The sequence below is a fragment of the Trachypithecus francoisi genome, unplaced genomic scaffold, assembly GCF_009764315.1.
Source record: "Trachypithecus francoisi isolate TF-2019V2 unplaced genomic scaffold, Tfra_2.0 Lachesis_group2, whole genome shotgun sequence".
NCBI classification, from domain to species: domain Eukaryota; kingdom Metazoa; phylum Chordata; class Mammalia; order Primates; family Cercopithecidae; genus Trachypithecus; species Trachypithecus francoisi.
In genome coordinates this window covers 83,826,345-84,082,363 of record NW_022681465.1, presented here as the reverse complement: position 1 = coordinate 84,082,363, position 256,019 = coordinate 83,826,345, and the positions used below count along the sequence as shown (strand labels likewise).

Sequence of the window (256,019 nt, the reverse complement as noted above, 5' to 3'; positions counted from 1 at the left end):
TGTTGGGAAAGATGGCTCAGGTACGTTTCCCCAGTGTTTCCTTCTGATCTGTTGTATTGTCATGCCCTGTTCTCCTTTGCTTATCTCGTTTTCATATAGACAATTACCCAAACCAGAAACCTCTGCTTTCTTCCCCAGGTGCACCACCAGCCCCGCTGCTAACATCCCATACCAATTCTATCTTTACACCCTCCTAGGGTTTTCTGTGCCATTTCCTGTTTTCTGTTCCACTGCTGATCTCTTTGGTTCAAACTCTTTTGATCTTCCACCATGATGACAGACTCCCAGATAACCTCTTTGTGCTTCCTCCTCTCCTGTTGCAGTTCATCTTTTATACCTGTTGTCACAGTTATCCAAAAATGCAAGATTGATCTGCTGAAAATCATTAGATGTCTTCAGGACATTCAAAGTACCCTTGTGTTTAAGGTCACAATTTGGCCCCAACCCACCTCTGCGACTCCATAGCTGTCTTTCCCTCTTGCACACTATGTTTAGACCAAATTCCCCAATTCACTTGCCTGCCTTTCCCATTCTTCATGTCAATACCTTATTTTTCTACTTAGAATAGCTTTCTTTTTTTTCTTCCATTGTTTCAAATTGTACTTCAAGGCTTCAGTCAAATTTTATGTTATTAGCCCAGCCTTTCCTATCTTCTTCACTGAGAACTCATCGTTCTTCTTTCTTGGCTCTGGTTGCCTCTAGTTTTCTGTTTTGTTTTGTTTCTTCCCCCAAATAAACTTTCTTTTGTATGCATTACAGAGTAACTTAAATTGAGTTACGTGTGTATACTCTACCTTCTCATTTAAATGCAGCATCTCTGAAATCTTATACATTTGTGTTATAAGAGTCTAGTCCTATACCTGGTAAATAAATTTCTAATAAATATTAATAGTTATTATAATACATTGAAATGAATTTCCTAACAATTCCACATTCTTCTCCCTAGACCTGAAAAGGATTATAAATATGAACTTTTAGGTAAGTCCTAGTAAATTTTAAGTGAAGTAACCAGTGACTTCTCAAATGTTACTCAATGACTCCATGGCATGAGTGAGTAAAGCTTAGAATCCATTGAGCTTGACTCACACACAAGTCTCTAAGCACTGGCTGGGGTACATAATGGCCAAAATAAAAGAGACACTCGTAACTTAAATACAAACAAAACAAATAAAATAATTCTAGGTTTCCTAGCTTACTGGACCCGTCAATGCACCGATGAATCGTATTCTTATTTCAATTCTAGCAGTACTACGGTTGATTAGTCTTACTTGTTTTCATGCGTGTGGCAGACATGCAAAGCTATTTGCCAGCTCTGTTAATAGGGCTTTCTCAGAGTCTTCCACGATTCTCTTCTAGAAGACACTGAGTCACATAATCCTGCCTCCTTGTCACTAAGCCAAATACCTGACCAAGCTTGATCAATCAAATTCTTTCTCCTAGGGATTTATATTCATGGTACAGAGATTCTAGAATCTTTGCTGATCACATGAAATGGAAATTTGTGTTCACTTTGTACAGTCATTTTCCCTTTCTTTCTTTCCTTCCTTCCTTCCTTCCTTCCTTCCTTCCTTCTTTTTGTTTTTGAGATGGGGCCTTGTTGTGCTGCCTAGGCTAAAGTGCAGTGGTGTGATCATACTTCTTTTCAGCCTCAAAACTCCTGAGCTCAAGTGATCTTGCTACCTCAGACCCCCGAGTAGCTGGGACTACAGGCATGCACCACCACACCTGGCTAATTTTTTTAATTTTTCTTTTTATAGAGATGGGGTCTCACTGTGTTGCCAAGGCTGGTCTGGAACTCTTGGCCTCAAGCGATCCTCCTGCCCCATCCTCCCAAAGTGTTGGAATTATACCCAGCCCACTCATTTTCTTCAATTAGTGTAGAAAAAGCCAATCTGCACTGTTTATCAAATACAGAGACAGATATGAGAGACCGAGAAACTGAGGTGTGCATGCATGAGACAGACAGAGAAAGAGACAGACACAGAGAGAGATTGTTCTAGTTCTTTAATTTTGTTTGAAGTTGTGTGAGATCTGACTGTTCTTCTTAGGTTTACTTCCATGAAATATCTGTGCATCATTCTATTACTTTTAATGGCAAAAACTACAATTATTTTTGGACCAACCTAATAATAGTTTCTCTTTTTCTCTGAAGCTAATTTGAGCAGGTTTCTAGTCCTTGTACTAGACTACCTTTAAGACATATCTGTCTCTCTTCTGGAAAATCTTAAGGACTTCCAAGTTAACATGTCTCATTAACTTCTTTCACTCACAGTTCCTAAAATAGGGCCTGACATAGAGTTGATGTTCAATGAATGTTTGTTCCCCAAATGAATAAACATACTTCTTCAACTAGTGACTAATGTCTTGATTTGTTAAGATGAACCCAAAAAAAGAAGAAGAATTTTATCTCCATGGAAAAGCTCAACGAGGGGGAAACATTGTTCATCCATACTTTGGACTTTTTTTTAAAGAAATGTGTCATATGAAGGATTAAGGCTGCTTATGGCTATCTGCTACTCTGCTCTGTCTGGAAAACTTGCATGTTCCGGTTAGAGAGCAGTTATTTTTCAGGAGGGAAAAATAAATAACATTTAAACTACCCCACGTCAAAGAATAGTTAATTGCAAGGATATGAAGAAATTTCTGAGAACCCAAAGACAGGAATTATAGCCCTTGGGTACTTAAAGTGGAGACTGGGATGATAAGAACCTAATTAACTCTCTGCAGCTTTTAGGGCATGCATGACTTGTTGGCTTTGCTTCTCTGTGTGTACCTGGTCTATTCTCTTCTCTGTAGGCTGACTTCCTCCTTAATGACTCAACATTTCCATCGCCCCAGAACTTCAACTTGCCAGTGCCTTTAGTTTTCCATGGCTTGTCTCCGGTTAGGATTCTATAAGACCTAATTTTAACTCAGTAAAGAAAGGGTCTTCTTCAGTTTAATACACTATGTGACCACACCAGATGATTTTTCTTTTTTTATTTTATTTTATTTTATTTTATTTTATTTTTTTTTTCTGAGGCGGAGTCTCGCTCTGTCGCCCGGACTGGAGTGCAGTGGCCAGATCTCAGCTCACTGCAAGCTCCGCCTCCCGGGTTTACGCCATTCTCCTGCCTCAGCCTCCCGAGTAGCTGGGACTACAGGCGCCGGCCACCTCGCCCGGCTAGTTTTTGTATTTTTAGTAGAGACGGGGTTTCACCGTGTTAGCCAGGATGGTCTTGATCTCCTGACCTCGTGATCCGCCCGTCTCGGCCTCCCAAAGTGCTGGGATTACAGGCTTGAGCCACCGCACCCGGCCTTTTCTTTTTTTAAAATTTCCTGCCAAGAACACAAACTTTTGTTCTTTAGGTAGTTATTATTCTTTTCTGAAGCCAAGACCTCTCCTTTTCAGCCATTTTGCAATTTAACTTTTAGTGCATCTTGAATGACATTAACTCCTGTTTTGTTTGAAGTAATTTTGTTGGTACCATTTAGATTGGAGCCTGTCCTTTTAGATGGAAACACATTTCAAATGTGTAACATCAAAAAGTCAAACGGAGCCAATTTTACCATTAGCATCTATTTGACTGGCAGACTGGTGAACTTTGCTTGCCCATCAAAAGAATGGAATCAGTGAAGCTGGGAGAACCTAGAAAGATTTTGAACTTCAGTTTTGCCAGGAATCTCAGTTTTAATGACAATCTAAATATTTTCTGCTTTCACATTTCCTACCATGCCATATGAGAAAGCAACAGCTAGTATTCCTGGCTCACAAATGGTGGCCTATTTCATGGTCTCCTGATATTTGTCTCTAGGTTCTTTCATAATTCTTCTCCAGACTTTCTATCTCTTTTTCTCACAGATTCTTGTTATTTCTAACATTATCCTTCACTTGGATTAAGTTGAGAATCTTGCAATCTCTTTGGTTTTTAAACGTTCACTCACTTACCACATATTTATTTAGCATCTACAATGTGCAAAGTATTGAGCCACGCACCGTGTTAAGAACCAGTCATGACTATCCTCAGTGGCTGTGCTCGATGGGCTTGAAATCTCATTACCAGATATTGTCTTCAGAGTCTTGTTCTAGCTGAAATCATATGCTTGGATATGAGCAGAAAATATGGAAGTTCCGTCTGGTTTATGCTATTCAGTGGAATGACAGAACGTTTAGGCACCTTTTAAAAAAATATTATTATTATTATTATTATTTTGAGACAGAGTCTTACTCTGTTGCCCAGGCTGGAATGCAGTGGCATGATCTCGGCTCACTGCAACCTCCGCCTCCTGGGTTCAAGTGATTCTCCTGCCTCAGCCTCCTCCCAAGTAGCTGTGACTATAGGTACACACCACCACACCTGGCTAATTTTTGTATGTTTATTAGACATGGGGTTTTTCCATGTTGGCCAGTCTGTTCTTGAACTCCTGACTTCAGATGATCTGCCTGCCTCGGCTTCCCAAAGTGCTGGGAATAGGCATGAGCCCCCATGCCCAGCCTAGGCACATTTTCTTTAGATGCATCAGGAATCTTTATAAAAGTACAGTTATATGGAAGGTGGCTTGTACCATCAAAAAACTCTGTATGTGTAGATAAATGAAGACATTCTAAGGCTTAAATTTGAGAGGAACTAATATTTTAAAAGCCCCTAAAACCATAAACTTTCACACGGTATATCATGGAGATGCAGTTTATTTTCTTCTTGTCATTGTGACTTATATACATAGAGGCCCATTTCCTTTATAGAGTTGTGGCTGATAAACCTAGAGGTAGTGACTTATACTCGTTTGTAAACTGAAAATGTTCAGCCTCACCAGCCTCTTGGTACAAATGAGGTCCTATCCATGCAAATGCCCAGATGTCCTCCTCTCAGCGTTTCCGCTTGTATATATAGGGCCCAGCTATGGTCTGAATGTGTTCCCCCAAATTCATGTGTTGGAAACTTAATCCCCAGTGTAACAGTGTTGGGAATTGGAGTCTTTGGGGAAGTGTTGAGATGAGGGCTCTACTCTCATGAATGGATTAAGGGCATGATAGAGGAAGCTTGAATCCATTTTGCCCTTGCATCTTTTGTCACATAAGGCTCCAGCAAGAAGGCCCTCACCAGTTGTTGTTGACTAGATCTTGAACTTCCCAGCCTCCCGAATGGTGGGAGAGTACATTTCTGTTCTTTATAAATTCCCAGTGTGTGGTATTTTGTTGTAGCAACACAAATGGACTAAGTTCCTCAATCCCTGAGTTATTTCTCGCTGTGCTTAGAGATCAGTCCTGGCCGCTGTTGTCCTGTTATTTGGCGGCCCATGTACTTCTCCATCACAAAATCGGAGTAGATCCCTGTCCATTTCAACAACTTGTGATGACACTGGATGTTATTGTGCCAGGTCTGCTCGTGAGTCTGTCTGAAAATGAGGAGACTGCTGCTTTCCCTCAGACTAACATTTTCTTAGAGGGATTCCAGAGAAGTCTTTTGTATGCCCCAACATGTTACACATCCTTATTTACCTGTAGTCAATTCCCCACGCCCCACTGGCAGGGTACCTATGTGCATCCAGAATAGCTGGGTCACCAGCATTAAAATGAGAGGAACTACTGTAGACTCAGAAACACCACCTCCTCCTGACCTTTGGCTCTGTGTCTGAATCTGGCTCAGAATTTTCCCTCCACATTTCCCTGCAATTTGGCTTCTGTTCTTTTCCATTCTCTGCCTTCTCCAACTACCTAATTCCACATGACATACATCACTACATCTCAGCTCCAGCCCTACCACAAAGCCCTGCTGCATGTGTATATTTTTCTTTTAAGAATAAGATTTTAATAGTGATTTTATATATTTTTATTTAACAGCTGCATTGAGGTATAATTAACAATTAACTGCATACCTTTAAATTGCACAATTTGAGATACAAAATCCCTGATCATGCTCTTCAAAACTACAGGAAGAATCATCACACATATGCAGTAGGTCTTTTATACAGCATATAGGAACTGAGTACATTTCTTCCTGAACAATGCAAGGCATGTAAATATGTTCATACCAGGCATGAGTCTTCCTAAAGGACCGTATTGTCTGATAGGAAATACAAAGTGAAAAAAAATCCAACTATGACATAAACAAAATCCCTTTCAACCCACCACACATACAAATATTACAGACAAGAAAACAAACTAATAGACATAATCGCAAAATACATCCATAGGATGGAATACTACTCAGTAATAAAAAGGAATGAACAATTGATACATGCAACAACATGAATGAATCACCATCACAAACGAATGCTAAATGAAAGAAGGCAGATACAAAAGGTGATGTACTTTATGAATCCATCCATATGACAATCTCAAAAAGCCAAAACTAAAGTGATAGAAATCAGATCAGTTGCAGAGGCTGGGAATGGAGAGAGGAAGTTGACAGAAGGGGCACAAGGAAACTTTTAGAAGTGACAGTAAGATTTTATATCTTGATTGTGGTGGTGGTTACATGACAGCATCAATTTTTCAAAACTCATTGAACTGTTGACTTGAAAAGGATAAACTTTGTTGTGTATAAATCATACCCCAATAATTATGGCTAGAGTTTGAAAGTGCAAACTAAAAAGAAAATATAAGTCTTTAGAAAAGGAGACAAGTAGGGCAAAAAGTCTGGTCTACAGTAATGCCGCCTGGGAAGGAGCTGTGGTGGAAGGGGACTTTAGGATGCAATTTAAAGAAACAAAATGCCAATATTAATGCCACAATGTCTAGAAAAGGAAAGAAGACAGACTAATTCTTCATAGGTAATCACTTACTTAAAAGGCATTTTCCATCTATCTAAGCACATTTGGCTGCCTTGACTAGAAAGTGATAAAAGAGAACGGATGTTTCTTTTTATAATCAGTGAAAATAATATTTAAACATAAAAGCCAAATGCCTCACTGGAGAATTAAGTAGCCACTAGGGTGTCTGAAGCAGTCTGTCCTCCTTAATTATTCCTATTAATCCAAAGCAGCTTCCCTGACAATACCATCAAATGAAATTCAATCATGTGCTGGAAAATCTGGTGTTCATTTTCGTGTTTGCCTTCAGCCAACTTTCAAACCCTGTACAGTAAGAAATGGTTCTTTCTTCATGCTATGTAGGTCCTGTTTTCTTCCATTCAACATGTATTTATTGAGTTCCTGTTGTGGCCAACTACTGCATGGAACGCACAGTGAGGGAGAACCAGAAGTGCAATGCATCCTCTCCTCAGGAAGCTGATGGTCATCTGTGGAGTGAGAGATACTCATGCAATAAAAGCCTCTGACTCTGGATTGGTGAGATAATTCACTGGGAGTCAACTTGCTCTCTGGATTGAGGAGCCTCATGAATGATGAACTTACCTTAATTAAGAAGATAGACAAAGCAATGACCTAGAATTTGAAAGAAGGGACTACTTTGATTACTGAAAAGTGCCTGGTCTGGCTTCTGTTGGTGAGCTAAAACAAAGAACAGAAAGAATTGGAAGAGGTTATTTCTAAGGGTCAGGAAGCAGGAGACTGCAGTTCACAGAGTGTCCATATATTCAAGGATATTTGTGACTGTTCATATGAGCCCAGTTTTACCTTCACATGGGCCTATAATATATATTATATGGGTAAATGCAGATAAATAAAACAATATTTATGCCACAGGGACTGGGGCAGACTCTAATTGTCATTGAAATTCAGAAGAGGGAGAAGTCAAAGACTACCCTGCTGTAGGACTTCCCTGCTGTGGGACTTCCCTGAGAAAGATAAGATATGAGCTCTGGAGTTGACATTTAACTCAAATCAAGCACTTTCCAAAGAATTGTCAGAAGAGAATTTTGTGCTAATAAAGCATCCTTTGATATCTCTTTGAGGAAATAGTGACATTCAGGTTCATTATCACACTTTGAGCTGATGATTTTCTGCAAATGGGTAGGTACTTAAAATTTCCTTTTGAAAATTATTTTATTTTTGGTCAGCTTTGTGTCCACAAAACAAAATTTACTAAGTTTTAGTGCAAATATAGAGAGTTTTAACTTGTATACAGTCATATAAGTATCATCACAATAACAACATGAAATTTTTCCATTACTTCAAAAAACTTCTCACGTGGTTGTTTGCAGTCAATCCTGTCCTTGTGTCAGCCGTGGGCACCTGCCTTTCTGCTTTCTATCACTATGGTTTTTCATGTTCTAGAATGTCATACAAATCATTCAATATGTGGTGTCTAATGTGATCTTCAGCATAATGCTTTTGAGATTAAACTATGTTGTTGAATATCAGTAGTTCTTTCCTTTTTTATTGTGGAGTAGTATTCCATCACATGGCAATACCACAACTTACTTAATTACACTCTATTTTAAGCCATCCTAAATTGAATTTTCTGTTATATGAGGCCAAATAAATGTTTATTTATCCTTTTATGATAATGGAAGATGATTTGTCTTAATGTTTTGTAATATTTGGGTATTATAGCTTTAATAGTATTTAAAACTTTGGAAAAATGTTAAAGGCACTTTTAGTGATGGAGTTCTTCAAAGCCTCAATTCCCCATCCTCTAAATGCCATTTAAAAATGTTTCAGAGTCTGACTGGCAAGATGACCAAAAAGGAACAGCTGCAGTTTGCAGCTCCCAGCGAGATCAATGCCGAAGGTGGGTGATTTCTGCATTTCCAACTGAGGTACCCAGTTCATCTCATTGGGATTGGTTAGACAGTGGGTGCAGCCCATGGAGGGTGAACCAAAGCAGGGTGTGGCATCACCTCACCCGGGAAACACAAGGGGTTGGGGAACTGTCTCCCTAGCCATGAGGGACTGTGCCATGAGGAACACTGCATTCCAGCCCAGATACTACGTTTTTCCCATAGTCTTCGCAGCCTGCAGACCAGGAGATTCCCTTGGGTGCCTACACCACCAGGGCCCGGAGTTTCAAGCACAAAACTGGGCAGCCATTTGGACAGACACCAACCTAGCTGCAGGAGTTTTTTTTTTCTTCATATCCCAGTGTTGCCTGCAACATCAGTGAGACATAATTGTTCACTCCCCTGGAAAGGGGGCTGAAGCCAGGGAGTCAAGTTGTCTAGCTCAGCAGATCCCATCCCCCTGGAGCCCAGTAAGCTAAGATCCACTGGGTTGAAATTCTCGCCACCAGCACAGCAGTGTACAGTTGACCTGGGACACTTGAGCTTGGCGGGGGGAGAAGCGTCCATCATTATTGAGGCTTGAGTAGGCAGTTTTCCCCTCACAATGTAAACAAAGTCACCAGGAAGTTCAAACTAGGCAGAGCCCAAAATGCCTCCGGAAAGTCACTATAGCCAGACTGCCTCTCTAGATTCCTCCTCTCTGGGCAGGGCATCTCTAAAAGAAAGGCAGCAGTCCCAGTCAGAGGTTTATAGAAAAAACTCCCATCTCCCTGGGACAAAGCACGTGGGGGAAGGGTCAGCTATAGGCACAGCTTGAGCAGACTTAAACGTTCTTGCCTGCCAGCTCTGAAGAGAGCAGTGGATTTCCCAGCACAGTGCTCAAGCTCTGTTAAGGACAGACTGCCTCCTCAAGTGGATCCCTGAACGCTGTGCCTTCTGACTTGGAGACAACTCCCAGCAGGAGTCGACACATACCCCATACAGGAAAGCTCTGGCTGGCATCTGTCAGGTGCCCCTCTGAGACGAAGCTTCCAGAGGAAGGAAGAGGCAACAATCTTTGCTGTTCTGCAGCCTCCGCTGGTGATACCCAGGCAAACAGGGTCTGGAGTGGACCTCAGCAAACTCCAACAGACCTGCAGCCGAGGGTCCTGACTGTTAGAAGGAAAACTAACAAACAGAAAGGACACCCACACCAAAACCCCATCTGTACGTCACCGTCATCAAAGACCGAAGGTAGATAAAACCACACAGATGGGGAGAAACCAAAACAGAAAAGCAGAAAAGCTGAAAACTCTAAAAATCAGAGTGCCTCTTCTCCTCCAAAGGAACACAGCTCCTCACCAGCAATGGAACAAAGCTGGACGGAGAATGATTTTGACGAGCTGAGAGAAGAAGGCTTCAGATGATTGGTAATAACAAACTTCTCCAAGCTAAAGGAGGATGCTCAAACCCATTGCAAAGAAGCTAAAACCCTGAAAAAAGATTAGATGACTGGTTCACTAGAATAAACAGTGTAGAGAAGTCCTTAAATGACCTGATAGAGCTGAAAACCATGGCACGAGAACTATATGACTCATGCACAAACTTCGGTAGTTTATTCGATAAAGTGGAAGAAAGGGTATCAGTGCTTGAAGATCAAATGAATGAAATGAAGTGAAAAGAGAAGTTTAGAGAAAAAAAGAGTAAAAAGAAATGAACAAAGCCTCCAAGAAATATGGGACTATGTGAAAAGACCAAATCTATGTCTGATTGGTGTAGCTGAAAGTGACAGGGAGAGTGGAACCAAGTTGGAAAACATTCTTCAGGATATTATCCAGGAGAACTTCCCCAACCTAGAAAAGTAGGCCAACATTCAAATTGAGGAAATACAGAGAATGCCACAAAGATACTCCTCAAGAAGAGCAACTCCAAGACACATAATTGTGAGATTCACCAAAGTTGAAATGAAGGAAAAAATACTAAGGGCAGCCAGAGAGAAAGGTTGGGTTACCCACAAAGGGAAGCCCGTCAGACTAACAGTGGATCTCTTGGCAGAAACTCTACAAGCCAGAAGAGAGTGGGGGCCAATATTCAACATTCCTAAGGAAAAGAATTTCAACCCAGAATTTCATATCCAGCCAAACTAAGCTTCATAAGTGAAGGAGAAATAAAATACTTTATAGACAAGCAAATGCTGAGACATTTTGTCACCACCAGACCTGCCTTCCAAGAGCTCCTGAAGGAAGCACTAAACATAGAAAGGAACAACCGGTACCAGCAACTGCAAAAACATGCCAAATTGTAAAGATCATCAATGCTATGAAGAAACTGCATTAACTAATGAGCAAAATAACCAGCTAACATCATAATGATAGGATCAAATTCACACATAACAATATTAACCTTAAATGTAAATGAGCTAAATGCTCCAATTAAAAGACACAGGCTGGCAAATTGGATAAAGAGTCAAGACCCATTAGTGTGCTATATTCGGGAGACCCATCTCGTGTGCAGACACACACATAGGTTCAAAATAAAGGGATGGAGGAAAATCTACCAAGCAAATGGAAAATTAAAAAAAAAAGCAAGGGTTATAATCCTAGTCTCTGATAAAACAGACTTTAAACCAATAAAGATCAAAAAAGACAAAGCCATTACATAATAGTAAAGGGGTCAATTCAACAAGAAGAACTAACTATCCTAAATATATATGCACCCAATACTGGAGCACCCAGATTCTTAAAGCCAGTCCTTAAAAACCTACAGAGACTTAGACTCCCACACAATAATAATGGGAGACTTTAACACTCCACTGTCAGTATTAGATCAATGAGACAGAAGGTGAACAAAGATATCCAGGACTTGAACTCAGCTCTGCACCAAGTGGACATAATAGACATCTGCAGAACTCTCCACCCCAAATTAACAGAATGTACATTCTTCTCAGCACCACATCACACTTATTCCAAAATTGACCACATAGTTGGAAGTAAAGCACTCCTCAGCAAATGTAAAAGAACAGAAATTATAACAAACTGTCTCTCTGACCACAGTGCAATCAAACTAGAAATCAGGATTAAAAAACTAACTAAAAACCACTCAACTACATGGAAAGTGAACACCCTGCTGTTCCTGAATGACTACTGGGTACATAACAAAATGAAGGCAGAAATAAAGATGTTCTTTGAAACCAAGGAGAACAAAGATACAACATACCAGTATCTCTGGGACACATTTAAAGTAGTGTGTGGAGGGAAATTTATAGCACTAAATGCCCACAAGAGAAAACAAGAAAGATATAAAATTGACACCCTAACATCACAATTAAAAGAACTAGAGAAGCAAGAGCAAACACATTCAAAAGCTAGCAGAAGGCAAGAAATAACTAAGATCAGAGCAGAACTGAAGGAGATAGAGACACAAAAAACCCTTCAAAAATTAGGGAATCCAGGAGATGGTTTTTTGAAAAGAACAACAAAATTCATAGACTGCTAGTAAGACTAATACAAAAGAAAGGAGAGAAGAATCAAATAGATGCAATAAAAAATGATAGAGGGGATATCACCACCGATCCCACGGAAATACAAACTACCATCAGAGAATACTATAAACACTTCTATGCAAATAAACTAGAAAATCTAGAAGAAGTGGATAAATTCCTGGACACAAAACCTTCCCAAGACTAAACCAAGAAGAAGTTGAATCTCTGAGTAGACCAATAACAGGCTCTGAAGTTGAGACAATAATTAATAGCCTACCAACGAAAAAGGGCCCAGGACCAGAGAGATTCACAGCTGACTTCTACCAGAGGTGCAAAGAGGAGCTGGTACCATTCCTTCTGAAACTATTCCAATCAATAGAAAAAGAAGAAATCCTCCCTAACTCATTTTATGAGGCCAGCATCATCCTGATACCAAAGCCTGGCAGAGACACAACAACAACAAAAAAGAATCTTAGGCCTGTATCCCTGATGAACATCAATGCAAAAATCCTCAATAAAATACTGGCAAACTGTATCCAGCAGCACATCAAAAAGCTTATCCACCATGATCAAGTTGGCTTCCTCCCTGGGATGCAAGACTGGTTCAACATAAGCAAATCAATAAATGTAATCCATCATATAAACAGAAGCAAAGACAAAAACCACATGATTATTTCAATAGATGCAGAAAAGGCCTTTGACAAAATTCAACAGCCCTTCATGCTAAAAACTCTCAATAACCTAGGTATTGATGGGACGTCTCTCAAAATAAAAAGAGCTATTTATGACAAACCCACAGCCAATATCATACTGAATGGGCGAAAACTGGAAGCATTCCCTTTGAAAACTGGCACAAGACAGGGATGCCCTCTCTCACCACTCCTATTCAACATAGTGTTGGAAGTTCTGGCCAAGGCAATCAGGCAGGAGAAAGAAATAAAGGGTAATCATTTAGGAAAAGAGGAAGTCAAATTGTCCCTGTTTGCAGATGACATGATTGTATTTTTAGAAAACCCCATCGTCTCAGTCTCAAATCTCCCTAAGCTGATAAGCAACTTCAGCAAAGCCTCAGGATACAAAATCAGTGTGGAAAAATCACAAGCATCCCTACACAACAATAACAGACAAACAGAGAGCCAAATTTTGAGTGAATTCCCATTCACAATTGCTACAAAGAGAATAAAATACCTAGGAATCCAACTTACAAGGGATGTGAAGGACCTCTTCAAGGAGAACTACAAACCACTGCTCAACAAAATAAAAGAGGACACAAAAAATGGAGGAACATACCATGCTCATGGAAAGGAAGAATCAATATTGTGAAAATGGCCATACTGCCCAAGGTAATTTACAGATTCAATGTCATCCCCATCAAGCTACCAATGACTTTCTCCACAGAATTGGAAAAAAACTACTTTAAAGTTCATATGGAACCAAAAAAGAGCCCACATTGCCAAGACAATCCTAAACAAAAAGAACAAAGCTGGAGGCATCACGCTACCTGACTTCAAACTATACTACAAGACTACAGTAACCAAAACAGCATGGTACTTGTACCAAAACAGAGATATAGACTAATGGGATAGAACAGAGCCCTCAGAAATATTACCACACATCTACAACCATCTGATCTTTGAGAAGCCTGACAAAAACAAGAAATGGGGAAAGGGTTCCCTATTTAATAAATGGTGCTGGGAAAACTGGCTAGCCATAGGTAGAAAGCTGAAATTGGATCCCTTCCTTACACCTTACACAAAAATTAATTCAAGATGAATTAAAGACTTAAATGTTAGACCTTAAACCATAAAAACCCTAGAAGAAAACCTAGGCAATACCATTCAGGACATAGGCATGGGCAAGGACTTCATAACTAAAACACCAAAAGCAATGGTAACAAAAGCCAAAATTGACAAATGGTATCTAATTAAACTAAAGAGCTTCTGCACAGCCAAAAAAAAAAAAAAAAAAACTACCGTCAGATTGAACAGGCAATCTACAGAATGGGAGAAAATTTTTACAATCTACCCATCTGACAAAGGGCTAATATCCATAATCTGCAAAGAACTTAAACAAATTTACAAGAAAAAATCAAACAATCCCATCAAAAATTGGGCAAAGGATATGAACAGACATTTCCCAAAAGAAGACATTTATGTAGCCAACAGACACATGAAAAAATGCTCATCATCACTCGCCATCAGAGAAATGCAAATTGAAACCACAATGAGATACCATCTCATGCCAATTAGAATGATGGTCATTAAAAAGTCAGGAAACAACAGGTGCTGGAGAGGATGTGGAGAAATAGGAACACATTTACACTGTTGGTGGGAATGTAAAGTAGTTCAACCATTGTAGAGGACAGTGTGGCGATTCCTCAAGGATCTAGATCATGTGACCCAACCATCTCATTACTGGATATATACCCAAAGGATTATAAATCATGCTACTATAAAGACACATGCACACATATGTTTATTGTGGCACTATTCACAATAGAAAAGAATTGGAACCAACCAAAATATCCATCAGTGATAGACTGGATTAAGAAAATGTGGCACATATACACCATGGAATACTATGCAGCCATAAAAAAGGATGAGTTCCTGTCCTTTGTAGGGACATGGAGGCAGCTGGAAACCATCATTCTCAGCAAACTATCACAAGGACAGAAAACCAGACACTGCATGTTCTCACTCATAGATGGGAACTGAACAATGACAACACTTGCACACAGGATAGGGAACATCACACACTGGGGCCTGTCATGGGGTGGGGAGAGTGGGGAGAGAGAGCATTAGGAGATACACCTGATGTAAATGATGAGTTAATGGGTGCAGCACACCAACATGGTGCATGTATATATATGTAACAAACCTGCACTTCGTGCACATGTACCTTAGAACTTAAAGTATAATAATAATTAAAAAAAATCTTGAAAAAAGGTTAGAGGATTTGCTAACTAGAATAATCAGTTTAGAGAAGAACATAAATGACCAGACAGAGCTGAAAAACACAGCACGAGAACTTGTGAACCAGTATCAATGGCCGAATTGATCAAGTGGAAGAAAGGATATCAGAGATTGAAGATTAGTTTAAAGAAATAGTGAAGACAAGATTAGAGAAAAAAGAATGAAAAGGAAAGAACAAAGCTTCCAAGAAATATGGGATTATGTGAAAAGATCAAACCTACGTTTGATTGGTGTACTTGAAAGTGACAAGGAGAATGGAATCAAGTTGGAAAACATTCTTCAGGATGTTATCTAGGAGAACTTCCCTAACCTAGAAAGACAGGCCAACATTCAAATTCAGGAAATGCAGAGAACACCACAAAGATACGCCTTGAGAAGAGCAACTCCAAGACATATAATCATCAAATTCACCAAGGTTGAAATGAAGGAAAAAATGTTAAGGGCAGCCAGAGAGAAAGGTTGGGTTACCCACAAAGGGAAGCCCATCAGACTAACAGCAGATCTCTCTGCAGGAACCCTACAAGCCAGAAGAGAATGGGGGCCAATGTTCAACATTCTTAAAGAAAAGAATTTTCAACCCAGAATTTCATATCCAGCCAAACTAAGCTTCATAAGTGAAGGAGAAATAAAATCCTTTACAGAAAAGCAAATGCTGAGAGATTTTGTCACCACCAGGCCTGCCTTCCAAGAGCTCCTGAAGGAAGCACTAAATATGGAAAAGAAAAACTGGTACCAGCCTCTGCAAAAAGATATCAAATTGTATAGACCATCAACACTATGAAGAAACTGCATCAACTAACGGGCAAAATAACCAGCTAGCATCATAATGAGAGGACAAAATTCACACATAACTATATTAACCTTAAATGTAAATGGACTAAATGCTCCAATTAATAGACACAGACTAGCAAATTGGATGAAGAGGAAAGACCCATCAGTGTATGCAGGAGACACATCTCACATGCAAAGACACACATAGGCTCAAAATAAAGGGATGGAGGAAGATTTACCAAGCAAATGGAAAGCAAAAAAAGGAGGCATTGCAATCCTAGTCTCTGGTAAAACAGACTTTAAACCAACAAAGATCAAAAAAGACAAAGAAGGGCATTACATAATGGTAAAGGGATCAATGCAACAAGAAGAGCTAACTATACTAAATATATATGCACCCAATACAGGAGCATCCGGATCCATATAGCAAGTTCTTAGAGACCTACAAAGAGACTTAGACTCCAACACAATAATAGTGGGTGACATTAACACTTCACTGTCAATATTACACAGGTCAACAAGACAGAAAATTAACAAGGATGTTCAGGACTTGAACTCAGCTTTGGACCGAGTGGTCCTAATAGACATCTACAGAACTCTCCACCCCAAATCAACAGAATATACATTTTTCTCAGCACATCACACTCATTGTAAAACTGACCACATAATTGGAAGTAAAACACTGCTCAGAAAATGTAAAAGAGCAGAAATCATAACAGTCTGTCAGACCACAGTGCAATCAAATTTGATCTCAGTATTAAGAAACTCACTCAAAACCGCACAACTACATGGAAACTGAACAACCTACTCCTGAATGACTACTGGGTAAATAATGAAATTAAGGCAGAAATAAATAATTTCTTTGAAACCAATGAGAACAAAGACACAATGTACCAGAATCTCTGGGACACAGCTAAAGCAGTGTGTAGAGTGAATTGATAGCATTAAATGCCCACATCAGAAAGCTAGAAAGATGTAAAATCAACATGTCAACATCACAATTAAAAGAACTACAGAAACAAGAGCAAATAAATTCAAAAGCTAGCAGAAGACAAGAAATAACTAAGATCAGAGCAGGACTAAAGGAGATACAGACACGAAAATCCCTTAAAAATATCAATGAGTCCAAGAGCTGTTTCTTTGAAAAGATTAACAAGATAGATAGACCACTAGCCAGACTAAAAAAAAAGGAAAAGAGAGAAGAATCAAATAGACACGATAAAAAATGATAAAGGGGATATCACCACGGATCCCACAGAAAGACAAACTACCATCAGAGAATACTATAAACACTTCTACACAAAATAAACTAGAAAATCTAGAAGAAATGGATAAATTCCTAGACACATCCACCCTCCCAATACTAAATAAGGAAGAAGTTGACTCCCTGAACAGACCAATAACAAGGTCTGAAATTGAGGCCGTAATTAATAGGCTACCAATCAAAAGAAGCCCAGGACCAGATGGATTCACAGCCAAATTCTACCAGAGGTACAAAGAAGAGCTGGTATAATTTCTTCTGAAACTATTTCAAACAATAGAAAAAGAGGGACTCCTCCCTAACTCATTTTATGAGGCCAGCATCATCCTGATACCAAAGCCTGGCAGAGACACAACAAAAAAAGAGAATTTTAGGACAGTATCCCTGATGAACATCAATGCAAAAATCCTCAATAAAATACTGGCAAACTGAATCCAGCAGCACATCAAAAAGCTTATCCACCACAATCAAGTTGGCTTCATTCCTGGGATGCAAGTCTGGTTCAACATACACAAATCAATAAATGTAATCCATCACACAACAGAACCAGTGACAAAAACCATATGATTATCTCAATAGATGCAGAAAAGGCCTTCTATAAAATTCAACACTCCTTCATGCTAAAAACTCTCAATAAACTAGATATTGATGCAACATATCTCAAAAGAATAAGAGCTATTTATGACAAACCCACAATCAATATCATCCTGAGTGGGCAAAAGCTGGAAGCATTCCCATTGAAAAGAGGCACAAGACAAAGATGCCCTCTCTCACCACTCCTATTCAACATAGTATTGGAAGTTCTGGCCAGGGCAATAGGGCAAGAGAAAGAAATAAAGCGTATTCAGTTAGGAAAAGAGGAAGTCAAATAGTTTCTATTTGCAGATGACATAATTGTATATTTAGAAAACCCCACCGTCTTAGCCCCAAATATCCTTAAGCTGATAAGCAACTTCAGCAAAGCCTCAGGATACAAAATCAATGTGCAAAAATCACAAGCATTCCTATACAGCAATAATAGACAAACAGAAAGCCAAATCATGAGTGAAATCCCATTCACAATTGCTACAAAGAGAATAGAATACCTAGGAATACAACTTACGAGGGATGTGAAGGACCTTTTCAAGGAGAACTACAAATCAGTGCTCGAGGAAATAAGAGAGGACACAAACAAATTGAAAAACCTTCCATGCTCATGGACAGGAAGAATCAACATCATGAAAATGGCTTTACTGCCCAAAGTAATTGTGGATTCAATGCAACCCCCTCCAGCTACCACTGACTTTCTTCACAGAATTAGAAAAAAACTACTTCAAATTTCATGCGGAATCAAAAAAGAGCTCTTATAGCCAATACAATCCGAAGCAAAAAGAACAAAGCTGGAGACATCACGCTACCTGACTTCAAACTATACCGTGAGGCTATAGTAACCAAAACAGCATGGTACTGGTACCAAAATGGTTATATAGACAAATGGAATAGACAGAGGCCTCAGAAATAACCCACATATCTACAACCATCTGATCTTTGACAATCTTGACAAAAACAAGCAATGGAGAAAGGATTCCCTATTTAATAAATGATGTTGGGAAAACTGGCTAGCCATATGCAGAAAACTGAAATTGGATCCCTTCCTTACACCTTATACAAAAATTAATTCAAGATGGATTAAAGACTTACAAGTAAGACCTGAAACCATAAAAACCCTACAAGAAAACCTAGGCAATACCATTCAGGACGTAGGCATGGGCAAAGACTTCATGAATAAAACACCAAAAGCAATGAATAAAAGCCAAAATTGACAAATGAGATCTAATTAAAGAGCTTCTGCACAGCAAAAGAAACTATCATCAAAGTGAATAGGCAATCTACAGAATGGGAGACAATTTTTGCAATCTATCCATCTGACAAAGGGCTAATAGCCAGAATCTAGAAGGAACTTAAACAAATTTACAAGAAAAAAACAACCCCATCAAAAAGTGGGCAAAGGATATGAACAGATACTTTTCAAAAGAAGACATTTATGTGGTCAAGAAACACATGGAAAAAAGCTCATCAGTGGTCATTAGAGAAATGCAAATCAAAACCACAATGAGATACCATCTCACACCAGTTAGAATGGTGATGTTTAAAAAGTTAGAAAACAACAGATGTTGGAGAAGATTTGGAGAAATAGGAACACTTTTACACTGTTGCTGTGAGTGTAAATTACTTCAATCATTGTGGAAGACAGTGTGGCAATTCCTCAAGGATCTAGAACTAGAAGTCCCATATGACCCAGCCATCCCATTACTGGGTATATACCCAAAGGATTATAAATCATTCTACTATAAAGACACATGCACATGTATGTTTATTGTAGGACTGTTCACAATAGCAAAGGCTTGGAGCCACCCAAATGCCCATCAATGATAGGCTGGATAAAGAAAATGTGGCACATATACCCCCCATGGAATACTATGCAGCCATAAAAAAGGATGAGTTTGTGTCCTTTGCAGGGTCATGGATGAAGCTGAAAACCATCCTTCTCAGAAAGCCAACACTTGAACAGAAAACCAAACACGACATGTTGTCACTCATAAATGGGAGTTGAACATAAGAACACATGGACACAGGGAGGGGAACATCACACACCGGGGCCTTTCAGGGGGTGGGGAGCTAGGGGAGGGATAGCATTAGGAGAAATACCTAATGTAGATAATGGGTTGATGGGTGCAGCAAACCACCGTGGCATGTGTATACCTATGTATACCTATGTAACAAACCTACACGTTCTATGGGTTGATGGGTGCAGCAAACCACTGTGGCATGTGTATACCTATGTATACCTATGTAACAAACCTACACGTTCTGCACATGTATCCCAGATCTTAAGGTACAATAATAATAAAAAAAGTTTCACTATTTTTCAATTTTTGTTATAGATGTAAGCAAGCCGGCTAATGTTAAATAGTTGTGATGTAAAACATTTTACCCATTCTCATAATAATCCAAAGATCAAAGACCTTAAATTGGTAGTATCTTTTGGATCAGCACCATATATAAGCTGCTATGTTATTTGTAAAATGCATTTCTGTCACCTTATAACTTTAATAATTCTGTCAAGGATCCACTTGTATTGTCACTGTGAGAAAAGGTCATTAGATGCAAAATGCATCATAACTATGCCTTACTTGTGTTGGCACCATTATATGTTGTTTTGATTTTTATAATAGTTTAATAGTTTATTATATAGTAATCTTTTTTTTTTTTTTTTTTTTTAGATGGAGTCTCACTCTGTCACCCAGGCTAGAGTGCAGTGGTGTGATCTTGACTCACTGCAACCTTCGCCTCCTGGCTCACGTGATTCTCCTGCCTGCCTCAGCCTCCCGAGTAGCTGGAATTACAGGCATGTCCACCACACCCGGCTAATTTTTGTATTTTTAGTAGAGGTGGGGTTTCACATGTTGGCCAGGCTGGTCTTGAACTCCTGACCTCAATTGATCCATCCGCCTCCCCCTCTCAAAGTGCTGGGATTATAGGTGTGAGCCACCACACCAGGCTATATAGTAATAATTCTAATATTGCTTTATTTTATCCTGATATTACAGTCTTAATACTGCTTCTTTATTTTTTGGATGAATGAAAACACTGGTTTGAGAGTTCTGGCAGTTAGTAGAGGGTAAATACATTGAGAGACATTAACTGGAGAGATTTTAGATATTAATAAGGAAATGGAAAAATTAAAGTCTTACTTTGCACAATGGGTAGTAAGTTTATGGAACTCATTGCCCTAAGTTAGATTTAATAGGTTAAAGAACACTTAGATAAATAGAGTTTTGTTGATGCATAGCTAATATTAGAATTTGAAATAAAAGGATATACTCTCAAATAACTAGTGCTTCACAAAAGCAGAACAGAAGCTGCAGCTGGGGTAGTGAAGACCTTATGGTTGAAAGTGCCCAAGCATAGACCAAGTTTCATTGTTGGGGATGTTGTAAAGAAGTTACCAGTACTGCGTGATTTTTCAACTGCCTTCAAGGGTTCAAGTCTATGATTAGTGACCATTTTGTATGTTCATGGTTTCCTTGCCAAAGAGATGTAAGTGAGCTGGAAAAATATAACTATAAAACTTTATTCACCATCATGATATTTCCCATGGCATTGCTTCTGACTGATGAACTCACTTCGCTGCAAAGTAAGTGTAGCAGTGGGCCCAGGCTCATGGACTTCACTAGTCTTACCATGTTCCCCCCCATTCTGAAGCAGCTGGGCTGATGGAACAGTGGAATGTCCTTCTGAAGACTCAGCTATAGCACCAGCTAGGTGGCAGTACATCAGAGGTCATGGGCAAGATTCTCTACAAGGTTGAATATCCTCTGAATCACTGTCCAGTATATAGTGTTGTTTATCCAATAACTAGGATTCATGAGTCCAGCAATCGAAGGTGGAAATAGGAGTGACTCCACTCACTGTTACCCACAGGGACCCACTAACAAAATTTTTGCTTTCTGTTCTCATGACCTTGTGCTCTGATAGCCTAGGGGTCTCAGTTCCTCAGGGAAGAATCCTCCCACCAGGAGACACAAAAATGATTCCATTGAACTGGAAATTAAGACTGCCACCTGGCCCCGTTGAGTTTCTCGTGCTTCTGAATCAATAAGCAAAGAAGTGAGTTATAATACTATACTGGGTGAGGTGGCTGATCCTCGCTACAGAGGAGAAATTCAACTGCTACTCCACAATAGAGATGAGAAAGAACATGCTTGAATTCGAAGAGATCCCTTAGTGTGTCACTGAGTATTACCTTACCTTGTGATTATAATCACTGGAAAGCTACAACATCCCAATCCAGGAAGGACTACTAATGGCTCAGACTCTTCAGTAACGAAGATTTGGGTCTTTCTACCAGGTGAAGAATCATGACCAAATAACGAAATTGCTGAAGGGAAAAGGAATATAGAATGGCTAGTGGAATAAGGTAGCTGTAAGTATCAGCTACAAGTGACCAGTTACAGAAAAAAGAGGATTGTAATTGTTATGAATAGTCCTCCTTATTTTAGTTAGAATGTGAATATGTTTTAAATATATTTATATTTGTATGTAGTAAGAAAATGTCTTTGATTTTCACTCTCTCTGATTCTTCTGTCATGTAACAGCAGATGTATTGACTTTATATCATAGGTAAGTATTGTTAACTTTCAATCATATTATTTCAGTTACAAGACATCAAGAAGAGTGAATTTCAAACACTTTACCTCCTTTTCTGGGGAAGGGGTTAGTGCATTTTTGGTGGTATGCGGGATAGTTGTATCATGTTTGGTGAAATTATGACCCTGCTATTGCCTTTATTTTGAGGTTAAGTATGGCTTAAGGAGATGTGTACGGGTGATAAGTTCACAGAGGTGGATTTGTGATGATTAATTTTATGTGTCAATGTGACTGGGACATAGGGTGCCCAGATATCTGGTTAAACATTATTCTGGGTAAGTTTGTGAGGGTGTTTATGAGTGAGATTAGCGTTTGAATTGCTAGACTGAGGAAAGCCGATGTCCGGTGTTTTTAGTCCTCATCGAATCTGTTGGAGGCCTGAATGGAACAAAAGGCAGGGTAAGAGAGAATTTGCTCTCTCTGCCTGACAGTTTGAATTGGGATATCAGTCTTCTCCTATCCTTGGACTGGGTCTTATACCATTGGCACTTCTGATTTTCAGGCCTTTGGACTTGGACTAGAACTACACCACCAACTTTCTTCCACCACTTACATCATTAGTTCTTCTGGTCTTGGGCCTTCAGACTTGGACTGGAACTATACCACCAGCTTTCCTGGGTCTCTAGTTTACAGATCGTAGACCATGGCACTTCTCAGCCTCCATAGTCATGTGAACTAGTTCCTTCATATTCTCTCTGTCTCCGTGTGTGTGTGTGTGTGTGTGTGTGTGTAAGATATAGACATCTCTCCTATATGTACATATATGTGTATATATCTCCTATTAGCTCTATGTCTCTGGAGATCTCTGACTAATATAGTTGATCAATTCTTGCATCCATTCAGCAATAAACAATACACATATAACATAATAACATTCAGCAATAAACATAGTTACATTCAGCACTTTATTGAATGTTACTATGTGCCAAGTACTACCAAGATAGATGTGTGTTCTCCTCTACCTCTCTGTTTTTATTTCTCTTCCAGTGACTTCCTCTCAAGTTCCTGTCTCTGGGGAAATAGCTTTGGACTCAGATAGATCTTGGTTGTTGTTGTTGTTTTTTTTTTTTTTTTTTTTGAGACGGAGTCTTGCTCTGTGGCCCGGGCTGGAGTGCGGTGGCCAGATCTCAGCTCACTGCAAGCTCCGCCTCCCGGGTTTACGCCATTCTCCTGCCTCAGCCTCCTGAGTAGCTGGGACTACAAGCGCCCGCCACCTCGCCCGGCTAGTTTTTTGTATTTTTTAGTAGAGACGGGGTTTCACCGTGTTAGCCAGGATGGTCTCGATCTCCTGACCTCATGATCCGCCCGTCTCGGCCTCCCAAACTGCTGGGATTACAGGCTTGAGCCACCGCGCCCGGCCAGATCTTGGTTTTTATTTCTATATCACTACTTACTGGCTTTATAGCCTTGAAGTAGCTCCTTAGGTCCTTTGGGTCTCAATTACATCATCTGTATAATAGGAATAATAATAATAATAATAATACCATTTAGTGTTGCTGATGGGATTAAAAGGCGTGATGCTGGAAAATTGCTTAGCTCAATGCCTGGCATGTGGGAGGCAGACAACAAATGTTAGTCTCTTACCTTTCTTCCCCTCCCCATAGAAAATTGAGACACTTCACCAGTCACCATCAGTTTCATTCAAAACTACCTACTTTCCCTGTATTACTGCCTTACATGTCCTGCCACTTTCAGAATTCAAATGATTTCCCATCTAAACATACAATCTTCATTCATGTGTTTGCTCACATATGGGCACAGACATATTCACATAGAGATATATATCCTGCTTAATGGCAACTCAAGTGGACAATAGTGAACTCAAACTTCAAAAAAAATTCTGACAAGATGTTGGCAACACAAGACTACATTCTTTACACCATTTATTCAGTGATTCATCTTAAAAGGTGGAAAACCTGATCAGCCGTCAAACAATACACTAATTGGAATCTTTGTAGAATTACCCGCCTTTTAACAATGAGGTATGCAGAATGGGCAGGAATAAAAGAAGGGTCTGAAAAGTGTGTGAAAAGGGATAACAGATGGTACTTGAGTGAAATAGAATAGAAAATCTGAGTAAAGGAAGGAAGAAAACAGAAAAGGAGAGATTGAGCATGCAAAGCTAAAGAGCCCTGGGCGTTTTATCAAGGATAGTTAGTTCTTGGACTGGCTAGCTTCCAGCTTCACTAATTACTGTCTGATGGCTGAATCTGGTTGCTATTTTTATTTACCAAGTTGAGACATTTCCACTTTTGCCTTTGGAATGCCATTCTGAGTTGTGGTATCTAAGTGAATTCATGCCACACATTCAGTTGAAAGATACTACAAAAACAAAAAAAAATAGCTGAGTGAAGTGGAAGCTAAAGACAAAACCCACAGATATTTCAATGCTGCTTTTATTAATTCAAGCCAGCACTTGCCAGTGAAGTACAAACTAGAGACCTGGCACATGACCAAACTGCATACATCTGTAAAGTGCTTGGAAGCCCAGATGCCTATGGACTATGATGCCTGCTCTATTATTCCTGTCATTGGGGTAGGAATTAGACCATGGTAACCAGAATCTGTGTAGGTTAAGGATCCCCCTACACGTGAACTTAAGACAAATTTCAAAGTGGGGTGACTCCATGGATTCTTCCTTAATCTGAGTTTTATTTCGGGTGCCAATGGTCCTTGAAAATCTACAGGACATCAAAGTCAATCCAAACAAAAATCTAGAATTTCTACATGCTTAGCAGATTTCCAGGGGTCTCTGTCTCCCTCACAAGATTAGAAACTTCCTATGCCTGGAACTAGACACATCTTAAAGTTTATTTTGTCTGATATAATACAGCCACTTCAGCTCTCTTATGGTTACTATTTGCATTGTGTATTTTTATTCCATCACTTTTCTTTCAGTCCACTTGCACCTTTCAAGCTAAAGTATTACTCTTTTAGAGGGCATGTAGATCAACTTTATTCTTTTATCAGTCTGAAGATCTCTGCTTTTTGATTTGAGTGTTTAGCCATTTACCTTTAATGTAATTATTGATATGATCAGAGTTATATTTGCCATATTACTGTTTGTTTTCTATATGTTTCCTGTCTCATGTGTTCCTCTGTTCCTTATTTACTGTCCTGTCCTTTTTTTTTTTTTTTTTTTGCTAATGCTTGTAATGATGCCAGGTCTTTTGTTTCTGGCAAAAATTCTTTCTTTCTCTGGGATTATTAATAAAATAATACATTTGGTTTACATAATAAACAAGGCCAAATATGCTATCATTCTTGGTGATATTACCTTATCCATCTTTCCCCCTTCACTCTTTGCCCTTTGCCCCACCCCACTTATGCTTGAAGAAGTAGGTAAAAAAGTAATTATTCTCCATGCAGACTATAGAGAATTCTAGTGTGGCATATGTATATGTGTATAGTGGTTATTGGCTCAGAAGGAGAAGGAGGCGAGTAGGTAATTTTCTTCTTTATTGTCAACTTCAAAGGAAGGGAAAGTATTTGGTGACCATCACCCTTTTTTAATAGAGAAAAATTAAGAATTATATTATTATATTTTTTAAAAGTACAGAGTACTATATTCTTTATGATTCTTAGCATGTAATTTCTGGTACTGGTATAATGGCTATTTTAAAATTATTTCTTGTGGTTTTCAAATTATCTACATGTTAGAATATATCCCCCTTTTACCATAAATGTTTTCCTCATTTAAAATTAATATTCACATATTTTTAAGCAATTAAAATCATATCCCTCTTATAAAGAATAAATAGACATAATCTTCAGTCTTCTTAATTCATGATCACTTCTGTTTGATGAATATTACGTTTGACATCTGCCTATGAGGATCACATTATTTTTATAATCAAAGTAAATGAAGGTAAGAAAGTAAATGTTGTGCTATTCTCTGGATGTACAAATAATAAATCTTGATGTATACCATTTGTTTTCCAGTGAATATATCCAGATCTTCATTAGTAACTCCACCGTATTCTCTTCCTGGATCAGGGGTGAAGAGAGAGAAGAAGTACTTACTTTACAGTAAGGGAGAAAAGATAAGGCAGTGAAAATGTGCTCTGTTAAAACTTAGGTGGACGACCTGACATATAACCTCTTCATAATTCAGTCTGTGTCTTCTGTAACAATAGTTCCTCGGTCACCCCACAGCATAGTTTAGGAAGAAATTTTAAATAAGATGGCCATGCGTTATTTTTACTAAAACTTCTTCCTGTATTTTCTTCTGACCCTAATATGTTAAATAATTTTATATAATAAACTATAAATTGAATAAAGAAAATAACTATTTTTAAATTTCTTGATTTTTAAAAATCTCACCTATGTAGTATAATCTATGATTATACTGAAGACTATTTATTATTAAAATATCTCATTAGAAGAAGATATATAGTATTATGGATCCTGTGGTTCTTGTCTCAAGTTTGCAAAAAAAAACTATTCACATTGCTAAATCTTGTACAGGAAACACCACAGACTTAATTTACTTTTTGCTTTTTCCTTTTTGAGCATTAAAGTAAAAACCTGCCATAGCGTCAAAAAAAAAAAAAAAAAAAAAAAGTTGTAGCTTCAGAAGAAGTCATATTAATTTTGGAAAAAAAGAAAAAATATATATATACAAATCACAGCAATCACATTCTTCTTTGAAAAAGTCATCTTTTTTATTTAACATATAAGACAGGATGCTCATTTACCTTGACGTAAAATACACAGCTGATGCACCAGATAAGATAGAATTATACAGAAATACCAAAGCTCTGACCTTCAGTCAGTGTACAGGATATGCCATACACAGGACATTCAGAATGCTTTTTTACTCTCTCAGCTGTTTCTAATTATATCAGATTAAATGACTGTATTAATAAAATAATACATTTGGTTTGCATAATAAACAAGGCCAAATATGCTATCATTCTTGGTGATATTACCTTACCCATCTTTCCCCCTTCACTCTTTGCTCTTTGCCCTGATTTCTTTACAAAATGGGTTTAAATGAAGCATATAATAAATTACTACAGTCAACAAAGGTTATGCTTCTTTGTTCTTGAATGCAATCGAAACATTTTCTTCTAATGAGTTTATCCAATTAATGTCTTATAGAAATGCACATTCCCTTAAGTTATTCATTTTAGTGAGGCAAATAAAAAATGAGCAATGAAATATAACTTTATGTTGGATCAGGCAGAACAGTTTACTGGAGTGACGGATGTTTCAGGGCAGTAGTTCTTGTATGCAATATTTTTTTTGCTAATAAAATGAATATAATTCTTTACACTGTTCATTAACAATTTTACAGTCTTACAGTAGTAATACACAGTATACCATTCTCCTTACAGGCCAATTTTTCCTAACAAGGAATGTTGCATCCTGAGTAATGTCAGGTAGTACCAGAAATAAAACAGTAAATGTTGAGTTCTCTTGTATAAAATGGTTCTTGAGTGAAGAGGGTCTGAGATGTTGCTGCATGAAGTGATTGTTTTTACTTGAATCCAAAGTGTATTAAACTCCATGAAATTAGTCTTGGTTAATCTACACATCAGAATATACTTTTGCTCTTATTTAATCAACTATTTATGCAAAGTACATGTGTTAGTATTGTGGGCAGGGTACATGGGGTCTGAGTGGGCTTATTTTGAGGAGTAAGGATGTAGACATAAAAGAGAAATAGTCATCATCTCCCACTCCCTCATCCCCATTTTTTTTCCCGTCTCTCAAGGTGCAAAATGCTGCAGCAGCATGACAGAAAGATTGTCGCCTGGAACTGGTCCTAAGTGTGGTGGCCCCCTTCTGCACAGTTACTCTGTAGAGGAAAGGGACAATTATGTTGGCTCACTGCTTCCCATTAATCTCTCTCTACCTCTTAAAAAACAAGGATGAAGACAAGTAATGCAATAGAGAGATTTTTCAAGAGCACAGTTGGCTTTCATTGTGGTGTCATTTGGAAGATTTGCTTTTAAAAATCTGTCCCCAATCTAAGGGCGCAGATCAAACTGAAATAAATTGATTTAAACATTGGATCTCAGTCTATTGCAAAAGAGTTCCTACAATTCCATACTTCGTCTCTTCCCATAAAGATATTACCTGAAATATGCTAAAGCCAAATGTAATTGTAGTTATGAGTGTCACAGGTCCTTAGTTGACTGCCAAGATTTCCATGGTATGTCAGATAATTAAAGTATCTCTGAGTGTCTGCTCACCAACAAAGATAACATCCCACCACCCAAGACCCTGCTATGGGCACAAGGCAGAGAATAACCTTGCTGAGGAAGCCCCATATCATCTCCACTGTGCTGCTGAGAAGAAAAGTCAACTGGAAGGGAGAAGGAAGAGAGATCCTGCAAATTGGCTCTGGCTCCTACTGCCCAGTCTCATAGCATTGAAATTCTCCAACCTGTGGGAGGAGGAAAATGCTAGGGAGTCTTGTATAAAGTTCTAAATTCATTAGCTACTGGGGAAAGCTTTTGGTATACGTAAAGTAGAGAGAAAAAAAAAATACTGATCTCAAAGCAAGGAGTCCAAAGTTAGGAGTGATGAGTCACCCTTACATAGTTTTTGGTATGGTAAAATATCAACGAGAAGCATTCCTGGGTGCCTGATGGAAGGTGCAGATCCTGGGGCATAAAAACGTTGGTGGGTTCAAGGGCTGAGCATAGGCCCTTTATAATGGGAAAAGGATCCATTCCCATTCGTTAGGAACTGGACTTCCTGGGTACCAGCTGCTCTAGGGGACAACAGGGCTGGGGCTGAAGAGACACCAGATGCTACTTCACATTTTCTTCTAGGTTCATGGTTAAAGGCTGTTACTTTGAATTTCTAAATTTAAGATTTAATTTTAACCTGAAGATCAAAGATGCTGACTTGTTCATCAGATTACCATGCTACAGTTTAACCCTATTTTTCTTATTTTCCCTAAGAGTAGTTGTACAGCGCGCTTCCACTTCAAAACAGCAGCTTTTAGCCTTTTGTAATGTGTCTTGGGTTTCCTTTCCCTACAGTTAACAGAATTGACACCTGGTGATGCTTTCAGAAATTCTGTGTGAAAATGGTGTAGAATCAGCAGTCTGATTGGAAGGACTCACCTTGAAACTGTTTGCATTTAAAAGCCTGCTATTTAGAATTAAACTGCACATTTTAGTTATACATACAGCATCCACTTGAGGATTTTAAGGCCCTTCTTTTCATTTTTTAGATGATTTCCATGGGTGAGGCTGGTGATTGTTAGGTGCATTTGGAGGGCCACTGAAGAGCTAAATCCTGCTAGCTTCCCCAGGCAGTTGCTGATAGTATCCCATAACAGTTTGTAAATGTCTTACAGATGTTCCAGATTAGACGTATATTCTGCTTTGTCCCTCCTCCATTATACTGTGTGAACCCTTTAGAACACCACTGCAGAACAAAACGCTGAAATCCTGTATAAATGATTGAGTCACTGAAGCTGGAACTCAGAGCAAATGCTTTATTAACAGATTTTTCTCCAGTAGTCTTGAAAATCTCCCCTGGGGGAGAAAACTGGCAAAAGGGGGCCTGAGAGTTGTTGGAAGAAATGAAGAGTACATAGGATGCTATTTTGAAAAACTGATTTGTCAGAAGCCACTTTATTTGAACAATAATGTGACTGCACCTGGCACATGAGACAGGCTCTGGGCCTGTTTCTCAATTTTGTGAAAAGCAAGACAGTCAGTTCCCATGGAGTAGATTGTAGAGTGTTGGACAAGGACACTCCCCTGTGTGAAGGCACACTCCATGGAGCCAGCGGGGCCACCACTCACAGTGTGCAAGCTGTGGCCTTGGAGAGAACATGGGCGGGGCTTCCCCAGCCTCTACTACACCCCAGCTTTACTCCATTGATTACAACAATGGCACTTTTTTCTTTTGGTGTAAATATTTCCATTTTCCAATTGAACCTAGACTTTGATTTTATAAAAGGAAAAGAGAACATCCATATATGTAAATATCTACATGTGAGTGTATGTATATATATGTATATATGCATTTATAGATAAAATTATTATGGCTGCAGAAGCATCAAATTTTGTAAAAATATCTCTTTACTACAAGCCTCTTTTCAAGCACACTTATGACACAGAAAATATTCAGAGATTAAATTGCCCATGAATCTAGTGCTCAGAGGAAAATAGTTTGACACACTGGACCAATGAAGTTGAAATTTGATCACAGAAGTTAAAAATATTTACAAAGTATCATCTTTTGTAATGTGTCTCACTGGACTCTGGATTCCTTGTGAAAATGAGACAATTTTTTTGTGGCTGCTGTGTAGGTCTGATTTTCACTGTGGATCACCCTTTGTATTTTCCTTCTTTCAACTCCTTCCTTCGGCAAGTTCATAACACTTTATTAATATCAAAAGAAGGTTATAATTTTAGAAATCAAAATTAAAGAATGGGTGTTGAGTAGCATTGTCTACTGGACTTGATATAATCAGTACTTTTGGCATAATTTAAAATATGATCATACTGTGTGTCATTGGATATTTATATAGACACAATATGTTCTCTATCTGTCTCTATCTATCTGTCTGTCTATCTATCTATCGAATCTATCTATTGTGTAATCTGTCTCAGTGGTGTGCTGAAGTCAGCTCACACTGGTTGGTAAGAGCTGGCAGATACATTTCCAAGAATTTTGTAAGCTGATTAGGGTCACTTTGGTAGTTTGAAAATGAAGAGAGAATATTTAGACCATGGAAATTGGCAAATGATACAAATCAGAGACTTCCTTTCCTTCCTGGACAGTGTGTTGTTAAATAATTTACCAATATACCATTGTAGTTTGGTCAGAAAAGAGAGTGCATACGTGGTTCAGTTTGCAGTGGGAGCAATAATCAATTATTTAGAATACCAAAGTTAGAGAAAAAGAAAGTTTTTGGCAATTTAGCCAATAAGTTTATAAATAGTCTTAAATATCATTTTCTAATTAAATGTTTTAAAAGTAAATGATAGAGTCTAGTATATTTCTTAATCATTAAATATGTTTTATAACATTTGTACAAAGCTATTTTGAAACATCTGTTGACTTTTTTTAATCAAATGCTCTGAACTTGTTTTTTAAATAATTGTAGAACTATAAGTTAAACCTAAATATTAATAAAAATGAAACTATATGAAAAGTAGATGAATCAAACTTGTCTTGCAGGTATAGCTTTTGTGTTTATTTTCTGTAAACTCTGTTTTTTGGTGTTATCGAGCTATTTTTGTATTCAATTTATATGTGTACATGTGTCTGCACATGCACACACACACATAGACACAAACCTTAACAAATTTTAATATTAGAGAAACAGGAATTCTGGTTCATGAAATAATTTACTTAATAACCAGGAATGACTTATGTTAAAAATTGTGCCAGGCTTGTAAGTATCTCTGATCTGGCCAACAGCTCTTCCTCTCTTTTCTAAAAACTTCAAAATGCCCTCATTTATATTTTTTACCTTTCAGTTAACAATTTAGTTTAAAAGTGCACACTCATGGTTCAGTAAATGGGCTTTGTCTAGTAGTCACAAATGCTGAGTATGAATTTCAATGGATCCGTTAGCTTTACTACTAAGAACTTGCTGAGATCAGAGCAGGGCTTCTGGGCAGGCTGAACACTGGGGGTGTGCAACATGGTAACTCCGAATAAGAGAAACCCTGAGTTCTACTGTGCAAATAAAGAACAAGTGGAAGGTATGATTTCTGAACCTGGAGATAGCGAAAATGAAGGAAATTCCAAAAGCACGTATTTCCGAATAATGACAGGCTAGCAAGAGGACACCAAACCTCTAAAAAGAGGTATTCTTTCTTCCAGCTACTGATGGCTTTGGCATCCCACAGGCACATCCCTTTGACCTTCAGGATCTTAGATGCAGATGTGGAGAGTCAAGAGGTAGGCTGACTCTGAATCTTCAGCTAAATTCTTTGAAAATTAGTTTGAAAAAAATAAATTTATAACATTTCATTTCTTTGTGGATTTGCTCCTTTTTGAACAAAACAGACCCCAGGAGTTTCTGGATAAATACATGTTCTGGTCTTGTTACAGGTTCTGGTAAATCAGGTGGAGAAATGGAGTTTTTGCAGAAATGTCAGCAAACTTTACAGCAGTAGTTCACACATGCAGCTACTATACATTCATTCATTGCTATTTTCCTAAGAAATGGAGCAACCTAGGAGCTTATGCTACAGTAGATTCCCATGAACCATAATGACTACTTCAAGAACAAAGAAGCACATACAAAGGTGTGATATCTTTCTGTTGGTTTGAGTTTTCAAACCTGAAATTCTTTAAAATACATTTCTGTGATTTTATTTAAATATTGATGCACTGCACTTAAAAAGCCGTGACTTCTTGGTAAAATGTAATACTGAAATGGAATATTGTCTTTTCACAAAAATAAGAAATGTGGTTGGAAATTAAATACCTTTTAAAAAATTAAAAATAAACACAATCTCACAGCTTGGGGGTTTGAATGAACCACGTACCAAGAAGTTGACACAACTTCTTTGGGTCACATACTGGAACGCTTAGCATTCAAAAGCTGCTCAGGAAAGATAATTTCAGCATTTCAGTGGCATCTTTCTCTGCTGTCATGTTTCATTCAGAAGCCATTTTAGCATGTCCCCCATATATGGCTTTTCATGACAAATCACTGTGATGCCACACAAAACTGCTTTAAGTGTTTTTTCAGTATAAAAGAGTTTTGCATTTAGAGCTCAGTATCAAAATTAAGTATCTTCTGTAAAAGCTTAATTTAACCCATTTAGTATACTTGTTTTCAAATGAGTCTATCCTGATTTTCCATCCTAGATAAAATTTCAGCTCAATTTCAGTACTTTCTAATCACCTTGGGGCGGGGAGGAAACTTTTTAGGTATAGAATCCAACACAAAGATGCTAAATGTATTCTTTGTGACTTAATTTTCAGTCCATATTGTATATGGATTCTACCAAGGGAAAGTGTTCTCATTTGGATTGGGAGAAATGATCTTTTTCAGGTAATTCTTTTCTTAGCATTTGCAAGTGCTGACTGTCATGCTGAACATGGATATCCAACAGGAATCAAGGGGAAAAGCTTAATTTATATTGTTTTGAAAATAGATGTTTCCATGATCATAACAATCTTCTTATGTATTCCTTAAATATTTTGGATGGTGATTTAATACATAAACATATTTGTACAGGATTTTTAAAAAACACATTGTAATTTTGCTTACTCAACAAAAATGAGTAATTATGTAAAATATTTTTTATCATTTTATAAATTATGTCTTTTTGGTATTGTTTTAGGATAATGCATGACTTGTCATTTTCCAAATAATGAATCCCTGATGGATTACATAGTTATATGACTATGTCATGAATTATACATTTCTTGTCACATATTTGAGGCAAACCTGAGGATAGATTATTGAATAATTGTTATTATTTTCTTTTGTAAAATATTTCATTTCTCCATTTTCTTTTTCAGTGGTCTTTTGAAGAATCCAATCTGTTGAGAAAGCACAAAACATAACACAATTAACTATTTTAATTTAGGTAATAAATATTAATCCTTTTGGATAGAATTAAATTTAATAATGTACTGGCAATGCTGGACACACAACTAATATAATTAAGACATTTTCTCATTGACCTATTAATATTCAATGTCAAAAAATGACATTTATTAAATTGCTGTTTCTTTTTTTTTTTTTTCTTTTTTTTTCTTTTGAGAAAGAGTCTAGCTCTGTCCCCAGGCTGGAGTGCAGTGGGGTGATCTCTGCCCACTGCAACCTCCGCCTCCCGGATTCAAGTGATTCTCCTGCCTCAGCCTTCTGGGTAGCTGGGACTACAGGCATGTGCCACCATGCCCAGCTAATTTTTGTATTTTCAGTAGAGACGGGGTTTCACCATGTTGGCCAGGATGGTCTCTGTCTCTTGACCTCGTGATCTGCCCGCCTCGGCCTCCCAAAGTGCTGGGATTACAGGCGTGAGCCGCCTTGCCAGGCCGCTGTTTCACTTTTAACATTTTCATTGGTTAAATATATCATGACCCCTAGTAAAATATAGTGTACATATTGGACTAATTAAAAGTTTCTGGGAAAATATTTTGGGCGACAAACAAACTGAAATTAGCTAGCATTGTCTCAACTTTGCCATCATCTTTTTTTTTTTTCAGGAATGTGGCAGAGAAATTTCCATCAAATGATCGATGACCGTAAGTTGAGGTCATTAGAGATGGTAGCGAATCTGACAGGTATATTATGGCTAGGGCATTAGGAAGATTTCTGAGTTGTCTGTATTAACTTTAAATGCATCAGGACGTCTGCTTATATGGATTTGATATAAAAAGCCTCTTGAAATTCACTATGTCATTTGGAAATAAAAAATGAAGTCGTTGGCCATAAGAAAAATTTCACATTGTGGTGAATGGTGAGCCATATTTCAGTATGCTTTGCAATTTGGGGCATCATAAAATGTTATAAGTGCTGCAATTGTTTACCATTCTATAGAATAACAAAACTAAATATGGGGAATAGAAGGGATCTTTGCAATTATCTAAACTAAAATGCTTATTTTTAAAAAAAGAAAATTAAGAGTCATAGATAAGTGTTTTTTCAAATTTGTACATATTTTTTAAATTTGAGAGAGGGCTATAATAGATCGAGCAAAGGCAAGGAGTTAATTCTTTGAAAGTGTGGTACCTCTATATCATTTTAATCACAAAATTATGGCAAATTATGCCAAGGAACGATGTATTTATAAAATAATTATTAAGCAACTGAGGGCTAAGAGGGGATAAACCCTCAAAAATATGCACTTTTAGGTTGGAAAATTTTTATTCAGGGCTTATGTCTTCTATTATGCCATCATCTAGGTGGTGGTAGATGAACAAAAGGTGGTAACAGAACAAATACACATGAAAACAATAAGTTTGTCTTCCCCAAATGCCAGCTCTCCTACATGTCTCAGGTTTTTTTATATGAGCCAACTGTTAAAGTTCCAGATTCACAAACCATTAGGCTTCTCAACTAGTGCCTGCATGTCCTGAGTCAAAAATAAAAACACAAGGCTTCACAAAAGCAGGTGATGGATTCTAAGACTTTTTCTCCTTTTCGCTCTGCTTTGCTTCTGATCTCTCACAGGTCTTTTTGCTTTTTTACAACACTCCTTGGCTTCTACACATTAAATGTTCTATTTTAAAATAACTTCTGTTACCTAAGCATTCCACCCAACCAATTAACATGGGTTTTTAAGAGAAGTTGAGTGATGAAGAGTGGAGATTAGGAGAATATAGTTTATAGCTTCAAGGTGGACTGGGCCAATCCTAGCCCAAATCTGAAACAAACAGTTTGCTTTCCGCCCCAACACTTTCTTTGTAGCACTGGCTTTCCTTTTTTTCTTCGTGTGTTTGTTTCATGATCCCTTGTTCAAAACCCTATGGCAAAGGGTCTGATGAAATGATCTCTGTCAAAAAAGTAGGTGCTTAATGAATATAACATGAATAATGGAATAATTGCTGAATAAACAAATTCACACTAATGTATAAAAGACTAAAAAGTGGTGAGATACCAGTCCCCATCCACACCCCCCAGAACATGTATATTGGATGAAGAATAAACCTTTAGGATTAATAAATAAATCATCAGTTGAGGAACTTCAGGCATCATCATGACGTCAAGTTAGGAGAGAGGAACGTTCTGAATGTCTCATGGTTCCTCGTGGGCTGAAGTCATTCTACTTTATTGGATATGTTGGCCTGGCTGGGCATCTCCCCCAGCATGTAGTACCATATTTCAGGACAAGTTTCTCCACCTATTTAAACCTACTTCCCCTACAAGGTTCCTCCCATCAATCATGAAGTGTACTAAGCATCTACTAACACTTTGTCAAGCTTTAATTTTTGTCATGTGTACGACGAAGACAAAGATAGAAAGACTGTGTCTTTTGAAACTGAATCTCTGCTCTAAGAGAAATTTTTGGCCTGTCTCTCACACAGAGACTCAGACTTTGGAGTCCAATGAACCTCCAAAGTGGTGGGATTCAGGAGAGGAAGGAAGAAGGGACAGTCCTGAGGTGTCTGATCCAGATCTAGTTAGTATAAAAAAGATGGCTGGGATAAGAGTAGCTCTTCTGAGCCTACTACAACTGAATTCATGCTTCAGGGAGCTTCCAAATGAACTTTAAAATAAGGGGAAGTAGGATTAGCCTTCTTGATATAATGGAACTACTGAAAGTCTGAATCCAACTAGGGACCCTCATTTCAAAACCAAAGACAGTATTATGTGTTTCAGAGAGTTCATGACCCTCTTGAACAAAACCCAACTCCTGGAGCTCCAGAGTAAAGAGCTCTGTTCTATAGCCTGCAGCAGTAGGATATATTGGAAAAAGAAAGAGCTCTGTAGATCATTCCTTGAATCCAGTCATTTACTAGCAAGTAATCGTGGGAGAGTCACTTTACTTCCCTTTGCTTTAATGTCCTCAAGTGTAAAACGTAGTTAAAATACTTGGTCGAAAAGATTGTTGCAAGGACACCAGAGGGAATGGAAGCAAGAGAGAACACGGAGTGATAATAGTCAGTGGTTTTGGCACAGAATTCAGATCCTTACTCTGAATCTCACTATGTGTCTTTGGGAAATATACTTAAATTTTATGTTCCTCATTTACAAGAGGAGGTTCGTAAGACCTCATAAGGTTGATATGAGTATTAAGTGGGAATGCTTAAAGCAGAAGTGTTTAAAACAGTTCCCTGCACATAGTAAGCATTCAGTAAGAGCTAGTTTCTTCCCTTCTGCTTTGGAATCACAGTTGTGATTGCTGGGCCTCCCAATGAAGTGGTTGAACTATTTCTACTGGGTAAGACAGCCCAAAGTTTGTCAAATGACCTTCTTTTGGGCCTACAATAATAGTAATAATAATAACCTAAGAAGCTGTCAGAATGTATCAACACATCATCATCTGGATGAAATAATACGCTTATTTTTACATTTATGCTTTTTCAGACTACTGACTGAAAAACAGGTAACTGAAATTTCCTATTTGTTTGTCTGAAACAGAGGTACAAGGCCAGAAATAACCTATTCAAATATCAGCTCTGGTTTTCCTCTTCTCCTGTCAGTGGTGTCCTAAAACTATACAGGTAAGTGAAGTGCTCAGAATAGAAGACTATGCCGAAAAAAATCAACAGTAACACTCTCTATTAGAGGTGCATATAAATGAAGAAACCACTTCCTATATTTCAAGTACAACCTTGACACAAATAAGCCAGGCCTTGGGTACCACACTGTGGCAAAGCTAGGTATTACACAGAGAACACTGATCCCTTATAAAGTAGAAGGAAGAGCTGGACATGGATATAGTGGAGAATTTTGTTTGGGGAACTTTGCTGGAGAAAAGCCGTGGATTCTATTTACTGAATTAAATGCCACTGACCTACATCTGGCTTTGCTTGCCGTCTCCTCTAAGACTAAGCCCCTCAAAAGAGGAAGTGAGTCACAGGAGAGTAAGAAAGGATAGGAACGGTTGGTATTTCAGTGGGAGAGAAACTTGCTGTTTAAACTATTTGATTAAATAATTATGTTGCTCAGGTAATAGAATAACTAATATGTAGCCACAATCTATATTTTTAACATAAGTTAACTATTTAACAAAATAATAGGTAAAATATAGGGGGATATTATGCTAGAATAAATACCTATTTGATATTTAATTGAAAAAACGTTCAACTTTGTATGGGATGTTATTCTCTATTCAACTTATCCCAAAAGTTGTCATTTCAGTTCTGCTTAATGTGAAAATTATACAGCTTCTAAGAGTTTTAAAAATCATGTCTATTTCAGCCTAAGAAAAATATCTACATAAATATCCAGAGTTACTTGACACAAAATAGGTGGTTACTGACTTTTACCATAGAATTGGAAATAGGAGTCTGTGAAACCTAAAGACCTCCCCTCCATCAGCTGATCCCACACCCTCCACTCAGGCACACAATTTATTACATAAAATGTGCCATGTCTATTTAAACATTAAAGAATTATTTGATATTTAAGACACATAGAGATGTGTGACTAAAACAAGGCTTATGTTAACCATGAATCTACTGCTTATATATCCTTCAATTGGCATAGGAATTCATTTTTCTTTTTCTATAAAAGACAGTTTTCATTGTTCTCTATTTATAAAATAAATACATACTTATTATAACATTTTAATTGTTACAGATATATGAAAGTCCCTTATCGTCTTAACTCTAGAAAGATACTTTTGTGATTTTTGAATATTTATAACCCCAAATAAGTTTTTTTCCTTTGCAAAAATTGGTTCAAGTTGTATGCAGTGTTTGAAATACACATTTTTCTTTTTTCTTTCTCTTAGTCATCATTTCAACATTTGTTTCATTGCTGTGATAATACTATATTACATAGTCTGAATAGATCATAGCTTATTTCTCCAGTTTGCTGTTGATTATTGAAATAGAGAGTCAAAGGAATTTTGGTGTTTACCTTCCACAGTGCTAAAATGAGCAGCATTAACAGCAATAATCCAGCAAAAGCACTCAGCAGGATGACCCATAATGGCACTCTGCCCGGTAGCCCATCTTTGGATATTTGAATAGCAAGCTGAAAATTATTAAACAAGATTGTTAACATGATAAACACCTATTAGAACTCCTGGAACACTGAGTTCTTGCAGGCTACAACTCTCTACCAGTGCATTAATCTCATTACTATATACAGAGAAAACATTAAGTTTACATTAGAAAATGCCCTTCATCTAGTCTAAATCTCTAACCATGTCAAATTTATTATTACCAAAAGGTATTTATAATCTTATCCTTCAGAAATGTATACATAAAGAGTTAAATGTCAATGAATTGGAATGCTCAAGGGGAGGAGTGAATTTCTGTTTAACTCAGGGAGAACCAAAGTATTACGTGTGTTAAAAATTAATTAGTAGACTACTGTATTACCACAACAGCATTAATTTATGTTGGAATGTCACAGTTTGTTGTCATAAAAACCTGAGAAAGTCTCCTAATTTTATTTCTAGCGTGCTTCATTTTTTGTTTATAAATTGAAAATATAATGCATACATCTCAAGTGTATGGATAAGTGAATATTTGCATATATATTCACTCCCAATGTGCTCTTCATTATACCACAATGTCTCTTTCACTTGACTTATCACTGAGTCCACATGTATAAATCAGGTTTTAACTGAAGCAGACCTGTGAAATGGACCGCTTTTAGTGTTCCAGCTACTCAAGCTCTCTCAAGGTGGCACTCAAACCTCAATGAAACCTATCTGCTCTGTGTTCCATCCCTGGGATATTTGAAAAAAGTTAATTTAGGGTAGATATCAATGGCTAGTAATAGTTTGAGCCCTGTACTTGCCTTTAACAGTAACACCTCAATTTCTTTACCCAGAGAGAAGATTAGGGAGAAAAAGAAACCAACAGGGAGAGATTAAATCATTCCAGGTAGGTGACAGAGCTGGCAAGAATGTAGACATATATAGCATCAGACCATTATGACAGTTTCTTAAAACAAAACAATACAAAAACAAAACAAAACACAGACAGGGTTTCACTATTTTGCCCAGGCTGATCTCAAACTCCTGGGCTAAAGTGATCCTTCCATCTCAGTTCCCCGAATAGGCTGGGATGACAGACATGAGCCACTATGCCCAGCAAGGCAGACTTTAAACATATGCAAAACAATTCCCTGAACTTACAGACATGGAAACTGGAATCTAGATAAGATCAGTGACTTTTCTCAGATCACACAATTACAAAACAATCACTTTTAGTAATTTTATCAATATAGATACATTTTTCCTTTAGGATGAATGCAGAACAAATATTTCCAGGGGAATTTTTAACTAATATATAGGGGAAATAAAACTAATTATAAAATTTTAACACATATATTTAGGAATCAAAATCACTTTTCCAATATAAACCATACTCAAACTTTTTAGGTTTTAGTGAAATGTTGGCTATTCCATGTAAGGAAAAACTTTGCATTTTGCATTGCTTATGCTAAACGCTCTTTATGACATAAGTAAACATTATATGCATGTATTTTACTTTTTCTTGAAAAGTGTATACTTATCAGAAGTCATTGATATTGGAATAATTTGAAATAAGCAATTTGAAAAGAACATCTGAAAGTTAGGGAGCTTCCAAATTGAATTTCATGATTTACATGGTGCTGTTTATCCACATGGGACATTTAAAGTCTCCCATGAGAAGGAAGGAGATCATGCTGAAGTGCCTGCAGGTGTAACAAGTATTTATTTTATTTTATTTTTTAGAGATGGGGTCTTACTCTGTCACCTTGGCTTATTAATTTATAAAAAAGGACACGAGTGAAAAACTCAAACCTTTCTATTTTTACTAAGGACTCAAGTCCGCATTTGTATTAGGAAATACCATTTCATTTTTGTTTCAAATTTCTCAATGAAATTTGAAAGAAAACTTCAAAAAATGTACATGTTTTCCTGTACAGTATAAAGGCACTTTCTATAAAGAAGTTGTTTTTTGAGGCTGCTCTTCAGATGTCAGCTGCATTTTATAATGTCAGCTTTTAAGGAGGAAAAGTACAACTGCATCATTTGTTATCAAAGTGAAAGTAAAAACATCCATTCACCGTGATAGTTATAAGTGATAAAGTCAAACATGGCATGTGAATTGTAAATATCATGATTTTCCCAGTTTCTTACAAGGAAGAATAAGACTAAAATCACACTTGAAGCTAATGAAGTATAATTTGAAGCAAATAGTGTCTGTCACTTACCGAGAGCAATACCAGTCACTGCTTAAGGGACTATCAACAATTATAAAACATTATGTCGCAAAATTCAGAGTGAAATGCATAATGTTTTCAAAACTCATTGTTGCACTTACCTCTCTTTTTTGATTGCTGCTACTTAAAACCAGTGATGTATTTTCACTCCGAAGTTCTCCCCTTATAGTAAGATTTAAGCTGGAAAAATATGACTGAAAAGCAAATAGGATTTATTCTTAATATATTATGCTCATCAAAATGACAGCTAGTCATGTTTGAGTAGGACATTTACAAAAGCTAAGATTTTTCTGAGAGATTAAAAATTCCAATTTTGTTAACTTCCAAATGGAACTGGTAGTATCAAATAATAACTGTGCACTCATCCTCCCTCGTTTGCCACTGAAAATCCTTACTTAGATCCTGGTTATGCAATGAAAAAAAATTTTTTAATATTTTCTATTGATTTATCATTAGAAAAAACAAATCTCAAACTGCCTACCTTTAATGTAGCAAGACATATAACAGCTACATTCTGGTGATGAAGTTTATCTAGGCACTTATTTAGGATTAAAAATGAAATTGATGATCTGGGAGGACAAGATGGCTAACTAGACACAGCCATCTCTCCCACTAAGAGATCCCAAATTAACAAGTAGACAGTATAATTTGGGCAGATCTGATCTCTAGGGAGAAAACACCGAGAGTGTGTGGAGAGGCAACACAGATGCTAAGGCTGAAGAGGGAGAAGCTGGGAACCCTGCATAGGGTACCTGAATGCTTGGGCTACTTCCTGGCTCCAAATGGCTCCTGGAGAAGGGGTGAGGGAGGGGACTGAGGGACAGCTCACTCTCGCCACAGACATCTGGGATCTAAGCTACAGGGTACCCAACATCTCCAATGGATGTGTGAGCTGACAGGTGGATTTTCCCAGGGAGTAGGTAGAGACAGAGCTTCAGCTAGCGTGGAGCCCAGGAGCTTTTGTGAGCAGAGCACAGACATAGGTGATCATCCCCTCGGACTCCCCATCACCTTCAGGGAGGCTCTAGCCCCAGGTGACCACAAGCCAGGAGAGAGCAGGCTTTCCCCATGGGACTAGGGCATGTCTGTTCTTCAGCCTCTCCCGTCTGCCAGACCCTCCTAGAGTCCCTGCCTAACTGCCCTACAGGAGCATGTACACAGAGCAGTCTCTGCTGCCCAGCCTGGGTGCTGCGCCCCACCTGAGTACTTTCTCTGTGACCTGGGAGCACTTTGGATCCTCCACAGCAACCAGAGTTTGACTCTGAGCTGCGGGGTGTCCTGGAGACCCAGAGATGGTATGTCCAGCTCAGAAGTACCAAGCTGAGATCTATGGCTGGCACTCAAGGGGGGAGCAGCCCCCATCTCAGACCACTGAGACAGGTAACACACATGGATTTGTGGGCCAGTATGGGCCAGCACTGGGACAGGGCATGACTCCCTCCACAGGGCTGGTTCGGAAAAGGTGTCACCTATCTCCCTGCCATGGCCTCTGCCCGAGGGAGCCTGTGGCCCAGAACACCTAACAAAAGAAGCATGTGTACAGTGCCAGTGATCGGAGGAGGCCTCTCCCCACCCAATGCAGAGCACACCTGCAAAAATGAGCAAATACATGAGTGACAAGACTGAGTAAGAGCCTATCTACTGCCCATTACCCTTTAGTGCCCTCTACTGGATCACTGCTCAAACAACAACATCAAAAACTATTTTGTTAATAAACACTCCTGTGAGCATTCACCCACAAATAAAGATCCTGTGCAGAGCCTTGGTCCTCTGAAAGCATCCAAAAACAAACCCAAATGACCACACTCAACTTACACCATAGTTAAAGAACATCAGTCCTCCAATGACAGCATCAAAATCTCATATATCAATACTAACCCTGAATGTAAAAGGGTTAAACACCCCCGTAAAATACATAGAGTAGAAAGATGGATAAAAAGACAAGGCCCAACTGCATGCTGCCTTCAACTCATCTCACAAGTAACAACACTCACAGGCTCAAAGTAAGCGATGGAGAACAATCTACCATGCAAATGGCAAACAAAAATAGGTAAATTCCTGGAAACATGCAACCTCCCAAGATTGAAGCAGAAAGAACATGAAAATCTGAACAGACCAATAACAATCTCTGAAATTCAGTCAGTAATTAAAAAAACATATTAACCAAGAAAAGCCCTGGACCAGATAAAGTCACAGCTGAATTCTAACAGATGTACAAAGAAAAGCTGGTACCAAATTGAAACTATTCCAAAAAATTGGAGAGGAGAGGCTCCTCCCAAACTCATTCTATGAAGTCAGCATCCTCTTGATACCAAAATCTAGCAGATACAAAAACATAAAAAGAAAACATCAGGCTAATATCCCTGAAGAACAGAGACATATTTTTAACAAAATACTGGCAAACTGAATCCAGCAGCACATCAAAAAGTTAACACATCATGATCAAGTAGATTTTTTTCCTGGGATGTAAGGCTAGTTCAACACATGAAAATCAATAAATGTGATTCACCCCATAAACAGGATTAAATGCGCAAACCATATGATCATCTCAATAGATGCAGAAAAAACTTCTGATAAGATCCAATACCACTTCATGATAAAAACTTTCAACAGAGCTGGCAGGTGGATTTTCCCAGGGAGTAGGTAGAGACAGGCATCAAAGGAACATACTTCCAAATAATAAGAGTCATCTGTAACTAATCCTAGACAATATCCCCAGTAAGACAAGGATGCCCACTCTTACCAGTCCTATTCAACCTAGTACTCTAAGTCCTAGCCAGAGCAGTAAGGCAAGATAAAGAAATAAAAACATCAGAATAGGAATAGAAGAAGTCAAGCTATCTTTTTTTCACTTGTAATATGGTCCTATACCTAGAAAACCCTTAAGACTCTGCCAAAAAACTCCTAGAATTCACAAATGACTTTAGTAAAGTTTCAGAATATAAGTGTACAAAAATTAGTAGCATTTCTATACACCAATAATGTTCAAGCTGAGAGTCAAATAAAGAACAACTCCATTTACAGAAGCTACAAAAAAGCACTGAAATATCCAGGAATACAGCTAACCAAGGAGGTGAAAGATCTCTAAAAGGCGACCTACAAAACACTGCTGAAAGAAATCAGAGATGAGACAAATAAAAGAAAAAACTTTTCATTTAATATCATTAAATGGCCATACTGCCCAAAACAATTTATAGATTTAACATTATTGCTCTCAAAGTATCACAGAATTAGAAAAAAATATTCTGTAATTCATATGAATCTAAAAAAAGAGCTCAAGTAGCCAAAGTAATCGTAAGTAAAAAGAACAAAGCCAGACCCATCACACTGCCTGACTTCGAACCCTACTATAAGGCTACGGTAATCCAAACAGTGTGATACTGGTACAGAAGAGCCACGTGAGCCAGTGGAACAGAATAGAGAATTCAGAAATAAAGCCACATACCTACAGCCATCTGATCTTTGATAAAGCCAACAAAAGCAAGCAATGAGGAAAGGATTACCTAGTCAATAAATGGTGTTGGGATAACTGGCTAGCCATATGCAGAAGAATGAAACTGGACCCCTAACTTTCCCCATATACAAAAACTAACCAAGATAAATTAAATATTTAAATATAAGACCTTAAACTATAAAAATATTATAAGAAAACCTAGGAAATACCCTCCCTGACATTGGTCTTGGCAAATAATTTTTGGCTAAGTCTCTAAAAGCAATTGCAACAAAAACAAAAATGGGTAAGTAGGATGTAATTAAACTAAAGAGCTTCTGCACAACAAAGTACACTATCAATAGAGTAAACAGAAAACCTACAGAATGGGAGAAAATATTTGAAAACTATGCATCTGACAAAGGTCTAATATCCAGAATAAGAAACTTGAACAAATCAGCAAGCAAAGAACCACATTAAATAATGGGCAAAGGGCATGAATAGACTCCTCAAAAGATGACACACGGGTGGCCAACAAACATACGAAAAAACTCTCATTATCACTAATCATTAGAGAAATGCAAATCAAAGTCAAAATGAGGTACCATCTCATTCCAGTCAGAATGGCTATTATTAAGAAGTCAAAAAATAACAGAAAATGGTGAGGCAGTGGAGAAAAGGAAAAGCTTATACACTGTTGGTAGGGATGTAAAATAGTTCAGCCAGTGGAAAGCAGTTTGGAGATTTCTCAAACAACTTAAAACAGAACTACCATTCAACCCAGCAATCCCATTACTGGGTGTATATACCCGAAAGAAACTGTTTACCAAAAAGACACAGGCAGTCATATCTTCATTGCAGTGCTATTCACAACAGCAAAGACATGGAATCAACATAAGTGCCCATCAACAGTGGCCTGGATAAAGAAAATATGTACATATACACCATGGAACACTGCACAGCCATAAAAAAGAACAAAATCATGTCCTTTGAAGCAGGATACATGCAGATGGAGGCCATAATCCTAAGCAAATTCCACAGGAACAGAAAACCAAATACCACATGTTCTTACATAAAGTGAGAGTTAGGCCTTGGGTACTCATGGATATAAAGATGGGAAGAGTAGACACTGTGGACTACTTGAGGGAGCTGACAAAACTACCTACTGGGTATTATATCCACTACTTGAGCGATGGAATTTGTACCCTAAACCTCAATATCCTATAAATATATCCATGTAACAAACCCATGCGTGTATACTCCCTATATCTAAAATTAAAGTTGAAATTTAAAAAATGAAATTGCCAATATTAACAGTTAATGACATAAAAATAGCAACTTACTATGATCAAATTCAAAAATGGCAATGCCATATGTTCAACTAAATACTTCTTGAGAAACAAATAATACAAAATACAATAAAAAGTTTTAAAGTAGCTTATTGTCAGACAGATTTGGCTTTATAAGGGGTTAAAAATGTCTTCATATATACCTATATATTATAAAATTACATACATAATAAAAGTCTGATAAAACACAGTAAGTCTATGGTATGTGTTAGCTCTTTCCCTTGTTCCTGGGGTCAAAGGTTGCACTTTATTATACTCTGCACATTAATTGAGTTCCAAATTATTAAGATAAGTGCAAGCTTTGGTACTGGAAAGGTATTTATGTCTTAATGTACAAAGAAAAAGGATAGGAGAGATTGAAAAAAGTGTATCTCTCCAGAAGGGACCTTGGTGATATCTTAGTTCTTAATAGACAGGGAAGATGAGGCACACATAGCTGGTTAAGTAGAGCTGGGGCTTGCTCACATCCTCTTAGACTTCCAGTCTCACAGTCTTTCCAACAGCAGCATAGTGCCTTGCATATTCTAAGTGATAAATGAATATGTATTGATAATATTCAATCAGTGCATAGAACAATGTAGTTACTTACTTTTATAAAAGTTGGTTTCCACAAGATAAGTGAAACATTCACTTGGCTCATGTCAGAAGGAGTGAGATTACATGTGATGGTAGCAAATTTACATGGATTGCAGTCCTGTTTAAATGTCCAGAGATACATATCAGTGTTCTTGCCATTTTATCAAATATACTATATTTAAATACTTCAGATGGTTTTTCTAGGTTGATATCAATTTTATTCATTTGGAAAGCAAAAGGTAAAAATAGCACTTGTCTTAATTTACCAGAATTGTGCCTTGTTTGAGATGGTCAGTTGATGTAGTCATTTTCTTTCCAGAGTCTAAACTGAAAGGATCCTCAAAGATATGGGGTCTGCAGTTTGCATTCTAGAAATGAAAATATTACATTTACTAGACAATGCCAGATATCAGAGGAAAAAATGACTTGCAGCAGTAGTGTGAAGAATCTGTGAAGGACAGCTGTTGCCATATATTAAAGATCCATCTTTGTAAGTGTGCAGTATGGAAAAGGTTGTTGTGCACCAGTCATACATACATATATATCCACCCCAAGATAATATGTATTGTTACCATGCTACTCTTGAATTGTAATGGACACTAGTGAGGTTGTTATGGAAAAGAAAGAATGCTAATAGAAGTTACTATTACATGATTAATACACTCATTAATTTATTACTTTAATCAAAGATAAGCTTATGAATTCTATACTACAGAGAGAGAAAAACATTTAAAATTCTACTGATAAAATCAAAAACAACTGCCAGACACGGTGGCTCACATGTGTAACCCTAGCACTTTGGGAGGCTGAGGCGGGTGGATCACCCGAGGTCAGGAGTTCGAGACCAGCCTGGCCAACATTGTGAGACCCCCCATCTCTGCTAAAACACAAAAATTAGTTGGGTGTGGTGGTGAGCACCTGTAATCCCAGCTACTTGGGAGGTTGAGGCAGGATAATCATTTGGACATGGGAGGCGGAGGTTGCAGTGAGCTAAGATCGTGCCACTGCACTCCAGGCTGGGTGACAGAGAGAGACTCTGTCTCAAAATTAAAAAAAAAAAAAAAAAAAAAAAGAAGGAAACAAAAACAACAAAAATACTTGTTCAATATTTTGGCTCATGAAACAATTGAAAAGAGAGGGACCTTCATCTGTACTTACGTATTCATCCAATAATACTTTTTTTTTTTTTTTTTTGAGACGGAGTCTCGCTCTGTCTCCCAGGCTGGAATGCAGTGGCCGGATCTCAGCTCACTGCAAGCTCCGCCTCCCGGGTTTACGCCATTCTCCTGCCTCAGCCTCCTGAGTAGCTGGGACTACAAGCGCCCGCCACCTCGCCGGGCTAGTTTTTTGTATTTTTTAGTAGAGACGGGGTTTCACCGTGTTAGCCAGGATGGTCTCGATCTCCTGACCTCGTGATCCGCCCGTCTCGGCCTCCCAAAGTGCTGGGATTACAGGCTTGAGCCACCGCGCCCGGCCCAATAATACTTTTGATTCCCTACACACCAAGGATAAGACACTCAGTCTACATGGAAGACGTAAGCAGACAACCCGATAGATGTTAACATATTATCTTTAAATGCTATGTTTATAAGACAGCTGGTTCTAGACTTCACCTAGTAAATCTTTTGCTTCCCCAGTACACTCCATACCCTTGATAAAAGTTAATAAGATTAAAGTTTCCTAAGCAGTATGAAAAGTACAATTTTTTTTTTTTTCTCTTCTAGATTTTCACAAACCTGCCTTTTTGGATTAGAGGGAAATTCCAGAGGCTTATTTTTTCTTTGCCCTTAGGAAAACATTTCAGTGGTCACAAGCCAATTAGCACTGTTGCTATTTCTTGATTTCTGAGAATACTTTTAAAAATGCATGAAAAGACAGATTTTTAAATTCTGAAATCATGCACACATTAATTCAATACTTACGGTGATTTTTTTGTTTTAGACACTAAACCATAATGAACTATCACATAGTCTCATTCAATGCTAAAAATATAAAGGGGGTGCAATAGTTCTATTATTTGGGATGTGATAAATACAATTATACTATTTTGTTTGCAGCTGTGCATGCTTAGGCACAATTAAGAAGTCACTTTATAGAGTTGTTTGATTACCACAAACCAAGGAAAAGGGTAACAAACATTTCATAACAATGAATTATCTAAAATGTGCTCTAGTGGATTGAACAGTGGTCCCCAAAGATATGCCTAAATCCTCCTAGAACTAGTAAATGTGACTTTACTTGGAAATAGGGTCTTTGCAGATATAATTATATTAAGGATCTCTAGATGAGATCACTGGATTTAGGGTGGACCCTAAATCTAATGATGAGTGTGCAGAAACCCAAAGCGAGAAGGAGAACACACAGGAATACAGAGAAGGCCATGTGAAGACAGAGGCAGAGATAGGAGTTATGCTGCTGCGAGCCAAGGCATGCCTAGGGTTGCCAGCTGTCACCAGAAGCTAAGAAAACAGCATGAAAAAGAGTCTCGCCGGGCGCGGTGGCTCAAGCCTGTAATCCCAGCACTTTGGGAGGCCGAGACGGGCGGATCACGAGGTCAGGAGATCGAGACCATCCTGGCTAACACGGTGAAACCCCATCTCTACTTAAAAATACAAAAAACTAGCCGGGCGACGAGGCGGGCGCCTGTAGTCCCAGCTACTCGGGAGGCTGAGGCAGGAGAATGGCGTAAACCCGGGAGGTGGAGCTTGCAGTGAGCTGAGATCCGGCCACTGCACTCCAGCCTGGGTGGCAGAGCAAGACTCCGTCTCAAAAAAAAAAAAAAAAAAAAAAAAAAAAGAAAAAGAGTCTCTCTTGAGCCTTCAGAGGGAATTAACACTGTCAACACCTTGATTTTGGACTTCTGGACTCCAGAACTGTGAAAGGATAAATTTGTGTTGTGTTAAGTCACTTGATTTGTGATAATTTGTTACAGCAGTCCTAGGGAATAATACATCTATTAGTATTTGCTTTTAATTATCTCAATACATCTCCATGTTACTTCAGTAAAACTCTTTATTACAAGTATCATGCCGAACAAAAGGCTTAAACATAAAGTGGAAAAGATAACAGTAATGACGTAATTCCAAGGCACACATGACTTACATCAGAAGATGACAATCCAGTTGGGTACAGCACAGGATAACCATTCGATGTCATATTGGGGAATGAAATTGACAGCTTAAGTTCTGGCATTGGAAAAGATCCACTTTTTCTAATCTACAAGAAGAAAATGGAAATGTAATCTTTCTTCCTCTTTTAACAGAATTCTTTCTGTCTTATGTAGGACTTTGTTTTCTAGCTGATGAAGTAGCTTGTGTAATATTTTGAATCCCCAAACGAATGTAGATCCTTTATGGTGCTGTACAGACAATTGGCATAATTCAGCTAGCAAGAAAATACAGACACTTAACGATCAGTAGCTGTATATATCAGCTATAATCATATTGTTCCTCCATCCCCCATTTTCTTAATAGACCTAGGATTAATAGAAAAACAGAATTGGAAGTTTTTATCTGTTATTATGTTCTTGCCATGCTCATTCTTCTTCTTCTTTTTTTTTTTTTTTTAACATACCAATCTTTTTGAAACTGGAAAGAAGGGAGGACCATGGAACAATTTAGATTTTTGGTTGCCTTTACCCAGTTTGACATAATTCCCTAAATCCATAAATCATCTCTAATCCTGGCTAGGTGGGATGTGCCACCGCTATACAGGCAAACCAGACTCCCATCTGCTTCCCTTCCCAATTCTACCCCCAGCTAGGGCTACTGTGCCACTGGCTATTGATAATCTGGTTTTATGAGAGTCAGATTAATTGTATCCATTCGTTTTTATCCACTAACCTAGAATTTCCACTTAGCATCATGTTCTGCTACCAGTAGTGAGTATAGCTCAGAGGGAAATGTGGGCAGGATGAAGTTCAACAGGAAACTGAACTCACTATCCAGAGGTCTTTGCCTGCTTGGAAGGTGCAACTGAACTGGGACAACCAGGTGCAGTGGTCCCCTTCCCACTGCTGAAGCATAATCTGCAAGCCTGAAGACTACAGCATCCCTGTGCAGCATCTTTACCTGGGTAGGGAACCCCTTGTTCTACATAGATAGATGCAAGGAAAGCCAGTGATCTACCCAATTGAGCCTTCCAGACTGACAGCTCCTCAGATCTGAAGCAATTTCCTGGGTTGGTAAAGATTAAATACATCCTTTAGTCCTGGAATTCCGAGGGTTCCTGACCAGCTGTGCCTAGACCTTTAAACATTCTCCCTAACTCGTATCTTCCTGATTTCCAGTCAAATTCTGTTTCCTGATATTCAGTCAGAAATCCTGTGTTCTGTAATTACCATTTTTTTATTAAAATATATTCCTTGTAGAAACATTGGAAAATACTGAAAATAAACAGAAAATAAAAGTTTCCTATACTTCAACTACCTTGGTAACATTTTAGTGTATGTTACCTGTCTTTACTATTTACATATATGCATATTTATAAAATTTGTATCACAATAAAATACAAAGTTTCATACCCTGTCTGTAAAATGTATTATGCTATGGCATTTTCCTTTAAATGTATAAGTTTATTGAGAATATGACTGTTCATAACAATCACAATATCAATATTGTTGACTATGTGCCACACATTGTGCTCATCTTCTTATACGCATTATTGCCTTTAACCCTGTTAACAACTCCAGAAAGCAGATCCTCTTATTATCTTTGTGTTTTTTTTGTTTTGTTTTGTTTTGTTTTGTTTTGTTTGAGACGGAGTCTCGCTCTGTCGCCCAGGCTGGAGTGCAGTGGGTGGACCTCAGCTCACTGCAAGCTCCACCTCCCGGGTTTACGCCATTCTCCTGCCTCAGCCTCCCGAGTAGCTGGGACTACAGGCGCCCGCCACCTCGCCCGGCTAGTTTTTGTATTTTTTTAGTAGAGATGGGGTTTCACCGTGTTAGCCAGGATGGTCTGGATCTCCTGACCTCGTGATCCGCCCGTCTCGGCCTCCCAAAGTGCTGGGATTACAGGCTTGAGCCACCGCGCCCGGCCCATTATCTTTGTTTTATCTATGAGGTAAGAAGGTTGGAATGAAAATTAAGAACTTCTAAGATCACAAAGCTAGTAAATAGCAGCATTTTGGTTTCTTACACCAAAATGTGCCTTCTAAAATATTACATAAAGTAGTTGGTGGGACTGTAAACTAGTTCAACCATTGTGGAAAACAGTGTGGCAATTCCTCAAGGATCTAGAACTAGAAACACCATTTGACCCAGCCATCCCATTACTGGAGATATACCCAAAGGATTATAAGTCATGCTGCTATAAAGACACATGCACACGTACGTTTATTGCGGCACTATTCACAATAGCAAAGACTTGGAATCAACCCAAATGTCCATCAGTGACAGACTGGATTAAGAAATTGTGACACATATACACCATGGAATACTATGCAGTCATAAAAAAGGATGAGTTCATGTCCTTTGTAGGGACGTGGATGCAGTTGGAAACCATCACTCTCAGCAAACTATCGCAAGAACAGAAAACCAAACACCGCATATTCTCACTCATAGGTGGGAATTAAACAATGAGATCACTTGGACACAGGAAGGGGAGCATCACACACCGGGGTCTATTGTGGGGAGGGGGGAAAGGGGAGGGATAGCATTAGGAGATATACCTAATGTAAACGACGAGTTAATGGGTGCAGCACACCAACATGGCACATGTATACATATGTAACAAACCTGCACCTTGTGCACATGTACCCTAGGACTTAAAGTATAAAAAAAAAAAAAAAAAAGAAAAAAATTACATAAAGTCTCTCCATTGAATATATGATAATCTCTTCACTAAATATATGATAATTTATTTAAGTAATTTCATTGTGTTAAGTGTTTAGATTGTGCCCATATAGTTTTTAAACTATTATAAATAATATTGTTAAGAATATCCCTGAAATCTTTGTTTCTATCACCAAAAATTTCCTAGGGAAAATTCCTAGCAGTAAACTTACTGGGTTTCACCTTAAAAAAAGTTCTTTTAAAAAACTCCATTATTCCAATTCTAGAATTTACTTCAGCAAAATAATCAGAGATATACACAAAGTTTTGTGATCAGGAATATTCCTAGCAATGTAATTCATATCAACACTTTTATAAGAGAGAGTACCTATTTCAAATCTGGACCCTAATAAGTTACAATATATAAAGATCTACAACAAAGTCTTTTTGTTTTCTTTCTTTTTTTGCTGAATTTTCTAGTTCAGGGAAAGTGAATGGGGCTGGAGAAATCTGATAGCCTGAATTCCAAAAATCTATCCTAGAATCTAGTAGAGTGATTGGCATTTATGATAATTTCCAGGGTATATCTTGTCGTAGGAATTCTAGCAAAGAATACAAATTTTAAAAAATGAAATTAATCTTGGGAGCATGTGTTTATTTATATTTTGTGAGAGAACCCTTTTTTGGGGTTGGCAATTCCCAAAGGGATTGAGGCTATTTTCATTTATAATTTTGTTGCATTATCTCATATTTTTGAATACATATTTAAATCCATTATTTGAATTGTGTTCTCTTTTTTTCCTTGAGTAATTTTACCTTGAGTCTGTGTCAGTAACTAGCCATTACCTAAAATAAAATTCCATGATTGTTTGCTATAGTGGTTAGGAAGAGTCTGTTATGAAGGATTTAAAAGGAAAAATAAATATAATAGAAAGCATCACTTAAGGAGGTGGTAGTACCAACATAAGTGATTGATAGTACAATGCATGTGAAAGGCAACAATAAGGAGAACATGATACATATTTATTTGTTGAGTAAAAAAATTTGCCAAGACAATTGTGATAACAAATTTCTGATATACTCATAATTAATGAAAAGGTACTTTTTTTCAGTCAAACTGGAAAAATAATGCAAGTAAAGTCTACAGGTTTATCAGTAGCATCTATCTAGTTCCATAGTTTATATTTTTTTCTAGAAAGCCATTCTAATGGTATCTCATTTTGAGGAAATTAGAGACTTAGATCTCTAAATTGATTTGAAAATATAATTATCACAAATGTAAATATTCAGTGGAATTACAAAGAAAAACATAAATGGAAAATTATAATTATATATAATATGCTTATATTTATATTTATGGAATTATAAAGAAAATATGCTGGAATATAGAGACTAAACATTGAAGGAACATGTTTTTATGCATCTGTTAATACTTTAATTTATATATTTACAAATAATTCCATTAGAATACTATTTTAGAGGTAATTTCTTACCAGGTAGAAGATATTAATTTCATTTCCAATGTCCTCCGTAGAATTAATAACTTCAGGGACTGTCTCATTGGCAGCAATTGAAATGTGGTATTCGCTTGCAGAGCTTAAAAGAATTAATTAGAAGAAGAAAAATAAAACACAACAAAGTTTAACTTTTATTTGGCCTCATTATTTTCTTTCTCCATATCATGTAATTCCACAAAAATATTTGTAGGGATTTCAAATCACAGGGGAATTCATTTACCTTAAAAGTTAAAATTAAATCTTTGAGGAGAGTGAGAAGGATTATATAATTTAGTTCAATAGTCACTGGTGCTTATTTGTCCACAAAATGCTAGAATATGAGTTTTAAAAGTTAAAATTTCATTGTTAACAAGTGAAAAATTTCCATAAATTCACTTATACCATTTATACCTACTGAAAAATGAAGTTAAAATGTAATGCTGAATTATAAATAGATTTAAAATTTTTACCATTTCATAATTTAAAGTCCTATATTTACTGCTAAACTGAAAAGTTCAATCTTCTCCACACAGCTTCACCATGTTCTTTGGATGAACTTGGTACAGTAAAATAGCATGTTTTTAAGCAGCACTTCGGTCAAGGGAAGACAAAAATATTTCTAAGTGTTTGCCAAAATTTGATTTTAAGTAAATGGAAAACTCTTGGGGAAAAGTCAGTGCATCAATAGAAGTGCATACAGAAAAATAGAAAACAGCCAACAGAATTTAAAGGCTGAGGAATATTAGCACAATCTATATGTATATCCTATAATCATGCCATTTTTGTAGTCTCCAGTTAGTACAGAGTGCCATAGATAATAAATTAAGCCAGAAGGAAGATATTGAATGTTCCCAACGCAAAAAAAGATAAATGTTTGAGACGATGCATGTTCTAATTACCCTGTTTAATTGCTATATATTACTTGCATCACAACATCTCCAAGCACCTTATAAGTATGTACAATAATTATGTGTCAATTTAAAACAGTTTTCAAATTAAAAGAAAGAAAGAAAAAAAGCATGTGAAATGGTTTAAACTAACACTTCCTGAATATCTAACTTTGGGTAAATTAGCCTCTCCAAACCTCAAATTCTTCAACTGGAAAATGGAGATAGTAGTTGTATTTGAACCATAGCATTATCATGAGGATCAGATAAGACAGACCAGAAAGGCTCAATAAATGCTAGCCACCATTATTTAAAAATTAATAAAATGATAAGACTTTTAGAATAAACCAACTTGCCAATGATTCTTATACTTTATATATATATTGCACATGTTTATTTAGCAAAAGCTTGGAGTTCTGCTTAAGCAGGGAAAATTATAGAGAGAAAGTTTGTCAACATGGTTTGTGTTTGGATAGATAAGAAGTTCTTAAGAGAAAGAATGGTTTATGAATGGTGGAAGAAATAAACAGTTCTTATCAATGAGAAATGCTTTAATCTTGTGTGTCCAGACTGAGAAGACTGATCAGCTTCCACAGCATGAGAACAATAACCAAGAAATATGCTGGTGGCCGCTAAGAAAATATTGTGTTTTGTGAAGGATTTTTGGGTCTTCAACTTGCATTCAGGAGTTAATACTGGACAGCGAATGCAATCTGGCATCACTAACACCTAACATTTTGGGTTATGCATTAGGATGCATGAGAATTACCTGGAAGGCTTGTAGTTTCTGATTTGGTAGGTTTCAGGTAGGGCCAGAGAATTTGCCTAACAAGTTTCCAGGTGACGCTGATGCCCTTGGCCAGCCAGGGACCACACTTTCAGAACCACTGGGTTAATAGAAAGGTATCAACATAAAAATGTAGTTTTCTCTTACCTGTAAAACTGTAGTCCAACTTCATATTTTACCGGGATAGAAATGTTTACTACATTATCAGAAAGGGTTTCAGGAGGTTCTTCGCTGTCGCTAGAAAATACACAGCACATTCAGACAAACCATTAAAATCTTGACTATTTAGAGATATTTCTAAGTGTTTGAAAGAGAAGCTTGTCCTGGCAACTAAATAAAAGCACCTAAGAGTATAATTTTAAATTATTTTTTAAATTGGGGTGAAGAAGGAGATCAGAAATGATTGGTATGGTTGAAAGTTCCCAAGTTGATTCTGATGTGCAACTAGAGTTGACAATCACACTGACTTATGTTTTTCAAAATTTTATGACAATAATGATGAGAATCCCTGGGTTTAATTGTTAAAATACAGAGATTACCAGGCTTCCCTTAGAAATGTGGATGTAGTGGTTCCAACTTGGGGCCCAGGAATTTCTGTTTTTAACCACACATCTACCCCCAGGTGATTCTTATTTATCACAGATGCGGACTTAGCAAAGATAAGTGATTAGGGTCACACAGCTGAGAGTAAATCTAAAATCTTTTGTTTTCTTCTTTAATAGTCTTTCTATACTAAGTACTTGAGGATCATATTATTTGTTAAGCACTGATTTATTCCTTTGATTTTGGTTATCACTTTAATTATATATTATGTAAACACATGTATATATGTGTACACACACATATACATACTTCCTCGTATTAGAAAGCACATACAAATGATACAATGAGTAATGAACACTGGCTCCGGGGCTAGAGAATGGGATTGTTCTTGGACACTGATACATGTTGGTCAAATTACTTATCTGTCTTTGCCTTGGTTTCTTCATCTATAAGATGGGATATTAAATGAGTAATAAATGATGATTAAATGAGTAATAAGTAAAAAGTGCTTCAGACTGTGCCTAGGACATAGGAAATATTCAGTGTTAGCTTTCATTATTACTATCACACATACCCCTCCACCAACTGACCAAGCACCTAACATACTGTCTCACAGAATGAGCATAAGAGTACTTTTTAATGACTCTGGTTATTCCCAAATGTGTAAAGCGGCTCAGAAGCAGCAGGACAGAGAAAGCAAGCATGCTGCCTTGGATTATAGGTATTTGTGTGACTCAGCTCTTAGCGTGAATGGTCCCCTTTTCTCTCACCCATTCCACACTGCAGCCTTCCTAAATCAGTCTCCATAAGCAGCAGCTCTGTACAGATGACTTTACCTCTCAGAAACTTTACTGGCTTTTCACGGTCTGTTCAATTCAGAAATAATACCTTGGCTGACATTCAGTGCCTAGCGTAATATGATAGAATGCACACTTCCTGCTTATTTTCATTGCTACTTTATGTATTCTTTATATTTCAGCTAAAATTGATAACCTTTTTAATTAACCTGTATATTTTGCCTGAAATGCTCCACCTAGTGCTATTCACTGACCTCTCTGTGAAAGGCTGTCTACCCTTCAAGGTCTTTCTCAATTATAATTTCCTTGATAAAGCTTTCTTGGGTTCCCATTGCCAAGTAGATATTATTTCAGCTTCCAGTAATTTTCTGACACAGCTTTATATCTCTATAATGGATTGTTTTTATTCTATCCCAGGTTACAATAATTTTGTACTAGTCTCAACCCCCTACTGCAATACTGACCCTATGTAATTTTTATATTCCTTACAGTGACTAATTCAATATCAGCGACTGATTCAATATCTTGTGCATAATAGTTGTCAAATAAATGTTTGTTGAGTTGACTTAACGTACAGAATTAATTAACCATTAATTCTTTTCTCTAATTTATTCATTTAGTCTACATCTATGTAGTGATTATAATATGGCAGGCACAATGCTAGTCACTGTGAATAAAACAGTAAAAGACGCCATCTCACTGGAGACAGGTCAGTGGATAAATACAATTAGAAGAAAGACCACTATTTCACTTTCCTTATTGGGCCTTTGCTGTTGTTATTCTGTGTGTTCTATGATACCTTTCAGAAGTTCTGACTGATGTGAATAAAGTATATTAAATTACAAAAGGATATCACAAAACTTTTAAGTTCATCTAATGATTCATTTGACCTCGATGGACAGTCAGCAAAAGTTTTTAAATTATCAGTAAATTTTTTATGAATTTAAATGCAATTTGGCAGATATAAATGATATGTGATTATGGTATCTTCTATAGCTCATTGATTTAATCTAATTAGATGAATCATTTCTATTAAATGAAAATTTCTTTATTTTACTAATTATTCATAAGGGTGTTTTTGTGAAGCAAAGTGGTTAATTGCCTTCCACTTCTACTGATCTCCTACAACCTGGAAGAAACTATCAGTGAGTCTATAGAGCAAAATATTCAAAATACACAGAAGCAGCAATATACATTCATATACTTATATTTATACACATGTAAACCCACCTTGTTGCATTTAAATAAATGGTCACATTTTCCATGAGATAGGATGTGTTAAACTGAAACAATATTTTGAAAGTTACCTATAAAATAAAAATATGTCTTTAGCAACAGATAAGAAATTGTTTACTTTGACTAAAATATTCAATTTCGATAAATGACATTACCTAAACTCAAATTATGAAGTTATTTGAGAAACATTGTCTTACAAAATGAAACCTTATTGTATCTCAAGAATAGAATAATATATAATATACATGTTCTTTTCAATGTGAATGTGTACCATGTTTTACATATTGCTATGATGTGAATGTTTCCCCTCAAAATTCATGTGTTGAAACCAAAACACCAATGTGATGATATTAGGTGATGGGGACTTTGGGCAGCTGATGAGATCGTAAGGGCAGAGCCTGCATGAGTGGGATGAGTACCCTTGTAACAGGGGACTCAGAACGAGGCCTCCCTGCTTCTGCTATCTGAGGATGCATTGAAAAGACGTCTTCTATGAAGCATGAAATGGGCCCTCACCAGACACTGGATCTATCAGTGCATTTACCTTGGACTTCCCAGCTTCCAGAACTGTGAGAAATAAACTTCTGGTTTATAAGCTACTCAGTTTATAATATTTAGTTATAGCAGCCTGAATAGACTATGAAATATGTTAAATAAAATGTATAGGAGGTCACTGGTTTGGACTGAGCTCTTGCTCTAGGCCCAACAGACTAAATAAGGCTTAAGTTCCACACCATAAAGCCGAAATTGAATCACTTGTCTGAATTTTTGAGAGATGAGGAAAGTGAGAGATAATCACCAAATCCCCAGTCAAGCCAGTTTCAGACAGCATGATAAGAAAATCCCCTCTGCTTTCACTTTTACAAGGAAAATAATTTTGAAATGACCAATCAACTTTTCGTTCTGTTTCTGCTTTCTTTAGACCTTTTCTGTCTATAAAGCCAGTGTCCTCTCCTCAGCTCTTCCATCACTCATTTTATTTTACAGAATAAAGTATTGCCTGATTCTAGAACTGCAAATAAAAGTCAATTAATATTTGGAAACTAAATTCGTTCCACAGAAAAAGAAAGTAGATTAGTGGTTGCCTGGGGTTGGGAGAAAGGCTGTTGAGGAAAACCCATATGTGGTTTCTTTGTGGTGTGTGAAAATGTTCTAAACTCAAGTGTCAAAATGACTGCACAATTTATAATTTGGTGAATGTACTAAAATTCAATGAAATACGCACTTTGAATGAGTGAACTCTATGCTACATGAATTATATCTCAATAAAGCAATTGTTTTTTAAAAAGAGAGAGATGGAAGGAGAAATTCTGAATTAAGTTCTAAACCAATCTATTTGAAGCATTCTTTTTCTTGAAGGCCAGAGACACCTACCACCTAGGAGACTCCAATAACAGAATTTCCCAGCTCCATTTTATGAGATATGTTATCTAATATAAATTAGATATGTTACATAGTATAAACTTTAAATCTTGTCTTGGTGTTCGAGTTTGCCTGTGTGAGAAATGTTACAAGGTTGTTACAATATGTTTCTGTTATTTATAAATTGCCTGGTATAACATATTGTGTACCTTATACCTTGTACAAAATACCTTATACCAGGCAATTCATAAATAACAGAAATATTTTGCTCACAGTTCTGAGGGTTGGGAAGTCCAAGATCAAGGCACCAACAGATTCAGTGTCTGGAAACACCCAGTTCTCATAGATGGCACCTGCTATGTGTTCTCGCATGGTGGAAGGGGTGAGCAGTCTCCCTCAAGCCTCTCTTATGAGGGCACTAATCCCTCATGGGAGCTCCACCCTCTGGACCTAATGACCTCCTAAAGGCCTCATCTTTTACTACTATCACATTGAGGATTAAGTATTAACATATGAATTTTGTTGGGGCACAAACATTCTGACCATAGCATATTCTAATCTGTCACAATTTTGAACTGAACATTTTTCATTTGTATTATCCTAAACTACCATTGGAAGGATTTATATGTTTGTCTTTGCACATACTACTTTTCACATTCAATTTCCACATGTATTTTGTATAATCTGCTCACCATCTCTCCTTTTCTCAGGAAGGGATATCCAACTTTACATGTGATGTTATGATTGGATTCACAACTGTCTTTTTGGATAGCCTAGGAAGAGAAAGTAAACAGAATCAGAGCAGACAAGCAGCTGAAATACTGAAATGTGTTCTTTCAGAATTTTCCCAGATGTGTCTTGGTGACTGCCTTGCCAATACTTTTGTCTTGATTTAGCTGGAAGAGGCACAGAATTCTGGGACCAGCTGTTCTACACTCATGGAAATCCTAACACACCACTTGTGGGTGCCTGAAAGACAAAGAATATCTCACAATCCTGCCTAAATCTTCAGTTTTAAAATGGAAGTACTAATAGCACCTCCCTCACAGGGTGATTGCGGTGGCTGCATAAAATAATTCACACACCCAAGACTGGCACAGAGCAGCCTTCATTGAATGTTAGTCATTGGAGGAGTTTAGTGCAGTGGATAAGAGCATAGGCTCTGACCCGTGACCACCAGAATTTAAACCCTGACTGCACCACTGTTAGCTTTATCCTTGTTAAGATTCCTCACCTCTCTGGGACTGATTTTCTTTCAAGTGGTTTAGTCATATACTATATTTTGTCCAATGTAAAATGCCATTGAACATGAGATACGCCATTATTTTTACATACCCATAAGAAGGAAAAATAACACTGCCAGGTAAATAACATGTTATCAATTGTAAAATGCAATGACAAGAATGTTAAAACATGAAAAAAAGGTTTTAGCTTTGCATCTCTGCAGTACAGTCATACCTACTTACAAAATAATTAATGAAAATTAAATAAGTGGAAATCCTTAGAACAGGGCCTAAAACATGATATGACTCAATAAATGGTTGCCATCATTATTACTGTTCTTATTGTTAATATCCACAGAAGAGATGCACTGTCAGATTTTTAGCTATGCCTCTCTGCCAGGCCATTAAATCAGCTGAGGAGGATATAGGCAATAGTTTTTAATAGAGAATAATTTTGTGGTAATATTTTCCCCAAGATTACTTTGTACATTTATATTTATAATTTTAATAATAATAATTTTTTTTGAGACAGAGTCTTGTTCTCTCTCTGTCGCCCAGGCTGGAGTGCAGTGGAGCGATCTTGGCTCACTTCAACCTCCGCCTCCCAGGTTCAAGCAATTCTCCTGCCTCAGCCTTCCGAGTAGCTGGGACTACAGGCGCATGCCACCATGCCTTGCTAATTTTTTGTATTTTTAGTAGAGAGGGGGTTTCACCGTGTTAGCTTGGATGGTCTCGATCTCCTGACTTCATGATCTGCCCGCCTCAGTCTCCCAAAGTGCTGGGATTACAGGCATGAGCCACCGTGCCCAGCCTATAATTAATATTCTTAATTGAATCCAAAATATAGTAATATAGGACATTATTTTTAGGTTTGTCTTAGTCATCATGTCTCTAAGTGACATCCTAACAGATAGAGAGAAATGTCCGTGAAATCTGAGTTTACAGAAAGTAGACAATATGTATAATATTAATAAGTGCATTGTTTTTAAAATAAATTGTATGTAGTATTAATTAATATAAATATACACAAAATTTTAACTCAGTGGGATTCATTTGGAGATCAGAATTAAAAGCAAAGTTCAAATTTGGAAATGCTGATTACCTCTGATATAGCATCTTACACAGATTAATATAGTTTTTCGCCAACATAATAAAAGAAACTTCTGTTACGAATCAGGAAGACACAGTTATTTAATACAAGTATCTTGCCAAAGTAAGGACTTTGCATAGAAAGGGAGATATGGCATCTTGATTTTCCTGCAGGTAAAATTGTTTTGCTCAACACAGAGGGACCTCTCTGTACCTCTGTTAAACTGTTTTGGCTTTGATTGTTGTTGTTTTCCTTGACTCCGTTTCAGTTTCAGTGGTTTAAGGATTTTGTAAAACATACAATTTTTATACACGAGCTATCCTTTCCTCATACGGAATCTAAGAAAAGACATACATATTTGAATAAATAAAACTTTTTTAAAAAGCTTAATACTTTCACCATTGGTGAGGACTAATGTAAAAAATTCCTTCTATTCTTTCAAAATCAATCTAATAAAAGTAATTATCTCAGTAGCATGAAAAGTAGGCTCGGTAAATAACTGTTAAGAGAATAAATAAATGAAAAACTAAAAGTTTACCTCAATTCCTGAAAAAACTAGATTTGGAGAATAATGCACTATTGTCCTGGTGTTGTAGGCACTGTCCTTTGTATTTTTGACTGTGAGGCTAACATTGAACTTATCATTCTGGGACCGGACAATTAGCAGGTCCTTTTCTGTGGTGGCAACATGCAGGCTGAGGTCCGAGATACATTTTTCCTTGTTTCCACAATCTTTGGCAAAAGGAATCTGAAATGATGACAGGAAAGAATTTTTCAAAATTTAGCTACGCATTATTGAAAATTACCCATCAATTTGTGTAACAAAAATGGCATACAGCCAAAGTAAGTTAAGCAACTCATAAAGAAAATTTCCCTGCAAAAAATCTTGAGGGATTTTATACTTATCCCTATAATTTAAAGGGGAAAAGAATAAACATTTACTTACGAATGTAAATTGTGTTAATCCTTTTAAGAATGCACAATTTTCATGGGTGCTTTGTACTGGCTTTTGTCTGCCAGGGAAGGGCAGTTTTGAAATACAAAGTCAAGTACTGCAAGATCTAAATCTATTCAACTCTAATTAGGAGATTTTTTCTCTTAAAATCAATCCAATACTTAGGAATGTCATAAAGTTCAGTTGAGAGGGTGGAAAACGGTCAAGCCACAAATCTAGAAGTTTCACTTGATTTTTCTTCATTGACAGCCTCTCCACCACCACCATATGTAACTCACCAAGCCCTGTCCATTCTACTCCTCTTCTAAATATCTCTCCAATCCTTTCTTGCTTTTGCAGTCCCACCACCATCTCTCGCCCAAGCATTCTCATTTCCTCCCTGGATTAAAGTAATAGCTTCCCATTGGACTCCCACATCCACCTGTTCCCCTCCAACCACTCTTCACTCTGCTGCATCCTGTCCCATGACTGAACCAAATAAAAACCTTCAAAACACCGCGCTGCTCTTTCAAAAGTTTAAAATTTGTGTAGTGGCACCAAGTCCCGAATGACATGGCCCCTGCCTTTACCTCCAGCCTCACCTCACATCCCCTCCTTTCTTGCTCTTTAGTGTCAGTCACACTAGCGAGTGTCGTTGTTTCCTTCATGCTCAGGACTTTCACACTTAGCATCCCCTCTGCTCCCCAAACTCCCCCTAAATAGGGTGGAAAACGCCCTATCCTTCAGGGCTCCACTGAAATGGTGCAACTTCAGGAGGGCTCTCCTGACTTCCCAGCCCAGGTGGAAGTTCCTGTAGAGCTCTGAAATCCTCCTCCATAGCATACGCTCTAATTACTACTTAATACCTGTTTCCAGCATTAGACGGTAAGTTCCAATGCCTAGTGTGTATAAGACAATCAATATATCTGGTAGGAAGGAAGACAGAGTGGAAGAGAGGTGTATGGGGAAAAAGAATTCCCCATGCCTCATGTCTCCTCCACTGGAGCCACGCTAGTGACACCCTCCCTCTTCTCTCCCCTCACTCACTATCAGGGGTGGCACATGGACTCTAACTTTGGGAACAGGAACTAAGTGAACACAACTCAGTCCCTTTCTCTCGTTTCTATTCTCAGAGCAGCTGTGTACCCACAGGAAGCACACATTTGGCTCTACTCCATCTGACAAGTTTTACAAGGTGGGCTCCATGAAGAAGGACAGAGATGGATCAGCACTGCTGATGATGTGTAGGTGGTTATCCGTGGTCTAAGTCAATGCTTCAGTGTGAGGACTCTCTTTATACCTAAACCATACACTGCAATCCAGTGCTAATTAGAATAACAGGGGAGATTTCTTTCCATTGGTCCTAAATTCAAGTGAGGTGAAAATGAGTGTCATTTATTAGTTTTCTTAAACTCCAACAATAGGAAATTCGAAGGATTGGGAAAAGTCTAGAAAAGCCTAATTCTTTTTTAAAACATTTCAAATTGATTTAGGGTTATGTGCACATGGGTTTCAAGATTTTCTTAATGTTACCAGGGCAAATGTGGAGATATGGCTGAGAAAGTTCATTATTTTCTTAAACAGCAGATTTTGTTTGTTATTTTGTTACACAGTAGAAAGTTCATTATTTTATTCATTATTTTGAGAAAGTTCATTATTTTGTTATATAGTAGATAGCTGAGAAAGTGGATTTTTTTTAAGCAGTTTTTTTTTTTTTTTTCTGTTCTATTTATCTGTAGGTAAGCTTTCTGAAAAACAACTCCAGATGGCCTGGGAGCTTCAGGACCCTTTGCCAATTACTAGAGGAAGATAAAGCCATTGAGAAAATGGAGCAAACAAGAACCAGCAACCCCTTATTACCTTTAGATCATTAACATGTCATTATAGGGCTGAAGTCCCTGCCATAGAAGAAAATGGCCACAATTTCTTGAACATATGTTGTATAAGGAAGCATGTTTATGATCTGTACTTGTACATCTGGAGTTCCTCTCTGGACATGCTTACGTATACCTCCCTGCCCCACATCTAACTCCTTAAAATTCCCCAGGTTTTCACAGCTTGAGGAGAAGGAGGTCTTTAGAGCAAGAGCTCACTCTTTTCCCATTCCTGACCAGGAATAAAACCTGCTTACCTTTTTTTTCTTTCTTCCAGTTGGTTGTTCTTTCTTTGTGACCAATGCAGAGTAGTGAAAAAACACAGTTTACTAGTGACACTAAAATATTCACAAGTTGGTATTTTGTATTTTAAAGAAATCTGACTTACGTATTCATGTACTGAGTTTGGTAGAGAATCATCAAGAACAGGCCCATTTTCGGGATCGGTAAGATTAAAGTCCAACGTTATTCTCACAGAGTCCTGAAAGTCATGCTTGTCCTAGAGAGTGAAACATACAATATATCATTGGTATCATATTTACCAGGTGTTCTGATCTTGTTATGTCTCCTTCTTCTGTCCCCAAGGGTCAGGCTTACTGCAACATTTTTGTGCATCTAATCTGACATAAGATTTCATCAGGCTTTTGCTTTCCTGGAGAGGGATTGGCATTCTGACAAGGAGCATAGGGAAATGTGGAAGTTTCAGAGTATGACCTGTTGACTCACTTCCAGCTCCTCAGAGGGCCTTGTTGTGTCAACATATGAGCTATCTACATCACAGTATAGTTTTTCTTGAGACCTCAAGCCAAAGATCATTATGTAATGCTTCTGGGAACATTTCCCACCTTCAGAAGGTCAAACATTCTATAAAATGAGTTACATTTCATTAATATAATATGTACCTAGAGCTATGTTTTTTTTTTTTTTTTTGAAACAGAGTCTCTCTCTGTCACTCGGGCTGGAGTACAGTGGCACAATCTCAGCTCACTGCGACCTCCACTTTCCAGGTTCGAGTGATTCTCCTGCCTCAGCCTCCCGAGTAGCTGGGATTACAGGCATGTGCCACCACACCCAGCTAATTTTTGTGTTTTTAATATAGATGGAGTTTCACCATGTTGGCCAGGCTGGTCTCGAACTCCTGACCTCAGGTGATCCACTCACCTCGGCCTCCCAAAGTGCTGGGATTACAGGCGTGAGCCACTGCGCCCAGCCAAGACTTTTATAATGTAAAATTATTTGGAAAGGATGTGAATATGATTAATATTATTAACATGCCACCAATAACAATAATCATTTGTAGTATTCAAAATTATGAGCTTTATATACATTATTGCAAATTACTTCAACAGTCCTCTAAGATGAGTAACTATTATTGTCCTTATTTTATGGATGAAAGACTGAGCCTCTAAGAGAACAAACAACTTTGCCAAAGTCTCTCAGAATGTGGAATATTTGGGATACAAATTCTACACTGGCTGACTCCAGTACAAATTTCAAAGCGCTTATTCCAAACTCCAAAACAATTTTGGAAATGTTGAAAATATTTCAATCCTTTAAACACCAGTGCCTAGACAGAGCTTAGACACTGAATTTGTGGACAAACATAGATTGAGATGATTTTTAGCAGGTTGGAGGTAATGCCATATCTGGTTTCATACCCATTCAAATTTTATCCACATTCGAATTCCTAAGTGTTCAGTTCTGGTGAACTAAATAGGAGGGGCAACTCCAGTGTTATTTTATCAAATAATAGATTGATCTTGGTGCTGATAGAATAAGCTTCATGATAAGTATCATGAAGCGTATCAACATGAAAATCACTGAGGAAGAATAAATGTGGCACAAAAGGATGCACATTTTCTGTCACTTCCCTGCCCCTAACTACAATTTTCAAAATACAGACTATGAATATATCAGTAATACACAAATAAGTCAGAAGTGGGAAAACTGGCCTGGTTCCTTTAAAGCTCCAAGTTCACCATCAAGTCTCTAAGTCTTAATGTCAGTTACTAAAATCAGTTTCCTCATTACCTTCATGCTGCTTCTTAATTTTATCACTCTCATGTACATTTTAAGAAAATGTTTAGGAAACTCCTGCCCTCTGTTGGGAACATTCCCCATACACACAATGTCCCAACAAAACACATTTTAAATGGTTCATACTGGCTTACCAGCCATCTCTCAAGATTAATAGTTTGCTTTCCAAACCTCCCTCATCTACTAAAATTAAAACAAACAAACAAACAAACAAAAAACCTGAAGTAGCACAAAGCCTACAGATGATAGAAAATACCAGATAATTTTCCCCTTTGCTCTAAAGTCAAAAAGCGAGATATATAGTTACACGAATCCCAGAAAGCGTACAGCCCAGCAGTCTGTCCCCCAGAGCAGTCAGTCACTTATCACCCACAACTGACAGACAAGGCCCACAGAAATTCAATGTTTTCAAGTTGAAGGAATAAATGAATGAATGAAAGACATGAAGACACGAGTAAGGTTTCTTGTCAACTAGAACACTGTGTCTTTTTCTGCCGTTCCATACTATATGGATGTCATAACGCAGACAGGGAAGACTAGAGATAGTTTTACAAATATTAGGAAATGAGAAAATTAGACTTGCGATTTTATGATAAAAATGAACAAACAAGATAAAATTTCCTTTATGACATCATAAGTCCATTTTGAAATAAAACAGTAAGAATTCGATTGACTTGAAATAAGACATCTCTACTATATTCTTGATTTGGAATAAGGCAGCTACGATATATGATTTACTTGCCAACATGTAGAAGGAGTGCTTAGTGCATTCTGATTTTCGAACTGTGATGTTCCTTTGAACTTTTCTCTCTTGAGTTCCAGAGAAAAAACTTCGTGATATTTGCCTTAGTGAATCTAGGGTGACACGGTACTGCAAATCTACAAAAATTTTAAAAAATAATTGATGGAAATGTTTATTTGAAGTGATTCTCATATTGTACAGATTATTAAATTAGCATTATAGAAAAATCTCTTCGGCAATAAATCGAAAAAGATTCTATTGTTCAGCATATCCACACTATAATAACAATAGTATTGGCAGTCATAAAGATAACTTTGAGGAACTCTATAGAACTGCTCTCTGAGTTCACTGTGCTTTCAGTGTTTAACCACATTTATTGTTTATAATTCTTATACACACACATATACACACATGCACACCTGCCTATCATCTAATTTCCAGACCACCACAGTAATTATTATATTTTCACTTAAAATATTCCTTTTAATTTTAGAAATGTTGGAACCCTGTTAGAATATTGATTATGTTATATTTCAATAGAGGCAAAAATATACATTAGTTACTTGTTTACAAATATATAGATTTTAATCTATTTATATATAAAAGGACATTATCTCAGCTTATGTTCAAGGAACTATTAAGGTTCAATAAAATAAGCGTACCACAATAAAGAAAATCAGTGAAATCTTACACTTTATATGAAGGCTACAATAATCCTTATTTGATCACTTAGTTACTTTGCAAAAATTAAGTAAGAGTATAAAACGCAAAAGTCATTACTTTATATTCCTATACCTCATTGATCTTTCTAGTCAGGAGGCTATTTCAGAGCATATACATGCACATATGGAACAAATCAAGGAAAACAGATTTTAAGGATTAATGGTTTTTCTCATTTTGCTTATATTTGGTTACAGAGTAAATTTTTCTTCTGCAGTCAATGGCCTTTATAGCTTTGATTCGAGCATATTTCAACATCATTAAAAACCTGCCTTAGAAAGTGGAGAACAAAGGGAGGAAGAGGAAGTACAGGCTGACCTGATGCACCTGAGACCACACACACACAGCAAGTCTGACTCTCAGAAACTAGGGTCACCTCAATGGAGCAAAGGATCTCAGAAATGTGGGAATGGTGAAGTATTCAGGTTCTCTGCAATACCAGTCTTTCCCAGGAGGGGGCAAGAGAAGGGAGAGAAGATTCTTCGCAGAAACCCACCGGAAGGAAAACTGGGTCCATTTGGGACCCAGTTTCTAAACTCTACCTCTGAATCGGTGTTTTTTTATTAAGCCTCTGATTGTACATAGTAAGTAGGAGAGCCAGACAGAAACTATGCAGTGTTGAGGGCGCTGCATACAAACATGTAATTTCTGCTCCAGAATTGACTGGGTTCCATAACCTATTCCTTTTGCAGCAGATTTTTTTTTCAAGGTTCTACATGTTCACTGGGGCAAATATGATGTGCAGCTCACCATGGTGGGGAAAATACAATATCCTACTGGATTTCATCATGCTGGAGCAAATACATTGTCCTCTACCCAAAAGTACTTGCTATAATTATTTTGCTTACCAGCTTCATAAATCGTGTCTTCTTTAGATTTTAATTTCACATCAAAACACACTGTAGCATTTATGCACACTGTTTCCTTTCCCTCCATATGGCAGTTTTTCTTTTGAATATTCACTTTATTTGGCTCAAAATTCATGGTCACTTTAACTACGGCCACATCTCGGGACCTCCAAACAAAAACAATGGGATTACTCACATATTTTTACATTTAATGAATGTTATCAACTTGGGTGTGCAAAGTGAGTGCATGGAAGGGGGTCTACTTCGTGTATAATACAGCACTCAGGACTCCATTTATTTAATTAATCACTGTGACAGAAGAGATTATATCTGATATTCTAAGACATGCAGGTTATATTTGGAAACCATTTGGAGCTTTTGGTTCAAACGCCAAAGATCTAGTTTTGCCTGTGATGGAAAAGAGATGGAACCGAGTACCCAGGTGAAACCCCAGAATCAACTAAATTTGGGGGATTTACGAGTTTGTTCCCAATTTGAAAGAAGTCTAAAGGTCCCTGAGCAGCTCGTAGGCCCCTGCTGTCTCTCATCTGGACTGTAATATTGTCAGTCCTTGTGAGTTCAGCTCTTCCTCTATTTCTAGGAAGGAAAAGCAAAATAACATTTGAGGCAGTGTGCTAGACATGGATGTTATTTCATTTTATTCTCAAGATTAATTATAAGAAACATCATTTCTGTTTTATGTTTGATAACTGGGGCTCTGAAAGGTTAAATATTTTATGCCAGGTCAAAAGCTATTAAGAGGAAAAACCTGGGATTTTAAACTCAGTCGTTTTAACTCTAAAGCCCAGTGATGTCTACTAATCCAAAATGAGATCAGAGTAAGATCTTAGACATGGGGAATATATGGATCCTGAGGTCATTGTCTTAGATCCAAGCCAGAACAATTATTGCACATTTTTACCTAGTTTCTGCCTTGCGGCCAGAGCTAGCCCCTTGTAACTACGTATCTTGTGAATAATGAAGTCACTACTTATGCTTTTGCTTTAAAAAATGGTGGTTTTCTTTTTTCTGTTAAAACAATGTACTCATAGAAAATATAAACATCATAGAAATGCATAAAGAAAACACAAATAACTTGTAATACTACCACTTAGCAATAATCACCATTAACATTTAGTACATTCGGTGGTTTTCTCTTTACAGAAGAAAATGTGCATATACATACACACATGCATACATATATATGTACAAAAGCACATCTTCATATGTATGCATACATATTTTTAAAACATTATATTACAATGAACAGCTTTCCAATATTTACATTTTTCTGAGAATATGATTTTTCATGGAAATTATTATTTTTAATGGGAATAGACTATACCAGCATATGCACATACCATAATCTATGCATTCAGTCCCTTCTCATTGGATATTTAGCTTAATTTAAAAAAATGGTTTCTGAGTATAGTGATAAATTTAACATTATTAAAAGATGGTATTACATACAGTACTGTGATGACATCTTCAATTGTACTTCTAGATTGTATCTTTACATTTTTAGGAAATTAAATCCTTGGTAAAAAGTAGGAACATCGGAATGCTTTTAAATACTTATTGATAAAGACCTTCTAATGAGTTTCAACCAGTTTATCCTTTCATCAGCAATGAAAGAACATGCCTAGTTTCCTGCTTAGTAATAAGGATTCTCCAGGCATGAAGCTATCTTGACCATTATCTACCCCACACATCCTCTCTGCCCCAGCCAGATCTTTCTTGGGAGTCAGTCCAGGTCTCATGACAAGACCCTCACTATTTGCTTCCAAATGTTCTTCCTATTGCCTGTCATTTGTATGCACGCTCACTTCTTTTTAGGCATTGTGAATCTTACTCTTTGTGTCCCAGTTTATTGGTTTGGTCCATTCTGCTGTCAATGGAGCCTGGACTATGCTAGGGAAATGACCATCATTTTGGCCCATCAATGCCTTGATTCGGGGCAGGAGAGGCCATAAATAAGTTTGCAAAGCTTTGCAAGAAGGTCTTGAAACAAAACTGGAGCATAAAAACCCTGAAAACATATTTTTAATATGAGAATTAATAAAATAAATATTTGTGAGCTAAAGGGAGCATGATAAACTAATTCAGGATTAACAGTTCAAACAAAATTGAAATATATACATTGTCCCTGACACTGCTGACTTCTGGTTTTGAGCCTTGGTTTCTGGCAAGTCCTCCCCAAAGTCCCAGCCACTCGGCTGCCTAATATTGCCTTTTTCTTAGGTATCACCCCTCAGTCTTCTTTCCCTCTACTGTAAAGTTTTTTTTTAACATAGTGATTATTGTATGTGCACAATTTACTGTACCATTCTAATTTGACCATTAGTTCTTAAGCATTATGTTAAATTACAGCAAAGTCATTTATTTTCACCTCTCTATCTTCATCTTTCTTTCACTGTTTACTACTCTTCTGGGTAAATTTTTGGGAAAAAGAGAATTGAGGTATGTTTCCACCTGAATTACAGTAAACCAATGCATTAATTTAGGAGAATCAACATGCGGACTTCTCATAAGGTCACTTGGAATAGACATTTTATTTATGAAACTCTTATTTTATATTTCTTAATAAAATTTATTATATTTTTAAAAATTATCATGTGAGTTTCTCATTAAGTTGATTCTTGACTTCCTAGTAATTTTTTTTCAAACAGAACAGTTTTTGAAATAGTATATTTTAGCTGGTTAAAGCTATGGTTATTAACGTTATTGCTTACTAAATTATTATTTTATTCTTAATAAATAAAGCATTATGAATGTTTGTATCTGAAAGAACTGGGCAAATTGGGGGATGTGGGCATTTTAACAGCTGAGCAAAGATATTACTTAAGATGCCTCTAGGCTTGACAACAATATATACAGAGTCAGAGAGTGCTGCTCGATTATCTGTTTCTATGTATCAGGCCAATGAATAAAAGTCGATTATCTCTAAAACCTTGTAAGCAACCCAATATTAGGGATGGTTTATTGTTTATATACATCCTCTGTAAGATCTTCTCTTCCCCATACCTCTCCTAAAACAGAATACCTATTTTAGTGTAAACCACATAATAGACACACCAAATTAAGAGTTCATTCTACTTGTTTCTTTCATATAACTTCTTTGTTCTTAAGATATATTGACTCTTTCAGCTCACACAGCTGAATAACTTGTACCTGCATAGTGGAACACAAAAGGAAATAGATACTTGGTATGACACGAGCTCCAATCACACTGGGAGCTCTGCAAGTTACGGGTGACCTGGTCTCAGATTAACAGGATGTTATTAAAATACTTACCAGAAGAGGGCAGCACCACCAAGGCCCCCAATAGTCACATCTGTCAGACCGTCACCATTTAAATCCATTTCTCCGTGGATAGACTGGCCAAAAAATTTCAGTGTCTCACCATCCCCACCTGATGGAATACGCTGTGAGAATCCAAAAAAAGAGTTTCACATGAGAAGAGTCTGTTCAAAACAGTTTCAAATAAATCTGAGAATTTAAATTGTTTAACAAAATCAAAATTAAAGCTCTTTTGGGAATCCGCCCAAGAGGTCCCTCACGTGGAGATAAGAGGAAAAATTCAGATGTTCCCAGAGGATATTGCTCTTTTTATACTACAGATAAAATCATTTCAAGGTCACTGACACCAGAGACAGAGGGAAAAATTATATAATGTCATTTTGTCTAATCCTCAAAGGAAAGAGTATGAGTAAGTGGTTCTGTGCTTTCTGCTGCCTAGCCAATCAATCCCATCACACAGATATATTTAAAGGTACTGGAAATCTTGGAAACATATCATATTAGGAAAGCGGGGAGGGGAGTAGAAGATTGTTCTGGGGTCAATTTGGAGTTCACTGAACTTTGTGGCTGGGTATAAATAACACATCCCATCAAATACATTTTCCAATATGTAATCTCTACTGTCTTTCAAAAATTGTCCTAAAAGTTGAGGGCACAAGAGACTCAATTCCACTCACATGTATTCATAACGTTGAGATGGCACAAATGAATATGTCTTGAAGACTGATCTGTGCACATTACCATACATAGTATGTCTGATATCTGTACTTTCTGACTTAGCATTGGTTCAAGCTTAAGCTAATGCTTTAACATAAGTCCATGGCAAGCAGACAGGACTTACAAACCCTCCCTAAACTTCAAGTCTTCTCAGATTCTTGTTTTCCACATAAAGAACATAAAATAAGAAGCCCACTAAGGCAAACCAAATGGAAACAGTTTTCATGCTTAAACAGGTTAGGCTCATTTGAAAGTTGTTTTTTGTTGTTGTTGTTGTTGTTTTTGAGATGGAGGCTCGCTCTGTCACCCAGGCTGGAGTGCAGTGGTGCTACCTCAGTTCACTGCAACCTCCGCCTCCCAGGTTCAAGCAATTCTGCCTCAACCTCCCAAGTAGCTGGGATTACAGGTGTGCACCACCACTCCCAGCTAATTTTTTGTCTTTTTGGTAGAGACGGGGTTTCACCATGTTGGCCAGGCTGGTCTCGAACTCCTGACCTTGTGATCTGCCCACCTCGGCCTCCCAAAGTGCTGGGATTACAGGCATGAGCCACTGCACCCAGCCATCCTCATTTTTTTTAAGCGAAGAATTCAGGAGATATCTGCCTCATTGGTTCTATGAGCTTGACTGTGATTCTGGATTATCCCATACATAAGCAGCATGTCTGGTTCTCATGGAAATGAGTAAGCACATCTTCACCTATTCCTTCAAAAAGCATTTTGCCAGTAATTAAACAAATCCAACTCTAATATTCTTTTTGTTGTTTTTGTTTAAAGTTGCATCTTGATTTATCACCATTTAGAAAACAAGTTGTTTATGACAATCTATTTCATCTGACAATGATTTAGCTTTCCTTTTCTACTTCAAATGCTACCGCAATAAATTTACAGGATTGACACTGAAGGAATAAAGTGGAAGAATATAAGAAAGAACCTCTTCCTGTGTTTCCTAATTCCATCATGTCCCAGTCATTAATATTGCCTGTCTCTTGTTAAGTAAATAATGTCATAAAGATTTTCAACAGAAACAAATTCTTTATCAAATGGCTACAAGTGCTCTTAGTGAAATAAGCCCTTTATTCTGTTCACTATTGTTGTTACGGTTTTATGAAAAATCACTCATGTTTGCATTACATGAATAGATTTTGAGAGCTCTGTTGACTACAGAACCAAAGAGAACACTCAAATAGAAAATGAAATAATTAATATTCTGATTTCTTTTCAAATTATGTAAGTTAGAAGGTAGTGAATTCTGTTTTATTTGTAAGTAGCTGTTCAATATCTAACTGACTATGATTACCTAAAAACAGACAATTACATTCAAACTCCTTTAAATTATTTTGTTTTTATAGTGCATTAAGCGCTTTTGTAACTTGCTATTTTTCTAGTGCAGGAAAAAAATACGCTTATGGATTAGAGCTGTTAACTGACAACAAAGTACAAACAAGAATAACAGAAGTTCCCTGTAGCTTAAACTTAATATTCAGATTTATTTTTTCTAAGGATTACTTGTGAGAAAATTATAAACCTTTAGAAATCCTAATTCACTTGAGGAAAACATATCAACTTAATGGATAAATATGAACTTAATGCAATTTTATTATAACAGCATGAACATTAAATATAAAATCAAGAATCTAATTTCCTTTATTGGTTAAGTCATATAATTATTTTTGCCTTATTCACAAAGCAGTGCCCTCTATTTAGAATGGGACACACTGAAGATGTTAGACAGCATTGTTACAAAGTATTCTTTTGTTTTTTACTGTTTCAAAAAGTCAAATCCTGGAGACATGGAAAATAACAACAGAAAGGAAATTAGATAAATGTATAAAATATAAAGTAATTAATCTATAAGGAGCACTTAAAGAGAATTAAATCTGGTTTCCCAATGAGATCAGGAGGAAGAAATTAAATAACTCATGAAGTTAGACAGGTAATGCCTGGCATCGAACTGACTTATCACTGAAGGGTGGGAATCTGTAGGTTTCAACTCTTACTTGTGCATACTCTTTCCTTATAGTCTTGCCACTTCCATGATAAATGTACACAGCTCCCCCGTGATCATCTTCCAGCGGAGCTCCTATCACGATGTCATTAAATCCATCAAGATTGAGGTCTTTTACAGCAGCAATAGCAGTTCCAAAACGAGCCCCGCAAGGCTCATTTTTGTTTTCTTTTGTGCATGAATTGTGCTGCCGAGATGAACAGCACGTCTGCTTAGTAGGTTCCAGGCTCATTTGATATTCAAACCTTGTCTGGAAGAAAGATAAACAGGATATTTACAGATTTCCATCATTACTACAGCAGAGTAAAATTTTTAAAGTATACTAAATCAGTGCTATTAACAGCCATTTGTACATTAGTGGTAAGGGTGGTAAAATTTCTTTAAAATTGTGCCTATCTGAGAGCAAAGTTAGGGATTCCAAAGAGCAGACTGTAGAAGTGTGGGAGACATACTTTAATGGAATCTCTCTTTAATGCAACTGAGTGAGTATATAATTCAGAGAATCTTTTTCAGGCCAAATAATATTTAAATCCTCAGTTTGTACCACTATCCCTCCTTCACCCAATATTGTGCAAAGTGAAAATTTATTCTGCTTTGAAAGGAAACTTTCTCTAAAGCTGCCTAGAGTGGAAAAAAAAAAAAAAATCCTAGACAGAAAGTACTAGCAAAGGTGATCAAGAATACACTTTCTTGGAAAAAGAACAAAACAGCCTGGGACAAAAAAAGTTGACAGGAGGAAGCCAAAAAATGATAGGAAGAAAGATATGTGATTTATTACTTAATCAATTTAGGAGAGAATGTACATATTTGGAAAAGCTAAATAAACACTAGCTTTGCTATAAAGAGCAAAACACTCTTCTAATTAAGAAATTAAAAATTATTTAACTTAAAAAATGATGTCTAAAGTCAGGCATGGAAGACAAAATCTCACTCCAGCCCAGTGAAGTATTTTCCTGGAAGTCTGCAGTGTCGCTGCCTTGAAACTCATGACTTCTCCCCCGCAACCCTATCCGATTTAACTGCTGAGGTTATTATCCACCTCCAAGCCAGAACTGATAAGCCTCCTAGCCTAAATAAGCCTTGTGGGTTTATTTAACAGTTTAGTGAGATTTATATTTACCTCCTTTATCCTATACAGTGTTAAACATAATTCACATTTTCAAGCAGAAAATATCTAAGGGTTGGAGCTACTTTATTAGAATTATAAATGGTCATTTCAAAACTGAGGGGTTGGTGGAGTGAATAAATCCTGATAGCTTCTTTGCTCTGTTTTTTCAAAGTGAGTGAAAAATTAGAACCTATTATTCAAAAATGAAGAGAAGGAGGAGATTTTACTGGATTTCTACCAAACTCAGACACCATTACCTGATTGAGAGCATACACATACACTTTTCCTTGCTCCTCTTTCTCTGTTCCCATGTACATAGGGGCTCCGACTAGAAGAATGTCAGTATTAGAATCTTGTCAATGTCAATTGTTGTTAAAATACTGCCAAAGTAGGAACCAATCTAGGACACAAAATGAAACAAAACAGCCCAATGAACATCAGAAATTCTCAAGGAAGCTGAAATCTACATTTGTTTTACTTCTAGCAATCTAGTAGAGGAGCTAGTTGGCAAAGGAAATGAAAGATAGAAATTGATGCTCCCTGAAAGTTATTTATTGGCTCTTCCATGAGGATAAAGAATATTAGTCGGTTCCATCTTTGAGGATGAACAGCTGTTACAGATTTCATTGCTTGACAGTAACAAAATGAATTTCTTTAGATTTCACTCTAACCTCTCTTTCTTCTCCACAAATCAGAAAAGGTCAGTAATATTATAGTGATTTTTTAAGGAAATAAAATTAGATAAGCAGTAGAATGCATTCTGTAATGGTTGCATATATGTTTAAATACATTATAAGGAACTGAGTTGTCCTGGAATACTGGTGTGGCATATTTCACCTCATAGTCTTGGAAGATTGTCTTCTCAATTAAATGATTAAGTGTTATCCCAGCAGCTATGGGATATAGAAAAATATGGAAGGATTGCAGGGGGATCATCCCTTGTAGCAATATGTTTTCTCATTTAAAGATAGTAATCTGTTTAGAGAAAAGCAGAGAACTTACACCTCATTACCTAAATGCTTAAATAAGTTTTTCGTATATGATTCTATGTTTAATATTTGATGCTCTTAATAATTCTTATTGTACATCTCCCTGTAGTGGCTTCTGCGATTTTACTCTTCCACTCCTGCTTCTGCCCCTGTGGCATAGACCACTCTTTTCATATTTACTGGCTTCTTCCCCCACTCCCATGTTCTCAACTTTGGCCTCTTCTAAAGCTCAGATCTGTAGCTTTTTTCCATTCTCTTACCCTAGAGAATGGAAAAATGCTTAACCAATCCTTCTTAAGCATTTCTACTAAGGTGATTGCAAATATCATTCTGTCTTCCTTCTCAAGGCTTCAGTTCTACATTTCTAGACATTGCTCCTAGGCATGTGGGCAAAAGACACTGCCTTTTGAGTGCACTTTTCTCACAGGTTTTTGAGGGGCTTAAGAGGTCTTTTTAAAAGTTGAATTAATTATACACATAAATAAAATAGAAGATCTTGTAACACTGGGTTTTCCTTTCCACATGGCAATGGTCAACTAGAGCTCGGTGGAATTTTACAAGCTGCCCAGGGCCATGATTCCCACCACTTCCTGTGTTTTTTTACCCAGCAGCTTTACTCATTGACTTTACTTATTTTGATTTTACTTTACGGGCACATGCAAATATCTGAATTTGTGCTTACTGTTACAAGGAACATGTCTAGAAGCCAAACATAATTGTTAAAAATACCTAAATTTCTTGAGGTGTTGACATTCTAATCATGGAGCCACCTTTCTTTCAGATTCCCAGGCTTGAAACTGAAATCATTCATGATTCAAATCATTCATGATACTCTCCTCAACTTTCATATGTAAATTTTCATAAAATTTGACACTTCCTGTCTTGTAGACAATTAATGGAGTGACAATGGATCTAAGATGTCATCTAAAATGCTTCATTTTACTATTGTCAATTTCTTCTTATTGATATCTGTCATGCCCCTTCCTTTTCCATTTTTACTGCTGATGTCTTATTTTACGTTCTTCTTACCTCCAATTTGAGCTATAACAATAGCCTTACTCTAAGGCTATATTTTCCGAGTATAAATGTGGGCAAAGAGTTAATAAAACCCTTTCACCTGATACATGAGGATCTGACCTTTAGTTATTCTAACTCTGTTGCCCTGGGAATCTGCTGAGGCTGGGATTTCAACTTTACCACTAAGGCTAAGCTGTTGCTTTTACCCCGATGGGATAAAAATAACCTCTTATTGGGATATTGTATTCAGGCTGTGTAGAACTATAAATGATTTATAAGTACCTGATGAAGATGATATAGTTTTGACTTCCTTGTAGCTAGCCTGCCCTTTGTAGAGACCCTGTAAGCTATGCCTATGGTGCTGTCATAAAAGACACTGCTCCTGCGGGGCATGTGGCTAGAAAGCCAGTGCAGTCTGTGGACATGACTAATGTGAGTATCCCTGCACCTGAGCTTTACTGCTGCAGCTCGGACTCCTGCAGAACAGGAGGGCTGATGTGGCCCTGCCCCTCTAGTCTAGAGAGTTGGAATATTTAGTGAAGGCTAAGAAGAACCCCTCTCCCACCCCTGTAAAAGGACTGTGGAATAAAGTTAATAAATCCTCCTTGTAGAACTGCTGAAAAATACAGAAAACTTTATTTAGGATCAAAAGTTCCCCGAGCTATCACAATTCAAAAATAACAACAACAGAAAGCATGGTTAGATCTTTCTTTCAGTTAATATGTGTGTGTGTGTGTGTGCGCGTGTGTGTAAATGTTTGCATATTTATGATGTTTCTTTCAGTTTATATATATATACATATAAAAATGTTATTTCATGTGTGATTTCCCAAACTTCTTTTAATATTCAATACCACCTAATAAGAATTTTCCAATTTTAAATATTACAGCCAATTTCCCATTACCTCCAGTATAAAATCCAAGCTCTTAATTTGCCATTCAAAATCTCACATAATATGAGTCCATGTTATCTTTTTAACTTTCTCTTTCACTGCTCTTCTTACCTATCTATATTCTATCATCCCTTGTAGATTCAGCCCAAATTTCCTCTTCTAAGAAGCTTTTCTGCACCAATCCTAGCTTAAAGTAATCTCATCATATTCTGACTGTATTGTCTGGGCCACTGGTAATTTCATGCCCCTTAATGTTTTGGGTCTCTTTTCTTGTGTATGTATTTGTATGTCTGTATCTACATCTATTATACATGTTTTTTTTTTGTTTGTTTGTTTGTTTGTTTTTTTCTGAGATGGGGTTCCACTCTTGTTGCCCAGGCTGGAGTGCAGTGGCACAATCTCGGCTCACGGCAACCTCCACCTCCCAGGTTCAAGCGATTCTCCTGCCTCAGCCTCCCTAGTAACTGGGATTACAGGCATGTGCCACCACGACTGGCTAATTTTGTATTTTCAGTAGAGTTTTTTTCTCCGTGTTGGTCAGGCTGTTTAGTAGAGTTTGGTTTCTCCATGTTGGTCAGGCTGGTCTCAAACTCCTGACCTCAGGTAATCTGCCCGCCTCAGCCTCCCAAAGTGCTGGGATTATAGGTGTGAGCCACCGCGCCCAGCCTATTATACATCTTACCTCCACCCCTATCCGACATGAAGACAAAGATACAGACACTATACATCCTTCCAAAGAACCTAACATGGGCCCTGTTCCCAGTTGTTACTGAATATGTGGATAATGCATTTTTAAAAGTTTAGGACAATAGACAGTAAACATACATAGAGTATGAATAGATTAATTTAAATAAAACAATATTTTTCAAGTTTACCTGTTCTCCACTGAGTGTCTGGAGAATTTTGATGTTTCCATCTTCCATCCTGTAGATAATGACCTGGCCTGTATGATTGTACCGAGGCTGTCCAGCAATATAGAGCACATCTCCAGAAGAAGCAGTAGCAGAGTTTACAGTGTAACCTAATAAAAGAAAGATTCCAGATATACCACCTGGACCCTTAAAGTCTTCATGTAATAAATTAAAACTCTAAATGACCAAGAGAATCATTTTTATATGGTTATATTTTGAAAATAATATTTTTTCTTCAGTGCATGTAAGAATTTGTTCCGGTGGAGGCTTTTAATATGCTCTCTATCTACCACAATTGCTTTCTCCAGAGAATCTATTTTCCCCCAATCTGAGTGTTTCATTATTTAAAATCACAAATGATACAATAATGATGACACACACACAAAAATTGCACATCCCCACCCCATTTTATAATAAATTGATATATGTGTCTGCACTACAGAATTTAATAATTTTTATATAATTGCATCAGAGGAAATGTAAATTTTTTCTGTGCTGCTACTAGCTTTTTAAATTGTAATTTTAAATAATTGAAGATAATTTCTCTTGGTTAAAGCATAATGACATTACATTTATATACATGAGCATTTCCCGATAAAACACTAGAATTCAGGTGGTTTTAATATTTTTGGTATTATACTTAAGATTTCAAAGACACCTTGGCGCATTTAAATTTGTCCCACTTCTGGACTTTTTGACAGTAAATTTTAAACTTGATCACTGGATCAAGTTTTTAATGGTTTTTATAGTGTCTAGAAAATTGTTTCCAGAAAATTTGTACTACTTTGTTCTATGAACAGCCATATGAAAGACAATTTCATGATACTGTCCCAGGCTTTGTGTATCATCACTATTATTTACATTTGTGTATGTTTTAATAGGTGTTCAACATTGTCTAACAACAGTACCTTGCTGTGATTTTAATGTGACTTTATTCAACAGAGAGCTTGGATCGTTTTTCACATATCTGATCTTTCCTCTTTTTAATTGAGCTTCTATGCTCTTTAAAATTTTGAATTGTCTTTTTTCTACTTTTGATTTTATTTACATATATTTTATATTGAAGTTATTCCTGGGTCATTCATTTTGTTTCTTCAGTTTCTTATGGAATACCTTCTTCTTCTGCACAACCTCCTCCTCTGGTTTAGAAAAATCTGTTCTATTTCAGTAAACATCATCTCAGTGCGGTGGGTGCAACAGTAGGGGTGGAGGTCACATGTGGGTTAATCTGACCATGAGCCCTGCAAATAGAGCCAGTGCATCTTGTGTGCTTCACCCACCTAGATGTACACAATGAACAAGAGAATCTACATGCAAACCTTTAAGATCAGCACTGCTTTTCATATTTTTAAGCATGTGCAACAAACTTTCAGCACTCTTTTGGGGCCATAAACCCTCTGTCCAGCTCCACTGTTTGGCTTCGGACACATCTACCAACTCCACCATTGCAATGATGGAACAGCACACTTCTGGAAAGTCACATCTTTCAGATACTTGCTGGCTTTTCAGATATACACACCCCTGATTGCCTGAGTATTTTCATGGATGTTCTTAAAGTGAACATGAAGATTTGAATCTCTTGATTTGCATAATTTTTGGGTTGTTCTGGGTCAAGTGAATAGTAAACCATTTTAAGAGATCATCTCAGGCTGCTTACAGGAAGAGCATAAATTGTGTCTTTAAGATTAATTTTTGAGTGAAAAATCAGATTTGTTCTTTGTGTTTTGAGAACACAGCAACATCAACGAATAAAATTACCACATGCAGATTTTGATTTTATAAAAGGAATAACTCTTCTAATAACCAGATTTCTTCAGTGCAGCAGAAGTAAGATTATTTTTCAAAATGCCACAGAATAGCACTTCTCACTGAGAAAAATATCATTTTCTAACTCACTTACCAAGTATTTTACTATAAAGTAAGTTTGATTTTCTTCCAAAAGTGTTAAAAAGGAAAAAAAGTTTTTATACAATACGTTTATTCTTACAAGTGCTAAAGGAACTCAGTTACTCACACATATTATCCTTTATGAATATTCCTCACATTCTCATTCCTTCATCTTTCTTTGAGGGTTTTCTTTATTATTATACATAATAGAATCTAAAATATTTTTTCAAACATGTAATGTGTTATGTGTTTATATTACTAACAATATTGTTTTAAAATGAATCTTTCAGGCCATGTTTATACATACATAAAATGGAAAAGAAGAATGTGCAAAATGAAGGCCATTTTATTTCATGCCACTCTACTAAGAACTATAAAGAAGGGAGTAGAATGAGAGTGTTAGTACGTGTGTGTGTGTGTAATTTGCAGAGCTGTGAATGTAACTTGATAAAAGGCCTCTTTTAAAAATAAGTTGAAAATTATGTTTGAGGCTAGGAGTTGTGAGATTATTTAGTTAACTCTCTTTGATGACTTATACTTCATAAATAAAAATAGTAGTTGAAATAATCTCAGAGACAGTTAGCATAGTTTCTAATTGAGGCTTGGGTGTCTAAAGACAAGAAAGAAGAAAAGAAAAAGAGAGCCAGAGCCAAGTAAAGCCTAAATTTAGTAGAAGGAAAATAATTATAAACATTTAAGCTTAACAGTGTTTCCTGAAAAAGAAAAGAATAAGATGGACGGAAAGGGCTGGGCGCGGTGGCTCATGCCTGTAATCCCAGAACTTTTGGAGGCCGAGGCTGGTGGATCATCTGAGGTCAGGAGTTCGAGAGCAGTCTGGCCAACATGATGAAAACCGGTCTCTACCAAAAATACGAAAACTTAGCCAGGGGATGGTGGCGGGTGCCTGTAATCCCAGTTACTCGGGAGGCTGAGGCAGGAGAATCACTTGAACGCAGGAGGTGGAGGTTGCAATGAGCAGAGATCGTGCCACTGCACTCCAGCCTGGGCAATAAGAGAGAAACTCTGACTCAAATTAAGAGAAAAAAAAGAGGAATAAAAGGCCAAAATGGGTGGCATAGCCCTTTGCATGAATTTGTGAAGAATGAATTCTGTCAGCTCTCATAATTCACTTCTGGGGTAAAGGGCCAGGATCTAGTGAGGTAATGGGAAACAGGTGTGATCTGTCTTGATGCCATGACATTGCCTCACATCTTTCCTTCTCCTTTGGGAGCTGTTGGCAGGAATAGAATTCAGCAAACTGTGGGTGGAGGAGGCAGGGGAACATAATCCCAGCTGTATTCTCACCACCAAATCCACTTGCAATGCCTGTATTGGCATAAGGCAGTTTGGGTGATAGAAAGATAGGGGTACGATTATGTCCTGAGACAGACTTTGACAGCTAACTGATCATTATTGATACGCATAGGATTTTTCTAAAAGAGCCTCTGCCTCTCTGCTTCCTTCATAAGATTTTTCATAGTCCTACAACTTGCAATCCACACAGATTTATGAAAAAATACATTCAGTCTCTTCTCAATTTGTGACCCCCACAAAGAAACATTTTGAAAACTTCATTTCAGATTTAGAATATTATTTTGGGTGAAAAAAAAAACCAAGGTATTTGTCCTGCCTTTTGGATGCTTTTCTATTTTGAAAGAAATCCTACATGTATTAGACTTTATGTTGGCAAAATGTCATATACCCTCACTTGTGAGTAAGCTAATGAAATAATTTCCGAAACAGAAAAGAAAATCTCAGCACACTGTAGAAAACATATCCAAAAATTTCCTTTTTGGACAGAGAGAAGTCATATATTATAAATACTGTGGTCAGAAATGATTCTTTTAATATTTTCTCACTTACAGTGGCATCTTTAATTTGAATTATCCAAGTCTGCTTTAAGCAACGTTTAACCAAAGCTTTTTGGGAATGACAAACATAGGATTCTTAAACGTTTATTTATTTTAAAGGAATTTAATTACATATAATTAAGAATACCAAAAACTACAGTGCTGTCAATTAAAATATGTTGGCTTCCTAAGAGTGGCAACAATATCACACACATCTTTGTGGACTTCACACAGTGTCTTTAATTTTGTAAATACTCAATACTTACTAGTAATAGTACTAATGTCAGCTACTATTATTATTTTGTATTATGTATGAGTTTTCTATTGCTGCTGTAACAAATTACTAAAAACTTGGTGGCTTAAAGCATCATAACTTATTATCTTACAATTCTGTATATTAGAAGTCTGGCATAGAGCTTCCTGAACTAAACATCAGGATATTGGCAGGTCAGTGTTCCTTTTGGGAGCCTATCAAAGAGAATCCATTTTCTTGCCCTTTGTAGCACTGGAGCCATCCACAGTTTTTGGCTTGTGGCCCCCCTCCATCTTAAAGCCAACAACATTGCATCTCTCTGACCATTTTCCCATAATTCTGTCTCCCTCTGTCCACATCCAGGAGAGGTTCTCTGATTTTTAGAATGCTTGATTATATCAGGTCCAGTCAGATATCTGAGGATAATCTTCCCATCTCGGGATCCTTAATTTCATCATATCTGAAAAGTCCCTTTTGCCATGCAAAGTAACCTATTCATGGGTCCAGGGATTAGCACATGGACATCTTTGGGGATCATTATTCTGCCTACCACAATACTAATAAGAGGAATGTTTATTATATAACATTACATAATAAAAAATACAAAATAACATTTACATAATAAAATAATAGACAACACCCATTGATTGTTAACTGTGTGTCAGGCACACTACTAAATATAGTCATTACTTAATCTAACAATCCAAATGATATATATGGTGTAATTATTTCCAGTTTAGAAATAGTAAGATTGAGGCTTTCAGTGGGAAAGTAATTTCCCTAAAGCCGTAGCCAGGGGCAGAATCAGAAAACAAACTCTAGTCTCTATGACCTCATGGCTATCGCTAATTGTACATCTTGTACCACAACTGCTTCAAGTCTTTAGTATCAGCAGCTTTATAATTTTTATTTTTATGAGTGTACAATATTCGTTAAGTAGATTTACTATTTACTTAACTATCTGCATATTTTGGGGCATTTAGGATAATGGCATTTCCCTCAATACCATAAATAATAATACAATGGAAATAACTGTTCACTTGGCATTCTTAAATATTGGATTTTTTTCCTTAGGTTAGGTCCACAGAAGTAAAATTTCTGTATAAATGTGGTATGAACATTTTTATAGCTCTGTAAACACACTGTCAAATGCCTTGCGTAAGGAGTTTTACTAATTTATATGTCATCCATTATATAGGAAGATAAATGTTCTATATTTATTCTATGTAGAATACAAAGAAGTCTCAGGTTAAGCTGCTTCTTGATTCCAAGGTATTTCACGTAAACAGTCTCATAGAACTTAGGATGTAGCGAACTTTTAGAAGATATCTAATCTAATCCCCAGCCCTCTTTTTTTAGATATTCTGTGTCATAGCACATATCATACTGATAGTGATTGCTTGTTCCATTATTGTCTCTCACCCAAAAAAGTAAGATTTATGAATGTAGGAATTGACCTGCCTCATCTATCTTCTTATTCTCTATAAACTGAGTGTTTGGCACATTGCTGGTACTCAGTATTTATGCAGTGCTTTCTTAATCAACCCAGAATCAGTTATTTCAATATCGTGATATGAACACTGACATAAGAATCAGGAAGTCTCAACTGTGGTTTCACACCAGTCATAGGCAGCTGAGACACAATTGTTCTATCTCTCAGTTTCTCAATTGGAAATTAAGACCACGTGCTCCACAGGATCTCTTTTAATGCTGAAATTTGAAATGAATTTTAAGCCTAACCCCTATATTTTATATCACAATCCTCCAAATACTTAAAAGACATGCAATGCACACTTTGTTTTCTAACTTTCAATTTCTTTAAGTTTTGGAGAGAGTGAGACTTGTAGCAAGGAATTGCTTCTGGAATTGACTTCTCTATGTAACCTTTTACTGGCACATCCTAGTTTGTCCTTTTCTCCCTCTAGTATGTGATACTTAGAACAACAAGATACTCTAGCTGTCGGCTGACCAGAGTGGAATGTAATAGGATTTCTATGAGAAACAGAGTAGACTTTCATTCATGCAGTTCTACATGTCTTAAGAGATTTTAGCAGTCACAGTGTAGCTGCTGTTGACTGTTATATTTTTAGTCATCTAAAACTACAGTCCTTTTATTCTTCTTAAGTCCTGCTGCCCCTACAGCTTTAATAGGTGTCCTTAAATAAGGAGATGTATAAACACCGCAGTAAAGACCTGCCACCTTCCTGGTAAAATAGAAAACAACTGGGACAGAGAGAAAAAGACTTGGCTTTGGGACAGAAAGATCCCAGAGAGGAATGCTAACATGTGAAACTGAATGCTTCCAGGCCAAGGGATTCTTTTTCTTTATCACTGCATCCCAAGCACTAAGATCAATGCCTGGGGCAAAAGAGGAGCCCCCAAATATTTGTTGAGTGAGTAAGAGCTGGGAATCCATATCCTGATGGTCCTTTCTATTCTAGGTCCTCCCAATTGTTCACAGAGATCTTTGTTCAGTAATGGGAGAGTTCCCTGGCATCCCCTAGGCATTGCTCAGTTTGGTATAGATCCCAAATAAAATGGCACCAGACACATACCTCCTCATTTCTGGCAAGACACTGGGAAACAAGATCATGTTACATCACTGGGTTTAAGTTCAATATTTGTCTGATTGTGAATGGAGCTATTAAAGAAGAAGTTACATGACAAAATATATTTTTCTTTTCCAAAATTAGGACCCATAGAGAGAAATTAATGATAGGAGACATTTAAGACAATATGCAAGTTTGGTTTTCAGGATATAGGAGAAGTTGAGGTTTCTTTTTCTACTCTCATTTCTGGTCCACAGGTTCAAAGCTCTTCTTGAAGTTAAAATTGATACCAGATACAGAGAAACTGAACATATCAGAAAGGGCACATATCATCTGAAACCATTCCCTGCATTAGATAGCCCTACTAACAAACAATGTCTTCCATGTGTGTCATTTTGACTAACTAAAGCTGCTCAGAGGCCTGAAACTTTGCATGGGTTCTGAAAAATACTCGACTCATTGAAATAATCTTGCTATATGGTTGCAAGCCTATAGAAACATAAGCAAACAATGCTAAAGGTAAAAAATTGAAAAGTAAGACAACTCTTTTATAATTATATCCAAACCTTACCTAAATAGGAAGCAAGCAGTTCATTCTTTTTGGTAGACTCAACATTAAAGGTTGTGTTTCGAGGGATGATGATTTGACTAGCCTTCTGCATAACAACTGTTCCATTCCAATCATAGGCTCCTACTGCTCCAAGCATGACCCAGTCCTTACATGCAAACAGATAAGATAATTATATTTAATAAAAATAATAAGGGGAAACACTTAAACACCATTTACAATGTGTATAGGTATACCATTCAAAGTGCTTCACAATTATTAGCTCATGATAACTCTATGGGCTAGATGCTATTGTTACCATACCTGTTTTACAGAAAAGGAAATCGAGGCACAAATAACTTGCCCAAGTTATACAGAAAAATTGCACATAAAAATGTCCATATTCTTTTGCAAGGACCATTATGCCTTTTCTTTCATTACCTGCAAATGACATATTTTTAAATCTCGCCTTTCTACTTCATTCTGGGTGCCAAGAATCGTAGGTCTTGAACATGGAATTGTAATAAGACCCTTGAATTCCTTGACACTGTGGAAAAATTTCCACATCTGTAGCAAATATGTTAAATTATTTCATTTAGACAGATACATAATTACAAGGCACAGCTCACACGATCTGATTCACAACTATTAATACAACAAAATGAGCTGTGTGAGAGAACATGTTTTTCTAATAAGAAGCTTGTGAAACGACATTTTCCTGTTTGAATTAGCAAACATCATCATAGCCTGCATAATTGTTTAAGCTATGAACTGCACATTGTACTTACAGTATTGATGGCTAGATGTTGGTTTTGGGAAAGGAAGTCTTGCAAACATATATTTCATTTTCTACAAACTGGTCAACATACCTGTGAATAATGAGCACTGAAGCCAGTTTGAGACATTTCCATTTCAAATGAAGCTGCTGACTGGTCAGCTGTAGCTATAACATAGGAAAATATCACTGTAAATAAGTAAAAATGCCTTTTCATGCACTACTGACTTGCAGAATATTGATACCTGGTAGGGCTTGTGGTCTTACCAACCAGAACTTCAAACATTTTAGGGCATTTTCAGCCATACATTTCTCAACTCAAAATTTCTAGGTAGGCCTGGGTAGAAGACAGAGAAAGATAGTCAAAGGGCTCATGTCTCAAATTCTTGCTCATTAGCGGCCCTGTCCTTGCTGAAGGGGTTGAGAAATCTTCATTCTTATACTGTAGCATGTTGTGGATCCTATGGTGCTTTGGGTCCACATGGTTCAAGTTGGATGTACTACAGGAGGAAATTCCTATCCAAATCCATGCCTTGGGAACACTGCCAAGAAATTCCCTTTATATGTTACGGGACTGAAAAAAATTTCATTCACATGTTTGAGGAGGTTTCTCAGCTCCAACCGTTCCACCCATATTCAGGCCATAGATCCTGTCAGAGTTTCATTGAGTGATAAAGGGTTTAGGTATTTTAGTATGCATTTATTTGCTCTAATTACTGCTGGTAAGTGTCACTCACAGATCAGGAGGGGTCTTTGGATAGGGCTGCCCACATGTCTTTCAATCCTATATATTTAGAAGATCCTGTAGCCATTTTGAAGCTCTTTACTGAAATGCAGAGATAACTCAGAGCATTTTATGGCAGGCTGCTTCTCTCAAGTTATTCTCAAAATATTCACAAACCCAAAGCCACAATTTCCTGAGGGAGTTGATGGAATGTTAATTTATTTGCTTGCACTAGGGGTTACTGATTTATTTGGTCTTGCAGATAAGTTAAAAATAGCACTTAAGAAAGTCAGTCTGCCCTTTCGTTGAGGCAAGAGACTAATCAAATTTGTCAAGGTAACTGTATTTGTTAGTTATTTACATGGATAAAATTGTGAACAAAGACATCAGTAATTACCTTTGTAGGACCAGATTAAATAGGGCAATCAATAATTCCAATATATCATTTTAATCTCCTGTATGAATTGCCCTGTAATTTAAATGACTGAGATGTACTTTAACTTTAATTTAAACATGTATTTTCAGTCCACAATGCTTTCAGGGGTTCTCTCACTTATCTGCAAGATCAGTAAGAATGCAGCAACAAAAGCCTGCATGATTTCCAGCACCTGCCCTGCTGTTATTCTGTCCACAGCTGAGAATAGGCAGAAGGAAGCTATGTGAAGTTCTTCCTGCTGCAGTGGCATCATGATAATAGGCCACTATATTCTCCTGGGCTTCTTGTTGCAAACTCCTCCCTGGACTGTTCATGGGTGTTTGGGCCAGCCCCTCTAACCACTGTGCAGCCTCTGGTTAGAAATGTTGGCATTTTCTCCCAATGCTCAATGGGAAATGGAGACAGTAGATCATTTTCTGATGTACTAGGCAAGTTCTTGGCATACTTGCCTCAATAGATGGCACTGTCCTTGACAAGCAGAAATTTCTTAATCACAGCTATTTGTCATCTTAAGATACATGCTGACAGGAAATGGAGATTTCCCAAGCAACAAGGAAATAAAGTAAAAATCTCTTAAAAAAAATAAGAAATAATCTAGTCAAAACACTGCTTTTGGTGTAGTGTAGCAACAAAGATGATACAGAAGACATTTTTAATCTGTAAAGTTCCTTATAAAATGATGTAATATTTAAATATAGAGACTTCTTGGAGTGTTTGGGCTCTTCAACATGTCACCTTTAACCCATGGTGTAGTCAGATTAGAAACAATCTGAAATGTCATTTCAGATCATTGATTTCCCCCTCCCCCAGCTGATGTGGGCTTCATTTCTGCCAGTCTGAGATTACTTGCTTATTTAAGAGGAGATTTAGAAATGACACTGTATTCTGTTGAACTATCAAATGTAACTATGTAACTTTTCTTTTAAAATATTTTTACAGATTGTTTCTATCATATCTTAGCCCATGTTATTAAAAATAAAAGTACACAATGAGTTGGAAGACCTTATGTATTTTCCTTAAGGCCAGCCAAGTTCATAATCTGGTTTATTGGTAAATGACACCGGGATAGCTGTTGAGAGACCAAAGCCATTTAAAAATGACTTGTACACAGAGCACGAGACAGCTGAGTTCTTCAGAAGCAGCTGTAACTCCAGACTCATAAACAATTAGAGTGTTCTGTTTCTAAAGGCACAGGGGAAAGAGGCCAGGGGAAAGGGAGGCAGAGAAATTCAGTCTGGCTGGGCGGTAGATTCCTATCACCTCTAAATCAAATGTTCTAAGTACGGATTGTGACCCAGTCATGAAATCAACAGACTGAGTATAGCCAGCATTTTTTTTTTTCATTGAAAGAGATTAGGGTAGAATGGAAGAGATGAGAAGCCATCACAGTGCATCACATATAATAAGAATTATCTTGTGAAACTTTGCCTTATTTTTATATGTATATATTTATGTGCACTGGGTCAAAAGGCAACATGTAGTTATTATTGTGACTCACACTCAAAAAAAGTTTGAAAGCCATAACTCTAAATAATCTTCTTTCCTTTCTATACATTTTCATAGTCTCATTTTTCTGCATTTTCCCAGTCCCTTGATGCTCAATCAAAATGGTCCACTTTCTTCAGTTATGTCTCATTCCTATTTTGTCTTTCTGTTTCCTATTATCAAGCATATCAGGGAGACCAAGAAGGTGCTTTTAAATTTCTGCTTTTAAGATGCAGAAATAACAGTCTTTTAGTGTGTCCTCACAAGGACAGGATCAACTAGATTTGGATGTAGCCTAAGGGGAAAAGAACTCTGGTGGTTTCTCTCCCTAGTTGGAGAAAAGGCGCATGTTCCCTGAGACTAGAGATCACTAAAGAATGTGAAGAAAGAAGCTTTGCCAGTTTGCCTGGCAAAACAATTCTGAAGCTTTTTTTAGGAAAGATCTAGTTCCAAAGTAATTAGCTACTTGACATCCTCTACCTAAGGCAGAATGGGGAATGCCATAACTTGTTGTCCTTAACAGCCAGTCACCATTGAAAAATCAAGGGAAAATCTGCAGAGAAGTAACATGATTTAGACAAATACAGTGAACCAATGTTTCATTGCCATGGATTTTAAGGCAGAGTTCCATGAAGACCTTTAAAATGGGCAAGGAGCAAAATACAGAGAAAATAAATGAACAAAGAAGTTATTGCGTAAGAGCACTCTTGTATGTAGCAGCTCAATATGACATGAAGAAACAATTAAAAAAAAAAACCAAAACCTGAGAGAGTACCCTCATTTTCTAAATCTGTGTTACAGAAAAGGAATAAAGCACACGGAAACATTTTGTCCTGGCACATATACATTGACCACTGTCTTCATCGGCTGTCCCATCAGCACTGCCCTACCGTGCCCTTACAAAGAGAGCCTCTAGCAGACACAGTGTTCTGAGAAACAGCTGTCTCAATGACAGATTTATATAAAAGAGCATTGTTCCATGCTAGCTATTATACACAGTAAAAAAATGTATTACTGATGTGTTAGGAATACATACAAAATCCCGTCACATTGATTTGGAACTGCAGAGAGAACATGCAGCAATAAGATAAATAGGCATACCTTCCAGGGCAAATATTCTTTCTCCCAGAGTTTTAACAATGGTGACTAGAGCCAATTCATCAGAGACATTGAAGAAATGCTTTTCAGTGGGTTCGCTTGCAATTGATTTTATTTCCTCCACAAATTTTTCAGTGCTTAAATTTCCTCGGTTATAGCTGCCAAGAATCTAAGACACAACAGGAACAGCAAGAGTATATTTTACATGATATGTGTTAAATAAAGGATCTCAAGCATTTTGTCAGTAAACAACAGGGTAGAGTACCTTAGCATCATGGAATTTTTATGTACTTTCATATTTATGGAAGAGTGATTTTCAAAATTTGTAGACTCTCTAATATTAACTGTTATATAAACACCACAATTGGTGTAGAAAAATATAAAGGGCAATTGTGTATGTGTGTGAAAATTTCTCCTCTTGTACTCTGTATCCCTGTTACTAACAGCTGTATTTTTAAAATCTGACAGTTCAAAAGTAATGTTATATTCATAGTTTCTGAATGTCTTTGATATTATTCCAGCTAGTGATGTCATTATCTGCTGGCAAAGGCAATCAGCAAGTGAGTTGCCTGCTCTTGAATGAGCAATTCTTCCTGAAACTCTTACCAGGGCACAGTCCAGCACATATATATTTTAAACACATACTGGACTAAGTGGTGATCTAAATTGGCAATCTAGAAAATAAACAACTGAGATATTCTTGTTTGAAACCAAATGCTGGAGACAGGGACATTCTTTTTTATAGAGAGGAGAGAGAAGCAGGAGTTATATATGATAGTTAACTATAATTATTTAGCTGTCTAAGCAGATTTTCTCAAATATTTAGTTTTTTTTAGGTAACGTTTATTGCAATAAATTATATACAGTAAAATTCACCCTTTTTAGATGTATAATTCTATGAGTGGGACAAACCAATATAGCTGTGTTACTGCCATATCATGTAGAATATTTCCATCACCCCAAAAAGTTCCCTCCTGCCCCTACAGTCAATCCCTTCCTCCCTTCGTCCACCCCTGGCAACCACCGATCAATTTTCTGTCCTTACAGCTTTGATTTTTCCAGATTGTCAGATTTAAGGAATCATATAGTATGTAGGCATTTGTGTCTGGCTTCTGTGACTTTGCACAATGCTTTTCAGAGTCATCTGTGTTGCTGCATGTAGCAGTAGCTGGGTCCTTTCTGTTGCAGAGTAGCATTCCATTGTATGGATGCACTACAATTTATTTAATGAGAACATTTGAGTTGTTTGCAGCTTCAAGATATTATGAATAAAGCTGCTGTAAATATTCACAAATAGGTCTTTGTAATAGACATATATTTCATTTTCTCTTGAGTAAAGAACTAGGAGTGAAAGTATTAGGGCATGTAATAAGTGAATGATTAACTTTCTAAGAAATTGCCAAATTGCTTTCCACAGTAATTGTCCCATTTTGCCATTTTACTATTCCCATCAGAAATGTATAAGAGATCCAGCTGCTTTGCATGCTTGTCAATACTTGTTATTGTCATTTTTTGTTGTTGTTGTTGTTCACTTGTTAGTTTTAGCAATTGTGTTGGTGTGTAGTGGTGTCTTATTTAATTTGCATTTCTCTAATGACTAATGATGTTGAGACTCTTTCATACACTTATTTGCTATAGTATTTCTTCTTTGGTGTAGTTAGTGTCTGTTCAAATCTTTTTCCCATTAAAAGAAAATGAGACATTTATTTTCCCTTAATTGTGTTGTAAGAGTTCTGTATATAGTCTGGATGCAAGTCCTTTATGTGTTTTGCAGATGTTTTCTTCCTGCCTGTGGGTTGTCTTTTCATATTCTCAACAGTGTCATCTGAAGAGTAGAAGTTTTACATTTTGATGAAGTCCAACTAATTAGCTTTGTTAAGGTTTTTACTTTTTCTGCCTAAAAAAATTAGTTTTTAATGTAAAAATTTCTTATTATGTTAAAACTTAGTTTTTGATATAAAAATGTTCAAGATAATGAAAACATTTTTAAAACAATATATGTAAAATTTAACATGCAAAAAAGTTTAAAAATCCCCAATATGTAGATATGACCTAATTCTATTTTTTAAATCACATAACTACATGGGCATTAAAAAATGTGAAAAAATGTGTATCATAATTTCTTATTTTCTATTTCTGTATATTAGGACACTAAGTGTTTCCTTATATTTGTTTTGATATATTTTTTAAAACCTTATAATAGAAAATCACTTTTGTAATAAATAAAAAATTAGTTTTTATCCTAACATTTGTAGTTGCAAGCATTATCTGCAGATTATCACTTTGGTTTTTATTTTTTTATATAAAATTTTAAAATTCTATAAATTTTTAACACTAAAAAATTTATATTATTATATTACTGTTATTTACAACAATAACTCAAACTGGACACGAGCAAAATATCTGTAAACAGTAGAGTACAAACTGTGGTCTATAAAATAGATAACAGTAACAAAAAATGAACCCCCGTACACAAAATATCCCAAATAATAATTATGTTGAGTGAAAAGCTAAACACATAGTACATACTATACAGTTTTATTTATTTGAAATTCAAGAATTGACAATCTAAGTGAGCTATAAGTGGTAAGTCACATCAGTGGTTACTACAGGGGGTGTATATTTAAAATGAAAACAAACAAACAAACAACAAAAAAATTGCTGGGTATATATCCCAAAGAAAGGAAATCAGTATATTGAAGAAATATTTGCACTCCCATGTTTATTGCAGCACTGTTTACAATAGACAAGATATAAAATTAACCTTAAGTATGGATCAACGGATCAATGGATTTAAAAAAACATGGTATGTCTTCAGAACAGCATATGATTTATCCATTAAAAAGAATGAAACTTTGTCATTTGCAGCAAACATGGATGGAACTGAAGAACAGTATATTAAGTGAAATAAGTCAAGCACTGAAAGACAAATATCATTACATTCTCACTCAAATGTGGGAGCTGAAAATGTGGATCTCATGGAAGTAGTGAAGAGAGTGGTGGCTACTAAAGGCTGGAAAGAGTAGGGGGGAGGAGCAGGGATGAAGAAGGGTTAGTTAATGGGTATAAAACCACAATTAGATGGAAGGAATAAGAGCTAGTGTTCAGAAGCACTGTAGGGCAACTACAGTAAACAATATTGTATTTTTCAAAATAGCTAGAGGGGAAGATTTGGAATATTCCCAACACAAAGAAATGATAAATGTCTAAGGTGATGGATATTCCAATTGCCCAGATTTGATCATTACCCACTGTATGCCTGTAACAATATATCACAGGTACCAGGTAAATATGTACAGCTACCATGTATCCATAAAAATTAAAAACAAATTTTAAAAAAGAGAGCATAGTAAACTTTCTGGGAGTGATGAAATTGCCCTATATCTTGATTAAGGTCTTCTGTGGTTGCACACAATTGTCAAAACTCACCAAATCATTCACTTAGTGCACACTTTTCACACTGAAATCTTGCATTTCACTGTATTGTAAATATCACCTCAATTTTTAAAAACAGAATGAACTATATGGATATGCAATATGGATGAATCTTAATATAGTATTAAGTTTTAAAAGTTCCAAAATATTATATACAGCATTACACCCCTTTTATAATGTTAAAAGCAATGAAATATTCTTAAAATTTATTTTTTTGTATATGTATGGGTGCCTAAATATTATTTTGAAAAGTAGAGCAAGGGTTGAGGAATGTAGAAAGTGGACTGATGGTTACCCAAGTGGAGGAAGGCAGGTGGTAAATGCGCTCACATGTAGTTATCAAAAAAGAGAGCTAGCTCTCGATTTGGGTGGTAGGTTCATGGATGCTTATAATATTATTAAAATAAATACACAGATACAGTTTTAAACAGAGAAACAAATAAAGTGGGTCACACTTCAACAAATGATTACAATGTGGCCTGAACAAAGCAAGGATCAGGATTAATTCAAGGTTATGCTCCTGGAATCCGAAAAACGAAGGAAAGACACTGAGCCCTTTGGTATTGCTTGATTTTTTTTTTTTTAAGAATATCCAAATCCTCTAAGAAGCAGGAGAGTCTTGGCCTCCCGTGATCATTAAGGTACAGGGATTTTCTGACTTCACATTTCTTTTTCCAATAATAGCCTTGTCTGGCATCATTAACAATGAAGAGTTCCATGGTGCTGCCTTCAAAGTCCTGTTACAAAACAGACCTCAAACACCCTTCCGACCACGGTTCTGTACTGTGGCTTGGAAGGATAGTAGGCACAAGGGCAATGGGCTTGAGGGCTGCCCCCACCCCTTTCCTTCAGGTCTGAGGCTCCCCCTACCCACCCGAGTAGCTCACCCCCACTGTACATCTACATGTAGTTTTTTAAAGTTAGATTTAGAGTGGTAAATTAAAAAACTGATATTTTGATTAAGAAGGATACAGATTTTTCACTTATAGAAAGTTAGAAAAGAGCTAAAATTACTATTTAAAGTGTTGCTGTTTATGATCTACAAAATATTTGTTTATTTGTATCATTAAAGGGATAGTGGGCTGGGTGTGGTGGCTCCCACCTGTAATCCCAGCACTTTGGGAGGTCAAGGCAGGTGGATCCCCTGAGGTCAGGAGTTCAAGACCAGCCTGACCAGCATAGTGAAACCCCATCTATACTAAAAATACAAAAATTAGCCAAATGTGGTGGTGTGCACCTGTAGTCCCAGCTACTTGGGAGGCTGAGGCAGCAGAGTTGCTTGATCCCGAGAGGTGGAGGTTGCAGTGAGCTGGGATCGTACCACTTCACTCCATCCCGGGAGACACAGCGAGACTCCTCCGTTTAAAAAAAAAATGGATAGTGGTTTAGAGCAATGACTGAAATACTATAATGTACACTCAATGTTAATGTGAGAAAGTGAGTCTTGCAGGCAGTGCAGTGGCTTTTGAATGTTCCTTACTAGAGAGAAGGCAGTGGTGGATTTATTCTCGATTCTTTTCTTTTGCTTCAGTAAGGCTCTCATCCTTTTCCCTGGGGAGTATCAGTGACTATCCCAGAGGAAATACCACATGTCTCCTCAGAGAACTTTACAACTCTGCCCCCGTCGTCTGGGACCCCCCAAGTCACTGGGTGCCCTTGCCTCTTTCTCAGCTCCCTCACCTACTGTTCCATGAAGTTACGGGAATAATGAGGTTGCAGGAGTAATGCACTAATGTCTGGGAAGAACTTCAAGCTGCTTTGAAGAAGCACACTGTTAAAGAAAACTAGAGCTGGCTCTGAAGTAATTGGCATACCATTTGGGCAACTTTTTTATTTTAGAACTTGTTCCCCAATAGAATGTCTACATTTTAGGTAGAAAGGTCTACACCAGAAGCTTACAAATTGCATCAGAAAACAAAAATTCAATTCCTGTCTACTTCTCCGAAAAGCAAGTGTCAAACATCAGAATTTATTAATATTTAAACAGAAATAACTGGCACTTTCCCACACTTTAGCTAAGTGATGGGAGAAGATAAGTAATGAAAAAGATAGTTGAAAATTGCTCAGAATGGCAAGGGAAGCCCAGTGGCCACTGCTCTTGTTATAACGAGCAAATCCTCTCTCTTATTTAAAAAGGCAAAGGCATTTTTCCCACCTTCCCACCCTCTTCCCTTCCTTTCCTCCTCCTCGTTTTCTCTTCTTTTTTTCAGTCCTCTTTTTCTCACCCTTCCTTCCTTCTTATGTTTTTGCTTCCTTCTTCCTCTTTTCGTCTTTCCTTATTTTCTTCCTTCCTCAGTTTCAATGATTGTTTGTTGTGTGTCTGTTTAGCCTGGCATTGTGCTGGGTACTAAGGACCCAGAGGGAGCAAGATCCAAGTCTGTCCTCACAGGGCTTACCTTCAAATGGAGACCTTTCTCTTTTTCAACCTGGTTTGTGTGACTTTCATAAAATGACCCCAAAATGCACACAGCTCTTCTCTACACCCAAGAGTTTGAAAACATCTCTAGCAACACACTTACAGCTATGGAAAACCGTTGAATGTTTTCATCTTCACAGTCTTGAATGACCTTCTTCAGTCGATGATTGTCATGGGACTCTCCATCCGTCACAATAACCATGACTTTTTTAACTCCTCTTCGGGCACCCCGGGCTTCCGTGAATGCCTCCTTTCTGAAGTAATCACAAACAACAGAGAGGTTGACCAGACACCACTTTACAGTAGACAAAGTAAAAAACTAAACAAAAACACTGACTACTCTAGGTAGCCTGGTGCTTCCCTCCAAAATTAGCATCAGTGCCCATCATTCAAGCTGGAAGGCTTGATGAGTCTTGTTTGTAAGAGTTTTCAATTTATTTCAGATGATGGAGAGGTCTCCATTTTGCTAATCACCACACATCCTATATATAAAAAGGCGCCAGTATTTTATTCTTTGGAAATTTCAAAGGGAGGGTGTGACTGAGGCATACATCAGGGTCAGAGAAGGCCAGATCTGTAAACACTCCCCTAGCTGCTCCTTTCTCTGTAAACACCCCTTCTCTCATTTGACAGGTCTCTTTTCTTCTGCTTCTAGCAGAAACTTTCGCTTGAGACTTCGTTTCCCCGACAGCTACTCTGACATTTGTAGAATGGTTCGGAAATCCTCTAATCTGGGGAGGAGAGATGAGAGAGAACAGAGTATTAGTGGGGCTATGAGGGCTTGAGAGTGTCCTGGGTATAGGGACATCTGCAGTCTTTCACATGGGAGTAAAAGACTGCAGATGCTGATGGTCTGGGTCCATGGAGTAGTTAGTTGGGTTTTAGGGGTCAAAAAGTGGTTGGCGGAGTTACAAAACATTTGGCCTGAACTATGTGTTAGGATACAGGCTGCTGAGAGCAGGGTGGGAGAAGACGGCATGGAGAGGAGGGGAAAATGCTATAACCTAACTGCAAAAACATCCGAATTTCAGGGAGGCCGAGGCGGGCAGATTACGAGGTCAGGAGATGGAGACTATCCCAGCTAACACGGTGAAACCCCCTGTCTACCAAAAATACAAAAAATCAGGCAGGCGTGGTGACGGGTGCCTATAGTCCCAGCTACTCCGGAAGCCGAGGCAGGAGAATGGCGTGAACCCGGGAGGTGGATCTTGCAGTGAGCTGAGATCGCGCCACTGCAATCCAGCCTGGGTGACAGTGCGAGACTCCGTCTCAAAAACAAACAAACAAACAAACAAACAAAACAAAACAAACAAACAAACAAAAAACAGAAAAAAACGAATTTCAATTTAATTAAACAGTGTGTATGGAAAGAAACAGAAGACAGGGAAATGGAAAATTTTTGTCTTTTATGTATTTTATATAAATATATACACACACTTCTCCCCTCCCCCTTTATTTCCTTTTACTCAAACCTTTTCTCGTTGGAGTCTTGGGAGAGATGAGTATATTTTATTTAAGACTAAAGTAATGAAAGGACTTCATATATTTCTAGGATTCTGGTACAAAGTACAGCGATCATTGTACTGAATGGTCCATTTAGATATTTGGTTGTACAGACAAACTGCTGTCATTAGGGATAGATTTGCCAAGGAAAGGCCTGTCTTAAGCTAACATTCCAAAGAGTTTGCACAACAGATACACAGTAAATATACCATAATTGATATCTTTAAGCAGGAAGAGAGGATTCTGGTGAAGTAGGCAAAAGGATTCTATATGACTACTTTTCCCTTCAAAGGACTTAAAGCAAATATGACAAGATGTTGACAACTGTCAGTTCTGAGTGTCGGATATACAGGATATACAGTTGTACTAATTTTTTACTTTCTTTGAGTAACTATGTCTCTCTGCCCTCTATACTTGACAAAGACCCTCTCCTTGACCAAAACTGAGTCAGGCTCCCTTATGTCTTCTTCTAGACTAGGCTCTGACCCTGGGCTGTGTTCTTTACCCACTTAGTCCAGTTTTAGCAAGAATCTGGCTTAATCAATTTAGTGGAAATCCCTCATCCTTGTTATCCGATCACATTTCTCATTCCCCACCCTCTAAATCTTATTACCCTGTTCTGTGATATTATCTTTTAAAAGAATTGAATTTATAGGCAATTAGGCTGAGACAGCTCCTGTGACTTATGTTCCTATGTAAGCAAACCAAAATCCAATTCAATGTAAACAGTAAAACAAAACTTAAACATTACCAATTAGAAACTGCCAACTAACTTCTAACTAGAGACTTTACCAATCAGAACCTGGCAAGTAACCTCTAACTAGGGACTTTCTACCAGATCATACCCAAATAAGTTAAATGCCTAGCTGTAGCCAATCAAGTCATTTCTTTAATTTGATTTTGCATTCAGCCCATAAAAGCCTATTGCTCACACTAGTAACATGGATCTTTCCGAGCCTCTTATGGTTCTGAGTGCTGCCTGATTCATGAATCATTCTTTGCTCAAATAAACTCTGTCAAATTTAATTTGTCTAAAATTTTCCTTTAACAAATAATAAATATGTATTTGGTCTCTGCCTCTGGTTTCTGGTGCAGAACTCCTAAAACTCTTATAATTTCCTGAGCAATACTCAGGAAATTATTGTGAGGAGCATCTTTTGTTCTAATATATGGCCTTTAACCCGGGTTTCTGACATAGATATTCTAATCTGTTGAATTTCCTGGGTGATAGGAATATCTTTTGTTCTAATGAGGTAACTCTTTGTGGGCTCCTAAATGGGAGTTGGTCACCAAAAGGACCAGGCCATGATCAGAAGCTTGAAATGTTCAGCCCCAGCTCTCATTCTCCAGGAAGAAGTGAGGGGCTAGAAACTCAGTTAATAATCAATCATGCCTATGATCAAGCCTCTGTAAAAATTTCTGAACTACGGGTTTCAGAAGTTTTCCAGGTTGCTGAACATGTGGAAGGAGGTACACCATGAGAGGGAATGGCAGCTCTGACCCCTTTCCCTTACAGCTTGCACTACATATCTCTTGCTGTTCCTGAATTATATCCTTTTATAATAAACTAATAATAGTAAGTAAGATGCTTTACTGCGTTCTGTGATCCACTTTAGCATATAATCAAACCCAAGTAGGGGGTCTAATTTGTAGCCACGTTGGACAAATTGTGGGTAACCTGGAAACCTTCTGGCTCTAAACTGGAGGGAATTCTTGAAGGACTGAGCCCTTAATTTGTGGGAAGTCTGCACAAACTCTAGTTGGTGTCAGAACTGAATTGAATTCTGGAACACTCAGCTGATGTCAGATAACTGGTCAATGTGGAAAAATCCACATATCTGGCATCAGAAGTGATATGTCAAGTGTCGAGAGCATAGAAAGAGAAAAACAGTTTTACTTTTCCTGCTATTTGTCTGTCTTCAGCAAGAATCCTGTTGAGCCAGTCTAGCAAGAATCCCCCAGCCGTGATGTTTCCTCCAATCCCTGCCCTGCTCCTTGACTGCAAATGCCCACTTGTCCTCACTGTAGTCAAAGCTGAGCTCAATCTCTCTTCCCTACTGCAATACTTTCATTGTAAAGGTCCCTCTTGAGTGATGTCTTCCTTACAATCTTTAACAAATATCATGAATAATTTTTAACATACTATACAAGTAGATTTTCTGGTTTTTTTCTTTTTTCTTTTTTTTTTTTCTTAAGGCAGAGTTTCACTCTTGTTGCCCAGGCTGGAGTGCAGTGGCGTGATCTTGGCTCACTGCAGCCTCCGCCTCCCGGATTCAGGTGCTTCTCCTGCCTCAACCTCCTGAGTAGCTGGGATTACAGGTGCCCACTACCACGCCCGGTTATTATTATTATTTTTTTTGTATTTTTAGTAGAGACAGGGTTTCACCATGTTGGCCAGGCTGGTCTTGAAACCCTGACCTTAGGTGATGCAGCCACTTCGGCCTCCCAAAGTGCTGGGATTACAGGCATGAGCTACCACACCCAGACGATTTTCTGAATTTTTAATGTATACAAACAAAGGTGAAAACAGATGTTACACATTAGTCTTTAACAGATCTTTGTATTTGAATATCATATAAGATTCAATCATTTTTGAAATTCAAATTCCTTAGATCACTAAAACTTCCTAATTCTCCTAAATATCAAGGTTACAACTGAACTGAATGAACATCAGCTGAAGGAGATGATTAAGAAGCCTTTCATAAATAAAATGTGGCTGTTCTAAAATCAGGGCTGGCTTTACGTAATGGAAGATTAGCCATTGGCAGAACTCCTGAGTACACCATTTCTGTTTCAACTACATTCCTTAACAAATTGTCCTTGTCCTCAAAGTACCAGTATCCAGTGTCCTTTCTTGGCACTAAGCACTGACTTTCCTGCATGCTTTAAAAAATTAAAATATACCAATAGTGTCCCTTTCTTTGAGACAGGAGAATCCAGGCCTTATGATTAAATCCTGTAAGTTTACTGACAAAAGTAAAAATCCGAGATAGGGAGAAGGGAACACACACACACACGAAAATTTGAACTGGGAGTTACTGAAAATGAAGGCAAATAATTCTAAAAATATTAAAAATATTGTTTGCAACTGGCTCTGCCTGAAAGGGATTAAAAACATTAAAATGTGCTTAAACATGAAAAAGTAATTAATGTAGGAGAAAAATACTTGGTACTGTCACTACAGACTTTTAATGTATAATCAAAATTCAATCAATTCTGTGTCCCACAGCTATACCCTTTGTGAAACACAGAGGCAAAAAACATATAGGGACATGGTATTTAGAGCAGTATTTATGCAGAAGCAAAAGCAACCAGAATATTTCTTCAGTTAGTTTTCAAAGATGAGTATTTATTCTTAAATGGTTGCCTTTGGAAAATGTACAGCTCCCTACAGGCTCAGAGGTTTCAAAGAACACTTTGACTTACTTAGAATGCACAATCACATTTAATCAATTATTGAAGGGAGTGCATTCAGTACACCTAAACACGTGCACTCTTTGTGTATGCAAATTGGTGATCCAATAGTTAGGTAAATGTCAAATTACCTCCATCTGTTTGTGGTTATTTTCTCTTGGGCCCCATATAACTAGAACCACATGACTTTCTAACATTCATGAGGCAAAAGCTGCGCATGAAATTTTAAAATTTTGAATCCCATTCTTCGCAGGATCATTATTAACTTTTTTAACCTCCTTAAAACACTCATCTTAGCAGGCAGATGAAATGAGAGCATGGAAAATTAGCTTTCCACCTGAGGCAAGAGTTCAGAAGTTGAAGACATTTAGCAGAAGGATTCTTAACATTAGTCAAATTACTTATTACATTTCCTATGATTTTTGTATTGTTTTGAATTTGTTCAGAAGTTTGCTAGTTTAATAAATGAGATAAGAGAACATACAGGAAATAAAGTGTTCTACATTTGTAAGAGAGGACAATTCAGTTGGTTCTTTTAAAATGAAATTCAACCATAGACTGAGTTATGTGTTCACCATAAAGAAAACTGCGGATGGAAGAAAGGAAGGATTGTAAATTTGAGGGAATCTAAAGAAAGAAAAAAAGGAGAAAGAGAGCATTACAAATGATCAGATCCTTTCCATTTCTTTCAATCTTTGCACTAAAAATGATTTCAAATAGACAATATTTAATTTGGCCCCTTAAAACCTCTTATCTGATAGCTTCAATAACGGTAAATCAAGTACCGAAAATACATGGACAATCTAGAATATAAATATATATTGAGTAGAGGTAGACATATTTTTAATCCATTCTTTTAGATTAAGACTCCTAGAGGCTGAAAACAAAAAATAAATGAAACAAATATTACCTAATATTGTCTTAGTATCCAAGAATATGAAGTTATAGATGCAGTGATATTTTAAAATGGATTCTCTATCAATTAAACCCTTGTAAGAAGAAAAAGATAAGAAGGATGGTGAGACTGTGTTATAGAAACATCTGATCTTGTAACCATTATCTAATCTTCTGAATCTCGTTTTAAACAAAATGGCTTTAAATATTGTCACATTAAACTTTCAATTGATATGCCAAAGGGCTAAGTCATGAGCAGTTATTTTTGCAGTCTTTTACTTTAGTTTATTTTTTTATCCATATACCTTGCTGTGTCTATTCCAAGAGCTGTCATAGTCTGGCGGCCACCTCTCTGGACTATTTTCTTTGCTGCAACAAGTACCTCTTCGGTGGAAGAATACTTATTGAGGTTGAACTCATGGGTCACGTTTTCTCCATACTGTACAATTCCAACCTGAAATACCAAGCCACTGTGAGTTATACATCAACACAAATTTCCTGTTCAGATTTCTTCGGTTTAAGCATGTGAATGAGATATAATACATTTTCGTGTTTCAGATGAGTTTGCAAACCTATCAGTACACAAATCCTTCTATTTTGACAGTAATAAGCATAGCCATTCTGTGACTGTTCATAGTCCAAAGAACAAAAGTAAACATGCTGTGATGCTGTTACTAAACTTCTCAAATGATTGGTTTATCTAATTCAACAGATTTTACAGAGTGACTCTGATAGGCCTTGGTATGTAAAATATGAAACACACTGATATGGTCTCTGCCTTCATGAAGCTTCTCTTAAGCTAGAGGGAGAGAGAGATTAAAAACGTGATCATTCAAATACATGAACAATTGCAAACTGTTGAAAGGACTGTATTGGAAAATCCCTAATCAGCAAATATAATCTAGAGGCCAGATTGAAAATGGGGGCCCAGGGAAGGCCTCTCAGAAGCTGAGACTGCAAGAGTGGGTGCTAGAATGGCAGAACGTCCATGCAGAGAAAACTGTATGTGAAGAAGACCAGGATGGGAAAGAGATAGATCTACCCTAAGAATGGAAAAGAAGACAGTGAGCCATGGCCAGGGCTGTGAGGAAAGAAGAGGGCACCATGAGACTGGAGGAATAAGCAGGTTATGTACCCTGCAGAGTTACACACTTGAGCAGTGTGCTTTGTCTAGCCTAGCAGAAGCCTCATTTCTCCCAAATCAGCCTTTCCCAACTCCACCTTCTTTCCTTGTTGTCTTCCTTTCCTACCACCTTCCTCCTTTCATTCCCTTTAGTGCACAGACTATACAATGCAGGCAGCTAACTGCAGAGCCTTCATGAAGTGAAATACAGGAGGGAAAGTGCCCTCAGATTCGATTTCCCTTGCTCCAAATTCTTCCTCTTCCCACTTGCCTCCTGGCCCCAGAAATGGCTATTTCTCCTATCCTTTTTCCACATCCCCCTTTAAAGGTTGATGTGAACCAATAAACTAATCTGCATGAAAAATTGTGGCTGAAGATGACTTTTTGTTTAACCATCCTATCTCAAAATCCAGACTCAGACAATTCTTTGCCCAAAGGAGGGTCTCTTTAATTCAGGAATTCCAGGTGCTTCATTACTTGGGTAGGGGAGGTAATTTTCAATAAGCCTGTCTTCTTTCCAAGGCAATTGCCTACTTTGCCTGTTGGTGAAGTTGCCTCTATTACTTGCTTTAGAGCAAATACTATTTCTGAGTCTAATCTTATTCTGAAGTAGCAAGAAGGCTCAGTAACTGGTTTCCAGCCTCGTCTGCTGATATCACTGACATCAGAAAGTTTTAGTATTAATTTCATGTCTGATTTATACATACATTTTCACACTGGGTCTTTTGGAAACTAAAAGCATATTCTGATGTTTTTAGAAACAAATAAGAGAAGCCAAAATTTAAAGCAATTTTTATCATCTTTGAGTTACCCTCTAGAGTACACTGGTTATCTTGGAGCAATTATGTCCTTATGCTTAAATAAGAATACTATGATATATATTTAATGGTCTTTTTAAAACTTTTTTCTCTAATTATTTAAATTATAATAACAGAAATATGATCATGTTTTATAAGTGAGGAAACTGAGTTGAAAACACCCCATCCCTACAGTGAAGTGGTGGAAGGGGGTCTAGTCTAAGATGTGTATCCTTTATCCCAGGGTTCTTTCAATCACCCTATTTCCTCTCAGTAAAAAGGCATCTATCTAAAATCCTCCATTCTTTAGTCATCTCTGTTGTGGGAAGTCAGGAAACCCGAATGGAGGGACCTGCTGAAGCTATGACAGAAGAACATAAATTATGAAGATGTCATGGACATTTATTAGTTCCCCAAATTAATACTTCTGTAATTTCTTATGTCTGTCTTTACTACAATCTCTGAACATAAATTGTGAAAACTTCATGGACATTTATCACTTCCCCAATCAATATTCTTGTGATTTCCTATGCCTGTCTTTACTTTAATCTCTTAATCCCTTCATCTTCGTAAGCTGAGGAGGATGTATGTCGCCTCAGGACCCTGTGATGATTGCATTAACTGCACAAATTGTTCATAGAGCATGTATGTTTGAACAACATGAAATCTGGGCACCTTGAAAAAAGAACAGGATAACAGTGATGTTCAGGGAACAAGGGAGATAACCATTAGGTCTGACTGCCTGGGAGCCGGGTGGAACAGAGTCATATTTCTCTTCTTACAAAGCGAATAGGAGAAATATCACTGAATTCTTTTTCTCAGCAAGGAACAGCCCTGAGAAAGAGAATGCATTCCTAGGGGGAGGACCCTGAAATGGCCGCTCTGGGAATGTCTGTCTTATATGGTTGTAGATAAGAGATGAAATAAGCCCTGGTCTGCCGTAGCGCCCCCAGGCCTATTAGGATGAGGAAATTTCTGTCTAGTAAATTTTAGTCAGACTGGTTGTCTGCTCTCAAACCCTGTCACCTGATAATATGTTATCAATGACAATGCATGCCCAGTGGGACATGAAACTTCATTAGCAATTTTAATTTCGCCCTAGTCCTGTGATCTCGCTCTGCCTCCATTTACCTTGTGATATTTTATTGCCCTGTGCAGCATGTGATCTCTGTGACCCACACCCTATTCATACGCTCCCTCCCTTTTGAAATCCATAATAAAAACTTGCTAGTTTTGTGGCTTGGGGGACGTCACAGAACCTGCCAACACGTGATGTCTCCCCTGTACAACCAGCTTTAAAATTTGTCTCTTTTGTACTCTTTCCCTTTATTTCTCAGACCAGCCAACACTTAGGGAAAATAGAAAAGAACCTACGTTGAAATATTGGGGGCTGGTTCCCATGATATACCTCAACCTGCTAGCTTCTGCTGAGTGCCACTGCCATTTCATGGCTACTAAATGAATTTGACTAACTAGCTAGTTAACTGAGATATGTTAGAGTATATGATGCAACAAACACACAAATACATATATCATATTTTGTAAAAATAATAGAACATATAAATTCTCTCCTAAAGCTGCTTAGTTAGGTATAAAATTAATAAGAAATAACTAGACAATATATGTAATTGTAAGAAGAGGTTACATTATCAGCTGAATGAACGTGCACTCTGCTCAATCCATGTCCAGGTTAGCCTTGTTCTGTGAATTTATCTTTCACCCAGTATCCTTTACTACCTATTCTGAGAGAGCTACTATATTCGGAATAAAGGTGACCAGAAGACCCTTTGGGAACAAGATAGGATTCAGCCAATTAATTACACAAAAATAGCAAAGTAGATAAAGACACATCAATGACTCCAATTCAGGATATTTTCTTGATTTTTATAATAACATGTGAAGAACATTTTTATTACCCTCTGCATAAATTTAAAATTTTTTTTTCAATGACCCTAAAGCTTTTGATTAGTAATCCTTGGGGACACTGAATAATTATTAAGGGACATATCCATGGATATACATGTCTTTGTGTATATAAATGTTAAGTGTAAATAAAAGCAAAATGGTTTTGTTACTTGGATAATCATTATGGCTAATTCTAGGTATCAAAGTGAACAAACACTGTTGTGGAAGTTAATTGCTCATCAATTAAGGACATCTCACAGAGTCTGCTTTGTTTTTATTACCCCGTGTTTTTATCTGATTAAGTAAGAGGCTCTACTTTGAAAATTTTCCCTCCTACTCCTGTGGTTTTTCTTGAAAATTTTAGCATCTACTTAATAATCTATCAGTCTAATATCTACTGATAATCTATTGAATACACTAGTATCTATTTCTTTGACCTCCCCAGCATCAGTAATGTTTCCTCTGGCCATCTTCTCCCAAGGTCTTATCCTTGACCTTGTCATTTGGAAGGCCTTGTCAGCAGCTGAATTTCAATTTTAAATGTCCTCCTTTTTGACCATTAACTTTGGCTTATTTCACTAATTCCTTGACTACATTGAGACCTCCAACTCCAACTAATTCATTAATACTGCCGTTTTTTTGTACTTAGACTAGATTCCATGGTACAATCACTATAATCATTTATTTGCAAACATTTAACTCCTTTAACCGTTTTTTCCTCCATTGACTCACTTGGCTAACTTCCAACTCTGGTTAAATCCAATTATCTCCTTCTCTGTATATGCTTCTGTGGCTTTGAATGCTGCTTGATGCAAGTCACACAACTTGTAACCTGGTCTCCTTTTAAAGGAATGACCATGAATCTCAAAGGAGGTTGCATATTTGAATGCCGCCAAACACTACTACTATTTTTTTACTAATGAGTGCACGTTGTTCCCATTTATTGGTTTTAATCTAATTGTCATAAACTGCCAACTCCTTGAGAAAAAGGGTTATCTCACTTACATGTGGGGATGAGCTCACATGAGAGGAGTTGAAGGGATGCCAACTTAACAAGACTGCTTTGTGCCACATGTGTGTTAATACTTTACATTTACAACACACTTTACATATCTTAAATAACCTACTATGAACTACTGAACTATCTGGAAAAATTATCTTCACATTAGGAATAGTAAAAAACCCAAAATGTTGATAAGTCAGAAATCAGTGCTTTAAATTTTACATCTCTATCATCCACCTATCCACCTCCAATATGTGCCTGGCTTCTAAAAGCTTATTCTTTGTAAATCTTAAAATATAAGATGAGTTATAACTGCCTATTCCCTTATCTGCTCTAGATACTTTGCTTCTAACAACTCTACCTGAGACTCTCTTCAGATGACTGCACTTGGGCTACTAGACTGCTTTACCCCAAAGACTGAAAGAACCAGGAGTGTCTGGGAGTCCCCTGCCCTCCCCAGCTCCCCAACACCCTGATCCACAGGTAATGCTGAGTGCAGGAAATGAGAAATCAGCCCCCTGACTCAAGTAGAAACTCTCCTTCCAGATTAAGCTGAGGCCTGGATTCCACTTGAAATTGCACTTTCCTTTTTCCTTTGTTGGTATATTGTTTTGCTTCCCTGATTCTTCGACTGCTTTCTGTTGGAAATGCTTCCTCACAAATAAATCACAATCATGTGAACCGTCCTCTCAAGGTTTGCTTCTGGGAGCTAGACCTAAGGCAGCTGTCAACTATGTCCCTTCATTCCTACTCATGCAGGACAGGTGAGCCCCAAAATGGGTCTTAGCCCATAAGGGTTCTTAGTTTTGCTCAGGAAAGAATTCAAAGGCAAGGCGGAGGTGGAAGAAAACACCTTTATCTTGAAGTTGCAGCGTTACAGCTCTGGTGGCATTACAGTTCTGTGACTGCTCCTGCCAGACAGGGCTACCTCACAGGCAGAGAGGAGCAGCTCAGGGCAGTTTTGCAGTTATATTTATACTTAATTTTAATCACATGTACATTAAGAGGTGGTGTATGGGCCGGGCACGGTGGCTCAAGCCTGTAATCCCAGCACTTTGGGAGGCCGAGACGGGCGGATCACGAGGTCAGGAGATCGAGACCATCCTGGCTAACACGGTGAAACCCTGTCTCTACTAAAAAATACAAAAAACTAGCCGAGTGTGGTGGAGGGCGCCTATAGTCCAGCTACTCGGGAGGCTGAGGCAGGAGAATGGCGTAAACCCAGGAGGCGGAGCTTGCAGTGAGCTGAGATCCGGCCACTGCACGCCAGCCTGGGCGACAGAGCGAGACTCCGTCTCAAAAAAAAAAAAAAAAAAAAAAAGAGGTGGTGTATGCAGAACTTTCTAGGGAAGGAGTAATAACTTTTGAGTCCTTGGGTCATTGTCATGGAATGGGACAATAACTCCTGGTTATTGCCATGGCAATGGTAAACTAACATGGCACCCTAGTGGGCTTGTTTATGGAAAGCATCTTCTGCCTCATCCCTGTTTTAGCTAGTCCTCAATTTGGTCTGGTGTCAGAGCCCAACTCCAGAGTCAAGTCTTGCCTCCTACCTCATTACCTTAGCTCAGGCCAGACATCATTGCTTTGAAGTTGGACCATGGCAATGGTCAATCTCTTTGCTGCTGATTTCCCTCTCTTCATTTCCACTCTCTTCAAATCCTTCTACATATTCCTGACAGACTAATTATCCTGAAACTCTGCTTTCATCCTATAACATACTTGTTCAAAAACCTCCAATAACTCTCCATTGCCTGTATCAATGACTTTGAAATCTACTTTAAAAGATAGATTTTTATTCTAATATTTTTTAAAATAGATAAAACTTCAAGCTACTACTTGAAATATTAGGTCCATATGTTAAAACCCAGTTTTCTCCCCTTGACCTTCAGTCCCTCAATATTCTAATGCAAAATTCTCCATTCACCCTCATCTTCAGGACTCTCCAGCAAGAATTCCACTCCTACCAAATGCTCTTCTTTGTCCCTCCTACTAAGCTAATCCTGTAAGATTTAATTCAATTCCATCCTCTCTGCAAAACTTTTCTTACCTTGTTGCCAAGGTAGCCCATATTGAGCTTCCCCTTCTTGGAACTCTGAAACAAACTTGTCTGTGAGTATTACATTCTTCTCAACTGTTTGAGTGCATACTTTATCTTCCCAAATACCTCCTAACTTTATAGGGAGAGGCAGGGGTAAAGAGTATGGACTATGTCATGGCTTTTGATATTCCCTTATCCTTCAGTGCTGTTTTGCTTTGCTCATAGTTGACCCTAAGACATTCTTACTAGATGACTGTAACATTTTGCATAAGCAAATGGAAAACTGAGATAGCAGGGAAATAATGATAAGCGGAAAAAGATAGATACAGCAAAGTCTGGGAAATGTGAAGAGAGACCAGTGGAAAAACTCAAGTCTTAGGGAAATGACATTCAATGTAGGTCTCTGGCTGATACTGGGGTGCTTGTTTTCCTAGGAACCAGACAGAGTCAGGTCTGCTGTGAATCTTTCCCAGAAAATGGTATCATTTATTAAAAGTAATGGCAAAACCGCAATTACTTTGGCACTAACCTAATATTAATTTTCATTACAGACAAAGAGTCAAATCACAAAACAATCAAATGTAATGTTATGCTGAATATTGGTGAGATTCAATTCAACAGAGATAGTTTCCATCTCACCTTAGCTTATAATTTAAGGCTAATAAAACAAGCATAATGTATATGTATGCAGCAGAATCAAATAAGTATGAGAATTAAACAGCAAGTTAAAAAGTAAGGCAAGTAATGAACATTGTAGGAAGGAAGAGGAGAGAAAATCACAAGCATATTTATTCTCTCCCACTGAAAATCCTCAAGGAGGAAGGAGGACTCAGCTTCCTGAATCTGAAAGCCAGCTCAAAAATAGCCAAGAGATCATGAAAGTACTATGGAAGGAAACCAAGTAGCCTCAGCCTGGAAAATACGTCAGAGATGATAATTAAAGGAGTTTAAGTCATCCTAGAAATTGAGAGGAGAAAGGAAAAAAAAAACAGTAACTGTAATATTTGACTTGAAATAGCCAATTACATTGGAATTATACAAAAGTCAGAGTGCAAGTTGGATAGAGGGCTGGTGACAACAAATAATGGAGGTGGAAATATTTTAGGCATTTTGATGAATGGAAATGGGTATGCAGGGATGACAGCTAAAAGGTGCAAGTGGGTTGAATGTGGACATTCTTTCCCAGAGATTGTAAAGAGCAGTTTATGGTATCAGTAAAAGAGTAGCTGAATATAGAAACAACAGTCTCTTATAATATCAAGGGGGATAAGGAGTCACATGCGGAAGGAAAATTCCTTTTCAGAGACAACTGGAAAGGACACATTTACCTCCTGAGGAGATGTGTTTTAAACTTCTTGATTAAGTAGAACAAAATAAATGGATGGGTAGATAATTACAGTCCAAGGCCGAAGAGACCTAAAGGCTGATTCAGGCTATGGCATAAATCAGGTACACAATTGGCTATGGATTTTGTTACATGAACAAGAGGTTTGTAATATTTATTAGAACATTCCACTTAAATATGAGATTTACAATCATGTTTTCAGGTAAGTCCCCAAGCAAATATCCACTCACCTTTTTTTTTTCCCAGGTAATACTAGCATCCCTTTGTATGTTACTAAGTTTGATTTAAAAAATAATTTTATGGTCAAATAATCTTGGAAAACAATGAGTAAAATAAAGTATATATCTTTATAGCAGACTCCTCCCCATCTCTACCTTTCTCCTATCACTATGAAAACTGTCACAAATTGCAAATGGTGCAAAAGAGTAAGGTTTTCTCTTACTCCTATCCCCACTTCTTCTATTTAGACTTATAAGCAAATTCTTTCAAAAGTTTTCTTGGAGTCTTTAAAAACAGGTATTGTGGATTACTTATTGGAAGACCTGGTATATTTTATTCTTATTTAAAGTAATATTTTTTCTGAGGATCATATTCAACACCTCAGACTGGGAAACATTGTTCTACAACAGTAAGAGTTACTTAATTGTCAAGATCAACTAATTGTTCTGTGTTTTAAATTCACCTTCATTATATTTACGACCTACCATCATGCATTGTAGCTGTCCCAATATATGATTTTACCTCATTTCTAAGTTGGAAGGTTTTGAGATCAGGAACAAGATTTCAGTGATTTTTTTTATTGCTCTTCACAGCTAGCAAAATACCTGATCGACCAGACACTTTATAAATATTCACTCAGTTCTATAAAATTAATTATCCAATGACTTCATTTCTTTCGTGGGTAGAGAAGAAAGGGGGAGAAAAGTGAGTGTGAGGACATGAAAGAAAGGACACTATCAGAAAACACTGAAAGGAGGGCCTTTTGGATTAGTCTCTTACGAAACTGAAAGTCATGTTTAAGACTTTAAGAAAGATCTTAAATGAAAAGAGTGTTTAAGAAAAAGAAGTGTCTAAAGTAGCTATGAATTTCTGCTATGGCTTGAATATGGTTTGTCCCCACCAAAACACCAAAACTGAGGTTGAGGCTTGGTCTCCGATGGAGTGGTGTTGGGAGGTGGTGCGTTTAAGAGGCAAAAAGAGTCAAGAGGGACTTTATCATGGGAGTGAGTTCTCACTCTTGTGGGACTGGATTAGTTACTGCAAGAGAGCAGGTTGTTATAAAGCATGGCTGCCTCTTGTGTTTGATCTTTTTGCACATGGCTGCTTCCTTTCCTGTTTCTCCACCATGTTATGACACAAGCACAAGGCCCTCACGAGAAGCTGAACAGCTGCAGCCACCCTACCTTAGCCCTCCCAGCCTCCAGAATCATTAGCTAAATAATCCACTTTTTTTTTTTTTTTTTTCAAATTATCTAGTCTTGGGCATTTTGTGCAAAGTCAACTAGGATAAGTATATTTAGTCAAAGAGTTATGAAGGAATGGAGTTATTTATTCATTAATAATCATATTATTATCTTCTACATCTATCTTGTTAAGTCAGGGTTACACCAGCACCTAAATTTTAATGCCCAGCATAAGCTAAGTTTCTGGGATTTAATTCAATAACAATATCACAAAGTCAATGGTTTCTTTAGGGAAGTAATGACAAAGTGCAACAATGAGGTTTTTTTGTGTGTTTCTGTAAGATACACAATTGCTTAATATGAAAAGAGCTCAGGCTTTATGTCCGGCCAATGTATATTTTCTTTTATCAGACTATGCTACAAAGCCCTACTCTACAACATGCTTCCAGTGTGACTAAGTCAGGGTATGAATGTAGTAATTATACAGGCTACAATCCCAGTTAGCTGTTAGCAAAAACCATTCTGAAGCTACATTGGCAGAGGCCAAGTTTAACATTTTGTCATTATAAAGAGGGATATAAATGGGACTGATTTACAGGTAGATGATCATTTCCTAAGGAAACAAGTTTTCAGAAACATTATAAAGTTGATAAATAATAGATACAGGCTCTAGAAAAAGGGTGTCTTTATCTGGCCTCTTGCTTCATGGAAGGTGCTACAATGAAAGTGATCTAGGCTCAAAAATGCAAAGATAGGAGAGGTTAAGACAAAGTTAATTCACTGTGTTTGTGGAGAAGGGAGAGGGCTATAGGAGAAATTAGGGCTGAGGGGAATGGGGCTAGATGGGTAAACACCTGCAAAGGAAAGACGGAAATACAATGTAAAGGGTTGTCCAGGGAAATCCCTCACAAGCAAGTACCTTCCAGCTCAGTGGATCAATCAGACTTCATGAAGCAGAGTAAGGGAAAGACGTCACTAAAACAAGGATTTTATACATGAGAAGGTAAAAATTCAAAAACTCCCATTTTTTTCCAACATAAAAAAGGCTCACGTCATGTGCTAGTGTATTTATGTATTCTAAAACCCTAGACTATCTTCCATAAATGAAAAGATGAAGGCACAATTCTGTCGTCATGGAATTCATAGTCTACTGGGAGAGACAGATCCAAAAAACAAAGAGCAAAGCTACAGAGTAATAAGAGCAGTAAGGAAATATGCTCTCACGGTTGCAGATGCTATGGGAACATAGGAGGTGAAGGCATTTTTCTCAAGAGCAGTGGGTAGGATAATCATAGAAAATTACAGAGAAAGTGATATTTGAAGTTCTCCTAGCATACAGTGCTTGAGACGAAGCAGGGAATCTCAGGAAAAGCAAATAAAAAGAGCACAACACTTCATGACCAAGGAAGGCAAGAGCCCAGGAATGGCTGAAGGGTAAGCTACTCAGGAGGCTGAGGCAGGAGAATAGCTTGAACCTGGGAGGCAGAGGTTGCAGTGAGCCGAGATCATGAGCAAAACTCCATCTCCAAAAAAAAAAAAAAAAAAAAAAAAAGAACTGAGGTGAGTATAAGGGGAAGCAGGATGCATGAAAAGTGGCTGGGCCAGGTGGTCAGATGTCAGTTAGTGCACTAGAGAGCTTGGATATTATTTAGCAGGCAACAAGAGGAGTTGTTTGTTTGTTTGTTTGTCGTTAGGAAAATGTTCTGAACTTATTTTGAAATGATTATTCTAGTGCCTGATGGCTGGAGGGGTGGGAGAATGGAGACTAGAGGCTAGTGAGAGAGAAGATTCACCCCATTCCCTACAGCACATTTGGAAACTGTAGCCAGACTGACAAAGGTATGGCTGCCTGGCTCCCTCAGGCTTCTTTTCAGACCTGAAAACAATGAATCAGGCCCCAGATTTAAGGCTTCTAGGCAAATGGCCATAAAATCAGCAGTAAAAAGAAAGATAAATAATATTCCTAAAATTTAATTAATTTTCTTTTTCATTTTGCCTGGTTTAATGCTATGCTACACTTTTGATGTGAACAATCTAGACATTGTTCCATTAGTATATTTCACTTTTATATCAAGCTTCACAATTTACTGGTTTTATTTAAGGTAATGCACTCATATTTGACATATTTATATTATCTTCATTTATTATTAAAAGCAATGTTATGTTTAGATATTGAGGATCAATAAGGCTTCCATAATGTTTTACCATCATATCTTTTATGGCAAGCTCAGAGTGCTTCAGGTTTGTTTTTATAGGTGTTTTTTAAAAGGCAAGTTTATAGCCTTTACTCTGTCTTGGGTAAAAAAATTGGGTGACAAAAATTCCTTGACTATGCTTGCAAAAGTCTTAATTGGGCCACACAGAAACAGAGAATGGATTTTGAGTAACTATTTAGAGTGAGTGTATTTCCCTAATGCATACTGAATTGTCACATGGAAAACTTAATATGTTTCCTTCCTTCCTTCCTTCCTTCCTTCCTGCCTTCCTGCCTTCCTGCCTTCCCGCCTTCCCGCCTTCCCCCCTCCCTCCCTCCCTCCCTTCCTCCCTTCCTTCCCCCTTTCCTTTTCTTTTTTTCTATTTTTGTTTTTTGGAGGTAACAGTTACTTTGAGAAATGTTCCATATCTTTGACTCTGCCTTTTATTGCTTGCAATTACTAAATGACAAATCTATTACTGCAGAGAATAGGAATCATATTCAATCTATATCTATTGTACCAAATGTATAACTAATCAATACAGCAAACAAAAATACAGGAGGTGTAATTAGAATACAACCTTTATTTGTGGCCCACCAGCCCTTCAAAATTTATTCAAAGTGAAGTATTTTCCTATCCCTAGATGGAAAGATAAAGATCTTAAGATTTTTTTTAATTCTTAGTTTTAAAATGTCTGTTAATTTACAAAGTTATATATTTTAATTTAGTCTGTACCAAAAGAAACTGCTGTATTTCTAGGTTGGAAAGAAAAGATCAAATAGCAATACTTTCATGTGGTTCTGTCTAAAAACCAACAAGGCGAAACATCAAAGCACATTTGTAGTTAAATCTTCTCTCTTACTTCTACTAAGGGCTTACATGAGGTGAGAAGCCTGTAGTTGAGAAAGATGCATGACTGACTTTTATTTGTTTTCCTACTTGTTTTCACTTAGATTGCTAACTGTGATTTCTGACCTTCCAGGGACAGAGGTAGGGAAGATAAATAAGGATAGAGAAATTATTCCTGCATTGGTATTATCCTAAGATAAATCAGGACTTAATAGGTATGTACAACTTTTTCAAGGGTTCTTTGGAGAACTCCCTTCACTGAGATGTCTCACCTACACCCTGCCCTGAGTGAATGCATCCCACTGCTTCAGTCCCTAAGAATTACAGAGATCTTGTGCGTTCTCTGCAGAGGCAGCCACTCACTTCCAGTAATCCCTATGGACAGGCCCTAACATGACCTCACGCTGGCTCTTCCTTTTGAGTACCCATGCCAATCCTGGGAAAACACATGCATTTTAACAATCTCTGGGGATGCAGGTTGACTCCAGTGCAGTGACCTCTGCTCTGACTTCCCTGTCAGCAGCTAGACATAACAGCTGCTGTCATGCTCTCACAATTCAGGCAGGAGTTAGGCATTAGTCAATCAACTACGTGTCCAAACTCCAGTATACACATACCAAGATGTGTATGACCCCACTGAAGTCTTTCTGAGTAGGCTCTTTCTACAGAGAAATCTTCTCTACAAATCTTATCAACTACATTAATAGTCTTTTAGAAATTTGGTATGGATGAGGAGTCTAAAAGTTCTCTGTCTGGCTCTTAGCTTTCTATCTTTTGCACCTTCCTCTGGGTAATCTTTCTCACGATTCATTTTTATATCTGTTCCTTTCAGAAATGGAGATAGAGAGAATCCATAAAGGGGAGAATAAATTCCAGAAGCTAATTTTGCCAATCATAGGGTGGAACTGAATGCTTTCATTAAAAGAAACAAATAAAACTAAAAACAAACAAAAAAAATCAAACAGATTTAAATTATATTAGGAACAAATCAAGAAAAAGAATTGGTTGTCAAGCAAACAAACTGTTTTTGGAAAGAATTACTGTAAGACTACATGAAAAGATAAGCATGCTTTTCAGCACATATTTTCTTTGAAGAGAAAATGTCTTTCCAAATTTTCTATGACTAGATTTATTTTCTGAACCCACTGAACAATGATCAAACTTTAAAAAGAGTTTACATGCATTATACTTAAAACCCTATTAAATGTGGTTTAGCAAAAGCAATGGCTTGGTAAATATGTCCTTTCCAATCTCTTTATTTTGGAGAATTATTTATGAAAGTAGTCACTGATATAACATAAGCCAAAATAGAAAAGAAGATTAGAAAAGACTGAACACTAGAGAGTCAAATATAAAGTAATATACTTAAAATAATTTTAAAAATGCCAGTTATAGAAAAAAGACTTATTAAATGTCCAATAATCAGAGAAAAATCCAAAACTGGACTCATTATGATACAAACATTTATTCAACAAGTGCTCGTTGAGGGCTTACTATGCTACAGTAAACCACTGGGCTGGCCACTGATGAAGATAGGAAGATGATGCAGCCTTTGCTCTTGAGGTCCCTATTATCCACAGTATGCAGCAAACACAGATAGACAGACAGACACATACACACACCCACCAATATAATAATTATGCCTTAGTCCAGTGTTTCTCAAACTTTAATCTGTTTAATAATCATATGGGGCCAGGCATAGTGGCTCAAACCTGTAATCCCAGCACTTTGGGAGGCTGAGGCAGGCTGATCATGAGGTCAGGAGTTCAAGACCAGCTTGGCCAACATGGCGAAACCCTGTCTCTACTAAAAATACAAAAATTAGCTGGGCATGGTGGCATATGCCTGTCATCCCAGCTACTCGGAAGGTTGAGGCACGAGAATCGCTTGAACCCGGGAGGTGGAGACTGCAGTGAGCCAAGATCGCACCATTGCACTCCAGCCTGGGTGGCAAGAGAAACTCCGTGTCAAACAAACAAACAAACAAACAAACAGAAAAGAATCATATAGGTTGCTTATGTATAATGCAGGCTCTATAGCCACAACCTCAGAGATTCTGATTTTGAAAATTTGGGGTATAGTTCAAGCATCCCAGTGATTTGGAAGCAGAAATTCCATGAGCCATAATTGGAGAAACATTGCATTAGACAGAAGTACCATTAAGGCAGCAGCCTTGTCTGTCTTATTCCCCACTATTATCCAAGCTATAGCATAGAGCTTGGAACATAGTAAGCCCTTAGTATATACATCTGAATAAATGAATGAATGTATATGGTTAAGCTCTACAATCAACGATGCAAGCAAGATGTGACATACAAAAAAAAAAAAAACAGAAATATAATCAGCTTCTCTCTTTAAAAAGCAGGTTTCCTTGGATGAAGTCAGAAGATACTATAAACGACACTGTGCTGAGTGTTTCATTCAGAAATATTCTTCTCTGTGGAATGAGGTTCTGAATCTGAATCTTCTGTCTCAGGGTAAGTTCATTTTCCTCCCATTCAGTGGTAGCATCTGGACCCCAAGGACGCTCCTGCATGTGTCTGAATAGAGCCATTGTTCCCTCCAGGAAAGACATATAACTTCATGTTGCCCACCCTGGCAGGCTAGAATTCCTCTGGTGGACAAGAAGAATAGCTCCTCTTTTAGGACTCTCAACACAGAAATGTAAATTAATTATAGTTCTAACTGAAAAACATCAAAATTGTAGAAGAATAGGTTGAGCATATAAGCAATTGACTGTTATTTATTTCTTTACAAGATGGAGTCACTGGCATAGATCTTCACAGAAGCTGTGATTATTAGTCTAAAAGAACCATATGGATTTTCTTTCTAAAGTTGTGGACCAACTTCAAACATGTCACAGCTGCACTGATTTTCACAAATAGCTACGAATAGATTAATTTTTATAGTAATATAAATAAGTGAATTTAAAGGTAAAATAAAATATGTAGATGGCTATATAATAAATTTTTAAAAATATTTCAAGAATGTTATTAGCTTTGGAAGGAAAAAACTGGATAAGAAGATCAAATGGGATGGACAAAACAAGAAGAAGGAAAGAAAGCACATCATGGGCAAAAGTGGAGAAAGCGGAAACACAAGCCATTGCATTTCAGGTATGTTAGTGCAGGGAGCGAAGCACTGTCAAGCTTAGCATTGTTTCAGCCAAGGGCTGCCTGAGGAAGGATGACGACAGTCATCCTCTTGAGATGGAAAGGGATTGAAATCTACTATTTAGGGGCATTAGATGGTACAGGCTCTGAAGCTTCTCTAGAAGTAGAGCTCTCAGAAAGAAAAACAACAACAACAACAACAACAACAAATTCAACTACAATTAGAGAACTGTGTTCTCTGATCTGCCATCAGCGAGCAGGAAGACCTTAAACAAGTCAGTTAGCCTCCATGTCACCTTCATAAATTGAGGTTTGGGGCCAAATGACCTTTAAGGTTCTTTCCAGCTTTAATTTTATGACTCTATGCTATCTTATTGGCCAAGGAGAGATGGGATAGAGGAAGGGAGGAAAGGAGGAAGGGAGAGTGGTCCTCAGAAAGGAAAAAAGGAGGTCCATGCAGAACAGGAGCCGGAAGGAAGAGCAAGTCACATCCTGGAGTGGGTCTGTTAAGATGCAGACTGCCCTGAACCCTGTACAAGAAGGGATAAAAGATCCCCTACCATCCACTAGTAATTTCACTTGAGAAGGCCAATTGCAAATAAGTCACTTCTACGGAAAATTACATTTTGTGGTATATAAAAGCCCATTTCATTTTTAATGATTTTACCCTGATTTCAAGAAGTTTTCTATTGTCCAGTAGGATGTATATAACCTTACCCTTCCACTTGCTCTCTACAGAGACCTATTCAGTCTTGGAATGCAGTAATACATTTCACTATGAGGTCTGAGTTCAACTTCGAAATTTTCAACCACCATCCTTTTAGAAAATTATACATACATATATATTAAAATATAAAGAGAGACATAAATATACACAGACACATGAAGACACATGTATGTGTATATATGTGCACGTATGTTCCAAATTTAATGTAGGTGTGGCAAACATTAATGCACTCAGACTGCTTTTTCAGTGCCTCAGAAACTTCTTCCAAAGTAAAGCCCTCAGGAAAAAAAAAAAAAAAAAAAAGATGATCACTGTACTGATTGCAGTTCTACAATCTTAAAGTCTTCTATGCTCTCCACAGCTTTCAAACCACACAATAACCTTTTAGACTCTGATTCTAGGGCTAATTCCTGACCTGAGGCATCGATTTAATTTTGACATTTTATTTGCCTGTTATCCATTATGTCCGCTCTGTATTTTAATATATATGCCCATATAAGTTTAATAAACATTAAATCAGTCAAATGTATTTAATTAAATGCAATTAAACTCAGTATCTAAAGTGGAAAAGCTATGTGAGAAGTTCCACTTCATTTAGTGGCAATAAAGGAGATGTGTTTAGAAATAGATATTAATTGGGGGAATAAAAGAACAACTATTTGATTTTATGGAGAGATAGCCAGGGGCATTTGCTTTTAACTTAGGGAAGAGAAATTATTAATAGGGAGGACAACATACTTTAAGTAGTATCCTCTGGTCAGTTACTAACTTATTTATGTAATGTGAGAAGAGAGATTATAATGTGATGGGTTCTTTGGGATGTCAGATTGGTTTCTACAAACTCTGACACCCTGCTCTGATATTACCAAAAGTAGCTATATCCATTTTAAGTAAGAATTAAATTATGAGTTTATAGAAATCTGTAAGAGTTATTTTCCAAGTGCATTACAAATGGCAGCTTTCATAATATTTTTTGTTTAGAAAATAACACAGCCTAGGTTGGGCACAGTGGCTCACACCTTTAATACCAACACTTTGAGAGGCAGACATAGGTCGATCAACCAGAGGCTAGGAGTTTGATACCAGCCTGGCCAACATGATGAAACCCCATCTCTATTACAAAAATAAAAAATTAGCCAGGTGTGGTGGCACATGCCTGTTAATTCCAGCCTCTTGAGAGGCTGAGGAATATGAATTGCTTGAGTGTGGAAGGTGAAGGTTGCAGTGAGCCGAGACTGCACCACTGCACTCAAGCCTGGACAACAGAGTGAGACGCTGTCTTAAAAGAAAAAAATAGAAAATAACACAGCTTAAAGTAATGTCCTTTTTATCAGAAATAAGAACAGGAAAATGGATATAAAATTCATTCTCAACTTTAGTTGTATTGATTAATTTGCTTTCAGAATAATTAGTTTTGTTAAAAATGTTTGCATTTTTATCTTTAGAACAACAGAAATCAAAACACAAAGTCACATACCTGTGTCTGTTTAGGACCAATATCCATTCTTTCAAGAAGGTCATTTAAAAAAGCTGTAACACTGTCCCATGGGTAAATACTGTTGGAACCATCTAACACTATGACTATGTCCAGTTGAGTGCTGCATTCTGCAATAAAAGGAGTCAATTGTGCAAATTTGGAATCTACTTTTTTTCAGAGGCATATGAAGTGCTTTCATGGATGAAGGAAATTCATTTTAAAAGATGAACTGATGTTCTACAAAGTAGATACACTGCGTTAGCAATAAAAAAAAAGTTTTAGAAAAAGTAAAGGTGATAAAAATATTAATTGCTTTCAATAACAATTGGTGTGGGGTCTGTATCAAGTAAAATTCATACCTACTGAGTTTTAATTAATATTGCATGAGAGTTATCTTCGCAAATTTTCTCAATATGAATTTTATATAACAGTTTTTATAAAACAGTTTTTGTGCATATCTCAAATTAAGTTACTTCTTTCCTCAAAGAGACTCACTCTTTAAATATAAGCAGCATGAGAGCTTCATCTATGAAGTTTAAAAATGACTTTGTAAAGTTATTTACACTAATATCACTTGCAAAAATAGCAGTCAGATTTTGTTATATACTAGTAAAGCAAACATTTACCTAAATTGGCAATGCTGGTAGCTAAGAAAATACTTTAAGCTTTTTGGTATGCTCCTTTGTATACATATGTGTCATTCATTGCTTAGGCTTTTCAAACGTGCAAGAACATTGCATAAAATCTGTACCTCTTACAGGGGCAATGGAATTCACGACTTGAAATGTGGGGCTGACGTCAGAACAGATTCCAGTTGTGTAATGCAAATGTCCACATCTATAGGCATATAAGGGCCCACATGCCTTTAAAAAATTATTTTAAAATTAGAAATCATTAGATTGAAAATTATATAACAGATCTTACAAAGACGTAAAATGATAGCATATCTGTTGTCAATAAATATCATTATTCTTTCAGTTCTTACCAAAAATCCTCCATTTGGGTTGGTGACTAAAGTTGATCCAAATGTCATGTTCTCTTTTACTTCTGTGACATTGGGAATTGATGTATTAACTAAAAATAGAACAAAATTTAATGAGGGAGAAAAAGTTTCGCAAAGTGAAATTAAGCATCTCTCATTAAGACATTCTATTTGTTTTGCTCATATCATAGCACATTCTTCTTTTGGTTCAACTAACTAGGCTTCCAAGTATTCTTAAGGAATATAACGAACAAGCTAAGGCTGAAGAGTTGGCCCGTGTCCCAGAAACTATTTCAGATAGTTTTGCTGAACTGTGAAAGAATGCAGAACTAGCAGGGCAATGAGAATGTGGGATTGATTTTCGCACGTTCTTGCTAATTAAAACAAAGTTTTAAGTCTCATAACACTGTAGATATAATGTAATCTCATAACTTGGTTATAAAAGACCAGTGATGAAACATGATTTTTGGTAAGAAAAGGGGAAATGGGTAGAAGATCAGAAAAGAAAACTCAAACACCAGTTTTTTGACCATGACTTCCAAAATCATGAGGACATCCATTGGGTGACAAAGGAAACTAGAGGAATATTAGAGCAGTGTCCAGGAAGTTTCAATAAAGGAAACACAGTAAAGAGACTACATTTGACATTCTGAAGGGAATGTTGGATTCTGAAGCATGAAGCATGCCAGCCTGACAATATTGGTAAGAAGTTCCATTTTCTCACACTAAAAAGAAAAAAAAGACTGGACAGGAAAAAAAGAGAACTTCTGAATCTTCTTAGTAGAGTGGAATATTAGAAAGAGGCAAAATTCAGGTTGAGAAAGATTTGTCTCACCGTTTGTTCCAGAAGTTGTTTGCATGTTAAGACTGTATATGGTTTAAAGTGGGGAATGGAAGCAGAGATTCTGGAATGGTCAGTTGGACTTCCTGATCTGAGCAATGGTCTTTGTCCAAGAGTTTAGTCTGGTTTGCTTTGAAAGCACCTGGAGCTGGGTGATTATATGCATTGATCTTGAGTAATCTGTATTAGAGTTTTATATACAAAGCTTGACCCAGGAAAAGCATTCCTGGGACAATTAGGGACTACAGTGGAAACTTCCCTACTGTTCTTGATGTGGCTAAAATCTCTAGGCTAATTTTAAAACTATTCTAATTTCCAGTAAAGAAGGAATAACTCCTATCAAAACAGCTCCTCTGAAAATCACAACTATAAATTCTCGAAAAAATAAAAAAAAATTACATGAAACAATCACCTGAAGGCACTAGAAAGGCGGCAGAAACTGGAGGGGCATCCACACTTGGAAGAAGATACTGGCACTAAATGAGTTTCCTGTTTTTGTGTTTTGTTTTGTTTTTGTCCCCCATCCCTAACCCACCCCCTACCTAGGGAAGGTCCTAGTCAGTGGCTAAAACTCAAATAGAACTCCTAGTCTTACTGTACTGAATAAAAAGAGAACAGAGATTAGGAGCAATGGCAGCAACTGCAAAGTGAGGAAGAGAGTAGTATATCTTCTAAAAACAGTCACAAAACAGCAGTTCTATAATATGCATATATATTTTATCCAAATAACTAGATGACTTGCATAGTAAATGTACAGAGTATATTTCCAATAGCCCAGCTGAAATAAAACCTGAATAGAGATTTTAACTACTTATCATTGCAAGAAAGTCAATGCTTGGAAATTGAGTTGAGCCAAGTAAATTTCCTGCTAATAAGAAAAGTTAAGACTATTCACAGGCATATAACAGAATCTAGAATCTCCACACCTGTAATTAAAAAACATAATACAGGTTATGATCCAAAATTACTACCCACAAGACAAGACAGGAAAATGTGATGCAGCCTCAAGGAAAAGTAATAAATGGAACGTGATATTGAGATATTCTAGATGTTGGAATTATCAGGCAAGGATATTAAAGCAGCTGTTGTAAGTATGCTTATGCATGTAAAGAAAAAAAAAGTTCATAACAACAAACAAATAGAAAATTGAAAAAAGGAGAACCAAAAAATACAATATCTGAAATAAACTTGTGGGACTATAAATCATTTCCATAGTATGCAATATTGTATATAACATTGCCAGGGTTCTAATTTCTAGATAATTATAGTAGGAATTTTCCAGTCACGTTCCAACTATTTCTGTCAAATACATCTATTTCAATATAAATTTATCTTGTGCAATTCCATTTTTAAAATTAAATTTATCTATTACAATTCCTTTGATTCTATTTCCTCTTGAAAACCAGGCACTAAGTTAAATTTTGTGGAGGGAATGTGGTGGGCAGGTTTATTTGGAGAAGTTCTTTCACATTACCCGCGAATTAGAAAGAATCCTGAAAAATGCAGAGAGTTAAAAGTTATAAAATTAGTAAGATATTCAAATTTGTTTATGCTCCTTGATGACTTTCTAAAGCAAATTAAGGACAGAGGGAATTGAAATGGCATTCTCTGTGAATCTGCAAGATAAATGATTATAGAAAAATGATTATACATTATAAATGATTATATGAAAAATGATTATAGATTACTTCTAATATTTTCTTGAATTGATTTAAATCTGTTTCCTTTTCTTTCCTTTTTTTTTTTTTTTTTGAGGTGGAGTTTTGCTCTTGTTCCTCAGGCTGGAGTGCAATGGTGCAATGTTGTCTCACCGCAACCTCTGCCTCCCAGGTTCAAGCGGTTCTCCTGCCTCAGCCTCCTGAGTGGCTGGGATTATAGGCATGTGCCACCACGCCCAGCTAATTTTGTATTTTTAGTAGAGACAGGGTTTCTCCATGTAGGTCAGACTGGTCTCGAACTCCTGACCTCAGGTGATCCGTCTGCCACGGCCTCCCAAAGTGCTGGGATTACAGGTGTGAGCCACTGCGCCCAGCCCAAAATCTGTTTTCAGTGAGAATACTGGGCATAATTTAAGATCAGAATTTTTTATTTATTATTTATTTATTTTTTTTGAGACAGGGTCTCACTCTGTTACCCAGGCTGGAGTGCAGTGGCACACTTACCATTCACTGCAGTCTCAAACTCCTGGGCTCAAGCGGTCCTCACACCTCATCCTCTTGAGTAGCTGGGACTACGGTAGTGCACCACCCCACCCAGCTATTTTTCTGTGTATTTTGTAGAGATGAGGTTTTGTCAGGTTGCCCGGGCTGGTCTCAAACTCCTGGGCTCAAATGATATGCCTGACTTGACCTCTTAAAGTGTTGGGATTATAGACATGACCCACTGCACCTGGCCTAAAACCAGATTTTTTTATTTTACATACCTGGTAGATCCAACTTTACACAAGGTAATGATTCACCTCTCCCAACTGGACACTTATAGACATCTCCAGTTCTGTTTTTGGGTTGGCCAACTAAAGGAGAACCAATAAGCACCCTGAAAGTCAAATAAATCAGTAAAAATTTTGAACATTGAGAAACAGTTTATATGAGTTGTTTCAAGACTGATTTTAAGATAATTGACAATAACACTCATAATCAGATAATAATCATGCTATTAGTAATTTAATGTAATCTGAACTAAGCAGAGAGCCTACCTCTTACATATTTATGTGGATTAAAAAGTATATATAGACACACACACATACAGATACACATATACACACACGTATATGTGTGCATATACATATATATGTGTGTATATACATGTATGTGTGTACATGTAGGAGAGATATTTCAGAGATTGTTTCATTATTTTGTTTATTACTTTATCATATTTTTTGCTGGGGCATTGAAATAATCAATAGTTATTGGCTAAGTCTGCTACTGTATTATCTTATAAAACACAGGTGGAAGTATAAGTGACTTTTTCCAATTATAGACTGCTAATTTTATAGAGAAGTCAGGAAATATAAACATTGGATCATCATAAGATTTAATATTAGCATGTGCTAGTTTATAATTGCTTAGAAAATAAGGATAGTTTATGAGATCCAGGTTAAAATCAATTACTTTCCTTTTAAACAGAATTATAAAACCATTCTAATAGCAATTAATGGAAAAAATATATAATCACAACTGATTTTAGTTCCAACAAGTCATTTAAGTCAGCCATGATATCTTCAGGAATCGAATGAATTGAAGTAAATAGTAAGATACTTGGGTGGATCCACTGTTGCTGACTTACTGCTGGCCAAGTAGCCATATCCAAAAACTCTGACTGCTAGCAACCAAAGGACTGTAATTATGTAATATGAGATTTTGTACTTGGGATTGTGTTAGATTACAATTTTATTTATTTTTTTAATTAATTAATTAATTTTTTTTTTTGAGACGGAGTCTCGCTCTGTTGCCAGGCTGGAGTTCAGTGGCATGATCTCTGCTCACTACAACCTCCGCCTCCTGGGTTCAAGCGATTCTCCTGCCTCAGCCTCCCAAGTAGCTGGGACTACAGGTGCACACCACCACACCTGGCTATTTTTTGTATTTTTAGTAGAGACAGGGTTTCACCATGTTGGCCAGGATGGTCTCGGTCTCTTGACCACGTGATCCGCCCACCTTGGCCTCCTAAAGTACTGGGATTACAGGCGTGAGCCACCATGCCAGCCAGGTTACAACTTTATTAATGACTTTAGTGAAGATATAGAAAGTATAAATATACTTATCAATCAGCACCATAAGACAGAGCAAGAAAAAAATGCTTATCAAGTTTATCAATATACATACTTGGGAATTCAGATGAATTTCAACATTCTGGAACAATAAATACAAATAAACTAAAATTTACTTAGAACCTACATAAATAACAACTGCATACTATTATTTATATCAGTGCAGGATGTGGGAGCCCTCACTTAATGGGAGTTCATGTGAAAAAGGCGTGGGGGATTTAGATGACAGCACATAAACATGAGCAACAGCGTATTTTAGTGCCAAAAATGCTAATGTGACTTTAGTCTGCAGTGCTGGAAATAGATGCCCTGGTCAAGCAGTGATAGCCCCCCTGTGTTCTGTGCTGGTCAGGCCATGTCTGAAATATCTAAATTAAGAGGGACATAGGCACAATGGAATGTATTTAGGAGACTATGACTCAGATAGTTAGGAGTCTGGTAAATTTATCAGACAAAAATGCTGGGAAAGTTAGGGATGTTTGGCATGGAGAAAGAATGTCTGCAGAAAAACTGAGAAGTTGCACTGAGGTACAAATGGATTAGGCATACATTTTGAAAATTTAAAGATTTGGAAGTCTGTCATATTGAAAAGAAATGGGATTTATTTTGTGTAGGTGCTGTAGGCATACTAGTATTAATGAAAATAAGTTTAATAAAACAATTGTAAATATTAAGCTACTGAGACTCTAAAACATAGTTTTAATATAATGCCTTTGGTGAGCAATTTCTGATGTGTATAAAGAACTACAAAAATGTTCAAACCCCTTAATACATAATTTTTACTTCTGGGAAACTATCCTAAATAAAATGACCTAAAATAAGAGGGAAAAAGGTTAATGCACAAAGATAATGCTCATGGTATTATATATAATTATGAAAGAGTAAAAAAAATATGGTAAATAAAAACTAATTATTACAGGATCATTCTATAGCATATTGTACATTCATTGTATGGTAGGATGAAAAATTATTTATGATCAAACTCAGAGTGAAAATTTATCTAACTAAGTAAAAATCTGTGCCCTAATTTAAGCTGAAAGATACCAAATTATTATGTTCATTATACTACCACTGATAATAACAGCTAGGCTTTATTGAATTTATACCGTGTGTTAGGCCCTGTTCTAAGTGCTTTCTGTGTATTAAATAATTCAATTTTCTCCATGAAATATAGCATGAACTTTGGTGCCAGTCTATACGAGTTCAAATTATGGCTTTACCATTTACTTAGCTGTATGGCTTAGGACAAGTCAATTACCCTGTCTGTGATTTAGTTTTTTAATCTATAAAATGGAGATCATTTCAGAGGATCATCAAAAAAATAAATAAGTTAATGTATATAAAATGCTTAGAACAGTATTTGGGTTATAGTACGTGCTGTCTAAATGTTAGTTCTTTTTATTATTATTATTACATATTTATTTCAGATGATTAAGCAACTAACATGTATGTTAAAAGATTAATCAGGAATACATCAAGAATATAACAAATTACATTAATGAGGCTATGATTATTTTTCCTAATATTTTCAGTTTTAAAATATGTGATGGAATAAATTAGTTTTATAGTTAAAAACAGTTTAGAGAAAAAAATGATCCTACAATTATAGAAAGTATTTAATTTGAGGCTAGAGTAATTAATATTCATTAACAACATTTTACATGCTGGGCATTTATGCCAGGTCTTGAGGATATAAAATGACATAAAAGTGTATAAAACACAATTTTTAGTTTGCTTATAACTTAGAGAGAGAAGCACAACTATACATGTACTATTGCAATATTGAATAGGTCTGAACTTGATGCAACTTCAGCAAAGCCTTTGAAGTAAGAAGAACACCACTCCTTTGATAAATGCCAAGTAGCTCAGTATAGCTGCAGTAGAAGTTGAGTCTAGAGAGGTAAAACGAGTCCAGATCATGAATGTTCTCATAGTCAGCTTTAAGATCTTCAGCTTTATTCTATGTAGGGGGAAGTTGGGAACCACTGAAGCTATTAAAAAGGGGTATAACATGATCACCTTTTTGATTTACAAAGCTTATTTGCTTGAAGTGTCATGAGTAAATTGAAGAGGAACAAAATCAGAGTCAAAGGACAAGATACGAATTTCTAAAGTAATCCAGATGAGGATTTGAATTCAGGAAGTACAGAGGATGGAAGGACTAACTCTATAAACATTCAGGATATAAGCTGTCTTAGTTCTGGTTTCTCCAAACGTAGATCCAAGGCAAAAAACTTTGTTACAGCTAAGTGTTTTGGGGACAATTCCAAATATGCATAAGTGTGGAGATGGGGAAAAGAACAGGGGGAAGGAAGAAAGGCCAAGAAAGGATGCACTGATAATGAGTTACTCCTGTAGGCAAGTGGACTCAGTCTTGCTGGGGAACATCTCAGAAACCATGTGGAACACGTGTATGAGCATGATATGAGCATGGTTGAGGCCCTAAAAGTAAATATTACCACCTCGAAATATAGTGAGAAGAGCATAAAATGCTGACATCTGAAGGTGAAATAACACTTAAGGTTTCAATGAACAAAGGAAGAAAACTAGGTAACAGCAATCAGAGAGGGAGCAAAAATCAGAAAACAGTGGTGTCACAGAAACCAAAGAAGGAAATAATATAAAGAATAGGAGGCAAGAATGAGAGGTATATGTTTGTGGCAAATTTCATTTCAAGTAACTTGGCTAAAAATGAGGGAGATGGGCAGTGTTAATAAATGTGGCTTTTATTTGGGGGGGGCAAGGACAAACCATCTTGAGGTGTGTCTAAATTTATCATGGAGGCAACCTGCATATGGCTAAATGATGGCAAGAAAGAACCAGTAACAAGAGAAACCCTGATTTCAGAGGAGAGGGAGTAGAATCTCTGAGCAGGTAGACAGGGTGGATCCAGAAAGAGAGGTTTGTCTTAAAAATGAAGAAGAGCGACCATTCCCTAGGCAGCACTCTGTGCGACCCAGTATTGAGCAGTTTGCAAGGGTGGTTGATGGTTTGGAATTGTGTACATTTTTGCAACATGACTTTGACTTTTATTATTTCATGAGGTAGAATCTGTTTTTCCACCCATTGAATCGAGGATTTGTTTTCATAAGTAGAATACAGCACAAATGATACTATGACTTCTAAGGCTAGGCCTTAAAAGGCCTTTATAGATTCCATTTTACCTGTTTTTGAAATCTGAGAACATCATGATATGAAGAAGCCCAGTGTTGCTTAATAGAGGATAAGAGGCCACATGGAACAGAATCGGTGCTTTAGCTGACAGCAGGAACTTCCAGACATGTGAGGAAAGCCAGCTTGGACACTCCAGCCGCAGTTGAGGGACCAGATGATGAGCCCAGGCAATAGGGGAATGCCCATTCAATCCTCAGAAATCTTGAGAAATTATGGACCATTGCTGATTTAAGTCACTAAGTATTGGAATGATTTATTATGCAGCAAAAGTTAACTGAAACAGGAAGTGAGGATTAAATTTTGACCTAGTAGCTTCTCTCTCTCTATCTCTCTCTTTTTCTTCTTTGGAAAATAGTAGCTGCAGTCACCTAGTAAGATTTAGGGAAGAGGTAGAGGGGTGCTGGGCTTGCGGAGAGCAATGTAGATTTAAAATGATAAGGCATATGTAGATCTGTCAGGCAGCTCCTCTGGTCAAGATGAGGTGGGTTGCAGCTTGCCACGGATGTTTCGGAAAATGGTTTTAATAGTGGATAGGAGGTAGGCCCGCAAAGTCCTTTCCAATTCTAAGATTCCATCATCTGACTAAAACAAATACAAGTTTGTAGAGAAGAATTGACTCACTAGTTGGAAAACATGTAATATCAAGTGGGGAAAAATCTAGGATAACTGATGAAAATCAGTTATAAAACTGATAGCTTGTACAGCATGCTAATAGGAGAGCTATTGTGGATTGTAAGGGAGAAGGAAAGGGAGATATGGATAGCTCAGGGAAAAGTGTGGAGACAGGAGAATGAAGATTGAAAACGGAAGATAATGAGAAAGTATGGGTGGCTAGAACTCAGGATAAAGCTGCTTATACACAGGAACAGGGAGCTTGAGATTTGGCAAGAATTTAGCTCTGAAGGAAAAGATCTGGAGTTTATGTTTGACCTCTAGGGCAAGAGAAAGCACTTAGAGTATGGTGATAATTGGAAACTGACCTGATACAGCAATCTCAACCACAGCCTATTGCATATTGTGAGATAAGTGAAGACTGTGCAGTGAGCACTCAGAAAGTGGTAGAGTATAGGAGCCCAGGATTGAGACAGGGAATTTGGGAGTTGGGACCAACAGTAAAGACTAGGGTAGCAGATCATAGGACTGCTAATTTTCTGTATTTTCCTAGTATCTGTTTTCTCTGAAAACAAACATGAAACTTTTAAGAACAAGCTTGAAAGTACATGTATCTTACCACTTTAATCCTAAGTAAGCCTCACTTTTCTCAAACTGCATCAAAATAACAAGATCCTAGAAAAGTATCAGCATAGGGTTTATAGAATTTCAGGAATCTCCAGCATTCTCAATCTATTATCTTGCTAGTTTTTTCTCACAACACTGATCCTATTCTAGCATTTGATGTAAACTACCTGTTTATTAACTTCATTATTTATTTTCTGTTCTCTATTCCCTAAAAGAATATAAGCTCCACAATGGTAGGGATTTGTTTCTCTATTTTGTTCACTAACACATCCTTAGTGCCCAGACTAGTATCAAGCAAAAAATAGGCATTCAATAAATATCTATTGAATGAATGAATTAACGACTGTGTCAAGTACTTAAGAATCTGAATAAGGCAGACCAGGGAATTTACACTTATGTGACCAGCCAAGAGATCTGGATTGCAAAATCTTTTTTTCCATTTTAGAGGATATATATTCTGCATAAGTGGGATGCTATTCATGCCTTTGAGTGACACCAAAGGCATTTCTCCAGGTCAAAGAGCTAGAGAATCCTTATTGCTAGAGGTAGACAATTGACTGAAAAGTCAGAAGGCTGGTGTTCCATATCCTGATCCCGTGACATACTTGCTATATTAAACCTTTGAACATTCATTCTCTGTCTCAGTTTCCTGTCTAGAAAATACAGATGATAACAATGATATCCACCCAAACCCACAGGGTCAATGTGAAGCCCCAGGCACATTGTTTTATATCATTATTCTAAAATTTAATGCAAGTTAGTTTTAACTTTTTATATTTTATTTCTATTAGATCTTGCTTTTTATATGGCATTTTTGCAATGACCTGTATGCAGATTAACAGGATCAAAACATGTTATGGATATCATTACTGATTTCTGGAGAAACATCTGATCAACTCAAGGATCATCAAAGTGAGAGAAACATATTTCTCCATGAATAAGCTATAAATATAATAATATTTAGTAAGCAGAAATATTTGCTATTCACAATAGTCATCTTGTTATTATGACCATTATTACATTTATTTGAAGAGTAGCTGGTGTCTGATGTCTCTGCTTCATATTTATGTTTTATTCCCTGTAAAAGATAGTTTCTTGGAGAAGAGTGTCTTATATTTACATTATTTCATTAACATCCTTTTCACCTAACTTTACCTTGATGTCTAATACATAGATCAAGCCAAAGTCACTCTCAGAATGCCAAGCAAATTCTGCTCGCCTGTTTCTTTTTAAATAAATGGAATAAGCATTTTTTCGTCTGAGAGAATGAAACTTACACAGTGACCCCATCAACTGCAGTGATTTGCTCATAAAAGGTGGAGGGGTGGAAAAGAAGGGAGCCAAAGAAATGACAAGTTTGGCAATGAGGAAATTTCAACCTCAAAAGGCATAGAAGCAATGTAAAATAAGCATATTAAAATCTGTAACAGAAAATTATGTAAACCCTTAAAATGTCTCTCCTCCCCAGTCTGGAATAGCTCCATATCAGCCAGGATTCTTCTTTTCTTTTACAGTACAGACATATTGGGAATAGGGCATCAATCACATGAGTCCATTGGTACCCTGACCTGACATAAAGCAGTGTCCTCTAGGGAAAAGGCATGAGGTCAAGATAAACATTGGGTTGAAGGTTGGCAAGGATGGATCCTGAAAATCTACTTTGCGTTCAGACAGGTCCAGTGAAATCACTGAAGCCCCCAAGAAAGGTTGCTTGAAGGGCAATTAAAAGGGTAGGCATACATGCTGGAAGGAATGAAGCAAAGCAGCAACAGATTAGAGTGGAAAGCCCCAAACAGACCTCTCATATTTTCCCATTCAGCTGAGACTTGGCCATGCTGATGTTTACCACTAAATCTGGAAATCTGGAAGGCTTGTGCTGTGCTGAGCATGTTTGAATTTCTTTTCCTCAAAGCAAAATTATGAAGGCAATTATGTTCTTTCTGAATTCTTCTGAACCACATTACAATTACTTGGATGCTCCAGCTCATGCTAAACATAATGAACAACGACTGATCTTAAACAGATGTATGATGTGTTCTGCTACTGAGAAAGCATGTGGTTTCCGAGCCAAAGATATAAATTATACTTCACAGCAAACTTCTGAACAGCAAAGAGGACATAAGGCTACCTTTTCTGTTAACTTATATTTCTTTCGTAAGAATTAAAGCTATGTTTTCAAATACACAGACTGTACTTGTCATGGGCCAACAAGTGCTCCTTCTATAGGTGTACTATAGCCACAATGTAAGATGGGTCAGGATGAATATTTTTTTTTAGTCTGAGGTTATGAAATTCAAAAGCATGAGCAGTAAATATGACTTATGAAGGTGCCTACCTCGAGAGATAATTAAATAACAAAATCCATGTTCCTCCAAATATGTCAATTATTCTGTGGTGCATTTCTTCAAGTAAGTCTGCAATGTATCTGATTTTATAGGCACTTACAGAACATCCAAACATGTTTCTACATTTATTTTGCACTACTGGATCCCAGATCTCTTTAGAACAATATGCTGCTACCATGCCATCTTTAAAAGTTTGGAAATTTAGGTATTTGTAATTTGCTTACTTTTAATTCAATTGCCCACATCTTATTGGTTGCTCTGATTTTTCACAACTTTTCCCTAAAATCATTGTAAATAATAAATGTCAGCGTGAGATTTAGGTTTCTGATATCATCGACATTCAAATGCTTACAAACTCACACATATTAATATGTAAAGTCTGGTACCTACCACAAAAATAGGTTTTAACAACATTTACTTTTAAAAATAGTTCTAATGAAGAAAAAGGCACAAGGCTGGGTATAGAGATGAAATGTATTACAGCTCTGGTCCTAAGTAGTTTCATTTCCCTAGGAGAGCCATATTCAACTTTATTTTTTAAGGAGCTTTTTTTTTTTTTTAATTGATGATAACAAAGTGTCCAACTAGATTTAGTTGTTCAGCCAACAAATAATGATTGAGTGCATATTATGTATAAGGCCTCATGCTAGATGTGGGGTAGTGCCCAGGGTTACAAGTGGGCTGCAAAATCAGTCTTTGTTTTCTAGGCATTTCCACTAGCACATTAACTTCTCCCTCTTACCTATATTCCAGTTTGAGGTTTCCCACTACCTAGAAATCACCTTGAACTCAAGCTATTTAAAAACAGACTTATCCACTTCCTGATAAGTCGATTTCCCTTTCTCTGTCAATGACAACCCACTTCCCAGTGAGCGAGCACAGAAATTTTGGAATCTATCTGACCTCTCCTACACCTTCACTGACCATTTCCAAACTTCCACCAAGACTTACTGATTCATCTTGATTTGTCTTGAATACATCTTTCTTTTTTTTCTGTTTGCCCCTAATACAGCCTGAAGGCTCATCCTTTAAGTAGCAGATTATAGTTCTTGAGTGTCTATATATTTCCTAGTTTTCAAGCACCCCATTCTCCAGTCCAATTTATATGTAACTTCCCAAATGAAGTTTCATAAAACGACAACTTACGATGGCTTCTCAATGTCCTCATATTAGGTCCAAGCTCCTGTGTTTGGAGTGACATTTTTCTTCTCATATTGAAAGTTAAGTCATCTTTCAAGATTTAAGTCAAGAACCAAGAATCATCTCCTCCTGTTTTGAATTCCCGTTGAATTTATAGTCTATTCTGCACTGGTTGTTGGCACTATTCTCTATTCCTAAGCATTTCATGTATGTCGTTGATTAGGTTAAAGCTTTTATATTTGCTTTATATGTAAACATTTCCCATGGAATTTAGCATAATGCCAGACACATAAAATGTATTACATAAATAGGTGTTGATTGACCCACATTTATGCTAGGGCTAAATAAAAAAACCTTAACCCACCAACAAACATTTTCAGAGACAATTCAACTCAGTTTTATGCGTAAGTCAAGATATAAGGCATAGTCCCTCATCTCTTATTAACATTACTTCACAAATGCATGTAGAATTCTGATGGTTCAGTCCAGTCTAGATTCATTCAGACAGACCATTAGCAACATCCTTCTTGCAACCTTACTCTTACTATCCAATCTATGCACTCTTTTGTTCCTTTCCCAGTGTTGGCTGTCTTCTTTTTTCCTTATCCGTATCTTAACCTTCTACAAAGATAGAATGACCTTAGCAAGGACATTCCTCATTACATCAAGGCTTCATTCAGGCCTGGTTTCTCAATTTTCCACTGCTTTGACTTCTGGTGCCTTGAAAAGAGGGACTGTAGAATTTAGAGGGTGGAAATCTCACAATAGGATAGGTTCTTATAATGAGAAACAGTGACTGAAGAGATCAAATGGGGGCACTAAGGCTTCTAAAAAGAAATATGAACCCCTTTTCACTTTACTAAGGTTCATTCATATAATTAAGGACTTCTGACATCAGACTTTTCTAAAATCACAAAGATAGGACTGGATGAAAAAGAAAACATATAGGTTTTTCTCATATCAGAAACTGAATGATGGTTTCCAGCTGCATCCATGTCCCTACAAAGGACGCAAACTCATCCTTTTTTATGGCTGCATAGTATTCCATGGTGTATATGTGCCACATTTTCTTAATCCAGTCTGTCACAGATGGACATTTGGGTTAGAGAAAACCAAACACCGCATGTTCTCACTCATAGGTGGGAACTGAACAATGAGATCACTTGGACTCGGGAAGGGGAACATCACACACTGGGGCCTATCATGGGGAGGGGGGAGGGGGGAGGATTGCATTGGGGAGTTATACAAGATATAAATGATGAATTGATGGGTGCTGACGAGTTGATGGGTGCAGCACACCAACATGGCACAAATATACGTATGTAACAAACCTGCACGTTATGCACATGTACCCTAGAACTTAAAGTATAATAAAAAAAAATAAAATAAAAAAAAAAGAAACTGAAAATGAGAATTTCATAAAATATTTTAGCAATATTTAACCATCTCTAAAGGGACACTTCATTTTAAGTAGGTGGTTTAAGTCTTAAAACTTGCTATTTACTATATTCCTCTTTAAAATTTGTGTAACTATTAGTAATTAGTGAAAATTAACTTTTATGTGTTTTTGTAAAGTTAAGGTTTTGAAGAATAACATGTACTGCATTTCTGTTTATTATAGCTTATGCACAAAGTCTGGCCAGTTGGTCTACTCATCATTACTCTCCCAGAGGTACCTGAATTGAAGGTATAATTCCTAAAAGAATAAAGTTAGTGTCTCGAGGGAGAGCTGTACTCATTTAACCTTAAAAACTGGGGGGTGGGATGGGTGGAGAGTATAGGAGGGAGGGAAAGAGAACTTAAAAACTTAGCGTCTAGCATTAGGTTTGTTATCTGAGATATATGTAAGGAGAATAAAAGAGTGAAGTATCTCAACAAATTCTATTTTATACTTAGCATAAAATAATGTACTTAAAAAATGTGAGAACTCATTACTTTTTATAGTCTTTAGGGCATTATTATCAAATTAACCAAGTCTAAAAGATAAAACAAAATGCAGAAAATCCACATATTTTTATTAATGAAATAATTATAGTGATTCATAGATCCTTGTTATCCAAGTAGATATAATCTCTTTTTTGCTTATTATTATAGCTACTAAAAATATAGGCTTGTTTAGTTTAAGTTATTAAACTAAAGTTTAACTAGCTACTGCTCTTTTTTCTATAATGTCCAATTAAACAAAAATTGCATTTACTGAAAATTCTATTAAATATTAAGCAAAAGAGCTCTAATACTCAGTTTACATAATTTTCAAAAAGTTAGTTATACTTTAAAAATCATATCTATGGCCAGGAGATGTGACTCATGCCTGTAATCCCAGCACTTTGGGAGGCCGAGGCAGGTGGATCACGAGGTCAAAAATTCAAGACCAGCCTGACCAACGTGGTGAAACCCCATCTTTACTAGAAATACAAAAATTAGCTGGGCATGGTGGCGCGTGCCTGTAATCCCAGTTACTAGGAGGCTGAGGCAGGAGAATCACCTGAACCCAGGAGGCAGAGGTTGCAGTAAGCTGAGATCACACCACTGTACTCCAGCCTGGGTGACAGAGCAAGACTCCATCTGAAAATAATAATAATAACAATAATATTTACAATGAACTTAACCAATATTAAAGGGTTTGAAGGTAGATACAAGAAACCCTATAAAGTTCATTATAAACATTAGACCAAGCTCAATAAATCAGTAAAGCCCAAACTCACGGAAGTGATATTAACCCTTTCAGAGCATCATCTCATTTGCCTCCAAATCCTTCCTACTGGATTTCAAACAGGTGCATTTAAGCTACTCTGAAATGAGAACAATTAAAGAATTCTTGCCAAAAGAACATAATTATGGAACAATAGCTTTTTTGGATACAGCACTTCCTTGAGGTCAATCTAGGCATCAACAAAAATCACTAATCCCTTCCTCTAATATTGCCAAGGTTTTTTTTTTTTTTTTTTTACTTTAGGTTAGCTTCCATTGCCAAATGACTAGATTGCATTTTCCACCATAAATAATTCATTCTGTTAAAGTTTCGTTCATAAAAGAAACTGTAATCAAATAACATTTCCCATTACCTTGTAAAATAAGTAAACAACAACAAAACCCATCGGCTTACCATTTTCCTTCTTCATTTTCATATTGTTGAACAGTATATCCAAACATATCTTCCACTGGGCCACTGAAAGTCATTGAATTTTTCACATCAACATTGAATGATACGCAGCAGCGTAGAACAACTTTAGGAGAAAAACAAAATCCAGTTACATAAAGTTAACTAAGATTCCGTCATGTTTTGAGTTATGGAAGGCATTGTTGAGGTTACCATCAAAAGCTGTTTCTATTAAAAAAAAAATGAAACTCAAAGAATGAAAACTCAAGGAAGGTCCCCATTCTTAACTGTATTACTAACTGTAAATCAACATAGTGACTTTAAAGAACACAAATACTAACATTCAAAAAAATTCCATACTAATTTAATATCTGTACCATTCCTAGAGCTGAGGATTTCAGAATGTGTGGAAAAGAGCAGGCAGAAACTCAGATTCTTATATGACTAATACAATTGCAGATAGTTTTCCAGAAGTGAGCCCTGCAGAAAACCATGGCCATCAGTGAACTCTGAACAGCTCATTTTCCCATTTCAACTATAGAGAATGCACATATACTCATGTAAAGCTTTATAAAAATAGATGTTCTCCTTGCTGCTTCCAAAGGAAAAGGCAAGCTGATGCTCTCCACCCAGAGATGGCTTCCCATGCAGGCCTGAGATTTGCTGTGTTTCCCTTCCTTAATCAAGTGTTGGCTGGAAACTTACACTAATTCTCTGAAGCCTCCTTATAATATTGGTGTTAATAAATTCACCAGTTGTTATCCAGATTAAATCACATGATATATCTAAAGGGTCTACCCAACGCCTGGCACATACTACATATTTGATGAGGGTTAATTCTTTTTAATTTTCTCACAGTACAGGTTGTGGAAACTCTTAGTAAGTGAGACTGTCTCTTAAAGAAGTTCTAGAATCACCACCTCAAATGGATGGTGCCAAATTCCTGCTTTGGTTTTGGATTTTGAAGTATACTTATGAACTTCCAAAATATTCTTCTCCTAGGTGTAACTAAGGATTCTTTCCAGGGGGCCACGATGGCTCATGCCTGTAATCCCAGCACTTTGAGAGGTGGGTGGATCACCTAAGGTCAGGAGTTTGAAGCTAGCCTGGCCAACAAGATGAAATTCCGTCTCTACTAAAAATACACAAAAATTAGCCAGGTGTGGTGGTGTACACCTGTAGTCCCAGCTAATCGGGAGGCTGAGGCAGGGGCACCACTTGAACCTGGGAGACGGAGGTTGCAGTGAGCCAAGATTGTCCCACTGCACTCCAACCTGGGCAACAGAGAAAGACTGTCTCAAACAAAACAAACAAACAAATAAACAAACAAACAAAATTATTTCCAAAGAGCACTGTCTTATAAAATTATAGAGCCTCATCAGATACATTCAGAGGTGACTAAATTCAGTCTCCTTTGTTAAAACCACCATATAGCCACATAGATTCTGAAAAATTATCTTTTCTAGTCTTATAAATTGTGAGTGGATTAAATCACTCTAATATTTTAACCCTTGCTCACTATGAACTTTTTTCATAAAGGTACTTTAAGTCCACACTACTCTAATTTATAATCTTTAAATTTTGGCGACAATAGTAACTGCTTTTTCCTTGAAGAATAAATTCATCAAAGAAACAAAAAAAGATACACCTGTGTATCTATCTGTAAAGTCTTTCTTGACCTCCCTACCCAGACGTAATCTTTAAACTTCTAAAACCTCCTTTCTTACTTTTTAAGAAACCTCTAATGGAGATAATTACTGAATACTATATAGTTATCTGTGTGAGATTTTTCTCCTCAGATTGGAAAATTCCTAAAAAACAATGACTCTCTTACTTACTTTTTTAAATCCTTTATCAAAATCTCGCACAACTCCTTGTACACAAATGGGCAGTAACTTATTTTCAGACTGACAGATAACATGTTGAAGGAAGAAGTATGCCACCTCTAGTTAAAGATGAACTGGCAACTATTTCATCTTAGTTCAAGAAGATTTTATGGAAATAGAAATTTTCAACTAAGATTTTTAAAGAGAGAAAGAGATGAGATTTGGCAGTGAAAAGAAAATGACCCAGGATTTGAGAGGGTCTCTGCAAGTGTTAAGTCACAGGTCAGGACAAATATGGTTGCAAGATCATGAAGAGATTTGTCTAGCTGGCATGAAGGAAGCAGAAAAAGAACGGGTGAATTGCATGGGTCCTTTTATGTACATTTCCTGTTCATTCTTCAAGGGTGATAGAGAACAGCTGGTTACCATCTTCTGCATAATAGTCTTTCATATATTTGAAGACAGTTTTAAATGCTGCTTACTTTCTAAACTAAATAGTCATGCACTGCATAATGTTTCAGTGAATGACAAATTGCATATACAATGGTGGTGTCATAAGATTATAATACAATAGCTTTAGTGTACCTTTTCTATGTTCATATATGTTTAGACACACTAATATTTTATTTTTTTTTTTTCTTTTTTAAGGCTGAGTCTCACTCTGTTGCGCAGGCTGGAGTGCAGTGGTGCTATCTCTGTTCACTGCAACCTCGTCTCCCGGCTTCAAGCTATTCTCATGCCTCAGCCTCCCAAGTAGCTGGGATTACAGGTGCCTGCCACCATGCTTGGCTAATTTTTAAATATTTTTAGAAGAGACTGAGTTTTGCCATGTTAGCCAGGCTGGTCTCAAACTGCTGGCCTCAAGTGATCTACCTGCCTTGGCCTCCCAAAGTGATGGGATTACAGGTGTGAGTCACTGAGCCTGGCCATCATTGTGTTTCCGTGGCCTACAGTATACAGTATAGTAACCACCTGTAGAGGTCTGTAGCCTAGAAAACTTAAGTGATATACCGCCTAGATGTGTAGCTCTAAAATCTAGATTTGTGTAAATATACTCTATGATATTCGCACCATGATGAAATCACCTAAGGACGCAGTTTGCAGAACACATCGCCATCACTAGGTGATGCATGACTGTAGTAGATGCTCCTATTCTTTGCTCATAGGTTTTGTGTATTTATTTTTTGAACAATTTCAACAAAGTATTTTTTGATACAAGAAATGCATAAAATAATACTTCTGTAGCAGGGTTTCTCAACTTTGGTACTATTCACATATGGGTCAGAAAATTCTTGTTATCAGGGGCTATCCTATTCTATAGAGTGTTTTGCAGCATCCTTGGCCCCTACCCACATGAAGCCAATAGCACTTCATGAATTGTCATAATCAAAAATCTCCAGACACAGTCAAATTCCCATAAGGCCAAAATTGTCCCCAGTTGAAAACCACTCTTGAACAGATGAAGACCAGAACATCACCACCAATTATTTTGTTGAAGAAGATGACTGAAAACCAACCATGGCTCATAAACCAGCAGAATCTGCATCACCTGAAAGCTTGTGAATAATGCAGAACCTCAGGCCCTATCCAGATTCCCTGAATCACTACCTACGCTTCCACGAGAACCCCAGGGCAATCATGCCTATTAAGGTTTGAGAAGCACAGCTCTGTAACGTGGTATCTCTTTTTCATAATGTCAATACAGGTAACCTAAATAAAAAATACTCACTATGCTGTAGAGAAAAGGGGAAAAGGCTACTCTTTAATCAGGGTCAATTTCACCCCCCTGAAGGATTTTTCTACCATGTCATCATCTTTAGTACATTTTCTCCAAAAGCCATTTGTGGTACCCCTCCTCAACGTAAAACCAAGCAGTTTTGGTTTCCTTTTTGGGCCTGTTTGTTTATTCTACATGTTGTGTGGAATGCCCGGGGTTGTGTGCTGTACTTCTTTTTTCATTTCCTGTCCTTAGAGTTCTACAGGCAATTTGCCCAAAATGATTGTAAATCAAACTCTTTTATGTTTTCTGAGGCTCCAAAGAGCCTGAAGAACAGGAGATGACATAAAAGAAATAGTTTACATCTAGTTCTTTTGATTTAAAGGAGTGAGTAAACAGTAAAAGCAGCCTTTCATAACTTTTAGTTCAATGTGCATTTTGTTATACTATTCAGAACTTTATGTACCAGAAGTAAAGAAAAATTGTACTTATTCACAACCGAGCCTCTGCTTCCACCCCCAAAAAAGCAAAACACAGAGGTGGCTTCAGAGACAACATAGAAAAAATACAAAAAATAATGGGAAATAAACATAGATAAGACAGATGTCAAAAGTAAATTATGATTTCACATGTACCAGCAATTGAAAACCAGTATTTTTTCCCCTTGCAAATAATAACTATATTGTGTACTGACCAAGTGTTACTCTCATTTAATTTGCCAGCAACTCTATAATTAAATACCATTATTATCATCATTCTGCAAACAAGGAGAAGAAAGCTTGGGAAGGCAGACAAATGTACCCACATTTCCACAGGCTTCCAAGTCCAAAGTAGTAACCAATATTCATATTAATTCAATTTTTACATCTTAGGCCTAAAACTAGAAAGGGCTAGTGCAAAGTGATATGAGGCTGAGCTTAGAAGACAGCCACATATTAGTCTGCATAACTGCATCTCCTGAGATGCAAATTTGGGGAGGAGACTTTTCTACAATAGCAATGGGCTGGAAAGGATTTGAGGAATGAGTGGAAAGGCTGGGTAAGGAGAGAAGTCCTGGCCACAGAGCTCCAGATCTAACTTCTTGAAAGACTTCAGCTTCAACTTATAGGTCTAGGTAGAAAAGAAATGAAAAGACTTGCTCCCATTCAAATATGGTTATATATGTGATATATGTAAGTGTTAAAAACAAAAGAGAAAGATGAAATTGCTGGTATTGAAGGGTATCTCTTATAAAAGTAAATTATGAGCAATTCCTTTACCCCAGGATGGAATTTGATATGTAAGAAAACTAAATGAGAAAGAGGGAGAAGCAACCTACCTCTCTACAGTACTTTCTGCTTACAAACATTTTAAAATATAATAGCATAATAATAATAATAACCATGATGATATTGAGCTATTCAATCATTTGTGGAGGTGAGGCAGGACAGCAGACATTCCTCTCTTTTTGTATATTAGGAAACTGAAGCTCAGATAGGTTGAGTGATTTGCCAAAAGCCAGCCTGCATTAATGGCAGAGGCAAGATTTCAACATTGATCTTATGAGCCCAAATCATAGGATTTCTGTAACTAGGGTGCTATTGAGTTGGTCTGATTAATAAAACTAAAAGTAAAAATAACAACCCAGCTCACAACAATCCTCAAAAGGCTCATGATGGCTCTTAATCATCTTGTAGCTCTGGAGTATTTGACAATAGGAGTAGCAGAAAAAGGGTAAATGGAGGTGACAGAGGCTCTTGACAGATGGAAGGAAGCCACCCTCTTGTATGCATCCTTGAGTTCCAAGAAGTGTTACTGTAGCCTGTTTAGTTGTTGGCTTCTTAATAAAGAAAGTCTGTCTTTGGACCAGGTGGGTCAGACTGAATCTCAATCTAGTAATATCCAGATGGGAATATTCAACAATGAATGCAATTCTGAATATTGCAAATTTCAAGTCAAGGAAAGAGGGTATCAAATAAATGACAAGGTAATGTATTAAAATGCTATTGCTTTATTTCAAACTTTCTACATATGTTTATCCTATTTAGATATAGAAGAAATCGGCCGGGCGCGGTGGCTCAAGCCTGTAATCCCAGCACTTTGGGAGGCCGAGACGGGCAGATCACGAGGTCAGGAGATCGAGACCATCCTGGCTAACACGGTGAAATCCCGTCTCTACTAAAAAAAATACAAAAAATTAGCCGGGCGAGGTGGCGGGCGCCTGTACTCCCAGCTACTCGGGAGGCTGAGGCAGGAGAATGGCGTAAACCCGGGAGGCGGAGCTTGCAGTGAGCTGAGATCCGGCCACTGCACTCCAGCCTGGGCCGTGGCAGAGCGAGACTCCGTCTCAAAAAAAAAAAAAAAAGAAATAGAAGAAATCGTAGAATTAACATTATTTTTATTATTTTTAACATAAATAATGAAATAATGACATAAGATTAAGACAAGACATAATCATAATTATGTTTTTATAGTGAATTAATGGTTTACGGCAAATTCCTTGGTGATAAAGAAAGATAGTCATCCCTGGAGACATATGAACTAATCTTTTCATCTATATTATTTATTAAATCATTCATATATTCCACTACTCCACAAATATAACCAAGTGTTTACTCTGAATTGAATATATGGTAGGTCCTGGAAATACAGTCATAAAAAGATGGTGCTAGGCCAGGCACAGTGGCTCACACCTGAAATTCCAGCACTTTGGGAGGCCAAGTCAGGTGGATTACCTCAACTCAGGAGTTCAAGACCTGCCTGGCCAATATGGTGAAACCCCATCTCTACTAAAAATACAAAAATATTAGCTGGGCTTAGGGGTGCACACTTGTAGTCCCAGCTACTCAGGAGACTGAGGCAGGAGAATTGCTTGAACCTGGGAGGCAGAAGTTGCAGTAAGCCGAGATTGTGCCAATGCACTCCAGCCTGGGTGACAGAGTGAGAATTCATCTCAAAAAAAAAAAAAAAAAGATGATGCTCCCCGCTCCCCCAAAAAAGGCAAGTGATTTCACCTCTATGAACCTCAGTTTCTCATATTTGAAATGAGCTTACAAATAACTTTCAGGTATTAATTGCTGCAAGAAATACAAATTATGCATTTAGCAAAAGAGAATGATCAAGAAATGAGCTAACTGATTTCATAGGTAGAATCCAAATAATCAATATACCATCTGGCAGTTGATTTTTCTTTCAAAAGAGGACTTTTCCCTCATTTTGATGACTGTATCTTGAAACACAATACAGGTATGTTACATCAGTAGGGATGAGACAGCAGATTCTTGGACTCATTCTCATAGCAAATTTCCTGTTTCTAAACTTGGCTGCAATGACATACATAAAGAAAATCTAAGATGAAGGTGTCAGGCCTTCCGAGTGGAAGAGCTAGCCAGGGAGGAGGAGTGCAGATGACACCAGTCCATTCAATTAGAACCCTTGGATTCTCCTCTCAGTTGCTCAAAACATGATGCATATCTGTGATACCACCTAGAATCTGAGCCAATAACAAGTTGGACCTTCTTTCATTGTAATGAAAATTTACTCCCCTCTAACCTATTTTAAGGGTTGCAAGTGTATTACAAAGACAGGGTGATCCTGCAGTGATTCTTTCTAGTATATTAGTGTCCTACTAATGAATTCACAGACCTGAACCACCTGAGAATCAGACAGCATATCTAGAAAGTATGAGCTCTATAATGATGAGCTGGAGAGGCCCCTCCCTTCCACAAGCCTGAGCCCTAGTACATTCTTGGTAGCTCTTACCTCTTGTGCCAAAGCCTCCTGGTGGAAAGAGTTAATTCACCCCATTCACATGGTATAAACTGCTAACTTCACATATTCTCACTATAACTAAAAGGTGATATATTAAGTATTTTCTATAACTCCAAATTTACTTTCAATCTCCTAAATTCAGGTGAAATATATTCCATTTTGAGGCATTACAGGAGGTTGGAAGAAAAATATTTTAGTAATAAGAGTTTGTGAAAGTTGGAAGCCCTTTTCCTTAATGTATAACAACTTTATAATATTAGTCTTATGGGTCAGAAATTTTAATCAGTTTTATTACTCTTAATAGGTTGAGTTTGATCCCAGTTTTGATGTATATGGTTGCTGTAAAAGATAACATTTGACTCAAAGTGTAACTGAATCCAAAAACTCTATAGTACTACATTCATTCTAGTTGGTTTGAAATCTAAAATGAGTATTTTTATAGCACTATAACCTTGAGAAGGAGGAGCCACAGACCTCTAGTGGTAAAGATACAAGGAACAAAGATAATTAAAATATGACAAATAGTTATAGGGCCTTGTCTGATGAGTACAGAATCAATACAACCATTTGGAAATGACATCATAATCTCAAATACAGAAAATTCATATTTGATGTAAAAAATAATATATCCAACTCAGTGTCTCTTTCTAACAATTGGAACTTCCCAATACAATTAATGTAAGAAGAAAATCTGGCTCAATAAATCTTACCAAAGTTCTTTCATCAGAAATGATGTAATATGTCAGCAAGACACCTACCTCCATCAACAAGTTTAGAAAAGCAAATCCAAATAAACACCTCAGTATTCAAGCATTTTCCAAGTTTCATCCTGGGAAGCTGCTTTTTAACTTCATCTTGCCGTAGCGATCTAATTGTTTTGACTTTTAGTGCTAAAGTCCTGTGGCTCTCCAGTTATTACAAATGGTATTTGAACTTCAAAGTGAGTGTGTGTATATGTGTATATCTGTGTCTGGTGGAAAGGAAGCAAGGAAGTATAGTTTTTGATATAAAGTAGCTGTTTAATACAAGTTTGTTAAATGGGACAGGATGGAATAAATCAAAAAAAAATAAAGACTTTTAGTATAAAGGTCATTCTGGCTGTAAAAATTTGTCCCATTTTATAAGTGCTACCCAGAATAACTCCTAGAGTGTTTCGCAAACATCCTTTGTTAAAAAATCTTCCTTTAAAATTTTTCTACATAAGTTTGTTCTTTCGTGGAGTTTATTTTCCTTTGTAGTATCTACAGACATCTGCTCTTTCCCCATATCCTCCCACCACAAATAATTGCCTGCTTTGCCAGCTCCTCTCAGACCTACTCTTGATCTCTAAAATTCTTAAACAGTTTCAGAAACCAACCCCCTTCACCACATCAGCATCATGTTTCAGATCTATGTTTTACCAAATAAAAAAGCTGCAGAACCTCAGGGGTCCCTGGATCCCACTGTGGGAAACACAACTCCTGTGTTTGTGTAAGCCACATGAGCACAGAACTCTGTTCTCCAGCTGCCCTGGCATCCTGAATGCTGAACTCATTAATTTCTGTGACTGCACAGCACGGAGCACTGCATACGAAAAGGCGTACTACACTTCAAAACAAAACAGGGTGGCATCCTATTCAAGTATTTACCCAGAAAGGTGGTATTGTAAGCCTTCACATGTATAAGAATCTGAATAAAAGTGGTACTTTTATTAGTGGAATATTTTCCATGAATTTTATTCATTTACTTATAATTTTTTCTCAGTCAGATATTGCCAGTTATAAAGGTATTTTTGTTAGTATATACAGCAGGTAGTTTTGAGGGTCAGTAAAGCAAAGAGGTAGTATACACTGTAAAACAATTTTTTTTTAATTTACCCACTAGCTTTAATCAGCAATTGCAAATTCCAGGCACTAAGAGATTCCATTGTTGATTCTCCTATACTATTTAACAGGCTAATTTTTCTGGATGACTTGGATGTGAGCTTTTGAAGGCATACACATGTCCAAGCATGAGAGTGAAACAGGAGGCAGTTACTACTTCACTTACTTTCCTTGCTTCACCGGGGGACAGTGAGTTATCTTCTCTTTTGTTTATTTATAAGTTTAATAATTCCAGGGGAAATTAGAGAACTGAAAATCATTTCCTTAACCTTGTATACTATTTCTGCTTTCCTGGCCCATGAAACTACCTGTTGTGCATACTAACAAAAATAACCATAGGACCGGCAATGTGTTGCCAGCTTGCATATCTTATTGAGAAGAAATTATATGCAAATTAATAAAATTCATTTAAAAGAAACTGCTAATAAAGTTACAACTTTTTATTCAGGTTATTTCTTTTAAGGCATCAATGGACAGAGTACATAGGATAGTTGGGTAAGACTTGACCCTGAGATTGAACCAATGACATCCTAAAAGTGTGCCAAAGACAGTGCCCAGTTGCCTAATGTTCAAATACTACAAGAAGAGCCAAAAGCTATTCTCCTTTTTCCTAATAGTACAATTTGGAGTTTGGAGCTAAACTTGTTTAGCGAAAACACATTTAGATGTAAATAAAAATAAAATAGAAATGAATGAAGAAGAATAACATTTTCAAATATACCTCAAAGTACTTAGATTATTGAAATTTAGGAGTCAAAGTATAAAGTTTTTTAGAAATGTGATCATTCATATACCTTATGGTATCACCTATAACATATAACAGGAATTCTTCACTTAGTAAAATTCCAACATATGAAAAAAATCTACTAAATTATGTTGTGACTTTGTTGTTGTTTTGAGGCAGAGTCTCACTCAGTCACCCAGCTTAGGATGCAATGGTGCAATCATGGCTCACTGCAGCCTCAGCCTCTCCAGCTCAAGCCATTCTTCCACCTCAGCCTCCCAAGTAGCTAAGACCACAGGCACAAGCCACCATGCCTGGTTAATTTTTGTATTTTTTGTATAGAAAACTACAAAAGTGCTCGTCATGTTGCCCAAACTAGTTTTGAACTCCTGGGCTCAAGCGATCTGCCTGTCTTGGCCTCCCGAAGTGCTGGAGTCACAGGCGTGAGTCACCACACCCTGACTCAATGTTGTGATTATTTAGATTGGAAAATAATTACTGGCATTTTTAAATCATCTACCACTTTATTTCAAAAATGGAGCATGCCTAGACTTTTACAGATTAACTTTTATACAAGGTTTTCAGGGCATATTCAAAACATAAAATGAGATCTACCTATGTTTTCTTTTCCTGTGAGCCTTAAAGAGGTGTTAGATTTAGTTTGCCTTCACCTCTCTTTTTTTAGTTGCCATATTTCTCAGAAACAGGAGGCAAAATATGTAGATTTATAACATTTCTTTTCTGATGGTATTCAATTATCTAAATACTTTCTGGTTTAACACACAGTCAATCATTAACATTAATAAATTAAGGTTTTCATGAAGCTAACTAACAAAATGAAATACTCTGCACACTCTGACAGTGTACCTCAACCAAAACCAAAAACCTATTAAAAAAATTGTCCATCCTAGAGTCACCTAGTAGCTTTAACTAGCAATTCCATATTCCGAGATGCCATTGTTGATTTTCCTATGGTATGTAATAGGCTATTTTTCTCAGTGTCTCAATACTGCTTCTAATCATCCACTGCCACTTAAACTAAAATGATTCTGTATAATTTCTCTCCCTTCTTAGCTACTTCCCAGCTACTTATTATAGCAATTTTCCATTATATCATTCACTACCAAACATTTCCTTCATTCAGAAGTTTTCTGGTTCCTCTGCTTAACTAAAAACTTACCCATTTTATGAAGAGAAAATAAGTCAAACGAATGTAACTTGTTATTCACCTGAAAACACTTAGAAAAGAAATCAGAAAGTATTTTAAAGGACATTAAAGTTTGTTTATAAGAAAATAAGAAAAGTCTCAGTAGCCTGGATGTTGAAATATTTCAGAAGCCAAGGGTCACTAGAATGCTGGTTTTTGTTTCAGAGGAAAGAGATAACTTTTTGATGTTTTCTTTTCTGTTTTGAGATAACTCTAAACTTTGTTTTCTTAGTTATAATTGCTGTTGCTAAGACCAGGATGATCTTCCAGCACTTAGAACATTAGTTGGGCAGTAACATCCTTGGATCCAAACTCTATTCCTATCTAGTAGCATCATCTTTTACATTCTTTCCATTAGTCTACAAGAGTATCTTGAAGCTGAAATAAATACAGATGTTATAGTCAGTATCCCCAAGAACAAGCAGCCAATATTTCCCTTAAATGGAAGCATTCTGATACTTAGAATCACAACACTAGTGACTAAGTATTTGTTATATATAAGGATCTTAAAATTCAGGGTAGAGGTTACATCTGCCTGGGGGAAGGGGAGGAAAAAAATAGGATCTAAAAGGAAATAAAAACATAGCTTTATCTTTACATGTTTTTAGAGGGAAATGCTGACTTTCCACTTCTGACATTTCCTTCCATGGGGTGAGTGCTTCACCGGTTGTAATACTTAACAACCGGTTAAGGGCTATTTCTCAACCTGCCCTTCCTTCACACTTAACTGATTGGTGAGTCTGGAAGGAGACACTGTATGGGCAGCCCCGTCCTCTCTTTCTCATTTGCTTTTAGAAGTGAGCCTGCTTACGTTAAGAAAATGCTTTGCTTTGTTCTTCCAGTATCAGGCTCTCAGCTGGTGCTGGAGTGTAGACAGCCTCGTCCAGGGTTCAGTAGTGGGAATTTAATTCATCAGCCATGCTGATTCAGCAGTCTGATTCTTTGTCATTTCCCAGTTGGTTCTGACCTCAAGTAAGGAAGAGGTTTGGTCTTTACTGGACTTTCTCAAAAATCCTAATAAAGTGTTATTTATTGTGAAAAATAAACAATTACAGAAAAATGTTTAGATTTGCAAAGCTGGGTAGAGGGCACACTGCTATTTGACACATTATTCCTCATAATTTTCTTGTTTGCTTGAAGTATTTCATGATAAAAATGCTTTTAAATTTTCCCAGTATAATTATCATTAGACATTTGAAAATGTAGTAACAGGATATTTCTCTAAGACTTTCTAATCGTATTAAAATTGTCCCCTATTTTCTTAACTAATTCAACAATGAAATCACAGTGCCATTCTTGCTTCTTAGAGAAGCAAAAAGGCACAAAATAGAAGAGCTTGATTGAATGAACTTTATTATCTTTATCCATTTCCTATTCGCTAAAATCTTAATACTTTCAGCCACATTGAGAACAAGGAATGGGCCAGCAGCAGCAGATCTGGGAAGGTACGAGTAGGAAAAGGCGGAGATGTGCTAACTTCAGAGGTAGGCAAAATGAACCCCCAAATGGCGGAAATCTGGCCAAAGGTGATTTGTTATGGGAGCTGTCATCTCGCATTCATATTCTGGTTTACATCACTGAGACTCAATTTCCAAGGGGGGACAAAAGAAAAGACAAAGATTTTGGAAATCAAATTGGTATTCTGATTAAAGTTCAATTTGCTTACACAAATATACTGGCCAGAAAAGATATTGACTTGCTAGAATTTTCACTAGTTTCTCTTTCCGTAATTTTGTCAGTACTTGTCTACAGTCCACTTTCTTATTTTATGTGCTAGCTCTATGCTATTTTGTCTGGTTGGACCACTGCCTCTTCAGAGATGTGCAAATAATCCTCACCATGGAACTGAAATTTTCTTTAAGAAAGAGACACATGTGCTGCTCCAGGAACTCATAATTCGTTACTCTGGGAGAAATTGAATAACTAGGGAAGTAAATTAAGTAACACTTACTGACTTTCTACTGGCCGTTTCTAGTTCATGAATATTAAGCATTCAGGGAAGATGCAAAATAAACAGGTCATCGTCCAATTTAGGATTGGTCAGCATGCAAGAGGTGGACTGAACATCTATTTCTAATGATATCAAGAAAATATAAAGATGGAAGAAAGAAATGCCAAAGAGTTTCCACAATTATCAGCAAAGTTCAACAGGATATAGAAAGATAAACACAGATAAATGAGAATGTGCATTGGACAATTTTCCTTATGTATTGCAATTTTTGAAAGCTTTCTAACATCAATCATTTCTCACCATTCCATATATTCTTGCAACTCCTTGCTTTTAGGTTATGATTTGAATCTTGAAAAGGACAGAAATTAGAACAACCGAACCAATAACAACAACAACAACATCTTATGATATCAATATAATCTAATAACTTATTTCCTCAGAAGGGTTTCTTATAACAAAATACACACACACATCTATAAATTCATCATCCGATAAATGCTGCCCCACTTTTTAAGCACCATTTTAGACCCATTAAAATGAGGGCTCATTTGACCTTTCCAGTCTCATTACTACTGTGGCTCAGAATGTCAAGTTATGTGGGGCGGAGCAAGATGGCCGAATAGGAACAGCTCCAGTCTCCAGCTCCCAGCGCGAGTGACACAGAAGACCGGTGATTTCTGCATTTTCAACTGAGGTACTGGGCTCATCTCTCTAGGGAGTGCCGGACAATCGGTGCTGGTCAGCTGCTGCAGCCTGACCAGCGTGAGCTGAAGCAGGGCGAGGCATCGCCTCACCTGGAAGCGCAAGGGGGAAGGAAATCCGTTTTCCTAGCCGGGGAACTGAGACACATAACACCTGGAAAATCGGGTAACTCCCACCCCAATACTGCGCTTTAAGGAAACAGGCACACCAGGAGAATATATCCCACACCTGGCCGGGAGGGTCCCACGCCCACGGAGCCTCCCTCACTGCTAACACAGCAGTCTGCGGCGATCTATCCGCAAGGTAACAGCGAGGCTGGGGGAGGGGCGCCCGCCATTGCTGAGGCTTAAGTAGGTAAACAAAGCCGCTGGGAAGCTCGAACTGGGTGGAGCTCACAGCAGCTCAAGGAAACCTGCCTGTCTCTGTAGACTCCACCTCTGGGGACAGCCCACAGCTGAGGTCCAATAGGGAAAGCAGCGGGGGCCGGTGCAGAGGCGAACGACTCTGTCTGACAGCTTTGGGGAGAGCCGTGGATCTCCTAACGCGGAGGTTGAGATCCGAGAACGGACAGACTGCCTGCTCAGGTGGGTCCCTGACCCCTGAGTAGCCTAGCTGGGAGACATCCCCCACTAGGGGCAGTCTGACACCCCACACCTCACAGGGTGGAGTCATCCCTGAGAGGAAACTTCCAAAGGAAGAATCAGACAGGTACACTCGCTGTTCAGCAATATTCTATCTTCGGCAACCTCTGCTGCTGATACCCAGGCAAACAGGGTCTGGAGTGGACCTCAAGCAATCTCCAACAGACCAACAGACAGTCCTTCTGACTGTCAGACGGAAAACTATCAAACAGAAGGACACCTATACCAAAACCCCATCAGTACGTCACCATCATCAAAGACCAGAGACAGATAAAACCACAAAGATGGGGAAAAGCAGGGCAGAAAAGCTGGAAATTCAAAAAATAAGAGCGCATCTCCCCCTGCAAAGGAGCGCAGCCCATCGCCAGCAACGGATCAAAGCTGGTCAGAGAATGACTTTGACGAGATGAGAGAAGAAGGCTTCAGCCCATCAAACTTCTCAGAGCTAAAGGAGAATTACGTACCCAGCGCAAAGAAACTAAAAATCTTGAAAAAAGAGTGGAAGAATTGACAGCTAGACTAATTAATGCAGAGAAGATCATAAACGAAATGACAGAGATGAAAACCATGACACGAGAAATACGTGACAAATGCACAAGCTTCAGTAACCGACTCGATCAACTGGAAGAAAGAGTATCAGCGATTGAGGATCAAATGAATGAAATGAAGCGAGAAGAGAAACCAAAAGAAAAAAGAAGAAAAAGAAATGAACAAAGCCTGCAAGAAGTATGGGATTATGTAAAAAGACCAAATCTACGTCTGATTGGGGTGCCTGAAAGTGAGGGGAAAATGGAACCAAGTTGGAAAACACTCTTCAGGATATCATCCAGGAGAACTTCCCCAACCTAGTAGGGCAGGCCAACATTCAAATTCAGGAAATACAGAGAACGCCACAAAGATACTCCTCCAGAAGAGCAACTCCAAGACACATAATTGCCAGATTCACCAAAGTTGAAATGAAGGAAAAAATCTTAAGGGCAGCCAGAGAGAAAGGTCGGGTTACCCACAAAGGGAAGCCAATCAGACTAACAGCAGATCTCTCGGCAGAAACTCTACAAGCCAGAAGAGAGTGGGGGCCAATATTCAACGTTCTTAAAGAAAAGAATTTTCAACCCAGAATTTCATATCCAGCCAAACTAAGTTCATCAGTGAAGGAGAAATAAAATCCTTTACAGATAAGCAAATGCTTAGAGATTTTGTCACCACCAGGCCTGCCTTACAAGAGACCCTGAAGGAAGCCCTAAACATGGAAAGGAACAACCGGTACCAGCCATTGCAAAAACATGCCAAAATGTAAAGACCATCGAGGCTAGGAAGAAACTGCATCAACTAATGAGCAAAATAACCAGTTAATATCATAATGACAGGATCAAGTTCACACATAACAATATTAACCTTAAATGTCAATGGACTAAATGCTCCAATTAAAAGACACAGACTGGCAAACTGGATAAAGAGTCAAGACCCATCAGTCTGCTGTATTCAGGAGACCCATCTCACATGCAGAGACATACATAGGCTCAAAATAAAGGGATGGAGGAAGATCTACCAAGCAAATGGAGAACAAAAAAAAGCAGGGGTTGCAATCCTAGTCTCTGATAAAACAGACTTTAAACCATCAAAGATCAAAAGAGACAAAGAAGGCCATTACATAATGGTAAAGGGATCAATTCAACAGGAAGAGCTAACTCTCCTAAATATATATGCACCCAATACAGGAGCACCCAGATTCATAAAGCAAGTCCTTAGAGACCTACAAAGAGACTTAGACTCCCATACAATAATAATGGGAGATTTCAACACTCCACTGTCAACATTAGACAGATCAACGAGACAGAAAGTTAACAAGGATATCCAGGAATTGAACTCATCTCTGCACCAAGCGGACCTAATAGACATCTATAGAACTCTCCACCCCAAATCAACAGAATATACATTCTTCTCAGCACCACATCGCACTTATTCCAAAATTGACCACATAATTGGAAGTAAAGCACTCCTCAGCAAATGTACAAGAACAGAAATTATAACAAACTGTCTCTCAGACCACAGTGCAATCAAACTAGAACTCAGGACTAAGAAACTCAATCAAAACCGCTCAACTACATGGAAACTGAACAACCTGCTCCTGAATGACTACTGGGTACATAACGAAATGAAAGCAGAAATAAAGATGTTCTTTGAAACCAATGAGAACAAAGATACAACATACCAGAATCTCTGGGACACATTTAAAGCAGTGTGTAGAGGGAAATTTATAGCACTAAATGCCCACAAGAGAAAGCAGGAAAGATCTAAAATTGACACTCTAACATCACAATTAAAAGAACTAGAGAGGCAAGAGCAAACACATTCAAAAGCTAGCAGAAGGCAAGAAATAACTAAGATCAGAGCAGAACTGAAGGAGATAGAACACAAAAACCCTCCAAAAAATCAATGAATCCAGGAGTTGGTTTTTTGAAAAGATCAACAAAATTGACAGACGCTAGCAAGACTAATAAAGAAGAAAAGAGAGAGAATCAAATAGACGCAATAAAAAATGATAAAGGGGATATCACCACCGACCCCACAGAAATACAAACACCATCAGAGAATACTATAATGCCTCTACGCAAATCAACTAGAAAATCTAGAAGAAATGGATAATTTCCTGGACACTTACACTCTCCCAAGACTGAACCAGGAAGAAGTTGAATCCCTGAATAGACCAATAACAGGCTCTGAAATTGAGGCAACAATTAATAGCCTACCCACCAAAAAAAGTCCAGGACCAGATGGATTCACAGCTGAATTCTACCAGAGGTACAAGGAGGAGCTGGTACCATTCCTTCTGAAACTATTCCAATCAATAGAAAAAGAGGGAATCCTCCCTAACTCATTTTATGAGGCCAACATCATCCTGATACCAAAGCCTGGCAGAGACACAACAAAAAAAGAGAATTTTAGACCAATATCCCTGATGAACATCGATGCAAAAATTCTCAATAAAATACTGGCAAACCGGATTCAGCAGCACATCAAAAAGCTTATCCACCATGATCAAGTGGGCTTCATCCCTGGGATGCAAGGCTGGTTCAACATTCGCAAATCAATAAACGTAATCCAGCATATAAACAGAACCAAAGACAAGAACCACATGATTATCTCAATAGATGCAGAAAAGGCTTTTGACAAAATTCAACAGCCCTTTATGCTAAAAACGCTCAATAAATTCGGTATTGATGGAACGTACCTCAAAATAATAAGAGCTATTTATGACAACCCACAGCTAATATCATACTGAATGGGCAAAAACTGGAAAAATTCCCTTTGAAAACTGGCACAAGACAGGGATGCCCTCTCTCACCACTCCTATTCAACATAGTGTTGGAAGTTCTGGCTAGGGCAATCAGGCAAGAGAAAGAAATCAAGGGTATTCAGTTAGGAAAAGAAGAAGTCAAATTGTCCCTGTTTGCAGATGACATGATTGTATATTTAGAAAACCCCATCGTCTCAGCCCAAAATCTCCTTAAGCTGATAAGCAACTTCAGCAAAGTCTCAGGATACAAAATTAATGTGCAAAAATCACAAGCATTCTTATACACCAGTAACAGACAAGCAGAGAGCCAAATCAGGAATGAACTTCCATTCACAATTGCTTCAAAGAGAATAAAATACCTAGGAATCCAGCTTACAAGGGATGTAAAGGACCTCTTCAAGGAGAACTACAAACCACTGCTCAGTGAAATCAAAGAGGACACAAACAAATGGAAGAACATACCATGCTCATGGATAGGAAGAATCATATCGTGAAAATGGCCATACTGCCCAAGGTGATTTATAGATTCAATGCCATCCCCATCAAGCTACCAATGACTTTCTTCACAGAATTGGAAAAAACTGCTTTAAAGTTCATATGGAACCAAAAAAGAGCCCGCATTGCCAAGACAATCCTAGGTCAAAAGGACAAAGCTGGAGGCGTCACGCTACCTGACTTCAAACTATACTACAAGGCTACAGTAACCACAACAGCATGGTACTGGTACCACAACAGAGAATAGACCAATGGAACAGAACAGAGTCCTCAGAAATAATACCACACATCTACAGCCATCTGATCTTTGACAAACCTGACAAAACAAGAAATGGGGAAAGGATTCCCTATTTAATAAATGGTGCTGGGAAAATTGGCTAGCCATAAGTAGAAAGCTGAAACTGGATCCTTTCCTTACCCCTTATACGAAAATTAATTCAAGATGGATTAGAGACTTAAATGTTAGACCTAATACCATAAAAACCCTAGAAGAAAATCTAGGTAGTACCATTCAGGACATAGGCATGGGCAAGGACTTCATGTCTAAAACACCAAAAGCAACGGCAGCAAAAGCCAAAATTGACAATGGGATCTAATTAAACTAAAGAGCTTTTGCACAGCAAAAGAAACTACCATCAGAGTGAACAGGCAACCTACAGAATGGGAGAAAATTTTTGCAACCTACTCATCTGACAAAGGGCTAATATCCAGAATCTACAAAGAACTCAAACAAATATACAAGAAAAAAACAAACACCCCATCAAAAAGTGGGCAAAGGATATGAACAGACATTTCTCAAAAGAAGACATCCATACAGCCAACAGACACATGAAAAAATGCTCGTCATCACTTGCCATCAGAGAAATGCAAATCAAAACCACAATGAGATACCATCTCACACCAGTTAGAATGGCAATCATTAAGAAGTCAGGAAACAATAGATGTTGGAGAGGATGTGGAGAAATAGGAACACTTTTACACTGTTGGTGGATTGTAAACTAGTTCAACCATTATGGAAAACAGTATGGCGATTCCTCAAGGATCTAGAACTAGATGTACCATATGACCCAGCCATCCCACTACTGGGTATATACCCAAAGGATTATAATTACTCTACTACAAAGACACATGCACACGTATGTTTATTGCGGCACTATTCACAATAGCAAAGACTTGGAATCAACCCAAATGTCCATCTGTGACAGACTGGATTAAGAAAATGTGGCACATATACACCATGGAATACTATGCAGCCATCAAAAAGGATGAGTTTGCGTCCTTTGTAGGGACATGGATGCAGCTGGAAACCATCATTCTCAGCAAACTATCACAAGAACAGAAAACCAAACACCGCATGTTCTCACTCATAGGTGGGAACTGAACAATGAGATCACTTGGACTCGGGAAGGGGAACATCACATACGGGGCCTATCAGGGGGGGGGGGAGGAGGGAGGGATTGCATTGGGGAGTTATACATGATATAAACGTTATGCACATATACCCTAGAACTTAAAGTATAATAAAAAAAAAAAAAAAAAGAATGTCAAGTTATGGCCCCCCTTTAATATGTGCAGTTCCCTGAACATTTTGTATTCTCAACTGAACTTCTGCTAAAATTTTCCCTACTTCTGGAAATTCCTTTATTCAATTCTTAGCCTGGTGAACTCTCAACCATCTGTCAAAGGCTAACACAAGGTCACTCTCCCCAGCTTCCCCCATTGATAATCATTCTTCCTTTGTTTCTGCAGAACTTTTACACATTTATCCCACAGGATGTATTGCTTTCTATTAAAGGTAACTGGTTTACATGTACTAGTCTCCTGTTAGACTTGGAAGTCCTTCAGGTACTTAAAGATAAGAACTTATATTCTTATCCTCAATGCCTAGCACAATTTTTGGATGTAATTAAGAAGGCTTGTTAGCTCCTAATGTCCACTTTTTTCATTAGTAATAAAATCTTTACTTGGGGCAGCAGTACACACAGCTAGAAGACAACTTGTAAATATGCATAGCTGTATGACTAAATACTGGCCCCAAAAAAGTAAGCGGAAGTATTGTGTGGGATATTCCAGAAATCCCCTGTGTAGAACTGATTCAACTCAGAATGCCCTTTATGTCCTTCCATTTTCTCTGTTATCCTTCTTATACCTTTCTTCTTTGTCCTTCTCTCAATTATGAACTCTTACTTAACAGTTAGCGTTCACTCAAGAGTGAATTGTGTCCCCTGAGATTCATATGTTGCAGCCCTAACCCCTAAAGTGACAGCATTTGGAATAGGGCCTTTAGGGAGGTAATTAAGTTTAAATGAAATCACAGCCAGTGGGGCCCTAATCTGATAGGACCGTTGTCCTTATAATAAAAGAAAGAGATACCATTTTTCTCTCTCTTTCTCTCCTTCCTTCCTTTTTTCCTTTCTTTCTTTCTTTCTTTCTTTCTTTCTTTCTTTCTTTCTTTCTTTCTTTCTTTCTTCCTTTCTTTCTTCCTTCCTTCCTTCCATCCTTCCTTCTCTCTCTCTCTGTCTCTCCCTCTTTCCCTCTCTCTCTCTCCCCATCTCTCTGTCTGTTTCTCTCTGTCTCTCTCCACCACCTACACAGAGATAAGGCCGTGTGAGGATACAGCAAGAAGGTGGTCATCTACAAGACAGGAAGGGAAGCCTCATCAAACACCAAGCTGAAAGCAACTTATTTTGGCCTTCTAGCTTCCAGAGCAGAGGGAGAATACAGTTCTGTTGTATAAGCCACACAGTCTGTGGTATTCTGCTATGGCAACTAAGCAGAGTAAGACAGGCTTCAACTGCCCTCTTGGACTATGAAGTGAACTTGAATGGAAGTGATGTGTGCTAGGTGCTGGAGCAGAAAGATGAAAGTAACACAGGGTTATGCTGACGATAGAGCCACCACACCAGCAACGAACTGCCTTCACATGGATTGTCTTATTTGTTATTGTACATTGTTCTATATTGCTAAAGTACCCGATCTTCATAGATTCATTGGCAGATGATGTGTTTAATAAAATTTGCTGAATGAATGAATATATCATATGAATGTTCTTTTTCCATTAGGTGTCTTATTGAGTCTAATTATTATCTCATGTAAGTTTGCGATTCTTCACTACCTCATCCAGCCACTGTTTTTCTTTTTTTCTTGTTCTTTGTATTTAACGGCACAATTCCACAAAGTTAATATATCTCCCCCCTTTAAATGGTCACATCATAGTTAATTAAGTTTTATTTTAACTTAGATAAACATTTATCAGAGCAACTTCAACTTACTTAAAAAATATTACTCCTAAATAGACTCTTGCAACAAAATAATCTTATTCTAAGCTATAACTTTATGATCACATAAAGAAAAAACTCAATACCAACAAAAATGGCCCAGGAAAAGTAACATTAGTTAACACTGAATAAGTTTTCAGAAAACTCTTAACTCTAGCAAGAGCAAGGTAGTAAAATCAGATGGAATAATTTAAGAGAAAGGTAAAATGTCTGGGATATGCATGTTCACTAGGAAACATTTTTCCAGAAAATATATTGTAATAATGTTTTATGGAACCCATAATACAATCATATAATATTATGAGGATTTCTTTTAAGACCTGTAGAGTTATAGAAAAAGCACATCTTACAAAACTGTGTGAACAATTAAGTTGCATTAGGTTTGGTTGTACTCTTTATGAGGTAATAGTCAGTATACTAAGGGTTCCAGATAGTAGCGTTTCATAGTAAAAGTCTATTCTACTGTCTTTTCAAAGATGGTCTTTTAAATTGTAGTACACACAGGTAAAGGCCAATTTCAAAGCATTTTTTTTTTTTTTGAGACAGTCTCGGTACGTCACTCAGGTTGGAGTGCAGTGACACTATCTTGGCTCACTGCAGCCTCCACCTCCTGGGTTCAAGTGATCCTCCCACATCACCCTCTCAAGTAGCTGGGATTACAAGCATGCACCACCACACCCAGATAATTTTTGTATTTTTAGTAGAGATGGGGTCTCACCATGTTGGCCAGGCTGGTCTCGAGCTCTTGACCTCAAATGATCTTCACACCTTGGCTTCCCAAAGTGCTGGGATTACAGGCATGAGTCATCATGCCCAGCCCAAACTCAAAGCTTTTGATGGCTTAACAAAATGAAATAAAAAAGTAACCAAAGGAAACCTACCAAAAAAAAAAAAAAAAAAAGAAACCTCTTTGGAGAAATAGCACCAGAAAACGCACACAAACACACACACACACACACACACACACACACACACACACAGATTTATATATTTCTGCCAGAATCAAAAGAGTATTTTCAATACCTAAATAGTTTTCAGTATTTAAATCTGCTTCCAAGTTTCTAGTGATAGTGTTCATTCTTTATTCTAACATAGTGAATGTAATATTTGGTTATATAATTCTTGCAAGAGAGACATATTTGACCATAGGTATAAGAAAATATTGAGATTAGAAGAACTTGCATGGAATTATTTATGACCTCTTCCTAATATGTGATTGTTTTAGCGATACATCATAGAATCTTATGGGTGGAAGGAATGAGATACCTCAGCTATCATTTAATTTGACCCTTCCATTTCATCAGAAGCCAACAACTACCATTTTTGGTATCTATTCTACTTCAGCCAAAGATTTCTGAAGGTGCCGCAATGTTTTTAAGTGACTCTGCCACCCAGGCCACAACTGACAAGTCCAGGAATGAGTATCAGATCTGAATGAGCCATTAAGTTTCCTACGCTCTTGGCCACAGTTGATTAATTCTATGGGGACCAATCAGAGTACTGAACTCTCTAATCTCAGGTTCGCAGCCTGGAGTAGGCTCTTGTCTTGGTGGAGAGATCCATGGAATAGGAGACTCAAGAGCTCACATGGGTCTGATTCTCTCCAGGAAGCAGGGTTGTAGTGTGACCTAGTGAAATCAAGATGAGGGAAGGAGTGAGTTCTAAAATACAGAAGGGAACTGAGATTGGGTAGTCCAGTAATGAGCCCCCAGACAACTTTATTTCTCTACCACGGCTGGGGGAAGAATGAGGAGGAAGAATGAAGCAACAGAGCTAAGAAATCTAGATGGATACAAAGACATGACTCATTGTTTTCTTCTTACTTTATTTTCCCCAAAAACCTCTTAAAATTTTTAAAAGGACAGAGAGTAAAAGAGAAAGACTGGGCTTACTCTGTATGTAGATAACAAATATGTTAATCAATGTATAGACATGACTATATTATGAATATGTTATATTCGTTCAACAGACATTAATAAAAGTCCACCATGTGAAAGAAAAAGTAGAACGCCTTTAAGGGATTAAAAGGTAAAAAAATAAAATATTGTCCCTGACCTCAAAGAATTTGTAGTTGCTTGTGAGATATATTTAAGGTATAATTAAATTAGCTAATCAGAAAGGTTAAAAAAGAAAAAAGAAAAAATTCTTAGGTGCTATAAGAGATTACTGTTATTGTGATGCCAATTTTATGAATCCTAAAAATTCTAGAGATTTTTTTTTTCTTTTTTCTTTCGTATTTAATCGATGAAAAGGTCTACGCTATCTAAAAGTCATTAGAAACAGGTATCTTAAGACTTAGTTTGGGTAACACTCTGTGTATCATTTTAAAAAGTGCGACTTTCTGGTTGGGTGCAGTGGCTCACACCTGTAATCTCAGCACTTTGGGGTGCTGAGGTGGGCGGATCACTTGAGGTCAGGAGTTCGAGACCAGCCTGGCCAACGTGGTGAAACCCCATCTCTACTAAAAATACAAAAATTAGCCGGGGTGTGGTGGTGCACGTCTGTAATCCCAGCTACTTGGGAGACTGAGGCATGAGAATCACTAGAACCCGGGAGGCGGAGGTTGCAGTGAGCCAAGATTTCATTATTGCCCTCCAGTCTAGGCAACAGAGGAGACTGTCTCAGAGAAAAAAAAAAAAAAGTGTGACCTCTTGTAGTTGATTAGACAGGTGATTCCTATATAAAAAACTTCCTAAAAGTCTCTATATTTCAAGTTGGAAACTCTCTGTGTTAAAAGAGAGTACAGTGTTAAAAGAACTACCAGAAAGTAAAATTATAGCAAGATGAAAACAGGACGCAGGACTCACACTGACTTTCATGGCTAGGTCAGATTTAAAGTTGAAATCTTCCATTATGCACATAAAAATACGGGCAAGATGATGGTGATGTCATCAAAGAATAATTGCTGCTTTGTGTCAGGATGGTCTTATTAGGAGGGCAGAGCTGAGGGAGGCCCCAGTTTGCCTTTCCACAAACTGACAGCCCTGCCTGGCGTTTAGATGGAAAATATGTTAGGGTGAGTGCTTCTGCTGTATGTCAGTTATTTCAAAGCCAAACCCTGTAACATATTTTTCCTTCATATCTTGAGTGCAACTACTATTCCACATTATGATCAAAGATCAGTAACACAATTTCCATCAACACTTTAGGAAATACTTGGCCTTTGACTAATTTAAAAGTATAAAAAGAGCTTTGTGAAAATTTTAAAAATTGAGCTTTCTTAATTTTTAACCTTTACCAACATGGAATAACTTTCTGGATGAACCGCAATCAACTTAAAAATGACTAAGTTATTTTTTTAAAAAAATGTGTCAAATAAAGCAAAAACAAAAAAATTGTTTTAAGGTATACCATCTGGTAAAATGATTAGGATTTATTTAAAACATTCTTACAGTCCTACCTATGAAAACTTTCAAAGTTTATCTCATCATCTGTTTCTTAACAGATAATACTATCCAAAAAAGAAAAAAATAAGAGAAAAAAGAAAAAAAGACATGCTTCCAAAATAGCACTACAATCTAAAGAGTAGGCTTGTAAGCTTTTAGTCTTCTGAATAAGGCCATTGTCCAAAGTTTTAAATTCATGTGTTCTGATACTGATTGCTTGTCACAGAGCTACTGGCTTTTTGATGTTTAGGGACTAAAATAACTTTTAATCTATTGAATCAAATATCACTCTTGGGAAGAAAATACTACTTCATCATATATTTATTTAACTGATATATGAAATGAGACCCAACAAGGTTGGTCATCAGCCACGTGTCACATGAAAATACAAAGGTGCTGAGGCTCAATATTAAGTATAATATTCCTTTTATGACTTGAATCTGCAGCCAGTTGTTAACAAGTCCAAAAGTAAAGATCACAAAGTTCAAAATGACCAAATACCAACATTATTGGACAGAAACAAAAACAAAAAACCAGGAATGTGCCATGGGTAACAGTGTGAACACAAAAAAATACGCCTTCTGGAAATTTTAATAGAATTCTCTGTATTTGCCATACTAAGAAATATGCTTTTTAATGTCTTGAAAGATATTCTCTATACACGAGTATTGAACTGTTTTCATTAGCTTCCTATCAAAAAATGAAAAAAACCCACAACAGATAAATATCCTTTGAAAGTCTTTTATATAAAAGTTCCCTTTCCATCTAACTGTGCTTTTTAAATAGTGAGATCATTATTCAAAAATTAAGAATTTCTAACTTTTATGGTGGTGAGCATCCTGTGAATTTTTTTCCACCCTAACTTAAAGATATTTTGACTCAGAAATCTAGATTACCACATTTTTCTAGTTTTCCTTTTCCTTTTTTTAAAATTTTTATTATCATTATTACTTTTTTTTGGTAAAGACAGGTTTCACCATGTTGACCAAACTGATCTTGAACTCCCGGCCTGAAGTGATCTAGCTGCCTTGGCCTCCCAAACTGCTGGGATTACAGGCATGAGCCACCACACCCGACCAGTAAAATTGCTTTCCATTATGTTTTTTAAAGCCATCTTTTAAAAACTGAAGACTAACAAATGTTCATTATAGTGGGCTGAATTGTGTTCCCCCACACAAAAGATGTCTAGTCCTAATTCCCAGTATCTGTAAATGTGACCTTATTTGGAAACAGGTTCTTTGCAGAAGTATTTAACTTAAGGATCTCTAGATGAGATCATCCTGATTTTTAGGGTGGGCCCAAAATTCAATGACTGGTTATCTTATAAGAGAAAGGAGAGGAATATTTGAGATACCTAGACACACAAACAGAAACATGAAGGAGAGAGAAGACCATGTGAAGACAAAGTTAGAGATTAGTATCAACTGTCAAGAAGCCATGGAATGCTAAGGATTGCCAGGAACCACCAGAAACTGGAAAAGGCAGGGAGTGATTCTCCCATAGAGCCTTCAGAGGGAGAATGGCTCTGCCAACATCTTGGTTTTGGACTTCTGGTCTCCAGAATTGTGAGAGAATAAATTTATATTGTTTTAAGCCACTAATGTTTGTACCAATTTGGTATAGCAGCTCTAGGAAACTAATAGGTTCAGGAAAGGAAACACATGACATTTTTGACAAATATATAAGTGTACAAATTACCACAAGGTGAACACATTCATGAAACCATCACCCAGACATAGAATATTTCCCATGCAACTAAAGTCCTCTTGGGTCTGATTTCTTTTAAAATAAGAAGCAACGACAAAAACACAAGCAACCCAATTAAAAAATGAGTAAATAATATTAATAGAGATTTCTCCAAATAAGTTACACAAATGACCAAAAGCACATAAAAAGATGCTCAACAGCATTAATTATTAGGGAAAGATAAATTAAAACCCCAATGGGATACCACTTTACACATAGTAGAATGGCCATAATAAAAAAAATACAAAACAGAAAATAAGTATTGACCAGGTTGTGTAATAATTGGAACTCTCATACATTGTTGGTGGGAATGCAAAGTGGTAATGTTGCTATGGAAAATAGTTTGGCAGTTCTTCAAAAAGTTACACTTAGAGTTGCCCTGCAAGTCAACAATTCTACTCCTAGATATATTACTCCCAAAGAATTGAAAACATATGTTCACAGAAAACTTATTCACAATTGTTCACAGCAGTACTATTCACAATAGCCAAAAAGGTGGAAATGACTCAAATGTCCATCAACTGCTAAATAGATAAATGAAAAGTGGTATATCCATACAATAGAATATTATTCAGCTATAAAAAAGGAATGAAGTACAGGCACACCACAGAGATACTGCGGGTTTGGTTCCAGACCACTGCAATAAAGCAAGTGATGCAAATGTTTTGGTCTTCCAGTCCATATAAAAGTTGTGTTTAAACTACAATGTAACCTATTAAGTGCACAACGCATTATTTCTACAAAAACAATATGCATACCTTAGTCTTAAAATAATTTATTGATTAAAAATGTTAACAATCATCTGAGCCTTCAGTGAGTCATAATCTTTTTGCAGGTGGAGGGTTTGCTTCGATGGTGATGGTTGCTGACTGGTCAGTGTGGTGGTTGCTGAAGGCTGGAGCGGCTCCAGAAATTTCTTAGAATAAAATAACAATGAAGTTTGCCACATCAATTGACTCTTCATTTTATGAATGATTTCTCTGTAGCATGCAATTTTACCCACGGTTGAATACCTAATGATTAATGCTGTTGAGCATCTTTTTTTTATCACACTTTACCCACAGTAAAACTTCTTTCAAAATTTGAGTCAGTCTTCAAATCCTGCCATTGCTTTATCATCTAAGTTTATGGAATATTCTAAATTCTTTGTTGTCATTTTAACAATGTTGACAGCATCTTCACCGGGAGTTAATTTCAGGAATTGATTTCATCTCAAGAAACCACTTTCTCTCTTCACTCATGAGAAACAACTCATCCACTAAAGTTTTATCATGAGATCACAACAATTCAGTCACATTTTTAGGATCTATTTCTAATTCCAGTTCTCTTGCTATTCCCACCGTATCTGCAATTACTATCTCCACTGAAGTCTTGAACTCCTTAAAGTCATCTGTGAGGGTTGGAAATAAATTTCTACTAAATTCCTATTAATGTTGATATTTTAACCTCCTCCCATAAACCAAAAAAAAAAAAAAGTTCCTAATGGCATCTATAATAATAAATCCTTTCCAGGAGGTTTGCAATTTGCTTTTCCCAGATCCATCAGAGGAATCACTGTCTATGACAGCTATAGTCTTATGAAATGTTAATTCTTAAATAATAAGACATGAAAGTGAAAATTACTTTTTGATACATGGGATGCAGAATTAATGTTGTATCAGAAGTCATTGAAACAACATTTATCCCTGTACATCTCCATTGGAGCTCTTGGGTGACTGGGTATATCACCAATAAGCAGTAATATTTTGAAACAAATCTCTTTTTCTGAGCAGTAAATCTCAACAGTGGGCTTAAAATGTGCAGTTAACCATGCTGTAAACAGACATGCTGCATTCCAGGTTTTGTTGTTCCATTTATAGAGCATAGGTAGATTTAGCATAGAGCTTAAGGGCCCTAGGATTTTTGAAATAAGCATTGGCTTTATCTTAAGGTTACCAGCTACATTAGCCCCTAAGGAGAGTTAGCCTGTCCTTTGAAGCTTTGAATCCAGACTGACTTCTCCTCTTTAGCTATGAAAGTCCTAGATGGCATCTTCTTCCACTAGAAGGCTGTTTCACTTACACTAAAAATCTGTTGCTCAGTGTAGCTACTTGTACCAATGATCTTAGTTAGATCTTCTGAATAACTTGCTGCAGCTTCTACATCGGCACTTGCTGCTTCAGCTTGCACTTTTATGTTATGCAGATAGTTTATTTCCTTAAACCTCATGAACCAACTTCTGCTAGCTTCCAACTTTTCTTCTGCAGCTTCCACCCCTCTCTCAGTCTTCACAGAATTGAAGAGAAGTAGGATCTTGCTTTGGATTAGGCTTTGGCTTAAGGGACTATTGTGACTAGTTTGATCTTCCCAGACCACTCAGCTTTCCACATATCAGCAATAAGGCTGCTTTGCTTTCTTATCATTCATGTGTTCACTGGAGTAGCACTTAATTTTCTTCCAGAACTTTTCCTTTACATTCATGACTCAGCTAACTGGACCAAGAGGCCTAGCTTTGGCCTATCTTGGCTTTCAATATGCTTTCCTCACTAAGCACAGTCATTTCTAGCTTTTCATTTAAAGTGAGAGATGTGTGACTTCCTTTTACTTGAACACTTAGAAGCCACTGTAAGGTTATTTTAGACTAACTTCTTTTTTTTTTTTTTTCTTTGACAGAGTCTCGCTCTGTCACCCAGGCTGGAGTGCAATAGCATGATCTCAGCTTACTGCAACCTCTGACTCCCTGGTTCAAGCGATTCTCCTGCCTCAGCCTCCTGAGTAGCTGGCACCACCATGCCCAGCTAATTTTTGCATTTTTAGTAGAGATGGGATTTCACCATGTTGAACAGAATGGTCTCGATTTCCTGACCTCGTGATCGGCCTGCATTGGCCTCCCAAAGTGCTGGGATTACGAGCATGAGCCACCATGCCCAGCCGATTTTAGACTAATTTCAATACTTTTGTGTCTCAGGCAATAGAGAGGCCCAAGAAAAGAGAGAGAGAGAAGGAAATGGCTGGTCAGTGGAGCTGTCAGAACACACACACTTATCAAATTTTTCATCTTATATAGGCACAGTTCCTGGCACCACTGATCACAAGGCCCCATAACAGATATGATAATAAGGAAAAATTTTGAAATTGCGAGAATTACCAAAGTGTGACATAAAGACACGAAATGAGCACTCGCTGTTGTAAAAAACAGCACTGAGAGACTCATTCACGTGAAGAGTGGCCACAAACCTGCAATTTGTGAAAAACGCAGTATCTATGAAGCACAATAAAGTGAAGTGCAATAAAACAAGATGGGCCTATACTGATACATACTGCAACATGAATGAACCTTGAAAACATCACACTAAGTGAAAGAAACCAGACACAAAACACCATTTTATTATCTGATTTCATTTATACGAGATATTATTTAAAGCAGCATATTAATAGGAACAGAAAACAGATCTGCGTTTCCCAGGAGCAGAGGGAAGGGAGGAATAAGAGTGATTAATTAACAGATAGAGAATTTTCATTGGATGTAGTAACAGAAGTTCTGAAACAGACAGTGGTTCACAGTATTGTACAACCTTGCAAATGTACTTATTGCCACTGAATTATAATTTTAAAGCAGTTAAAATGATATATTTTCTTTTATGTATATTTTACTATAATAAAAATAAGAAGCAACTCAATTATCCACCTTAATCATACAATAATAGGCTTTGTTTAAAAATTAAACTTTTCATTTTGAGGTAATTATAGGTTTACATGCAGTTGTAACAAATAATATATAGAATTCTCATGTACTATTTATCCAGTTTGCTGTTTAAAGGATCTTCTGTCTTTATTTTTTCTATTTAAATAATGTAATAAAATTTAAAAGTAGCTTCTCTTTGGTGGCTAATAGAGGAGTGTATAACTGGGCATTCTGCAGCTTGGGCTTCCTGCCTCTAGCATGGGGTAAAAGTACAATATGTTTTACTTGGTTACTTATCAGCCCATTAAGAGAGAACAATCTGGCTGGGCACAGTGGCTCATGCCTGTAATCCCAGCACTTTGGAAGACCAAGGTGGGCGGATTATTTTAGGTCAGAAGTTCAATACCATCCCGAGCAACATGTGAAACCCCATCTCTCCTAAAAATACAAAAATTAGTGGGGTGTGGTGGCACATGCTTTTAATCCTAGCTACTTGGGAGGCTGAGGCAGGAGAATTGCTTGAACTCGGGAGGCAGAGGTCACCATAGGCTGGGATCATGACACTCCACTCCAGCCTGGGCAACAGAGCAAGACTCCATCTCAAAAAAAAAAGAAAAAAGAACAATCTTCTCAGCTATTTTATCATTAATGGGAGACAAAAGGAAACAGAAATATAGACATTAAAATGTGGATGATTCATGTACATATTCATATGTACTTTCCATGTTTAATTCCTTCGATAAATGACTTATAATTATTTTATTTAATGATTACTATACATATGTGTGTGTGTGTGTGTGTGTGTGTGTATTTAAAGCTCATGAAACAAAGCATGATCAGGATTGAAGAAAATTAGGTCCCAGATCATTAAGTATGAGAACATAAAACAAATATAGTACTCTTAAAGTGAGGCCCATTTTCTTCAAGCTAGAGCTCTTTAAATATCTGACATACTATCACCAGAATGTGCTAAGATATTCTGTATACTTGTAAAATAAATTGGCACGTGTTGATAATACATTTAATTTCTTTGAAAGTTACCACAGACATACAAAAGCCAATTCTGTTTTCTAAGCATTTGGAGAGAAGTTAAAAAGAAATGCTGAAAGCACTTTCCCCCTCTTTTTCCTTGTTTTCTCTTAGTTTCTAATTCTTTCTTTTCCTTTGTCTGTGTTTTAGCACTCTCTGTACTGCTTTCTCAGTCTCCATTGGGATATTTAAAAGCCAACCACAGGCTAAACATTGACCAAGTAAATAAATGTTTAACCGGTGTGGGTTCTGCCTACAGCAGGATCACGTGACAAGATCTTAGGAGTTAGAGGACCTCCATTTTCCTAAGACAGGAAAAGGTTGAGGTGCCCAAGAGAATAAGATGGACTTATTGGACATAATCATCACCATTTAAAATGATTTGACTAGGTGCCATGGCTCACAAGGCGGGTGGATCACTTAAGGCCAGGAGTTCGAGACCAGCCTGGCCCACAGAGAAAAACCCTATCTCTACTAAAAAATACAAAAATTAACCGGGCATGGTGGTGCAAGCCTATAATCCCAGCTACTCGGGAGGCTGAGGCGGGAGAATTGCTTAAACCCGGGACGCAGAGGTTGCAGTGAGCCGAGATCACACCACTGCACTCCAGCCTGGGCAACAGAGCAAGATTGTCTAAAAAATAAAATAAAATAATTAAATACCTCATACAGATCTGGTGCTACCATTTTGGTAATTCCGTGGGTATCTCTTTCTGAGGCTTGTCTAAGATTCAGAAGGATGTCAGGAAAGTTGGGTCACCACTGAGAGACCTCACTCACCTTGAAGCTTGTTAGACCTGGTTCCTTGGAGCCTCTTTTGACGATGCAATACAAACTCAATGTATCCTTGAGGAATCTCAGAAGGCTATAGCTGGAAAAGTCCCTATTAGACCATCTAATGAGACAGTATCCTCAAATGATGAGAACATTGATGCCCAAGCAGTTGAAATATTTTGCCTAATATGGTGTGGCTAGTTTAAGTGACCAAGCCCAGAGCAGAAAACAATTTTCTTGCTCCGATTCAAGTTCCCAGTCCACTATCTCACACTAAGAAGCACATGAAAAGCAGTGATGAACCATCTTCATTATGTGTCCCTGGAGTGTAATTACCGATCATACAAAGCAGAAAGATTCGAAGCAACAGGCCTTCCGCAGCGCTTGCAGCTGTGTTTCCGCTGCGTGAGACAGTGTCAAGGGTAGAGGCTACAATATGAACTGGTGAGGGAGGAGAGCCAAGTGACAGACTTCCAGTCAGCAACAGGTTTGGGCCACTTGGCCAGGAGCCACCTAAGTGCCCCATATCCCTTATGCAGAGCAGCCAGAATACTCAGCTTCCAGTTCTTCTAGCAAACTAGCAATGCAGATGCCTCTATGAGTTTGAGATTGTCTAGCTCTGCCCAGTCCAAGCTGAAGCGTCCCTGAATCAATGGGATGAAGAGGAGAGGCAACTGGCTGGATGAGGACTGAGTTTCATTTTAGTTATCTTTGTATCCCCAGTGCCCTAAGTAAAATCGATGCTCAAATATGTTTATTTGAATAGAGTAACTAATTATAGCCAGAATTTTGTCACCAATCTACCTTAGGCAAAACATTTGTCTCCTCTGAGCCTGGATTTCCAAGTTTATCAAGTAGAAATGTTAATAATGATCCTTGTAGTATTGTTCAAGGATTGACATAAAATTCTACATATGAACACCATTTGGGAACTCTAAAGCACTCTAGCATATAAAGGATAAAAGGTCAGGAAACGGCCTCCACATGGCAAATTCTCAAATAGGCCCATTGCCAATTTTGTTGTTGACATTCTTCCATTCATAAAATATATGCAATTTAAGTTGCAAGAAAACAGGCACTTCTACTATAATGCGATATATTCATTCCTAAAAGCAATCTTGTGTTTTCTACAAAATCACACATAAAAATCATAGAGCTTATAATAAAAACAGAGTTGGGGCAGTCAACTCAAGGTCCATACACCTTTTTAGCCAAAACACAAAGTCAAAACTACTCAAATAAAAATACTAGCATAATTTTAAAAGCATTTAGATTCCTAATAAATTCTATACTAAATAAAGGATTGCAATGGAATGAAGTAAGACAATGTTAAGGCTGAATAGTTGTGGGGACAAGGGCAAAATGAACTAAGTTTGGGGCCAATTATATAAGCCATTCCAAGAAATCACATACAGCAAAACTAAGCAAAGAGGAAGAATCCAAGGAGAATGGAATTCCTTACAATACTGTATCAGTATATGCTTACTGTGTCCAGCTCTTAGTGTATTTGGCATTCAAGTGGTAGTATTGGTAGTATAAACATTAAGGTGCTGCAGAAAACTGAATTATAGTGACTTATGTATTTCAGTGACATCATTTTTCCATTTACCAATTCTGTATGAGCAAATTTCCTTATAGTAACATTCATTGGGAGGGAATATTCGTCTTATTTTTTTTTATGAATATCAGTGGGGACATCTTCACACAGAATGGTGTGAGGAGAGCTGTCTAAAAACATTATTTTTTGACTAATGTAGGTTCCTGGACTTCGGAACAGATTTAACAGTTCAGACCATTGGACATAACTTTGAGAAACACTGACTCAAATTAAGCAGTCTAAAAATGCAAACAAAAGTCAGTCACAGTCATCCTTAATCTTCATGCTATTGATTGGTATCAAACTTTATTGAATCCAAGTCCTCGTATTTGCTGGTACATATAAACGTGTCTTTATCTATTAATCAACCAACATTTATTAAATAGATAAATCTGTGCTAGTTGTTGTCAGAATACATAATTGTTTCTTGCAATGACTGTAATGGCAGAAACACACACACACACACACACACACACACACACACACTTAGAAAGTAGGCTATCAATACTGAAGAGTACATGAAACCTATCCATTTAATGATAGAGATATTAAGGACTAAATAGACGACAGTTTCGTCTTTCCACTGGGCTAAAGAGCAGATGGTTTTAATCAAAACAGACAACCTTAAATTGGGAAAACTAGTAGAATATAGCAAATATCCTCCCAGCATATACTCTTGTTAAAGTCAATTTAAAAAAACTGAGATAATACTATAAATTTCTTATTCATCTTTACCTGATTGATTTCTAGTCTCAGAACAGAACTAAATGCTTCAAAAGTTTTTCTGTGGCAGTTAGGGCTCGCCAAGTATCACCAAATAATTATGTGCTTGTCTGTATGTCCCAGAACACCTGGCAGAAGTTGGAAGCCATGTGGGCTGGTTCTTGTCAATGAACAAGGATCAGAACTGAAAATGTATTACCTCCACCTCCAGCCAAGGGAGTCAAGAGCAAGTGTGCCGTTTTCTATCTACAACTCTCTCCTTTGACTGTAATCATAGAGGCGTGTGTTCCCAAGGGCATAGTACAGGAGGGAGTGGGGTCATCTAACTCACACAGGAAGGAGACACATGAGCAAAATAAACCATTGAGGTATGAAGTCACTGACATTTTAGGGTCTCTTAAGCTAGGTAATAGTGTTTACCTTGTTATTAGTCTTGCATAAAGGTTCTTATTCCTAGATACTCTCAAAATGGAATAGAATTAAAATTTATAAAAATAGAATCTCAAAAAGGTGAGGAATTAGATACCTTTCTAATGTAAGTGTTGGTGCTGGATGCTTTGTCAAGGCACTGAGGATTAAGTTAGCTTGCTCTGTTGCTATGACATAAAAAGAAATTAGCATTCTCTACTGATTTATATTCTCTAATGGTCTAGACATTTCATTATTTGTAATCTCTTCCTGGAGAAAAAGGATCACCAAAAACCATTTCTAAAAGGCATTGTTTAAGGTGAATGTGGGAAATAGTTATAAAACCACTGAGGGCCAAGCCTAACTAATTCAATCCCTGCAGGAAATTCCTTATAACACAATGACTCAGATGCTGTCAGGTAAGTGATACTTGAATATACTTCCCAGGAAATTCATAGAATATTCTTGTGCAACATAAGGAAATCCTGCCTTGGCCATTTCTGAAATGGGTCTGAATCAAATTTCAGTATTTGTCTATCACAGAAAAACAGTAAACCCTAATGTGCAAATAAGCATGGTTGTATGTTAGAACTTCAAAAAGTAATAGTGAAATGTAGGTCATTTACAATGTGAGTTACACACCAGCAACTCAACAGAATATAGTTAGAGAACCATACTATTTTTTTTTTCAACTCAGCAAGCCTTGATTCTAAAGGAATAGATGTATGTACTACAGTTGTGTTTATTCAATTGCTGAGTTGATCTAAGCATATACGTTATTTTTCTCTTCAATTAGTTATCTTAATTATTCCCAGTTTGTAAGCATACTCTATATCATGCTCTAGGCCAGGGTTCAACAAACTATATCCTACAGGCCAAATCCTGCCCACTACCTGTTTATGTAAATAAAGTTTTATGGGAACACAGTCATATCCTATTATTTACTATTGTCTGTGGCCCTGAGACCTGCTTTTGCCGTACAATGACAGAGTCAAGTAGTCACTACAGAGCTTGTGTGGCCTGCAAAGGCTAAAAACTTTACTATCTCTGACTCTTCACCAAAAATAGGTTGTCTGCTCATGCTCTAAATTTCACTGAAGCAAACTTTAAAAATATGTATATTATAATTTGCATATGCAAAGATACATATTTATAAATATGTTAGATCTTTATAAGTCTATACTGTCTTAGTTTCCTATTCTTAAACTAATCAAAGGCAAGAAATAGGGTAAGATTCTGGTAGATGAAATAAATGTTATTCTGACTTTGCATTATTTTTAATCTTTGGTGCACTAAAGTACAATTGTGTAATTTTGCAGATTTCTAGCCTTTCCTTGGAATGATATTTGTCTTCTCAATCCATTTTAGTTTCTTTGGAAGGAAGATAATCTCTATATGGCCTGGGCATAAAAGCTTTGATAGTATCAATTCATTTTTACATTTCCTTAAAGAAGGAGTTTTAACAAAGCTTGTAACCAGATCGCTCCTAGGCTACAGAGTTAATATTTATTGAACATATATTCTGTGTGCCAATTACTTACAGAAAGACTTCATAATTTAATCTTTATCCCTACTTTATAAATGAGGCTTACAATGGCTTAGTAATGCTCAAGGTCACAAAATCACTTAGTTGTAGAACCCAGGACCTAGTTGTCTTGAAACCAAACCCGGGACACTTTCTACTCTACCTCTTGCGTTCAGCCCTTTTGTTATATTATACTCGACCGGCTTTTACAAAAAGAAAGAAAAACAAATGTTGAAGAGATTAGCATCTTACTAGATTTAAGCCAGACTAAATGTTTAATGGAAAAAATTCCTCAAATATGATTTCTTAGTGGATAGCATTGAAAGCTTTTGAATGTGTCACGTTTGAATGGTTTTAAACTGTTCTAAATTGATTCCAAACTGACACAGTTTATCACCCCCAGTGTTTCCATCTCTTTTGCTTTTAGGGTGCCAATTCTGTCAAGGCAAAGGAATCCAGCTGCTAGGTGATACCACTTGAAAACATTACTGAGAAGAAAACCCCCACCTGCTGTAGCCAGTCATAATACAGACAGACTTTTATTATTTTCCCTGTGTTTCTGAATAAAAGTGAAAAGGCCTGGAAGGGAATATACTCACTACTCTCCAGAAATGCGGAGTGTTAGAAAAGTGCTTTGCTATCTCCCTGAGAAGGGATTCTGGGAGGAGGTGTGCCAGGCAATGGACCCTGAGACCTGCTCCAACCCTCTGGATATGTCCACATGGTCCTTCATTGGTAACCAGAACCCCAATCTCTAAGAGAGGTATGGCCAGAGTAGTTAATGGTGGACCTATTCAACACTCCTTCAGCCTGTGAGTGAGCTCTTAACAAAATGTCCCTTCACTAGCCCCCAGCCTCCCTATCGCTCCCTAAGAATGAAAGTTTCTAGTATGTTTATGTGTGTTGGGGGCAACATGAAGACTTCATGCCATGGCTGGGAACAATTGTTTTTAGATTAATAAACACTAACTTCATGGCTTAAACCAGTGACTCTGAGTGGCTAACATTGAACTATCTCTAAAACATCTTTAATTTTCAACTTTCTCATAAAGAAATAGTCTTTATTTGAAAACAAGAATATTTGCTGTGTTTTTGCTGGCATATTGGTTTCCTTTCTGAATTTAAAATATGCTCAATGTGCATGGATATATATTAAGTCCCAAAAAGATTAAGATTAAATTTAGCATATAAAATAGGTAAAATGTTTTGAGCATTTACTCTGGACCAGGCATTATAAAAAGTGTTAATAATCTCAATCAATTAAAAAAACACAATAGGTTGTAACTTAGTTTGTAGGTGAGGAAAGTTCAGCAAATGTTAGATATTGGACCCAGGTAGTGTAATTCCACAGCCCTTACCCTTAGCCACTGCTTACTACTGTCTCCCTGTTATATGTTACTCCTGTCATCAAGGAGTTTTTGTGACTTAGTTTCTATTTAGTTATACATTTTAAATTAAGCTTCTTTAATTTATTAAGATTATAAACTCAGTTGTAGTTATTTATTACTAATTTTATTTTCTAAGAGAATCTCACATTATCAAATTTCATCATAACCCCAACTACTATTACTGTAAGGATGTCTTACAATTAGGCATCTTCTTGAAGTAACATTATTTTAAGATATAAGAATCATCTGGAAAAGATGATTGCTAAGTAGACATTCATTTATATTCAAGGCTATTGTTGAAAGGCTTAGACCAGTGTTTTCCAAACATAGAGAAGGGGATCCCTATTCCATTTGTTGGAAGAATGGTGCCCTTTCCATTCTTCCAACAAAGGCTCCAGACCAATCCTGGGAAGGAATACATTCACCAGGCTCCTCCCAACATCTATCCAGGCAAAGATCTCTCCGGCCCAAGCCAGTCATGGCCAGAGGAGTATGAAAGCTGAATATCAGGATGTAGGGTTGCTAGATAGTCAATTACATTTGAATTTCAGATAAACAATAAGTAAACTTTTAAAAGAAGTATTTCCCATTCACTGTTTTGAATGTTTTATAATAAGTATGTTTCCTTTACCGTTTTCCCCCATCCCCGGCTCCCAAAACCTGGCAACCCTAGGAAAGCAGGAGAGAAACACTTGCTTTATTTTTATATTTTTAACTTTGGCTCACCTCCAAATTTAGATTTTACTTTAGGAGAGTAAAAACCCTGGTGAATCTTGTTTTCTTGATTAAATATTTTTGGCCTACTCTGCTTAACATTTGGTGCCCAGCAGGAAATCTGGATATATTTGCTAGCTGATTTTTCTCTTCCTCTTCCATACTTGAAGACTGACAGCTGGACTGGAAAACAATGTTTAGGCTAAAGACAAGTGTGTGTTGTCAGTGGGAAAGTACAACATCATCTTCCTCTTTCCTGACTTCCATCTCATTCCAGAACCAACTGTCAGCTAAGGAAAAGCACAGATAAGAGATGTAAGTGGCCTGAGGTGACCCCAGGAAGACCTGAGTCCGTAGAAACTGAGTTTCCTGTACTTCCATGATGCATCAGGGCTAATATCAAATTCGTTGCTGAGATTTTCCCAGGCTGAAAATTTAGAGACTGATAAACTTTTAATATTTAAATGAGCCATTTAAAATCTACCAATAGGACTGATCCTTTTTTTTTCCTTTTTAATTTATTTTTATTATTTTTTTTAATACTTCTCAGAATGTGCAGAGGACTAATTCTTTTCTGTGGGGGAATCAGATATTTGTTCAAATATCAGGGGCTCATGAGCAAACTGAAGCCAGGATTAAAGTAGTTTATTCAGAAAAAAGTCAGATAAAAGGAAAAATAATTTTGTATTACTCAACTAATTTATATGATTAGGTAATTTACAGGATTATGCTTTTTTCTAAGCAGCTATGAAGCCTGAAAGGGATGTAGTCTGTTTTCCTAACAAACTGGCATCTCTGATGAGGATCAGTAAGTGTTAAAAACTCATTGAGGGCTGGCACAATTCTCATGCCTATAATTCCAGCACTTTGGGAGCCTGAGGCAGGTGGATCACCTGAGATTAGAAGTTTGAGACCAGCCTGGCCAACATGGCGAAAACCCGCCTCTACTAAAAATACAAAAATTAGCTGGGCAAGGTGTTGCACGCCTGTGGTCCCAGCCACTTGGGAGGCTAAGGCACAAGAATCGCTTGAACCCAGGATGCTGAGGTTGCAGTGAGCCAAGATTGCACCACTGCACTCAAGCCTGGGCAACAGAATGAGACTCCATCTCAAAAACAAACAAACAAACAAACCGAAAAACAACTCATTGTGAATTAAAGCCTGAGACTAAAGATAAGTGAAATCAGTCCTACAGAGCTACATAAAATAGTGATATGTCAACAGGCTCTGGAGTCCTGCCAGTCCAGACTCAGCAAGACCATTCATTGTTTCTTCCAGCAAGTGGCTGAGCCGAGATTTGAACAATGCCAGTCTGACTACAAGGTACTAATAACCGCATAGTGTATCAGTTCCCCTAATACCAATGCAATGTCTGGCTTTGGCAAGATATTTGGTAAACGTTAGTTCCCTTACTTCAACTCCTTTAAAATGGTTAGTGAATATTTTCTTTTGTTTTGGCTAACCAGATCCACACTCTTCCTGGTTGGGGAAGGTACATACGAGATGGGGATGAGAGGAGAAGATGTAGGCATATAGAATAGTCTCTTATCCTGCCTCCTGGTCCATAGAATGTGGGCATGTGACCTTTCAATAGTCAATCTGATGTGAACACTCAGAGATTATTCTCAGAAGCTCTGGTTGAGTCTCTCAGAAGCCCCAGTGTACTGGTGATGGTTGTCTGGGGGTGGCTATTCCATGAGCTGCATTGCCTGACATAGGTGATTTCTATAGCAGGGTTCTGACTGTGCCTTCCTCTCTTTGTTCCTATCTGAGTCTCTTTACCTTCTTCCAGAAAATTTCTTCACCTCTTGTATTATAAGACTTGGTTCCTCTTGTTTGCAAGTAACTTACAAATAGTAAGATAATTGTAGTTTATGACTTACATATGGCTGAAACACCCAGGTATAGAAGGCTGAGACATTAAGGAAGGAGATTCAAATCATAATTAACAGGTACCATAGGAACTAAGATGATTAAATGGAGGGAAGGACAAAACCTAACATCTAACCTAATAGCTAATATTAATTTTACTTGACTGGAAGTTTAATGAGGGTCATGGCTGCTATAGAATCAGCCTCAGGGATGAGTTTCTGTGGTTTCCATAAGCAGAATCAAGACCTCCTAGCATTCTGTGTGCACTCAGTGGTATCCTTGAAGAGGTTACCATTCTTGGCATGAACATTACAATTGAAATGTGCTCTTCTGTACCCCTCTTCATTTGCGTGTATAACTCACAAAAGTGGGTACTTCACCAAATATAAATAAATAAAAATATTATAAAGACAAAGAACCATCTGGGTAGCCTGCCTCATGCTGAGGGTAACTCTGGACTGAGTGGGTTCACTTGTTCTGGTTTGAACACAATCTCTGACAGAGAGCTTTGGTAGAGAGAGATTTATGTTGGGAACAGGCATGAGGCAGATCTTCTGCATCATATTTCCATGGCTGATCTGTTGCCTAAGTGGTATATGTGTCAAAAAAAAAAAAAAAAAAAAAAAAAAAGCAATAAGAAGGAACAAAATGAACTTAAACTCTTAGGAATTTTCAGGTATTTTGCTTACATCATATCATTTATTCCTTGCAACTCTGTGAGGGAAGTTTTATCATATTTTTCCATTTAACAAATTGAAGCTCATGAAGCTAAATTTGGGGATCATAAAGGTAATATGACTTGCCCAAGGTCACAGAGCTCACCTGTGGGAGATCCAAGATTTTCTAGTCCAGAGCTAATATCTTTACATACCGGATAAGTGAAAAACATTCAAAGGGTGCCCAGAACCAAGTACCATCTCCTCAGGTGATTCTAGCCAATTGTAATGTCTTCCTGTTCTCAGTGATATTAGCTTTTAATCTCTGTAACATGTGTGATTTTTGTGTCTTGTCTTACACAATTCTTGCACCTCAAAATGATCATAAGCTTTAAGAAGTGGGTAGGATATGGGTTCTCCACCTTTCTGTAGGCCCCATTCCATTGTATTTAGCAACACATATGCATGAAAATGGCATCAATAAATATTCACAAATTGATCAGTGTCGGTATTGTGAATTTATGATAGCAATTTTAAAATACATAAATGTATAGACAAATCCCACAGTGAGGCATTAAAGCTAAAGAAATACATTCCCCTCAACTTTTTAAAATTGCCTTTTCAGAATGTCTATGTCCATCTCTTTTCTTAACCAGACGGCTGATTGGTATTGTTGTCACAGGACACATTAAAGCCAATAGGCCAATCAGTGATGACACTCCTGGTTTAACCTGGCTGCAGATAAGAAGCACCTGGGGAGCTTTTAAAATGTACAGATGCCTGGACTCCTTTCCCAAATATTCTGACTTAGTTGGAGTAGGGCTCAGGCATCACTATGATTTTAAAACTCCGTAGGTGATTGGTGCTGCCTGGTTTGAGAAACCTCTGGCCAAATGGAAAGAGCATTCCAGTAAAAATGAAGACCTTTTTTTTCTCACTGCTGGTTTCTTTGGGAGAGTGAGCAAAGTTGATAGGGGAGGAAAATAACAAGAAGAAAAGTGGCAGGACCCTGAAACTTGGCATGCCATTGGAATGTGGCAAACTATTAAAAACTATTTGTAAACCTCAAGATTTTCATGCATGTATTGACAAAGTGGTTTCAACAATTGTCCTCCCACCCCATGTTCAAGTTTAAAGGCTCCCAACAACTTTAAAAATAGGGGAGTGTTTGGCAAAGCATTCCAAATAAATGACCCTCAGCTCTGGAATCTGCTCCTTCTAGCAGACTGCTCTCCTTAGTAGTCAGCCAAACCCCAAATCTGGCAGCTTTTAAAATAGGGTGCAGAAAAGATTATTTTTAAACCTGAGAGTCACTGAAGATTTATTTTACTGGGAAGACATGATCGCAAACATAACATGCAATTATTGTTACTGCACCAAGTAGAATCAGATATGTGCAAGAGAGATTATGAAATCAAGAGCCACCCTTCTTTGTTCATTCTGCAGATGAAGAAACCAACTCTCAAAAAGATGAAATGATTTTCTAAAGTCACACAACATAGTGGCAGGGCCTGGTCTCACGAATCACAGTCCAGTTCTCACACAATGACTTCTGAGAATGACATGGATGATTTCTTACTTGTATCATACTTGTTATTCACAAATGCAATGTTCTTGCAAATGTTAATATTATAATCTTTGTAACTGTAGCAAATAATCGTTGAATTATTTTGTAATTTTTAGTGTGCAACATCCTTTCCAAAGTCCTAAATTTCATACAAATGTGAAAGCTGGTTGCACTACTTACTTGATCCTCACAATTAAAATTTCTAATTCATCCAGAAGAACATATGTGAATCTGTATGAAATACAAATCTAAGAATTTTAAATTTACAACAAATCATTATAAAAAGGCCTTGACCTTCTCCAGATTTCCCACCTACTTATCCATGTCCTATTATATTTTACTCTGACCTAGGGAAAGTACAGGATCATCAGAGATAAAGGTGAAAATTATTCCCAGAAAGACAGGAAAAATTTGAACACTTATTAAGCTCTATTAAGTTTTAGACAAGGAGGTAGGCCCAGAGTGAGAAATTTACTGTGGTGATAACAAGCTCATTCTCTTGAAAATCTACTAGTGCATTTAATGAGGCAGATAGTGAATTTTGCATCAGTTCTTCGCACTTTCCCACATTCCACATGCTATCCCATTTCCTTCCAGTTCAGGCTGAGAACAGGCTGAGAACTATTCCCAGAGTTAATTCTTCTTCCTAAAATTGATTGTGGTTTTTTTCTCCCTTCTGCAGAAAATGTTCTTTCCTTCTACCACACCCAATCCACGTTCACCATTTAGTAAATGAACAACTTAAAAGATAAGTTATTATTGTTTGTTATAGGTGTTTTCCTGAGTTTTACAACCAAAGATAAAATGTTGAATAAGAAAATAAAAAAGACCCCAGTGGGTCTTTCTAGTGTCCAGCCCCAGGGCCTTCCTCAGGCCCCAGCTAGCTCCCTGTCACTTCTTTATTCCTGACTTCAGTCCCCAGGGGTCAGTTTCCCTTTCCCCGAGGTGGCTCCCACCAACCAGTCAATCCTGGACATTCTTTCTTCCAGGAATGGCTGTGGAAAGGGACAGAATGTCTCAAACTCCCCTTTCACCATCCCCGTCTTTGCTGTCCTAAAAACGAAAGAAGCTTCCTTTTTTCGTTTAACCAGTCAGTGCTTAGTCATGTCAGAAATGCAGAGACAACATAAACGTGGATACTCTTATACAAAGGTTCCACAGTCTTTCAGAGTCCTTTCGGTCATGGTCCCTGGTCGGTACCTGATTCCACTTACACCTTTTCACTTATGAGGGTAGGAGGTAATGGAATCTCCTTCTCCATGATGTCTTCTCTCAGGTTTGTTGACTCCACAGTAAATATTTAACATTTAGAGAGATCAGATAATACAGAGACCACTATGTAGAAGAAAAAGATTACCAAAGTAAAGTTGAGGCCAGGTGCAGTGGCTCACACCTGTAATCCCACTTGGGAGGCCAAGATGGGCAGATCACTTGAGGTCAGGAGTTTGAGACCAACCTGGTCAACATGGTGAAACCCTGTCTCTACTAAAAATATGACAATCAGCTGGGTGTGGTGGCATGTATCTGTAATCCCAGCTACTGGGGAGGGTGAGGCATGAGAATTGCTTGAACCCGGGAGGCAGAGGTTGCAATGAGCCAAGATTGAGCTACTGCACTGCAGCCTGGGGGATAGAGCAAGACTCCTGTCTCAAAAAAAAAAAAAAAAAAAAAAAAGTAAAGTTGAGAGGTCTTAAAAGAGGAATGCTCTCAGGTCCTTTGCCTGATAACTCTAGAAACTAATGGAAGATCATTGTGGGCTTCTGGAACTTGCCAGTTTAAACTCTGGGAATATCTCCTCGCTAAAGTCAGGCTGAGTTAGGAGCCCTCTGAGCTCCCATGTTCCTGTGCCAGATTGCACTGCTATTACTTCTGCTTTACCATTTGTTACCCATTGTAGACTGTGTATTTTTGCAAGGAAGGGACTGTGATCTTTCTTTACCTCCGATCACTGGGGGCTATCAGAGTCCCTGTCACATAGTAGGTACTTAGTGCATGATTTTCAGAATAATGAAATGGTTCTCAGAAGAAAGGCAGGAACAGTTCCCTAAAGGGAAATATAAATACTCCTCCAAGGAATGAACAAGACTTCAAAACTAAGTTTGAGTCTCAGCGATGCTGCTCAGAGAAAAACTGCTTTGCCACAAGGTGATAATTTGATAAATAAGGAGGGTTTAAGGCATTTTTTGAATCTTGCATTGTTCCTTGTTCCTCTACCCCAAATTACTCAATATGAATAGGTGACAAAAAATAGGTAACATTGGAACCAGATGTATCAAACAGGAATGTGGACCCTGTGAAAAACTCCTCTTGTGTTTGAGCAAGTTACCAATACATCTGTAACATGAAGTAACTAGGTCCGAAGATATATAAAGTTCCTTACAGCTTTAACCGCTTATGATTCTAAGTGAGAGTCATGTACTGAAATGTATTTTAGGCTTCCTCTTCAAACTCATTAAAAAAGAAGAAGAAAAAAAAAGAAAAGAAAAGAAAAGAAAGAAAGAAAGAAAGAGAAAGAAAGAAAGAGAAAGAAAGAAAGAAAGAAAGAAAGAAAGAAAAGAAAGAAAGAAAGAGAAAGAAAGAGAGAGAGAGAGAAAGAGAGAGAGAGAAAGAAAGAAAGAAAGAAAGAAGGAAGGAAGGAGGAAGGAAGGAAGGAAGGAAGGAAGGAAGGAAGGAAAGAAAGGAAGAAAGAAAAGAAAAAAAGAATTATATCATAGTCAACAACACACTTGGGGAGGAAAAATAAATTATAAATTATGGTCATCAGATCAAATGAACTGAAACACAAGATTAAAATGTTTTCTATCCACAGAGCAATTTTTCATAATGGTGTCAAACAAAAAGTTCTAGTCAATGTTTACACTAGGACTTGATGAAAAATTCCAGACATAAAACTTCTGGTACGTAGACTTGAACTCAGAAGGACCTCCTATCTCTGAATAAATTGTACAACTAAAACCTACTGGGATATTTTTTTCCTTAACAAAAATTCATCCTTCAACAATTATTTGAGTTTTATTACTGAGACTACTAAGGCATAGTAAAACTGGTTATCTGGAAGTCATTCTAGGTATGACAGCTAAAGACTTTTTTAAGTACAACTATTTTTGGATGAAAATCATTTTGAAAGACATTACATGTATTTAACTTCTTTAACAGAATACACTGAATGTAATTTGATCGTTTCCTCAATGTGAACACCAGATACTGGTATTGTACTCAGTAACATCCTCAAGCCCCAACGAAAAACTCTATAATACCCTAGGCTTTTTTCCTTTTGACAGTGTTTCAGGATCCACTCCCACTATCAGCTGTCACTTTTGACTGCTATCAATTCTGTTAACTTGGTCACTTGCAGTCATCTCCTGCTGCTATCTAATTTCTAGATTAAAGGCAGGGAAAACTGTCTTAATTCATCCTTGCATACCCAGGGGTAGCATAATTCCAGCTACTTAAGGTGCATCATTAAAAAAAAGTTTGTTGAAATAGTGCATGACTTAATTGTAGGTTTAAAATTAAACAAACAAAAAAAGCTTGCTGAAACTAGGTGTGAAATAACAATAAATGGATGCTGGGTAATGCTTGAGGGGATTGCTTTAATACACAGATTTGCCACATTTTCTCTGCTTTTTCTAATTCTCCACTATGATCCAGATAGATTACAGGACCATAGAATTGAGTTCCTGATTTTTCATGAGAGATGACAAAATAATAAAAACATAAAAAATGCATAAACTTTGGCTGATTATATAAAATTTAGTGTCATCAAATAATTTATTTTTATTTTTAGATACGTGTTTGCCTACTCCAAACTGAAAGCTGAGAAGAACTAGCATTCTTAGTTTTTTTTAGGGTGATAGCTGAGGGAGCACCTCATCACGCCCACTAGCTATGTTACTTTGGATAAATTATTTAACTTTCTTTAATTTCAATTTTTTGCATCAGAAAATAGTAAAGACAAAACCCTTCTAACACAGATCTTGAAAGACTAATGCATTTTAAAGCACTTAACATAATACCTGACACTTAATAAGCACACAGTTACTTTATTATAACAGGTTGTCCATTCCTGGAGTGGGGACAGTAGTACCAACCCTGGGCAAAGTCAGGCAATATGACTGCCAAAACATTTTGCTCTTGTATTTGCTACTTGGCAAATACTGCTCTTGCCTCAGTATCGAGTGTTTTGAAAACACATGTGGCACCCAAATAGAAATAAGCTTTAAATTCCTTAAATCTCTGACATTATAGAAAAAAGGCATTTCCATTGAACTAACATTCTAAAGAATGGGGTTTTAATGTAGGCAATTTTAGGAAATAAAGAAAGGAAATTTAAAAGAAGACTGATATCCAAGTCTTCACAATTTATCATAAATGTTATCATCCTTAACAAACAAAATCTGAAAATTTAAGACCTTCCCATATCAATGCCAATTATTATAGAGTTAAAATATTCATTGTAAAAAGCAAACACTGCAGCCTCAAATTTGTACGCAACTATACTACTACACACAAAGGTGTTTGTCCTTACAGAAATTCATTCATTTCTCAATTTAAATTAAAACATTCATAATATTCCAATTAATCAGTGTTATTTATCTCAACACAATATAAAAACATGTTACCAAAAATAGAGATCTTAAATACCGCAAAATGTTATTTTACAGATTATTCTTAGAAATTTAGAAATAATACTGTAACATGTAGATGAGAATATAGATGGTGGTATATATCACACACTTTTAAAGGACTAATTCTTACTATATAAAGAAAAACAATGAATGAGACTTTATCATCTCCACTGAAAAGGTATTTCCATTAACAAATACCTTCTCGCAATGTTTCTGAATGGTATTTTTAACCTAAATAAATATCTCTTTACTGAACTTGGTCAATTTTTTTATTTCTAAGTAAAGTTTACTACTTGATGACCATATTTAGTAACTTCTGATTGTTCTCCTTGTTAAATCCCAAACTACTCTTATAGATTTTATTTTCTAACATCTTCATTAGCTGCATTTTTGAATTCTAAATCTTTTCCTAAAAAGGCATAATTGATTCACAAAAATATTATAATTGCATCCTAGCTCCTTTATACATCATGTTGTTGACTTTGTAGTAACACTTTTACACTAAATTTCTAAATCAATTCAATTCATGAGAGATACATATACTACATTAAGAAAATCTTGAAGAGCACTTTTCTAAAACACTAAATCTCTTAGAGTATATAAACTGAATCACACCACAAAGTTTAAATATGCTGACATCAACTGTAAGAAAATTATTTTACTGAGCATTTTACCAACTTTACTGGAATTAATAGTTCTTTTTTAAGTTGCTCGTCAGCTCTTCCCTTTAGTTGCACTCACTGCTGGAGAATTCATTTACTTAAACATGATATACCAGCAAAATTGTGCGCTGGTCAAAATCAGTTTTTGAAACAAATTAGTTTCAAATCATTAAGAAAGATGTAAATCAAACTGCAAAATTGATGCCACAGTTCAGACTCTTGTGGTTCTTCAGGGAATAAAAGGGGAAGTGAAGCAAATGTCTGGTGAGACAAATCAGATACCAAGTTCAGGTGGGGAGCACAAGGCTATGGGGTCCACTAGCAGTAACTGGTTTGGCCTGAATGAGATACAGCTTGCTAATTCCTGCACTATAGGAATCCTGGAAAAATCTTTTAGTAAATTTAACCACCACCATATTAAACATTTTTTTTTTTAATTACCATTTTTAAAGTTACATTTTGTGTCATCATCTCTCCCATCACTCAAGAAATCTGAGATTTACCTTTGGATTCTACTTTTTTCCATAACTCTAAACAACAATCTGCAGTCATGTCCTTTTGATCCCATCTCTTAATATTGCCTATTGACTTCTGTTCATTTCTATTGCAAGGAACATTATCGCTGCCCTTGATAAGGCCATTATCATTTTTCTCTCGTATCTTCTTACTATGCATTTGTTTAACCAGTCTTCCTGCCTCCAGTCTTGCCTCCTCCAATCCATCCTTGAGGCTGCCGAAGAGTGATATTTGTGAAATGCAGTTTAGCATGCTGCTTAAATTTTGTAATTGTTTCTCCTAATGGTCAGACCCAAACTCCTCCTTGTGGCACAGAGGTTCTTAGGTGATTAGCACACTTCCCCTCCCCATATTCCCACTTAATTTCTCCATATTTCTTCTTCCCATTTTAGGTAAACTTACTGGTCCTTGCTCTATAAAGTTCCTTCTAAAAGTGACCCCTTTCAGCACTGTGTCCTTTTACACACTTTGTACAAGCTACTTATAACAGTGATTTGCTTACATGTTTGTCTTCCCCACATCTAGCCCAGTGACTGTTTCAAAAAAGGCACTAAAAAATAGGTAAAAGTAAATATATTACTCTTAATGATTAGTGTAATATAAATATAGACACCCCATATCTAAGCTCTTGCTCTAAGAAAAAGAGTTCATCTCTCCTCAAGCCCTTAGAATCACTTTAGAAACTCTTCAACTTCTAATTCAACATATTCTGACACTAAACACAAATAGCAGTCTTAACTTGCTTGGAAAACCATAGAATTTAAATGTACTATAACTCTTTCCCAAATAAGAGCTGCTATTATGGGGGATTAATGTACAGACCATTTCATATGTATACTTGGTTGTTTAGGAACACAGATAATTTCAGTTCCAGAATATATGAATTCCAGAATTAGTAACTTCTGTTAAAGATAAACGGCAGTTAAGAGAATTAGGGAAACTGAAAAAGGAAACTAAAGTTAGCGACAGAAACTAAGTAAAGATAAAGAAAAATGAGCTTTACAAAGCTACTCTAGTGGCATCTGGGAAGAGAAAGATCCAATCTGTTTCTAAGAGGGTAATCAAAGTGAAATCCAGGATCAACAATCTTGTCATTTTAACAAGGCATTTAACATACAAATGGGGGACCAGGAGTAGCTAAGTGTCGTTTGATATGTATCGTATCTATAGCAAAATGAAATAATGTGCAAGCTTCTCATTTACTGAGTTTAGTGGGCATAGCAAATCTTTGTTTGTAAGCACATGATAGGAAATAGAAATTTACAGTACATTAGAGAAGGTACATTGGAGTTATAGAGTTTTTATCACATATCCAATACTTAATGAGTAGTAGTTGGAATTAGACTACTGTCTATGCTTTCCAGAGACCATTATATCTTCTAGAAAAGTCAAAAATAATTATTTGAATTTTTAATTTGCTATCATTTTGTCATTTTCACCCATGATCTAGTAAGAATTGTATTCTTGATAACAGAAATGTAATTTCTTAAAAATGAGTTAAATTTTACTTAATTAAATAATTCATAGACATAAAAACAAATTTATAGAGGTTTTATAGTTGAGTATGGCCAGTTAACTCTTTTGAAAGACCTTAATACTCAAATCTTTTTCCTGACTGGGGACCCCTGCCAGATATTTACCAGCATAGGAAAAGTAACCTATTGCCTTTATCAGATTTTATTATGCACAGGAATCATCCAGAGATGTTGGTACAGGTAGCGTCTGTCTCAGTAGGTCTACAAAAGATCCCTGAATTCTAGTTTCTAACAAGCTCTCAGGGATGCTGCTGTCTATGGACCATACTTTTGAATAGCAAGGCCTGAATCAGTAGCTCTCAGCCTTGATGCCTATTGGAATCATCTGGGTGGCTTAAAAAAAACATTTCTAGGAATAAAACATTACTTAATTAGTCTCAGCTGCAACCTGGACACTGAGGGTTTTAAGAGCTCTCAAGTTGAGGTGAACAGGTAGCTAAATTTGAGAACCTATGGCCTAACATGTATTGGTTATATTTATTAGGCCTCATTTCAGTACTGCATAGGTTATGAGAGTAAAAATGTCCAAAAATCTCCAAATCCTTACTGAAAATATAATTATCAATCAGGTTCCAACTTTAAGAATCTCAGTGGTTTCATTTTTACATTCTTATTAAATTATTTAGTAACATATTTAAACAGTATTTTAAAGATACTCATGGAATTATAATGAAATGACAATCTCAATTATTTTTAAATTAGGAGGTAGATTTATAAAAATATAAATATGTGAGTTTTAAAGTATAGGGAAGTGTCAGTTCCCTACAAGAAATAAAAAGGTTCAGACTAGTTAAGAAGCTTACCAAAAATCCCCAAGTCTTTCACACCAGGAAGAAGGCCCACAGACACAAGAAAGACAGGCAAAAGTTTACTTAGTATCACTACTTGAAATACCTGTTGCTGATCCAGCAGTTAAAAACTGAATCATCACTATTAGATCATTACTATTTTGCTAAATTGAGGTTTGAAAAGGTCAAGAAGCAATTCCATTACCGAGGCTCCTTCCTTAACTTTTAGAAATGTGCACCAAAAATACTTAATAAAAATAATATTTTAAACTCGGAGGTATTTGCACAATTCTATAATTACAGTAAATTGTACTGGAGCTTAAGTCAATGATAGTAAAGAGTACTGGAGTTTAAGTAAACTGCCACGCACTGGTCATGTGACTTAAACTTTGGAACAGGCTTCTTCACGACTAAAATAGTCCAATAAAAATGTGCAAACCCAAATTAATGCCACATACAAATATAAAACAGAATAAAGTATAACTTTGACAAGCAAAAAATAAATAATAATATGGTATGTTTTGGTGCAAAGAGCTAAAGTCCTGACTGGGAATGACTTCCAGCTTTGCCACTAATTAGCCACATAACAAGCAAATCACATACTTCAATCTCATTTTAAAAATAAAGAAGCCTCAAGGAGATTATTTTGACAATCCCTAGCAGATCAAAGCTCTAAAAATCTAAAAATAACTGATTAAGTTACCCTCTAAATCAAATATGACTAATGCTAACAACAACAAAACCAAACCAAGAATTTCCTTTTAACATGATTGGTTCAACAAGCCTTTGAAGAAAAATATTTAAAACTTGTCTTCAAGTCTACTAATTGTACGGCAATCATTTAAAATAGTAAAACTATTTAAATCTAAAAAATATGTAGTGTGTGGAGGTGGGGAGAAAGGGATCATTAAATGCAATGCAAGAACACCATGCAGAATTAAAATTTAAAAAAATGTAAACTGAGGATAAGTTAGCAAAAGCTTTTTCTAAGGAAAACTGTTTCAAAGCATGCAGTGTGAAATTTTACAATTTACCCCAAACAATATACTGTATAGGCATCGTTATTAAATACACACATTTTCTGTTTCCAAGTACTACAGATAACTCATAATTCCTATAAAAATTACCCAATTTAATAAAGATGGTAGTACGTGGAGATTATTTCCTTTTAGTTTATTGTTTAAATACATGTCCTAGCAATCACAAAGTATCTAGTGTAGCCAAATACATAAGAAATCCCTGTATGAATCAAAAAGTGCCACTCTTGCAGCTTTCTGTCACAAGGAAGCTGAGAAATGTACTGTTAACAGTTTAGGAGACACAAGATTGTCTCAGTTTTAAGTTTTAATCATTAATCCTCTTCAGAACTGGAATCATCCTCTTGGTCAGAGAGTTCGGGAACAGGGAAGCGGAGAATGGCAGCTACCCCAGTCAACTGGCTGAGCTGTTCCCCAGAAACGTGAAGACTAGAGAATATCCTAACGGTGCCTGCATTCTCTTTCACACTGTCCACCAGCCTCACATACCGGCTCCGTGTGGCTACATCCTGATGCCTGAAGAGCTCATCGCTGATGAGCAATGTGTCAATTGCCATGGCTTCATTGGCCTTCTCCACCTGCTTGAGTCCATAGAAAGCTCGATCCGGTTCATGTTGTAACATTTTATAGAAGTCATCCAAGGCTTTGACTTCCCCAGCAGCTTTAGTGTCTGAAAGGCGACTAGCTACAGTAGGGTCACAAAGAGCCTCTTTCAGGGAGTACTTGTGTCCGGAGGAGGCATGTACCTAGAATCACAATTATAAAAGTTAGGCAAAAGAATCTCTCAGAACACCCATTAATCAGCCCACAAAGGCTTAAAGCCAAAAGCGCTAATAAGGTTTCATATGTTTCAGCAAAGTTGACTCCACAAATTTGCTAGACATTTAATATTCTTTTTTTTTTTTTATTTCATTATCTCATGAAAATCCCAGGTAAGTAAAGACTTTCTCCTCTTATTTTTCCCAGTTCTAAAATTTTAGGAGTAGTTTATACCAATCCCTCTGCCCATTCTTAACTATCCCTGGGTAAGATTGTTTTACCTGAAGAAATTTGGACCGGTTTTCCAGGAGCAGTTTGTTGTCGGTCTTCACTGCTTGTTGAAACATGTAGTCGCAGAACTGCTCCCTCACAAATCCTGGGCTGGCCACCAGGATGCACTTTACAACATCAAAGTGTATGTGGCGCTGGATAGCCTGGACCACCTGTTCATAGAACCGCTCCAAGGCACGGTCATGCTGAGAGCAATTGCCTTTCCTTTTCCTAGGGATGTTCACCTCCACCTTGGCCCGAGTGAGGGTCATGCTGGGAGTGACTAAGCAGATATGGGCGAGGCCTTCCTGCATGACCACAGCCGCCACATCAGCGCTCCAGGCTGGGTCACAGGCCTGCTCGATGCGCTCCAGAACCACACTATCCCACTGTTTCTTGGCCAGGGTGAACTGGCGGTTGGGCTCCAGCTCGATGGTGTGGTAAGCTCCCATCTTGACATATTCATTCTCTTGGATGTTGGTCCCCTTAACCCGCAGCTGGCAGGCTTGAGAGTCGAAGTCGATGGCCTCCACGCAGAGAGTGAGGGTAGTGCGGACCCGATTGCTGCCCACGCTGCCCGTAGAGGACTCGGTCTGTACCTTGCGGATGGTGGAGGCGCGCAGGCTGTCGCCCACCTGCACGAGGTTGTAAGTGTGCCACATGTCCTCAGGCTCCTCGGGGACCAGGGTCACCTGGCCTGCATTATCCTTCTCGATGTTCTTCCTCACGAGCTTCATGACCAAGGAAGGGGCTCAATGACAGAACCACAGGAACCAAGGAGGTCCTCACCTCCGCCCCGGAGAGTGGATGGGAATACAGGCCGGGAAGGGGGCGGGGCCCGGTTTCTATGGGCACTTGCCTGGCGGGAAGGAAATACTCTTGCTTCGACTCTTGCAGCCTAGGGGAGCACTTCCTCTATCTTTTCCTCTTTCAGTATGCGGGCGCGCTGCCCCTAACAGGCACCGGAAACACAGCAGCGAAACTCGTCCAGTCCGCAGTTCCCGCTGGCAGCCTGGAGCAGCGGGCTGCCGTAATGAAGGCGCATGCGCAGCCCGCAGCCCGCAGTCCGCGTCCCGCGACCCGACGCACGTCTCACGTCCCCAAAGGGGAGGAGGGGCCGCAGTCCGCGCACGCGCAGGCGCACTAACCTGTACGGCGCTCCGGTCGAATGAACTCCCTAAAGAAGGTGCAGAGTGGTGGCGAGTCCTTTAGTTTAATGCCAAACTTGAACTTCCTAAGTTTTCTCTTCCATCCCTGTCTGTGAAGAATCCGGGGAGTGTCTGAGTGCAAATATTAGTTTTAACTGGCTGCAGTTGCCACTCTGCAACGCTTCCCTCTGGGTAACTTGAATTTCAAAACTTAGCAGTAAAAGTAGCTCTCAGAAGTGCAGATTTGGCCCCAAAGGCCCAAGCTATTCTCGTTTTTGCTCTTGCCTTATCCGCACTCGGACGCTACAAGCCTGTTGGAGCTGGTATTTAGACGCGGTTTCTGAGAACTACTGATCACGTTCCGTCTGGGCGCCCAGCAACGTGTCCAGCTGTTTTCTGCGCCTAGTTACCGTGTCTGCACGATCTCATTAACCCAGATGTTAAAGCGCTGGTCCCAAGAGAGAAGAAACTATGTGAGGAATTTACCCCTGGGTGGACCTCTCAGTTGCTTGACCTGATGTCCTGAGAAACCTAGGCTCCAAAGTTGGCAGCCTCAGCTTTCCGCAGTCCAGTAGCCTGTGAAATGTTTAGGGTGGGGGTTGGGTCGCAATAGCTTAGGGCCAGATCTTCACTGCCGTAGCTAAGCTAAAAGTCGAGGCTATGGGAAGTGGGGGAAAACAATTAACTATGACTGACCCTGATTGAATAGCTACATAATTTAAATACAATCCTTAAGTTACTTAGCATTCTTTATTAGGAAGTGGAAATGGAGAAGTGGGATTGCCTCTTTAAAAGACCCATGAATAGAAAAAACAAAGAAATCCAAAAGTTTCTTGAGATGGAGTGGAGCGCCGAAGAGTCCTGCACACATAGCTTCTCACTGTCTTTTCTGTTTTACTCTGTGTGGATTGGAAAGGGGAACTAACCAGCCTGAACAGATGAAACAGGGATGAAAGGAAGGAATCTGAGTTTGGCATAGGCTTGTGAAAGGAAAATAAATCTCGGATCCCCAAACTCATTAAGCCAAAGGGAAAAGTTAAGCTGGGAACTGGGTCACACAAAATTGCCTTGCCTCTTGGTTTTTGAATGAGGTGGCTACCAGATGAAAAGCTACACACGTCGCTCATATTTTGCCCACAAGGAAATTCTCAGTGAGCGCCAAGATCTTTACCCTAAAGTGTTTATATTAAAATTTACCATGGGAATGTAAATGGATAGCTTCTGTTTTCAGCCTCTGCCCACCTGACACAAATGCATATCTGACTGTTCTCCTGCCCCATTTATCTATGTTATCTTATGTAAAAATGCAGATTCAGACTCACTATGCCAGACAGAGGCATGAATGATTATTTTCCCCCTGCCAACCTCTCACATGAAAACTGTATTTCTCAGTATCCCACCCTTTCCCCTTTAAATTTGGAGCCCTCAAAATCATCTTCCCAGAAAGGCATAGCCGGCGCGCGTCCTTAATTTTGGCAAATAAACGTTCTAAAATGATTGAGACTTGTCTCAACATTTTTCTCAACTGACAGGCTTCACAATTTAAATGTCAATTATCTTCCTAAGAGATTATCAGGTGACGGAAAGGTCCACTCCAAGGGGAAAGTCCAAGTAAGAACCACTACTTATTAATATTTGTGGCCTCTTTTCTCTTTGTTTCTCGTTCTCTATGTCTCCCCTTACGTCCTCCTTCCTTCCCACCTTCCAATCATACTGAGTACCCTCAAGAAGTTCCTAATTCACATTGCCTTCTTCCAATTCCAAGAGAACCCAGCAACTTTTCACTAAGCAAAGAACTGATCACACTGAAGTGTGAAGGTGATTTGCCTATCCAAAGGACACTGTATTTTTTTTTTTTTTTAAAGTATCTTGTTAACTTAAAATTCCTACCTAATTGGTAGGGCGAAAGTGTGCTTGGGTGTGTATGTGTGAGAGTGAGAGAGAGACAGAGGAAATAATTTTGAACTGGGGCTTTGAAGAGCTCCTCAATTATCTTTCTAAGTACAATTCATCTTTCCCATAGTTTGCCAAAGATTAAAAGCCACAGAATCACAGTGGTAAGCACACAGTAGGATCTTAACAAAAGGTTTTTATTGAAGAGCTATCACTTATTGAATGTTTATCAAGTTCTTTCCTATGCTCTAATTCTCCCCTGTAAGGTAAATATTTGTTATCCTAATTTTATAGAAGAAAATCAACCATGGGGAAGTTAAGAAATGTTTTCAAGATCACATGACTAGCATTGAAATTCAGGCCTGCTTAACTCTATACCCTCTCTTTCCACTACCACCATTCTATATTATGAATGTTTGTAATCATCTTTGTCACTGCAAATTATGTGCTATTATCCACTGTCACTTCCCCTCAACTGTCACCTTTACCAGTTAAACAAAAACTTACAGCTTGGGAATCAACCTAAAGGGTTTGAAAGGCACTAGTCCCTTTCCTGCTCTTTTATCACCTCTTAAAATTATTATACTTTTGTCTTCTACATAGTTTTTTTTTTCCTTCTGTCAAGCCTAGGTCATCATTACACTCTTAGAGAAAGATCTAATATTCTACTTTAGAAAAAAAAAACTATATACATATCTATCTATCTATATATATATCTATATATATCTACATTAGAAACCTGTGAAAAACCCTTATTGACTCTTAAATCCATGGTTAAAAAAGTTTTATTTTAAGTTATGAGACAAACCACTTCAGGCCATTTTAAAAAATATCAATGTGCTTCCATAATTGAGCATACTATAAAATCTTTCATAGAATTACTGTTTTATGTGAAACATCTGCAATAGTGGGGAACTTTTTTCCTTTTTTTTTTTTTTTTTGTAATTTAAACCTGTAGTCGACTATTAGACGTTTTCACCCAGATTTTGTGTTATGGATTAGTATTTCTAGACCAATCATTATATTTTTATTTTCATTCATTTTGGATTCTCATTCCCTATGAATTAACGTCTACAATCCCTCGCTACAATCCCAAATTGCACTGGCCTTACAAATTTACTTCCCGCTTTTCCCCTCAGGGCATCCTATATTCCACCTTGAAAGTAACGTTTGTTTCCTACATATGCTAGGAACTTTCTCATTTGCTACCTTAACTCATACTAACTTCTCTATTTAAAATGTCACTTCTTTTCATCCCTGCTTCCATTAATGCTGCCTATCTTTAAAGTCCAGTTTAAATGTTGTCTCAAACGTGAAACTGTAATCTTGAAACCATGTTAATTTAAACACATATCTTTTTTGTTGAACTCTGGAAGGATTCCTCTTTATACTCTTTTGTCTTCTGCAAGGTCCTTTGCGCATAGTAGGCACTCATATATTAATGATAAGCTAGGTGAGTCAAATGTAAAGTATGGCAGCTATTTTAACATTATTGCAGACATTTCCAGACATTTCTTAAGGCACTTATATTCTTATTGACTGTATTTCAGTTAATAATGGTAGTTTAGAAACTGCTGTAGTTATATATTTATTTTCATTTTTTTCCAAATAAGCAAAATATTGAGAAAAATACCAGTGCTTTTAGCTCTGTTGCTTTCAATACTAATTTTATACTTATTTATTGGCTGTTTAAAATAGAAATCTTTATATCAGTAACTTTATATCAGTATAAATCTTTATATCAGTAACTTTAATTATACCTATTTTTCCTACAATTTATATTAATCTCTTCAGAAAGGGAAAAAAAGTAATGTTACCTCCAAAAGTTTTTAATTTGTTGCTCTTGAGACACTTCCAGTGTCTCAAAAAGAGAACTGGGCTAGAAGTCAAGCATCCTGGATTGTAGTTCTTACTCTTCAATTGTTTTTACTGTAACTTTTGGCAGTACTCAGTCTCTTTGGAACCCAATTTATTTTACTGAAGAATTGAGGGAATTGAATTCAATAGTTAAACTTGTAACTAAAAATTATGCTGCAGTAATATTTTTTAAATGTTTAAACAGCACCTATAATCTCATCCTAACATATTTGTTTTCAATTTTGCATGCTATCTTTCAAATATGATTTTTCTAAGACCCATTTCGGTGGTGGAAGACTGATTCGAAGTTTCATACTTATGGACCAAGAATTGACAGACCTCAAATATGGTCTTTCCTGGATGGATTCTACCAACTTGAAATAAGTTCCAGACCGCAATAAAGCTAATTATTTTCATTCTAAATTATAAATAAGGTTATCTGTCCTGCTCTCTCATTTGACCATCCTTATGAGGTTCTAGGGACATTATGATACTTGATATTAATAAATTATAGAGCTCTAAAAATGCCTGACTTGAAGCTAGAAAACTGGATCAGACAAAACAAGGGACAAGAGCTCATTTTAACATGATCATGATTATTCAGCCTTGGAAAAATAACTGGTTTGGTAGAGGTGACTGATGGATAATCTTTGGGGTACATTAATTTATGTTATCACCCCCCTTTCAGGGAAACCATAGGTCAGCTCTACTGAATGAAATGGTTCATGGACCTCATTGGTGAGTTGAATTACTATCTTTTCTATTATAATAATATGAAAGAAATGTTTTATATGACATGAAAGGGAATTATGAGCTCCTGAAAGATGGAAATTTTGTTTTAATACCCTCTGCTTAGCGTGTGACCCTTAAACAGGGCTGCATAAATTGTCTTGTTTTCATCTTGTATTTTATTCTGGAAGGCTTACTTTCCTGAAACACAAACCTAATCCTTTTGTTACTCCATATAAAGCACCTTGGGAATCTCTCCCACCATTGCTTCTTTCCATGTCTACTACCTCTTCCACCAGTAAAGGCAGAGACTTACTACGTTTAATCTGTCTTTGTGCTCCTGGAACACAGCATGACAAGTGGCACATACTCATATTTTTAGTGTGCAAAAATTAATGGTTATTAATTTGTCTTTAATTCAGAGGTTTTAACTTGACCAATAACTGACATTCTAAAATTAGGAAATCACATTCTATTTTGTAATGTTACTAAAAATTTTAAAAGAAGGTTACTCTTAAGGTAAGTTTATATATAAACCTATTTCAATATTTGAGATAGCCATGCTTAGGTAAGAAAATGGTAATTTAAAATACATCTTCCCCAGGAAAATTTCTTAACATGTTTTAAAATAACACATAATGGCAATTAGTTTTACTATACATGGTTTGGAAAGTGAACTTTACAAAATAAGAAGCCAGAGCTCCAATTATGAATATCTAGTGATAAACCCACTTGTTTATTTAGAGAGAATGTGCAAACCACAGATTGTGCAAAGGTTCCCATGTGACCTCCACCAACAAAGCTAAGTGGATGACTGGGAGGATTAGTTAGCTAATATAGACAAAAAGGTAAAAAGTAAAAGAGAAAGTGTTTTTTGTTTTTTTGTTTGTTTGTTTGTTTTAAGGAACTTGTTCTCACTTACTATGTAAATTTCTCATGATGGAAAATGCTTACTTGCAGTTGTCACAAAATAATACAAAACCTCCTACCAAATAAAGAAAATCCTATCAACAGAAGTGTGTGTGTGTGTGTGTGTGTGTGTGTGTATTTCTATTTGCGTGTATTCTTACACAGCATAAGATCATTTCACCAAAAATATTATAAGTAAAATGTATAACACAGATATTTTTAAGGACTGGCCAGTAGCCATGTATTTCTAGACTTCAGTATTTGGTAAAATAAAAGTCAAATTAATAAAATAATTTTGAAAGTACATTTAATTTGTAATAAGGATATATGATTTATAACAAAATATATAAACCATCTTAACTATTGATGTTTTAAAGTGATTTAGGTGCTATATTTAAATGTAAGAATTTGCATTTATTTTAGGAGATCTCATATAATTCATACAAAAAGAGTATATGTATATCCACTCCTTTGCATATTTGAATTACAATGATTTTTCAATTCAAATCTCTTACTTGTTAATAGGGATCTCCTGTTTGGATAAAACTGAATTTTTTTTAACACATAAAGTGAATTCTTAACACCAACCAGCATGTGCATTTTAATTTCCTTTTAATATTTAGTTGACTTTTTTATCTTCCTTTTAAATCATAGGAAAGTTTTGATGAAAATTAGTCTCCTTCCTATATACACAGCCCTGGAGCTTACCACCAACATGACAAAAGGTTAAGAGGTTGCCAAAACTAGAGTCATTAATCCTGTGCAACTGGAACATTATTTGATCACTTTATTGTCACCTTTCTCCTGAAGCTCTCTTCTAAAGATAGAACATTTGGAGGAAGCTCTGTTTTGGGGATCTGGTGACGCTGTTGGTGCCAGAGGAGCAATTATCCCCTAAATCAGATACAAACTTGGCACTTGAAGAGAACTTAGAGGAACAATGTTATATCTTTGTATCTAGATGGGGTTTCACATATTAGCCTCTTCGAAATCTTATGACACAATTTTTAAGTGTCCAAAGAAGTAGAAAATTACCATGTAGCTACACTGTGTATTATTGATCGTAATTTTCAGATGCACTTTTTTCCCAATTTCAACATCTCTGAAACTAGGAAGTATCTAACAATCTAGCAATTATAATTGGATTGGGAGTGGCTTGCCTTTCTTAGTGGTACATAAAATATGGTGCATCTTTCAATTGGTGGTGTCTTCCATTCCATTATTTATAAATTTGGGTATACAGAAATATTTCAGGTGGAGGTATAATAAAATCAGATGGAGGTATATAATAGAGGGACAAACTGATCCCTTGAGTATTTTATGAGTTTGTCAATAGCCGATTCTTTTGTGATTCATTCAATTAAAAGGTGTCTATTATTTCTAGGTGCTGTGGTTAAAGATCCTACCCTCACAGAGCATACAGCAAGCTGGAAAGACAGACAATTAGATAGTTAATTATAATACCATGGTGCGTTATATAATGGAAGCAAAGGTGCTGGGATACACATGTCCTAAGGTAGGGTTCAGTCTACTTCAGGGCCTCTGGAAATGACATTTATTCAGGGATTGAGATCAGTAGCAGTGGGAGTAACTACTTATGCAAAGTCCCCAAGGAGACTTTAGAGTAGCTGGAAGAATAAAGGAGCTGAAAGAAGCTCAATAATCTTGAAGATAGAAATATATGCAGTCATTTGCATCTCTTGATACTCTACTGTACTTGCTTTGAGGGCGAATACAATTCTCCAGTCACAGACTGCTCTGAATAGGCAATCTATTCTGACTTTAGCACTGTGGCAACAGTTTCAAAATATCTTTCATCTCAGTTTCTTAACATGAATTTGAGTACACTATTTTGTATTTCATTCAACAAAAGAGTAGTGTAGGTAAAGAATAGCATTTTAGCCCCCAACTTTTCTAAATGTATTTTAAACATGAGCTACTTTATTCTACTAAGATATGTTAAGAGATGGGGAAATTCAGCAAGTTCTAAATCTAGTGGGAAGTTTATTAGGTTGGAAGTGGAGGAACACTTTAGAGGAGCATCCATCTACTAAAGTCAGAACATCAGTGATAAGCTGTAGCCCAAGAACTCGTGCTTCAAAATATTTGGATAAGTGTTATGACAGGAGGGAAGAGAAATAGGTAAATTAGTGTAGCATATATATTTGTCTCATGGTTACTCTCATTGCCTGTTTACTAAACAAACAAAAATCCCATGAATTCATTGCTGCCTTTACAAACATCACAATGAGTAAGACAATTTTCACCATCTTCAGCAATTCCTGACAGTACATTGTCTGCCACTGGGAGTCATTCTTTGTTTTGAATGGGTGGCTGACTTCCTCCCCATATTCAGCCATCTCCCGTCTCCTCACTGGATTTCATTTTGAATAGGAACTCTTGCCTGTGAAAAAAGTCACAAAAGAAAACCCTTGCTTCTAGGCCAACCAAAATGTTTCTAGGGAAGACAGACATATAACTTAATTAGAGGTAATTCTATATTTATATTCTTAATAACGAGAGATAGTAGTCTTATTTGAGTTACACTTAATGCTGTACACCTAAAAATCATGGAAATAAAAGATCGATGTATCATTAATTAGGTCTTTAAGTCTTTTAGACAATTATGTTTGGATTTCACATTTAGAGGAGTGAGCAAGAGAGAATGAACTTATCTTTAGGCAGCCTATATAGCATATTATTTTAGAGCATTTAATTTGAGGTCGGAGATATGAATTGAGTAGATGTGTCATTAGTTCTTCAACTTTGGAAAGGTGAAATTAACTTCTTAGTACTGTATTTTGATTTCGTCATCTCTAAAATCTGGATAAGAGTTATAAAGTTTTACTTTTTTTCTTTTCCTTTTTTCAGGGCTAATCAACTGAAGCAGAGGGAGTGAAAAAAGAACAAAGAAATCTGTGACTGGTTGTGATCAATTAGTAAACTTATTTTTTTAGATGACAATGAAATAATACATGCAAAGCCCTTGCACAGTGCCTTGCACATAACACATTTCAGGGTTAAGTTGTGCTAGTTATTCTGTTATTGATTGTCTTGCCCTTTGTCCTCTGGAAGGTTGGATCTTGCCATTTGAGTATGGCCAATGGGAAGGCTAAGCAAGACATCAGAGGGTGGGAGGAAAGGAGGTATATTTATTTTGCTTACTCCTTCTCTGCTAGGCTTCAGTTTTGTCACTAGCTGCATTCCTTTTTATGACCACAACTCCAATCTAATGGCCACCCTCCCATAGCTAGAGTTCATAACAGACTAACACTGCCACCTCCTCAGGCCTAGGAATGGTCATGGTTTTTCTTCTCACTGTTGCTTCAGGTTCTTTTTTCCTACCATTGCTTGCCCTAAATGTTCCACCCTCTTTTCTTGTTCCTTTAAGGCCTCTCTAAACTGTCACTTTATGAAACTGTCTTCAGTTAAATCCTTTATATGTGGCATTAGTTTATGCTGAGACTTTGATGTACATAAAACAACAATACTTTGTTTGGACATAAGGAAGGACATCTTTTTGATGAATCATTTTAGTAAATGTTGTAAGAAGCTAATATGAGATATTCTAAATCAAATGGGAAGTTTATTGGGATGCTGGTGGTTTGTTGTTCTGATGTAAATCCAGCTTTGAAGGCTGCAGAGTTTGTTTAGATGGCAGATGGTTGTAGGAAGGAAAGGCGGAGTTCTTTTCTTGATGCATAAACAAGATCATATCTTCAGTGGCAAACTGAATATGAGGATTATGGAGAAAGTAAAGAAAGGTGATTGGCTATAATGGACAGTTTATGCTTAAGGGTTGTGGTAGGCAGAATAATGGTCTCCCAAAGATATCCATGACCTAATGCCTGGAACCTGTGAATATGTTATCTTAGATGGTAAAAGGGACTTGGAAGATGTAATTAAATTAAAGATCTTAAGATGATGAGATTATTCTGTTAGGCACATTGTAATTACAAAGGATCCTTAGGAAGGTAGTAGGGTCAGAGTCAGAGAAGGAGATATGATGATAAAGCAGAATCACGGGAAGAGCTGAAGATTCTACCCTGCTGAGTTGAAGATGGAGAAAGGGGCCACAGGCCAAGAATGCAGGTGGTGGCCAGAGGCTGATGAAAACAGGGAAACTAACTTTCCCCTAGAACCTCCAGAAGAAATACAGCCCCAGTGACATCTTGATTCTAGCCCAGTGAGATTTCTGACCTACAGAACTGTACAATAGTAAATTTATGTTGTTGTAAGGTGGTGATCTGTGGCAAGTTGTTACAACAGCAATAAGAAACTGACATAGGAGATAGAGAGAGGGTGTTGGATTAGGGCAGTCAGTTGAGAATTTTGAATATTATCTTAAAGGCAACAAAGAACCACCAAAGATTTTTGACTAAAAACAGATATAATGAAAATGATGTATTAGGAGGGTAGACTGGAAGTTGGGTTCAGATTGAAGACCGAAAGATAAGCTCTACAGTGGTGTGCATGGATAAGTATGGTGATTAGTACCCAGGTTACAAATGGACTCTGTTAATTGATAAGAAGTTTCCAAATCTGAAAGAGATTGCTAAAGAAGAGCCTACAGAATATAATGACTGATGGGGAATCAGCAAAGGAAAGCAGTCCAATTTCAGATGCCTCATGTGTTGTGAAATGGGCATAAAACACACAAGGGTTCTAAATATTTTCTTTTAAGTCTCTTCCTGGATTCACCAATGTATATTTCACCAACATATATATGAAATTGTAACTTGTTAAACTTCTCTGTTACTTCAAGTTTGACTCTTGTCTTTTTAGAAGATATGCAAACTTCATTTCATCATTTCTACTGTAGAGACTGCTTATTTGGTAGAATGAAATAGGTACAACTTGAATAGTTTTTTGCACAAAAACAACAAAATATAATCTAAAAACAATTCAGTTGGAGAAGACTGATAGGTCAAGTATGTGTAAAGAGTAGTGGCAGTAGCTGGTAAATTAAACTACTCACTGGCTATAATGCTGCTCAGCAGCATTTTGGATTTTTGGATTTTTTGGATTATTTTAGATTATTGGACATTTCCTGAGTAGTGGGAAATATTTGGATGAAAAGCCAGTAGCTCATTATTAACTCTCTTTACATCACCTCCCTTCTGAAAAAAGCTTTGCTTGCTGATAATCAACTTCTAAATGATCTTCATAAAAGTTAACAATGCTTGGACATCTAAGGCAGGTCTAAACTGGCTGGCTCTACCTTGTTTTTAATGGTAAAAATGCTAAATTAACTAGTACTAATAACCATGCCAGCAGTAAAAACACTGAACAATTTAATATCAATGATATGTTAAAGCCAGTTGTTAATTATCCCATTAATAAGGTGATTTTCTTTCATACAGAGATTCTATCGATACACTTTCCCCCCACCTCCTTCCATTTTTCACCATTTCAACTTCCCACCACCCCAATCAGTAACTGGCAAAAAAGATCTGACCATGAGTTAATTATTGGGAAAATCTTAGAAAATGCTGTATTTCAACCTTTTTCTAAATTGGATACAACTTTGCATTTCCACTATGTTTTTAAGTCCCCTCCTTAAAAATGCACATTTATGTACAAATAACAATAGTATATTTTGCATCTTAAAAGTAGACTGCACTGTGATATTGACAGAGAAAATGTTCACCATTCCTTTCTACGTTTCAAAATATCCCTCCTCTTGGGTGCTGACATAGAAAACATCATTTTGGAACAAGTGGCAGTTTCGCCTTGCATCCCTGCCTTTTCTTGTTCTGCATGGGAAAAAGCCTGAATAGTAGACAACAAGAAAATTCAATAATGTCCACTCTGGAAGAACCCGAGGGTAGGAATTTTGCGTATGTATCAGGCGCCCAATAAGCATCACCCTCCCATCCCACGCCATAAAAAAGGGTGGAGGGTAGGAAATATTCAGCAAAGTCCTAAAATACAATGTGTATTGTAAAAACAACTTTAATTTTAAAAGTCAATTCTACTTTGTAAGGTTTTCAGTGTTGCCTCACTCCTACTCTTAGGGTGAAGAACTTTGGAGAGACATCAAGACTAATTCACATCAAAACCGGAACGCGAAACTCCTGCTTGCCCCGTAGCCTGATCTGAGTACCTGGAGTGCCCGAAAGTGGAAGGGCACTCTCTCCTCCTATCTGGCTCATGGCTCTGAGGACCTGCCTCCCCTCCAAGCCCCAAGCCCGCGAGCAGGAGATGCTCAGAGAAAAGCGAGTTGCTCACCAGTGAGGAGCCAGCAGCAGGCGACAGCGACCCCTGGGCGGGCGCGGGGCCGAGGGGCCATGGCCGGAGCGGCCTCAGCGCCAGGGGGCCGCGCTGGTTCGCAGGGCAGGACCTGGCAGGACCTGGCAGGACCGGGCGCGGGAGGTGCGCGCTCTGGCTGGGCCACTCAGCCCGCTGCCGCGGTTCCCAGTCCTCTGCCCCAGTGGCAGCGGCGCCCAGGAGCGGGAGAGGAGTGATTTCCTGTGTTTTCGTCGAATGCCTCTAAGTGCGCTCCACGCTTTTCATATCCCAGACGGATTGCCACATCGCCCGCCCCTGCGCGCTCTTGGTCTCTGAAATCTCACTGGCAGCTTCCCAGGCTCTGTCCGAGACATGGACAAATAAAGCCAGCTTCGCGGGTCCGTGTTTAGGCTAAAGTCCACGAGCTGTAGAAGCAAACCTTAAAGGGACATCTGCCTTTCATTGAGAGGGTGAAATCCCCCAAGGTGGTAGGAAGGCGGGTAAGGGCTGGACTTGGGGAGGGTGTCGCCAGCAAAGTGGCTCCGCCTTCACACCCCTTACTTCTCCCGGTCCGGGCAGGGAAGCAGCTTTGACAGTACCTGGGCGCCCTTAACGGGAGGCAGCTTTCCGAGGTCCATTACGCAGAGGGATTAGGCCGTCTGTGAAAATGAGAGGATCTGAAATCCCCCCTTCCATCTCCTGCGGACACTTGAACTTCACCGTGAAGTCGTTTTGCACGAAAGGGGGCGTCCCCACCACCCCGACAGGCTCCATTGAGGGCTTTGCTTTCGCTTATTGGGAGCGGGGGGTGAGGGAAGGCTTTGCTTAGTTTATGGTAATTCGTGGTTAAAGGGTGGTTGCAGATAAGCTTTTCTTTGAGATAACTATGATAAAGGGAGAAAAGGAGAAGCAAGACCGAGGAAAAACAGAAAGAGGGAGAGAGAGAAGGGAAGAGAGGAAGAAAAGCCGCCTCTTTGGAAATGGAATGTGTGTGGGCTATTTTGTTTAAGTGAATTAGGATGTTTGTACGTTGGTAATTGAATTTAATAAAGAACTCGGGGCACTGCTTTATTTTTTTCTTGCTTGAAACTTTTACGAGTAAAAATGCATTGAGTCCAGAAGTGCTTAGGAAGTTGCAATGCTTCCCTTTCCTGGTGAGTTGAACAACCTCGCTGAGTCAAAAGTCATATTCATGCTAGCTTCAACCAATGCTTGCTATTTTCAAAATAGCTGTGTCTTAGCGGTTTGGAGAGTTTCAAAGAACAGAAAAGATGAGTGGATTTGTGTTTAGAGGAATCTGAGGGGAACAGTTCAATTCAATTCACTTCAATTCAACAACTAATTGAACATCTCTATCTAGCAGAACTAGGGCTAGGCAGGACAAGAGTGCCACCCAAAGGAGGGTTCGTTGAGCAGAACACAACACAGGTAGCACAGAACAGGTAACACGAGGGACAGGAAGGAAGAAACCCACAGGGATCACTGGATACGCTGGATCGCAGCAACTAAAAGCTGGAGAAGACAAAAGCTGAAGAAGTTTAAGGAGGGTCAAAAATGGGGTGGGCAGACCCAAGGAAGTTGAAGGCCATCAGATCTCAGTATGTTGACCCATTAGTCAAGAAATTCCTTTTCTATTATGTATCTGAACTGATTCACTATTTAGTGAATACATTAAAAATCCTGTTCTCAGATGTTTTTAGTTTTTATGATGTCATTTCTCAGTTCTTTCTTCAAATGTACACAAATGAGTCTCTAGAAAAATTGCATTGTGTTGGGTCACAGCAATCCCATTGGACTTTACTTAAGTTCCTTTGTTTGTGTTCAATGCTCTCATATCCTGCCAAGGAATTCATTTCCTGTGTACATCTCATTTCCCTGTCCGTAGTATCAGTTATGTCTTATACCTCTCAGTATGACTCTCTTTGCTTTGAACAGTAACCAATAGATATTGATTAATGCATAGACATTTAAAAATCATAAGTACTTTCCCAATGATACTTCTCTAAATTGCTTAGTTTTCAAAAATATGTAATAGTGTGTCTATATATACACAAACACATATGTATGTATGTGTATATACATATGTACAGCATATACATACATATGCAAATACATATATGACATTTTAGCACCTTGCAATATATTTCATTAGAAAAAACAAAAAGAAATTGTAAAATATCTTACTGAAATAAAGTAGAGTTAACATATAATATGTTCAAGGTTACAATCATTGGGAAATTTACCTTTCTTCTGGGGGCTAATACATAATTTCAATTTTGATATTTTTATTTCCTTTAGGACTTACAAATTATTGGTGATAACCGTCACTAACAGTGATATTGTTACAATTAATTTTCACATGTTACAAATTTTATGTGTACATATTTAGATATTTATGAATCTTTTTTATGTCTAGTCAATACAAATGTGGAGACTGAGAGATAACTATTGTTGGAGAATTAGTTTTAGAATCAATGCTTATTTTCTGAACTTCAGTAAACCCAAATACAAATAAATATCAAGCCAGTTATTTTCTTAACCAATTTTAGTCTGACTGACAGAAAGACATGTCATTGAGTAAGGATTTAGAGAAGACAAAAACTTACCCAGAGGCACAAACTAGTTATGATATGAGATACTTGATGACAAATGTTTCAGCTCTAGACTTTATACTACATACTTTTCTATTTTAAGTGAGACTTGATCAGCTCTCTTGTAGGATTTAGAAGCATGAGTAGGAGCATGAACCTTATTGTGAACTGCATACACTTCTTATGAGAATCTAATGCCTGACGATCTGTCACTGTCTCCCATCATCCCCAGATGAAACTGTCTAGTCGCAGGAAAACAGGCTCAGGGCTCCCACTGATTCTACATTATGGTGAGTTGCATAAGTACTTCATTATATCTTATAATGTAACTATAATAGGAATAAAGTGCACAATGAATGTAATGTGTTTGAATCATCTTGAAACCATTCCGCTGACCCCTGGTCTGTGGAAAAAATGCCTTCCATGAAACCGGTATCTGTGCCAAAAAGGTTGGGGATGGCTGCGCTGAAAGATTAGAGACTGAACAGATTAAGAATTTGGAAAGTGGGTGTCTATGAAATGAGGCAAGAGTAATTGAGATTATTAACTAATAATCTCAAAAAGAAAAACATATACTTAAAATCAGAGTATTCTTCTTGGAGTTAATCTAATATACTGAGTAAAGTAACTAGAGTAAGTAAGGTTCTGGAGTTACACTGCTTGGCCTCAAGTCCTGGAACCACAATATAGTAGCTGTGTGATTTGGGAAATGTCATCAAGTTTATCTAGGCCTCAGTTTTCTCAAATGTAAAGTGGGAATGAAAATACTGTACTACCTCTGGTCTGAGGATTGCTGTGGGGATTAAATGAACTGAGCCTCTAAGCATTTAGCACAATGCCTGGATTAAAGTAAGTGCTGGGTTAGTATGAGTCATTCTTCTCCGTAAATAGAAGAATTGGTATTAGACAGACCGTGGAAACAGGGCAGGCTCTGTGTGTGGTAGACCCTGTAGGAAGTGGTGAAATTTGACGGCCATCACAAGAGGAAACTTTAATGTCTGCCTAAAAATATCTCCATCAATACCTATTATTGTTTCTGGAATCCTTACTTTAAAAATATTTACCTTGGATTAGGGAATTATCTTGAAGATACTTCTGTAAAATGGGCATGCATGAAGACATCAAAACATCAAAACCCATTATAACATTCACATGAATTTGCTTTTCAAATTGGCTGGCTGGCCATCAGAGGTTTTTTTTTTTTTTTTTTTTTTTTTTACAAGAGAAGAACATTCCACTAAGGTTGGGAATAGAAGAGGGTCTAGAACTCCGTGTCTAATGTATGCCAGGGTTCTCTAGCAGTAAGATTATGGGTTCTCAAAGCCACAGGATAAATAAGGTACTCCCACCTGGGTAGTGGGGGTGCCCCGTGCTGATTTTTTTTTTTTTTTTTTTTTTTTTTTTGAGACGGAGTCTCGCTCTGTCGCCCAGGCTGGAGTGCAGTGGTCGGATCTCAGCTCACTGCAAGCTCCGCCTCCCGGGTTTACGCCATTCTCTCGCCTCAGCCTCCCGAGTAGCTGGGACTACAGGCGCCCGCCATCTCGCTGATTTTACTCAAAAGTAAATAATTTAAAAATTGTTGTTTGCTAAAATAACAGATTTTTATAAGAAACATTTTTAAATTATGTTTTCTTTTTAAAAGTCAAGTATGAGATTTTAAATGCATTTTAAGGTAGCATCAAAGTGTAGTTTTACTCCAACCCCATCCCCTCCCCTCTCAGGTGTTGGGATAGATGGAAGTATATAGAACTGTTTCCGTTTTTACAAAGATTTTATGAGGATTTGAATTTTTAAGTTTTACTGTGTAAGCACTTAGGGGAATATACAGTGGGGCTAACTCACAAAGCTAACTCATATGGACAACTTAGTCTAGTTAAATAATTTTTAATTTCTGGCATATATTGGGCTCCAGGGCTGTGTTCTGCAGAGGCAAAAATGGATAGAACAGTCATTATTCCACTGCAAACCTGCTGTTCATTAATTTCTTTCACTTGTAACTAGAAGCAGAAAATAAGTAGTTTTGTCCTCAATTGTAACATTGGGATATTTCATTTTAAGCCTATTAAATTAAGCAGTCTAGTGAAATTATCCTAATAGTTGTTGTTGATATACCTTGAGAACTTATAACTGCTTCCTCTCTGACCAAAATAAAGTCACAGTGTTATGGAACTTAAACTTCACCATGAGCCAACCATTTGTTTTTTGTTATTACGTAATATTCCTGTGTGTTTTTTCACTTAAAATATAAAATAGGTGTTTCTCCCTCCCTATTTCCTGAACAAGCCTGTGCCAGAAACTTTGTCCAAAGACATTTGGGCAACTGGTATTTAAGAAAAAAACCAAAAACTTGACTTCAGAATCCTGGTGAGGAACAGTTCTCAGCACTATAGGAAACTTCCTTGGATTTACTGGCAGACTTCAACATGAGTGACACACCAGGGCTGCAGCAGGGAAGGGTGGACCAGGGTGGTGCCCTGGCAGGAATGTTCAATTCGTGGCATTCTATGACTCAGAATAACAATCACTGATGAGCAGTAACATTTTAGCTGCGTTGCTGGGCCCCTTAATTTGAAATACGAGTTAATTATATTTTAAGCTGTTATGCAATTCTAGGAGCGTTTGGACAAGCTGATTTAATTATTTTCTTTTAACTAATTTGTAAAAAGTTAAATAAAGTAAGTGGGCTCTAAAATCCCAGAATTACAACAAAAAATGATTAATTCGTATTTCAAACCAAGAAGACTGGCGTTTCTTGTGGTAGGACTGGGTCACTAAACACATGTGTGGGGAAATACCCTTTGTCTTTAATACAAAATAAATGCATCAAGGGAAGGAAGTCTGTTATTTGGCTCTGAAATAATAACACTTACATAGCTTATTTTACAATAATGTGCCCATTTTTTATCTTCTCTCCTAGATCATGATCTATACAATGATAGACAATTGCTAATGTTTGTTCTCTGCAGCATCTGTGCTCATGTAATGCACTGAAACACTTACGAAGTTACTTCTATTCAGGAGGAAGTCTCTTAGATACTGGGGAATCAGAGATGTTGAAGTACTAGGACCTAACCTCAAGAGTATTCACAGGCTACGTAGAGACAACATACATAGAATGATACAATTGCATCTGATCCCTGTAATAGAGAATAAATAAAGTCAAGGCTTTCAAATAGATTATAGCACTGAAATTTAACCTTGCAGGGAGTGGGCAGGGGATATTTTAGGTGGAGAAAAAGGTAATGGACATTCTATGCAGAGGTAACATGAAAATAGATGAAGAGACTGGAATAGAAGTTAAGAAAAGTGAGTGAAGCTGAGACCAGATTGGAAAGGATCTTAGAAAGATACCAGGGAATTTGGGCTTCTTATAAGCATAGAATATTTCCACAGTTCTTACTGACATACACAAACATGTTTTTTATTCTGTTCTTTTTTTCTCTTATTTGGTTTCTGAAGTGGCTTGATTTTTATCATATTTTTGTAGTAGAGGGGATGAAATATGTCATATGCAAGAAGTACACTGTGAGACTTTTATACAATGAAATTTAATGTAATGCCTTCTGTAAAGAAATTTATTATTATTTATTATAAATAAATAAAATTGTATGCATTACCAGAATAAAGCTGTAAAAGTGGACATTTGTCTCTCATGAGAGAGCATAAGCTAGAAAAATAATCCTTGGTAATTCTTTTAAAATTGGAAGAAGATAAAAATGAAGCAACTTGTAATGGTACCCAAAAAAGCTTTAAACACTTTTGTTGAACAACATGTAATAGGTATTTAAACATTAGTAAATGTATGCTACCAATATTGGCCATTTTAAGTTTTTTAGGGGGAGGCAAAGTAAATTACTGGGATGCAGGGGCTGTTAAATCATTATCATCCAAGTCTTTGTTTTGTGGGCTGGGGACTGCTTTTAAAGCCCTGCATGGTTAGAGGAGACCTTGGGGCTCTTCATGAAAAATAGCCATGAGTAGTTGATTGCTCGCCAGAAAAGAAAAGTGCAGGCAGCCAAGAGGATAGAGGCAGATTGTGAGTTAAAAACCACTGAAGACACCAGGGTAAAGCAAGAATGAAGAGTCAAGTGCGAGTTGCACATGAAGCACTCTAGAGCAATGTTTGGACCAGAAGGTTTGGAAAGTTCAAAATTAAGGCTGTAAATATTAGAATCTGCTCAGGTTTTTATTTTTGTTTTGTTTTTTTCCTCCAATGTGGGCCCAGATATGCCACAGAGCAAAAAGGGCAAGAGTTTTAAGAATCTACTGTGAAATTAGGGCTAAATATATCTCAACTATAAAAAGTAATAGGGTAGGTAATTGTAACATTAGCAAGGCTAATAGTAAAATGAGAATAATGTTAATTAAACCATTACATGATTATACAGAAGGGAAATATCTCAAGGTCATAAAAAGAAGAGGTATAACAAAGGAAACTTTTTAAGACTACATTTTTCTCTCAAGCTCCCAATATTAAGAGATAATTTAGTGTTCCCCCTCCTCTTTTTTTTTTTTTTTCTGGAATTGATTAAAAACAAAATTAACTCCTGCTGAGAAGAAAAGAAAAATGGAGGATTACATGGCCAAAGAGTTAGTTTTCTTTTCTCCAGGAGCTACAGAATGTTACTGAATACTTTGGGATGAAAAAGAGTCTCATAAAGGATATGAAAATGAAGAGAAATTGGTGGATCCTGTAATGGGGGATCTGGACCTAGAGTGACTGCAGAGAAGGGTGGAAAGAGCATCCAAACATGGTCCAATCCATACTTAAAGCAGCAGCATCATTTGGTAGCACCTAGTAGCTGTTCCGGTGCCCATTCAGTGCCTTCTTGCTACTCATGGGCCTATCAGTTGCTATTTGAAAAAGCAAAGTATATCATTTATTTTAAGACCAAGTAACCACCATCAGCCATGGCCAGCTGTTGTGTTGACTTGGCTGTTGCCTGAGTCAATCCACATCTGACCATCCCTGAAGATAACATAACTCTCAACAGTGTACAGCACTTAAAACACCTTAAGAGTGGGCGCTATACACCTGGAAAAGTGGTGGTGATGAAGAGAGGAAAGTAACTACTCCCTCCCAACCTACTTATGTTTGAAGGAGACTGACTGGAACCAGACTCAGTCTTCATTTGACTTGGGACGGAATGAAAGCATCTGTTATACATTTATAAAAAATACATTGGATTTAATTAGTCTAGGAATGATTATTAGCGCTTAGCAAAATTGGGCATTAAAGGATTTAGAAAAAAGTCCTGAAAAGCTACAAACAATGTGTATCTGGCATTTGACTACATCATAACTGCATATTTATATTAATGTTTTACAAGATCATATAATTTATTTTTACTATGACCCATACCTCTCATAGAAAAATAAACCCAGGTCCAGATGTGGTATCTCACCCTGTCATCTAAGCACTTTGGGAGGTTGAGACTGGAGGATTGCTTGAACCGGGAATTTGATACCAGCCTAGGCGACATAGAGAGATCTCTACAAAATTATTTTTTAAAAAGCTAGCCAGATGTGGTGGCATACACCTGTAGTCTTAGCTACTCAGGAGGCTGAGACCAGAGGTTGCTTGAACCCGGGGGTTGGAAGTTACAGTAAGCTATGAATGCCCTCTAGCCTGGGTGAGAGGGTGAGTTCCCATCGCTAAAAAACAAAAAAGAAAAAGTGAAACAAAAAAATAGTGTAAAATGTTTAAATATAAATTCAGTCTAGCCAGAGTAGCAATATTTAGATTTTCCTTATTATAGCCACAACACTTAGTTTTGAGATTGTTTTGTAGTTTATATCACCAGGAGTTAGGGGAAATGAATTAGAATTTTCTACTTTGTGTTAATCACAGTCAAGTCTTAGGAATGAAAATGATACTTTAATTTCATTAAAATATTTAATGAAAAACTTATCTTGTATGGATTGTATTAATAGGCATATTTGTGCAATATTAAAACAAACAAGAGGCTAGAAATATTTTTGGAATTGTGGAGGAAGAACCTGTAAACATTTTTTCCTTGATAAAAGCAATGAGAATATTGGCAAAAATGGTCAAAATCAACTTTTTCAGAACTCTGTAATTAACCAAAGACTTGCAGAAATTAACAAAGAAATCCAGAAAAACAGTGGTATCTTGAAAAACAGAAAAAAACTCTGTGACATTTTAATTTGTTGTATTTCCATTTTCCCCCACTTCCTAGCTCTGTGGTAGCTCTGAAGGGGAATGGCCTTAGAACCATGAAAATCAGCAGTCTAGTAGTCACTGGAGGTGACAGAGAATCGTAGTCTATCTAACAGCCATTGGAGTTGACAAAGCAGCCACTTTTGGAGCTCCTGTAAAACCCTATCCTGAGAAAATTATTGCTATTTGACCTGTACGGCAGGCAATTTCTTGAAAAGCTCCATTCTCAAGATTTGTCTTTATTTGGACTGTCTTAGAGCTATCTCTATAAAAGCAGCTATATTTCAAGTAAAAAAAAAAAAAAAATCTGTGGCAATTATTTAATCCCACAGCAATCCAGTAATCTGAAAGATGTCCATAGGGAACTTTAGAAAGGTTCTACATGTTCCAGAAATCTCAAAGGACATGTACATGTGTGGGTCCATGCATATGGCCTGGAAAGACCTGAGATCCCAATCTCTCACCTCTGACTGACCTTAAGGCTTTGTGCCATCAGGAAGCGATAGCTAAGGTAGAGTTGTGAAATGCCCACTGGTGCATTGAAGATGTACTTGCAACACAGAGAGAGAGAGAGCCCTTCAGCAAAGGCTAGAAGATTTATTGTTTCTTTAAGATACTAAAGAACATCTCTGTTTAGTTATTAATTAACCATTAAGCTAATGAAGGAGAGACTTCAGTAGCCACAGAAAGACTTTATAGAATTAGTCCAAGAAAGTCACTAAATAAACACAAATCATCATTATCATTATCATCATCAGCAGCAGCAGCAGCAGCAACGACAACAACAGCAGACAACAATAAAAATAAACTCTAGGGTGAATAATCTGATTTAGAGTTTCCATATGATAATATTTAAAATTTCCAGTTCAACCAAAAAAATACTACAAAGAAATAGGAAAGTATAACCTAAACACAGTGGGGGGAGAAAAGCAGCAATGGAAACCATTTATTAGGAATCCCAAATGTTGGATTTGTTAGAAAAAACTTTGTCAGCTGTTGCAAACATGTATAAAATAACTAAAAAAGTCTAATTAAATGTAGGAGAATCATGTCTCATCAAATATAAAATATCAATAAAGATATAGATGTTGTAAAAACTAGGAATTATGAAGTAGAAAAAGCACAGTAACTGAAATAATAAGTTCACTACATAAGCTCAACAACAGATTTGAACTGGCAAAAGAAAGAATCAATTAACTTGAAGATAGGTCAATTGAGATTATTCAGTCTGAAGAACAGAACACCAAAAAAATAAAAAAGAAAGAAAGAAAAGAAAAAAACAGAAAAAATAAACAGAGCCTCAGAGATGTGTGGAATACCATCAAGTATACCAACATATGCATGATGAGAGTTCCAGAAAAAGAGATTTTCAGAAGAAGAGGAGAATAAGAGTGGAAAAAGAGTATCTGAAGAAATAATGGCTGAAAGCTTTCCAAATCTGGTGAAAAATAATAATTACTTTCTGAAAGCTTAATGAGTTCCAGCTAGGATAGAGCCAAAGAGATTCACACCTTGATTCAATAGTCAAACTGCCAAAAGCCAAAGAAAAAGGGAAGATTATGAAAGCAACAAAAGTATTCAACCTATGCAAGGAGTTTTCAGCTGACTTCTCCTCAGATATCATGAAGGTCAGAACAGAGTAGGATGTTATAATCAAATTGCTAAAAGTAAAAAGACTATTAACCATATCTACAAACACTATCTTTCAAAAGAGAAATTGAGACATTCTCTGATACAGAAATACTTAGAGAAATCATTGCTAGCAGAATTGTTCTTCAAGAAATGCTAAAGTCGTCGTTCATTTGAAGTGAAAGGACACTAGACAATAATTCAAATTCACATGAAGGAATGAAAAACTCTAGTAAAGGTAACTACATATGTTACTGTGAAAGGGGGTAAAAATATATTTTTGTTTATAACTTTTTTCATATCACACTTAAAAGATAACTACATAGAGTAATAATCATAAAACTGTGTTGATGGGCTTATAATTAATACAATATAATTTGAATGGCAATAGCCTCACAAAAGAGGGGGAAGGAATGAAGTGTCTTGGAGCAAAGATTTGGATGCTATTAAAATTAATCCCAACTGGACTATTTTAGGTTAATATGTTAACTATAATCCCCAGGGCAACTAAGGAGAAAATAAAAAATGTGTAAAAGAAATAAGGGAATTACTATGGTACACTAAGAAATATAAATTTAACAAAATCAAAACAATAATAGAAGAATAGAGGAGCTTTCCTTAGACTATACACAAATATTAACTCAAAATGGATCACAAACCTAAATATAAGAGCTAAATCTATAAAACCACTTAATAGAAGCAGAGTATTAAGTCTTCATGATCTTGGGTTAAGCAGTGGTTTCTTAGACACAACACCAACAGCACAACCTACATGATTGCAGAAAATATTTTCTAATCATAAATCTAGAAGCATCTAGTACCTAGAATATATAAAGAACTCTTATACCTCAACGATTAAAAATACTCCAACAGATAACCCAATTTAAAAATAAATAAATGCTATATATACACCTTTCTACAAAGAAGGGAGGAAACTGACCAACAAGCACATGAAAAGATACTCAACATCATTAATTACTGGGAAATTCAAATCAAAATCACAATGAGATACCACTTCACATCTACTATGGTGGCTATGAGACAGTAACAAGTGTTGACAAGGATGTTAAGAAATTAATACTCTCCTAGATTGCTGGTGAAATTGTAAACAGTGCAACTAGTTTAGAAAACAGTCAGTTTCTCAAAGGATTAAACATCAAGTTATCTTGTGACCCAGAAATTTCACTTTTAGGTTTATACCTAAGAGAATTGAAAACCTATATCCACACAAAAACTTCTACACCAATGTCAAAGTAGCATTATTTATAGTATTGAAGCAGTGGAAACAATCTAAAGGTTTATCAGCTAATGAATGGACAAGTAAAATGTGGCATACCCATACAACAGAATACTGTTCAGCTATAAAATGGAGTAAGTACTAATATATGGGTGAACCTTGACAACATTAGGCTAAGTGAAAAAAGCCAGACACAAGAGGCTACATTCTGTGTGATTCCACTTATGAAATGCCCAGAATAGGCTAATCTATAAAGAAAAAAAGTAGATTTGTGGCTTTCAGGAGCTAGAGGGAAGGTGAAATTAGTAATGACTGTTAATATGTAAGAGGTTTCTTTTTTTAGGGTGAGGAAAATGTTCTAAAATTAAATAGTTGTGATAGGGGCACAACTCTGAATATACTAAAAAACATTGAATTATATAATTTAAAAGGGTTAATTTTATATTATATAATAAATATTTTATTAAAAATATACCCTGCAAATAAACTGTAGGTGACTATAGGTGGTGGGTGAGGATCAAGAGGCCTAGTCTACATGAGTAGTAGTAAAATTAATGAAGTAGTAAAATTATTCCTTTTTAAACTTTTGGTAAAACTGATTAGCTTATGTGTCTACACTGGCATATCAGAAATAATCAGTGATTCACAATTACTGCCTATTATGCTTTTCAGTAGTGTGTAGAAATTTTACAGTAGAAGAGCATGATTGTAAATTTTAGTCTAAAATATTCTACAGTAATTTGGCTGCTATGCATGTAAATGTAGACAAATTAAAAGATCTTCTTTTTCAATTTTCAACTTGGTACATATAAAAATTCTAGAGAACAACAGGAAGTACTATACCAACAATGAATACAAAACAGAAAAAACTAACTACTAGAGTTCTTTAAGATAAATAGCCTTTGGTTATTTAAATGATAATAGTTCATTTACTATTTGGTTGAGGCACTGGTTCAATAATACCTACTAATTAGAACAAAGTACTACAGAATATAAAACTTTTCCAGAATATCTCCGTTGATCACAAAAATTTTAAGGCACTTGCCTAAAGTAGACAAGAAACCAGAAAGTATAGAGAGTATTCAATGGGAACGAGTTCTAGATATGAATGAGAACGTGGCAAAGTGGGCCACATAGAGAAGCACCTTCTCCATTTGCTTTCAGCTCTGTGGTTGAATCAATGATGATAATAAGTATCCTAATGAATTAGGTGCCCCCAAACTGAAAACAGAAAGAAATACTGGAAGTAAAATCCCAAGAAGCAGGCAACTCCTAGTGGTCTGTAATTGCGTTAGTCCCTTTTTACACTGCTATAAAGATACTACCTGAGACTGGGTAATTTACAAATAAAAGGGGTTTAATTGACCCAAGGTTCTGCATGGCTGGAAGGGGCTCAGGAAACTTGCAGTCATGGGAGAAGGTGAAGGACAAGCAAGCACCTTTTTCACAACATGGCAGGCGAGAGAGAGAGTGAAGGGCAAACTGCCACTTTTAAAATCATCAGCTCTCATAAGAACTTCCTCACTATCACAAGAATACCATGGGGGAAACTGCCCCCATCATCCAATCACCTTCCACCAGTTCCTTCCCTCAACATATGGGGATTACAATTTGAGATGAGATTTGGGTGGAGACACAGAGCCAAACCATATTAATAATTTACTCTAGTTTCTTATATTAAGAATTATTCCAACCCTTATTTATTAAGCAATTAAATGGAATTCAGAGTTGACAAAATGAAGTAGAGAGACTTGAAGTGACCTCATATTCCAGGAGAGGTCTGAAGATTTTCTTATAAGTGCAAAAATATACTTGGCTATTCTTTATTGGATTATGTCTCCTACTTCATCTTTCCAGACCATCCCAGAAGATCTGTAAGATTCCATCTGGGAAATCACCAGGAGATCTTGGAAAGACAAGAAGGAAGATTGTTGGTTGGAATAAAAACAAGGTTGAATGCATTCCAGAAAGCAGGGTTCTCAAACTTGTGGACAACAATCTGCAGAAGGCAGCTTTAAAAAAACAACTAGAAGCAACATGCAGAGAAATAAGATATGATGTGAGGGAACTCCTCAAGAAAAGAGACAACCGATATACAGCAGAAAAATCTTCAACCAGCTCTCCTGCTAAGATAGGGGGGTCGCTCTGTAGAGAACATTCCTTCAGGATCTGCGAGGAAGACCAGAAGGAACAAGCAGAAGACTCCTGGAAACAAATATGGTGGCAGTACCAGTGAAGCACTTCAGCCCCCTCAGTAGAAAAGAGCCCTGGCAGATCTCACTGTTGAAAGAGAGGAAGTATTTAAGAGGAGAATGAAAGTTAAAGTGAAGATTCCTGAAGAATTAAAATCATGGCTTATTGAGGACTAGGACTTCCTTACCAGGCAGAAGCAGCCATTTCAACTTACTGCTAAGAAAAAGGTAGGTACAATTCTGGAAGAGAATGCAAACTGCAAGAAATCTCAGGGAACCATGGATAATAGGGAAAATGTGGTTAATAACATGGCAGGATTTAAACAATATTTCACTGTGATGTTGGGCACTGAGCTGCTCTACAAATTTAACAGGTCTAAGTATGCTGAAATCCTCTTGGCTCACCCTGATGCACCCATGTCCCAGGTTTACGGAGTACCACACCTACTGAGATTATTGTAAGAATTAGAGAAATGTTGGCCTATACAACCCCTGATGAGAAGAGCCTTGCATTATTGTTGGGCTATTTGCATGATTTCCTAAAATATCTGGTAAATAATTCTGCATCTCTGTTTACTGCCAGTAATTACAAAGTGGCTTTTGCTTAGTACCACTGCAAAGCCCTGTGCAGGTCTACAGACCACTCATTCTTACCTGTCTGGTATCTGGAAACATTTTTTGTTCTTAGCCTTTTTCTTGTAAGATTGATGTTCTTTAAAATTATTAATGTATAACAGGGCTAATTGTTAATGTATAACAGGGCACAGTTTGTTTTCTGTGCTGTTTTAAACAGAAAATAAAATAAGTGTAAGCTCCTTTTGTCATTTGAAAGTTGCTACACAGTGTACACAGTAATTAGAACAAAGAAGAAACATTCAGTAGAACATTTTATTGCCTAGTCGACAACAATGCTTGAATGCTGGTAGTTCTATTTCTTTGATATTACACAATTTTCTAATATGTGTTAATGCTATGTGACAAAATGCCCTGATTCCAAGTGCCAAAGGTTCAACTTAATGTATATACCCCAAAACCCATGCATTTTTGCTTTTTTTTTTAAATGGTTGTTGAAGTAAAACAGCCCATCCTCTGCAAGTCCACCTATGTTGTTCCTTAGGCACTCTATCTTTGCTCAAATTATTGAAAGATGGTGGTTTGTTTCATAGCTTTTGTATTTGAGACTAATAGCCATGGTTTTCTGAAAAAAAGATATTTTAGAAATTATATTTCATATCTTAAATAAAATTTGTTTCTACATTTCAAAGCTAAAAAAAAAAACCCAATCAAGTCAGCAAATTAAAAGTCAGTTTGGTTGTGTCCTAACATTTAAAATACACACATGACTGGTAGTGTATACCCCCACACACACACACATACCCCTCAGTACATAATCCCCACAATATGGCAATGGTCTATGCAGAAACACAAGATGAGGTTATTTTAAAATGCTCACCTATTTAGTATGAATCTTTGCAATATTTCACTCTTTTTCTTCCTTTAGTGATTTTATATTACAGGTTCATAGGCTTCTAAGTAATATTATCTTTCACTGTTGTTTGAAAAGATTTAATCTCTTTCCAAATTTAAGAAGTTACTAAGTTCATAAGAAGTTATGAAGTTCATAAAGTCACAGAAAAAATAATTATTATATGCATGGAATTTTATAATTAATTTGGAATTTATTCCATTTATAGTTATATTTGAATTCAATATTCCCATTAGGAAGGCTAGGTAGATAGCCTAGTTTTAAGAAATTCAGAGCAACATAATAAATACAATTGATATGACTGAAACCCAAATCTGGAAATTTTTTGTATGTGTATATTTTAAATTCTGTGTACACACAATCTAGGAACATTTTAAAGATCATTTTTTAGATAATTTACACTATGCTGATATTTTAATTCTTGTCTGTTTGTAGTAAATATACACAAAATATCAAAATAAATCTCTAGGACACATCTGTTTCCTGTTCATTGTGCACATCATGTTATAAGCTTTTGGAATGAAAATTGACATTTGAAAACCCCAAGAAATGACAATAGCAGCAGCGATGATGTTTTTCAGCTCTCACTGCTAATGTGGGAACTGATTATTTATTTCAAAAGCTTTTATAAAATAAAGCAAACCTTGAATATATTCAGCTAGGAAATAAACCTTGAAATTATATGGTTACCAGTAACAGTAGAGTTTCAATAAATAACACAATGATTTTCTTAAAAATGCTAAACATTTCTTATATTATTTCCCAGGTTGTTTTTGTCAATTTTAAGATGATGTCAAAAGTTTATACCCATGTGTGTGCAACATATATACATATATTATTCTTTCTTTTAGGTAACACAGAGGTTAAAGGACCAGAATGCATTCCTAAATAGGTGTACATTTTAAAATAATCTTATATTATGAGCAGGTTGCCAACTTTTGATTTGGAATAAAGTTTGTTGAAGTTTGCCTTTAGATCTTAACTAGCTAAATTAAGAGAGCTTAAATTAAGAAATTAGGAAATCTAAATTAATTTAGATTTTTTTAACACTTTAAAAGATCTAATTTAAGGACTTGAAATTTAGAATTCCTTAGATGAGGAAACATGCCTAACATTACCTTATTTGACATGGAATCTTTAATATTTAAACACATATCAGACATCGAGGACTAAAAAATTATACTAAGGCAAAGAAGAAATTATCTCTATGTCCTTTCCTCTCTCTGCCTTCCCTTTCTCATTTCCTTCAAGGGAAAGTTTCTGCAGCCTTTGACTCTTTTTTTGTAGAAATCAAAGTTCCCTCCCTAGGAATGAGGTCTCTCTGGTCACACAGATAAACATATGCATATATATACACACACATATATTTATACATATATACATAAATATACACACACATATATATGCATGCATGCATATATGTATTTACCTCCCACTCTGTCAGCCATGTCCCAGAAGGTATTAAAAGTTACAACAGCAGGATTTTGGGTAACATGAAATAAAGGAGATGTTTACTGAGGTGTAGACAGATCAGAGGAAACCAGCAAACCATCTTGAGTCACCAACTCTTTGCACCCCCAGACTTCAAGGTGCAAAGGAAGGAGCTAGCATTACCAGTGAGAATTGAGTCTTGAAAGGGAGTGGATATCCAACAGAAGCTGTCCTTGTGAAAGGGGGCAGTCAGTGGTTTGAGATGGGGGAGGATATAGTTGTGTGCAGGGTTAGAGGGAGCTAGGCAGGGCATAAGAAATGTTTGACATCTTTCTTTATCTGACCTCCAGTATTCTGCCAGTGGCTCCCACTGGCCTAAGCTTCCAGGGGTCAAGGGGATCCCATCCATAGGGATCAGTCCTCCTGCATCACAGAGCTGGGTGGAAAAGGGTCCAGAATGGATCTAGGGGGGCAGTGGCAGCAAATGGAAAATAACCAACCCCCATCCCCAGTGCTTCATTTTCTCCGTTTGGCTGCCTACTGACCAGGCAAACTAACCTCTCCCAGCTCTGACTGTGTGCTTACATAAGTGACCATTTCTTTATCTGGGGTTACAACATGAAAGCAGGCAAAGTCACCCTCTGTCCTGGCTTTCAAGCCCTAGACCCCATATTATGGATTCTGGTGCTTGGGGGTGTTTTCCAATAGGTCTCTCTAAAGTTAGGCTCCCCGTTTCCCAGAGTTAATTGACCAGGATGAGTCAAAGTCAGGACAGTAACCATCTTGAAGGAGAGATCCTGGGGGTTCTTATACAGAACTATGTATTGATTCACTTTCATGGAGACCAGTTATTCTCCCAGAATGACCCTTAACTCAGGTGGGCCACAGTCCTCTCTAGTAACTTCGATTAGATAAGGACTTTGGTTATCATATTGGTTCATACCTCGCAGCTGGGAGAAACTCCCCAGAGGTACTAAGGTACTCTGTGCTCAAAATATCAGTGTATGTATTCCAGTTAGACAAGAATTCACCAGGCTAGAAAGGTCTTTGTCAAAACTCCAAAATGTTATGTTTCTATAAAATGAAAAATTTTTTATATCAAACTCAATATTTGATCTTGGTTAACCCTAGAGGTTCAGAGCATATACACTCTTCAATGTATATATATGAAATAAACTTTTCTGTATTACTTTTGTGTATTGCTCTGTTTCTCATTTTAAGAAAGAAACTGTTTTGCTTCAAGATGCTGGAATAGTCCTTAAAAATGTGATCTGTTTGGTGTCATGTAAACATGGGCTAAATGAAGATAATTTAATATTACTAAACATTGTTAAAGAATCTGATTTTGCCCATGCTTTGAAGGTTATTAGACGCATCTCTCTAAGATATTAGGGAAAAACTGTAGCTAACACATGGAAATTAGCTGCTGCTTTCCACTGAATGACACCATTGATCCAATGTACTGCTGTTAAGCAGAATTAAATTCTTCCAAAATATGGAGAAAATTTTGACTAGAAAATTTGTGATTGCTATTACTACAGTATGTCCTTCTGTAGTTTTAATCTTAGTCAAATATATAGTGATTTTTGTTTTTGTTTGTTTTTGTTTTTGAGATGGAATCTCGCTCTATACACCAGGCTCGAGGGCAGTAGCGTGGTCTTGGCTCACTGCAACCTCTGCCTCCTGGGTTCAAGCAATTCTCTTGCCTCAGTCTCTTGAGTAGCTGAGACTACAATAGCCCACCACCATGTCTGGCTAAGTTTTGTATTTTTAGTAGAGACGGGGTTTCGCCATGTTGGCCAGGCTGGATGATAAAATTAAAGAAGAATTCAATAAGAGAATGCTTAAAACATTCAAAACTTATAAAATAGAGGAAATAAGGACATTAGAATGTTCTGCTTTAGAATGAGTGAATGAGCAGCCCTTGAGATTTTACTGCTTGATGGCTCAGAGTACTCAAAATTATCTTGTTTGTTAAAATGTATATTGAGAAAGATCACGAAATATCAGCTAAAATCTTGTCTTTAAATTCAGATTTTAACTGGATTGTTTACCAACCCAGTGATAAACAATGAGGTTCTCTTTTAATTGCTGTGGTAGAGATAGGGGTGGGGACATGGAGACGAGGGTGGGAAATGTTAAGGAAGGGTGGGTTGCCTAGCCAGACAAGTCAAAGGAGGTAGCTGGAGATCAGCACAACCTAAAGGCACCACAACCTGCTGTGAGGGCACAAAGGAAGGGACAATAAGTATTTTTTTCTGAGTAGCTGAACAAAAGGGTTATGAAATGTTACCATGCAGGAATAGGACTCTGAAACTTGGAATTTTGTTTCAGTTGTGAAAACTCTAGGGTCAAGGGGGACACAAATAAAAGAGTGCATTTGTGTCACTGGAGAGAGGCTGATAAAAAGCTGAACTACTGGGACAGGGACACAGAGCAGGGAAGAGGGGTGGCACAGAGGCAGTCTTGTGCAGAGAGAGTCTGAAGTGGAAGAAGTTTGTTTAAATGCAGTTTGAAATTGTAATTTAAAACTTCTAAACATATATTCATATAATCAATAAACTTTTAAATTTGCTTATCACTAGGATCTACAACTTGTTATTCAGGAACCTGCATGCAGTCTTTAGAACAGTGGAGAGAATCAGGGAAGCATGTGCTTTAATTTTTTAACTAATTCACTAAACTAATAAATACTTACAGAGTACCTACTGTATGCAAAGCATTATAAGACCGCCATAAGTTATCACTTAATATCAATTTTCCTTTAATTTAGTAAGTTTTTTTCATGCTAGGATGTGTCTGTTTTAGGTATTTTGTTATATATGCAAAAAGGAAACAATTTTCAATGTGTTTTATGAAGATAACTTTCCTAGAAAAAAAGCCATGACCTGCTGAAAAAGTTTTGGACTGCCACACTATGACATAAAATCTCAGCCTTGTAAACAAAGATTTCTGGAAGTTTGATATACAAGGGCCTCCACCCATTTTCCTGTCACACAGGATATAATGGCTTCTGTTATAATGTAGTGCGACACTAAATAACTGGAGATCACTGAGTGTGTTACTAATTATTTGGATCACTCAAAAGAGCTACATTTACAAGAAATCAAATGACCTTTAGTAGATAGAATGTACTGATGTCAAATTTTTAAAAACCAAGACTATGTTATGAAACTTTTCAGGCGTAGAGATTGAAGTTTCATATATGCCAAGAAAAGTTTTGTTCTGAAAAACCCAAATTTATAGTTTAGGTTCATATCTAATAATTTTCTTTTTTATATTATACTTTATGTTCTAGGGTACATGTGCACAACGTGCAGGTTCGTTACATATGTATACATGTGCCAAGTTGGTGTGCTGTACCCATTAACTTGTTGTTTACATTAGGTATATCTCTAATGCTATCCCTCCCCATTCTGCCAACCCCAAAACAGGCCCCACTGTGTGATGTTCCCCTTCCTGTGTCCAAGTGTTCTCATTGTTCAATTCCCACCTATGAGTGAGAACATGCGGTGTTTGGTTTTCTGTTCTTGCAATAGTTTACTCAGAATGATGGTTTCCAACTGCATCCACGTCCCTACAAAGGACATGAACTCATCCTTTTTTATGACTTCATAGTATTCCATGGTGTATATGTGCCACATTTTCTTAATCCAGTCTTTCATTGATGGACATTTGGGTTGGTTCCAAGTCTTTGCTATTGTGAATAGTGCCACAGTAAACATACGTGTGCATGTCTTTATGGCAGCATGATTTATAATCCTTTGGGTATATACCCAGTAATGGGATGGCTGGGTCAAATGGTATTTCTAGTTCTAGATCCTTGAGGAATTGCCACACTGTCTTCCGCAACAGTTGAACTAGTTTACAGTCCCATCAACAGTGTAAAAGTGTTCCTGTATCTCCACATCCCCTCCAGCACCTGTTGTTTCCTGACTTTTTAATGATCATCATTCTAACTGGTGTGAGATGGTATCCTATTGTGGTTTTGATTTGCATTTCTCTGATGGGTAGCATTAGAGAATGATGAGCATTTTTTCATGTGTCTGTTGGCTGCATAAATGTCTTCTTTTGAGAAGTGTCTGTTCATATCCTTTGCCCACTTTTTGATGGGGTTGTTTGTTTTTTTTCTTATAAATTTGAGTTCTTTGTAGGTTCTGGATATTAGCCCTTTGTCAGATGAGTAGATTGCAAAAATTTTCTCCCACTCTGTGGGTTACCTGTTCACTCTGATGGTAGTTTCTTTTACTGTGCGGAAGCTCTTTAGTTTAATTAGATCCCATTTGTCAATTTTGGCTTTGTTGCCATTGCTTTTGTTGTTTTAGACATGAAGTCCTTGCCCATGCCTATGTCCTGGATGCTATTGCCTAGATTTTCTTCTAGCGTTTTTATGGTTTTAGGTGTAACATTTAAGTCTCTAATCCATCTTGAATTAATTTTTGTATAAGGAGTAAGGAAGGGATCTAGTTTCAGCTTTCTACTTATGACTAGCCAGTTTTCCCAGCACCATTTATTAAATAGGGAATCTTTTCCTCATTTCGTGTTTTTGTCAGGTTTGTCAAAGATCAGATGGTTGTAGATGTATGATATTATTTCTGAGGGCTGTGTTCAGCTCCATTGGTCTATATCTCTGTTTTGGTACCAGTACCACGCTGTTTTGGTTACTGTAGCCTTGTAGTATAGTTTGAAGTCAGGTAGAGTGATGTCTCCAGCTTTGTTCTTTTGACTTAGGATTGTCTTGGCAATGTGGGCTCTTTTTTGGTTCCATATGAACTTTAAAGTAGTTTTTTTTCCAATTCTGTGAAGAAAGTCATTGGTAGCTTAATGGGGATGGCATTGAATCTATAAATTACCTTGGGCAGTATGGCCATTTTCACGATATTGATTCTTCCTATCCATGAGGATGGAATGTTCTTCCATATGTTTGTGTCCTCTTTTATTTCGTTGAGCAGTGGTTTGTAGTTCTCCTTGAAGAGTTCCTTTACCTCCCTTGTAAGTTGGATTCCTAGGTATTTTGTTATCTTTGAAGCAATTGTGAATGGGAGTTCACTCATGATTTGGATCTCTGTTTGTCTGTTATTGGTGTATAAGAATGCTTGTGAGTTTTGCACATTGATTTTGTATCCTGAGACTTTGCTGAAGTTGCTTATCAGCTTAAGGAGATTTTGGGCTGAGACAATGGGGTTTTCTAAATATAAATCATGTCATCTGCAAACAGGGACAATTTGACTTCCTCTTTTCCTAATTGAATACCCTTTATTTCTTTCTCTTCCCTGATTGCCCTGGCCAGAACTTCCACCACTATGTTAAATAGGAGTGGTGAGAGAGGGTATCCCTATCTTGTGCCAGTTTTCAAGGAGAATGCTTGAGTTTTTGCCCATTCAGTATGATATTGGTTGTGGGTTTGTCATAAATAGCTCTTATTATTTTGAGATATGTTCCATCAATACCGAATTTATTGAGAGTTTTTAGCATGAAGGGCTGTTGAATGTTGTCAAAGGCCTTTTCTGCATCTATTGATATAATCATGTGGTTTTTGTCTTTGGTTCTGTTTATATGCTGGATTATGTTTATTGATTTGCGTATGTTGAACCAGCCTTGCATCCCAGAGGTGAAGTCCACTTGATCATGGTGGAAAAGCTTTTTGATGTGTTGCTAGATTCAGTTTGCCAGTATTTTATTGAGGATTTTTGCATCGATGTTCATCAGGGATCTTGGTCTAAAATTCTCTTTTTTTGTTGTGTCTCTGCCAGACTTTGGTATCAGGATGATGTTGGCCTCATAAAATGAGTTAAGGAGGATTCCCTCTTTTTCTATTGATTGGAATAGTTTCAGAAGGAATGGTACCAGCTCCTCCTTGTACCTCTGGTAGAATTCGGCTGTGAATCCATGTGGTCCTGGGCTTTTTTTGGTTGGTAGGCTATTAATTATTGCCTCAATTTCAGAGCCTGTTATTGGTCTACTCAGGGATTCAACTTCTTCCTGGTTTAGTCTTGGGAGAGTGTAAGTGTCCAGGAATTTATCCATTTCTTCTAGGTTTTCTAATTTATTTGCATAGAGATGTTTATAGTATTCTCTGATGGTAGTTTGTCTTTCTGTGGGATCAGTGGTGATATCCCGTTTATCATTTTTTATTGTGTCTATTTGATTCTTCTCTCTTTTCTTCTTTATTAGTCTTGCTAGTGGCTATCAATTCTGTTGATCTTTTCAAAAAACAAGCTCCTGGATTCATTGATTTTTTGAAGGTTTTTTGTATCTCTATCTTTTTCAGTTTTGCTCTGATCTTAGCTATTTCTTGCCTTCTGCCAGCTTTTGAATGTGTTTGCTCTTGCTTCTCTAGTTCTTTTAATTGTGATGTTAGGGTGTCAATTTTAGATCTTTCCAGCTTTCCCTTGTGGACATTTAGTCCTATAAATTTCCCTCTACTCACTGCTTTAAATGTGTCCCAGAGATTCTGGTATGTTGTATCTTTGTTCTCATTGGTTTCAAAGAACATCTTTATTTCTGCCTTCATTTCGTTATGTACCCAGTAGTCATTCAGGAGCAGGTTGTTCAGTTTCCATGTAGTTGAGCAGTTTTGATTGAGTTTCTTAATCCTGTGTGCTAGTTTGATTGCACTGTGGTCTGACAGACAGTTTGTTATAATTTCTGATCTTTTACATTTGCTGAGGAGTGCTTTACTTCCAATTATGTGGTCAATTTTGGAATAAGTGTGATGTGACACTGAGAAGAATGTATATTCTGTTGATTTTGGGGGGAGTTCTGCAGATGTCTATTAGGTCTGCTTGGTGTAGAGGTGAGTTCAATTCCTGGATATCCTTGTTACTTTCTGTCTCGTTGATCTGTCTAATTTTGACAGTGGGTTTTTAATGTCTCCTATTATTATTGTGTGGGAGTATAAGTCTCTTTGTAAGTCTCTAAGGACTTGTTTTATGAATCTGGGTACTCCTGTATTGGGTGTATATATATTTAGGATAGTTAGCTCTTCTTGTTGAATTGATCCCTTTACCATTATGCCATTATGTAATGGTCTTCTTTGTCTCTTTTGATCTTTGTAGGCTTAAAGTCTATTTTATCAGAGACTAGGATTGCAACCCTTGCCTTTTATTGTTTTCCGTTTGCTTGGTAGATCTTCCTCCATCCCTTTATTTTGAGCCTGTATGTGCATCTGCACATGAGATGGGTCTCCTGAATACAGCACACTGATGAATCTTGACTTTTTATCCAATTTGCCAGTCTGTGTCTGTTAATTGGAGCATTTAGCCCATTTACATTTAAAGTTAATATTTTTATGTGTGAACTTGATCCTGTCATTATGATGTTAGCTGGTTATTTTGCTCATTAGTTGTTGCAGTTTCTTCCTAGCCTCGATGGTCTTTACATTTTGGCATGTTTTTGCAGTGCCTGGTACCAGTTGTTCCCTTCCATGTTTAGTGCTTCCTTCAGGGTCTCTTGTAGGGCAGGCCTGGTGGTGACAAAATCTCTAAGCATTTGCTTGTCTGTAAAGGATTTTATTTCTCCTTCACTGATGAAACTTAGTTTGGCTGGATATGAAATTCTGGGTTGAAAATTCTTTTCTTTAACAATGTCGAACATTGGCCCCCCTCTCTTCTGTCTTGTAGAGTTTCTGCAGAGAGATCCACTGTTAGTCTGATTGGCTTCCCTTTGTGGGTAACCCGAACTTTCTTTCTGGCTGCCCTTAACATTTTTTCTTCATTTCAACTTTGGTGAATCTGACAATTATGTGTCTTGGAGTTGCTCTTCTCAAGGAGTATCTTTGTGGTGTTCTCTGTATTTCCTGAATTTGAATGTTGGCCTGCCTTGCTAGGTTGGGGAAGTTCTCCTGGATGATATCCTGCAGAGTGTTTTCCAACTTCGTTCCATTCTCCCTGTCACTTTCAGGTACACCAATGAGACGTAGATTTGGTCTTTTCACATAGTCCCATATTTCTTGGAGGCTTTGTTCATTTCTTTCTACTATTTTTTCTCTGAACTTCTCTTCTTGCTTCATTTCATTTATTTGATCTTCAATCACTGATACCGTTTCTTCCAGTTGATTGAGTTGGTTACTGAAGCTTGTGCATTTGTCATGTAGTTCTCGTGTCATGGTTTTCAGCTCCATTAGGTCATTTAAGGACTTCTCTACATTGGTTATTCTAGTTAGCCATTCGTCAAATCTTTTTTCAAGGTTTTTAGCTTCTTTGCGATGGGTTCAAGCTTCCTCCTTTAGCTCGGAGAAGTTTGAACATCTGAAGCCTTCTCTTAACTCATCAAAGTCATTCTCCATCCAGCTTTGGTCTGGTTCTGGCAAGGAGCTGCGTTCCTTTGGAGGGGGAGAGGTGCTCTGATTTTTAGAATTTTCAGCTTTTCTGCACTGCTTTTTCCCCATCTTTGTGGTTTTGTCTACCTTTGGTCTTTGATGATGGTGACGTACAGATGGGATTTTGGTGTGGATGTCCTTTCTGTTTGTTAGTTTTCCTTCTAACAGTCAGGACCCTCAGCTGCAGGTCTGTTGGAGTTTGCTCGAGGTTGACTCCAGACCCTGTTTGCCTGGGTATCAGCAGTGGAGGCTGCAGAAGAGTGAATATTGCTGAACAGTAAATATTGCTTCCTGATTGTTCCTCTGGAAGCTTCGTCTCAGAGGGGTACCCAGCCATGTGAGGTGTGAGGTGTCAGTCTGCCCCTAGTGGGGAGTGTCTCCCAGTTAGGCTATTCGGGAATCAGGGACCCACTTGAGCAGGCAGTCTGTCTGTTCTCAGATCTCAGACTCTGGGCTGAGAGAACCACTACTCTCTTCAAAGCTGTCAGACAGGGACATTTTAATCTGCAGAAGTTTCTGCTGCCTTTTGTTTGGCTATGCCCTGTCCCCAGAGGTGGAATCTACAGAGGCAGGCAGGCCTTCTTGAGCTGCGGTGGGCTCCACCTATTTCGAGCTTCCTGGCTGCTTTGTTTACCTACTCAAGCCTCAGCAATGGCGAGAGCCCCTCCCCAGCCTTGCTACCACCTTGCTGTTAGATCTCAGACTGCTGTGCTAGCAATGAGGGAGGCTCCGTGGGTGTGGGACCCTCTGAGCCAGGTGTGGGATATAATCTCCTGGTGTGGCGTTTGCCAAGACCCTTGGTAAAGCGTAGTATTACGGTGGGAATGACCCGATGTTCCAGGTGTCGTGTGTCACGGTTTCCCTTGGCTAGGAAAGGGAATTCCCTTCCCCCTTGTGCTTCCCAGGTGAGGTGATGCCTTGCCCTGCTTCAGCTCTTGCTCGGTGCGCTGCACCCACTGTCCAACACATCCCAGTGAGATGAAACCGGTGCCTGAGTTGGAAATGCAGAAATCACCCGTCTTCTGTGTCACTCACTCTGGGAGCTGGAGGGTGGACCTGTTCCTATTTGGCCATCATGGAACCACCACTCTGATAATTTTCTGTAAGTCAGAATTAAGAGCTAAGATCCTGCCTTGCTTAATCCATGCCTTCTAATGTAACTTCTGCTAGAATGAACTGTCATTTAACAGAACTTTTTTTTTTGCTGTGACTTAGTGGGAATATTTTAACCCAGTAGCTTACCCAAATCACATTATATTGTCATTTTACTGAGCTTTAGTTTTGGAACCAAGATTTTACATGCTGTTGATGAATATGTCTACTGCAGTCTGTGTTGTAACTGAGTTCTGGTTTTTGGGCCATCAGTTAATAAGAGAGATTAATTAATCACGTTTGCTCTTCTGTTGGCATTGACTAAGTCCACAAGAGTTTGGCAGGACTGGGTAGAAATGAAGATTGTTTACCTAATGTGCAATATTTATTTAACACTATTCTGTTAGTTAAGTGACTGCTGGTCTCAGAGAAGAGGATTTGTACACAAAGTTATTCATTTAGTCTTCAGAATTTATTGGGCATCTACTATACCTGAAGCCATTCTCGGGTATTAAATAAGATCAACAAGTCCCTGCCTTCATGAAGTTAATTTTTCTCTTGTTGTTGGGATGAGATAAACAATACATAAATACATAAATACATAAATGGTTAAACATGTCACATAGAAATAATATTACACAAATAATTACAATAGAATAGTGACCAGTTTCATTTGAATTGTCAGAGAAGACATGTATAAAAACACTTAGTATGCTTTTTGAATGAAAAGAAGTCGGCTTTGTGAAGATCACATAAGGATCATCTAAGTTTATCTGAAAAACAAAAACAGAAGTAAACTTAAACAAAATTGTTTAATGTCACAAATTTCCCCTTACTCCTCCTTAATGAATGTGTACACCTTTGTTCAAGAAGACTGGTGAATGTGTATAGATTTTGAGCAAAAGTAATGTTAGAAAAATAACTCCAGGAGCAAGTTGCACAGAAGACGAGTTATTTGTAGAGGCAAATGTAAAGTAAAAATGAATCATGGCACGAATATGTGGAGGTTGTAAGAAGAAGAAGAATGTGAAAAAAACAGTGATTCCCTTTTATTTCTCATCTCTCTCTCCTCCAGACCTGAAGATGGAAAGTATTAACAGATGCATCTTGAACAAATAGCATGTGCTATTTATGTAGGGAGAGGAGGAAACTGTTAGGAGATTCAGGTCACTTTCACCCATAGTTAGTGTTATCATTTTATTTAGAATCTGGAATTGGGTTCTATCTTGTGAAAAGTAACTTTAAAGAATTAAATTGAGTATATATATCTTAGAGTTAAACATTCCTTAATCAACAAGAATAAGTGAGTAACAATCCAATTGTACGCTTCCTGACTCTCCTTTCATAATGACAATGGATTTCTCTTTTCTTTTCTTTTCTTTTTATGAGCGAACTAGTATGAAAGTATCAGTTCCTCTTTCACACTGTGGTTTCTCTATCTTTCTCAGAAGTCTGAATGTGAAGCCTCCATTGGGCCGTGGCTTCTTAGGGTGCGTTCTCCATCTCAGAGTCACTTATCAATAGCTCTTTACAATTGGAGAAAAAAACGCACAGCAATAAATTTGGTTACTAACTGGAATGCTTAAAAGTTAACTACGAAAATCTATGCACCAACTGTTTTCCAATCCTAGTTTGTGGTACATAAGCTGAAATTACACACAAAAAACAAAACAAACAAACAAAAAAAGCAAAACAAAACAAAACAGGTGAATTTGGCTCACGTCCAGAGTCAGCACTGTACCAGACCAATACAGAACACTTATACCAAGTGTCCAAGCAGAAAAACCATGCCTGGCCTTGAGAAATGGAGTGGAGAATTCATTAGTATTTTGAAAACTTGTGGATTTAATTTTAAATGTCTGTTTATGAGGATTGCCTGGAATCTAGCTTTCCCCAGAAGAAAGGGGAAAAGAAAGGCATTTCCTTTTTTTAAGCAGAAAAACCTCAAATTTTGCAAAACTCCATTTTAAAACACTAGGCTCCATCTGGTGTGAGGGGTAGTAAAGCATCTTTCTGAAGATTGAATGCATCATATTGTATTGTTCAAATTACCAATATTTTGCTAAGAAAATGTTTAATAGACTTTATTGTTCCTTTTGAGACAAAATAAATCCATGCTTAATAAAAGTGCAAAATTTAGACAGTAAATAAAAATGAAAATAATGCATAGTCTTGCCATTAAGTGATAACCTCTATTAGTAACATTTATAGCCTTTAGAACTTTTTCTATGCGAAAGCCAGGTACTGTGGCTCATGCCTGTAATCCTAGCTACTTGGGAGGCTAAGGGAGGAGGACCGCTTGAGCACAACAGATCGAGGTTGCAGTGAGTTATAATCATGCCACTGCACTCCAGCGTGGATGACAAGAGTGAGATCCCATCTCTAAAATAAAAAAAAAAAGTTAATGTTCTATACATATATGTGCAGTTATAAAAATGCAACCATATTATGTGTATTATGTTCTTGTAGTCTGTTTTTTATTATGTAATTTCACTATTAATCTGTTTTTAATTATGAGCATATGTTCATGCCATTGAATATACATTGACACCACCATTTTTAATTACAACATTTCATTACGTAGATTTGCCATGTTTTTTTCTGTTGACCACTGAAGTCATTCCCAATTTTTCTTATCATAAACAATGTTTTAATTGACATACTCATGTACCTAATTGGGTAAACAGAGTGCAACAAAAGCACATGTGATGGACCCTTAGTCCAGTACAAAGAAGTTGGCAAAAGGTTCTCAGAAGTGGAAACCTCCAAGATGAGACCTCAAAGCTGAGATCTGAGAAGCCCATCTGTAAATGATGAAGAAAAGTAAGCTGAACACCCTTTCTAAACCTAAGCTGAACAATCTTTGTTTATTCTTATTCTTTCTTTAATCATTAATTTAGTACAATATTTAAATGGTTTCATGTTCTCACTGACCCTCAGAATCCAGAAATAAATCTTTTACTCTTTTCTCTCTTTTTCTCCCTCTGTATCATATTAATAACAATGTAGTTATTTGCATAGGAACAATAAAACTTGTTCTCCTAATTTTCTGGCTGTCATTGAATTAACTGATTATGCAACCAAATTATTTGAATCTTTTGAAGTGCCGTATTTAGAAACAGCCAGTCTCCTTTAGTCAGATATAAAAAGTCCATCAGTAACAAATAAAGATTGTGCTTAGGTAGACATACGGGATCAATGACTACAAAGCCATAACAAGAAACTGGTCAGCTGGCTTACAAATGTCAACGTTACAGTTAATAAATTAATTCATAGCCCAGAAACCCTGCCTATTCGGCGGGATCTTTTTTTTTATTTTTTTTTGAGAAAGAGTCTGGCTCTGTCGCCCAGGCTGGAGTGCAGTGGCGCCATCTCGGCTCACTGCAAGCTCCGCCTCCCGAGTTCACGCCATTTTCCTGCCTCAGTCTCCCGAGTAGTTGGGACTACAGGCGCCTGCCACCATGCCTGGCTAATTTTTTTGTATTTTCAGTAGAGACTGAGTTTCACCGTGTTAGCCAGGATGGTCTGCATCTCCTGACCTCATGATCCTCCCGCCTCGGTCTCCCGAATTGCTGGGATTACAGGCGTGAGCCACAGCGCCTCGCCCGGGATCTTAAAAAAAGAAAACTTGACCAACATTTTCCCCATCTATACTCATTAGAATCTTAATCATACCATCTTCCCTATAGAATCTCAAAAGGTGATCATGGATTGATCATGAATCATGGATTAATGTGCCTTGAGTTTGGCCCAGTAGTTAGGAAATCCCAGGAATTGGCAAAGACCGGAAGAGAGAATAGTAAAGAAACATGCAAGATGAGACTCAAACATCATGATTTATGTGACAGACAGAAAAAAAAAAAAAGACTAAATCAAGACCCATATGAAAGATAAATTTCCACATTATAACACAGCTGTGGAGGGATCATGACATGAGTCAGAGAAAATACAAAGTGAGGGATTAGGATTCCTAGGTCACAAATAGTGATGTACCAACTGTGCTGGCTTTAAAATAATATTTCTGGCTGAGCGCCGTGGCTCATGCCTATAATTTCAGCACTTTGGGAGGCCGAGGTGGGTGGATCAACTGAGGTTAGGAGTTCGAGACCAGCCTGGCCAACATGGTCCCCCTCTACAAATATTAGCCTGGCCTGATGGTGCACGACTGTAATCCCAGCTGCTTGGGAGGCTGAGGCAGGAGAATTGCTTGAATCTCGGAGGTGGAAGTTGCAGTGAGCCGAGGTCATGCCATTGCACTCCAGCCTGGGCAACAAAGTGAGACTCTGCCTCAAAAAAAATAAAAAATAAAATAATAATAATAAATAAAATAATGTTTCTGCCAACAGTTCAGTCATTAATCAAATTGGAATGTGGGCAAAATTGTATTAATATTTGCTTACTTTAGATTGTGTAGAATTTTATAAACAGGTTTGTTTAGATCATAGGAAATTATTGGCATATGAAGCAATACTTTTGTCTGTTGCCTCTATTTTGTGTGGGGTAGGTGGGTGACATTGTATTGTGGAAAACAAACACTGCAGCATACAGGATATGGGTGCACAAAAGCTCAGGGTAAATAAGAGGAGCTAGAGGTTGTAAAGAAATATTCTATAGCAGGTCAACTCTGCCCACCTGACTTCCAGTGCAGACAGTCTGTCATTTTTAGCAATATTTTAAAGACCAAAATAATGAAGTAAATATTTGCCAGAAAGAAAGCTGAGAAGTTTGCTCAAACTTTGAAAAATTAATTTTGCTTTTTTCAGATAGAGTACTGTGATGAAAGAGACTAAAGAAGCTTTCAACAGTTTATTCATGTTCCAAGAGACTGTTAGTGTGCCTAGTGTCCAAATTCACCAGACAAGTTTTGCTGTGAGTTTTCCAAGCTAGGTTCATTTCATTACATGACAAAGGAAATGATCAACATTGTAAAGAATTTTTCTGCTTGTGACCATATCTTACCAGTTTATGCAGGAATTTCAAACAAAGTATGAAACATTTGCTAGTTTTTGTGCTATCAGGCAGATAGGAGGTGAAAGAATTTAACTACATATTGATACCAAGCAATTTTTGGAGTTCAGAAAATCTGCAAGAACCAACTTGTAGGACCAACCCCTCAGGACTCATAGTATGATTCTTGTTTCTTACTGATGTGAAAAGAGAATGTTACAGATTAAACTTAAAATTAAGGGACAGATAAGCTAGACAAAAATAGCTCTGCTTTCTTTAAGGAAGTGAAATATTCAGATTCAAACTGAACTTGTGGATTGACTCAATGTACATTTGTTTCCTTTTTCTGATAGTCCCTGAATTCAGTAGAGATAAAGATTGCCTAGATATACAGATATGTTGGTGTAAACAAAGGCCCAGTTATAGAGGAAGTTCTCAAGTTACAAGAAATCTGAAACACATTTTAAGTTTTGGCAGAGGCTCTTGGAAAATAAACACCAAGATTTTTTTTTTAGGTAATTACAGAAATGTGGTATATCTATAAGCCACAATATCCAAAGAAACTGATGAAATTGTGCTATGGTTTGAATGTGTTCCCCAAATTTCATGTGTTGGAAACTTAATTCTCCAAATCTTATGTTGATGGTATTTGGAGATGGGGTCTTCGGGAGATAATTAGGACTAGGTAAGGTCATAGGGTGGGGCCCTCTGATAAGACTGGTAGCTTTATAAGAAGAGGAAGAGAGACTTGAGTTGGCCCGCTGTTGCCCTCTCCTCATGTGATGCCCTTCACCATGCTATGAGGCAGCAAGAAGGTCCTCACAAGATGCCAGTACCATGCTCTTAGACTTCTCAGCTGCCAGAACTGTGGCGACTACATTCCTTTACTTTATAAATTACCTAATTTGTGGTATTCAGTTATAGCAAAAGAAAATGAACTATGACAAACTGTAAGTGAACTTTTCTTAACAAGGTGACATACTAATGCCATTTGGGAGATGAGTATATCAGTTTTGAAACTAATGATATACTCAGCTTATGGCCAAACACCTAGAAATTACCAACATAAATCAGAAAGTCATCTTTGGTGATGTTAACCTAGGTTTAGAATTGGAGTGAGTCCTGAAAAATATTCTTTACCAATTTTAGGAATAAAAGACTCAACCCACACTAGTGGATTTCTGGTTACATCATGTGACAGTTAATATTGAGTGTCAACTTGACAGGATTGAAGGATGCAAAGTATTGTGTCTGTGAGTGTCTTACTAAAGGAGATTAACATTTGAGTCAGTGGTCTGGAAGAGGCAGATCCACCCTCAATCTGGGAGAGCACCATCTAATCAGCTGCCAGCATGGCTAGAATAAAAGCAGGCAGAAGAAAGTGAAAGGGTCTGATTTGCTTAGTGTTCTGGTCTTCATCTTTCTCCTGTGCTGATTGCTTCCTGCTCTAGAACATCAGACCCCAAGTTCTTCGGCTTTTGGACTCTTGGACTTACACCAGTGGTTTGCCAGGGCCTCTCATGCCAAAGGGCCAGAGACTAAAGGCTGCACTGTCGGCTTCCCTACTTTTGAAGTTTTGAGACTGGGACTGATTCACTACTGGCTTCCTCGGTCCTCAACTTGTAGATGGCCTATCGTGGAACTTTACCTCATGATCGTATGAGTCAATTCTCCTTAAGAAACTCCCTTTCCTATATACGTATATCCTATTTGTTCTGTCCCTCTAGAGAACCCTGACTGATAGACATGGTCATTGTTGAAAATTACCTAGAACAAGAGGCCAATTCAGTTAGGAGTCCCTCAGTATGGGCAATTCCTTGAGATGTAAAAAAAAAAAAGAAGTAAACTTTTAAAAAGTATAATTATATAATCTAATTTAGGCTAATATTTATATTCTGAAAGGGAATAATCACTTGGTCACAGAGGAAGCTTTAAAAAAGCATGAATTTCTCAGTAGTTCTTGTTTTGTTTTGTTTTGTTTTAAGAGGCAAGGTTTCACTCTGTTGCCCAGGTTGGAGTAAGTCGTGCAATCTTAGCTCACTGCATCCTTGAACTCCTGGGCTCAAGTGATCCTCCTGCCTCAGCCTCCCAAAGTGCTGGGATTGCAGGCATGAGCCACTATGCCCAGCTAGCTTTTTAATGTACCACATAGTCTCATCTTATTTTCTGTTTTTGTCCTGTCTGATTGTCTCCTCTATTCTCATTATTATGTGAACAATCTCATTAAATTAAAATTGAAATTTTAAACATAGAAAAATTAAAATCTTATAATATCACAAAAATTCAAAACAGAGCAAGTCTGGTTGCCATAATAAAAAGCTAGGTCTCTCCCTGGCTTAGTGGGTTCAAGTTGTAGTGCCCTTGAGCCAAGTGCCTGGCAATGTCACCATGAATTACCACTTCTCTGCAAGGAACAACTTACAACTGTTTCATTGAACGTGTAGTTGTTGGGTGTTATTGTGTGTTTTGTGATGGGTTGGTGGTGAGCAAGGAAGCTGCAGAGACATTAGGCATGGCATGTGTCTGCTATGAGTTAGGAGTACTAGTAATATTCTTCAGAAGAGAAAGAAAACAGGAAGCCCACAACTTTCAATTACTATATAGGAAGTGAGTTAATAATCATGACTATAAAACAGGAATCACAAACTCAAGTAAAGCCATGGGCTAATATATGAAAAAAAACTGATTTTAGTTGTTTCTACACAGAAACATATTGTATGCATATTAAAACATAATAATATAATTAATTTCCACAAAATAAATGTGATTCTTCTCACCATATTCTTTAAATTCATTACCACCTCAGTTTATTTTTTCCCCAATTTTGATGGCGTCATGAAGACACAAAAATATTCTACTTAAGATAAAAATGCTGATCAAATTAGTATTGATTGGAAACTAACATTTTCTGGTGAAAAGGACAGAGAGAACTGGGGTGAACAGGAAACTCTAGGCCTGTATAAAGGCCTAGTAGTTGCTACTTGATCCAATTGATTGTTGCCATTTAACAAATGGGCTTGTATTGCAATATCTTCCAGTGTTCTCCACTGGTTTTCAGATTGGAGCTGTATTATCAGCTCTCCTAGATCTCCAGCTTGTTCACTGCAGATCTTAGAACTTCTCATCCTTTGCAATTGCATGAGCCAATTTTTCATAATCTCTCTGTCTCCATACATACATATACACACACATATTTATAATATCTATCTCTATGTATGTATATATATGCTATTATATATATAAAGTTATATATATATATAAAGTTATTCATTCTGTATCTCTGAGAACTCTAATACACATAGTGATTAGAAAAGTGGGCTTGTTGGGAGACTGAAAAGGAGTTGGCTTCCAGGGAAACTCAATTTAATACACTGATTTTTGAGCAGATATTCCTCATATAATAAAGTAAATGGTGAGATCTTAAAAACAAACAAACAAACAAAAAATCAAATTAAATCCGAGAGATTTGAAATCAGGAAGAAATAGGTAAGCAGAAAAGCCAGCCATCTCCCTTTGGTATAAGTTGCTGCATCTGTGAAATTAAGGCCTAGACTAGATCAGATGTTTTCAAACTTGTCTCAACTTCGAGAACCTACAGTTAGAATTCTGTTTTCCAGATACTATACAGTTTTATTGGAATGTCATGTAATCATTATTTTTAATTTTCTTAGACAAAGTAGGGAAAATTGCACTAGTAGAAAATGTAATTAGATGTAGGCAAAATAGAATTACAACCATTTGATCATATCTGTGATAAATCCAGCTGTTGCAATAAACATTTCTAGGATTTTCTATTTCTATCTGCTTGTTTCTTGTTTATTAATTTTTGATATCTCAAAATGCTTGTTAGTTGTATTAGTCCATTTTCATGCTGCTGATGAAGACATACTTGAGACTGGGTAATTTATAAAGAAAAAGAGGTTTAATGGACTCACAGTTCCATGTGGCTGGAGAAGCCTCATAATCGTGGAGGAAGGTGAAAAGTATGTCTGACATGCTGGCAGGCATGAGAGAATGAAGAGCCAAGTGAAAGGGGAAACCCCTTATAAAACCATCAGATCTCATGAAACTTATTCACTACCATGAGAACAATATGAGGGAAACTGCCTCCCACGATTCGATTATCTCCCACCTCATCTCTCCCACAACAAGTGGGAATTATGGGAGCTACAATTCAAGATACAATTTGGGTAGGGACACAGCCAAACCATATCATTAGTTAAGTGATTGCAGTGCCAATATCTTAAGAGAAATTTATGAGAAAAAAAATGAGAAAACTTTTTCTATTTTGGCTTTATGTTTTCTGAAAACTGGATAAAATATTGCGTTACTTTATTTTATGGCGGAAAACCTTGGTCTAGCTATTGTGGGAACATAGTTTGAGGCCCACTGGAGTAGTGTTTCCTATGGCCTCTTCCAGTTGTAACATTCAATGTGTCTACATTTTTAACTGTGGCCAAGCAAGATTCATGTCCTCTTAGTTGGAGAGAAATTCTCTTACAAACAAAATATAGCTGTGGGCTAATGTCTGTTGTTGAAATTGAGGAAAAAAACATTGGAGAACAAGTGCAATGGTTGAAATGCACGCAAACTTTGTCCTAACAACAAACTTTAGTGGTTTATCAAACTTCTTTTTCATCAAATTTCCACTCAGAAAGCTTTATTCGTCATTTTATTTATTTGCTTTAGTGTCTACTACCTATTAAGAAATTCTCTATCTGTTGTGGATAAAGCAATGAACTAAACAAAACAAAACAAAATCCCATCTTAATGAAGCTTATATTTTGGTGGAGAGAAATAGATAATCAATAAAATATTAAAAAATAGTATTTTAGATAGTTAATAGTTTAATGGAGAAAAATGAACCTGAACTAGAGAAAAGAGTGTATGTGAGGGGTGTGAATGGCAAATTTAAGACAGAGTAATCAGGAAAGGTCTCATTGCAAATATGATGTTTGAGCAAAGGTGGGAGGAAGGTCTGTCTTAGTTCTAGCTGTTGCAACTAATTTCCATGGACTGGGTTACTCTACAACAAACATGTATTTCTCATAGTCCTAGAGGTTGAAAATTTCAAGATCAAGGTACCAATAGATCTCATTTCTGCTGAGGGCCCTTCTCCTGGCTTGCAGATGACCATCTTTTGGTTGAAACCTTACATAACGGAGAGCATAGAGAAAGAGATCCTGTGTCTCTGCCTTTTTTTTTTTTTTTTAATAAGGGCACTAATTGTGTTATGAGGACCCTGCCCTCATGACCTAATCTAACCTTGTTACGTCCCAAAGGCCCAATCTCCAGATACCATCACATTGAAAGTTAAGATTTCAACATATGAATTTGAGGGAGACAGAAACATTCAGTCTATAAGGTCTAGAATGTAGGGTAAGAAACTTACAGCAGAAGGTCCCTAAGGCAAGAGCATCCTTGGGAAGTTCAGGAGACCACTCTGTTTGGAATGGAGTGATTAAGGCAGACAGCGGTAGAAAGATGAGGTCAGATTATGTAGGGACTTAAAGGCCATTTAGATGATTTGGCTTTTATTCAGAGATGGAAGCTAGTAGAGAATTTGGGGTGGAAAGGTAGCATTAGTTGATACATTTTTAAAGAAATTTTACCATTATTATTATTATATTTGTACAGACATGGCCTTGCTATGTTGCCAAGGCTGGTCTCAAACACCTGCACTCAAGTGATCCTCCTGCTTCAGTCTCTCCAAATGTTGGGATTACAGGTGTGAGACACGAGGCTCTACCAGACACATTTTTTAAAGCATCATTCTGTGCTCTTTCCAGATATCATACAGTTTTAGTGGAATTTTATGTAATTACTATTTTTGACTTTTCAAAGTAGGGAAAATTGCACAAGTAGAAAATATAATTAGATATAGGTAAAATATAATTAAAACCATTTGATCATGTCTGTGATTGTATTAGTCCATTTTCATACTGCTATGAAGAAATACTCAAGACTGGGTAATTTATAAAGAAAAAGAGGTTTCATGAACTCACAGTTGCACATGGCTGGGAGGCCTCACAATCATGGTGGAAGGCAAAGAAGGAGCAAAGTCACATCTTACATGATGGCATGCAAGAGCGCGTGTACAGGGGAACTCCCCTTTTTTAAACCATCAGATCTTGTGAGACTCATTCACTATCACTAGAACAGCAAGGGAAAAACCTGCCCCCATGATTCAGTTACCTCCCACTGGGTTCCTCTCTTGCTACATGGGGATTATGGGAGCTACAATTCAAGATGAGATTTGGGTGGGGGCACAGCCAAATCATATCAGTGATAAATCCAACTGTTGCAATAAACGTTGCTGGGGTTTTCTATTTCTGCCTGCTTGCTTGGTGGAAATATACCATATGTCCAATACTGTGCTGTGGTAAGGACTGACACAAAAAGAAATGAGAAGACAATTTCAGTATCCTGGTATGGGATGATAGTGTTCAGAACATAGTGAATGTGATGAGAAGTTGCTAGGTTCTGAATGTATTTTAAAGATCAAGTCAATAGTATTTGCTTGAAGAGATCAGATGTGGGGTGTGAGAGAGAGTTGTTGAGTGTGACTCCAAAGTCACCAAAGGCAAACTTTCTTATTTGCAAACATTTCTATGTGAATCTCAACATCTTGTGAAAGTATGTGATTATATTACACTCCTTGGAGTTCATTGTCAGTAGGCCATTGTTCCCTTTTCATTTCAGAGAATACTAAGATCAGAGCCAGGACTGGGACCCACATAAAGATTACCTACAGCCTGTTGGGTTACAAGGGGACTATCTAATCCTATGAGTTCACCATTCTTCTATCTTATGTGGTCCATAAATTTCTCTCTGATTTTTGCTACCCTTGCATGTGATTGTCCATCCGGTGCACTGAGCTGATTAACACCAGTCCTTATACCAACTTGCATGCTCTGTCTCCCTGGATCCAGGGCCATTATCATACTTATCACCTGAGTCTTCACTTCAGTTGTTAACGATAGGATTTTATCTAGAGTAAGTTTACAAATACTTGGGGCATGAATGATGGTTGAAATTTGCTCTGTGAGGAATAAGTAGATAAAGCCCCAAGTGTTAAACAAATGTTAATTATTTATTATTATGGATGTATTCAAGGAATAATGTTGATTTAATCAAGGGTTTATTCCTGCTCTGTAGAGCATACTGCCCATTGGAGCAGCCATTAGCCACATGAAGCTATTTAATTTAAAGATAATTAAACCTAAATAAGATTTAAAAATTCCTTAGTCCTAGCCATAGTTCTATTATTTAAGAGCCACACATGGCTAGTGGCTACGTATTGGACACTGCAGAATGAGGAACATTGACATCGTTGCAGATAGTTCTGTTGGAGAGTGCAGCTACTGATTATCGGTGAGAGGAAGTCAGAATTAGGGGGGTCACCATGCCATTCATATGAACAAGTTTTCACCATAGGTAAGTTGTCCTTCCTTATTTATGTGGAAATCTTTGGGAATTTCTTATGCCAATGACCATATGCTATGTATCCAGCACTTTTATCATTATTATTATTTTATCATTATTACTATTATGTTTATACAAGCATGGCCTTTATCTTTATTCCTTAAAATATCTCTTAAAGGCAATATTATGTGCATATATGGGCATGGGAAATCAAGAGCCTCTCACCACATTGCCATGAGGTATTCTTGGCTTTGGCTTGGTACAGCTCATAGAATTATTCAAATAACCCTTGCCTGAACTTAAAAAAAAAATGTACATTTTAAAGAAAACAAATCCCACATGTTTTAGTATATTTATACTTGTTCTTCCAGCTTTTGATTTTAAGAGGACTTGTGGTATCTGAAAAATCTTTGGGAATTTTCACATGAAGGTTTACATTAAATTTATTCTCCAAAAGAGGAAGTTAGGTTTGATCATTGGTAAAGTATCACAGAATCCCAAATGTTTTGTTTTGCCTTCCAAGCTCAGATTTGTCCATTTAGAGTGGGTGTCAAACTTGGCAGGAAATTTTCTTTCATTCATGGAGCTTAGACCATTAACAAATTCTTCTAAAAAGAGAAAGGACAGTGTTGAATAGTTTACAGTAAAAATGTTCAATTATTAATTATCATTTGTATGTAAATTGCAAACTAGGGACCATACACACTGTTGAGGCATAATTTGAGCTGGGGAAGCCCACCACCAATTGTGACCTTGGTGATTATGCAGTGAGCAAGCAAAGCTACAGTTGAGAGCCATCAGACTTTAGGATAACATCTGATATCATCCAGAGCTTTGAGAAGTAGCCCCGCCAGACAGATCCCATGACCCTACTACTCTGGCTATCATTGGTGGGTCTACAGTGGGCCCAAAGTTGGCAAATACACTGTAAGGTATCCAGGCTTGTAGAGCTCACTCCTTATACTGGGTGGTGTTTGACCAGTAATACCAGTTCAAAACTAAATTACAAAATTTCTACTATACGTTGTGAACTCACCTTACATCAATTATCATGCAATCACTTTTTTTTTTTTTTTTTTTTTTGAGATGGAGTTTTGCTCTTGTTGCCCAGGCTGGAGTGCAATGGCATAATCTTAGCTTACCGCAACCTCCGCCTCCTGGGTTCAAGTGATTCTCCTGACTCAGCCTCCCGAGTAGCTGGAATTACAGGCATGTGCCACCAGGCCAGGCTAATTTTGTATTTTTAGTAGAGATGGGGTTTCTTCATGTTGGTCAGGCTGGTCTTGAACTCCTGACCTCAGGTTGTCCGCCTGCCTCCGCCTCCCAAAGTGCTGGGATTACAGGCATGAGCCACCTCAATTCAGTATACTCAAAATCGAGTATACTGAAGCTCAGTTTATTGGAGTCATGCCTACAAGCAAGGTCACATGGAATTTTTTTACTCTCATGTTTGCTTTCTTTTAATAGATTACACTTTACTTTTCTTCTTATATTTTAATTTAAGACCTATAGAAAATATTATTTGAGCTATAGAAGGAGATGTAGAAACTGAGACAAGGTCTATCTGAGTCATCATAATATGGGAACAAATGGTGCCTGTGGGCAAAACTGTATATGCAAACAGGAGAACTGGTGGAGTTTTAGTCATCCCTGAGGCCAGATTTGCATGTGTAGCTGTATCCTAAATGATATTACAGTCCTTCAATTCCTTGAATGATGTCTGGCCATCAGGCTGTTGAAAGTATTTCCTGTTCTTTATCCCCACACACCCCTTTGACAAATCCATTCACTGGGAAACATTACTGGTATGTGTTCAAATCTGAAATCTCCCATCCTTTTAATGAACGTGCTATATTGAGTCATTATGAATTCTAACTTAAGTGTTCAAAGTTAAATTGTCTAACACACACTCTGATTTACAATAAGCTCTGAACAAATGTTAGTTCTCTTCTATTTCCTTCTTTGTATTTCTTTTTACTTAAAAATATTAATAAGTAAAAGTTTTGTGATTTTTATTCTAGTCCAGCACATGATATTAGCTTCTTCCTTTAATTATAAATTCCATTTCATAACAATTGCAAATTCCAGGGAGTGCATTTCAGGGAAGTTATTATAGTTCATTTGAGGATAAAATCATCAGCATTTGACCTCATGTCACCATTTGTAGCATGCTACAATGTCTCAGAAATATATTGTCTTGTCAAGGCCTTCTTACTTAATTAAATCTTCCTGTAAATTTATTGAAAGGCAAAGTAAGTAAATAGCAGCTATTGAAATGGTAATAATGATTTTATATTCAACAAAATCTTAGACATGAATATTGAAATAATCAACATCCTGTGAGAATGCAAAATAAGAACAATGTGTTTGATGAAGTGTCCTATTTCTCTTTTCATAACCAACCCGCAGCCTTGTATATCATATCCCATCTTTTGGGACTCCAGGAGGAACAATTCTATTACTGCCCTCACCAACCTGAGTCCTAAGCCCTATGGCCATTCAACCCAGCCAGAATTGAGAAATGGGGTCAAATTCATTTCTAAGCATTTATGTAGCATTTTTCTCATTGCATAGTACTGGCCTTAGAGCTGAGCAAGCAGGGACCCTATGCCTCAGAGAGCCATGTACTTTAAAATGCTTTCCTTAAAGTGTTCTATGTCCCCCTGCAGTGCCCGGAACCAGCTGGGGTCAGCAGTGTCATCAGGAAGGGCTCAAAGTACGGCTTCAGCTTTTTCTCTCCTCTGTAGCATTCTATAGGACCCTCAATCACAGCATAGACAGGGACAGAATGTTACCCTGGCACCATGGAGGGTAGACTCCAGTACGGGAAATAAATGGCAGTTACTGTGAGAGTCTCAGGGTGGGAGCTCTATAGAAAGACCCATTTTGGCCCGATTCTCTCCACGGAAAAAATGGTTTTCCAAGAGAATGGGAGGAAATAACAGAGGTCTGTCTTAGTGTGATGGGAGTTATTGATTCAGTCTGACCTAGTGTTCCAAGGACAGACCCACACCCTGATGCACGGCTTTGAGGAAAAACTCAAGACCTCACCTCAAGCTGTGAACTCTGGGCAGGGAGAGCTTGAAAGCCCTGTTCCTTTAGGAAAAGGAATACCCTTTTCCTAAAGAAACTCTGTGAAAATTCCACACCAGCACCCTATGGTAGCAACCATTGCAAAAACATCCAGTGTCAATCACAGCGCTCTAAGGCCAACTTCGAAGGTATCTTCACTGATGAAGACAGAAATTCACTCCCTTGAAGCTTGCTATCTTTTAAAAGAAACATCTAATTGTCACCCTGCCTGATCAGTCCAGTATTTCTCTAAGATCAACCAACCACTACTTTGTCCTTGAGAAAATTTGTATCTACCTGGAGAAAACTTGCTGATCGGGGATAATGGTTTATCTCAGCAAAATCTCTTCTGCTTCATGATTGATTTTTTTCTTTTACTATCTACACTTGGCTATGCATAATAAAATATAAAACCATCTAAAAAATGTATTGCTGTCGAGTGCAGTAATTCTGTCCTCTCTCAACTATGATAAGAACTGTCAGGGTTTACTTACCTGGTGAATAACCTTCCACCCCTGTCACTTCATTACTGTTGTTTGAAATTTCCATTTTATGTTTTTATTGAAGTTTAAATATTCTTTTTTATTTTTGTTTTTTGAGACAGAGTCTAACTCTTGTTGCCCAGGCTGGAGTGCAATGGTGCGATCTTGGCTCACCGCAATCTCCGACTCCTGGGTTCAAGCTATTCTCCTGCCTCAGCCTCCTGAGAAGCTGGGATTACAGGCATTCACCACCATGCCCATTTAATTTTATATTTTTAGTAGAGATAGGCTTTCTCCATATTGGTCAGACTGGTCTCAAACTCCCGACCTCAGGTGATCCGCCCACTGGGCCTCCCAGAGTGCTGGGATTATAGGCATGAGCCACCACAGCCTGCCGAAGTTTAAACATTATTTTAAACTTTAGAAATTATTTTTCATAGTCAATAGCTAATTAACATATTTTAACATTGTTTTATATTTCTTCTTCCAGATTCACTTGTCCACCAACTAAAACACATCTTAAATAAGAACTATGTGTGTGTGTGTGTGTGTGTGTGTGTGAATGTGAGCATAAGTGTATCTGTATGTGTGAGTGTGAGTGTGACTGTGAGTGAGTGGATTATGTATGCATGTGTGTGTATGTAGACTTTGTATATGTGAAAATATCTAAAGATATTTTAGTCTTGAATGATTTTTAGGCTGGGTATAAAATTATGGTTTGGTATTTATTTTCTCTTGCCTACTTCAATGTTTTACCTATTTTATTCTGGTCTCTATTTTGCTAATAAATAATATCCTGTTAAATTTATTGTCATTATCCATAAGTAATCACTCTTTTCCTCTGCTAACTTTTGGGATCATATCTTCATGATTTTTATAACGTGTTCTTACAGAGAGTTATTTTTTAGTTAGTAGCCTTGTTTCTTTGCATCCCTCTAAAGCTGAAAATTTAGTCCTTCTGTAATTGTAAAAACTTCTCAATAATAATTTCCTTAAAGGTTACATCCTCACTATTACTTTTTTTCCTTCAAGAACTCCTATTTTATGAATGTTGCAGACTCTCAATCTAGTTTCTTAACAATATTTTCCTATTTATCTCTTTATCTTTTCATGCTAGAATTCTTCAGTTCTGTGTTCCAGCTCATTAATTTATTCTTGGGCTTTGTTTTGTCAAGAAAATTTCTCATCTATTGCATTTTCAAATTCATTGACAATTTTTCTTCATTTCCAAAATTTCTAATTAGCATATCTATCTATCTGTCTATCTATCATCTATCATTTCTGATCTGCCGTGTTCATGTTTACTTTTGTTCAATAATTTTGTATTCTACTTAGTTATATTTTCTATTATCTCTTTGGCATCCTTAACATTTTTAAATCTTTGCCAAACTCTTCTTCAAAATAAATATCATATAGAAAACTTCATTAGTTTGATTGTTGATTTTGTTGACTGTATTTTCTACATATGTTTTAGAATTTTTGTATGCTGGTTTATTTTGAATATTCTCTCTCTTTCTCTCTTGCTCTACACACACACACACACACACACACACACACACACACACAAACACCCCTTCCTCTGCCAGGTTCCCATGAGGCTCACCCTTCCTGGTCTAGGCATTTTGTGGTTGCCTCTGTATACTTTTAGTCTCCAATACAGAACTAGGTTTTATCATCACAGTTTGAAGTTACCAGCCCTGTGGAGCGGTCAGGAATATGAGAAATCTAGGCTGCAGCTTGAAGGCAACTTGACTCAGTTTTAGAGAATGAAACTGTGGTTGTTTTCCTCAGTGCCTCCTTGAACCCACAATTTCTATGTGCCCTTAGCTCTATTCAACTACATTTAATAACGTTTAATAGACATTACATTCTTGCTACTTCCTTTTGCAAGGGGAGGAATCTCACCAGATTTCAGCAGAAAGTGAAGCTCAAGTCTCCCCAATTATGAGAGGGTTACTATTATTGACCTTTGAGCTACCGTTGCTTAGTGCTTTGCGACAACTACAAAACTCAGAAAATTGTGACTTCAGCTTTGATTCACCACTCTGTTTCTGTTCTGTTTCTCACCCAAGTAGATATTTGTCTTATATTTGAGCCCAGCTGTGGTGTGTGTGCGTGTGTGTGTGTCTGTGCATGTGTGTGTGTTTAACATTTTGCCATTCATTGCTGTGTTAGGAATAAGGTTTTTTGAAGCATACATTCTCAGTATCCTGTTGGTCCAGAGGCCTCCTTCTCTTCTTTCAAGCTTCTTGAAAAAGTAGTCTATTTTCAGTATCTCCATTTCTTTCCCAACAATTAAGAATTCTACTTATAATCAGGGGTCTGCTTCCATCAATGTAACTTCTCTTGCCAAGTCAAAGAAGACATCCATTTTTCTCCACATTTTCTCTTTCATTGTTAATATTACCCCTCCCGACTTTCATCTTATTCTTATAATAAACCTCCCTTTTTTATATAACTTGGGTGATCTTCGGTTACTTGCAAACAAAAAAACCTAATGACCAGAGCATTACAAAAAACTAGTCCTTTTAACATTTCAAGAAAAAATCTAGTTACGCTTCTCACCTGCCTATAATGCTATAGTGACTCCCCATCACACACCTGTGAGACAAAAGCTGAAATTCCTTAGTATGACAGTTCTCATATTCTGCACACTCCTTCTTTCGCTCCCTATCACATTGCCTTCAAATCCCATCTTACACCTAGCACCAAGCACACATGCCTCCACCTCTGCACATACTGCCTCTACCCCTTGCCTGCAATGTCCTCCTCTTTTTGCCTTGTTCTCTTGAGAAACTCCTAACTCTTCCAACTAAGTTGGAATGCCTGAGCTAAGTCAGGTATCCTGATGTATTCCTTTAAGGATATGTTTCCTACATATAGTTGACAATGTTTAAGATATATTAGTTGAAAGACTTTTGTACACATTATCCTGGGGGTTGAGCATTTAATAGTGAGGAACGACAAACATGCTTCATGCCCAAATGAAACTTATTTATTAATGGAGGAGGTAGACATTAATTGGATAATCCATGGTTAAATGGAGGGATGCCCCTATGACCAGCGCTGTCATGATAGTCATAGTGCTATGCAATCCTATAATTAGAAAATGTGACCTTGTGGGGATGTTGTTGACATTCTTCAGAATCAAGCAGCCCCTTCTCCAGTGTTATGTGCATGATTCTGTTGTTATGATTACCAAAATGAATTTAAATTTGTTTATATGTCTTTCTCTACCCCTAAACTGTGAGCTCCTTATTCATTCTGAACCTCTGTCTTGAGCAGAGTATCTGGCACATAGTGGGCATATATTGAAAATGATTGAGTTAAAGTATAACTGTAATCATAGATTGTACAGAATTTTACAGAGAATTTTTTATTCTCGTATTTACTTTCTCTGGAACAAGAAGTTCCGTGTCTAGTTGCTTTGCAAAAGAGTACCATTCTGTAATAATTATAAGCTTTTTCACATTCTTTCTTATAGGTCAGAGACTATTCTAGTAGTTGCTTGCTAGCTTTGAGGTTGGAAAATAGGGAACAGCATTCACTAACTTAATTATAAATTATTTGAAAGGTCAGAGCACAAGAGCCCAAACTACACTACTGCCTTTCAGAGAATGGAAAGTGACAAACAACTGCTTGATGAAATAAATACTGTAATGAGGAGAGCAAAAATAGCCCAACAACTACATCAAACATTTCTGAAATAAAGAAGAAACTGATATGGCAATGTGAAATCAGTCTTTTATGATTTTTTGATTTTGTGTATTTTTAAAGGTTATAACATAAAAATGACCAGAGTATGGATGATGCATAGTTATTAGTTCATTCCTTTATATGAAATTAAGTACATTAAAAACAGTCTTTACGAAACCAAAATTATTTCCATATATTCCCACCCCACCCTCCTCCGTTACTAAACTTGGCCAAAGATATAAATTGTGCTTTGGGTTTTGATTCATTCTTCCTTCTAGTGATCTTCTGTTGAATGCTTCTCTAGGCAGCTGCCTCACAAGACTCATAGCCCAGAGCTGGAACCCATAGCAGCCACAAGCCGGCTAACAGCGTGTATGGTCCATTTTTACATGTCTCACACAAAGTCCTGGTCCTGGGATGTCCTGAGAGGTCTCTGTAAGATTTAGAGATGGCCCAGAGATCCTCTGACCCTTTCTTATCCTGTGTATTTATTTTTACCTGGTGCTATGGTTTGAATGTTTTTGTTCTCTTCAAATTGCATGTTGAAACTTAATACCCAATGCAATAATATAAAGAGGTGCGGCCTTTATGAAGTGATTGAATGGGATTTAGGTGCCCTCATTAAAGGGCTTGACAGAGAGAATTTGCCTCCTTTGTCCTTCCACCTTTTGCCATATGAGGACCCAGCATTCATCCATTCTGGAGGATGCAGCAACAAGGCACCATCTTGGAAGTAGAGAGAGCAGCTGTCACCAGGCACTAAACTTGCTGGGCCCTTGATCTTGGACTTTTCAGCCTTTAAAACTGTGAAAACAAATTTCTATTAATTTATAAATTACCTAGTCTGTGATATTTTGTTATAGCAGCACAAATGACTAAGACACTTGGACAGCTTAAGATCTGAATAAACTCCCAAAAAGGTACCTTAGAATAGTTGAAAGACTTTTGAGTTAGACAGACTTGGTTTGAATTATAGGTCTGTCACTTATTAGCCATTTTGACAAAGAGAAAATTTTTTTATGTCTTCATTTTTCTTTCTGCATAGAAGGAATTCATAAGGACCACATTGGATGCAACAGATATGAATGACCAGACACATATCAAGTATACATCAGGTATGTACAAACCTAAAGCTGAACATACACACACACACACACACACACACACACACACACACATGTAATCATGCTATTGGGGAATCCCTCATCCCCACTTGGCAGCAGAAAAATTAAATTTCTTCTAATATGCAAACAGGCCATTTCAGTAACTCCATTTCAGTCACTCCATTTATAATCATTTACTCATAGGTAAATATTAAGTCAGATTCTGCTATTACCATTTTATTAGTTCATATTAATAATTCCTGGATCCTTCCTCCCTTTTATTAGGTTTGCCATTTTAAAATGGCAAAAACCACAGTTACTTTTGCACCAGCCTAATAAATTCTGACCTAAAACTCCCAGAGAGCCTCAGATACACCATTGCCTTGCAACAGGTTTAGTAAGAGAGGAGAGGAGAAGAGTATGCTTTCTTGAGGGGTTTGAGGAGCATGTCTGTGAGAATGGGGATGCATGTGGGTTTTCTTCATTTCCTTTCTTTATGGGTCTGATTGCTGCAGCCCTCAAACCTTAGGAATTCATACTGGTCTGTCCTGTTGCTTTTTTTGATGGTCTTTGGGCACCCAGATAGGCATCATTGTAGCCACCTGGCTCAGGATCCTATAGGGAATGGACTCACCCCATTCCTTTGCTCTCCTACCAAGGGAGCTCTACCTTACAACTTTCTCTCAGCTTTTGGGAAGCCCAGGTCTCCCCACAACGCCAATGTTTGGTCCATAAGAAATGGAGAAAGGAGACTACAATAACATCCTATCAAATATAATTCGGTATTTTCTGTGTTCCACAGACACTGCTCTGTAACACAATTCAACTTGCGAATGAGATATCCACTTTTTCTGGTCTATAGACACCTCTGTGGTGGATCCTGTAGCTCATTATCCAGGTTCCCCTCAGGATGACAGAACTGATTCTCCCAGCTGCTAAAAATTTAGGTGGCTTATGGCCCTTAGCCGAGTTGCTCTCCAAAAATTACCTTCAACCCAAAGTTGCTCACTCATGAGTTTGGTGTGGACATATAAAGCCCCAGTCCCTTTCCCCTCAGCCATCCAGCTCTCCTGGGACTGGCCAAAGCCTATCTTGCACTGCACTGTAGCTCACCTCATCCTTACCTGCCTCCTCCATCATCACAGAAGTTAATCCGTGGGTGTTTACCAGTAAAATTCCTGCAGCAAATTTTCATCTCAGAGTCTGTTTCTGAGGAATCTTCCCTAAGAGAGGCCCAAACCATTGCCAAATTTTATGAGAAAATAGGGTAAAAGGCAACAGAGAAAAGTGGGAAGGGACAGCACTTTGCAATCTATGGCTCCCTAGATTCTGTTTTCAAAACCCCTCTGTACCTCTTTCTCAGTTTTTCTATAACTGTGTTGGCAAAACCCAGTAAAGTTGTTCTGTCTTATTTGTCTCTTGATGATGTTTGGCAGAGAGACAGATTCCTAGAATTGCTGTCATGTTAATTTTGAAGTTTAAGAATGAAATATCTTTTGTTCTTTGCTTGAGTTGAATGAGTCGAATTAGCTGCTCTTTAATATGCACATCTACCCAAACCACTGGGTGCAGGGAAAGGGAGAGCCAGTAACCCAGGGAAACTCAAAAGAGCAACCCTTGGTCATATTTCAAAGCATGTATGGGTGACACACATAGTGCCTGAATTCCATATATATTCCTTATATTATTTATACTAAGTGTGATATCCTCTTTCCTCCACATTTGGTCTTTGGGCACCCTGATAGGCATCATTGTAGCCACCTGGCTCAGGCTCATATAGGGACTTTTTTCAGTAACTCTTACGGAGGTCCTATGGACAACATGACTTCTATTTTATATTTTAAAATGTAGACAAATAACTATGATGCAGGAGCACAAAATGAACTGTTACTTCTTTTTTAAAAAATTGAGATACAATTCACATCATAATAAGTTCATAATGTTAAAGTACACAATCTGGTAGTTATTAGTATGTTCACTATATTGTGCTGTTATCTTTCTATCCAGTTCCAAACACTAATTTCCATTCTACTCTGAAAAGACCACTTATCCTTCAGCAGCCAGTCCTAATTTTCACCTTCTCTCATCTCTTTTGGCAACCACTAACCTATTTTCTTTCTTTATGGATTTTTCTATTTTGGAATGTTCATGTAAGTGATATTATACAATATGTGGCTTTTTGTGTCTGACTTCATTTGTTTAGCATAATGCTTTTAAGATTCCTCCATGGTGTAGCATGAAACAGTACTTTACTCCTTTTTTATGGCTGAATAATATTACTTTGTTTGGTTATACCACATCTTGCTTATCCATTCATCAGTTGATGGACATTTGGGTTGTTTCTCCTTTTTGGCTGTAGTGAGTAATGCTGCAATGAACATTTATGCACATGTTTCCCTGTGAAAATATGTTTTTAATTTTCTTGAGTACATACGTAAGAGTGGGACCCTGGATTAAATGGTAAATATGTGTTTAACGTTTGGAAAAACTGCCAGACTGTTTTCCAAAGTGTTTGTACAATTTTACATTTCTACAAGCAATGCATAAAGGCTCCAGTTCCCACATCCTCAGCAATGCTTGTTATTTTCTGTGTTGAACCTATCCTAGTGGGTGTGAAAGACTATCTCATTGTGGTTTTGATTTGCATTTTCCTGATGACTAATAAAGATGAGTATCTTTTCATGTACTTATTGGTCACTTCTATATCTTCTTTGGAGAAATGTCTGTTGAAATGCTTTGCCCATTTTTAATTGGGTTATTTGTCTTTTTATTGTTGAGTTATAATAATTCTTTACCTATTGGAGATGCTAGATCCTTATCAGATATATGCTTTGCAAATATTTTCTTCCATCCTGAGAACAGTCTTTTAACATTATTGATAGTGTTCATTGCAGCACACAAGTTTCCAATTTTGATGAAGACAAATTTATCTACTTATCTTTGGTTTGGGGGCTTTTAATGTCATATCTAAGAAACTGCTAATCCAAGTTCATGCAGTTTTACAACTATGTATTGTTCTAAGAATTTTATAGTTTTAGCTGTTACATTTAGGTTTGTGATTCATTTTGAGTTAGTTTTTGTGTAAGTGGAAGTCCAGCTTCATTCTTTTTTATTGTGGATATCTACTTCTCCTGGCACTATTTGTTAGAAAGACTATTATTCTCTCATTGAGCAGTCTTGGAACTCTTGTTGAAAATTAACCTATCACAAATGTATGGGTTTATTTCTGGACACTCTATTGTATTCCATTGGTGTATATAATGTCCTTATGCAATGACCACACTCACTGTCTTGATTGTTGTAGCTTTGTAGCAAGTATAGAAATCAGGAAACTTCTCAAAATTTCTCCACTTGCGTTTTTCTTTTCCAAGATTGATTTTTCTATTTACAATTTCTTGCCTTTCCATATGAATTTTAGGATCAGCTTGTTCATTTCTTAACAAGAAAGTAGCTGAATTTTGATAGGAATTGCATTGATTTTGTAGATCACTTTGGGGCATATTGCCATCTTAGTGATATAAAGTCTTCTAATCCATTAACAAAGAATTATTTCTATTTTTTAGATTGTCTTTAGTTACTTTCAACAATGTTTTGTAGTTTCTCTTTTGCTATTTTCTCTTTACCATGGTTCACATGTCCAACTTCAGAACCTGCTGATGCCTGTTCTGGGAATGGCTGCTATCACCAGACCTGAGATCTAGAAGTAGTATTAGGAGAGGGGCAGGCATTGAGGGGTTGAGCGAAAAAAAAAAAAAAAAAAATGGTGAAAGAAAAAGGAAGTTCCTGGTAAAAGTCAGGAGATAGGAAAATGAATTTTATTTATAATGAAAAAGATTTAAGTCATTCATAAGTAATTCATGACAACATCCAGTGCTTTAAAGCAACTTTTTCTTTAATCAACAACCATCTTTTTTACAAAATCACTCTTGAGACTTATTTTTAATGATGAATGACACCTCTATTGTTCAAGTAATTTCTTAAACTTCTTGTATCAGAATTGCATTCAGAAATCCTGGCATGAACTTAGGAATGTTCTCATGTTTGTGGTGTCTTTTAAAGGTCATTACAATTTTGTTAAAAGAAGTAAAGTATAATTTATTGAGGTTACTTTCTTAATGGTAGTTGGAAATTGGTATAGTGAAAATGTACTGAAATGTTAATTTGTGCTTAGTTCTAAGGTTATCTTTTCCTTTCCAGTTTCTAAAGAGTATCCAGGCCCTTTTGATTCTTTTGTCTTAGGGGAGCTTTTAGTTTGTTCTCTGACAGCAGAAGGAGGGGTAGTTTCAGAGCACATATGTGGTGAATGGGTTTTGAATATTTATAATCCCAGTCTTTGCAAAGATTCCTGTGCATATTTTTCCTATACAACATTTCTAAGATCTACATGTGCTTGTGGTCGGTATTAGTATTAGAGAATACTGTAAGAGAGCCCTCCAGAAATAACTAATATTGGTTGTCATATAAGCCCATGTTGGTAAGTATTTTGTTAGATTTAATTAAATTTAAAGAAAGCAAAGTAATGTGACACTTCTGGCCTGTTTAAGTACTCTGTAGGATGAGATTCACTCCTCGATCACTGGTTCTGATATAAATTCCAGGCTAGGAGCACTGCAACTATGTTGAACTATTGTGAAATAAACCTAACTTCTTTGAGGGGTGACTTTGAAGTGCAACATCCATTTGGATATAAGTTTTCATGGCATGGACTTAGGAATGTTCTCATGTTTGTGGCATCTTTTAAAGGTCATTCAAGTCACGTGAGTTTGTAATAACTTGATGTTCATGTGGGGTCAGAATTACATGCCGTTTAGACTGTGGTACAATTCGAGGGACATTGGAGACAAGGATCATACCTCTGTTAGGTCTGGTTTCCTGCTACTTGTAGTCACACAGGGGTTTTCTGGGGCACAAGGCATACAAATTATGATTCTGTCTTAGTTGCTTTTATTACTCAAGGGAAAAATTAACTTCAGATGCAATTTGATATTAAGTTATTCAAATATCATGTTGATATGAAAATCATGAGTCTTATGGTTGGAGAGAAAAATCATTATTATGCCTGTTGAGGTTCTGGACTTTTAAATATACCTAATCTGCTCACACTGCATGCCACAGACATGCAAAGGATGATAGCAGGTTATAGCTTGAAATAAGGTATTTCCCCATAGCTCTCTGACTTGTGTGCTCAATCTGCAGTAGTTCTGTTTTCATCTCACTAAGTCTTCAGTTCTTTAGCTTTTTCATTTTGTCTTGTGTCTCAGCTGTAGGCTCTCTTTGATTTTGTGATCTGCAGTTAGATCCTCTGCTGCTGGACCTTCTTCCTTTCCCAATTCATTTGATTCAGATATTTTGCAATTTTTTCCCCTGGCTTTTAGTGCTTTTTCCAGATAAGAGACACTTACTCTACTCGTTTTTGTTCCCAAGAACACACATCATTATCATCTTCTAGGCTGGACTCAGCCTAACAATCAGAATCAGACACATTCATTTATCCAATCATACACCCTTTTGTATAGTCTGTCTATCTCTAAGTTACTAAAGAGAAAAAAGAAAGATTATTGTTTTAGAAAACCTAGACTAAAAGATTTCTTCATTATAATGGATATCCACTCAAATTTATAGGTTGAAGTTCTAACCCCAGTACCTCAGAATGTGAGCTTATTTGGATATAACATCACTGAAGATGTAATTCATTATGATGAGGTCATAGTAGACTAGGTGTGATGGTTAATACTGAGTGTCAACTTGATTGGATTGAAGCGTGCGAAGTATTGATTCTGGGTGTGTCTATGATGGTGTTGCCAAGGAGATTAACATTTGAGTCAGTGGGTTGAGAAAGGCAGACCCACCCTTAACCTGGGTGGGCATAAGCTAATCAGCTACTAGCATGGCTAGAATATAAAGCAGGTAGAAAAGTGTGAAAAGACGAGACTGGCCTAGCCTCCCAGCCTAAATCTATCTCCCGTATTAGACGATTCCTGAAGAAGCTTGGACTCCAGGTTCTTCAGTTTTGGGACTCGGACTGGCTCTCCTTGCTCCTCAGCTTGCAGATGGTCTATTGTGGGACCCTGTGACCATGTAAGTTAATACTTAATAAACTCCCTATATATATATATATATATATATACACACACACACACACACACACATATTTATGTATA

At 37.3% G+C, this 256,019-nt stretch overlaps 2 protein-coding genes, 2 long non-coding RNA genes and 1 pseudogene across 5 annotated transcripts; 2 read left to right on the top strand and 3 right to left on the bottom strand.

Moving 5' to 3' along the window:
• Positions 1-25,358: 25,358 nt before the first annotated feature.
• LOC117065102 lies at positions 25,359-28,513 on the bottom strand. Its single transcript, XR_004429816.1, has 2 exons — positions 27,189-28,513; positions 25,359-25,534 (listed from the first exon to the last, which is right to left on the bottom strand). It is a non-coding gene; the product is annotated as an uncharacterized LOC117065102 (long non-coding RNA).
• Positions 28,514-29,702: 1,189 nt separating this feature from the next.
• Positions 29,703-203,765, bottom strand: ITGA1 (integrin subunit alpha 1). Its single transcript, XM_033179542.1, is given in 30 exon segments — positions 29,703-33,741; positions 38,735-38,851; positions 41,140-41,232; positions 46,407-46,511; positions 46,660-46,761; positions 49,496-49,609; positions 53,657-53,759; positions 55,481-55,570; positions 57,904-57,980; positions 59,964-60,044; positions 62,123-62,332; positions 64,781-64,891; positions 67,172-67,308; positions 68,740-68,906; positions 72,034-72,164; positions 74,754-75,011; positions 76,127-76,224; positions 76,227-76,269; positions 79,643-79,788; positions 86,789-86,933; positions 87,634-87,707; positions 91,286-91,451; positions 97,237-97,387; positions 103,250-103,398; positions 120,923-121,050; positions 121,674-121,785; positions 121,908-121,996; positions 125,168-125,280; positions 137,519-137,639; positions 202,975-203,765. Coding segments are annotated over 30 exon segments (3,537 nt in total). The 5' UTR covers positions 203,036-203,765; the 3' UTR covers positions 29,703-33,696.
• Positions 189,284-191,922, bottom strand: PELO (pelota mRNA surveillance and ribosome rescue factor). The gene is made up of 2 exons (XM_033179543.1): positions 190,219-191,922; positions 189,284-189,924 (listed from the first exon to the last, which is right to left on the bottom strand). The coding sequence occupies exons 1-2, from the start codon at positions 190,942-190,944 to the stop codon at positions 189,493-189,495; spliced, it is 1,158 nt and encodes a 385-aa protein (XP_033035434.1). The 5' UTR covers positions 190,945-191,922; the 3' UTR covers positions 189,284-189,492.
• LOC117065103 lies at positions 191,351-202,981 on the top strand. Of its 2 annotated transcripts, XR_004429818.1 has the most exons (5): positions 191,351-191,393; positions 195,794-195,843; positions 198,128-198,259; positions 199,615-199,668; positions 202,761-202,981. It is a non-coding gene; the product is annotated as an uncharacterized LOC117065103 (long non-coding RNA). The 2 variants fall into 2 exon arrangements; XR_004429817.1 differs by lacking the exon at positions 202,761-202,981 and having other exon boundaries at positions 199,615-201,633.
• Positions 203,766-216,512: 12,747 nt separating the features above from the next.
• On the top strand, positions 216,513-217,538 carry LOC117066056 (annotated as a pseudogene).
• The last annotated feature ends 38,481 nt before the right edge of the window (positions 217,539-256,019 follow it).

Bases quoted from the DNA above. Each gene is read 5' to 3' on its own strand.
- PELO (XM_033179543.1), bottom strand. From the start codon at position 190,944: ATGAAGCTCGTGAGGAAGAACATCGAGAAGGATAATGCAGGCCAGGTG. The intron at 189,925-190,218 runs GTAAAACAATCT...TTGTGATTCTAG, and splicing joins ACCGGTCCAAATTTCTTCAG to GTACATGCCTCCTCCGGACA.